The following is a 288,358-nucleotide window of genomic DNA, read 5'->3' on the forward strand; positions in this document are numbered from 1 at the left end:
ATAGGGATTATGATTTAAGGTTTTGTATTTAGTGTTGCTGTTGTTATCTGATGTTTAATATTTTAAATTAATATTTAAAGTAAAAAGTTTAATATTTATTTTTTTGGTAAGTTTTAGAGCAGTAGGAGACAGGCCTTGGATGTGGCAGCTCCAAGGTCTTGGCTGCGCTCACATATGGTGTCAGATGCTGGTTCTGGGGCCCCGGGCAGTGAGAGTTCCCGGGGCCCCAGGCTGGCTCATGCACCATTGTTTTTAATTATTGTAGTATCCCATGCAGTTTAGTTAGGAGGGGGGCAGATGAGAGGGAATATCCTGCACGCTGGTGCCCCCTGCTGGTCATATAGCCATTGTCTATATGCAACTGAAGCCCTCTCCTACTAATTGGCTGACTTGCTCAGCTTTTGCTTGATTATCACTGCAAGCTAGGTGTATTATGTGTGCACTTCTCATTGGCTTATAAGCAGCCTGCAGGCTTTATAAAGCAGCAGAGAACTGTTTGGGAGTGAGTTTCTCCAATTGTGTGTTTGGTAAGTTTTAGAGCAGTAGGAGACAGGCCTTGGAGGTGGCAGCTCCAAGGTTTTGGCTGCGCTCACACATGGTGTTAGATGCTGGTTCTGGGGCCCCCGGGCAGTGAGAGTTCCCGGGGCCCCAGGCTGGCTCATGCACCATTGTTTTTAATTATTGTAGTATCCCATGCAGTTTAGTTAGGAGGGGGGCAGATGAGAGGGAATATCCTGCACGCTGGTGCCCCCTGCTGGTCATATAGCCATTGTCTATATGCAACTGAAGCCCTCTCCTACTAATTGGCTGACTTGCTCAGCTTTTGCTTGATTATCACTGCAAGCTAGGTGTATTATGTGTGCACTTCTCATTGGCTTATAAGCAGCCTGCAGGCTTTATAAAGCAGCAGAGAACTGTTTGGGAGTGAGTTTCTCCAATTGTGTGTTTGGTAAGTTTTAGAGCAGTAGGAGACAGGCCTTGGAGGTGGCAGCTCCAAGGTCTTGGCTGCGCTCACATATGGTGTCAGATGCTGGTTCTGGGGCCCCGGGCAGTGAGAGTTCCCGGGGCCCCAGGCTGGCTCATGCACCATTGTTTTTAATTATTGTAGTATCCCATGCAGTTTAGTTAGGAGGGGGGCAGATGAGAGGGAATATCCTGCACGCTGGTGCTCCCTGCTGGTCATATAGCCATTGTCTATATGCAACTGAAGCCCTCTCCTACTAATTGGCTGACTTGCTCAGCTTTTGCTTGATTATCACTGCAAGCTAGGTGTATTATGTGTGCACTTCTCATTGGCTTATAAGCAGCCTGCAGGCTTTATAAAGCAGCAGAGATCTGTTTGGGAGTGAGGTTCTCCAATTGTGTGTTTGGTAAGTTTTAGAGCAGTAGGAGACAGGCCTTGGAGGTGGCAGCTCCAAGGTCTTGGCTGCGCTCACATATGGTGTCAGATGCTGGTTCTGGGGCCCCGGGCAGTGAGAGTTCCCGGGGCCCCAGGCTGGCTCATGCACCATTGTTTTTAATTATTGTAGTATCCCATGCAGTTTAGTTAGGAGGGGGGCAGATGAGAGGGAATATCCTGCACGCTGGTGCCACCTGCTGGTCATATAGCCATTGTCTATATGCAACTGAAGCCCTCTCCTACTAATTGGCTGACTTGCTCAGCTTTTGCTTGATTATCACTGCAAGCTAGGTGTATTATGTGTGCACTTCTCATTGGCTTATAAGCAGCCTGCAGGCTTTATAAAGCAGCAGAGAACTGTTTGGGAGTGAGGTTCTCCAATTGTGTGTTTGGTAAGTTTAATATTTTTATACTCATTTTCTAAATCTTGCTCTTTTTACTTTGTTTTTAGATTCTGGGGCTCAGCGATGGACTTCTGATGGAGGTAGTTTTTATTTTTATCTTGAGCAAGAGTACTGTTATTTTGCACCTATTGATCCTTTATAGTCCTTAGTGGTATTTGGGTTTATACTGTTTGGCCTGAGGTTTATGACTTTTTATAAGTCATGTGATTGTGAGGGTGCATATTATTTATTTATTTTTCAGTACTGTTCTGGTTGCCTTGGTGACTGTTCCACCCACTATACCCTCGTTGTTTGTTTTTTTGCCGTCCCAGTGACGTCATAGCACTAGTGGGACGTTTTTGTTTACACCAGCGCTATTTGCTCTATGTTATCGCGAGATTACGTGTGGGACGCGTCTCTATGGACGCATGTATTGCGTCTCTGTGTACGCTTGTGATGCGGCGTGTCTGTCGCACCAGCGTGACGTTTGCGCTGTCTGATGACACGTAACGCGGAAATGGAGACGCATAGACCCAGCGGCGAATGAGAGCATAGGAGGGGCGGCGACTACAGCGATGAGGTAGGTTGTGGGTGTTAACTGTCCCATTAGACATACTTATGCACAAGCTGTTATCTGTGTATCAGTTCCCCATCAGGTCACCCCACACTGGGGTGTTTGATTGGTCAACACTCAGTGGGGCAGGTATTTAAAGAACTGCACGTGTGTTTGTACTTTGTATGGCTATTGCAATTTGAGAAAGAGCATTGTTCTCGAAACAGCCGGTCTGTCATTGCAGCCTTCACCATAAAAGAGCTTTGAAATACATTGAGGTGGTGCCGACTCATTCCTTGATGTTACTATCTTTCTGAGTAATTCTGATAGCATCCCAGCCAGGGCAACATCTGCAAGGAGTTTTTATGTTCTCCCCGTGTCTGCGTGGGTTTTCTCCGGTTTCCTCCCACATTCCAAAACATACAGATAAGTTAATTGGCTTCCTCCTAAACATTAACCCTAGACTACGATACATACATAGACATATGACTATGGTAGGGATTAGATTGTGAGCCCCTCTGAGGGACAGTTAGTGACAAGACGATATATCCTCTGTACAGCGCTGTGTAATATGTTGGCGCTGTATAAATACTTAAATAAATAAATAGCATGCGTCTGATTGCAGAGTATAGAGGGTTTGGGGATTATTAAAACCTTGCACTCTTTAAAAACTCAAAAAATATACATTTTTTAAAAATTGCTGTTTGAAGCCCAATCCATTGACACTAGGGATCGCATAATGCTAGCAAAATCGCTAGCGTTATGCGTTTTGCATTTTTTCATGATTTGCACATACACTTACCTAAAGGATTATAAGAAACACCTGTTCAATTTCTCATTAATGCAGTTATCTAATCAACGAATCACATGGCAGTTGCTGTAATGCATTTAGTGGTGTGGTCCTGGTCAAGACAATCTCCTGAACTCAAAACTGAATGTCAGAATTGTAAAGAAAGGCGATGTAAGCAATTCTGAGCGTGGCACGGTTGCTGGTGCCAGATGGGCCGGTCTGAGTATTTCACAATCTGCTCAGTTACTGGGATTTTCACGCACAGCCATTTCTAGGGTTTACAAAGAATGGTATGAAAATGGAAAAACATACAGTATGTGGCAGTCCTGTAGGCGAATATGCCTTGTTGATGCTAAAGGTCAGAGGAGAATGGGCCGTCTGATGCAAGCTGATAGAAGAGTAACGTTGACTGAAATAACCATTCGTTACAACCGAGGTATGCAGCAAAGCATTTGTGAAGCCACAACACACACAACCTTGAGGAGGATGGGCTACAACAGCAGAAGACCCCACCGGGTACCACTCATCTCCCCTACAAATAGGAAAAAGAGGCTACAATTTGCACAAGCTCACCAAAATTGGACAGTTGAAGACTGGAAAAATGTTGCCTGGTCTGATGAGTCTTGATAAAGTCAGAATTTGGCATAAACATAATGAGAACATGGATCCATCATGTCTTGTTACCACTGTGCAGGCTGGTGGTGGTGGTGTAATGGTTTGGGGGATGTTTTCTTGGCACACTATAGGCCCCTTAATGCCAATTGGGCATTGTTCAACTGCAAGAAGCTATCCTATCAATATTGGCCAACATTTCTAAAGAATGCTTTCAGCACCTTGTTGAATCAATGCCACGTAGCATTAAGGCAGTTCTGAAGGCAAAATGGAGTCAAACACCGTACTAGTATTGTGTTCCTAATAATCATTTAGGTGAGTGTATACAGAGCAGGGACAAGGTCCTCCTGCACCCAAGGCTGAGACACCAAAGTGCGCCCCTCCATCCCTGCCCCCAGCCGTCACACACTGATTGCTATTAGACTAAGAGGGCCACAGGGCCCACAACCTCCCCAACACCTTAATATCTAGTTCTCTGGCTTGCAGTCACTGCTATGTATCCCCTTTTCTTATTTCTTTCTGCTTCATACACAATTAGGAATGACAGCTGAATGAATTGTGCGCCCCCTCCTACACTGCGCCCTGAGGCTGGAGCCTCTCCAGCCTATGCCTCGGCCCGGCCCTGAGTGTATATTTCATTGTACATTTTTGCATTTTCTGAGCGATCGTGATTTGCTTTTTTCAACATTGCAATTGTGATCGCTGTAACATCGCAAAAAAAGATGCATGTACTGCGTTTGTGTTTACCACAAATCACCGGCGATCACGGCAGTGAGATCACTGCCATATACTTATTATTACACTAGCTTTTTTAAAAGCAGTACCGATCGCCAGTGATTTGGCGATCAGCTGTAAACTCCCGCTAATCGCCCTAGGTCAACTGAAGCCCTTTAAAAAAAAAACACTGTTTGGCTAGTGCTATTTACGTTTCTGGGTTGTTTGTAGTAGATCAGTGGGATGGGGACTCCTCTTTACCACACTAGCAGCTTTGACACAATCCAGGATCTCAACACTTCTTCTTTTTCTAGTACAGGCTGTCCTCTTCTCAGAAACAGATCCCGTTTTGGAAGGTTATTTGTAAGTTGAGTTAAACATTAAAAATACTGGTGCATAAATGGTTTACTTTCAGATAACTCTGGATTTGGACATAAATTGAAAATACAGTAGTATCTTGGTTATACTCCACCGACAGATCGGCCGATGTAGTATAATTGTGCTTTCTGATTGTTTAAGAATCCATGTTAAAAAGAGACCTAAAGCCACGTTCACATCATCAAACGTGGATGGCCGTGCGATCGGAACGCAACGCGTACGAACGCACACCATCTGCGTTTGTTTGTGTTGCGTGGCTGATCCCATTCACTGAAAGTGAATGGGTCAGCCGCGCGATTTGTTAAAAACCGCACTGGTCCTGAACGCATGCAGTGTGAACATCAGACAGTGCAGTCTATGCACTTCCGATGTTGCGCCCTTCTGCCTCCTGCACACGTTGCTGAAACACGGACGGCAACATGTGCAATGTGAATGGGGCCTTACTGATACATTACTATACTGCACTCTATATACATACCATGAACTCTGTATTAAATGTTAAAATACAGTTATTGAAAGTATAGTAACCTTGGGGGACTGAAACCCAGACTTTAAAAAGTGTACCAGAGCTCTTAAATTAAAAAGATTTTTTACATACCTGGGGCTTCCTCTAGCCTCATCCGATCGTAACACTCCGCCACCTTCCTCCGCCGCCTGCAGCTTCGGGAACCAGGTCCCCGCACTTCCGTCAGTCAGAGCCAGGCTGGCGTAAGAGAAGTGCGCCCCCCCCCCTTTGCTGGAGAGATATACGCGAAGGGAGCACTTCTGCGTAGCTGGCCATGATTGACGTCAGTGATAGGACCCGGTTCCCGAAGCTGCAAACAGTGGAGGACGGCGGCGTGGGAGTGAACCGAGCAGATGGGGCTGGAGGAAGCCTCAGGTATGTATAAAATCTTTTTAATTTAAGAGCTCTGAGTCCCTTTAAGCACAGCAGAGCCCACAAACAGCCTTAAAAGTTGGCCTTCTCCCCCGTGAGAACTGCCCATGATTTTTGCAGGTTGGTTGAGACTGCTGGTTAATTAAGTTCTGGATAACCGGGACTCTACTGTATTGTTTTTTTGGTTGTTTTTAAAGGATACCCGAGGTGAGAGGGATATGGAGACTGCCATATTTATTTCCTTGTAAACAATGCCAGTTGCCAGCCAGCCCCGTTGATCTTCTGGCGTAAGTAGTGTCTGAGTCAAAACCCTGGAACAAGCATATGGCTAATCCGGTAAAACCTGAGTTAGCGGAGTCAGAGTACCTGATCTGCTGCATGCTTGTTCAGGGTCTATGGCTAAATGTATTAGAGTCACAGGATCAGGACGACTGCCTGGCAACTGGTATTGTTTAAAAGGAAATAACTATGGCAGCCTCCATATCCCTCTCACCTCGGGTTCCCTTTAATGCGCTTTAAATAACTTGCTATACATTATGCAATAATGTAACACATATTAACAAAAATATGTAATAAGAAAAACAGTATAGTACATGAAGACAACTTTGTATACATGAGAAATTTATAGCTTGAGTGTTTGTAAGTAGGGGGACTATCTCTACCTCTTCTGGTGTTCCTGCCGGCAACAGCCTAGCATTAGGATACACATGCAGCCTCAATCATTATTTATTTATTTGTTGTATTTATAAAGTGCCAACATATTACGTAGCGCTGGACATTAGTTTAGGTTACAGACAACATTTGGGGTGACATACAGCAATATGACAATACAGGAATACAAGAAAAACCAGATCACACAGCACAGTATGAGTACAAGGTAATGTTTAGTCAGTCACTGGATGGGAGCGTGGAGATTAGGCAAGTTGAGTTCACTCAGATCCATAGGATGGGTGTACGGTGATGGAGGTGCATGATCAGGTAGGACACAAAAGGAGCAGGACCCTGCCCAAAGGCTTACAATCTAGAGGGAAAGGAAGGGACATGAAAGGTAGGGGACCAGAGTTCAGCTGCGGGTTTAAAGCACTTGTGAGGGGTGGTAGACCAGAGTGAAAAGGTGAGTTTTGAGGGCCTTCTTGAAGATGTTGAAGGAGGGGGCTGCCCTAATGGGTGGAGGTAGGGAGTTCCATAGTGTTAGAGCAGCTCTTGAGAAGTCCTGGAGGCGTGCATGGGACTGGGTGATGCGGGGGGCGGTCAGACGAAGTTCATTCGAGGAGCAGAGTGAGCAGCCAGGTGTGTACCTGTGTGTGTGAGTAAGATCGGAAATGTAGGTTGGGTAGGTTTTGTGGACAGATTTGTAGGTCCATAAAACTAGTATTTATATAGCACTGACATCTTCTAGAGCACTTTACAAAGTCTTGTCACCAAAGGTCCTCAGAGGGGCTCGCCATCCCTACTATGGTCACATGTTATTGTAGTCTAGGGTCAATTTATGAGAAAGCCAATTAACTTATTTATTAGTATTTATTTAAAGGGATACTGTAGGGGGTCGGGGGAAAATGAGTTGAAGTTACCCAAGGCTTCTAATGGTCCCCTGCAGACATCCTGCGCATGCGCAGCCACTCCCTAATGCTCCGGCCCCGCCTCCGGTTCACTTCTGGAATTTCAGACTTTAAAGTCTGAAAACCACTGCGCCTGCGTTGCCGTGTCCTCACTCCCGCTGATGGCACCAGGAGCGTACTGCGCAGGCCTAGTATTGTCTGTGTATGCGCAGTACGCTCCTGGTGACATCAGCGGGATTGAGGACACGGCAACACAGGCACAGTGGTTTTCAGACTTTAAAGTCAGAAATTCCAGAAGTGAACCGGAGGCGGGGCCGGAGCATCGGTGAGTGGCTGCGCATACGCAGGATGTCTGTGGGGGACCATTAGAAGCCTCGGGTAACTTCAACTCATTTTCCCCGACCCCCCTACAGTATCCCTTTAAGTATTTATATAGCGCCGACATATTATGCAGCGCTGTACAGAGTATATTGTCTTGTCACTAGATGTCCCTCAGAGGGGCTCACAATCTAATCCATATCATAGTCCTATGTCTATGTATGTATCGTGTAGTGCATGTATCATAGTCTAGGGCCAATTTTAGGAGAAAGACAATTAACTTATCTGCAAGTTTTTGGGATGTGGGAGGAAACCAACGCGTACGTGGGGAGAATATACAAACTCCTTGCAGATGTAGACCTGGCTGGGATTTGAACCAGGGACCCAGCGCTGCAAGGCGAGAGTGCTAACCACTACACCACCACGCTACCCACGTGGTCCAGGACCTCTGAAAGAGACAACAGAGTAAGAAGAGGCACCTCAGTCCTGAACTGGAACTTTGCAGTGGTGAGTGAATGAAATGATCACTAATTGATTCAGTGTGTAATACCAAGTTTATATAATGTATATATACAGAAGGGGAAGGAAAAGCAGAGATGGTGACTGAACTAGAGACACACAGGCATCTGGCAATGTGTGGAGCTCAAACAGCATGTTCTGGGACTAAGTGCAAGTATTACAAGGGGACAAATAGTGTTTCTGAAGCAGAAAAGGAGAAATGTCCCAGTACTCATGGAAACTGATTTTTATTCTCTTCCGTGAAGTCAAACATCAATTAGTAAACATTCATAAAGATATGTAACGCAATATGGTACCTGGGCTGTGGGCGGCTGAGGTTGGAGGGATGGCCTTTTGCGCTTCTGCGTTTCTACTGAGGCTCTGAAGAAATGTACGAGTGTGAAACAATCACTTGCCCACCATACAGTTACCACAGTACTTTTACATATATTCATGAGGTTTACTAATTAATGTTTGACTTAATTGAAGAGACTAAAGATCATTTTTTCCCAGTGCTGGAACATTTCCCTTACATAATCAGTAAATAGTGAGAAGGCTGAATTAAAAATACAGTAATTGCAACAATATGGGCCATCAAGATTGTTACAAGGTCATGTAGTGATGGAATGCAGGTCTGTTTGAAAGCACTTACAATAGCTGTGGGAATACAGAATTACTTAAAATTGTTTTACCATTCTATTAAGCAACCTGTAATAATTTGAAAATGCCTTGATCATATGATAGGTCACCAATGACCTTTCTTGTCAAGGATCATTTAACAACCTTCCTTGTAAAATTGAAGTTACTAAAATTAAGCAATACACCTTAATCAAAGGCTAAGTCATGAAGTTTGGGGGCATTTTTTGTCATAGCAATCTGTAGCTATGACAAAAAATGCCACCAAACTTCATGACAGTTCTCAGACCGCCAGTCCAGTGATCTGTCACGGGACTGGCGGTTTGAGAACTGTTTAAAAAATATATCAATGAATTTTTTGTTTATGGTAGCAGCAGCATGGTTGTTATGGGAGAGCAGAGGATGTAAGCCAGAAATTTCGCCAGTTTGAATTTCCACCTAGAAGTAGATGTGCTGTTTCTCCCTCAATTCCTAGTCAGATGAAGCTACTATCGACAGGCTTAGTGGAAGGTGTGGGCTGCTGTTGCTCAGACTTGGAGGTATATAATGGTGCAAAGATAGTCCTGTCTTAGAAGATATTAGCATGAAGCTCTAAAAGTATGAATTGGTGGAAATGGCTGGTAGAGGACTTCTGACCAATAAATTAAGTACGCTATATAAATATATAATGATATTATTTCAATTTGACACCAGTCCATTGTGGTCCACACTTAGAGACCCGGAAGACATGAGAGAGATGTCTAGTACACATAGAGCATATACAGTAACTCCAAGTGCCAAGTCTGATCAGGAGAACTGATCCTGGATCCAACTGAAGTTGGTATTCCTCAGCGTGACCATCAGCAGCTGCTTGTGGCACTTCCCCACCCTCTGGTAGTTACAGCATTCAGGTTTTAAGTTTTCAAATATTTGATCGAGCTCTGATTAAATATTAAAACCTGGCACTTTTTGGAACTGAGGCCTCCTTTATGATGTTGTAAATAAATCACATGAGATCACGTGCAGAGGTAAAGGATGTCAATACATCTCCACAATCTCTCATCATGCATCTGAAAGGTGAAGTTTAGTTCTTTGGCTGCTGAGAGGGGTGGAGCCACATACATTTCGTTTGTTTGTTTATAAATGTAAACATAATACCAATTTGTGACACAAATTATAAATTATTTATGTACAACATAGTAAATATTCCGACAGGATAACCTCATTGCGGTGGAAGAGTCTAGTACAGAATCTTTTGCATGCAAATTATTTTGAAACTGAACATCCTCCATAAGTGTAGGTTTGTAGCACCTGTTTCAGCTGTAACAAGCACAGTGTTGACTTTTTGCAGCCATATGCAGCTAGTGTCAGCTTGGTTTTAGATGCACTATCATTTCTTTCTACTATGAACAAAACTGTAAGTTCAATTTTACTATTGTGTATAAATTTGGTAGGGTGAGCGCAGTCCACACTGCACCCCTTTCTTCTAATTCTATGGCTAGCTGTTCTCAGGCTGCACTAACATTTGCATGTTTTCAAGGGATTTGGGTGATTTTAAACATAGGTTAGGGTCCCTTCCGACAGAATGATCTCATTGTGGTGCATGGGGTGTCAAACTCAAATAGGCAGAGGGCCAAAATGAAAAACTTAGAATAGGTCGAGGGCCAACAGTCATATTCTCTCTCCCCCCCCCCCCCCCCATCATTTGGAGTTATCGCACAGCACCCAACTATTTGCATCATGTACTATAACAGGTTCACTAGGTAGGTGTCCCCAGTATAGACAGGCTTAAGTGCACTCAGTATAGGTTAGCTAGGTAAGTGTCCCTAGTATAGTTAGGCTTAGGTGCACTCAGTATAGGTTAGCTAGGTAAGTGCCCCCAGTATAGTTAGGTTTAGGTGCATTTAGTATAGGTTAGGTAGGTAAGTGTCCCAAGTATAGTTAGGCTTAGGTGCACTCAGTATAGGTTAGCTATATAAGTGCCCCAGTATAGTTAGGCTTAGGTGCACACAGTATAGATTAGCTAGGTAGGTGACCCCTGTATAGTTAGGCTTAGGTGCACTCAGTATAGGTTAGCTAGGTAAGTGCCCCAATATAGTTAGGCTTAGGTGCACTCAGTATAGATTAGATAGGTAGGTGGTGACCCCAGTATAGTTAGGTTTAGGTGCACTCAGTATGGGTTAGCTAGGTAAGTGCCCCAGTATAGTTAGGCTTAGGTGCACTCAGTATAGATTAGCTAGGTAGGTGGTGACCCCAGTAAAGTTAGGCTTACGTGCACTCAGAATAGGTTAGCTAGGTAAGTGCCCCAGTATAGTTAGGCTTAGGTGCACTCAGTATAGATTAGCTAGGTAAGTAGCACAGTATAGTTTGGCTTAGGTGCACTCAGTATAGGTTAACTAGGTAAGTGCCCCAGTATAGTTAGGCTTAGGTGCACTCAGTATAGATTAGCTAGGTAAGTGGCACAGTATAGTTTGGCTTAGGGGCACTCAGTATAGGTTAACTAGGTAAGTGCCCCAGTATAGTTAGGCTTAGGTGCACTCAGTATAGATTAGCTAGGTAAGTGCCCCAGTATAGTTAGGCTTAGGTGCACTCAGTATAGATTAGCTAGGTAGGTGTCCCCAGTATAGTTAGGCTTAGGTGCACTCAGTATAGGTTAGCTAGGTAAGAGCCCCAGTATAGTTAGGCTTAGGTGCACTTAGTATAGATTAGCTAGGTAAGTGCCCCAGTATAGTTAGACCGGCTTAAGTGCACCCAGGATAGGTTAGCAGCTAGTTAAGTCCCAGCAGTAGGTAGCCAGCGTAGCCCCCCCCCCGCCCCTTCCTTGGCCGCCGCTTCTTTACTTCCTGGAGTCGGCGGCCGGTCCTGCACCCTAGTCCGCTCCCCTGAATCTCTTCACTGTAGGCATCACAGGCATCGATGCAGCTGCCGTGAAAGAAAGACAGAAGAGCGGCTCCCCCATTAACGTCGCGCATACAGGAAGTAATTACTTCCTGTATATGTGCCTACTGGGTCAGAGCCGCTCTCCTCTCTTCACATCACGGCTTATGCCTGCAGCGAAGAGGATCAAGGGGAGTGGACTGGGGAGCAAGACCGGCTGCCGACTAAAGGAACGGCGGTCGGGGAGAAAGAGACATCGGGCAGGCGGGCGAAAAAGGGGAGTGATAGAGCGTAGCCACGCTGTATCACTCATAGGAATAGGAGGGCGGAGCGGGCAGAGCAAGTGTGAAGGAAGATGACGGACGGGGCGGAGCCGCTAGCGTGGGCGGGCCAACTTTTAAAGCGCCGCGGGCCAAAACCAATGTTAATTTAAAAACCAGTGGCGGGCCAAGTTTACTCTTTGTAGAGTTTGACATGTGCTCTAGAAGAAGGAATAAATTACACACGCACCTGCACATGGTTTGAGTGAATGGGGAGGTTTCTTTGCTAATTGGCTGCACTTGCGTTTGGAGAGAGGGAATTGGAGGGGCCCCCAAAGCCTCTGGGCCCCCCTGCAATGGCAGGGGTCACAGAGGTGATTGCTACGCCCATGCAGTTGTGCCTTTAAGAGGCTGTGCAGCCCTATGCAACTAGTGTCAGTCAGGTGCAGCTTGGCTTTAGATGGGCTGCCATTTCTTCCTACTGTGTAAAAAATAGTAAATATAACAACTTCAATTCCATATTAAAGTGGCTGTATGAACTGCATAAGAGATGTTAAAGGGCTGCATGCTGTCTAAAAAATATCAGTTTCATGTACTTGGTCTAAATCCTCTAAGGCACAGGTGTCTTACTCAAGGCCTGCAGGCTTTATTGCCATTTTATGCAGCTTGTGACATCTTAGAAAAATGGTCTAACAGAGAAGAACTTTGGATGATGGTAGCAGAAGAGAAGAGCATGAACTCAATAACTGGGGTAACCAAGACCATTTCAGATTTTATGTCTCACTGACATGGCTGCTGTTCACAGTTCAGACATAATTTAACAGCTCAGATGGAGACCAAAATAAGAATATGAGAATCCAGGTAAGTTCTATTCACCTTTATTACTATGCATACAACTCATTAGCTCGTACGTTTATTTTTAGTTCAAGTTTGCTTTAAATTACACTATTTTAAAGAAAAAGGCCAACTCCAAGTAGCAGCGAGAGGCCTTTGAAGCCTTACAGCTATCCCCAGTTCCAATACACTTGTACACTCATATAGCACCCATAATACTTCAGAGGCTATTAATAAAACTGACTGCATCAGCACTGTTAGAGGAAAACATTAAAGAGGCACTGTAACAATATATTATAGAATATGCTACATTAGTCAGGATTTCTAATTTTATATTCATTTTCCTGGTTTCAGCATCAGAAACACTTTGTTTATCTATAAATTTCAGTATATTGGTATGTAAACCCACCCATTCACTGATGTTTAGTCTAGGCTATTTAGTTATGCAGCCTTCTCTTTCCAGTGGACTCTGGGAAACTAGGGCCCATATGCACTTAACTTTTTCTCCTAGGAGATCATTTTTCACCTTGTATTTGCTTTACAACTGAAAAAGTACCCAAAAGTAGGTGAAAAAATACTATCAAAATTATTTTGAGTGTTTTCTTGCTTGCTGGTGGTTTAAAAGACATTTTATTGACAATTTTGAAAATATCACCTAAGAGAGAACTAAGAACCCTTTCATCTGGGCAGCTGACAAGCGGTGAAGTAATCATCTGTCATCTGCTCTCCTGTATCGGCCAGGCGGTCCCTCCTCCCCCATGGAGTGAGATATGAACGCGGCCACAGCCGTACTCAGACTTGACATGTCAGGGATTCTCTGCCGCCCAGTAACACCACCGCGTGCCGACGCTTGCCACGCTTAGTGCTACAACTGCTGCAATTCAGCTGCATTTAACCAGCCTGGCGTTCTATTAAGATCGCCAGGCTGGTGACCGGACGTTTTTTTTTTTAATAAAAAAAAACCTATCGCATGCAGCCAACTAAAAGTTGGCTGCATGAAAGCCCACTAGAGGGCGCTCCTGTTGCGTACTTCTGATCGCCTCCGGCGATAAAAAGTAACAAGAAAGGCCGCGATGAGCGCTGCGGCGGCGATCAGGAAGCACACGCGGCTGGCAAAGTGCCGGCTGCGTGTGCACTTTTTCATTTGATAAAAATCGTCCCAGCAGGGCCTGAGCGGCAGCCTCCGGCGGTAATGGACGAGCTGAGCTCGTCCATACCGCCAGGCTGGTTAAATTGCATCGGAATTGCACTGGTGGACAGCAAACAGGAGGCTGAACTCCTTGGCAAACATGCAGTTCAGCTGTCCGTCTGAAAGGGCCTAAGGAGGAAAAGTTAATTGCATATGCAGTGTTCTCAGAAGAAATTGTTTCCAGCCGGGCGGCATGAAAAAGTAGCCCGGTGGGGTGATATGAGAGAATGCAGGGCTAGTGCTTCTGTGCGCAACTCTGTTTGCAGCCAAAGGAGGAGGTGAGCCGATGACAGCCGGGTGCAGCACCCAGCTAAAAGAGCCTGGGGAGAACACTGCAAATGAGCCCAGGTGTTGTTTCTGCTTCAGAACACAACAAACCTGGGCAAATACTGACTAAATAATTTAATTATTTAAATATAAAGGAATATTGTAAAATATAAGACATTTTAATCATTTTGTTACATTCAATAATGTTCCTCCTTAAAATCAATGGGATCCGATTAAGAAAAACAAAAAGCCAGATACTCACCTAAGGAGAGGAAAGGCTCTGGGCACAGGCATCCACAGAAAATTTTCCAGGGGGGGGGGGATAGAAAAGATGTAGGCGAAGTTTGCGCGCTGCGCCGAACAAGGGGCATGGCCATGGACTAGAATGTAGGCGTAGTCTCGGGTGGAGCCAAATTTACATGAACTTAACAATGGTGGGATATTAGGCTAGGAGTATGTAGGGATTAGATTGTGAGCACCTCTGACAACGTTCAGTGATATGATGACTATGAACTTTAAAGTGCTGTAGAAGAGGTCAGTGCTATATAAATACATAATAAGGTAGGACATTAGACTAACTATGGTAGGATTAGATTGTGAGCTCCTCTGGACTATGTACTCTGTAAAGTGCTGCAGAAGATGTCAGTGCTAAATAAATACAAAATCTGTCATAATCTAATCTACGTAAAGTATGTCACCCGCAGGTTCTGTGGGCTGTAACAAATCACTTCGACCAGGAACCACAAACAGTGTATCCAGGCACAGCAGGACAGTCTGAAAAGGCCAGAATGCAGGACAGCAAAAATATAGCCAAAAACACCCCCCCAACCCTGTTATCCAGTGAAATGATTAGTGAATCAAGATACGGTGCAAAAATGTGTGCGGCGAAAATATTCTTCCGTATTGTATCTGGCAACATTTGCTCTATGTACTTGGTGCCCACACTGTCGAGGAATTAGTAGTTCTTCTGTACCAATCGATTTGGAAAGGTCCTCGGCTTTTTCAAATATAATTTTGAAGTGGTCTTCTGCATCTTTTCTGTGACTGCGAAATATAGCTAATAGGTTTTGTACTGTACATGGCCAGACACTGCAAGAATTTCAAGTTCAACAGCTTGAAGGGCTTGTGTTACAGGTACCAGCATTGCTGAGTAGGTAGAAATTATAATAAGAGACACAACAAAATTTCCTGTGCTTGAAGCACACTGCAGTTGATATGCATCCTGATGGGTTTTGCCTGCTGCTGTAGTCGCTAATAGATATAATTGTTCAAATATATCAACAAAGTTAGAAGAAAATACTCATACGCTTGTATTTTGCAGTCCACCATGTGTCACTTAGTAGTGTTACATTAGGAATCATATTTCTCCCTTTTGGACTTTCATGAAAGTATTTGGACTGCGGCAATGTTTCACCATTAAGCAATAATACTATGGCAATGTTTCACCATTGAATAAATTGTACTGCGGCAATGTTTCACCATTAAGCAATCGTACTGCGGCAATGTTTCACAATTAAGCAATCATACTGCGGCAATGTTTCACCTTTAACCACTTAACGACCGCCTAACGCCGATAGGCATTGGCAGGTCGAAGTGGTGTTTCCATGGAAACGGCCGCAAGTTCGAGCGCCCGTTCCATGTCAGTTTACCGAGGGTGTCTCTGTGAACAGCCTGCGAGCCTCCGATCGCGGCTCGCAGGCTAAATGTAAACACGCGGGGAGAAATCTCGTGTTTACATCCATACGGCGCTGCTGGGCAGCAGCGCCGTAAAGGAGATTGGCGATCCCCGGCCTCTGATTGGCAGGGGATCGCCGCCGTCTGATAGGCTAAGGCCTATTAGAGGCGGTACAGGACGGATCTCCGTCCTGTGCCACCCACAGCCAGCGAAAGAGGTAGGGAGGGAGAGGGAGGGAGGAAAATCGCTGCGGAGTGGGGCTTTGAGAACCCCCCCCCCTCCCGCTCGGCCACACAGAGCGACGGCGATCAGACCCCCCCAGCAGGACATCCCCCTAGTGGGGAAAAAAAGGGGATAAGTCTGATCGCCCTGCCTAAACCAAGATCTGTGCTGCGGGCTGGAGAGATCAGCAAAACACAGCCCGGTCCTTAAGTGGTTAAAGAGAACCTGTACTGAGTAAAAATATTTAAAATAAACACATGAGGTAACTTCAAATGAACATTACATAGTTACCTTGCCATCAGTTCCTCTCAGAAGCTCACCATTTTCTTCTGACAATAATCCCTTCCAGTTCTGACAATATTTTGTCAGATCTGAAATATATCAGTTGCTGTCAGTAAAATATCAGTTGCTGTCAGTTATAGCTGAGAGGAAAACTGATGTACCAGGTAATGTCCATGTTTCCCTATGGCTCAAGTGGGCGATGTTACAGTTTAACTGTGTGCTGAACAGAAAGCTGTTATGGGTAATGGCCATTTTCAAAATAAAGGACGGAAAATTCCCTTGATCACAGTGAACAAACAGGACGCGAGACAGGAGAAAGACACTGAGGAGTAGACTACATGGAAGGTAAGTATGACTTGTGTATGCTTATTTTGACTTTTAATTTTCAGTTCAGGTTTTCTTTAAGCAATAGTACTAATGTTTCACCATTAAGTAATCGTATTCGTACTTCGGCAATGTTTTACAATTAAGCAATCATACTGCGGCAATGTTTCACAATTAAAGGAAAACTTAAGTCAAAAAAAAAAAATGACATTTACTCACCTGGGGCATCCCTCAGCACCCCGAAGCTGGATGGTGCCCTCGCAGCCCCGCTCCGATCGTCCTGTCCCCGCCGGCGGCTACTTCCGGTTCGCCGACAGCCGCCGACAGGCTGGGAACGCGGCTGTTTTTCCGCGTTCCCAGCCGCTGCTATCACCCTCTATGCTGCTATAGCGTATATATATACGCTAGTGGTTAAAGGTGAAACATTGCCGCAGTAAGTGGTTAAAGGTGAAACATTGCCGCAGTATGATTGCTTAATTGTGAAACATTGCCGCAGTACGATTGCTTAATGGTGAAACATTGCCGCAGTACAATTTATTCAATGGTGAAACATTGCCATAGTATTATTGTATAGTAGTATATATATACGCTATAGCAGCATAGAGGGTGATAGCAGCGGCTGGGAACGCGGAAAAACAGCCGCGTTCCCAGCCTGTCGGCGGCTGTCGCCGAACCGGAAGTAGCCGCCGGCGGGGACAGGACGATCGGAGCGGGGCTGCGAGGGCACCATCCAGCTTCGGGGTGCTGAGGGATGCCCCAGGTGAGTAAATGTCATTTTTTTTTTTTTGACTTAAGTTTTCCTTTAAGCAATCATACCGTGGCAATGTTTCACCATTAAGCAATCTCTACTGCGGCAATGTTTCACCATTAAGCAATAATACTATGGCAATGTTTCACCATTAACCTATTGTACTGTGGAAATGTTTCACCATTAAGCAATCGTACTGCGGCAATGTTTTACCACTAAGCAATCACTAAGCAATTGTACTGCGGCAATCTTTCACCATTAAGTAATTGTATTTGTACTGCGGCAATGTTTCACAATTAAGCAATCATACTGCGGCAATGTTTCACAATTAAGCAATCATACTGCGGCAATGTTTCACCATTAAGCAATAGTACTGCGGCAATTTTTCACCATTAAGCAATAGTACTGCGGCAATGTTTCACCATTAAGCAATAATACTGCGGTAATGTTTCACAATTAAGAAATCGTACTGCGGCAATGTTTCACCATTAAAGAGTCACTGAAGCGAAAAAAAAAAATTATGATATTATGATTTGTATGTGTAGTACAGCTAATAAATAAAACATTAAGATCAGATACATCAGTCTAAAGTTGGCCATACACTGGCCCGATTTGCCGCCGATTCGACAGCAGATTAGATCACTGGGATCGAATCTGCTACCAATCGTTCGCGCTAAACGCACCCACCGATCCAATTTCCTTCCGAAATCGGATCGGTCCGTCGATCGCGCCGTGCGGGTTACTTCCGTCAATCGCCCGCGGGTAGGGAGTGCGTCGCTAGCGGCGGCCGATCCGATACAGTTATACATTACCTGACGCTGGCTCCCGGGCATCTTCTCCGTGTCTTCTCCACATCTTCTCCGCGCTGCACCGCTCTTGCTTCCATCCCAGCGTACATTAACTTCCTGTGTCACTCCAGTGACCAGGAAGTTCAAATAGAGGGCGCTCCATTTGAACTTCCTGGTTCACGGAGTGACACAGTGTACGCTGGGATGCGGTGCGGGGTGTAGAAGAGGACCCGGAGCCAGCTTCGGGTAATGTATTTGGGGAACAGGTGGCAGCGGCGGCTCCACAGATTGTGATCGGTTTCAGGCTGAAATCACAATCTGTTTGCCTCTGTAAAGGCAGCCATACGATCCCTCTCTGATCAGATTCGAACAGATAGGGATCTGTCAGCTGGTCGATCTAATGGCAAATCGACCAGTGTATGGCTACCTTAATTGTTTGCAGTACAGGAAGAGTTAAGAAACTCCAGTTGTTATCTCTATGCAAAAAAGCAATTAAGCTCTACGACTTTCAAAGTCGTGGAGAGGGCTGTAATCTGACTTTTATTATCTCAAGTGTTATTGAACTAATTACTTTTTTTCTGCCAGAGGAGAGGTCATTAATTCACAGACTGCTCTGAAAGAATTGTTTTGAATGCTGAGTGTTGTGTAATCTGCACATATTATAGAATGGTTCACTGTTAGAAAAAACACTATATACCTGAAAATAAAAATATGAGAATATTTTCTTTGCTGCTAAACTTCTACTAATTATTCATAGTACACAACCAATTCATTATATCATATATTTTTTTTCGCTTCAGTGTCTCTTTAAGCAATCGTACTGCTGCAATGTTTCACCATTAAGCAATCATACTGTGGCAATGTTTCACCATTAAGCAATCATACTGCGGCAATGTTTTACCATAAATTAATTATACTGCATCAATGTTCATCCTTAAAAAATCGTACTGCGGCAATGTTTGCTTCACCATAAAATAACGCTATGCAGCAATGTTTCACTAGAAAATAATAATAATGCAGAAATGTTTGAAACCATCTATTGGGGTCTGGCTCTGGCCTGGTGGTGTGCTTACAGTCAGGCCTGGCCTAGTGGTGGTGGGGTAGCCTTAGTCAGCAGTGCCAGTGATGGTGGGGAAGGGGGATTTCTGGGAGTTTGAGAGGGTCACAGGCCTGCAGCAGACACAACTTGCTAGGTAGGGATTAGGGTGTGAGCTCCTCTAAGCTCAGGCCTAGCTAGCAGTGGGCTAAAACCTAAAAGCCTTAGGTGGGATTTGGCTGGAGTCTGGAGACCTCAAGATGGCAATGGTGTGGGCTGGGCTCAGGCCTAGTGGGGTCTGACTCTGACACTACCAAGTAGTGGGGTCAGTGACACCGCTTCATACTTCCGGGTTCGGGTAACTGGGGGGACAGCAGCTGGCCAGGGGAGGGCGGGTGCCCCATTTTGCCCGACGTGGGGACGCCCATGGCTCCGGGTCCTAATGAGCCTTCCCTCTCTTCTCCCGGAGCATTCTAGCAATTCGGACAAATGCTACTATCTCCGCCGCCAAAGTGAAGCTTCGGACGTCTTTGGGAACCCGAGTGCTTTTGAAGACGGGCCGCTCCAGACTGTGCATGCGTGAGCACCCTCTATCGCGTAATTGTGCATGTGCAGTATAGAGCCACATGTCTTCGGGAGGACTCAGCTCCCGAAGACTTCCGAAGTCCCCCGCGGTGGGGGATTTGAACGGAGGCGTTGCCGCTGCGACGAGGGCACCGGGAGAGGAGAGGGAAGGCTCATTAGGACACAGAGCCTTCCCTCTCCTTAGGTAAGTATCTGGCTTTTTTTATTTTTAATTGGGTACCATTGACTTTAACGGGACACTTAACCGAAACCTAAAAAATCGTTTCACTTACCTAGGGCTTCTGCCAGCCCCCTTCAGCCACCCTGTGCCCACGCCGTCCTGGCACGATCCTCCGGTCCCCTGCCGCGGTTAAAGTAGGTCTAAAGCCTTCTAAAACTCCTCTTTTTATTTAACATTTATCTTCAGCAATATCAGCATAGCTAAAACGCTGCATCCCCGCGGCAGAACGATGTAATTAAACCCCCAAATCCCCGGAGGAAAATGCGGGGATCGCTTCCTAGTAGAGACAGAGCTTTGTGCTCTCACGTCAATCCTCAATGATCGGCGCCTCTCCCCGCCCCTCTCAGTCTTCGAGTGCGTGGTGGTAGCGGTGTAAGACATCAGGACAAGGGATGAACCTGGCAGAACCCCCAGAGCTGTCCCCCCAGTGTAAAATTTGCCCCTCGGTGCTTTGTGCAGTATACTTTACCTGTCGGGGTCTGCCACTGGCTCCGCAATCCGTCCTCCATGCACATACAGCGTGGGGAGGGGGGCACGCGCGTAGCGCACCGCGGCGAAAAGTGGGGAGGACTGAGGAGCGCGCAGCAACGAAGACTGGGGGGGGGGGGGCTGGGCGTGGCCATGATATTGTATGGGCGGAGCTAACCTAATGATGTAACAGCAAGGCATAAGACAAATGAGACTTTGCATCATGGGTGTGCAGAAACTGTGTGATGCTAATAGTATACCGTAACCACAAAGCAGCAAACATAGCCATCTATGACCATTAAATAATAAATGCAGTAACAGTTACCCCGGACACCAGAAAATAAACGCAATGGGCAACATGTCAGCACAGAATAAACGCAATTCGGGCAAACATTTCACCAGAAAATTAACGCAATGCAGCCAAACATGTCAGTACAAAATAAACGCAATGCGGGCAAACATGTCAGTACAAAATAAACACAATGCGGGCAAACATGTCAGTACAAAATAAATGCAATGCGGGCAAACATGTCAGTACAAAATAAACGCAATGCGGGCAACATGTCAGTACAAAATAAACGCAATGCGGGCAAACATGTCAGTACAAAATAAACGCAATGCGGGCAACATGTCAGTACAAAATAAATGCAATTCGGGCAAACATTTCACCAGAAAATTAACGCAATGCGGGCAAACAATTCACCAGAAAAGAAACGCAATGCGGGCAAACATTTCACCAGAAAAGAAACGCAATGCGGGCAAACATTTCACCAGAAAAGAAACGCAACACGGGCAAACATTTCACCAGAAAAGAAACGAAATGCGGGCAAACATTTCACCTGGGAAAAAAACGCAATGCGGGCAAACATTTCACCTGGAAAAGAAACGCAATGCGGGCAAACATTTCACCTGGGAAAAAAAACGCAATGCGGGCAAACATTTTACCTGGAAAAGAAACGCAATGCGGGCAAACATTTCACCAGAAAAGAAACGCAATGCGGGCAAACATTTCACCAGAAAAGAAACGCAATTACCTGGAAAAAAAGACGCAATGCGGGCAAACATTTCACCTGGAAAAGAAATCATTTACTCACCTGGCAGAAGTCTCCGGCCTCTGGCGCGCTGCTCCCGGGACCATCTTTCTGCTGATCTTCTCTCCCGCGCTGACAGGGCTACGGCAAGATGGCGCCCGAAGCCCTGTACTGGAGACACAAATAGTCTCCAGTACAGGGCTCCGGCAGCCATCTTGCCGTAGCCCTGCTCGCCTGCCGGTGTCGGAACACCGGAAGACCGTTAGGCTGGAGCGGGGCTGCGGGCAATGAACTGGCACGGCATCTATAGACGCCGCTGCCAGTTCATGAGTATAGAGTGGCCAGAGTCCCGAGGCCAGGACGTCCCGCTGCTGAAAGCGGGATGTTTCCCGTGACCTCATGCTGCCTGGGACAGCGGACCCCGAATCCGGGACGCGTCCCGGGCAATCCGGGACGTCTGGTCACTCTATGCAAGGAGGACAGACCACCGACAGGAAAATTATATTGCACATGCACCAGGGGAGGGTCGGCAACATTTTACATTAGCTGGGACAACGCCGGGTCCAGCGGGGTGACAGATGCAGCATCACAAGGCCGATTCCCAAGAGATTTCATGCCAAAATTAATTGGGAATCGGTCTGCCGTGTCTGGGCAGGCAACAGATCTCTCTCTCTCTGATCAGATTCAATCAGAGAGAGATCGATCTCTTGGTCCATCTGCCCATACATTGTCTGATGTATAGTCAGCTTGGACACTTGTTACCACTTTTTCATTTTTGCTATAGAAGTAAAGAAAATAAATGGGGCATTGCAACAACAGATTTATCCCACTAGATGGCAGTGGATAATCATCAGAGGAGTAGTCTTATTGTAAACGAGAACTACAGATTACCAATCCACTATAATAAACCAAACCACAAGGAGCCACCACTAAATAAAAAATGGGACTGCAGAACACAGATGGACGTTACAAAGATCCACAATACAGTAGCGCTAACATTGTTATGATGAAAAGAAAAAAAATAGTGATGAGCACACAATTTACTTAATTGTAATGTTACATCATAATTCGCAATTATGATGCGAAATCGTAATGTGAAATTTTGGGGAAAACCTTCATTAATTTCATTGCAACCATGGGCGTAGCAATCACCCCTGTGACCCCTGCCATCGCAGGGGGGGCCCAGAGGCTTTGGGGGCCCCTTCTCCTCCCTCTCCCCTATCGCAAGTGCTGCCAATTAAAAAAAACCTCCCCGTTTGTTCTCAAAAACCATCCCTGCCACTTCCTCCAGCCATGCAGATTAGCAGGAGCGTGTGTAATTATTTCCTGCTTCCAGACGCTGCTTCACAGCAGAACACTCTCTGCTGCCATTCTCCGGCTCCCAATCGTGTAGGGCTGGTTCACATTGGGCGCTTTACTGCAATCACGTTTGCGTCTGCAATCGCGATTCGGCAGCCCAAATCTCGTGATTTGCCGCGATTCAGCGCAATTTGTGCCTGTGATTCCAGTTCAATAGAATGAGAATCACAGAACCATCGCCCCCCCCCCCCCCCCCCGAAAAGCTGCATGCAGGACGTTTGCGCTGAAGAATCACCCCAGTGTGAACCAGCCCTTACCCTCATGGGGTTTGGTAACCATGGGGGCCCCAAGCTATAATTTTTGCAAGGGGGGCCCTATTAATTCTAGTTACGCCACTCATTGCAACCATAATCAGGAACCGTAATTTTGTAGTGACTTAAAGAACACCTAAACTAAACTTAAAAAAGAGTTTCACTTACCTGGGGCTTCTACCAGCCCTCTGCAGCCGCCCTGTTCCCGTGTCATCCGGGCACGATCCTCCAGATCCACTGCGCCTGCGAAACCCTCGCCATGCGCATCCGAGATTACGCTCCCACCACCGGGAGCGTCCTGCGCATGTGCGGTACAAGGTTCCCTTTAATAGCAAAGTTTCCATACATGCTATTACTAAGACCTTTTAGTTTTTGAGAAAATAGATTTTAAAAATGCAAAGGAATTTTTTTTGCTGACATTTTTTTCTCTGCATTTTAAAAATCTGAACAGGCAATCGATCTTATGCATGTTTACAGCACAGAGCACTTTATTGGAGCCTACTGGGACATTTTAACACAACTGATGTATGTTTTTCTGCTATTTAATTAACCACTTAAGTACCAGCGGTCTCTGCACCCTTAAGGACCAGAGACCGCTGGTACCAGAAACGGCAGAACACCGACGAATACCAACAAATCGCCGCACATACCTGCCGCAACCGCTGTTCATGCCAGGAATCTCGACCACCCAATCTTCCGTCTCTATGACGGCATAGTTCCTGTGAGCCGGTCAGCAGCCGCTTTCATTGGCTCCTGACCCTGTCTAATGGGAGTTGCTTATGTTGATAGACAGGGTCAGGAACAGATTTCATTGGCTCCTGACCCACTCACAGGGCTCTGCCATTATAAAGACAGCAGAGCGAGTGAGCTGCGGCAGGGAGACAGCAGTGAGATCGTCAGGAGTGACGAAAGCGTCAAGAATATGTAGCATTGGTGAATTTAAATCTACGCCCTGGTAGCCAGATCAGCATCAAAACAGGGCATAGATTTCAATTAGTGTCATCCTTAATGGTTAAATGTGTACACCTACCTTTGGAAACTTATATCTGACTGCTTGCCTATATTTATGGTGGTGGCCACTTGTCCATGTGTTGAGCGCTGGGTAGCTGCAGGTTGTTGTACCAGAGTGAGGGAAATCCAGTGCTGAGGAACTTTGGTTTTAAAGAGACTCTGTAATAACATTTTCAGCCTTATTTCTTCTATCCTATACGTTCCTATACCTGTTCTAATGTGGTCTGGATTACTGCAGACTTTTCTAGTTGCACTGTCTCTGTAATATATCTAATCTTCTTTTCTTTGTCAAGCTTTATGGACCCAGGGAGGAATGGGCTGCCTCTGTTGTAATGAATACAAGTTATGCATATCCCCTGCAGGCTCTGTGTGCTTTGTTTACTCCACAGTCTCTGCTCTGATGCAGTTTTTGAGGCTGAGGGTGGGGGGAGCTGCCTGTCACAGGCTGAGAAACTGTGAGAATCCCAGACTGGAGTGCAGATAATTCACTATGTAATAAAAACTTGTAATATACTGTAACATGAGATATATATACATACACAGTGTGATGCGAAAGTTTGGGCAGCCTTGCTAATCGTCATGATTTTCCTGTATACATGTCAGTTAAATATATCATATAGGAGACACACACAGTGATATTTGAGAAGTGAAGTGAAGTTTATTGGATTTTACAGAAAGTGCACAATAATTGTTTAAATATAGTTAGGCAGGTGCATACATTTGGGCACTGTTGTCATTTTATTGATTCCAAAACCTTTAGAACTAATTATTGGAACTCAAATTAGCTTGGTAAGCTCAGTAACCCCTGACCTACATACACAGGTGAATCCAATTATGAGAGAGAGTATTTAAGGGGGTCAATTGTAAGTTTCCCTCCTCTTTTAATTTTCTCTGAAGAGTAGCAACATGGGGGTCTCAAAACAACTCTCAAATGACCTGAAGACAAAGATTGTTCACCATCATGGTTTAGGGAGGATACAGAGAGCTGTCTCAGAGATTTCAGCTGTCTGTTTCCACAGTTAGGAACATATAGAGGAAATGGAAGACCACAAGTTCAGTTCAAGTTAAGGCTCGAAGTGGCAGACCAAGAAAAATCTCAGATAGACAGTGTCAGGAATATACTGGTGTGCTTATGATGTAAGGATAATATTTTCATTTGCCTGTCTGACTGCTATGTACTTCAGATGCGTATGTATGGGTCATCATCTGGCTTTGGGGAAGCTGTACTTGTCTGTGTGACAGTGTGGAATACAATTACCCTCAGTTCCTCGGAGAGCAGGGAGCTAATTAGAAGCCCTATTGTCCCATTATACAAATCAGGACATAGTCAGGGAACTTCAAAGACCTACATATGCATCTAAAGAGGACTTCAGTGAATGATGCTTGGGTAATAAGACAATGGCAGAAGTGAAGTGTGTTGAAGTCCTTGACACTTGAAACATTTACACTTCTGTTGAGGAAGTGAAGAACTGTAGGCTAAGTCAGGAAGAGTAGCTGCACCAAAAGTTGGCATGTGTGTTAAACACTATTTCATTGTGAGGAAATTGAATTATTGCTGGAGGTGCAAGCTATACCCTGTAAATTACATCTATTGGAAGTCTTTTCATGTATGTGGGCTATTGTACATTTTTCACAGGTGGATGTTAGATCTCTGGAGATCCAATTATGACTGAGGATGTAATTAAATCTAGCTTCCCCCCGTCCACACAGGCTTACAGCCTCGAGGCGAATATTTCATTATAAAAACCAGGGGACAGCTACCTCAAATCAGTTCTCTTCTGACGGTAGCTGCGGCTGGTCTCCTGGCCCAAGCTAGTGGACTCCTGGTCTAACCAGAATTGTGTCCATCCACAAAAGTCCAAGATTCTTCTATCTGGATTCCTGTATTTTGGTAAGCAAAATCGCTTTGTGTGTATCTTTGTAACCTCTTATTTTTGTAACTTTTATCTTGTAACTTTTTTACTTTGTTTTTTGTACATCTTTTGTATATATTAAGTTCTGCATTGTTCTATGTTTTTATGGAATATTAAATCATTATTTAATAAGCTTGACTTCTGCTGTACTAAACTAACACTCATAGCCTAGAAGAGACTGAAGTGTAACCGTATATAAGTTCATGCCTAGTTGTATGTTTGAGCAACACTACCGTATGAAATTGTAATTGCATTGTGTGTGGGGGCGTTTGTCATACGTTGGCCTAAGCGCGCAGCTGACCCAACGTACGAACAACGCCAGTGCGAGTAGCGACAGCAGAGTGGCTAACAGTATCGTTCGGAATGACTGTTAGTGGGTCTTTGCTTCACGACAGTATAAGATTGCAACTGTGTGTGTGTGTGGGTGCGTGGCGTTCCCGTATTTGGTCTAAGCGCAAAGCTGACCCGAATACGAAAACGCGGAGTGCGCGCTGAGGACTCAACAGCAGAGTGGAAGTGTCTAGCGAACAGCTAGTGGTGGCAGTGAGAGGTGTTCTGAGAAGTTCCAGCCTTGTTTTAGCTCGACTAAGGCTGCTTCCCCTCTCAGTCTGGTCAAACCCGCAGTCGGGAACCGTATACGCAGGCGTGCCGCGGGCCGGTTCCTGACAGACAGAAGCGACGAATTGTGAGAACAGTCAGTCAACCCACAGACCAGCACCAAAGACCTACAACATCATCTTGCTGCATATGGAGTCGCTGTGCATCGTTCAACCATTCGGTGCACTTTACACAAGGAGATGCTATATGCAGAGGAAGCCTTTTCTCCACTCACAGCACAAACAGAGCCGTTTGAGGTATGCTAAAGCACATTTGGACAAGCCAGCTTCATTTTGGAATAATGTGTTGAACTGATGAAACTAAAATTGAGTTATTTGGGCATAACAAGGGGCGTTATGCATGGAGGAAAAACAACACAGCATTCCAAGAAAAATACCTGCTACCTAAAGTAAAATATGGTGGTGGTTCCATCATGCTGTGGGGCTGTGTGGCTAGTGCATGGACTGGGAATCTTGTCAAAGTTGAGGGATGCATGGATTCCACTCAGTATCAGCAGATTCTGGAGACCAATGTCCAGGAATCAGTGACAAAGCTAAAGCTGCGCCGGGGCTGGATCTTTCAAAAAGACAACGACCCTAAACACTGCTCAAAATGTTCAAAGCCAATGCATTCATGCAGAGGAACAAGTACAATGTTCTGGAATAGCCATCTCAGTCCGCAGACCTGAATGTAATTGAAAATCTGTGGTGTGAGTTAAAGAGAGCTGTCCATGCTCGGAAGCCATCAAACCTGAATGAACTAGAGATGTTTTGTAAAGAGGAATGGTCCAAAATACCTTCAACCAGAATCCAGACTCTCATTGGAACCTACAGGAAGCAATTAGAGGCTGTAATTTCTGCAAAAGGAGGATCTATGCTGATTTCATTTCATTTTTGTGGTGCCCACATTTACGCACCTGCCTACTTTTGTTTAAACAATTATTGCACACTTTCTGTAAATCCAATAAACTTCATTTCACTTCTCAAATATCACTGTGTGTGTCTCCTATATGATATATTTAACTGACATTTTTTATCGTAACAACCAACAATTTATACAGGAAAATCATCAGGATTAACAAAGTTGCCCAAACTTTTGCATCCCACTGTATATACAAGATATGACTCACTTTTGTTGCCAGCAGGTGGTTTAAATATTAATATCTGTGTGTTATTTTGATGGGAAAGCAACTTTTACACTGTACACTGACTACTTTACATTGTATCAAAGTGTCCTCTTCATTCCATTAATAAAAGCAGGAATGTGGATGAGTGACTGCATGGATCACAAATTTAGATTAAATGTGTTGTGTGGGAAGCAGGAGTGTTATGTCACCACCAGGGCCGGCCCGCTCATGAGGCGGGTGAAACATTTGCCTCAGGCGGCAGATCTGGGGGGGCGGCACCCACCTGTCCATGGATGCTGGGGGCCGCCCGCCGAGCTGGAGGGGTAGCGGGCAGAAAGGGGGTATTGGGCCTAGCGGTGGGGAGGGGGGTCGGACCCCCCTCCCTCGCCTGGGTCCCCCGATCTGCGCTCCTCCTCCAGCGTTAAGTTCCAGCGTGCATATGATTAAGAGGCAACAGGCGGGGGAATCACTCACCTCTTCCGCGTTCCATCGTGCGCTCCACTGACGTCACTTCCGGCACTGCCGCCCACTGTATTGTAAGGCCCAATACCCCCTTTCTGCCCGCTACCCCTCCAGCTCGCCCACCCCCCCCCCTCCCCCACGGCTGGGCTGGGCGGCGATTTTTTCTAATTTTGCCTCAGGCGGCAAAAAGTCTAGGGCCGGCCCTGGTCACCTCAGTGGAATGGTGATGGTAATAGCTACAGAAGGTGTGGCCATGTTCCCAACCACCCATTGATCTATAAACTGGCCTCTGTTCCAGTGCTGGGCACTGGCAATTAGTACCTTGTCCTTGATATCGGCCAAGGATGCTTTGCAAATAGAAAGGGTGAGGACTACTACCAGTGTCTTCCAGAGTACCACCAAATATCAAGAACATTTTGGGCTGACATTGTTCAGTTGGTGAAGCCCCACACTTGTAGTTTAAAGGGAACGTTCGGCAAAAGAAAAAAAATGAGCTTCACTTACCTGGGGCTTTTACCAGCCCCATGCAGCCATCCTGTGCCCTCATAGTCACTCACTGCTGCTCCAGTCCCCCGCTGGCAGCCGGGCAATGCTAATAAATTTTAGCGTTAGCGTTGCAACGCGAAAATCTATTAGCGTTGCACCGCTAACACGAAAAATGTATGCGTTCATGTTCCTCCATTAGCGGGAATGCGTAAAAATGGTCGCAATGCGGCCCGCCGACCCCCGAGGTCAGCAAAAACAAAACTAGCTGGCGTAGGGGGACCGGAGAGCAGTGAGTGACTGCGAGGGCACAGGATGGCTGCATGTGGCTGGTAGAAGCCCCAGGTAAGTGAAACTCACTTTTTTTTTGTTGGACAATCCCTTTAAAACTAGTTCACAGTGCACAATCCTATGGGCCTTTTTACTGTAACTGCGTTGTTACTGATTGCGTTATTCTAACTGGCTGTATGCAGGCTTTGTATTAAAATCTATGTCCAGTCTCCATTGCAGTTCACACACATTATAATGTGTGCGTCATACCACTGACCACTGTGAACCTACCCTTAGCCTTCACAGATTATACCAGTATACATGGGATTAATGTGCTGAAAAGGTTTGGCGTTTTTTCTAAATGTTTCATGGAACTTCCTTATCCTAAGTGATATGTATTTTTAACCAGGCAGAGCAGATGAAAACGACCTTTCCTTATTGTTATGATAAAGAACAACTTCCTCAACTTACAGTGGGATGTAACTGGTCGTAACTGAAAAAAATCATCCAATAAGTAATTACTTATTTAACTTACCTATCATATTGTTTTTAGTTTTGACTGTCAGATTTAAGAGAAATGTGATATAAAAAAAGAAAATATTTTTTTCTGGTTTCCTACTTTACTGTTTTTCTGTAATGCCATCACTGAGTAAATTCTTCAAAGAGAGGGGAGATTCAATTACCTTCTGTCCAAAGTGTCCTTATCTTATCCAGAATAGCAAGCTGCTATATGTTCCTGCAGACTCAGACCAGGCAGAAAGAAAAAGAAAAAGGGGGGGGGGGGGTATATAAGAACCTATTATTAAAAAAAAGTGTGTGTGTGTGTGTCGGGGGGTGGGATATATTATTATAAAAAAATAGTTGGGGGGGGAGTATATAGGATAGAACCTATTATTATTGTGGGGTTACATATGTTTTGGGGGCATTAACCATTTTTTGGGCAATTTTTTGTATTTGGATGTTACATCCCTCTTTAAAGGGGAACTGAAGAGAGAGGTGTATGGAGGCTGTCATGTTTATTTCCTTTTAGACAATACCAGTTGCCTGGCAGCCCTGCTGATCCTCTGCCTTTAATACTATTAGCCATAGCCCCTGAACAAGCATGCAGCAGATCAGGTGTTTCAGTGGTTCAGACTTAAAAGTCTGATCTGACAAGACTAGCTGCATGCTTGTTTCTGGTTTTAGTCAGATACTACTGCAGAGAAATAGACCAGCAGGGCTGCCAGGCAACTGGTATGGATTAAAAGGAAATAAACATGACAGCCTCCATATACCTCTCTCTTCAGTTCCCCTTTAAAGCACTGACTGAATCAATAGTAAAGAACGCCAGACCAATATTAAAAAAAAAACATTTCTTTCTCACAAGCAATTTACGGTAACAGCCAATGTTACTTTTGCATGGCACCGTTATTACAATGGAATCATGCACATATAAATATTCACATACAGTACATTAAACTATAGATACTTGCAGTTAAATAACGCCCCAGCAGGTCACAAAGTGGTTTAATCTGTACCTGACTTCAATATAACTAATATGATAATGGGCAGTAGGGGTACATAAAAGGTGAAATGTATTTTACAGCAAATGGAAATTGGATGCTTAACTGTCAAAGGCTGCCATGAAATTGTGTGGAAATTGCTGGTATAATGATGTCACTGTTTTCTGAGACAGCTGAATTTGCATCACCGTCCATAATCGGAGTTGTGAGTTTACTGCATTCATTATGAATTTACAAAGCACAATAATGGTATCTGAGAGTAGCCATTAGTAGTAGTAATTGCTCTTATTAAGTATTTCAAGCCTTTCCTTTATGTAATTTTGCGATAGATAAACACTTAGAATATTGCTTGAATATCCATTGTTACACAGAACTAAATATAGTAACCAGGTTTGAATGGACAAGGATGTTTATTCTTCAACTACAAAGGCCTTTCTGCATTGTGTTTGGGATGAAAACTGATGTGAAAACAAATTCATCAGATGACTCTTGGTCATAATAGAGTGCTTGCTTATTCACATTTTAGAGGGAAAATGTTTCTTTTTCCAAAGTGAAAAATTCTTGAATTTTAAATGTGTTAATGATGAAGCTTTTGCAGTTTCCCTTTAGCTATTTCCTTGAACTTCCACAAGAAAAAAAATTGATTTTGAGCTCTTTAATGTACATAGTGCTAATAAATATACTTTTGAAATTCCGATGATGATGCCTACTCTTTTAAGAAGTTTTCTTCTTTTTTTGCATCAGAGGATAGTTATAAGTATATTGAACATTTTTAACATTAGATGTTATTGATATATTAAAAAAAATAACAAAATGGCAAAAGGAAAAGGAGAAAAACTGATGTGGACTTAAAGAGGAACTATTAAAAAAACTGTCCTTCTGTAAACCCTACATACTTATATAACTTTTAGCCAGCAATACTAGAAAGCTTTTCAGAAGCCTCTGATCACAGCCTATTTGAAGAAAAATGCTTTGTTTATCAGCTTGTATAAGTTTTGTGTTGGTATGGGGGCTAAAACTGCACCATGTAGATAGGTTCCACTTCTCTGTCACTATTCACAGAGGAATGATTTACTGTTTGTTTCTGCCCTGTACTAGTGTTGGGCGAACACCTGGATGTTCGGGTTCGCGAACGTTCGCCGAACATGGCCGCGATGTTCGGGTGTTCGCGCCGAACTCCGAACATAATGGAAGTCAATGGGGACCCGAACTTTCGTGCTTTGTAAAGCTTCCTTACATGCTACATACCCCAAATTTGCAGGGTATGTGCACCTTGGGAGTGGGTACAAGAGGAAAAAAAATATTTGAAAAAGAGCTTATAGTTTTTGAGAAAATTGATTGTAAAGTTTCAAAGGAAAAAATGTCTTTTAAATGCGGAAAATGTCATTTTTCTTTGCACAGGTAACATGCTTTTTGTCGCCATGCAGTCATAAATGTAATACAGATAAGAGATTCCAGGAAAAGGGACCGGTAACGCTAACCCAGCAGCAGCACACGTGATGGAACAGGAGGAGGGCGGCGCAGGAGGAGAAGGCCACGCTTTGAGACACAACAACCCAGGCCTTGCATGAGGACAAGAAGCGTGCGGATAGCAATGCATTTTGTCGCCATGCAGTCATAAATGTAATACAGATAAGAGGTTCTGTAAAAAGGGACCGGCAACGCTAACCCAGCAGCAGCACACGTGATGGAACAGGAGGAGGCGCAGGAGGAGAAGGCCACGCATTGAGGCGCAACCCAGGCCTTGCATGAGGACAAGAAGCGTGCGGATAGCAATGCATTTTGTCGGCATGCAGTCATAAATGTAATACAGATGAGAGGTTCAATAAACATGGACCGGAAACGCTAACCCATCACAGACGTTCATTGTTCATGTTACTTGGTTGGGGTCCGGGAGTGTTGCGTAGTCGTTTCCAATCCAGGATTGATTCATTTTAATTTGAGTCAGGCGGTCTGCATTTTCTGTGGCGAGGCGGATACGCCGATCTGCGACGATGCCTCCGGCAGCACTGAAACAGCGTTCCGACATAACGCTGGCTGCCGGGCAAACCAGCACCTCTATTGCGTACATTGCCAGTTCGTGCCAGGTGTCTAGCTTCGATACCCAATAGTTGAAGGGTGCAGATGGATTGTTCAACACAGCTACGCCATCTGACATGTAGTCCTTGACCATCTTCTCCAGGCGATCGGTGTTGGAGGTGGATCTGCACGCTTGCTGTTCTGTGGGCTGCTGCATGGGTGTCAGAAAATTTTCCCACTCCAAGGACACTGCCGATACCATTCCCTTTTGGGCACTAGTTGCGGCTTGTGTTGTTTGCTGCCCTCCTGGTCGTCCTGGGTTTGCGGAAGTCAGTCTGTCAGCGTACAACTGGCTAGAGGAGGGGGAGGATGTCAATCTCCTCTCTAAAGTCTCCACAAGGGCCTGCTGGTATTCTTCCATTTTGACCTGTCTGACTCTTTCTTCAAGCAGTTTTGGAACATTGTGTTTGTACCGTGGATCCAGAAGGGTATAAACCCAGTAATTGGTGTTGTCCAGAATGCGCACAATGCGTGGGTCGCGTTCAATGCAGTCTAGCATGAATTGAGCCATGTGTGCCAGAGTCCTGCCAGAATCCTCATCATCCTCTTGTGAGCGTTGTGATAGTTGTGATGCAGCATAGTCGTCACCTTCTTCCTGGTCTGCTTCTGCTGACCATTCACACTGAATTGTGGAAGTCCAACGTGCACCGCTCTGGCCCTCGTCAGTGGTGGCATGAAATTCCTGCTCCAACTCCAGCTGTTCCTCCTCCTCTTCTTCGTCATAGCTGCTGGGGCCAGCGTTTCCTGAGGCAGATGGCCTGATGTTGGTATCATCACCCTGATCGTTTTCTCCTTCAGATTCCCCCAGTTGCATCATGATAGCTGTTTCCTTGATTTTCAACATTGACTTCTTCAGTAAACACAGCAGTGGTATGGTAATGCTGACTGAAGAGTTGTCACTGCTCACAAGCAACGTGGATTGCTCAAAATTTTGGAGGACTTGGCAGAGGTCCAACATGTTGGCCCAATCGGATCCACAGAAGCTTGGCAGCTGTCCGGATGCACCTCGGTACTGCGCCGTCATGTACTGGACCACTGCACTCTTCTGCTCGCAAAAGCGGGCTAGCATGTGCAGCGTAGAATTCCAGCGCGTAGGGACATCACACAGCAAGTGATGGTGGGGGAGATTGAAGCGCTCCTGCATCTTGGCGAGTGCCCCTGAAGCAGTACTGGAATTTCTACAATGTTTGGCCACTCGTCGCACCTTCAACAGAAGATCAGCCACGCCTGGGTCTGTCCTCAGGAACTGCTGAACTACTAGGTTCATCACGTGCGGCAGGCAAGGGATGTGTGTCAGCTTAGCCAACCTTAAAGCGCGAATGAGATTACTCCCATTATCACACACAACCATGCCCGGTTTCAGGTCCAGCGGTGCCAGCCACAAATCCGTCTGTTCCTTTATTCCCCTCCAAATTTCCTCCCGTGTGCTGCTTAACCCCAAGGCAGATCAGCTTCAGCAACGCTTGCTGACGCATGCCAACAGCTGTGCTGCACTGCTTCCACGATCCTACTGCTGCTGGGTTAGCGTTTCCGGATGAGGTACAGCTTTGAGATGCGTTGGAGGAGAAGGAGTCAGAGAGGTAGGTGCTGCTGTTGTTATCCAGTGGGAGGGACGGTGGTGCAGCTGTTTGCGGCGTGGGCAACACCCGCGCCGTAGCAGGTGAGGAATCGCTGCCAGGCTCCACAAGGTTCACCCAGTGCGCGGTAAGGGAGATGTATCGACCCTGGCCGAACGCACTCGTCCAGGTGTCAGTGGTGAGGTGAACCTTGCAGGCAACGGCATTCTTCAAGCTTCGGGTTATTTTGCTGACCACGTGCTCATGCAACTCAGGCACTGCAGAGCGCGCAAAGTGGTAGCGGCTGGGAACCACGTAACGTGGGATGGCCACTGACATCATGCCCTTGAAGCTGTTTGTCTCCACCACTCGATATGGCAGCATTTCGCAGGCCAGAAGCTTGGCTGTGCTGGCTGTTAGTGCCATGGCCCGGGGGTCATTTGCTGGCAATTTCCTCTTGCGCTCAAACATCTCCGAGACAGACAACTGAACCGTAGGGCTGCACACTGAAGGGCTGTTGGTTGTTGTGTTTGATGAAGACTGGGAGACCTCAAGAGCACTATTCCGGAAAGTGACAGTGTCAGCGTCATCTTATGTTTGTGAATGTTGTTGTGAACCACGCAATGGCTGGGCTACTGCTGCTGCTGAGGAGGGTCTGGTGGTGAGTCTGGTGACCCCAAGGGAGGCAGTGTTGCTGGTACCCTGTCCTGCCGCGTTTGCCCACAGAGTGGGATGTTTGGATACCATGTGGCGGGTCATGCTGGTGGTGGAGAGGTTGTTAATATTTTTCCCCCTGCTCAGGCGGGTCTTGCACACCTTGCAAATCACCATGGTACCATCCTCACTGCAGTCTTCAAAGAAAGGCCAGACTTTGGAGCACCTGCCTTGCTGGCGATTTCTGTTTGCGCCTCTTTTGCGTCTCACTTGAACTTCCACGCTTGTGGTGCCTGAAATTTCGCACCGCCTACCTTGTGGCACAAGGCGAACTCGTGCAGCAGTGGGTTCTTCAACAGACTCATCTGTGCTGCTACGACGGCGATGTTCTCCTTCACATGCAAAATCTGGGTCTGTGTCCACATTGTCCAAACCCTCCTCTTCCATCTCCTCAAACTCGTCATATGTGATTGTGGGCCGCCGCCGTGGAGTAGAGCTCCCCAGAACAACCTCTGCGCAGCTCACTCCAACGTCGTCTTCCAGATCTTCTCGGCCGACCTCCTGCAATTGAAACCCCTCCTGCCCAACTTGCTCTGGGATTTGGGTTTCAAAGTCCTCGGACTCGCCTTGCATTTCAGTGCGCAGTGCATTTCCCACAGTAAATGGTTGTGAATCCGGGCACAACATTTCTGGCTGTTCCATTGACCTTTGAAAGGTGGAAGTTTGTTGGGCTGGGAATAGCTCCTGCGAATACCCCATTGTGTCCTGAGGAAATTCTTCGGACTGGTTATTTGGCAGTTGTGTGCGTGGTGTCGCTGCCGGTTGTGTCAGCTTTGTGCCCACTGGCTCCTTGTAACTGGCTGAGGACTCGGACCTCATGCGTGATGTCCTGGTGCTGCTTAACCCACTGCTGGACGCTTGAGAGGTCATCCAATTAATTATCTGGTCCTGTTCTTTTGGATTTGTGAGGGTTGATTTCCTGGACAACATGGGCGGTATTGAGTGGGTTTTCTTCGGTGCTCCACTGTGGCCTGTACGTGAACCGTCAGGGGAAACACCTCTTCCCTTGCCCCTCCCTCTTTCACAGGATTTCTTCTTCATTTCACTTATCCTTAAAGTACACGCTGACTGGCAGCAGTACAGTGGCAGTACAGAAATGCTATATAGTGGTGGGTGAGCGGTGTACTACTATTCCCAGCAGCGACACAGAGCACAATACTATACAGTGGTGGAGAGCGGTGTACTACTATTTCCAGCAGCGACACAGAGCACAATGCTATACAGTGGTGGGTGAGCGGTGTACTACTATTCCCAGCAGCGACACAGAGCACAATGCTATACAGTGGTGGGTGAGCGGTGTACTACTGTTCCCAGCAGCGACACAGAGCACAATGCTATACAGTGGTGGGTGAGCGGTGTACTACTATTCCCAGCAGCGACACAGAACACAATGCTATACAGTGGCGGGTGAGCGGTGTACTACTATTCCCAGCAGCGACACAGAGCACAATGCTATACAGTGGTGGGTGAGCGGTGTACTACTATTCCCAGTAGCGACACAGAGCACAATGCTATACAGTGGTGGGTGAGCGGTGTACTACTATTCCCAGCAGCGACACAGAGCACAATGCTATACAGTGGTGGGTGAGCGGTGTACTACTGTTCCCAGCAGCGACACAGAGCACAATGCTATACAGTGGTGGGTGAGTGGTGTACTACTATTCCCAGCAGCGACACAGAGCACAATGCTATACAGTGGTGGGTGAGCGGTGTACTACTGTTCCCAGCAGCGACACAGAGCACAATGCTATACAGTGGTGGGTGAGCGGTGTACTACTATTCCCAGCAGCGACACAGAACACAATGCTACACAGTGGTGGGTGAGCGGTGTACTACTATTCCCAGCAGCGACACAGAGCACAATGCTATACAGTGGTGGGTGAGCGGTGTACTACTATTCCCAGTAGCGACACAGAGCACAATGTTATACAGTGGTGGGTGAGCGGTGTACTACTGTTCCCAGCAGCGACACAGAGCACAATGCTATACAGTGGTGGGTGAGCGGTGTACTACTATTCCCAGCAGCGACACAGAGCACAATGCTATACAGTGGTGGGTGAGCGGTGTACTACTATTCCCAGCAGCGACACAGAGCACTATGCTATACAGTGGTGGGTGAGCGGTGTACTACTATTCCCAGCAGCGACACAGAGCACAATGCTATACAGTGGTGGGTGAGCGGTGTACTACTGTTACCAGCAGCGACACAGAGCACAATGCTATACAGTGGTGGGTGAGCGGTGTACTACTATTCCCAGCAGCGACACAGAGCACAATGCTATACAGTGGCGGGTGAGCGGTGTACTACTGTTCCCAGCAGAGACACAGAATGGTAGTAAACACAATGCTATACAGTGGTGGGTGAGCGGTGTACACAGAGTGGCAGTAAACACAATGCTATATGGTGTGGGTGAGCGGTGTACTACTGTTCCCAGCAGCGACACAATGACTGGGGGGACCCTGGCTAGCCTGGCTGGAGAGAGAACTACCCTGCCTGTCTACCAAAAGCTAAACCCACAGACAAATGGCGGAGAAATGACGTGGATCGGGTATTTATTTACCCGAACCACGTGACCCGTTCGGCCAATCAGAGCACGTTCGGGTCCGAACCACGTGACCCGTTTGGCCAATCACAGCGCTAGCCGAACGTTCGGGGAACGTTCGGCCATGCGCTCTTAGTTGGGCCATATGGCCGAACGGTTTGGCCGAACACCATCAGGTGTTCGGTCGAACTCGAACATCACCCGAACAGGGTGATGTTCTGCAGAACCCGAACAGTGGCGAACACTGTTTGCCCAACACTACCCTGTACACACACACACTGCTCAGATATTTTTTAGCTATAGAGGAAGGATCTGAAGAGAAGGACCTGTACTCTTTCCTGTACTTGCATGCTTCCACCTCCACATTTAGAATGAACTTTTCCTGGTTGTAAACTCTGTTTACTTTAGACTGCGTGAGCAGAGAGAGACACAGGAACATGCAGCTGATGAGTTATTTACACGCTATTTGAAGCTTTATTTTTGCTATGTATCATTCTGAACACATTTTACTCACAGGATCACAGCCAGTGAATATTGTTTCTGTATGCTGGATGTGCTGAACACAGTCCTCCATAGTAATGCCCACAGTGAAAACTGTTCTCTGTAAATATCATATTTTCTTCAAACAAAAAAAGGAAAAGATGAAAAAAAGCCTTTGAACTGCTATTTGCTAGTAATTACTGGAAATATACAGTATGTGGCATTTAGAATTTTAGTCAACTTTGATAGTTGTCCTTTAAAGGGAAGGTCCAAGCAAAAAAAAAAAAAATAAGTTTCACTTACCTGGGGCTTCTACCAGCCCCATGCAGCCATCCTGTGCCCTCGCAGTCACTCACTGCTGCTCCAGTCCCCCGCTGGCAGCTTTCTGACCTCGGAGGTCGGCGGGTCGCATTGCGTACATTTTTACACTTTCCCGCTAGTGCAGGAAAATTAACACATACATTTTTACGCGTTAGTGGTGCAACGCATACATTTTTGTTCCTGCACTAGCTGGAATGCGTAAAAATGTATGCAATGTGGCCTTGACCTCCGAGGTCAGAAAGCTGCCAGCGGGGGACTGGAGCAGCAGTGAGTGACTACGAGGGCACAGGATGGCTACATGGGGCTGGTAGAAGCCCCAGGTAAGTGAAACTCATTTTTTTTTTTTTGCTTGGACCTTCCCTTTAAGGATGCAACGTTTAATCAGCTAGCACAGGGCCAGATAGCATAATGACAGGCAGCGTCATTATAGGGGAACCATAATGGCACATAGTACAAAATAATCATTTACTCACATTATACATTTAACTTAATTATCCTGGTTTTAGTATCAAAAATGTTTCTTCTATCTATATACAAAAAAAGGGGGATTATCAAGCGCTTCACATAGGTGTAATAAATATAGCTGCCAGAGGTAAATTACAATCCAAAGTGGAACTGTAGGAACTGTATGTGTAGACCTCAGCGCTGTTCTATCACCCCAATCTTTCTCCTGAAGCCTGCAGGCACCCAGTGCTCAACAAAGATACACAGTGTCCACCACCATGGGACAAAACAATATGCCAGGCTCAGTAAGATTTTGATCACAGGGGGTTAAAATTTTATTCATACAATTGTATTAGTAAAAACAAAACAACTTGCATTGTGGGCCCATGCACACTGGACCCACTTGCATAAAAATCGCTCATAAGGTTTTTGCACTGAATACAATTCTAAGTGCACCTTATTCCTTAAAGAGAATCTGTATTGTTAAAATCGCACAAAAGTAAACATACCAGTGCGTTAGGGGACATCTCCTATTACCCTCTGTCACAATTTCGCCGCTCCCCGCCGCATTAAAAGTGGTTAAAAACAGTTTTAAAAAGTTTGTTTATAAACAAACAAAATGGCCACCAAAACAGGAAGTAGGTTGATGTACAGTATGTCCACACATAGAAAATACATCCATACACAAGCAGGCTGTATACAGACTTCCTTTTGAATCTCAAGAGATCATTTGTGTGTTTCTTTCCCCCCTGAGGGGGGAGTGCATAGCAGAACCACAACACTGAAGAACTTGGCAGCCTTCCAGACACAGGCTGACAAGTCTGACAAGGGAAAGATACATTGATTTATTACAGAGACTGTGATAGTACAAAGTGCTGCAGTAAGCCAGAACACATTAGAATAGCTTTTGGAACTTGTAGGATGATAAAAAACAGGATGCAATTTTTGTTACGGAGTCTCTTTAAAGATGATCTGTTCAGAGTTAGCCCGTCTCTCCTTCCCTGCAAGTGGGTCCAGTGTGCATGGGCCCACAATGTAAGTTGTTTTGTTTTTACTAATACAATTGTATGAATAAAATTTTAACCCACTGTGATCACAATCTTACTGAGCCTGGCATATTGTTTTGTCCCATGGTGGTGGACACTGTGTATCTTTGTTGAGCACTGGGTGCCTGCAGGCTTCAGGAGAAAGATTGGGGTGATAGAACAGCGCTGAGGTCTACACATACAGTTCTATCTATATACAGTATTTATGTATATTGGTATGTAGCCCCACTCCCAAATGATGTTTAGCCTAGGCTTGATGTCATGCTATGGGACGGGGATGTGGAAAACAATTGACTTCCACCCTCACAAACCTCACATAGGCACATATGCGCCTCCAGTGTTAGGTAGACCCCTCCCAGTATAAATAGCTAGGTGTGCCTCCAGTGTTATGTAGCTCCAGTATGGATTGCCAAATGTACCCCCAGTGTTTTGTAGCCGCCCTCCCCAGTATAGATAGCTAGATGTGCTCCCAGTGTTATGTAGCCCCCTTCCCTAGTCTAGATAGCCAAATGTATGTAACTCAAGCATTATGTAGCCCCCCACACCCCAGGATGGATTGATAGATAAGATAGATAGATAGATAGATAGATAGATGTGCTACCAGGGTTATGTAGCCCCCCCATCCCCAGTATTTATTGTCAATTGTGCTTCAGTGTTATGTAGCCCCACTCCCCAGTATAGAAAGCTAGATGTGCCCCCAGTGTTTATGTAGCTCCCTCTTCTCCCCCCCCCCCCCCAGTATAGATAGCCAGATGTGCCCTCAGCTAAAGTCATACCACCTGCTGACACTTTGCTTCATGCTGCTCTGCTAGAAGGAAATAGAGAGAGAGGCCAGGCCTGCGAACGGGCTCAAAACAGCCCACAGACCGGCGCCGGGCTGCGGACCAGGGGTTGTGGAGTAAATTCAGGGCCGGCCCGCCCATGAGGCGGGGTTAGGCGGGTTCCTCAGGCGGCAGGAAGTGGAGGGGCGGCAGCAGGAGGAATAAAGCGGAAGTGACTGGCCTGGTTTTTGCCGCCTTCGGGAGAGACTGCTCAGACTGGAGCAGAGCTGGCGCTACAAGTAGGGGAAAGGGGTGAATTGCCCCGGGGCCCCCTTTGCCAAGCAAAGATGATGTCTGCGCAGCCTGATGCCTGTCTGACCCGGCGGGTAACGCCGCCAGATACTTGGCTGACATGCCGCTTGCGTGTGGTCTGCCCGGGTGCCGGTGGCTGTGCTGGCAGTGGCAGTGGCAGTGAAGTGATTGAGCCGGGAGGAGGGAGAGACTGGGACCATAAATACGTCTTTACTGTTTCCTTCCTTCTAGCAGTGGCGTTTGGTCTCCATGGTCTCCTTCTTCCTCCTAGCTCGCTCTCGTAGTTACATACATGCCGCGCTGCTGCCAGGCATAGCTGCACTCCACCTCCTTGATGTAACGCAGGCATGGACGTCGGTGTGTGGACAATTATGCCTGCGACTCGCTGCGAGAAAAGAAGAGGACAGCGATATTAATGCTGGCTGCTCTGGCGGGATTATTAATGTGCGTCTGAGCCTGACTGAGCTGTGCTGCTGGTAAGTCAGTCAGGCAATTGGTTGCAGGTCACTCTCAGGGATGCTCAGCTTTCCACATACATACATATATATATATATATATATATATATATATATATATATATATATATATATATATATATATATATATATATATATCCAAATAACTGACAGGGAGAGGGAATACTGGAGAGGGAACATGCAGTTTACTGTCCAGATCTGTCAATAACGAGACCAGGTGCCTCTTATAAATCCATTGATTTGCAATGGACTTTCTCTGAATTTCCTTAGATCTGTAAACTAAAGGGTTATGGCGTGGATTACATATTCAAAATAGAAGATTGGGAAGGAGGGGGTGGTCTTTTTATTTTGGCACAGTGCTGTTTTGGAATGGGAAGTGGGGAGCTTTATAAACCAGGCTGTTGTATCATATTTACAGGTGTATCTGCTGACACTGACCCACTTTGATGGCTGGGGGAAATGGGAGGATATGAACGTTAGGGAGGGGGGTGTAGTTGATTACATTACTTACAGTGTAAAAAGCAGAGCCTGTCATGTATGGCTCTGTCTTAATGCTGCTGGAAGGGGGGCTGTTTTCTCCATGGCAGTGCAGGTGGGCGAGTCTAGCAAGAGTCATGTAGGGGGCCCCGTTCTTTTTTGCCCCAGGGCCCCATTCCACCTAGAACCGGCCCTGCATGCCGGACTTCGAGTGAGGCTGCACCTGCATGCTGCCTCCACCTGCTTAATGGTGGGTGCCAGGCAGAATACAGGACCGGAAGCCCGCCATGATAGTAGTCATGGTCACTGCCCGTGACTGTGACAATGAGCCCGCCTTTGCCAACCAACCCCGGCGAGATGGAGGAGCAAGCTCGCCGCCTGCAGCTGCCCGCCAGCGCAAGATCATAGATGCTGGGCCTGGATCACGCCCGATGCCTGCCCTCCGCTATGGACCCCACCATCGCCGGTGAGTCAGTTTGCTGCCCCAGGCTCAGGCCGCTCTGCCAGTGCCGGAGCTCAAGCCCCAGCTGGCAAGTTGTAAGCCCCCCAGCCCCCACAGAGGGCCCGGAGGCGCTGAGAGGACTTTTTTTTTTTTTAAACACTTATTCCCGTCCTGCAGCTGCTGTAATGTACATATTTACAGCCCCCCCCCCCCCATGGAGGATAAGGAGGGGGATATTAGGGGCATTGGGTAGAAGGTGGGGGAACATTACTGACATGGGGTAGAATGTGGGGGGGCATTAGAGACATGGGGAGAAGGAGGGGGGACATTAGAGACATGGGGAGGAGGGAGGGGGGACATTAGCGACATGGGGGAGAAGGAGGGGGGACATTAGAGACATGAGGAGGGGGGACATTAGCGACATGGGGGAGAAGGAGGGGGGACATTAGTGGCATGAGAAGGAGAGAGGCATTAGTTTCATGGGGTGTGTGCAGTGTGCGCCGATCTTTGCTACCTCCAGTATAAGCTATTACTCTGTGCCTGTACTGATAGTAATCCAGCTGCAGTGAATGCTGATATCTGCTACCTCCAATATGTATAGTATAAGCTCTGACTCTTTGCCTGTACCGATAGTAAACCAGTTGCAGGGTGTGCTGATCTCTGCTGCTTCCAGTATGTACTGTATCAGCTGTTACTCTGTGCCTGAACGGATAGTAAACCAGCTGCAGTGTGTGCTGATATCTGCTTCTTCCAGTATATACTGTATTAGCTATTACTCTGTGCCTGAACGGATAGTAATCCAGCTGCAGTGTGTGCTGATATCTGCTACCCTCAATGTGTATAGTATAAGCTGTGACTCTGTGGCTGTACTGATAGCAAACCAGCTGCAGTGTGTGCTGATCTCTGCTGCTTCCAGTATATACAGTATAAGCGGGTACTCTGTGCCTGTACTGATAGTAAACCAGCTGCAGGGTGTGCTGATCTCTGCTGCTTCCAGTATGTACAGTATAAGCTATTACTCTGTGCCTGTACTGATAGTAAACCAGCTGCAGTGTGCGCCGATCTTTGCTACCTCCAATATGTACATTTTAAGCGGTTTGCCATATTATCTGTATTTTGGAGGAACCTCTACCAAATTACGTGTATTTTTGGTGAAATGCTGTCATATTACATGTATTTTGGGGGTAAACACTAAGGCAGAGCTCAAACTCATGACCATGCCCACATTCTGTTGTGTGCCCATGCTTATTTTTGGGCGTGAGCCCTGCCTGACAGCCATTGAGCCCCTTTTGAGCCCCTCCAAAAATCTGAAGCTGGAACCGCCACTGCGCTCTGCTCTGCCTTTCACGGTTGGTCGGATTCCTTTTTTTGTATTTTGTAATGTGACGTCATCATAATGATATATAAATATGGTAGTCAGACTTACTGGTATTTATTTTGGAATGTGTGGTAGACAGACTGGTAGTGTCTAGTGGGTGTGGTATTGGTATATGCAGGCCAGGCTGCATATACAGGCTGGGGCCCTGCATTGCAGGGGGGTGTATATGTCATCCTGTTGCTGGTAGTGTCTAGTGTGGTATTGGTATATGCAGCCAAGTACTACCCCCTGCAATGCAGGGCCCCAGCCTGTATATGCAGGGCCTGCACATCACAGGGTATGTGATAGTTCACTGTAGAACAGAAACTGAAGCTGTCTTCTTTCATCTTGTTTTAAGGAAAAGGGGGGGGGGGGGGGGGGGGTGCCTTCATGATCTTTGCCTCAGGCAGCAGAAAGTCCAGGACCGGCCCTGAGTAAATTATTTATAAATAAGTATTTTAAACATTAATTTATAAATTGTAGCGTTCCTCTTCAACTACTTTAGCATTTTGGATGCAGCTGCTACGTCCAAAATGCTGCCCCTGCTGGTGCTTGTCGCTGCGACCGATCACGCTCCCCCGCCGCTGCCTGTTAGCCCAGAGATCAATGAATGGGAACACAGTTTCCACGCCCTCTACGGGTCTTTCACAAAGCCCATACTTTCAGGTCGACGCATTACTTTCGTTTTGCGTAGTAATACTACGCATACGGAAGATATGTGTGAGGACATCTTGTGGCCAAATAGTTAAATTATATGAACAAACATTTTTTTTTTCATTTTTTTACATTTAAAATTAACCCATTACACTACCCAATAGTTACCAAAAAATGTTTTGGATAAAAAATACACAATTAAAAAAAACCCATAAATAGTTACCTTAGGGACTGAACTTTTTAATATGTATGTCAAGAAGGTATATTATGTTACTTTTTAAATTATGGGCTTGTAAATAGTGACGGATGCAAAACTGAAAAAACGCACCTTTATTTCCAAATAAAATATTTGCGCCATATATTGTGACCGGGACATAATTTAAATGATGTAATAACCGGGACAAATGGGCAAATAAAATACGTGGGTTTTAATTATGGTAGCATAAAACTATAGTGGCTGAAAACTGGGAAATAATGTTTTTTCTTGTTTAAATGCATTCAGAATAAAATAATTCTTAGTATAATGTACTACCCAAAGAAAGCCTAATTGATGATGGGAAAAAAACAAGATATAGATCATTTTATTGTGATAAGCAGTGTGTGAGAAAATGCGGAAGAGCCGCCGCCATGTGCCAGCGGCAGGCGGCTCTTTCCGCGCACAGTGGGGACGCACACGAAGAGGCAGCCGCCTCCTCTCACTGTGAGGTGGCTGCCTCCGTGCACAGGTCAGTGGAGCGCGGAGAAACCGCCGCGTTGGACGCGGCGGTTAGCGCGCATGGTCCTGCTGCGGATACTCCGCAGAGCGGGGCTGCTGTGGCTGGGACATGTAGTCCCTTGAGAGTTAGAGTGACGCGCGCGCGCACTCAGGCAGGGCCTATATTGAAGTCAGAAGTAGTCAGCTGACCAGGCTGGTCAGCTGACTCTGGCCTCACTCCCCATTGGTCCAGCACTGTGGGAGGTGCTGGAGAGTGAAATGTGTATATATACTGCTGGCAGGTCATTTCTCGGGTGTCTGGCGTTGCGATCACATATGTGGGAGCACCCAGATCCGTAGTCAGATCCGCAAGTGTGCCGGGACCAGCTGGAGCTGTAATCCTACACTTAGCTAGATTCTGTTGATAGCTAAAGTACTAGTTTGATTGTATTATATGTTATGACCTATTTTCTGCCCGACCATTCTCCTGAACTCTGATCTTGTACTTCGATATTTCTGATACGCTGTTGCCGAACCCCGGCTCGTTGCTAGACTCTGTTTCTGCCTCCTGATTTTGTACTTCGATCTATCTGATTAAGATATAAAAAATGCTGCGCCCCCTATTCAATATGACTAAAATAGATGGAAAAGACACAAGTCCACAATATAAACACAAATCCAACAGGTGCTTGCTTTTCCTTGTTTCTTAATGAGTATACAGTCAGTGCGCTGTGCAAGAAAATCCTCTGGATTGGAACAAAGATAAAAATAATCCACTGCGCGCTTCCAACCTAAAAGCAAATAGCATACATAGTGTAATCCTGTTTCAACTATAATTACAGATATCACACATCCACTGTGTAAGTGACCACTCGTGATCCCACCACCTCTATTATAAGAGCGGCTCACCAGATTGTAGCCACCAGATCAGGGTGGGGTACTCGCTCAATATATGGTACATTGGGAACATCAATGATCCATAGCCAATTTCCCATAGGGTTAATTTCTTTTAATCCTCAATAAAACACATAAAAACTCTCATTGCGCAATATATAGAGACAAGATAAAATCATACTGCGCTTCTCGCGCCCTCCATACACTTACAAGCTCCCCTTAGGGATTGGTAGCATATCACAGCGGCAAGTCTGCTGGGCCGGGTGTGCCTCTCTGAGTCCGTACGCGGCGTCCCGCTTGGTCCCCTCACGGCGTTCACCTCACCCGAACTTCCGCATACAGCGTCAGACGTACTGGCTCCGCCCAGCGGAGCCAGTACGTCTGACGCTGTATGCGGAAGTTCGGGTGAGGTGAACGCCGTGAGGGGACCAAGCGGGACGCCGCGTACGGACTCAGAGAGGCACACCCGGCCCAGCGGAGCCAGTACGTCTGACGCTGTATGCGGAAGTTCGGGTGAGGTGAACGCCGTGAGGGGACCAAGCGGGACGCCGCGTACGGACTCAGAGAGGCACACCCGGCCCAGCAGACTTGCCGCTATGATATGCTACCAATCCCTAAGGGGAGCTTGTAAGTGTATGGAGGGCGCGAGAAGCGCAGTATGATTTTATCTTGTCTCTATATATTGCGCAATGAGAGTTTTTATGTGTTTTATTGAGGATTAAAAGAAATTAACCCTATGGGAAATTGGCTATGGATCATTGATGTTCCCAATGTACCATATATTGAGCGAGTACCCCACCCTGATCTGGTGGCTACAATCTGGTGAGCCGCTCTTATAATAGAGGTGGTGGGATCACGAGTGGTCACTTACACAGTGGATGTGTGATATCTGTAATTATAGTTGAAACAGGATTACACTATGTATGATATTTGCTTTTAGGTTGGAAGCGCGCAGTGGATTATTTTTATCTTTGATCTATCTGATTACCTGTTGCCGAACCCTGCCTGTACTTTGACTCCGCCTTTGCCTCCTGATCTTGTACCTTATTTGTCTGTGTGTGTACGACCTGGCCTGTCCGACCTCGAGAACCGACCTTGCTGTTAGAGGCGGTTCCTCGCACTGTTGGTGACCCTTCCTATTGAGGGTTACTTTCAGTATATCCTTCCTGCTGGCAGCTCGACTCCTCCCGTCTTGGAGAGCTCGGGTTGCGGAAGGAATCGGTACAGTACACCTTGCTGTACTGAGGCCTAGTCCTCTAAGTGTTACTGTTACACCAAAACACTACACTCTACTCAGGTGAACAGAGGTTAGCGAGTATATTGGATTATCGGTGATACTGCAGATCACTTATAATCTGGTATACATCTGTATTTCCCGTGATACTGCAGATCACCGGTATTCAGATCCTCTCTGTGCTCACCGATCGTTACAGAACGCCAGACCAAAAAACACATGGAATCACGCACTGATCCTCTGACGGTGCTTGCCACTTCGGTGGATAACATCCATCAAGCACTGGGCCAGCATAAAGCCCTAATTGATGCCTTATCAGGCTCTGTAAAAACCCTCTAGACGTCAGTTGATTCAGTGCGATCCCCTCCTAGTGATGACATACGTATGCCTGTACCTGATAAATTTTCCGGCCACAAGTCTGACTTCCGGAATTTCAGGAGTAGAGTGTTATCGTATTTTGAGTTGAGACCCCGATCCTCGGGGACTGAGACCCAACGGGTCACCTTTATTAAAACTTTACTGACTGGTGACTCCCAGTCATGGGCCTACAACCTGCCTTCTACCGATACTGCTCTGACCTCGATAGAGGAATTCTTTAAGGCCATGGCCGTAATTTACGACGACCCTGACCTTGCTGCGTCCTCTGAGCGGAAGCTCAAACTTTTGCGGCAAGGCAGAGGTTCGGTCGAGGATTATGCGGCGGAATTTCGCAGATGGTCAGTCACCGCCAGATTCGACAATTTTGCCCTGATGGATTACTTCCTGTCTGGGTTGTCGGAGGAGGTTTCCGACCTAATGTTAACTGTACCCGAGCCTAAGACCGTCGATGAGGCCATATCATCGGCCATTCGAGCTGATCGTAGGCTACGCCATCAGAGGCAGACTAGGGGCAGTCACCATGTCAGGGTGACATCATACGCGGCACCATCCGCTACACCCCTAGTAACACCTTCTCCATCTGTCTCACCTTCTCCGGCCTTGCCTCCGCCCGAACCAATGCAGATCGGTCGATCAAAACTGACCCAGGTAGAGTGAAGGCGGAGAATAAAGGAACAGTTGTGCCTGTACTGTGCTGCAGCAGGGCATAGGGTGCGAAACTGCCCTAACAGGTCGGGAAACGGGTCTGCCTAGGAGTAGTGGGGGGTGACACCCTGGGCACACAATCCTCACCCCTTAAAGAAAGAAAATTGCTTCTCCCTTGTACTGTCACGTGGGATGATAGGTCTGTAGCCACTGAAGCTTTTATCGACTCCGGCTCAGCGGCTAATTTTATGAACTTCGAATTTGCTCAGGAGTTGGGTCTACCACTCACTCCTGTGAAACCCCCCATTCAGGTCACGGCAGTGGACGATTCCCCTTTGCAGCGGAATCGTGCCCTGTCACAGACTCCGCTGGTGAAGCTCACCATAGGGGTATTGCATGGGGAACAGTTACAATTTTTTGTGTTACACATGTCAACTTCCACTATTATCCTAGGCATGCCATGGTTACAAATTCATTCTCCACAGATAGACTGGGCCACAGGGCAGTTAACAGCATGGTCACCTCATTGTTTCCAGCAGTGTTTGGGGAGTCTGACATTAGGTCAAACCAGGGTGCAGGTGGAGGGTGTACCGGAACAGTACTCGGATTATGCTGATGTGTTCTGTCCCAAGGCTGCGGATAAATTACCCCTGCATCGCCCGTTTGATTGTCCCATTGACCTTCGTTCTGGTTGTATGCCTCCTCGAGGCCATTTGTATAATTTATCTGGCCCCGAAAAACTAGCCATGCAGGAGTATATCCGTGAGAACTTGGCCAAGGGCTTCATTCGGCCGTCCCGTTCACCTGCTGGGGCAGGCTTCTTTTTTGTTAAGAAAAAAGACGGGGGTTTACGGCCCTGCATCGATTATCGTGGCCTTAACAAAATCACAGTGAAGAATCGCTACCCGTTGCCACTTATAGACGATTTATTCACACAGGTCACGGAGGCTAGGATATTTTCAAAACTAGATTTACGGGGGGCATACAATCTGGTGCGTATAAGAAAGGGCGACGAATGGAAGACGGCCTTCAATACCCCTGACGGGCATTACGAGTACAGGGTGATGCCCGTCAGGGGTATGTAATGCCCCGGCCGTCTTCCAGGAACTCATCAATGAGGTTTTTCGAGAGGTGTTAGGGAAGTTCGTTTTAGTCTATTTAGACGACATTCTCATCTTCTCTAACAACCTCTCTGAACACAGAACCCATGTCAGGATTGTATTAGACAAACTGAGGCAGAATATGTTATACGCCAAACTCGAGAAGTGTATTTTTGAGGTCACGTCGGTTGCCTTCCTGGGATATATAATCTCCACCTCAGGTCTGTCTATGGACCCTGCCAAAGTTTCCGCGGTCCTGGAGTGGCCGCAGCCGGTGGGGTTAAAGTCGCTACAACGGTTCTTGGGGTTTGCGAACTATTATAGAAGGTTTATAAAGGGGTACTCCACAGTAGTCGCACCCCTCACTAGCCTTACTAAAAAAGGGGCAGACACCACTCATTGGCCTCCCGAGGCCTTACAGGCATTTTCTACGTTAAAAGGGTTGTTCTGCTCAGCGCCCATACTGAGACACGTGGACACTTCCTTCCCGTTTATTGTTGAGGTAGACACCTCGGAGGTCGGCGTGGGGGCTGTGCTGTCTCAGCGTTCTGGTCTCCAGGGTAGACTACACCCGTGTGCCTATTTTTCCCGGAGGTTCTCTCCGGCAGAGAGAAACTACGATATAGGCAACAGGGAGCTCCTGGCCATCAAATTAGCCTTCGAAGAGTGGCGTCATTGGCTAGAGGGAGCTGAGCACACTATCACGGTTTATACCGACTACACGAATCTGGAATACATCGAGGGGGCTAAAAGGTTAAGCCCTCAGCAGGCTCGATGGTCTCTATTTTTCTCGAGGTTTACATTCTTGATTACGTACACGCCAGGTAGTAAAAATACCAAGGCAGATGCACTCTCTAGGTGTTTCGAGCCGGAGACAGCACAGTCCTCTGTTCCCGAGACCATTGTCCCACAAAGAGTAGTGTTAGCCGCTACGGAGACCTGGGAGGACTGGAAGGAGACGCTGAGCCCTTTCCAGCAGGATATCCCGGAAGGGAAACCAGACGGGGTGTTGTTTATCCCGTTACCATTCCGTCTCCAGATCTTGGAGATGGTCCATTCTCATAAAAATGCGGGACATCCTGGGGCGTCTAGAACGCAAGATCTCGTGGCCAGATGTCCGTGGTGACCTTCGCTAGCAGCTGACTGCAAAGAGTTTGTCAGGAAATGTGCGGTGTGCGCAAAAAGCAAGCCCTCCCGGCTGGCATCTGTAGGTACATTGCAGCCTTTGCCCACCCCGAGTGAACCATGGACCCACTTGTCCATGGATTTTGTGGGTGAGCTTCCTAGGTCTGAAGGCATGTCGGTCATCTGGGTGGTGGTCGACCGTTTCAGTAAAATGGCCCACTTCGTGCCCCTGAAGGGACTCCCCTCGGCCCAGGAACTGGCCGATTTATTTATCACCCATGTCTTCCGACTGCATGGCATTCCAGAAGACATAGTATCCGATCGGGGAGTCCAGTTTGTTTCAAAATTTTGGAGGGCATTCTGTCACCAAATGGGCATGAATCTGTCGTTCTCCTCGGGTTACCACCGACAGACAAATGGCCAGACGGAAAGGGTCAACCAATCGTTAGAGCAAATTTTTGAGATGTTACGTTGCCGAGGCGCAGAGTGATTGGGTTAAAGTTTTACCTTATGCGGAATTTGCCCACAACAACTGAAAGAGTTCTTCCTCAGGTTTCTGTCCATTTCAGATAGTAACCGGTAGACTACCTAAATTCTCTCCGTTGCCTATTGCGTCCACTCCATTTCCAGCCTTGGAGGCTTCTCAAAGGTCATTTAAGGACATGTGGTGGACCATTAAGAATAATCTGCTAAAAGCATTTCAGAGTCAGAAAGGTCAGGCTGACAAAAGACGCTCGGTAGAGTGGAAATTTCAACCAGGTGATTTGGTTTGGGTGTCAACCCGTCACCTGACCTTGAGACAACCTTCTGACAAGCTTGGTCCCAGGTTTGTGGGTCCATTCCCGGTAGTCAGGAGGGTTAACAATGTTACTTATACCATTGACCTTCCCACCAGCATGCGGGGGGTAAGGTCATTCCACGTGTCCCTTCTTAAACCAGCAGTCCAGGTGGGTCCCACTCCTCCTCCTCCCGTGTTGGTAGATGCCCAACCCGAGTATGAAGTGGAAAAAATATTAGATTCACGCATGGTACAGAACTCGGTACAGTACCTCGTACATTGGAAAGGGTACGGCATTGAGGAGAGGCAATGGGTACCTGGGAACCGTATGCATGCGGATGAGTTAGTAAGGGAGTTTCATGCCTTACATCCAGGAAAACCTGGAAGGAGCTGTCCGGAGTCCACTCCTCGGGGGGGGGGGGGGGTACTGTGAGAAAACGCGGAAGAGCCGCCGCCATGTGCCAGCGGCAGGCGGCTCTTTCCGCGCACAGTGGGGACGCACACGAAGAGGCAGCCGCCTCCTCTCACTGTGAGGCGGCTGCCTCCGTGCACAGGTCAGTGGAGCGCGGAGAAACCGCCGCGTTGGACGCGGCGGTTAGCGCACATGGTCCTGCTGCGGATACTCCGCAGAGCGGGGCTGCTGTGGCTGGGACATGTAGTCCCTCGAGAGTTAGAGTGACGCGCGCGCGCGCACTCAGGCAGGGCCTATATGGAAGTCAGAAGTAGTCAGCTGACCAGGCTGGTCAGCTGACTCTGGCCTCACTCCCCATTGGTCCAGCACTGTGGGAGGTGCTGGAGAGTGAAATGTGTATATATACTGCTGGCAGGTCATTTCTCGGGTGTCTGGCGTTGCGATCACATATGTGGGAGCACCCAGATCCGTAGTCAGATCCGCAAGTGTGCCGGGACCAGCTGGAGCTGTAATCCTACACTTAGCTAGATTCTGTTGATAGCTAAAGTACTAGTTTGATTGTATTATATGTTATGACCTATTTTCTGCCCGACCATTCTCCTGAACTCTGATCTTGTACTTCGATATTTCTGATACGCTGTTGCCGAACCCCGGCTCGTTCCTAGACTCTGTTTCTGCCTCCTGATTTTGTACTTCGATCTATCTGATTACCTGTTGCCGAACCCTGCCTGTACTTTGACTCCGCCTTTACCTCCTGATCTTGTACCTTATTTGTCTGTGTGTGTACGACCTGGCCTGTCCGACCTCGAGAACCGACCTTGCTGTTAGAGGCGGTTCCTCGCACTGTTGGTGACCCTTCCTATTGAGGGTTACTTTCAGTATATCCTTCCTGCTGGCAGCTCGACTCCTCCCGTCTTGGAGAGCTCGGGTTGCGGAAGGAATCGGTACAGTACACCTTGCTGTACTGAGGCCTAGTCCTCTAAGTGTTACTGTTACACCAAAACACTACACTCTACTCAGGTGAACAGAGGTTAGCGAGTATATTGGATTATCGGTGATACTGCAGATCACTTATAATCTGGTATACATCTGTATTTCTCGTGATACTGCAGATCACCGGTAATCAGATCCTCTCTGTGCTCACCGATCGTTACACAGTGATAAAGTTATTGGCGAATGAAGTTGCTCGGATGCATAAGGTGAAACAACACTGAAGGCTGAAGTGGTTAAGCTGTGTATCATAGCATAAACAAGAAAAACAAAATATTTAAATGAGAGGCATCTAAATATCAAAAAGACCATGACTGGTAGTTTTGATATGCTGTTTGTTTATCTTGTCCTGAAATAAGACAGAAACATTTAAATGGCAGTTTTATGGGAGCTTACTCAGCCACCTCAAGTATTTTCAAATATATTAGGGCACTGTCTTACGTAACCTGTTGAGGACCCTGGGCTTAAACCCCCCTAGTGACCAGGCTATTTTTTTCCTAATTAGGCCACTGCAGCTTTAAGGCCTTGCTGCAGAGCCATCCAACTCAGCACACAAGTGATTTTCTGCTCACCAACAGAGCTTTCTGTTGGTGGGCTATGATCGCTCCCAGGATGTTTGTTTATTTTTATATAAATATTTTGTTTTTTTTAAATATAATTTTTTAAAAAATTTTTCCCAAGCCCTCCCTCCCTCTGCCAGCCAATCAGCGCAATCGGCTGTCATTGGCTTCAGCCTATGACAGCGGATCGCTCCGCTGCCGCCCAGGGGGACAGCCGTGCGACACAGCACTGCCGTAGATCACTGCGCTGTACAGAGTAAATAGACGGTGGTTTCACCATCTTACAGTCTCCTAGAGCTCTGTCATTCAAGCAGAGATGCGTGCGCGATCTCCTGCAAAACACACCCTCAGGACTTCACACCAATTGGCGTTAGGCGGTCCTGGGGCTGCCGCCGCGCTCACGCGGCGTGAGGCGGTCCTTAACAAGTTAATAAGTTCATTTGTAGAGAGGCAAACTATAGTTGGTATTTATGGTCCAGTCTTTCATTTTGATGAGAGGGTGGCATTTTGCATTCGATAAGGATACATCTCCTTGCTCAAAGAGGCAGATTAGGGCACTGAGCCTTTGGGGACGTGCAGGAGCACGAAACGGCCGTCAGGCCCGTTTGCCCCCCCTGACACCACTCCACAGCCTCCCAGAGTTGGTACTGTGATGTAACCTGATTCACTGTACAAGTTGTTTATGCAACCAATGGTGGAACTATTATAGCAGTGCTGAGAGAATCTTTCTCCGTCTATTGCATCTTGTGATTTATATTTGTTAAGAGATAGAGACAAGGAGAGAACTGAATGCTTCAGGGAGGGATAGCTTGTATTTAGGTGTAGATTAACAACTGAGAACTGTGATTTGTAGGATTAATTGTGTAAAGAAATGCGATTTGTAGAATTTGTTGTGTGCTAGAGATGGTAGAAGTGTGTGTACTTACACTACTTACACAAGCTTGTTATCTAGCTAAACTCTGTTGCCAACTACTGTATTAAGAAAACTGGCACCTATGGGATTCGGTGCAGATGTACATAGGCTTGAACTATGTATTGTTAGTTACAACTACAATAGGTACTTGTTGTACTCCAGCTTGTTTGCTAGCTGTACAGTGCTCCTAGTACTAAGAAGAACAGTCAGCTAGAGCATTTCCTGAGTGCTGAATTGCTGATTAACTTAGATAGAACTGTGTACATAGTTACAACTAGTTAGGTACTGTTCTACTGCAGGAACACATTGGGGTATATTCATTAACTTAGCAGAATTATGTGCGTAAACCCTTACCACATGCTGAGTATCAGAATGCAATACATTGCATGCAATGCAATACGCTCTATTCATCATACATAAGACTTTATGCACATTATTCTGCTTATCGCAGTTCAAAGAATACACCCAATGGTCTCTTAAGTAGCTAAATTGCGCTACCAAGGTAGAGAACTTTCATTCCTAGGAGTAACTGTATGTTGATTAAGTATTTACCGTATTTACTAACTGCACAAGTCCAACATAGCATTTGTGTTATACTGTGTCTGTTGCCCAGCCCAATAAAAATGACCTGAATTTCATTTTATTTTGACAATTTCACTCAGGATGACTTATTGTTACATATTGCAACCTTTAGCTTTACACAGAGTTGCACCCCATACATTATACCTCTGACAGGGGATTATAACAAATTATAAGCATATTATAATTTAAGACACTGACCAGAACAGTTTCTAGGTTAAAATGCACCCAGGGCGAGGGTGTAAAAATTTCGCCCCCCCCAAACCCCCCCCCCCCCCCCCCCGAGCAAGGTATGGGTGCCCACAGTATAGGTTAGCCAGGTCTAGTTGCACTTAGTATAGGTCCCCCCAGTATAGGTAGCCAAGAATAGGTACCCCAGTATAGGTAGCCAGGCATAGGTGAGCCAGTATAGTTGCCCCCGCTATAGGTTAGTCAGGTAGGTGCCTCCAGTATAGGTAGCCAGTATAGTTGCCCCCAGTATAGGTTAGATAGGCAGGCGCCCCCGGTATAAGTTAGATAGGTAGGTGCCCCAGTACACGTTAGCTAGGTGGGTGCCTCTAATATAGGTAGCCAGAATAGTTGCCCCCAGCATAGGTTAGATAGGTAGGTTCCCCCAGTATAGGTTATTTAGGTAGGTTCCTGCAATATAGGTAGCCAGTATAGTTGCCACCTGTATAGGCTAGCTAGGTAGGTGCCCCCAATACAGGTTAGATAAGTGCCCCCAGTATAGGTTAGATAGGTAGCTGCCCCCCAGTGTAGGTTAGATTAGGTAGCTGCCCCCCAGTGTAGGTTAGATAGGTAGCTGCCCCCCAGTGTAGGTTAGTTGGTAGCTGCCCCCCAGTGTAGGTTAGATTAGGTAGGTGCCCCCCAGTGTAGGTTAGATAGGTAGGTGCCCCCCAGCATAGGTTAGATTAGGTAGCTGCCCCCAGTGTATGTTAGATTAGGTAGGTGCCCCCCAGTATAGGTTAGATTAGGTAGCTGCCCCCCAGTGTAGGTTAGATTAGGTAGGTGCCCCCCAGTATAGGTTAGATTAGGTAGGTGCCCCCCCAGTATAGGTTAGATAGGTAGCTGTCCCCCAGTGTAGGTTAGATAGGTAGCTGCCCCCCAGTGTAGGTTAGATAGGTAGCTGCCCCCCAGTGTAGGTTAGAGTAGGTAGCTGCCCCCCAGTGTAGGTTAGACAGGTAGCTGCCCCCCCCCAGTGTAGGTTAGATAAGTAGCTGCCCCCCAGTATAGGTTAGATAGGTAGCTGCCCCCCAGTGTAAGTTAGAGTAGGTAGCTGCCCCCCAGTGTAGGTTAGATAGGTAGCTGCCCCCCAGTGTAGGTTAGAGTAGGTAGCTGCCCCCCAGTGTAGGTTAGATAGGTAGCTGCCCCCCAGTGTAGATTAGATTAGGTAGGTGCCGGCCAGCTTAAGTTAGATTAGGTAGGTGCCCCCCAGTATAGGTTAGATAGGTAGCTGTCCCCTATAATGGAGGGGGGAGCCGGAGCCGCGGGGAGGGCAGCCCGACCTCTCCCTCTCTCTCCTCTCCTGGGCCGCCCTCCGTGCTCCCCCCTGCAGACTGCAGAGTAATGCGCAGGGAGCGCTGTATACAACATACCTCCCTGCGTTCCAAGCGCTGCTCTCTCGCCGCCGGTCTCTGCCTCTCTGCCTATACCATGATACACACGCTGCTTCCGGCTAACAGGAAGCAGAGTGTGTATCATCCCCCCTCCATTACAGCGCCCTCCTCCCAACAGCGCCCCGGGCGGCGGTACGCCCCGCACGGCCCAAGAAACGGGCCTGACACTGACCTGTTGTATGTAGCTGCCCCCCAGTGTAGGTTAGTTGGTAGCTGCCCCCCAGTGTAGGTTAGATTAGGTAGGTGCCCCCCAGTGTAGGTTAGATAGGTAGGTGCCCCCCAGCGTAGGTTAGATTAGGTAGCTGCCCCCAGTGTATGTTAGATTAGGTAGGTGCCCCCCAGTATAGGTTAGATTAGGTAGCTGCCCCCCAGTGTAGGTTAGATTAGGTAGGTGCCCCCCAGTATAGGTTAGATTAGGTAGGTGCCCCCCCAGTATAGGTTAGATAGGTAGCTGTCCCCCAGTGTAGGTTAGATAGGTAGCTGCCCCCCAGCGTAGGTTAGATAGGTAGCTGCCCCCCAGTGTAGGTTAGAGTAGGTAGCTGCCCCCCAGTGTAGGTTAGACAGGTAGCTGCCCCCCCAGTGTAGGTTAGATAGGTAGCTGCCCCCCAGTATAGGTTAGATAGGTAGTTGCCCCCCAGTGTAAGTTAGAGTAGGTAGCTGCCCCCCAGTGTAGGTTAGATAGGTAGCTGCCCCCCCAGTGTAGGTTAGAGTAGGTAGCTGCCCCCCAGTGTAGGTTAGATAGGTAGCTGCCCCCCAGTGTAGATTAGATTAGGTAGGTGCCCCCCAGCTTAAGTTAGATTAGGTAGGTGCCCCCCAGTATAGGTTAGATAGGTAGCTGTCCCCTATAATGGAGGGGGGAGCCAGAGCCGCGGGGAGGGCAGCCCGACCTCTCCCTCTCTCTCCTCTCCTGGGCCGCCCTCCGTGCTCCCCCCTGCAGACTGCAGAGTAATGCGCAGGGAGCGCTGTATACAACATACCTCCCTGCGTTCCAAGCGCTGCTCTCTCGCCGCCGGTCTCTGCCTCTCTGCCTATACCATGATACACACGCTGCTTCCGGCTAACAGGAAGCAGAGTGTGTATCATCCCCCCTCCATTACAGCGCCCTCCTCCCAACAGCGCCCCGGGCGGCGGTACGCCCCGCACGGCCCAAGAAACGGGCCTGACACTGACCTGTTGTATGTAGCTGCCCCCCAGTGTAGGTTAGTTGGTAGCTGCCCCCCAGTGTAGGTTAGATTAGGTAGGTGCCCCCCAGTGTAGGTTAGATAGGTAGGTGCCCCCCAGCGTAGGTTAGATTAGGTAGCTGCCCCCAGTGTATGTTAGATTAGGTAGGTGCCCCCCAGTATAGGTTAGATTAGGTAGCTGCCCCCCAGTGTAGGTTAGATTAGGTAGGTGCCCCCCAGTATAGGTTAGATTAGGTAGGTGCCCCCCCAGTATAGGTTAGATAGGTAGCTGTCCCCCAGTGTAGGTTAGATAGGTAGCTGCCCCCCAGCGTAGGTTAGATAGGTAGCTGCCCCCCAGTGTAGGTTAGAGTAGGTAGCTGCCCCCCAGTGTAGGTTAGACAGGTAGCTGCCCCCCCAGTGTAGGTTAGATAGGTAGCTGCCCCCCAGTATAGGTTAGATAGGTAGTTGCCCCCCAGTGTAAGTTAGAGTAGGTAGCTGCCCCCCAGTGTAGGTTAGATAGGTAGCTGCCCCCCCAGTGTAGGTTAGAGTAGGTAGCTGCCCCCCAGTGTAGGTTAGATAGGTAGCTGCCCCCCAGTGTAGGTTAGATTAGGTAGGTGCCCCCCAGCTTAAGTTAGATTAGGTAGGTGCCCCCCAGTATAGGTTAGATAGGTAGCTGTCCCCTATAATGGAGGGGGGAGCCAGAGCCGCGGGGAGGGCAGCCCGACCTCTCCCTCTCTCTCCTCTCCTGGGCCGCCCTCCGTGCTCCCCCCTGCAGACTGCAGAGTAATGCGCAGGGAGCGCTGTATACAACATACCTCCCTGCGTTCCAAGCGCTGCTCTCTCGCCGCCGGTCTCTGCCTCTCTGCCTATACCATGATACACACGCTGCTTCCGGCTAACAGGAAGCAGAGTGTGTATCATCCCCCCTCCATTACAGCACCCTCCTCCCAACAGCGCCCTGGGCGGCGGCACGCCCCGCACGGCCCAAGAAACGGGCCTGACACTGACCTGTTGTATGTCCTGTCCATAAATATTGGAACATCGATACAATTCTAAAATTTTTGGCTCCATACACAACCACAATGGATTTGAAATGAAACGAACATGATGTGCTTTAACTGCAGACTGTCAGCTTTAATTTGAGGGTATTTACATCCAAATCAGGTGAACGGTGTAGGAATTACAACAGTTTACATATGTGCCTCCTACATGTTAAGGGACCAAAAGTAATGGGACAGAATAATAATCATAACTCAAATTTCCACTTTTTAATACTTGGTTGCAAATCCTTTGCAATCAATTACAGCCTGAAGTCTGGAACACATAGACATCACCAGACGCTGGGTTTATCCCTGGTGATGGTCTGCCAGGCCTCTACTGCAATTGTCTTCAGTTTCTGCTTTTTCTTGGGGCATTTTCCCCTCAGTTTTGTCCTCAGCAAGTGAAAAGCATGCTCAACCAGATACAGGTCGGATGATTGACTTGGCCATTCCATAACATTCCACTTCTTTCCCTTCAAAAACTCTGGTTGCTTTTGCAGTATGCCTTGGGTCATTGACCATCTGCACTGTGAAGCGCCGTGCAATGAGTTCTGAAGCATTTGGCTGAATATGAGCAGATAATATTGCCAGAAACACTTAAATCCTGCTGCTTTTGTCAGCAGTCACATCATCAATAAATATAAGAGAACCAGTTCAATTGACAGTCATACATTCCCACGCCATGACACTACCACCACCATGCTTTACTGATGAGGTAGTATGCTTAGGATCATGACAGTTCCTTTCCTTCTCCATACTCTTCTCTTCCCATCACTCTGGTACAAGTTGCTCTTGGTCTCATATGTCCATAGGATGTTGTTCCAGAACTATGAAGGCTTTTTAGATGTCGTTTGGCAAACTCTAATCTGGCCTTCCTGTTTTTGAGGCTCACCAATGGTTTACATCTTGTGGTGAACCCTCTGTATTCACTCTGATGAAGTCTTCTCTTGATTGATGACTTTGACAAAAGCAGCAGGATGCTTTTGTTCCCCTCCACAGCAGACAGAGGTGTAGATTGGAATGCACAGCAATGAGGAGAGAGCTGTACCAGCGCAGGTGGTTTGAATCAGCCAACAGAGACATGTTTTATCCAGCTCCGCCAGGTCCACCTCCTCCATGGACAGCCATTGCCTGCAGGTATTCTGTTATCTCTCCCTCTGGCTTCCTCCTGTCTATCTGCAGACACTATTCCCCCCAACCCCCTTCCTGTGCACACACTCTCTTGTCTCCCTGTCCCAGAACTGGATTGAGCCTGCTCCAGCTGTCAGCTCTTCTCTCTCCTGCAGTTCACCCATCTCACTAGCTCCACTTTGGCTCGATCTGTAGAGTAAAAAAAAAATTTGAATTACGCAGAATTTCATATTTTTCCGTGGGTGATATAGCAATTCCGTTCCGTCACAACGGAATCATCAAATTCCGGCCGGAATCACGGAATTTTTATTTCTGCGGAATCCAGCGACCATCCCTAGTCCCCATCGGCACCTGGATCGATCCCCACTCATCCCCGCAGGCGCTCCTTATCTTCCGCTCGTTTTATTCCCATTGTTCACCCGCGGATATCAAGCGGGGAATCGAGCGCCTCGCTGATCGAACCTGTCGGAAATTATCAATCGAGCTATCAGCGGCTCGATTGATAAGAAAAAAAATGCCGTGTATGCCCAGCATTAGGCTTGTGTGAGCCTATTCTCTCTTCTCCCCTCCCCCTGCAAGTGGGGTAGTTAGTAGGTGTAATATGCGTCTTAGAATTTTTTAGGGAGGGGCCCTAACCAAAACTTTGCTATGGGGCCCCATGGTTTCTAGCTACGCCCCTAGTCTAAAGCTTGGATTGTTGTGATTATGTATTGCTTAGTTGTGCAGCACCTGAAAATCTCTTTTCCCTTCCTCCTAGAGCAGGGGTGTCGAACTTAAATACAAGGTGGGCTGAAATTAAACACGGGGACCTAGTCATGGGCCAACCTCAATGTCTAGGGGCCACCTCCCTCCATTATAAAGTTCCCTGGTATCTACTGGCTCCCCCAACCCCTATACAGTTTCCGGTGTCTAGTGGTCCTTCCCCCTCCCCTATACAGTTCCATAATGTCTAGTGGTCCCCACCATCCCCTATACAGTTCTCTAGCATTTAGTGCTTTCCCCCTACCTCCCCCATATGGTTTCCCTGGTGTTCTAAGGCTTCACCTCCAAATAGCTTTCCTGGTGGTCTAGAGTGGACCAAACATAATGCAAAGTTTGAAACCACTTAGGGGGTGAAATGTAATGGCTCTGAGGGCCAGATTTGGCCCATGGGCCGGAGTTTGACATGTACGTTCTAGAGGTCCCAAGAATATTCAGTGGCTGCCTGTTGTTTATGAGTCCTGATTCTCACCCTGTTATTTTGAATGTTCTGCTGCATTAATTACCATTATTGACCGGATATTAGCATTCTTGACTTTTCTCTTGCCTGCTGACTTTGTACTTGTCTTATTGTATATTTGTAAATATTGTTTTGTTTTCTAGTTTGTTAGTCAGGATTGCAGCATTTATTGAACTTTGTTATTATTGTGTTAGTCGGTGATGTGATGTTCCACTTATGTTTTCTGTGTTTTCACCTGCAAATATGCACTTTTAACAATAAATCATTATTTTCATAATGTTGTGATGTCTTGCCTTCAGCAGTCATTTCGGCAGGCATTTGCTAGTTGCCTGTGCAGCACTGCAACAACAAGGCCTTGTGTTTTGTTTTTTTGTATCAGACAAAGCCTTATCAAATAAATATTAATCAATACAAAAATTCCAATATGTCTCATATTCAAGCACAGCGGGAGTAAAAATATAAGATCTGGGAACCCTGGATCCTCCGGGCAGCCTCTCATCTCCCCTAGCTGTCCCATACTCCTCTACTAACATTTCGTTCTGGTGATCATATTGGTGTCATCATATTGGTGTCAATTCCTTCAGCCGCTCATGGCGGCGGAATGCCGAGACCCATGCTGAGGCGCAAGCCTCTGGGTCTCGGCGGCTCTCTGATGTCACTGGAGTGCATGTCTCTCAGCTTCCATTGGATAAGCGTCGGACGCGTTTCCAGTACGCGCTCTGCCGTTGTAAACAGTAGCCACATGCGTACCTTGCGTGTCAGCTGATGGCTGACATGCTGTTGCTTGATTGGTTCCTTTGGATTCCTTTACTTGCTGATTGGTTAGCCCTTGTATAAAAGAAAGGTGAGGGCCTCAAGTTATCGCCCGTGATAGCCTATGCTGGGCTTGTTGCTGAGATGTCGCTCACACCAAGTGTTTGTCTTGCTGCGGACTTCTGTCTGTCTCTTGACCAAGCTTCTTGCAGATTGGATTACCTGGTACCGACGCGGCTTTCACCTGACTACACTTGTCTACTAATTGTGATAAAACGCGGAAAAGCCGCCGCGTGTACTGGCGGCAAGGCGGCTGATTCCGCGTCTAGCGCGGCGGTTTGCACGCAGCAGCGTGCGTCTGGTGTGGCTGGGCCTGTTAGTTCACACGGGCTGAGGAATACGCGCGCGCGCACTGAGAGGCAGAACCTTTATGACAAACAAGGAGGGATCAGCTGACCTCAAAGCAAGTGGCTATTGGTTGAACGCTGATGGGGAGCGCCGGAGAGCGCCGCGCTATATATAGTCACTGCTGGTCAGTCTCAAGTTGTCTGCCGTTGCGAACACTTACGTGGAAGCACTCAGACCTTAGTCAGATCCTACAGTGTGTTAGAACCAGGAGGACCTGGGAATTCACACTGAGCCAGATTACTTCCGTGTATTATTGTGTTATACTTCAGACTAGTTCCAGGGTGTCGAGACCACGGACCTCACACCCAAGATTAGGGACTCTGTGTTATCATTGTGTTATACTCCAGACTAGTTTCAGGGTGTCGAGACCACAGACCTCACACCCAAGTCTAGGAATACGCTGTACCATCATATTATACTTCAGACTAGTTCCAGGGTGTAGAGACCATGGACCTCACACCCAAGACTAGGCATTGTTGATATCTGTTATGACCTATTGCATTCCTGACTATCCCTCTGCTTTCTGATTCGGTACCTACGCAAATCTGATTATCTGTTGCCAAACCCTGCCTGCCTTTGGATACCGAATCAGCCTTCTGTCTATGTACTTTGTCTGTCTGTGTGTTGCCGACCTGGCTTGCCCGACCTCGAGAGCTATCTCTCTCCTTAAGCGATAGTCTCCAGACCTGTTAGTGACATCCACCTTCCAGGTGTCACTCACTCACTGGTCCTTCCTACTTTCAGCCCTGGGACTCCACCCCTTTGGAGGTCTCAGGCTGCTGGAAGGTTTTTGCACTTCCCTAAAGGCAGTATCGTCCATACTGCCAAAGACCACCTGCTCCTCGGGTGGTCTTACTCAAAGTCATTACTGTTGCACCAAACACTCACACTATAAAAGGTGTCCAGAGGTTAGTTATACTTGGATTATCGGTGATTCTGCAGATCATCAATAATCAGGTATAATCTGTATTCTTGGTGATACTGCAGATCACCAATAATCAGATTCTCTCTGTGTGCTGACACCGATCATTACAGAACGGCAGACCAAAACCAAATGGACGCACTAAACAGCCGTCTTGATGCACTCACCACCTCGGTGGAAAATTTCATCCATGTGCTGGACAGTAATCAGACCCAGATCAACGCTTTGTCTGGGTCTGCACAAGTCCTACAGACGGCTGTGAATATAGTGCAATCTCCTCCAGGTACAGACTTACGTATGCCTGTGCCCGAAAAGTTTTCTGGTCACAGATCTGACATTCAGAATTTTAGAAATCGAGTGTTATCGTACTTTGCGTTGAGACATAATTCATCGGGAACCGTGGCACAGAGAATTACGTTCATTAAGACTCTGCTGTCAGGGGATTCCCAGACCTGGGCATATAGACTCCAGACAGGGCATGAGGCCCTGGCCTCGGTTGAGGAATTTTTTAAAGCTATGGCTATAATTTATGATGATCCGGACATTGCCTCTACCGCTGCGCGGAAGCTCAAGACTTTGCGGCAGGGCAGGGATCCGGTTGAAGTTTACGCAGCTGAGTTCAGAAAATTGGCAGTTTCAGCTAGATGGGGGTCATTCGCACTTCTGGACTGTTTTTTGTCAGGGTTGTCTGACGCGGTATCTGATCTAATGCTGGGTCATCCTGAGCCAAAGTCTATTGATGAGGCCATTTCATTAGCTGTCAGGGTTGATCGTCGTCTACGTTACCAGAAACAGACTCGGAGTAGGAACAATGTGAGATATGTTTCCTACGCCTCTCCTCCCATTTCACCTCCACCAGAACCAATGCAGATTGGTCGGTCAAAATTGTCCCAGGTGGAGCAGAATCGCAGAAAGACAGAACAGCTCTGTCTATACTGTGCAGAGAAGGGTCACAGAGTGCATAATTGTCCCAAGAAGTCGGGAAACGCTGCCGCCTAGGTGTAGTCGGAGGTAATACCCTAGGCGCGCAGTCTTTACCTCTAGACGATAAACGTTTGCTCCTCCCTTGTACTATATATTGGGAAAATCAAACAGAGGCCACTGAGGCCTTCATTGACTCTGGCTCAGCAGCCAATTTTATGGATTTCGAATTTGCTAAAAAATTGGGGATTCCTATTTCTCCCTTGACTCAACGGATTCTGGTCACTGTAGTGGATGGTTCCCCTCTGCAGAGTAACTACCCTCTGTCTCAGACCTCTGAGTTAAGGGTGACAGTGGGGGTGTTACACAGAGAGAGTTTACAGTTTCTGGTTTTGCGGATGACAACTTCCACGATCATTCTTGGCATGCCATGGTTACAACTTCATTCGCCTCAGATCAATTGGGCTTCAGGTCAGCTAACGAGCTGGTCTACCCATTGCCATCATCATTGTTTAGCGAAGGTAACCTTGGGTAACACCAAGATTCCGGTGGAGGGTTTGCCAAGCCAGTATTCAGAATTTGCGGACGTTTTTAGTCCCAAATCAGCAGATAAACTTCCGCCTCGCCGTCCTTTTGATTGTCCCATTGATCTCAGGTCTGGTTGTATGCCCCCTAGAGGTCATCTCTATAATCTGTCTGGGACAGAGAAATTGGCTATGCAAAAATACATCCGAGAAAATTTAGCTAAAGGTTTTATTCGTCCCTCTCGGTCACCAGCAGGGGCGGGATTCTTTTTCGTGAAAAAGAAGGATGGAGGCCTCCGTCCATGCATCAATTATCGGGACTTAAATAAGATTACAGTAAAAAATCGTTATCCTTTGCCTTTAATTGACGATTTGTTTACCCAGGTCACCAATGCTAAGATTTTCTCAAAGCTGGATTTGAGGGGTGCATACAACCTTGTGCGTATCAGAGACGGTGATGAATGGAAGACGGCCTTTAACACACCCGACGGGCATTACGAGTACCTAGTGATGCCCTTCGGGTTGTGTAATGCCCAGGCCATCTTCCAAAAGCTGATTAACGGGGTGTTCAGAGAGGTGTTGGGCAGATTCGTCTTGGTATACTTAGACGATATACTGATTTTTTCTTCCAACATCTCAGAACACAGGAAACATGTTGGGTTTGTGCTATGAAAGTTGAGACAGAATATGCTGTATGCTAAACTGGAAAAATGCATTTTCGAAGTGACTTCTGTTGCCTTTCTGGGGTACATAATCTCGACCTCTGGCCTCTCTATGGACCCTGGAAAGGTTTCTGCTGTCTTGGAGTGGCCTCAGCCTGTTGGACTGAAGGCACTCCAGAGATTCCTGGGGTTCGCCAACTACTACAGGAGATTCATAAAGGGGTACTCTACGGTGATCTCACCTTTCACCAGTCTCACCAAGAAAGGGGCAGATACTCACCACTGGTCCCCAGAGGCCCATGCTGCTTTCTCCACTCTGAAGAAATTGTTCTGTTCTGCACCCATTTTGAGACATGTAGACGTCACCTTTCCCTTTATCGTGGAGGTTGATGCCTCAGAGGTAGGGGTAGGGGCTGTGCTGTCTTAGCCTTCCGGTTTGCAGGGGAAACTTCACCCCTGTGCCTATTTTTCACGTAGGTTTTCACCCGCAGAGAAAAACTACGATATAGGCAACCGGGAACTTCTAGCCATCAAGTTGGCCTTTGAAGAATGGCGACATTGGCTAGAAGGGGCAGAACACACCATTACAGTTTACACTGACCACAAAAATTTGGAGTACATTGAGGGCGCTAAGAGACTTAGCCTCCGACAGGCCCGGTGGTCGTTATGTTTTTCGAGATTCAGATTTGTAATCACGTATACCCCTGGTAGTAAGAACATCAAGGCTGATGCCTTATCCAGGTGTTTTGAGCCCGAGACAGCACAGCCCTCAGCCCGAGACCATTATACCTCAAAAGGTGGTCCTGGCAGCCACCGAAACCTGGAAAGACTGGACTGTCACTCTGAGTCCATTCCAACAGGATGTTCCAGAGGGGAAGCCTGAGGGGGTCCTGTTTGTACCATTGCCTTTTCGCCTACAACTGTTGCAGCTGTTTCATTCCCACAAGAATGCTAGGCATCCTGTGGCCACCACCACCAGAACTCAGGATCTACTTGCTAGATGTGCTTGGTGGCCTTCATTGGCAACAGACTGTAAGGAGTTCGTGAGAGAGTGTGGTTGGTCAGCTGACCTCAAAGCAAGTAGCTATTGGTTGATCGCTGATGGGTGGCGCCGGAGAGCGCTGCGCTATATATAGTCACTTCTGGTCAGTCTCAAGTTGTCTGCCGTTGTGAACACTTACGTGGAAGCACTCAAACCATAGTCAGATCCTACAGTGTGTTAGAACCAGGAGGACCTGGGAATTCCCACTGAGCCAGATTACTTCTGTGTATTATTGTGTTATACTTCAGACTAGTTCCAGGGTGTCGAGACCACAGACCTCACACCCAAGATTAGGGACTCTGCGTTATCATTGTGTTATACTCCAGACTAGTTCCAGGGTGTCGAGACCACGGACCTCACACCCAACACTAGGGACTCTGTGTTATCATTCTGTTATACTCCAGACTAGTTCCAGGGTGTCGAGACCACGGACCTCACACCCAAGTCTAGGAATACGCTGTACCATCATATTATACTTCAGACTAGTTCCAGGGTGCAGACCTCGGACATCACCCCCACTACTATGCATTGTTGATATCTGTTATGACCTATTTCATTCCTGACTATCCCTCTGCTTTCTGATTCGGTACCTACGCAAATCTGATTATCTGTTGCCAAACCCTGCCTGCCTTTGGATACCGAATCAGCTTTCTGTCTATGTATTTTGTCTGTCTGTGTGTTGCCGACCTGGCTTGCCCGACCTCGAGAGCCATCTCTCTCCTTAAGCGATAGTCTCCAGACCTGTTAGTGACATCCACCTTTCAGGTGTCACCCACTCACAGGTCCTTCCTACTTTCAGCCCTGGGACTCCATCCCTTTGGAGGTCTCAGGCTGCTGGAAGGTTTTTGCACTTCCCTAAAGGCAGTATCGTCCATACTGCCAAAGACCACCTGCTCCTCGGGTGGTCTTACTCAAAGCCAATACTGTTGCACCAAACACTCACACTATAAAGGTGTCCAGAGGTTAGTTATACTTGGATTATTGGTGATTCTGCAGATCATCAATAATCAGGTATAATCTGTATTCTTGGTGATACTGCAGATCACCAATAATCAGATTCTCTCTGTGTGCTGACACCGATCGTTACACTAATCACCTGTAACCGACCCAGGTTGTACCTGACCACGCATCCCGTTGCCAACCTCGGTTTGTTAAAGAACTTTGCATGAACGCTGCCTGCCCTTACTCTGGCCTGATTAACCACGTACAGTGGGTTGCAAAAGTATTCGGCCCCCTTGAAGTTTTCCACATTTTGTCACATTACTGCCACAAACATGCATCAATTTTATTGGAATTCCAGGTGAAAGACCAATACAAAGTGGTGTACACGTGAGAAGTGGAACGAAAATCATACATCATTCCAAACATTTTTTACAAATAAATAACTGCAAAGTGGGGTGTGCATAATTATTCGGCCCCCTGAGTCAATACTTTGTAGAACCACCTTTTTTGCTGCAATTACAGCTGCCAGTCTTTTAGGGTATGTCTCTACCAGCTTTGTACATCTAGAGACTGAAATCCTTGCCCATTCTTCTTTGCAAAACAGCGCCAGCTCAGTCAGATTAGATGGACAGCGTTTGTGAACAGCAGTTTTCAGATCTTGCCACAGATTCTCGATTGGATTTAGATCTGGACTTTGACTGGGCCATTCTAACACATAGATATGTTTTGTTTTAAACCATTCCATTGTTGCCCTGGCTTTATGTTTAGGGTCGTTGTCCTGCTGGAAGGTGAACCTCCACCCTAGTCTCAAGTCCTTTGCAGACTCCAAGAGGTTTTCTTCCAAGATTGCCCTGTATTTGGCTCCAACCATCTTCCCATCAACTCTGCCACCACCATATTTGACAGTGTGGATGGTGTGTTCAGAGTGATGTGCAGTGTTAGTTTTCCGCCACACATAGCGTTTTGCATTTTGGGCAAAAAGTTCCATTTTGGTTTCATCTGACAAGAGCACCTTCTTCCACGTTTGCTGTGTCCCCCACATGGCTTGTGGCAAACTGCAAACGGGACTGCTTATGCTTTCTGTTAACAATGCCTTTCTTCTTGCCACTCTTCCATAAAGGCCAACTTTGTACAGTGCATGACTAATAGTTGTCCTATGGACAGAGTCTCCCACCTGAGCTGTAGATCTCTGCAGCTCTTCCAGAGTCACCATGGGCCTCTTGACTGCATTTCTGATCAGCGCTCTCCTTGTTCGGCCTGTAAGTTTAGGTGGACGGCCTTGTCTTGGTAGGTTTACAGTTGTGCCATACTCCTTCCATTTCTGAATGATCGCTTGAACAGTGCTCCGTGGGATGTTCAAGGCTTTGGAAATCTTTTTGTAGCCTAAGCCTGCTTTAAATTTCTCAATAACTTTATCCCCGACCTGTCTGGTGTGTTCTTTGGACTTCACAGTGTTGTTGCTCCCAATATTCTCTTAGACAACCTCTGAGGCCCTCACAGAGCAGCTGTATTTGTACTGACATTAGATTACACACAGGCAGTGGCGTACCTAAGGTATTTGACACCCGGTACTGATTATCCACAGACACCCCCCCCCCAAAAAAAAGGAAAGGTAGTAAGCGTGACAGCTAGACAGTGGTAGGATTAGATCGTGAGCTCCTCTGAGGACAGTCAGTGACATGACTATATATCCTGTAAAGTGCTGCAGAAGATGTCAGTGCTATATAAATACATAATAATAATAGGGGAGGACATTAGACTATGACTATCGTAGGATTAGAGTGTGAGCTCCTCTGAGGACAGTCAGTGACATGACTATGTACTCTGTAATGTGCTGCAGGAGATGTCAGTGCTATATAAATACATAATAATAATATGGTAGGACATTACACTATGACTATGGTAGGATTAGATTGTGAGCTCCTCTGAGGACAGTCAGTGACATGACTATGTACTCTGTAATGTGCTGCAGAAGATGTCAGTGCTATATAAATACATAATAATAATATGGTAGGACATTACACTATGACTATGGTAGGATTAGAGTGTGAGCTCCTCTGAGGACAGTCAGTGACATGACTATGTACTATGTAAAGTGATGCAAAAGATATCAGCGCTAAATAAATAATTATATGGCAGGACATTACACTATGACAGGATTAGATTGTGCGTTCCTCTGAGGCAAAGTCAGTGTGGCCATGACACCACTATATAGCAAGATGTGGGTACCAACCCCCCAGTATAGGTATAGTATAGATGTCCCATAAGTAAGGTGTCCCCAGTAAAGGTAGTAAGGTGCAGCCAGTCTAGGTGGTAAGGTGTCCCCAGTATAGTTGGTAAGGATTCTGCAGTATAAGTAGTAAGGTGTCCCCAGTATAGATCATAAGGTGTCCCCAGTATAGGTGGGAAGGAGTTGTCTCCCCCCCAGTATAGGTGGTAAGTGTCGACAGCATGGGTAGTAAGTTGATCCCCAGTATAGGTGGTAAGGTGTCCCCAGTATAGGTAGTAAGGTGTGCTCCCACTACAGATAGGTAGGGTGTCCCCAGGCAGTAGATAGGTGGGTAGGTAGCAGTGTGTGAGCGGTTAGGTAGGTAGATAGCAGTGTGTGGGCGGTTAGGTAGGAAGATAGCAGTGTGTGGGTGGTTAGGTAGGTAGCAGTGTGTGGGTTGTTAGGTAGGTAGGTAGCAGTGTGTGGGTTGTTAGGTAGGTAGGTAGCAGTGTGTGGGTTGTTAGGTAGGTAGGTAGCAGTGTGTGAGCGGTTAGGTAGGTAGATAGCAGTGTGTGAGCGGTTAGGTAGGTAGATAGCAGTGTGTGAGCGGTTAGGTAGGTAGATAGCAGTGTGTGAGCGGATAGGTAGGTAGATAGCAGTGTGTGGGTCGTTAGGTAGGTAGATATCAGTGGGTGGGTGGTTAGGTAGGTAGATAGCAGTGGGTGGGTGGTTAGGTAGGTAGGTAGCAGTGTGTGGGTGGTTAGGTAGGTAGCAGTGTGTGGGTGATTAGGTAGGTAGGTAGCAGTGTGTGGGTGGTTAGGTAGGTAGGTAGCAGTGTGTGGGTGGTTAGGTAGGTAGGTAGCAGTGTGTGGGTGGTTAGGTAGGTAGGTAGCAGTGTGTGGGTGGTTAGGTAGATAGGTAGCAGTGTGTGGGTGGTTAGGTAGGTAGGTAGGGTTTAGCTAAGTAGTAGTGGGTGGGTGGTTAGGTAGGTAGGTAGGGTTTAGCTAAATAGTAGTGTGTGGGTGGTTAGGTAGGTAGGTAGCAGTGTGTGGGTAGGTAGGTAGGTAGGAGTGTGTGGGTGGTTAGGTAGGTAGGTAGCAGTGTGTGGGTGGTTAGGTAGGTAGGTAGCAGTGTGTGGGTTGTTAGGTAGGAAGGTAGCAGTGTGTGAGCGGTTAGGTAGGTAGATAGCAGTGTGTGAGCGGATAGGTAGGTAGATAGCAGTGTGTGGGTCGTTAGGTAGGTAGATAGCAGTGGGTGGGTGGTTAGGTAGGTAGGTAGCAGTGTGTGGGTGGTTAGGTAGGTTGCAGTGTGTGGGTGGTTAGGTAGGTAGGTAGCAGTGTGTGGGTGGTTAGGTAGGTAGGTAGGGTTTAGCTAAGTAGTAGTGGGTGGGTGGTTAGGTAGGTAGGTAGGGTTTAGCTAAATAGTAGTGTGTGGGTGGTTAGGTAGGTAGGTAGCAGTGTGTGGGTAGGTAGGTAGCAGTGTGTGGGTAGGTAGGTAGCAGTGTGTGGGTGGTTAGGTAGGTAGGTAGCAGTGTGTGGGTGGTTAGGTAGGTAGGTAGGGTTTAGCTAAGTAGTAGTGTGTGGGTGGTTAGGTAGGTAGGTAGGTAGGTAGCAGTGTGTGGGTGGTTAGGTGGGTAGGTAGCAGTGTGTGGGTGGTTAGGTAGGTAGGTAGCAATGTGTGGGTGGTTAGGTAGGTAGGTAGCAGTGTGTGGGTGGTTAGGTAGGTAGGTAGGTAGCAGTGTGTGGGTGGTTAGGTAGATAGGTAGCAGTGTGTGGGTGGTTAGGTAGGTAGGTAGGGTTTAGCTAAGTAGTAGTGGGTGGGTGGTTAGGTAGGTAGGGTTTAGCTAAGTAGTAGTGTGTGGGTGGTTAGGTAGGTAGCAGTGTGTGGTTAGGTAGGTAGCATTGTGTGGGTGGTTAGGTAGGTAGGTAGGTAGCAGTGTGTGGGTGGCTAGGTAGGTAGCAGTGTGTGTGTGGTTAGGTAGGTAGGTAGCAGTGTGTGGGTGGGTAGGTAGGTAGCAGTGTGTGGGTGGTTAGGTAGATAGGTAGCAGTGTGTGGGTGGTTAGGTAGGTAGGTAGGGTTTAGCTAAGTAGTAGTGGGTGGGTGGTTAGGTAGGTAGGTAGGTAGGTAGCAGTGTGCGGTTAGGTAGGTAGCAGTGTGTGGGTGGTTAGGTAGGTAGGTAGCAGTGTGTGGGTGGCTAGGTAGGTAGCAGTGTGTGTGTGGTTAGGTAGGTAGGTAGCAGTGTGTGGGTGGGTAGGTAGGTAGGTAGGTAGCAGTGTGTGGGTGGTTAGGTAGATAGGTAGCAGTGTGTGGGTGGTTAGGTAGGGTTTAGCTAAGTAGTAGTGGGTGGGTGGTTAGGTAGGTAGCAGTGTGTGTGGGTAGGTAGGTAGGTAGCAGTGTGCGGTTAGGTAGGTAGCAGTGTGTGGGTGGTTAGGTAGGTAGGTAGCAGAATGTGGGTGGCTAGGTAGGTAGGTAGCAGTGTGTGGTTAGGTAGGTATGGTTTAGCTAAGTAATAGTGGGTGGGTAGTTAGGTAGGCTTTGGGTAGGTATGTAGAAGAGTAGCAGTGGGGTTTTTGGTAGGTAGGTGGGTAGGTAGGTGGGTAGGTAGGTAGGGTTTCTCTCTCTCTCACCTCCCCCTCCCTCCCGTCAGACCTGCAGATCAGCGCGGCGAGCAGGGACAGACCTCCAATCAGCGTGGGACCCGGCTGACAGAGTGGCGCACACAAGCAGCCGCGCAAGTCACTTCATATGCTGGAGATGACGAGTGACGTCACCTCCGCATATGAAGTAGTCGGGGATACTTTGCGCCGCTCTGTCAGCCCGGGTCCCACGCTGATTGGAGGTCTGTCCCTGCTCGCCGCGCTGATCTGCAGGTCTGACGGGAGGGAGGGAAACACAGCGGGGGAAGCCCAGCTCAAGGCCCATGCAGGGGGTGAGACCCCAGGCCACACTGCAAGCACAGCACGGGCGGCTGCACAGGGCTCCAGTGTCACCCCCCAACCTTGAAGACACCCGGGGCGGGCCGCTCCTGCCGCTCGACGCTAGGGACGCCACTGCACACAGGTGCACTCTATTTAGTCATTAGCACTCATCAAGAAATGTCTATAGGCAACTGACTGCACTCAGATCAAAGGGGGCCGAATAATAATGCACACACCACTTTGCAGTTATTTATTTGTAAAAAAAATGTTTGGAATCATGTATGATTTTCGTTCCACTTCTCATGTGTACACCACTTTGTGTTGGTCTTTCATGTGGAATTCCAATAAAATTGATACATGTTTGTGGCAGAAATGTGAAAATGTGGAAAACTTCAAGGAGGCCGAATACTTTTGCAATCCACTGTATCTGCAATGTGATTACACTTTTGTCTGGATTGCCTGAGCCCATAGGCCTCAGGTGACTATTCAAGTATACTGTGTTGTAATACCTTGCTGTGTTTGGTGATTGCTATTTGCCAGGTTGTATGCTGCATCTGCCTGCAGGGTTTTGTAGTATTGTTACTAGGCAGGAGTTTACGCAGATGTTAGGGCTGGGTTATAGGTCAGTCATATGAGCATACAGTCTGACCTATAGCAAGTAGCCAGACAAGTCTGACAATTGGATTTATTCTTGTCTGTTTATTTTTCTTTCTCCTTGTTTGACTACTCTTCCCTACCACATGATTACTATGTGTCTGCCTGTTCTACATTCTCCCGGCTACTTTTGCCTATTGTAATCTTGCTGGTATCACTGCTGATGATATTTTGTAGTTTTGAAATTTTCTCAGTTTAAAAAAAAGAAAATTCACATCATTATGAAAATCAACTTGGAGAAAAGGTCCAGTCGCAGCCTATTCTTATAGCTCACCAGTGCTGGATTTACCATAAGGCACTGTAGGCACGTGCCTACAGGCACCTAATGATGGAAAGAGGCACTCCCCTCCCCTAGTGCCTCTATCCCTCCTTCCTTGTGCAGAGTCCCGAGCAAAGCGTAAATGAGAGGTTACTTACCCAGCTCTTGGCATTCCACTGACGAGATCTCACTTCAGTCTGGGGCACCATTAGCTACTTAATTCTGAGGGTACCTCTGACTACCTAATACTAAGGGACACTTGTAGATATTTAGGTGTGCTTTATTAGTTGTGCAACCCCTGACAAGCTCTTTTATAAGGGCTGCCCTTTCCTCCCAGAGGTTGCAAGAATATTCAGTGGCTACCTGGTGTTGCTGAGTTCTGATTCTCCCCATATTCTATTGATTGATATCATTTTCAAGATGCATAAATTTGCATACAAATTTACGTAGGTAGAAAAAAACAAAGTCTTGTAAAAGTAATACCTTTTAATGGCTAACTGATAAAATTTCTGAGTACAAATGTATGAAAATGTTCAAGACATTAACAGAAGGTTTAAATTGTGGAATGGGATTCATGACTCCTTATGTAACATGATTGACTTGGCTTCACTATCTTCAGAAACCTGCTAGATTTCATGTTTGCTTGCATAAGCTTACTGGCTCCAGCCTACTGATCACCTGACATCTAACTGCTAAACAGCAACCAGCACAACTGCCATCTTCATGTTTGCTGTGTCCCTGCATCAGTGTTTTACTACAGCTTAGTGATGCTCAAATACCCCTTTTCAAAATTCGAGTTAGGTCGAATTCGAATAGTAAATTATTCGAGGTCAGTCGAATATTCGAGTCGAATAATTTTTACTATTCGATTCGACCTCGGACTTCGAGCTCACTATTCGAGTCGGTATTCGAGCTCACTATTCGAGCTGACTATTCGAATTGGCCTTAAATAGCTTCCAACACTTGTTTTGAGGGTGAATGATGCAAGAAACATCTTTTTTTCCAAGTAACAACAGCAAGTGATTATGTGGGGATGTTCCTTTAAAAAAAAATGTGGAAAGAGAAGTTGTGTCCTTAATTTTGTTCAGTAGTGTTACTGTATATACTTGTTCTTCTTCTTCTTTATCTTTCTTCTTCTTTTTCTAGATCTTCTTCTTCTATATCTTCTTCTTCTTCTTCTATATTGTCTTCTTCTTCTTCTTCTTCTTCTTCTTCATCATCTTCTTCTTCTTCTTCATCATCTTCTTCTTCTTCTTCTTCATCATCTTCTTCTTCTTCTTCTTCTTCATCATCTTCTTCTTCATCTTCATCTTCTTCATCTTCTTCTTCTTCTTCATCTTCATCTTCTTCATCTTCTTCTTCTTCATCTTCTTCTTCTTCTTCATCATCTTCTTCTTCTTCTTCTTCATCTTCTTCATCTTCTTCTTCTTCTTCATCATCTTCTTCATCTTCTTCTTCTTCTTCTTCTTCATCTTCTTCTTCTTCTTCTTCTTCATCTTCTTCTTCTTCATCTTCTTCTTCTTCATCTTCTTCTTCTTTTTCATCTTCTTCTTCATCATCTTCTTCATCTTCTTCTTCATCTTCTTCTTCATCTTCATCTTCTCCTTCTTTTTCAATATCGTCTTCTTCTTCTTCACGTATTTCTCTTTTCAATTTTTTTTTAAAGAAATGCAGCTATTTTTGAGCGTAACAAATAGCTGGTGGGCGCACGCATGTTGGAAGCGCCATTGTATGTGCTCCCTGGCAGTGGAAACACAAAGACAGCAGGAGGTAAATTCAGCAGCAGGAGGAGGAGGATGAGTGTGTGGCAGCAGGCAGTCAATGAGGCAGGCAGCTCGCCGTGACATAATAGCCCTGGTACCTAGCGGTGATACCAGGGCTGTAAATAAACACAACAGGAGGTCCCAGACAGCGGTCGTGCAGCCCACATTGTGTCCAATACACAACTGGGACAACACAGTTTTCAACCCGGGCACCTCAGAAAAATTAAACCTTTTTTTTTTTTTTAATGGTTTGTTTGGTTTTGGTTTTGCAACCAATATAGCTATTGTTTGACGTAATAGCTGGTGGCAGAGTGGCAGCAGAAGGTAATTCTGTGTACCCTGGCAGTGGGAAACACAGACAGACAGCAACAGCAGCAGGAGGAATGGAGGAGTAATGTGAGCAGCTATTGTTTGACGTAATAGCTGGTGGCAGAGTGGCAGCAGAAGGTAAATCATCTGTGTAGTGTACCCTGGCAGTGGGAAACACAGACAGACAGCAGCAGCAGCAGCAGGAGGAGGTATGGAGGAGTAGTGTGAGTGTGGCAGCAGGTAGGCAGCGTGACATAATAGCCCTGGTACCTAGCGGTGATACCAGGGCTGTAAATAAACACAACAGGAGGTCCCAGACAGCGGTCGTGCAGCCCACATTGTGTCCAATACACAACTGGGACAACACAGTTTTCAACCCGGGCACCTCAGAAAAATTAAACCTTTTTTTTTTTTTTAATGGTTTGTTTGGTTTTGGTTTTGCAACCAATATAGCTATTGTTTGACGTAATAGCTGGTGGCAGAGTGGCAGCAGAAGAAGGTAATTCTGTGTACCCTGGCAGTGGGAAACACAGACAGACAGCAACAGCAGCAGGAGGAATGGAGGAGTAATGTGAGCAGCTATTGTTTGACGTAATAGCTGGTGGCAGAGTGGCAGCAGAAGGTAAATCATCTGTGTAGTGTACCCTGGCAGTGGGAAACACAGACAGACAGCAGCAGCAGCAGCAGGAGGAGGTATGGAGGAGTAGTGTGAGTGTGGCAGCAGGTAGGCAGCGTGACATAATAGCCCTGGTACCTAGCGGTGATACCAGGGCTGTAAATAAACACAACAGGAGGTCCCAGACAGCGGTCGTGCAGCCCACATTGTGTCCAATACACAACTGGGACAACACAGTTTTCAACCCGGGCACCTCAGAAAAATTAAACCTTTTTTTTTTTTAATGGTTTGTTTGGTTTTGGTTTTGCAACCAATATAGCTATTGTTTGACGTAATAGCTGGTGGCAGAGTGGCAGCAGAAGAAGGTAATTCTGTGTACCCTGGCAGTGGGAAACACAGACAGACAGCAGCAGCAGGAGGAGGAATGGAGGAGTAGGCGAGCAGCTATTGTTTGACGTAATAGCTGGTGGCAGAGTGGCAGCAGAAGGTAAATCATCTGTGTACCCTGGCAGTGGGAAACACAGACAGACAGCAGCAGCAGCAGCAGCAGCAGCAGCAGCAGGAGGAGGTATGGAGGAGCAGTGTGAGTGTGGCAGCAGGTAGGCAGCGTGACATAATAGCCCTGGTACCTAGCGGTGATACCAGGGCTGTAAATAAACACAACAGGAGGTCCCAGACAGCGGTCGTGCAGCCCACATTGTGTCCAATACACAACTGGGACAACACAGTTTTCAACCCGGGCACCTCAGAAAAATTAAACCTTTTTTTTTTTAATGGTTTGTTTGGTTTTGGTTTTGCAACCAATATAGCTATTGTTTGACGTAATAGCTGGTGGCAGAGTGGCAGCAGAAGAAGGTAATTCTGTGTACCCTGGCAGTGGGAAACACAGACAGACAGCAGCAGCAGGAGGAGGAATGGAGGAGTAGGCGAGCAGCTATTGTTTGACGTAATAGCTGGTGGCAGAGTGGCAGCAGAAGAAGGTAAATCATCTGTGTACCCTGGCAGTGGGAAACACAGACAGACAGCAGCAGCAGCAGCAGCAGGAGGAGGAGGTATGGAGGAGCAGTGTGAGTGTGGCAGCAGGTAGGCAGCGTGACATAATAGCCCTGGTACCTAGCGGTGATACCAGGGCTGTAAATAAACACAACAGGAGGTCCCAGTCAGCGGTCGTGCAGCCCACATTGTGTCCAATACACAACTGGGACAACACAGTTTTCAACCCGGGCACCTCAGAAAAATTAAACCTTTTTTTTTTTTAATGGTTTGTTTGGTTTTGGTTTTGCAACCAATATAGCTATTGTTTGACGTAATAGCTGGTGGCAGAGTGGCAGCAGAAGAAGGTAATTCTGTGTACCCTGGCAGTGGGAAACACAGACAGACAGCAGAAGGGCAGTACACAGCAGCCCACTGTAGGTGTAAAATGTGTGGCTGCAGGCGACGTAATAGTCAAAGTGAACCAGGCTGGCTTAGTGAGCAGGAGCCAGGAGGTGGTAAAGGGTGGTAAGGCACATTAACGATGCTTCCGGCAGCCAGTTCATGTCCCCCTCTCGCCAACAACAGGGGCCAGGAACTCGCCTTCCACCCACGCCTGGTTCATCTTGAGAAACGTCAGTCTGTCCACAGACTTGTGAGACAGACGTGAGCGTTTCTCGGTGACCACGCCACCAGCTGCACTGAAGCAGCGCTCGGACAGCACGCTGGAAGGGGGGCAGGACAGCACTTCCAGGGCGTACTGCGCCAGCTCGCTCCAGATCTCCATGCGCTTGACCCAATACTCCATGGGATCAACAGGGGCATCGCTGTCAAGCCCGCTGTACGACCCCATGTAGTCAGCCACCATGCGGGTCAGGCGCTGGCTGTGACCGGAGGAGGATGCTGCTGCATGCATCTCCTCTCTAGTCACTGCTGCCGGAGCCTCTACAGTCCTGTAGAGCTCGTGGCTGAGAGACAGCAGGTCTGTGGGGCGCTTGCTGCTGCTGGATGCAGGCACCTGCTGCTGCCTCTGTGCTGGCTGCTGGACAGTGGGGGTGGAAGGCTGGGGGAAGGCTTCCTCCAAGCGCTCAACAAGCTCCTTATTTGTTGCGCTGGGTCTCCTCCTGCAGGCGGCAGGAACTGGCTCAACTTCCCCTTGAGGCGTGGGTCCAACATCATGCTGATCCAGATGTCCTCCCTCTGCTTCATCTGGATCACCCTGGGGTCCCTGCGCAGGCACGTCAGCATGTGCGCTGCCATTGGGAAGAGGCGGGCCACGTCTGCTGGCACATCGACGTCAGTGCTGTCCTCATTCTCCTCCTCTGCCGCCTCATCCTCTCTCCACCCCCGCACCAACTCAGCTGCGCTGTGCTGATCCCCCTCATCAGCAGCCAGGTCAGGGACCTCCACCAAGTCCTCCTCCTCCTCCCCCTCAGAGGTGGACTGCGCAGCTGGTTGCCGCTCCTGCTGGTCCAAGGCTGCCGCTCCCTGTTCCAGCAAAGCATCGAGGGCCCTGTTCAGCAGAGAAACCAGGGGCACCCACTCGCAGACCATAGCATGGTCCCTGCTCACCATGTTTGTGGCCTGCAGGAAGGGAGCCAGCACAAAGCACACCTGCTGCATGTGCCTCCAGTCATCATCAGGGACGATGGACGGGATGTTGCTGGTCTTGTCCCTTCTCTGAGCGGCGGAAACAGTGGCCAGGGCAAGGTACTGGTTGACAGCGTGCTTCTGTTCAACCAGACGCTCCAACATCGCCAGGGTGGAGTTCCAGCGAGTCGGAACGTCAAGGATCAGCCGATGGCGTGGCAGATCCAGCTCCTTTTGCACGTCTTCCAGGCTCGCACAGGCTGCAGCCGAGCGCCGGAAGTGACGCACAACATTCCTTGCCGTTTCCAGCAGTTCGCCCATCCCCTGGTAGGTGCGCAGGAACTTCTGCACCACCAGGTTCAGCACGTGGGCAAGACAGGGGATGTGGGTCAGGTTTCCCCTGTCTATTGCGGCAACCAGATTGGCCCCATTGTCGGCCACCACCTCTCCGACTCTGAGGCCTCTGGGGGTCAGCCAAATCCTCTCCTGCTCCTGGAGTTTGGCCAACACATGGGTTGCCGTCAGCTTGGTCTTCCCAAGGCTGACCAAGTGCAGCAGCGCTTGGCAGTGGCGGGCCTTCACGCTGCTGCTGAGGCGGGGGGTTTGGCCAGGTGTGCCGGAGGATGGCAGAGGATCGGAGGAACCTGCTGCAGTTCCCCTGACCCTGCGGGGTGGCACCACCCACTGTGTTGCTGCTGCTGCTGTGCCCGCTGCTGCTCTCCCATCCTCACCCCCTTCCACCAAGCTGACCCAGTGGACAGTGAAGGACAGGTAGCGGCCTGTCCCGAAGCGGCTGCTCCAGGAGTCCATGGTGACGTGGACCCTTTCACCAACCGCGTGCTCCAGCCCTCGCTCCACATTGGCCATCACAAAGCGGTGCAGTGCAGGAATGGCCTTGCGGGCAAAGAAGTGTCTGCTGGGGAGCTGCCAGTCTGGGGCTGCGCAAGCAAGCAGCGCACGAATGTCGCTCCCCTCCTGCACGAGCGTGTACGGCAGGAGTTGGGAGCACATGGCCCGTGCCAGCAAGCCGTTCAGCTGCCGCACGCGACGGCTGCTGGGAGGCAGAGCCCTAACCACCCCCTGGAAGGACTCGCTCAAAAGGCTCTGGCGTGGCCTTTTGCTGACACGGGAATCAGCAGACACAGCAGAGGAGGCCACTGAGGACTGGCTGCCAGAACAGGCCTCAGTGTCGGCGGCAGGAGTTGCAGAGGGGGGAGGAGCAGTGCGTTTCCGCACTCCTGCTGGTGCTGCTGGAGGAGCAGGAGGGCGGGTGGCTGCTGTTGCTGCTGCTGCTGCTGAAGGCTGTGCAGTGATGGGTGTGGTGCCACTGCCAGCACCAGATGCCTTCAGCCTCTGGAACTCCTCATGCTGGTGGAAATGTTTAGCCGCAAGGTGGTTGATGAGCGAGCTGGTGCAGAACTTTAAGGGGTCTGCACCTCTGCTCAACTTCCGCTGACAGTGGTTGCAAGTGGCGTACTTGCTGTACACAGTGGGCATGGTGAAATATCGCCAGATTGGTGACTTAAACATCCCCCTACGGCATGGAAGCGCTGCTGCCTGTCTCCCTGTGGTGGTTGGGGGGGGGGGCTTGGGGGGCTTGGGTGCGGCTGGTGGTGGTACTGGCAGATGCTGCTGCTGCTGCTGCTGAGCCTGAGACACCAGCAGGCTGTGGGACCTGCCTACTGCTGCTGCCAATGCTTGCAATGATGCGCCTCCTTGCAAGGCCCACAAGAGCATCCTCCTCCTCCTCCTCAGAGCTGCTGAGGACGACATCCCCTGGAGGTGGTGGCACCCAGTCTCTGTCTGTCACCGGGTCATCATCATCCTCCCCCTCCTGAAACATGTCCTGCTGGGATGAGGACCCCCCAAACTCCTCTCCTGATGCATGGATGGGCTGCTTGACTGTCGCCACAGTCTTGCTGTCCAATCCCTCATCCCCCAAAGTGCCCATCAGCATCTCCTCCTCAAAATCGCCAACAACAGCAGACAATTGACTCATGATGCCTGGGGTCAAAAGACTGCTGAATGACAGGTCGCCAACTGACGGTGAACTGGCCTCCTCCCCAGGCCCTGCTGGGCGGCTGCTGCGAACAGGGGTGGTGGTGGTGGTGGTGGTGGTGGTGAGGGTGGAGGCCTCGGATGCAGAGCTGATGGCGGGCTGCTCATCCTCCGTCATGAGTTGCACCACAGTGTCTGCATCCTTTTCCTCAATGGGACGTTTCCGACCCGGCTGGAGGAAAATGGGAGCAGGTGCTACACGCTGCTGCTGCTGTGTCTCTGCAGCGTGAGTTGCAGATGCTCCTGCTGGGCGGCGCCAAAGGCGTCCACGGCCAGTGGCTATGGGAGGAATGTTAGCCACTGACGCTGCTGCTGCTGCGGAACTGTGCATGGTGGCGCGCCCGCGGCCGCGGCTTGCCACAATGCTGCTCCCTCTCCTCCTGATTCCCTTGCTGCCCTTGCCCTTGCCCAAACCGCGCTGGCTGCCACTTCCAGACATCTTCAATGTTTTGGGCGTATAGACAAAAGTTTTTTAAAAGGGCGGGTGAAAAGTGGGGTACTTTAATGAGGTGAGTTGGTTGGTTGGTGAGGTGACTGAGTGAGTGTCCCCTAGTACAGTAAGTAAGTAGTAACAGTCAGGAAGTACAACTAGCAGTTACAATAATCAGTAGTAATCACAAGTAAATTTAGTGTGTGTACACTCAGACAGTGAGTGCACGCACGCAGGAGCTAGTAGCCTATGAACACAGTGACTGAGTGTCCTAGACTCCTAGTACAGTAAGAGTAAGTAGTAACAGTAAGTAGAACTAACTAATTACAATAATCAATCAGCGATCAGAAGGAAATGGAGTGTGGGTGTGTGTACACTCAGACAGTGAGTGCACGCACGCAGGAGCTAGTAGCCTATGAACACAGTGACTGAGTGTCCTAGACTCCTAGTACAGTAAGAGTAAGTAGTAACACTAAGTAGAACTAACTAATTACAATAATCAATCAGCGATCAGAAGGAAATGGAGTGTGGGTGTGTGTACACTCAGACAGTGAGTGCACGCACGCAGGAGCTAGTAGCCTATGAACACAGTGACTGAGTGTCCTAGACTCCTAGTACAGTAAGAGTAAGTAGTAACAGTAAGTAGAACTAACTAATTACAATAATCAATCAGCGATCAGAAGGAAATGGAGTGTGGGTGTGTGTACACTCAGACAGTGAGTGCACGCACGCAGGAGCTAGTAGCCTATGAACACAGTGACTGAGTGTCCTAGACTCCTAGTACAGTAAGAGTAAGTAGTAACAGTAAGTACAACTAACTAATTACGATAATCAATCAGCGATCAGAAGGAAATGGAGTGTGGGTGTGTGTACACTCAGACAGTGAGTGCACGCACGCAGGAGCTAGTAGCCTATGAACACAGTGACTGAGTGTCCTAGACTCCTAGTACAGTAAGAGTAAGTAGTAACACTAAGTAGAACTAACTAATTACAATAATCAATCAGCGATCAGAAGGAAATGGAGTGTGGGTGTGTGTACACTCAGACAGTGAGTGCACGCACGCAGGAGCTAGTAGCCTATGAACACAGTGACTGAGTGTCCTAGACTCCTAGTACAGTAAGAGTAAGTAGTAACACTAAGTAGAACTAACTAATTACAATAATCAATCAGCGATCAGAAGGAAATGGAGTGTGGGTGTGTGTACACTCAGACAGTGAGTGCACGCACGCAGGAGCTAGTAGCCTATGAACACAGTGACTGAGTGTCCTAGACTCCTAGTACAGTAAGAGTAAGTAGTAACACTAAGTAGAACTAACTAATTACAATAATCAATCAGCGATCAGAAGGAAATGGAGTGTGGGTGTGTGTACACTCAGACAGTGAGTGCACGCACGCAGGAGCTAGTAGCCTATGAACACAGTGACTGAGTGTCCTAGACTCCTAGTACAGTAAGAGTAAGTAGTAACAGTAAGTAGAACTAACTAATTACGATAATCAATCAGCGATCAGAAGGAAATAGAGTGTGGGTGGTGTGTGTACACTCAGACAGTGAGTGCACGCACGCAGGAGCTAGTAGCCTATGGACAGTGACTGAGTGTCCTAGACTCCTAGTACAGTAAGAGTAAGTAGTAACAGTAAGTACAACTAACTAATTACGATAATCAATCAGCGATCAGAAGGAAATGGAGTGTGGGTGTGTGTACACTCAGACAGTGAGTGCACGCACGCAGGAGCTAGTAGCCTATGAACACAGTGACTGAGTGTCCTAGACTCCTAGTACAGTAAGAGTAAGTAGTAACACTAAGTAGAACTAACTAATTACAATAATCAATCAGCGATCAGAAGGAAATGGAGTGTGGGTGTGTGTACACTCAGACAGTGAGTGCACGCACGCAGGAGCTAGTAGCCTATATGAACAGTGACAGTGAGTGTCCCTACGGGTACAGTAAGAGTAAGTAGTAAGTAAGTACAACTAACTAACAATAATCTATCAGTAATCAGAAGGAAATAGAGTGTGTGTACACACAGACAGTGAGTGAGTGAGTGCACACACGCAGGAGCTAGCTAGTAGCCTATAAACAGTGACAGTCAGTGAGTGTCCTACTCCTAGTACAGTATAACTACAATACTATTAGTAAAGGACAGCAGAAATACTGGTATAGATGAGAGAAATAAACAGAGGACAGCTGCCCACAGAGGCAAGGCCCCCCTGAGGCCTAAACCTGTAAGCTTGCAGCAGCTGCCTGTCTCTAATGTAACACACAAGCTACTAACTAAAATACAATGTCTAAATAACTAACAACAATATAGGTGTGTATAGGAGGTGTATGTGAGCAAAAACGCTAGGTAAATGACCACAATAGAGCTCTTGCTAAGCCAAAGCACAAAGGAGCAACTCTCTCTCTGTACAAGTCTCAGGCAAGCACGGAGAAACGTAACATGGCGGCCGCTATTTATAGGGTAGGGGCTGGCCAGGGTCCCCCTCTGTGATTGGCTGCCGTCAGAGGGCCTGGGAGCCCTCTGATTGGCTCTAAGGACATCAATCTGGGCTATGACGCTATTCGAGCTCGGTACCGAGCTCGAATAGCGCCGGGTTGCTCGAATAGCTCGAATAGTGAATGGGCTATTCGAGTGTACTCGGATAGCCCATTCGAATAGCTCCAGCTATTCGGAGCTCGAATACCGAGCTCGAATAGCTGAAAAAGAGCTCGAATATTCGAGCTACTCGAATATTCGAGCTCTGCTGAGCACCACTGCTACAGCTAACGTCTAGAAATATGCCTGAAGAAGGGGACTAGATCCCAGAAAGCTTGCATTATTTAACTTTATCAGTTAGCCATTAAAAGGTATTACTTTTACAAGACTTTGTTTTTTTCTACCTACATATATTGTTTGGCTAACACGGTACAGAAACATTTTTACTACATACAAATTTACATAATTCTCCATGAACTCGGAAATATTTGCGTCTCATTGATCATGACTACTTATTGACCTGATATTAGCATTCTTGACTTTTCTCTTGCTTGCTGACTTGTCTTGTTGTATATCTGTAAGTATTGTTTTTTTTCCAGTTTGTTAGTCAGGATTGTGGCATTTATAGAACTTTGCTTTTACAGTGTTATTTGGCTATTTGATGTTCCATTTATGTTTGCTGTGCTTTTACCTGCAAAGATGCACTTTCAACAACAAATCATTCTTTTCATAATGTCTGATGTCTTGCCTTCTGCAGTCATTTCAGCAGTTATTTTCTAGTTGCCTGTGCAGCCCTCTAACCAGGAGCCTTTTGCTAATACTTTTTTTCTGTACCAAACAAAGCTTTATTAAATAAATATTAATTAATACAAAAAGTCCAATATGTCTCATATTTAAGCCCAGCGGGAGTAAAAAGCATCAACATAATAATAATAATAATAATAGAAAACATCATTGTAAGAGACATTTAGAGACAATCTCACACGCTGGTATGTAACCATCACAGTGGCAATATACCAGTAATTGAGATTCAATAAGCAACTAAAGATAACATTTCACATCTTCATGAAAATCAACTTTGAAAAAGGTTAATTCGCAGCCTATTCTTATGACTCACTCCTACCTTACAGTGCGGAAGTAGGTCACAATTTAGTAGTGACATACCTGTTGTATTATATCTATATCCATTATCTAACCATAGTGCTTATTATTTCCTACTGACACCATCTGTGGGTGGTGTCTGAAGCTTGGATAGTTGTGATTGTGTATTGCTTGCACCCGCAGGTGTGCTTTATTAGTTGTGCAGCACCTGACAAGCTCTTTTATAAGGGCTGCCATTTCCTCCCAGAGGTTGCAACAATATTCAGTGGCTACCTGGTGTTGCTGAGTTCTGATCTCCCCATATTCTCACCCTGTTCCTGTCAATGTCCTGCTGTATTGATTACCATAATTGAAAGGGATGATCAATGAGATGCAAATATTTCCAAGTTCATGCAGGGTTATAAATTTGTATGCAAATATATACAGCTTGAAAATGGACCAATCAAGTCCCACCAAGGTTTAATTTGATTGAACTATTTTCAAGCTGCATAAACTTACATACAAATTTACTGTATTTTGGACCATAAGACGCACCTTTTCTCCCGCAAAAGTGGGGAGAAAAAGTCCCTGCATCTTATGGTCTGAAGGTAGCAAAAAAAGTAGTACACATATTGCAAAAACCATTTCTCATTATTGTGCTGTGGGTCTCTCTGTGCATGCTGCATGTCAATCCCCTCACCTCCTCCTCCTCCTCCTCGCTTTGCCGCCAACCTCATTCGGTGCCTTCACTGCAGCCATGCAACTTTAAATATGGCGGCCACTCAGCCCGGATCCACGCCGCCAATCATCCGTGTCCACCCTCCATGCCTCCACCAATAATCCGCCTCCATGCCACTGTCAATGTTCCTCCGTCGTGTCCGCTCTCAATGCTTCTGTCACTCATCCGCTGCATTCGTGCCTAATTTGATGCGGCCACCCTCCATGCAGTGAACATTCACTGGCAAATCGAGATGTCAGCTCGCTCTACATGCAACCACCAATGAACCTCCTTTATGCCTACTCTCCATGGCTCTGTCGCTCATCTGCCACCTTCGTGCCTGGTTTGATGTGGCCACCCTCCATGCAGTGAATTTTCGGCGGCCAATCGGAATGTCCACATGTCCACTGATACAGGGACCTTGTTCTCGTCAACAAAACTCTGCCCACTGCTGGATGTCCTGCTTGATAGCTGGGCAAATGTACCTCGGATCTTTGCCTACTACTCCGCCCTCCGCTGGATGCTGCTTCATGGTTTGATGATCTCTGCCTAGCACTTCGCCCTGCATGATTGATGGGCAGAACACCGCCCACCCCAACGTCACACAGTACCTCTGTTAGTGTGCAGCAGCAGCTGCTTGTCACTGAGGTATGGTATGAGCTGCTGACATTGTTGTGATGATACTTATTGTAAAATTATATTAACAGTTACTGTAAATTGTATACAGTAAGCTTCACAAACATTCCATATGGCATACTGTATACCATAATCACTGCTACTCAAAGCCATAAAATATTTTAGAACTGCTCTATTATACCATATACTTGCCCTTAAACCATGCAGAAACGTTATGCCATTCAGCAATAACTTGTACTGTCGTGCAGTGTAAAACGCTCTCCAGCCTCTTCTCTCCCAAGGCTAAAAGCTGTCAGCAAAGTTCAGTGTTGCATACATGGCATGGATAACCATAAATCATGCAGAGATGCTTTCTCTGCATAATGGGTATCTGCGCGTCATTTGCAACACTGAACTTTGCTGACAACTTTTAGCCTTGGCAGAGAAGAGGCTGGTGAGTGTTTTAGACTGCATGATAGTATGGTATGTGTTGTTCCGTAGATTGCTGGATAGCAGGGAGTCTCTGCATGATTTATGGGACCTATTTTTGAGACACTGTCCTATGAGAGCACCTGATGGAATATTGGGGGATAATAAGAGCACCTGATGGGATTTGTTTTTTTTCTTTTTGGTGGGGGGAGGGGAGTTATGAGAGCACCTGATGGGATGGCGGGGGGGGGGAGCTATAAGAGCACCTGATGGAATATTGGGTGATATGAGAGCACCTGAAGTAATATGGGATATGAGAGCACCTGATGGAATAAGGGGTGATATGAGACATTGGCTCCAATTCATCAAGCATTACCGCATTCGGTAATGCTGAAAACAGCTGACTTTACCGAGCACTTAGGAAAATGTCAATTCATCAAAGCTGTTACCGCATGAAAAGCTGAAATTACCGAGCAGTGAGATAAATTACCGACTTGGGCTGTAAATATGTCAACACCTGTCAGTAAATGTCAATTCATCAATGTTACAGTATTCGGTAACACATTCAGTGATTACCTTTAGCTCTCCTCTGTCGGTAAATAGCTTCGAATGCCATCTGTGTGGATGTCCCCATGATTGACAGGAGCAGGGAGCAAATTGAAAGAGCCCCTGTCTCCTGCAAGTGCCACTGATAGGTTGCGCACGCTTCTCGGGTGGAAGGAGCTTTTAGACCACCCAGGCAGTAAGCAGAGAGAAAATGACAAAAGATGTTTCCCTGGCTGGCACCCTTCGGTACTGTAACCCTTTGAGTGCCTGATTGAACATGCAGAGATGCTAGTGGGAGCTGCTGGGGAAAATCACCTAAGCAGGGCATGTGTAATGTTTCTTGGCAGTTCATCTAAGCTGTTAAATAGTAAATAGCATGTTAAGACTAATCGGGCAGATTAAAAATCACCCTGGTGTTGTATTAAATGCGCCAGGGTGGCTGCTGCGCAGTATTTTTTGATTTTTTTTTTTAAATCATGTAGCTAGTCTAACGCTAGCTACATGATTCCCCCCTCCGTGCGCTATCCCTCCCACCCCTCCGATCGCCGCCTGCACGTATGCCCTAAGGAAATCCTGTTCTGAACGGTATTTCCTTTAGGGCTTCCAAAAAATGGGCGTGGCCATGAGGTGAATGGGCGTGGCCATGGGTGGGGCCAAATGTACATGAACTTAGCAGCGGTGTAAGCTACAGATAACGGGCCTGCCCATCGAAATATTGGGTGGAGCCCCCTGTCCTTTATTTGGATAATTTACAATCAGTATAGGCATAGATCAAAGATGTATACGCACATACAATTTTGATTGGTCAATCACTGACCCCCAATTTTACCACCCCCGTGCAGTAAGTGGGCCAACAGACAATGAATTTTATGAACAGAGCTAAAATTGGCTAATCAAAATTGTATGTGTGTACCAGGCTTTACAGCTAATACTGTACATACTGAATGTAGCAGGGATCAGCATACAATATAGCTGGTTTACAATCAGTAAAGGCACAGAGTAACACCTTACACTGTACACACTGGAGGTAAATCAGCACACAGTGCAGGTACTAGAGAACAGCGTATACTGTACATACTGTAGGCAGCAGAATTCAGCACACTGCAGCTAGCTTGCCAAAAATATGAGGATCACGTTGTGCGGCGTGCTTATCGCGCCGCACCGAACAATGGGTGGGCCATGGACCAGAATATAGGTGTGGTAACGGGTGGAGAAAAACTTACATAAACCTAGCAATGGTGAGACATTAGATTATGACAGTGGTGGCAAACCTTTTGGAGGCCGAGTGCCCAAACTGCAACCCAGAAGTCACTTATCTATCGCAAAGTGGCAACAGCAATTTAAACTAAATACTGTACAAACGTTTTAACTCATACATGAACATTATGGAAAATCCAAGTTGAAAATAAACTGTGAAGATAAACAATTTCATCCATCCTACTCCTGAAAAATGTATTCAATTTTTTAGAACCTCCCAGTTTTATTTTCTGTTTTAAAAAGCTAAAAAAGTAGGTTTAATGCTATTGTCTCATATGATAAGGATTCAGCTTTTCCCATAGTCTCGCAGTTAGCAATCATGTGACCCCCAACAAGACAAATTCAGCAATCATGAGGCCCCCAACAAGACAAATTCAGCAATCATGAGGCCTCCAACAAATCATGAGGCCCCCAACAAGACAAATTCAGCAATCATGAGGCCCCCAACAAGACAAAATTAGCAATCTTGAGGCCCCCAACAAATCATAAGGCTCCCAACAAGACGAATTCAGCAGTCATGAGGCACATAAATAGACAGCATTTCACATAAATAGGCAGAATGCCCCCTTAATATGGTAGCCCCCCAGGTTAGGTAGTGAGTGACAGGGACCCCTAGGTTAGCTAGTGAGTGACAGGCGCCTCCAGTTAGGTAGTGAGTGACAGGGACCCCGATAGTGAGTGACAGGGAGCCCCTTTAGGTAGTGAGTGAGTGCCAGGGAGCCCCTTTAGGTAGTGAGTGAGTGCCAGGGAGCCCCTTTAGGTAGTGAGTGAGTGCCAAGGAGCCCCTTCAGGCAGTGAGTGAGTGCCAGGGAGCCCCTTTAGGCAGTGAGTGAGTGCCAGGGAGCCCCTTCAGGGTGTGAGTGAGTGCCAGGGAGCCCCTTTAGGCAGTGAGTGAGTGACAGGGAGCCCCTTTAGGCAGTGAGTGAGTGACAGGGAGCCCCTTTAGGCAGTGAGTGAGTGACAGGGAGCCCCTTTAGGCAGTGAGTGAGTGACAGGGAGCCCCTTTAGGCAGTGAGTGAGTGCCAGGGAGCCCCTTTAGGCAGTGAGTGAGTGCCAGGGAGCCCCTTTAGGCAGTGAGTGAGTGCCAGGGAGCCCCTTTAGGCAGTGAGTGAGTGCCAGGGAGCCCCTTTAGGCAGTGAGTGCCAGGGAGCCCCTTTAGGCAGTGAGTGCCAGGAAACCCCTTTAGGCAGTGAGTGAGTGCCAGGGAGCCCCTTTAGGGAGTGAGTGACAGGGAGCCCCTTTAGGGAGTGAGTTAGTGACAGGGAGCCCCTTTAGGGAGTGGGTGAGTGACAGGGAGCCCCTTTAGGCAGTGAGTGAGTGACAGGGAGCCCCTTTAGGCAGTGAGTGAGTGCCAGGGAGCCCCTTTAGGTAGTGAGTGAGTGACAGGGAGCCCCTTTAGGCAGTGAGTGAGTGCCAGGGAGCCCTTTTAGGCAGTGTGTGAGTGCCAGGGAGCCCCTTTAGGCAGTGTGTGAGTGCCAGGGAGCCCCTTTAGGGAGTGAGTGACAGGGAGCCCCTTTAGGGAGTGAGTGACAGGGAGCCCCTTTAGGGAGTGAGTGAGTGACAGGGAGCCCCTTTAGGGAGTGAGTGAGTGACAGGGAGCCCCTTTAGGGAGTGAGTGCGTGACAGGGAGCCCCTTTAGGGAGTGAGTGAGTGACAGGGAGCCCCTTTAGGGAGTGAGTGAGTGACAGGGAGCCCCTTTAGGGAGTGAGTGAGTGACAGGGAGGCCCTTTAGGTAGTGAGTGAGTGACAGTGAGGCCCTTTAGGCAGTGAGTGAGTGCCAGGGAGCCCCTTTAGGCAGTGAGTGAGTGCCAGGGAGCCCCTTTAGGTAGTGAGTAAGTGACAGGGAGCCCCTTTAGGCAGTGAGTGAGTGCCAGGGAGCCCCTTTAGGGAGTGAGTGAGTGCCAGGGAGCCCCTTTAGGCAGTGAGTGAGTGCCAGGGAGGCCCTTTAGGGAGTAAGTGACAGGGAGCCCCTTTAGGGAGTGAGTGACAGGGAGCCCCTTTAGGGAGTGAGTGACAGGGAGACCCTTTAGGGAGTGAGTGAGTGACAGGGAGCCCCTTTAGGCAGTGAGTGAGTGACAGGGAACCCCTTTAGGGAGTGAGTGAGTGACAGGGAGCCCCTTTAGGGAGTGAGTGAGTGACAGGGAGCCCCTTTAGGGAGTGAGTGAGTGACAGGGAGCCCATTTAGGGAGTGAGTGAGTGACAGGGAGGCCCTTTAGGGAGTGAGTGAGTGACAGTGAGGCCCTTTAGGCAGTGAGTGAGTGACAGGGAGGCCCTTTAGGGAGTGAGTGACAGTGAGGCCCTTTAGGCAGTGAGTGAGTGCCAGGGAGCCCCTTTAGGCAGTGAGTGAGTACCAGGGAGCCCCTTTAGGGAGTGAGTGAGTGCCAGGGAGCCCCTTTAGGGAGTGAGTGCCAGGGAGCCCCTTTAGGCAGTGAGTGAGTGACAGGGAGGCCCTTTAGGTAGTGAGTGAGTGCCAGGGAGCCCCTTTAGGGAGTGAGTGAGTGCCAGGGAGCCCCTTTAGGGAGTGAGTGAGTGCCAGGGAGCCCCTTTAGGAAGTGAGTGAGTGACAGGGAGGCCCTTTAGGTAGTGAGTGAGTGCCAGGGAGCCCCTTCAGGGAGTGAGTGAGTGCCAGGGAGCCCCTTTAGGGAGTGAGTGAGTGACAGGGAGGCCCTTTAGAGAGTGAGTGAGTGAGTGCCAGGGAGCCCCTTTAGGGAGTGAGTGAGTGACAAGGAGGCCCTTTAGGGAGAAAGTGAGTGACAGGGAGGCCCCCCCCCTCTAGCCGCCGCCACCGCTCCCCCCCCCCCTTACCTCGCAGCAGACCTCATGATCAGCGGCGATCCGACCAGTACCAGCGGGCGCGGGACGCACCCGCTCGATATGCAGAAGTGATGTCACTTCCGCATATCAGTGCGGGCGCTGGGTCCAGCGCCTGCACGATTGGTCGCCGGCTCGCCGCCTGATCCTGAGGTCTGAGTGACGCAGCGGCGGCGGCTGGAGGGAGCCGCTGACAGAGGGGGCGGCCGGGCGGAGATCCGTGGCACCCCAGGACAGATTGGGGGCACGTGCCCCCCAAAATAGGGCTAGCGACGCCCCTGGCGAGTGATTTTCCGTGTTCCCAGCCATAATATCGCCCCCTATGCTGCTATTGCGGCCAGGAGGAACAACAGTGACTGTCCAGCTGATCAAATTTGGTCTGTCCACAATGAAGCAATGACCTTATTATCATCTTGTATGTAGGTAGGCATAGGTAGGTGCCCCAGTATAGGTAGGTAGGCATAGGTAGGTGTCCCAGTATAGGTAGCTAGGCATAGGTAGGTGCCCCAGTAGTTAGCTAGGCATAGGTAGGAGTCCCAGTATAGGTAGGTAGGCATAGGTAGGTGTCCCAGTATAGGTAGGTAGGCATAGGTAGGTGCCCCAGTAGTTAGCTAGGCATAGGTAGGAGTCCCAGTATAGGTAGGTAGGCATAGGTAGGTGTCCCATTATAGGTAGCTAGGCATAGGTAGGTGCCCCAGTAGTTAGCTAGGCATAGGTAGGAGTCCCAATATAGGTAGGTAGGTGTCCCATTATAGGTAGGTAGGCATAGGTAGGTGCCCCAGTAGTTAGCTAGGCATTGGTAGGAGTCCCAGTATAGGTAGGTAGGTGCCCCAGGAGTTAGCTGTGCATCGGTCGGAGTCCCAGGATAGGTAGGTAGGCATAGGTAGGTGTCCCAGTATAGGTAGGTAGGCATAGGTAGGTGCCCCAGTAGTTAGCTAGGCATAGGTAGGAGTCCCAGTATAGGTAGGTAGGCATAGGTAGGTGTCCCAGTATAGGTAGGTGCCCCAGTAGTTAGCTAGGCATAGGTAGGAGTCCCAGTATAGGTAGGTAGGCATAGGTAGGTGTCCCATTATAGGTAGCTAGGCATAGGTAGGTGCCCCAGTAGTTAGCTAGGCATAGGTAGGAGTCCCAGTATAGGTAGGTAGGCATAGGTAGGTGTCCCATTATAGGTAGGTAGGCATAGGTAGGTGCCCCAGTAGTTAGCTAGGCACAGGTAGAAGTCCCAGTATAGGTAGGTAGGCATAGGTAGGTGCCCCAGTAGTCAGCTAGGCGTAGGTCAGAGTCCCAGTATAGGTAGTTAGGCATAGGTAGGTGTCCCAGTATAGGTAGGTAGGCATAGGTAGGTGCCCCAGTAGTTAGCTAAGCATAGGTAGGAGTCCCAGTATAGGTAGGTAGGCATAGGTAGGTGTCCCAGTATAGGTAGCTAGGCATAGGTAGGTGCCCCAGTAGTTAGCTAGGCATAGGTAGGAGTCCCAGTATAGGTAGGTAGGCATAGGTAGGTGTCCCATTATAGGTAGGTAGGCATAGGTAGGTGCCCCAGTAGTTAGCTAGGCACAGGTAGGAGTCCCAGTATAGGTAGCTAGGCATAGGTAGGTGCCCCAGTAGTTAGCTAGGCATAGGTAGGAGTCCCAGTATAGGTAGGTAGGCATAGGTAGGTGTCCCAGTATAGGTAGGTAGGCATAGGTAGGTGCCCCAGTAGTTAGCTAGGCATAGGTAGGAGTCCCAGTATAGGTAGGTAGGCATAGGTAGATGTCCAAGTATAAGTAGGTAGGCATAGGTAGGTGCCCCAGTAGTTAGCTAGGCATAGGTAGGAGTCCCAGTATAGGTAGGTAGGCATAGGTAGGTGCCCCAGTAAGTTAGCTAGGCATAGGTAGGAGTCCCAGTAAAGGTAGGTAGGCATAGGTAGGTGTCCCAGTATAGGTAGCTAGGCATAGGTAGGTGCCCCAGTAGTTAGCTAGGCATAGGTAGGAGTCCCAGTATAGGTAGGTAGGCATAGGTAGGTGTCCCATTATAGGTAGGTAGGCATAGGTAGGTGCCCCAGTATAGGTAGCTAGGCTTAGGTAGGTGCCCCAGTAGTTAGCTAGGCATAGGTAGGAGTCCCAGTATAGGTAGGTAGGCATAGGTAGGTGTCCCATTATAGGTAGGTAGGCATAGGTAGGTGCCCCAGTAGTTAGCTAGGCACAGGTAGAAGTCCCAGTATAGGTAGGTAGGCATAGGTAGGTGCCCCAGTAGTCAGCTAGGCATAGGTCAGAGTCCCAGTATAGGTAGTTAGGCATAGGTAGGTGTCCCAGTATAGGTGGGTAGGCATAGGTAGGTGCCCCAGTAGTTAGCTAAGCATAGGTAGGAGTCCCAGTATAGGTAGGTAGGCATAGGTAGGTGTCCCAGTATAGGTAGCTAGGCATAGGTAGGTGCCCCAGTAGTTAGCTAGGCATAGGTAGGAGTCCCAGTATAGGTAGGTAGGCATAGGTAGGTGTCCCATTATAGGTAGGTAGGCATAGGTAGGTGCCCCAGTAGTTAGCTAGGCACAGGTAGGAGTCCCAGTATAGGTAGGTAGGCATAGGTAGGTGCCCCAGTAGTTAGCTAAGCGTAGGTCGGAGTCCCAGTATAGGTAGTTAGGCATAGGTAGGTGTCCCAGTATAGGTAGGTAGGCATAGGTAGGTGCCCCAGTAGTTAGCTAGGCATAGGTAGGAGTCCCAGTATAGGTAGGTAGGCATAGGTAGATGTCCAAGTATAGGTAGGTAGGCATAGGTAGGTGCCCCAGTAGTTAGCTAGGCATAGGTAGGAGTCCCAGTATAGGTAGGTAGGCATAGGTAGGTGTCCCAGTATAGGTAGGTAGGCATAGGTAGGTGCCCCAGTAAGTTAGCTAGGCATAGGTAGGAGTCCCAGTATAGGTAGGTAGGCATAGGTAGGTGTCCCATTATAGGTAGGTAGGCATAGGTAGGTGCCCCAGTAGTTAGCTAGGCATAGGTAGGAGTCCCAATATAGGTAGGTAGGCATAGGTAGGTGCCCCAGTAGTTAGCTATGCATAGGTCGGAGTCCCAGTATAGGTAGGTAGGCATAGGTAGGTGTCCCAGTATAGGTAGGTAGGCATAGGTAGGTGCCCCACTGGTTAGCTAGGCATAGGTAGGAGTCCCAGTATAGGTAGGTAGGCATAGGTAGGTGTCCCAGTATAGGTAGATAGGCATAGGTAGGTGCCCCAGTAGTTAGCTAGGCATAGGTATAAGACCCAGTATAGGTAGGTAGGCATAGGTAGGTGCCCTAGTATAGGTAGGTAGCTAGGCATAGGTAGGTGTCCCCGTATAGGTAAGTAGGTGCCCCAGTAGCTAGGTAGGCATATGTAGGTGTCACAGTATAGATAGTTAGGCAGGGCCTGGCTGGCACAGTAATAGCAATTACCAAGGTCCAGCTGCAACAGATAGGGCAGTATAATGCAGTGTCAGTGGGCAACACAAAAAAAAAACACATCAGGAGAACATTAGCTCTCAAAAGAGCTGTTGAAGGGTGCTATTTTAGCAATAACAATCAGCCAGGAGCAAGCTAACAAGCCTACAAAAGCCTAACTAATCTTTCCCTATGAGAGTCTGCCAGCAGCTGTCCCTTCACTAATTAATGCAGGCACACGAGTGAGTGTAATGGCCAGCGCTGCCTGCCTTTTATAAGGGGGGAGTGGCTCCAGGAGAGAGTGTAGCCGAATTGGCTGCAATGTGCCTGCTGACTGTGATCTAGAGGGTCAAAGTTGACCCTAATGGCGCACTATGGGGGCTAACCGAAGTTCCGGAAAAGTTTGCGTTACATGGCGAACACGAACCACCGGAAGTTCGCCTGAAACCGTTCGCCGGCGAACCGTCTGGGCCATCTCTACTACAAAGCCGTCAGAGGAAAGAAGATTAGATTATATAACAGAGATTATACAGCCACTGTGCAAGTAGAAAAGGCTGCAGTAAGCCAGACCACATTATAACAGGTATAGGAATTTATAGAATAGAAGAAATAAGGCTGAAAATGTTGTTACAGAGTCTCTTTAAAGATAATCTGTACTGTAAAATTCTTACACTAAAAAGCATACCATTCTATTCATTATGTTCTCCTGGGCCCCTCTGTGCTGTTTCTGCCACTCCCTGCTGCAATCCTGGCTTGTAATTACCATTTTTATGCAGTGTTTGCAAACAAAAGACATAGCAAGTGATAGGCTGAGAGTAGCTCAGTGTGTGAGTCATACAGAGTGTGCAGGGGGCCTGGAGAGGGTGTGTATAGCTTCTATCCAATCACAAGCAGCACAGCACATTCCAGCCTGACTGCCTGAGCCAACAGACCCGACAGAGGAGGGAAGATTAGATCATATAACAGAGATAACACAGCCACTGTGCAACTAGGAAAGGCTGCAGTAAGACAGAGTGCATTAGAACAGCTATAGGAACTTATCGGATAGAAGAAATAAGGCTCAAAATTTTGTTACAGAGTCTCTTTAAGGAGCTGCATATTTTAAGAGGAGTCCAGACGATCAGGGACTTGATAAGCGCTGCTGGTTGGTCTTCTGCATGATCAGCACTACCATCTGGTGAGCATATAACAGTTTTACGAGATTGCTGGTGAAGGGTGCCAGGCTTGAACACTTATACACGTGTGAGGGTGCATGAGACAGTTTTACCATTGTTCAGAAGCTGGATTACGCTATGTACCTTTATTTTTTTCTGAGTTCCAGACAGGGGCGGACTGACCATTAGGGCACTCGGGCACGGACCGAGGGCCCGTGGTCAGGGGGGCACCCGCCGCCCACCAGAGAACCCTGAGCAGGAGGGGAGACAGCCACTGAAGGAGGGCGATGGGCATAGTAGCGAAGAAGGGGGGAAGTTTCCTCCCCTCCCTTCCCTCACCTTGGGACCTCCCTTCCTGGCTCTCCCCTCCAGAATCTGTAAAGTTTCGTAATCGCACAACGAGCAGCGGCTGACAGCAGGTGGAGACTTACCGCTGTACAGCCACTGGAGGGCTGATCTGTGTGCCACTAGTCTGGGCTTCTCAAGGCAGGGGTTTTTATCAGTATAAAATATCACAATATACCATATTTACTGTTGTCAGTAAATTATTATATCTTCTTTATAGTCTATCTTTATAGTCTGTAAAAATATAGGAAAGGTGGGAAACACTGATATGAGGGCCCCATAATCTCCTATTGCCCGGGGGCCCCATGAGTTGTCAGTCCGCCCCTGGTTCCAGATACAAATGGATGCAAGTGGTCAAAGATCTTTCTGATGTGCCTTTTTTGCTGATCTGTAACATAATCAGCCATCTGAGTCGGTGAGAGTACCCTGTGTGGATTGTTTGTCGATTGGTTGTTTATCCTAGGACTGTATATCACCGACCTGGACTACTATTCTACTATTTTACGTGAACTTTTATGTTGAGCGCTGCACAGATCTATACATATACCCAGAGTCTACCTGATAACTTTTTACTGCTCCTACGCTATGGAGCTCCTTACCTCAGCAGATCAGGACAGCTCCATCTCTGGCCGTGTTTAAATCCAGCCTGAAAACCCACCTGTTCAGATTGGCATTTGCAGAAATATAATTTTTGCTGTGTTATTACTTCATCCTACTAGCAATTACTGAATCTGAGAGAGCCTAAGCGCTTTGAGTCCTATGGGAGAAAAGCGCAATAGAAATGTTATTGTTATTGTTAAAATAAGGGGAAACACAGGAAAAAAACAAGTCCAAGGAAAAGGTAGAAGAAATAGAAGGAAAAAAAAAATCGCTGTGATAGGCTGGCCAGGGGAGGGAGGGAGGGTGGTAAAATTTAAAGTAAAATACAAAAATGTATTTACAAAAAATAACATAAATATTAGCAAAAAATAAACAAACATCTGTGCGGTGATCAGTCCCCACCAACAGAGAGCTCTGTTGGTGGGGAGAAAAGGGGGGGATCACTTGTGTGGTGTGTTGTGTGGCCCTGCAGCTTGGCCTTAAAGCTGCAGTGGACCATTACAGTAAAAATGGCCTGGTCTTTAGGGGGGTTTAACCAGGGGTCTAGTCCTGGAAAAAGAGGTGAGTGGACTCACCCTAAAAGCCTCTGTGCCAAAAATGGGCATGGTTAAGCATGGCGTGGGCGTGGTCATGGGTGGGGCCAAATATACATGGCCTTAGCAGTGGTATAAAAGGTCTGCCAGGGGAAGTTTGAGCTCTGTCGTAGTGTATCCCCCAAAAGTAGATGTAATCTGACAGCATTTCACCAAAAATACATATAATCTGGCCGAGGTTCCTCCAAAATACAGATAATATGGCAGTGGTTCCCCCAAAATAGACAATCTGGCAGCAGCAGTTCCCCCAACATACACATAATCTGGAAGCAGTTCCCCAAAAAAGGCAAAACCTGGCAGTGGATCACCCAAAATACACGTAACACCCAAAATACATGTAATCTGGCAGCAGTGGTCCCCCAACATACACAATCTGGCAGCGGTTCCCCAAAATACACGTAATCTGGCATCAGCGGTTCCCCAAAAATACAGATCTGACAGCAGTTCCCCCAAAATAGGTAGCCCCAGTATAGCTAGCCAGGTCTATAGGTGTCCCCAGTATAAGTAGCCATATGTATAGTTGTCCCCAGAATAGGTGGCCAGGTGTAGAGATGTCACCAGAATAGGTAGCCAGGTGTATAGATGTCCTCAGAATAGGTGGCCAGGTGTATAGATATTCCCAGAATAGGTGGCCAGGTGTATAGATGTCCCCAGAATAGGTAGCCAGGTCTATAGGTGTCCCCAGTATAGCCAGGTGTCCCCAGTATATGTAACCAGGTGTTCAGGTGTCCCCAGTATAGCCAGGTATATAGGTGTCCGCAGTATATGTAGCGAGGTGTATAGGTGTCCCCAGTATATGTAGCCAGGTGTATAGGTGTCCCCAGTATATGTAGCCAGGTGTATAGGTGTCCCCAGTATATGTAGCCAGGTGTATAGGTGTCCCCAGTATATGTAGCCAGGTGTATAGGTGTCCCCAGTATATGTAGCCAGGTGTATAGGTGCCCCCAGTATAGCCAGGTGTATAGGTGCCCAGTATATGTAGCCAGGTGTATATGTAGCCAGGTGTATAGGTGTCCCCAGTATATGTAGCCAGGTGTATAGGTGTCCCCAGTATATGTAGCCAGGCGTATAGGTTCCCCCAGTATAGCCAGGTGTATATGTGCCCAGTATATGTAGCCAGGTGTATAGGTGCCCCAGTATAGCCAGGTGTATATGTGCCCAGTATATGTAGCCAGGTGTATAGGTGTCCCCAGTATATGTAAACAGGTGTATAGGTGCCCCCAGTATAGCCAGGTGTATAGGTGTCCCCAGTATATGTAGCCAGGTGTATAGGTGTCCCCACTATAGCCAGGTGTATAGGTGTCCCCAGTATATGTAGCTAGGTGTATTTGTGTCCCCAGTATATGTAGCCAGGTGTATAGGTGTCCCCAGTGTAGCCAGTCTATAGGCATCCCCAGAAAAGGTTGCCAGGTGTACCCTCAACAGTAGGGGAGCGGTGCAGTGGAGAGGAGCATTGTGCAGAGCAGCGGGGAAGGGCGGACGTCTCCCCCCCCCTTCCCTCACCTTGGGGCTCCTCTTCCTGGCTCTCCCCTCCAAAACATTTGCAGCGGCGGTGTCTGGCAGCGGGCATCAGTGGGCGGGACTTACCTCCTCCTCATTCCGGCGAGTTAAAGCTGTGCCGCTAGTCTGGTCTAGTCAAGACCAAAGCAGTGGCACACGCAACTTTAATTCGCCGGAACAGGAGGAGGTAAGTCCCACCCACTGATGCCCGCTGCCAGCCACCGCCGCTGCAAATGTTTTGGAGGGGGAGAGTCAGGAAGAAGAGCCCCAAGGTGAGGGAAGGGGGGGGGGGGGAGACGTCCGCCCTCCCCCGCTGCGCTGCACAATGCTCCTCTCCACTGCGCTGCTCCCCTCCATATATGCTAGGGTGGACGAAGTCCACTCTCCAAAAAAAGTAAGTGGACGTCGTCTACCCGCGTTCACGCAGGACTCGATCCCTGGGTTTAAGGTCCTCAAGAGGTTAAGTAACCTTTTTTTAACTCTTCAGAATCTTAAAGTGACTCCGAGCTCAACAAAAAAATAAAAGTTGTACTCACCAGGGGCTTTCTCCAGCCCAGTGCTGGTCGGGAGGTCCCACGCCGGCGTCCTGGCTCCTCTCCTTCTCCCCGCTCCGGAATGGCTGACAGGCCGCAGCCCGGGCGACACTCGGCAGAGTGTCGGGCTGCTCCTTCCGCGTATGGCGCGGATTAAGTCACACGCCGGCCGCCTCGCGTCATCACGGCGGCCGGCATGAAAGTACTGCGCATGCGCGCTTTAATCGCGCATGCGCAGTACTTTCACGCCGGCCGCCGTGATGATGCGAGGCGGCCGGCGTGTGACGTAATCCACGTCATATGCGGTGAGGCCCTTTAGGCAGTGAGTGAGTGACAGGGAGGCCCTTTAGGGAGTGAGTGACAGTGAGGCCCTTTAGGCAGTGAGTGAGTGCCAGGGAGCCCCTTTAGGCAGTGAGTGAGTACCAGGGAGCCCCTTTAGGGAGTGAGTGAGTGCCAGGGAGCCCCTTTAGGGAGTGAGTGCCAGGGAGCCCCTTTAGGCAGTGAGTGAGTGACAGGGAGGCCCTTTAGGTAGTGAGTGAGTGCCAGGGAGCCCCTTTAGGGAGTGAGTGAGTGCCAGGGAGCCCCTTTAGGGAGTGAGTGAGTGCCAGGGAGCCCCTTTAGGAAGTGAGTGAGTGACAGGGAGGCCCTTTAGGTAGTGAGTGAGTGCCAGGGAGCCCCTTCAGGGAGTGAGTGAGTGCCAGGGAGCCCCTTTAGGGAGTGAGTGAGTGACAGGGAGGCCCTTTAGAGAGTGAGTGAGTGAGTGCCAGGGAGCCCCTTTAGGGAGTGAGTGAGTGACAAGGAGGCCCTTTAGGGAGAAAGTGAGTGACAGGGAGGCCCCCCCCCTCTAGCCGCCGCCACCGCTCCCCCCCCCCCTTACCTCGCAGCAGACCTCATGATCAGCGGCGATCCGACCAGTACCAGCGGGCGCGGGACGCACACGCTCGATATGCAGAAGTGATGTCACTTCCGCATATCAGTGCGGGCGCTGGGTCCAGCGCCTGCACGATTGGTCGCCGGCTCGCCGCCTGATCCTGAGGTCTGAGTGACGCAGCGGCGGCGGCTGGAGGGAGCCGCTGACAGAGGGGGCGGCCGGGCGGAGATCCGTGGCACCCCAGGACAGATTGGGGGCACGTGCCCCCCAAAATAGGGCTAGCGACGCCCCTGGCGAGTGATTTTCCGTGTTCCCAGCCATAATATCGCCCCCTATGCTGCTATTGCGGCCAGGAGGAACAACAGTGACTGTCCAGCTGATCAAATTTGGTCTGTCCACAATGAAGCAATGACCTTATTATCATCTTGTATGTAGGTAGGCATAGGTAGGTGCCCCAGTATAGGTAGGTAGGCATAGGTAGGTGTCCCAGTATAGGTAGCTAGGCATAGGTAGGTGCCCCAGTAGTTAGCTAGGCATAGGTAGGAGTCCCAGTATAGGTAGGTAGGCATAGGTAGGTGTCCCAGTATAGGTAGGTAGGCATAGGTAGGTGCCCCAGTAGTTAGCTAGGCATAGGTAGGAGTCCCAGTATAGGTAGGTAGGCATAGGTAGGTGTCCCATTATAGGTAGCTAGGCATAGGTAGGTGCCCCAGTAGTTAGCTAGGCATAGGTAGGAGTCCCAATATAGGTAGGTAGGTGTCCCATTATAGGTAGGTAGGCATAGGTAGGTGCCCCAGTAGTTAGCTAGGCATTGGTAGGAGTCCCAGTATAGGTAGGTAGGTGCCCCAGGAGTTAGCTGTGCATCGGTCGGAGTCCCAGGATAGGTAGGTAGGCATAGGTAGGTGTCCCAGTATAGGTAGGTAGGCATAGGTAGGTGCCCCAGTAGTTAGCTAGGCATAGGTAGGAGTCCCAGTATAGGTAGGTAGGCATAGGTAGGTGTCCCAGTATAGGTAGGTGCCCCAGTAGTTAGCTAGGCATAGGTAGGAGTCCCAGTATAGGTAGGTAGGCATAGGTAGGTGTCCCATTATAGGTAGCTAGGCATAGGTAGGTGCCCCAGTAGTTAGCTAGGCATAGGTAGGAGTCCCAGTATAGGTAGGTAGGCATAGGTAGGTGTCCCATTATAGGTAGGTAGGCATAGGTAGGTGCCCCAGTAGTTAGCTAGGCACAGGTAGAAGTCCCAGTATAGGTAGGTAGGCATAGGTAGGTGCCCCAGTAGTCAGCTAGGCGTAGGTCAGAGTCCCAGTATAGGTAGTTAGGCATAGGTAGGTGTCCCAGTATAGGTAGGTAGGCATAGGTAGGTGCCCCAGTAGTTAGCTAAGCATAGGTAGGAGTCCCAGTATAGGTAGGTAGGCATAGGTAGGTGTCCCAGTATAGGTAGCTAGGCATAGGTAGGTGCCCCAGTAGTTAGCTAGGCATAGGTAGGAGTCCCAGTATAGGTAGGTAGGCATAGGTAGGTGTCCCATTATAGGTAGGTAGGCATAGGTAGGTGCCCCAGTAGTTAGCTAGGCACAGGTAGGAGTCCCAGTATAGGTAGCTAGGCATAGGTAGGTGCCCCAGTAGTTAGCTAGGCATAGGTAGGAGTCCCAGTATAGGTAGGTAGGCATAGGTAGGTGTCCCAGTATAGGTAGGTGCCCCAGTAGTTAGCTAGGCATAGGTAGGAGTCCCAGTATAGGTAGGTAGGCATAGGTAGGTGTCCCATTATAGGTAGCTAGGCATAGGTAGGTGCCCCAGTAGTTAGCTAGGCATAGGTAGGAGTCCCAGTATAGGTAGGTAGGCATAGGTAGGTGTCCCATTATAGGTAGGTAGGCATAGGTAGGTGCCCCAGTAGTTAGCTAGGCACAGGTAGAAGTCCCAGTATAGGTAGGTAGGCATAGGTAGGTGCCCCAGTAGTCAGCTAGGCGTAGGTCAGAGTCCCAGTATAGGTAGTTAGGCATAGGTAGGTGTCCCAGTATAGGTAGGTAGGCATAGGTAGGTGCCCCAGTAGTTAGCTAAGCATAGGTAGGAGTCCCAGTATAGGTAGGTATGCATAGGTAGGTGTCCCAGTATAGGTAGCTAGGCATAGGTAGGTGCCCCAGTAGTTAGCTAGGCATAGGTAGGAGTCCCAGTATAGGTAGGTAGGCATAGGTAGGTGTCCCATTATAGGTAGGTAGGCATAGGTAGGTGCCCCAGTAGTTAGCTAGGCACAGGTAGGAGTCCCAGTATAGGTAGCTAGGCATAGGTAGGTGCCCCAGTAGTTAGCTAGGCATAGGTAGGAGTCCCAGTATAGGTAGGTAGGCATAGGTAGGTGTCCCAGTATAGGTAGGTAGGCATAGGTAGGTGCCCCAGTAGTTAGCTAGGCATAGGTAGGAGTCCCAGTATAGGTAGGTAGGCATAGGTAGATGTCCAAGTATAAGTAGGTAGGCATAGGTAGGTGCCCCAGTAGTTAGCTAGGCATAGGTAGGAGTCCCAGTATAGGTAGGTAGGCATAGGTAGGTGCCCCAGTAAGTTAGCTAGGCATAGGTAGGAGTCCCAGTAAAGGTAGGTAGGCATAGGTAGGTGTCCCAGTATAGGTAGCTAGGCATAGGTAGGTGCCCCAGTAGTTAGCTAGGCATAGGTAGGAGTCCCAGTATAGGTAGGTAGGCATAGGTAGGTGTCCCATTATAGGTAGGTAGGCATAGGTAGGTGCCCCAGTATAGGTAGCTAGGCTTAGGTAGGTGCCCCAGTAGTTAGCTAGGCATAGGTAGGAGTCCCAGTATAGGTAGGTAGGCATAGGTAGGTGTCCCATTATAGGTAGGTAGGCATAGGTAGGTGCCCCAGTAGTTAGCTAGGCACAGGTAGAAGTCCCAGTATAGGTAGGTAGGCATAGGTAGGTGCCCCAGTAGTCAGCTAGGCATAGGTCAGAGTCCCAGTATAGGTAGTTAGGCATAGGTAGGTGTCCCAGTATAGGTGGGTAGGCATAGGTAGGTGCCCCAGTAGTTAGCTAAGCATAGGTAGGAGTCCCAGTATAGGTAGGTAGGCATAGGTAGGTGTCCCAGTATAGGTAGCTAGGCATAGGTAGGTGCCCCAGTAGTTAGCTAGGCATAGGTAGGAGTCCCAGTATAGGTAGGTAGGCATAGGTAGGTGTCCCATTATAGGTAGGTAGGCATAGGTAGGTGCCCCAGTAGTTAGCTAGGCACAGGTAGGAGTCCCAGTATAGGTAGGTAGGCATAGGTAGGTGCCCCAGTAGTTAGCTAAGCGTAGGTCGGAGTCCCAGTATAGGTAGTTAGGCATAGGTAGGTGTCCCAGTATAGGTAGGTAGGCATAGGTAGGTGCCCCAGTAGTTAGCTAGGCATAGGTAGGAGTCCCAGTATAGGTAGGTAGGCATAGGTAGATGTCCAAGTATAGGTAGGTAGGCATAGGTAGGTGCCCCAGTAGTTAGCTAGGCATAGGTAGGAGTCCCAGTATAGGTAGGTAGGCATAGGTAGGTGTCCCAGTATAGGTAGGTAGGCATAGGTAGGTGCCCCAGTAAGTTAGCTAGGCATAGGTAGGAGTCCCAGTATAGGTAGGTAGGCATAGGTAGGTGTCCCATTATAGGTAGGTAGGCATAGGTAGGTGCCCCAGTAGTTAGCTAGGCATAGGTAGGAGTCCCAATATAGGTAGGTAGGCATAGGTAGGTGCCCCAGTAGTTAGCTATGCATAGGTCGGAGTCCCAGTATAGGTAGGTAGGCATAGGTAGGTGTCCCAGTATAGGTAGGTAGGCATAGGTAGGTGCCCCACTGGTTAGCTAGGCATAGGTAGGAGTCCCAGTATAGGTAGGTAGGCATAGGTAGGTGTCCCAGTATAGGTAGATAGGCATAGGTAGGTGCCCCAGTAGTTAGCTAGGCATAGGTATAAGACCCAGTATAGGTAGGTAGGCATAGGTAGGTGCCCTAGTATAGGTAGGTAGCTAGGCATAGGTAGGTGTCCCCGTATAGGTAAGTAGGTGCCCCAGTAGCTAGGTAGGCATATGTAGGTGTCACAGTATAGATAGTTAGGCAGGGCCTGGCTGGCACAGTAATAGCAATTACCAAGGTCCAGCTGCAACAGATAGGGCAGTATAATGCAGTGTCAGTGGGCAACACAAAAAAAAAAACACATCAGGAGAACATTAGCTCTCAAAAGAGCTGTTGAAGGGTGCTATTTTAGCAATAACAATCAGCCAGGAGCAAGCTAACAAGCCTACAAAAGCCTAACTAATCTTTCCCTATGAGAGTCTGCCAGCAGCTGTCCCTTCACTAATTAATGCAGGCACACGAGTGAGTGTAATGGCCAGCGCTGCCTGCCTTTTATAAGGGGGGAGTGGCTCCAGGAGAGAGTGTAGCCGAATTGGCTGCAATGTGCCTGCTGACTGTGATCTAGAGGGTCAAAGTTGACCCTAATGGCGCACTATGGGGGCTAACCGAAGTTCCGGAAAAGTTTGCGTTACATGGCGAACACGAACCACCGGAAGTTCGCCTGAAACCGTTCGCCGGCGAACCGTCTGGGCCATCTCTACTACAAAGCCGTCAGAGGAAAGAAGATTAGATTATATAACAGAGATTATACAGCCACTGTGCAAGTAGAAAAGGCTGCAGTAAGCCAGACCACATTATAACAGGTATAGGAATTTATAGAATAGAAGAAATAAGGCTGAAAATGTTGTTACAGAGTCTCTTTAAAGATAATCTGTACTGTAAAATTCTTACACTAAAAAGCATACCATTCTATTCATTATGTTCTCCTGGGCCCCTCTGTGCTGTTTCTGCCACTCCCTGCTGCAATCCTGGCTTGTAATTACCATTTTTATGCAGTGTTTGCAAACAAAAGACATAGCAAGTGATAGGCTGAGAGTAGCTCAGTGTGTGAGTCATACAGAGTGTGCAGGGGGCCTGGAGAGGGTGTGTATAGCTTCTATCCAATCACAAGCAGCACAGCACATTCCAGCCTGACTGCCTGAGCCAACAGACCCGACAGAGGAGGGAAGATTAGATCATATAACAGAGATAACACAGCCACTGTGCAACTAGGAAAGGCTGCAGTAAGACAGAGTGCATTAGAACAGCTATAGGAACTTATCGGATAGAAGAAATAAGGCTCAAAATTTTGTTACAGAGTCTCTTTAAGGAGCTGCATATTTTAAGAGGAGTCCAGACGATCAGGGACTTGATAAGCGCTGCTGGTTGGTCTTCTGCATGATCAGCACTACCATCTGGTGAGCATATAACAGTTTTACGAGATTGCTGGTGAAGGGTGCCAGGCTTGAACACTTATACACGTGTGAGGGTGCATGAGACAGTTTTACCATTGTTCAGAAGCTGGATTACGCTATGTACCTTTATTTTTTTCTGAGTTCCAGACAGGGGCGGACTGACCATTAGGGCACTCGGGCACGGACCGAGGGCCCGTGGTCAGGGGGGCACCCGCCGCCCACCAGAGAACCCTGAGCAGGAGGGGAGACAGCCACTGAAGGAGGGCGATGGGCATAGTAGCGAAGAAGGGGGGAAGTTTCCTCCCCTCCCTTCCCTCACCTTGGGACCTCCCTTCCTGGCTCTCCCCTCCAGAATCTGTAAAGTTTCGTAATCGCACAACGAGCAGCGGCTGACAGCAGGTGGAGACTTACCGCTGTACAGCCACTGGAGGGCTGATCTGTGTGCCACTAGTCTGGGCTTCTCAAGGCAGGGGTTTTTATCAGTATAAAATATCACAATATACCATATTTACTGTTGTCAGTAAATTATTATATCTTCTTTATAGTCTATCTTTATAGTCTGTAAAAATATAGGAAAGGTGGGAAACACTGATATGGGGGCCCCATAATCTCCTATTGCCCGGGGGCCCCATGAGTTGTCAGTCCGCCCCTGGTTCCAGATACAAATGGATGCAAGTGGTCAAAGATCTTTCTGATGTGCCTTTTTTGCTGATCTGTAACATAATCAGCCATCTGAGTCGGTGAGAGTACCCTGTGTGGATTGTTTGTCGATTGGTTGTTTATCCTAGGACTGTATATCACCGACCTGGACTACTATTCTACTATTTTACGTGAACTTTTATGTTGAGCGCTGCACAGATCTATACATATACCCAGAGTCTACCTGATAACTTTTTACTGCTCCTACGCTATGGAGCTCCTTACCTCAGCAGATCAGGACAGCTCCATCTCTGGCCGTGTTTAAATCCAGCCTGAAAACCCACCTGTTCAGATTGGCATTTGCAGAAATATAATTTTTGCTGTGTTATTACTTCATCCTACTAGCAATTACTGAATCTGAGAGAGCCTAAGCGCTTTGAGTCCTATGGGAGAAAAGCGCAATAGAAATGTTATTGTTATTGTTAAAATAAGGGGAAACACAGGAAAAAAACAAGTCCAAGGAAAAGGTAGAAGAAATAGAAGGAAAAAAAAAATCGCTGTGATAGGCTGGCCAGGGGAGGGAGGGAGGGTGGTAAAATTTAAAGTAAAATACAAAAATGTATTTACAAAAAATAACATAAATATTAGCAAAAAATAAACAAACATCTGTGCGGTGATCAGTCCCCACCAACAGAGAGCTCTGTTGGTGGGGAGAAAAGGGGGGGATCACTTGTGTGGTGTGTTGTGTGGCCCTGCAGCTTGGCCTTAAAGCTGCAGTGGACCATTACAGTAAAAATGGCCTGGTCTTTAGGGGGGTTTAACCAGGGGTCTAGTCCTGGAAAAAGAGGTGAGTGGACTCACCCTAAAAGCCTCTGTGCCAAAAATGGGCATGGTTAAGCATGGCGTGGGCGTGGTCATGGGTGGGGCCAAATATACATGGCCTTAGCAGTGGTATAAAAGGTCTGCCAGGGGAAGTTTGAGCTCTGTCGTAGTGTATCCCCCAAAAGTAGATGTAATCTGACAGCATTTCACCAAAAATACATATAATCTGGCCGAGGTTCCTCCAAAATACAGATAATATGGCAGTGGTTCCCCCAAAATAGACAATCTGGCAGCAGCAGTTCCCCCAACATACACATAATCTGGAAGCAGTTCCCCAAAAAAGGCAAAACCTGGCAGTGGATCACCCAAAATACACGTAACACCCAAAATACATGTAATCTGGCAGCAGTGGTCCCCCAACATACACAATCTGGCAGCGGTTCCCCAAAATACACGTAATCTGGCATCAGCGGTTCCCCAAAAATACAGATCTGACAGCAGTTCCCCCAAAATAGGTAGCCCCAGTATAGCTAGCCAGGTCTATAGGTGTCCCCAGTATAAGTAGCCATATGTATAGTTGTCCCCAGAATAGGTGGCCAGGTGTAGAGATGTCACCAGAATAGGTAGCCAGGTGTATAGATGTCCTCAGAATAGGTGGCCAGGTGTATAGATATTCCCAGAATAGGTGGCCAGGTGTATAGATGTCCCCAGAATAGGTAGCCAGGTCTATAGGTGTCCCCAGTATAGCCAGGTGTCCCCAGTATATGTAACCAGGTGTTCAGGTGTCCCCAGTATAGCCAGGTATATAGGTGTCCGCAGTATATGTAGCGAGGTGTATAGGTGTCCCCAGTATATGTAGCCAGGTGTATAGGTGTCCCCAGTATATGTAGCCAGGTGTATAGGTGTCCCCAGTATATGTAGCCAGGTGTATAGGTGTCCCCAGTATATGTAGCCAGGTGTATAGGTGTCCCCAGTATATGTAGCCAGGTGTATAGGTGCCCCCAGTATAGCCAGGTGTATAGGTGCCCAGTATATGTAGCCAGGTGTATATGTAGCCAGGTGTATAGGTGTCCCCAGTATATGTAGCCAGGTGTATAGGTGTCCCCAGTATATGTAGCCAGGCGTATAGGTTCCCCCAGTATAGCCAGGTGTATATGTGCCCAGTATATGTAGCCAGGTGTATAGGTGCCCCAGTATAGCCAGGTGTATATGTGCCCAGTATATGTAGCCAGGTGTATAGGTGTCCCCAGTATATGTAAACAGGTGTATAGGTGCCCCCAGTATAGCCAGGTGTATAGGTGTCCCCAGTATATGTAGCCAGGTGTATAGGTGTCCCCACTATAGCCAGGTGTATAGGTGTCCCCAGTATATGTAGCTAGGTGTATTTGTGTCCCCAGTATATGTAGCCAGGTGTATAGGTGTCCCCAGTGTAGCCAGTCTATAGGCATCCCCAGAAAAGGTTGCCAGGTGTACCCTCAACAGTAGGGGAGCGGTGCAGTGGAGAGGAGCATTGTGCAGAGCAGCGGGGAAGGGCGGACGTCTCCCCCCCCCCTTCCCTCACCTTGGGGCTCCTCTTCCTGGCTCTCCCCTCCAAAACATTTGCAGCGGCGGTGTCTGGCAGCGGGCATCAGTGGGCGGGACTTACCTCCTCCTCATTTCGGCGAGTTAAAGCTGTGCCGCTAGTCTGGTCTAGTCAAGACCAAAGCAGTGGCACACGCAACTTTAATTCGCCGGAACAGGAGGAGGTAAGTCCCACCCACTGATGCCCGCTGCCAGCCACCGCCGCTGCAAATGTTTTGGAGGGGGAGAGTCAGGAAGAAGAGCCCCAAGGTGAGGGAAGGGGGGGGGGGGAGACGTCCGCCCTCCCCCGCTGCGCTGCACAATGCTCCTCTCCACTGCGCTGCTCCCCTCCATATATGCTAGGGTGGACGAAGTCCACTCTCCAAAAAAAGTAAGTGGACGTCGTCTACCCGCGTTCACGCAGGACTCGATCCCTGGGTTTAAGGTCCTCAAGAGGTTAAGTAACCTTTTTTTAACTCTTCAGAATCTTAAAGTGACTCCGAGCTCAACAAAAAAATAAAAGTTGTACTCACCAGGGGCTTTCTCCAGCCCAGTGCTGGTCGGGAGGTCCCACGCCGGCGTCCTGGCTCCTCTCCTTCTCCCCGCTCCGGAATGGCTGACAGGCCGCAGCCCGGGCGACACTCGGCAGAGTGTCGGGCTGCTCCTTCCGCGTATGGCGCGGATTAAGTCACACGCCGGCCGCCTCGCGTCATCACGGCGGCCGGCGTGAAAGTACTGCGCATGCGCGCTTTAATCGCGCATGCGCAGTACTTTCACGCCGGCCGCCGTGATGATGCGAGGCGGCCGGCGTGTGACGTAATCCACGTCATATGCGGAAGAAGCAGCCCGACACTCGGGAGAGTGTCGCCCGGGCTGCAGCCTGTCAGCCATTCCGGAGCGGGGAGAAGGAGAGGAGCCAGGACGCCGGCGTGGGACCTTCCGACCAGCACTGGGCTGGAGAAAGCCCCTGGTGAGTACAACTTTTATTTTTTAGATGAGCTCGGAGTCCCTTTAAAAATCCACCCAGAGAGCCCAAATTTAGATGAATTTTTGTATTTTATCGACAGTATTTTACTCATCTCTCATATCTTTCAATAGCGAAAATATTTTCATTTCTTCTCAGCCACTCTTCTTGCGTGAGGCTCACACTAGATTTCCACTTCCTAGAGAAAAGGGTCTTGGCTGCACTGAGCAAATGAATCCACAGGGGATTCTTATATGTACTCATGTATATCGCTGTTGCATGCAAATTAGTTTTATGATGGAATATTACTTGTGACCTTTTCAGCACATTTGTGAATTTTTTTCTGGATCTATGGATAATTCCACCATATGTGGTCATACGCTCTGACATCCATGCATTATCTCCAACACATGTCCAAATATTCTGGTGCAATTTTTTTAACTCTATCTGGCATTGTGTTCATATTTTATTATCAGTTTCTTGAATTGCTGTATTTACAAAGCCTTTATGTACAAGGGATAGACATTTTCCCAGTGTATTTCAGCTTCTGGGTAATCAGTTGATCCGCTGTTTTCCTATTATCTATTATATCGCAACTTGGATATCCTTAAATTCAAGATTCAAGCACTTTATTGTCATTGTGTAACACAACTAAATTACTTTTTCTTGACAACCCCACGGTGCATATAGGGAACACAGTGATAGTAACAAAGGTAGAAATAGAAGAAATTATACAAGTATGCCTGCCAGGTATTACAAACATATAACCTCCTGGGGACCGCCGAGCGTAAATCCTATGCGCACTTGTGGCTGCCTAAGCCTGATGTGGTGTAGGGTTTATGCCACCTGCTTTTAGCGCTCCCGACGCGATCGCACGCTCCTGAGAGGGGAGATTAAGCTGTCACATGACAGCTGACATCTCCCCTCACTGATCAGGAGCCATCGCGATTGACACCAGATCACGTGATCACTACGCTCGCCGGCTGATCGTAGTGATCACTGAAAGCAGCAGCGGTAGGACTGGGACTCACCTTCCTGACATTTCCCCGGCGATCACAGTTCCCTCGGCTCTGCCTCTAATGTCGGGTCCCTGCTTAATGACATCATCAAGCCAGGACCCAGGAACTTAGTGGCAGTGCGAGCAGGTATGCCAGGCAGAGCAGAGGGGGGAGGAGCTGCTCATCGCTGGAGCTGGGGAGGTGAGTAATGGCTGCTTGCTATACTGCGGACACCTACCTTTTCCTTTTGTGCAATACCAGTTGCCTAACTGTCCTGCTGATGCAGCAGATCAGGTGTTTACGTCATTAATGTCGGAACTGACAAGATTAGCTGCATGCTTTTTTCTGGTGTTATTCAGACACTACTGCATCCAAAGAGATCAGCAGGGCTGCCAGCAACTGGCACATTGCTTAAGGGGGAATAAATATGGCAGTATATACCTCTCACTACAGTTGTCCTTTAAAGAGAACCTGAACTGAAAATAAAAAGTCAAAATAACCACACACAGGTCATACTTACCTCCTGTGTAGTCTACTCCTCAAGCTCTTTTTCCTCTCCTGCGTCCCATTTGTCCACTGTAATCAATGGAATTCTCCGTCCTCCATATTGAAAATGGTCATTACCCCATAACAGCTTCCTGGTCAGCACACTGTTAAACTGTAACATCACCCACCTGAGCCATAGGGAAACATGGACATTACCTTGCACATTCAGTTGTAACTGACAGCTGATGCTATATAACTGACAGCAACTGGAATATTTCAGTTCTGACAAAATATTGTCAGAACTGGAAGGGAGCACTGTAAGAAGAAAATGGTGAGCTACTGAGAGGAACTGACAGTGAGGTTAGTATGTAATATTCATTTGCAGCTACGTCATGTGTTTATTTTAAATAATTTTACTCAGTTCAGGTTCCCTTTAATCAATACTAGTTGCCTGGCTATCCTGCTGATCTTCTGACTCTAATATTTTTAGCCATAGACCCTGAACAAGCATGCAGCAGATCAGATGTTTCTGACATTATTGTCAGATCTGACAGATTAGCTGCATGCTTTTTTTCTGGTGTTATTCAGACACTGCTGCATCCAAATAGATCAGCAGAGCTGGCAGGCACCTAGTAATGTATAAAAGGAAATAAATATGGCAGCCTCCATATGCCTTTAATTTAAGGTGTCCTTTAACCACTTTACCCCCGCCCGTACGAATTTCTCCGTCCCTTTTTCCACCCTTTAACCCCCAGGGACGGAGAAATCCGTACTTTCCGCGCTCCCGCCGCTGCCCACGCTCCCGCTCGTAAACACGCCGCCAGCCGCTAGTAAACACGCCGCCACCCGCTCGCCCGGAGATCAATGAACGGGAAAATCCATTCCCGTTCGTTGATCTAAGCCCGCAATGATCCGCTGCTCTCCGATGGGCAGCGCGATCATTGTGAAAAAAAACAAACACTCACAGCCTCCTAGTACTTCCTGCGAGCGTCCGGAAGGACGCTCGCAGGTCGCAATAAACAAAAAGTTACTGTTGCCATCTTGTGGCCAAATAGTAAAACTACACCCTAAGCATTTTTTACATAGAAATAAATTAGTGTTGCACAAAAAATTAACTCATTACCTCCCACACTCCCCATTTTGTTTTTTTTGTAATTAAAAAAAAATTAAAAAATTTACAATTAAAAAAAATACATAAATTGTTACCTTAGGGACTGAACTTTTTAAATATTTATGTCAAGAGGGTATAACACTGTTACTTTATAAACTATGGGCTTGTAATTAGGGATGGACGCAAAACTGAAAAAAAATGCACCTTTATTTCCAAATAAAATATTGGCGCCAAACATTATGATAGGGACATAATTTAAACGGTTTTATAACCGGGACAAAAGGGCAAGTAAATTTCATGGGTTTTAATTACAGTAGCATGCATTATTTAAAAACTATAATGGCCGAAAACTGAAAAATAATTAATTTTTTTCCCACATTTTTCCTATTTTCCCATTAAAACACATTTAGAATAAAATAATTCTTGGCATTATGTCCCACCTAAAGAAAGCCTAATTGGTGGCAGAAAAAACAAGATATTGTTCATTTCACTGCGATAAGTAATGATAAAGTTATAGACGAATGAATGGAAGGAGCGCTGAAAGGTGAAAATTGCTCTGGTGCTCAGGGGGTAAAACCCCTCAGTGGTGAAGTGGTTAAACCATTTAAAGCACCAGCAGCAGGCAAGAAAATACTCAAAATAATGTTGACTCTTTTTTTACCTGCTTTTTGGTACTTTTTCAATTGCAGAGTGATGAAAACTTATTTTAAACGGAGGAGAAAAAGTGAATTGAATAAAGTGTGTGTAACTACTGTCTTGGGCAATTAAAGGACAACTGTAGTGAGAGGGATATGGAGGCTGTCATATTAATTTCCATTTAAGCAATACCAGTTGCCTGGCAGTCCTGGTGATCCTTTATCTCTAATACCTTTAACAATAGACCCTGAACAAGCATGCAGCAGATCAGATGTTTCTGACATTATTGTCAGATATGACAAGATTAGCTGCATGCTTGTTTCTGGTGTGATCCACACACTACTACAGCCAAATAGATCAGCAGGGCTTCCAGGCAACTGATATTGTTTAACCACTTCAGGACCACAGTGCTAAACCCACCTAAAGACCAAGCTATTTCTTTTAAAATAGGCCACTGCAGCTTTAAGGCCAAGCTGCAGGGCCGCACAACACAGCACACTAGTGATCCCCCCTTTGCCCCCACCAACAGTGCTCTCTGTTGGTGGGGTCTGATCGCCTCCCCTGTGTTTATTTATTTATTTTTATAAATATTTATTGTTTTATTTTTTTAAATAAAAATGTGTATTTTTTTTGTTCCCCTGCTCCCTCCCTCCATTCCCCTGGGCATTGTAATACAAAATATGTGTGAAATATCTCTGTAACAAACTTATCTGGAGGCTGTTCTGATAGTGTGGAGCAGGTGGAGGAAGCTTCCTCTTCCTCTTTGGTCAGTCGCATCCCCGGCTCCCCTGTAGACGTGAATCAGCATGTTCGCATCCCCGGCTCCCCTGTAGATGTGGGTCAGCGTGTTGTTTCTGGCAGTCTCCCTAGGAGGACGTGCACAGCTCAGAGCTGCCTTTATAGGTTAAGGAGGCATGCCTGAGGTGTGTCAGCTGATTCCTGCGATCAGCTGACACTTGCTGCTGGGATGTTGCTGATTGGTCTGATTTTCCTGGGGGCTTGGTCTGTGCTCTATTCCTGCTATATAAGCCCTGGGCATTCAGTTACTCGCTGTCCGTTATAGCTATCAGTTCGCTGAGCGCTGGACCTTGTCTTGCTACTGTGCCTAGTCAGCTAGTTTTCAGAGCGCTCTATATATAAATTGTATATTATTCTGTGTATGACCCGGCTAAACCCTCACTCTGATTCTGTCTCCTCCTTGTCTGTACCTCAGCCATCTGATCTAAGTTTATGACCTCCGCCTGTTTTATGTTTTTTGTCTCTGTTTCAGCCTTCTGTACTATAGCCATCTGACCACCTGTGTATGATATCAGCCTGTTATTGACCTAGCCTTGCCTCAGTCCTTTTGTACCGCTCTGACTACACGTGTATGACGTTAGGTGACGATCTGACCACGATTTATCTATTCAGTGATTAGTACATCTAATACCCAGCGTTACATTATAACGGACCACAAAAGTATTATCATGGAGGAGTTGCAATGTCAGGTTCAGCTTCTCACGACTGCCGCTAATCAGCTCAATAATACAGTCGCTGCTCAACAAGAACAGTTGACACAGTTGCTTAACGCACCTCCACCTGAGCATTCGGCTGGCCGTAGAGACCAGCTAGTAGCTCCTCCTATCATTGAGCCTAAAATGCCATTGCCTGAAAAATTCTCTGGGTCCAGATCCGATTTCAGTAACTTCACGAATCAATGTTTGACATATTTTGAGGTTAGGCCGAGGTCACTGGTTCTGAATCTCAGAAAAAAGCCCTAATTAAAACTCTCTTACAAGGTGACTCACAAACTTGGGCATATGGCTTACCTCCCGAGCACGAAGCTTTTACATCGGTAAACACATTTTTTGAAGTAATGGCTGTGGTTTATGCCGATCCTGATGTGGCTTCTACCACAGTTTGTAAACTTTGTGAACTGCGACAGAGCCATCATACTGCAGAGGATTATGCCGCCGAATTTAGGCATTGGTCAGTTTCCTCCAAGTGGGGGGAGGCTGCGCTGCTTGATCAGTTTCTATTAGGTCTGGCTGACTCTTTAATTGATGCACTAGTCAGTCATCCTGAGCCTAAAACCCTCGATGAAGCAATTGCTCTGGCTATTTGTGTGGATAGGCGAATTCGATATCGCCGTCATGGTGGTGCTCATGCATCCTCCACAGTCGCTCCTCATTCTGTTAGTGTGACTACATCCTTGGGTGAAGAACCCATGCAGTTGGATTGTTCCAAATTGTCTCCTTCTGACAAACTTAGAAGACGACATGAGGGGTTATGCATGTATTGTGTTGAAAAGGGGCATTTTGTTCAAAATTGTTCAGCAAAAAGAAAGGCGGAAAATTTCCTAGGTGTAGTTGAGGAATCTCACCTGAGTGAGCAGATTCTTCCCATGAAAGTAAAGAAAGTATTCTTACCTGTAACTATCAATTGGAATAATCAGTGTAGTCCTGCTCAGGCCGGTGGCGGCTCCAGCTTCAGATTTTTGGGGGGGCTCAATGGGGGCACAAGGGCTGGCAGGCCGGGCTTGGCGGGGGGGGGGGGGTAAATTGTGCCGTGGTCATGACGTCATGTGGGCGGGGCTAACTGTAATGTAGTTGTACCAGCTAACGTAGTTACATAAAAAAAAATGAAATAAACGTACATAATGACCGATAGCCTTTCGCCAGTAAATGCACATAAGAGTCAGCTTTTCACCAGTAAATGCACATAATGACAGACAGCATTTCCCCAGTAAATGCACATAAGAGACAACTTTTCACCAGTAAATGCACATAATGACAGACTGCATTTCCGCAGTAAATGCACATAAGAGACAGACAGCATTTCCCCAGTAAATGCACATAAAAGACAACTTTTCACCTGTTAATGCACATAATGACAGACAGCATTTCCCCAGTAAATGCACATAAAAGACAACTTTTCACCAGTTAATGCACATAATGACAGACACCATTTCCCCAGTAAATGCACATAAGAGACAACTTTTCACCAGTAAATGCACATAATGACAGACAGCCAGTGTCCCCAGCATAGGTAACCAGGTGTATAGCTGTCCCCAGTATATGTAGCCAGGCGTATAGCTTTCCCCAGTATATGTAGTCAGGCTGGTGGTGGTGGGCTGGGGGCCCCAGGGCGCCTCAATCCTGACTGGTGGTGGGCTGGAGGCCTCAGGCCTGCGTGGCTGGTGGTGGTCTAGGGGCCCCAGGGCAGCTCAGGCCTGGCTGGTGGTGGTGGGCTGGGCGGAAGGACTCAGGCTCAGGCCAGGCTGGGGGCCCCAGGGAAGGGGGCCCCAGCAGTGGTGGTGGGCTGAGGGACCCAGGGCAGCTTAGGCCTGGCTAGTGGTGGTGGGCTGGGGGACCCAGGGCAGCTCAGGCCTGGCTGGTGGTGGTGCCGGGCTGGGCTCAGGGCAGCTAAGGCCTGGCTGGTGGTGGTGGGCTGGGCGGAAGGACTCAGGCTCAGGCCAGGCTGGGGGCCCCAGGGAAGGGGGCCCCAGCAGTGGTGGTGGGCTGAGGGACCCAGGGCAGCTTAGGCCTGGCTAGTGGTGGTGGGCTGGGGGACTGGGGGACCCAGGGCAGCGCAGGCCTGGCTGGTAGGCTGGGGGACCCAGGGCAGCTCAAGCCTGGCTGGTGGTGGTGGGCTGGGGGCCCCAGGGCAGTTCAGGCCTGGCTGGTGGTGGTGGGCTGGGGGCCCCAGGGCAGCTAAGGCCTGGCTGGTGGTGGTAGGCTGGGGGCCGCAGGGCAGCTAAGGCCTGGCTGGTGGTGGTAGGCTGGGGGCCCCAGGGCAGCTAAGGCCTGGCTGGTGGTGGCAGACTGGGGGCCCCAGGGAAGCTAAAGCCTGGCTGGTGGTGGTAGACTGTGGGCCCCAGGGCAGCTAAGGCCTGGCTGGTGGTGGTATGCTGGGGGCCCCAGGGCAGCTAAGGCCTGGCTGGTGGTGGTAGACTGGGGGCCCCAGGGCAGCTAAGGCCTGGCTGGTGGTGGTAGACTGGGGGCCCCAGGGCAGCTAAGGCCTGGCTGGTGGTGGTAGGCTGGGGGCCCCAGGGGGCACTCGGAGTCAGGCCTGGTGGGTGGTGGTGGTGCCACCTGGCCGTGCTGGGCTCAGGAGGGCAGCTCAGGCCTGGGTGGCTGCCTGCAGTGCCTGGTGCAAAAAAACAATTTGGCAGTTGGCTGGCTGGAGTAGTGAACAGGACAGGACACCCACCTTGAGCTGCCTTGTTGTTGAAGTTCCGAGTCCTGCTGGCTCAGCCTGGCTGCGGAGCTCTGGCCTGGGCTGGCTGTCTAGCTGACTGGCTCGGCTCCAGAGTCCAGCCTCTCTAGTCCTGTGTGCGCTGACCCGTGGGTGCCTGGGCTGGGGGTCACACTCACTGCCACTGGGTGTGACCAGCTGAGTGCTGGCCTGGCTGTGCGCATGCCGCGGCACGGAGAGTCCTCTGGAGAGGAGACTGTCAGTGAAGCAGTCACTCACTAACTGCGCAAGCGGGCCAGGAGGAGAGCGCGCTGCACGTCACCTGATGCCGCCGGACATCGTTACGTGACATACGCGTCGCGTACTTTACTGCAGCACCCGGGGCGGGGGTGATCGCTGGTTGGTGGCGGTCACAGTCAGCGCCTGCCCAAGCCCTCCTCCTAGTCCCAGACTCCCAGGCTCGTCCTTGTGAAGCCAGGAAAGTAGGGTCGGGTCGGCCTCGGAACGGAAGTTTTCGGTGGCTGCGGCGGGGGGGCTTTAAGGGGGGCTAATGAGTCGCCAGCTGGGGCTGAAGCCTGGGTAAGCCCCAGCGTGGCGCCGCCACTGGCTCAGGCCTTTGTTGACTCTGGTGCAGCAGGTAACTTTATTGATTCAGATTTTGCCACAAGCTTAGGAATTCCGACCTTGCCTTTGCTGAACAAGTTGTATGTTACGGCCATTGACAACTCCCCTCTTCAGTGTGGTCAGCACATCACCATAACTCCTGAGGTTTCTTTACAGATCGGTGTGTTACATTTTGAAAAACTGCAGTTTTTTGTTCTCAGAATGCCATCTTGTTCCTTGGTGCTAGGTCTCCCGTGGTTGCAGACACACAATCTTCACACTGATTGGTGCTCTGGTCAACTCACGAATTGGTCCTCTCAGTGTTCTGAGAAGTGTTTAAAGAAAATTCCATTTCGTAATGTAGAAATCGTGTCTGACAGGTTACCGTATCAATATAAGTCTTTTGCCGATGTTTTTCCGCCTCAGTCTGCTGACCAGTTGCCCCCTCACAGACCATACGATTGTCCTATTGATTTGCTGCCAGGTACCATGCCTTCTCAGGGACATTTATATAACACTCTCTGGCCCTGAAAAACAAGCTATGAGAGAATATATTAAGGAGAACCTTGATAAGGGCTTTATTCGACCATCGACCTCCCTAGTTGGGGTTGGGTTTTTTCTTTGTAGAAAAAAAAGATGGTGGATTGTGTCCCTGTATTGATTACAGGAACAAAATTACGGTAAAAAAACGATATCCACTACCCCTCATTAATGACTTGTTTTTGCAGGTATCTGGCGCAAGAATTTTCAGCAAATTGGACTTAAGGGTTGCATATAATTTGATTAGGATACGTCAAGGTGACGAATGGAAGACGGCTTTTAACACCCAAGATGGACATTACCAGTATCTCGTAATGCCTTTAGGCCTATGTAATGCTCCAGCCGTATTCCAAGACTTTGTTAATGACGTCTTCAGGGATGTTCTGGACAAATAAGTCGTGGTCTATTTAGACGATATCTTGATCTACTCTCACTCGTTGTCAGAACATCAAGAACACGTTAACTGGGTCCTTCAGACATTTAGGGAATATTCACAGCCATTCAAACGGCCATTTATGCCACCAATTTCCAACAGGAGTATTGTACTCCTTTAAGATGGTGAAAATGCCTCTTTTCTTGATTGCAAGCGTACGTAGTTACAGTCAGCGTGTGTCCCACTGTGGTACACATGGACTGCGCTGACGCGTAGCTTGGTACACATTCGGGAACACGCTTCCTATTGGACGCGTGCACGTCTGGTTGATGCATACGTCTCTACGCATACGGCTGGAATGTGTACGTCGTCGCGTACTCGCCCCTAACAGGTGACACAGGAAATAAAAACCTGTGTATTTTTGTGTATTGGCGTGGATCAGCCTCGGAAGAAGCACCGTCGTGCGAAATGGCTGCTAGGCTACCATTTTTGCCCTGCACCCACCACCGCCACCCTCTGATATGGTAGTACATCCATCTCACGCAATTATTATAAAAGCATAAGTTGTCTGCACATGACTTTTGTACCTACCTCTTTGAATGCAAGTCATATATATATGTTGTGATTTATATCACACTGAAAACACAATTAAATCTGAATCAACTGCAGTGCCTGATGGAACTTTTTCTTTCTTCTGATGATCTGTGATGTGTATACCTGCTAGCAACATCATGAGCACGCAGTTTCTTTAATCAAGGTGGCGTTTGAATATCTGTCATTTCCTACCTCCAGTGATATGGCTACGGGTCTTGTAGTGCCGGTAGACCCTATACTCCTTGACTTGATCCTTGTCATTTTCATCTGGGTTTCATCCCGAGACCAACGGTCAGACTGAAAGAACTAATCAATCCCTGGAGCAGTACCTCAAGTGTTTTGAGTCTGATCATCAGGAGACCTGGCTTCAGTTTTTACTATTTGCGGAATTCACATTTAATAACCTCTCTAGTTCCTCCACCAAATTATTACCATTTCAGGTAGTTACTGGCCGAACTCCTAAATTCACCTCATTCTCCCATTCACATTCCTCTCATCCACTCTTGGAGGAATGGATTTCTCACATGCAGACAGTCTGGGCTCACGTCAGAGAAAATTTGAAAGGAGCGGTTGTTCAACAAAAATCTCAGGCTGATCGTCATCGGTCCCCTGAGTACGAGTTTTCACCTGGAGATATGGTGTGGGTGTCTACCTGCAACCAGTGGTGCTCACCGCCAGGTCGTGATCACGCTTACGCATGGATTCACGACCATTTTGACGCATTCCGCCTCGGACACGAAAATCCGTGAATAGATTTTCAACCACGAAAATCTACTTCGGCTTCGCGTGAATGCGGACAGAAATCCGCATTCACGCTCGTGAAACCCGGGGCTGTCGTGGTTTGCGGAAATGCGTCAAACTATGCGGAAGTGACACATTGCAGGCCAATCAGAGTGCCCCAGCCAGGCCCTAGCAACCAATCACAGGAGGGGAGCTATGCCCTCCCCTCCTGAATATAAAGCGGCGGCCATGATGGAAAAGCTCTGTCCTTGCTACTAGACTGTGGTGCTGAGAGGATTATCTCCAGGCCATTGTTGTTTGAGCAAGTGCATTTATTGTGTTAAAAACAAAACGTTTTTTTTGCTAACACTGCTCTTATACTGTACACAGTTAGCTAGTCAGTGAGTGATTGCTGTAGTTAGTTGTAGTCAGTGTAGTGTAGTGGGAGTGTGGGAGTCTAGTGATTATTTAACTGTGTGTAGTGCTGTGCAGGCAGGTTCAGTGCTGCAGTGTAGTGGGAGTGGGGATTATCTGTGTGTAGAGTGCAGGCAGGCAGGTTAGTGCAGCTGCAGTGTTCACTTGTATATTCCAGTGACAGTTATACACTTGTACTATTTGCAGGCAGCCAGTCACACCGCCGGCGCCGCCACTCTCTGCCAGCGCTGTTCATTCATTCTGTCAGTGACCTTGTGCCGTGCCCAGTGCCCACTGCTCGCTCGCTCGCTGGCATATGAGCATCTCATTACACAGTGTGACATCCTTGTGTGCCCACTGCATCCTTCAGTGACCTAGTTGTATATCCAGTGCCCACTGCTGTGCCCACTGCATCCTTCAGTGACCTTGTACTGTGGCCACTGCATCCTTCAGTGACCTAGTTGTATATCCAGTGCCCACTGCTGTGCCCACTGCATCCTTCAGTGACCTTGTACTGTGGCCACTGCATCCTTCAGTGACCTAGTTGTATATCCAGTGCCCACTGCTGTGCCCACTGCATCCTTCAGTGACCTTGTACTGTGGCCACTGCATCCTTCAGTGACCTTGTACTGTGCCCACTGCATCCTTCAGTGACCTTGTACTGTGCCCACTGCATCCTTCAGTGACCTAGTTGTATATCCAGTGCCCACTGCTGTGCCCACTGCATCCTTCAGTGACCTTGTACTGTGGCCACTGCATCCTTCAGTGACCTAGTTGTATATCCAGTGCCCACTGCTGTGCCCACTGCATCCTTCAGTGACCTTGTACTGTGCCCACTGCATCCTTCAGTGACCTTGTACTGTGCCCACTGCATCCTTCAGTGACCTTGTACTGTGCCCACTGCATCCTTCAGTGACCTAGTTGTATATCCAGTGCCCACTGCTGTGCCCACTGCATCCTTCAGTGACCTTGTACTGTGGCCACTGCATCCTTCAGTGACCTAGTTGTATATCCAGTGCCCACTGCTGTGCCCACTGCATCCTTCAGTGACCTTGTACTGTGGCCACTGCATCCTTCAGTGACCTTGTGCTGTGCCCACTGCATCCTTCAGTGACCTTGTACTGTGCCCACTGCATCCAGTGATTCATTACTAGCAACATGTCTGGCAGGGTTTCGCGGGGTGAGAGTAAAGGGAGTTCAATTGCCTCAGCCACTTCTGGGACTGCTCCACGTCCAGAGAGAGGACGCCCAGCTGTACGTGGTCGTGATGCAGCAGAAAAGGGGGCAGCAAAGCCTGGGCCGAGTCAGCGGACGCCATTGTCCAAATATTTTAAAGTTTCTGGTCCCCGTGTGGTGGTTGAGCAAATGGAACCTGACGTACTCATGGAGATCATGACTTCCTCCCAGACCTCTACTGTGAGCACCACTCCAAGCAGTAGCAGCAGCAGCCAACATCCCACGCTTGTTGTGACATCCACCCCAGCACCCACTGGTCAGCAGCCCTCCCAGGATGACAGCGTTCTGTCCCTCAGTCCGGCATCTGGGAACCTGCTGATGCAAGAAGCACAGGACTTACTGGGGACTGATGTGGCAGAGATTGAGATCGGGCCACAATCACAAGCGTTGTTGAGTTCTGGTGATGAAGAAGAGGGGTCTGTGTCTGGGGATGTAGGGACAGAAGAGGAGGCGGGGGAGTCAGAGGAAGAGCTGGATTATGATGATGCTGCTGATGATGACGTTGTGGACCCTAACTATGTGCAGCCTGCTGAGTCCGTGGAAGAATGGTCAGAGCAGGATGACGAGTCACCTCGGCCTAGGCAAGGATATCGCCATATGTCAGGCAGGGGCATCGGCAGCAGTGGGCGTGGAGGAAGTAGACAGGACACTGCTTCAGCCGGCACCACCACCATGCAACCCCCGGCAACTACTACCACACATTGCTCCGCTGCACCCTCTGCTAGTGGGGGCCGCAGTAAATTAAAGTCACCAGTGTGGGATTGCTTTGAGGAATGTACTGATGACAAAAGGTATGCGGTGTGCAGGTTATGCAGCAAAAGATTGAGCCGTGGGAAAAGTCTGAGCAAGATGGGTACCTCATCCCTCCAGGGCCACCTGAGAAGCCGCCACTGCCGCGAGTATGCGGACTTTAAGAGGAAGCAGGCACTGCTGGCAGGGGTTCCTGAGAGCAGAAGGCCCACCAGCGCAGCAGCATCCTCCCTCCCTCAGGGTCGTGAATCCCCCACAGCAGCAGCAGTAGTAGCACGCAAGCGCTCTTCCACCTCGGCTGCTCAGGACACAGACATTGAGGCTGGCAGCCAGTGTTCGTCTCTCTCCTCTGCCTCCCCTGCATCCCAGCGTCGTCAGACCCTGCTGAGCGACACCTTTCAGGGTCTGACCAAGCCTCTGCCTCCAAGCCACAGGCGGATCCGCAAACTAAATGGCTTGCTGGCCCGGGCCATGGCATCACAGCTGCTTCCCTACTCCCTGGTGCAGGAGGGGAGCGCCATGCGGACGCTGCTCCAATTTGGCATCCCCGAGTGGCAAGTCCCCAGTCGCCACTATTTCAGCAGGAGCGCGATCCCAGCACTCCACAAGTTTGCGGTGGAAAACGTGGCCCATTCCCTGGACTACTCTGTGGGCAAGCGGGTCCACGTGACCATGGACTCGTGGAGTAGCAGATTTGGGACAGGTCGCTACCTGTCCTTTACGGCCCACTGGGTGACACTGATGGAAGGGAGGGAGGACAAGAGCGCATCAGCCCAGCTAGTGGTGCCACCGCGCGGGATCAGGGGGGATGCAGAAGGGTCCTGTCACGACACTCCCTCAGCACCCGGAAAGCAAGCCCGCCTCGGCAGCAGCAGCGCCAAGCCTTGACACTGCCAAGCCCTTTTAAAATTGGTGACCCTGGGGAAGGAGAGGCTTACGGCCACCAACGTCCTGGCCGCCCTCAGGAAGCAGGAGCGGAGGTGGCTGACCCCCAGAGGCCTGGAAGTGGGGTATGTGGCAGCCGATAACGGGGCCAACCTGGTGGCAGCAGTGCAGCAGGGAAACCTCCAGCACATCCCCTGCTTGGCCCACGTGCTCAATCTTGTGGTGCAGCGCTTCTTGCGCACCTACCAGGGGATGAGCGAGCTGCTGCAGGATGCCCGGGCGGTGGTACGCTTTTTCCGCCTGTCAGCCACTGCCTCTGCACTCTTGTCCACCTTACAGCAGCAGTATGGAAGGCCACAACACCGGATGATCATCGACATGCCAGTTCGCTGGAATTCGACTCTGGCCATGTTGGAGCGGCTGTGTCAGCACAGGCTGGCTCTTAGGGCCTACATGCTAGACCCAAGTGTCCCCAGCAACCAGCAAGTCCCCATGATTACTGCCACTCAGTGGACACTGATGCAGCAAGTATGCCTGGTGCTGAGTCCCTTCCTGGAGGCAACCAAGATGGTCAGTGAGGAGCGGGCCTCTGTGTGCCAGTGGGTGCCCTTGGTTTGTCTACTGGAGCAGGCAATGGACAATTTAATTGAGCATGGGGATGAAGCCCTGAGGCAGTTGGAAGAACAGGAGCAGATGGCAGCACAGTCCTGCTCAGAGGAGGGCTCACAGCAGGTAGTGGAAGAGTTGGAGGTCCCTAACCTGAATGAGGAGGAGGAGGAGGAGCAGAGTGCAGCAGGCGTTGTACGTGGATGGCGGTTTGAGGAGGACAACGACATGGCACAGGAAGAGGACAGGCATGCATTATGGGACAATGGCGAGGACGAGGAAGATCTTGCTGGCAGGGCCCACTTGTTTCCCATGGCTGTGCACATGTTGCGCTGCCTTCGCAGGGACCCCCGGGTGATCCAGATGCGTTCAAGGGAGGACATCTGGATTACCTTGATGCTTGATCCCCGTCTGAAGGGGAAGCTGGGAGACTTAATGACGCCATCCACCACCGAGCAACGCACAAGGGAGTTGAAGGAGGCCCTTGTGCGCAGACTACTGGAAGCATTCCCCCAGCATTCCACCCCCACTGTAACTGCTCTGCCAAGCCAGCAAGAGGTGCCTGCCATTGCCACTAGCAGCACAACAACAACCACCAGCAGCAGCAGCAGCAACTGGCGCCCCGGAGACCTGAAGAGCCTAAGCAAGAGCCTGTATGCAGTGCAGCAGCCCAGAACAGAGGTGCCCGCCACAGCATCCACCACCAACCAGCACAAGCAACGACTGACCACCATGGTGTCTGACTATATGGGGTCATCCAGCGGGCTCAATGACACCGACAGCCCCGTGGACCCCTTGGAGTACTGGGTCAAGAGACTGGACATCTGGAGCGAGCTTTACCAGTACGCCCTGGAACTCCTATCCTGCCCTCCTTCCAGTGTCCTCTCAGAGAGATGCTTTAGTGCGGCCGGTGGCGTGGTCACAGAGAAGCGCTCTCGGCTCTCCCACGCCTCTGTGGACAAACTCACCTTCCTGAAAATCAACCAGGCTTGGGTGGAAGGTGAGTTCCTGGCCCCTATTGTCGGACACAGGGGGACATGAAGTGGCTGCTGCATGTGCTGTTGTTAACTATGCCTGCCTTTATAAAGACATTTACTACCTGCCTAGTGCCTACCTTGGTTAATTTTTTGGTGTTATGGTACTACTACCAGTAAGTTGCCATGGTCCTCCTTCTGAGCTGCTGAACTGACCGCCCGCTTTGTCCTCCTGACTCAGTCGCTACTACACTCTGCGTTCACACTGCCCGGGTCGCCGGGTGCATTTAATTTTTTGGCCAGCACTATGACGCTGTGCTACTTCTACTGTGCTGCTGCTGCTGAACTGACCGCCCGCTTTGTTCTCCTGACTCAGTCGCTACTACCCTCTGCGTTCACACTGCCCGGGTCACCGGGTGCATTTAATTTTTTGGCCAGCACTATGACACTGTGCTACTACTACTGTGCTGCTGCTGCTGAACTGACCGCCCGCTTTGTCCTCCTGACTCAGTCGCTACTACACTCTGCGTTCACACTGCCCGGGTCGCCGGGTGCATTTAATTTTTTGGCCAGCACTATGACGCTGTGCTACTACTACTGTGCTGCTGCTGCTGAACTGACCGCCCGCTTTGTCCTCCTGACTCAGTCGCTACTACACTCTGCGTTCACACTGCCCGGGTCGCCGGGTGCATTTAATTTTTTGGCCAGCACTATGACGCTGTGCTACTACTACTGTGCTGCTGCTGCTGAACTGACCGCCCGCTTTGTCCTCCTGACTCAGTCGCTACTACACTCTGCGTTCACACTGCCCGGGTCGCCGGGTGCATTTAATTTTTTGGCCAGCACTATGACGCTGTGCTACTACTACTGTGCTGCTGCTGCTGAACTGACCGCCCGCTTTGTCCTCCTGACTCAGTCGCTACTACACTCTGCGTTCACACTGCCCGGGTCGCCGGGTGCATTTAATTTTTTGGCCAGCACTATGACGCTGTGCTGCTACTACTGTGCTGCTGCTGCTGAACTGACCGCCCGCTTTGTTCTCCTGACTCAGTCGCTACTACCCTCTGCGTTCACACTGCCCGGGTCACCGGGTGCATTTAATTTTTTGGCCAGCACTATGACGCTGTGCTACTACTACTGTGCTGCTGCTGCTGAACTGACCGCCCGCTTTTCCTCCTGACTCAGTCGCTACTACACTCTGCGTTCACACTGCCCGGGTCGCCGGGTGCATTTAATTTTTTGGCCAGCACTATGACGCTGTGCTACTACTACTGTGCTGCTGCTGCTGAACTGACCGCCCGCTTTGTCCTCCTGACTCAGTCGCTACTACACTCTGCGTTCACACTGCCCGGGTCGCCGGGTGCATTTAATTTTTTGGCCAGCACTATGACGCTGTGCTACTACTACTGTGCTGCTGCTGCTGAACTGACCGCCCGCTTTGTCCTCCTGACTCAGTCGCTACTACACTCTGCGTTCACACTGCCCGGGTCGCCGGGTGCATTTAATTTTTTTGCCAGCACTATGATGCTGTGCTACTACTACTGTGCTGCTGCTGCTGAACTGACCGCCCGCTTTGTCCTCCTGACTCAGTCGCTACTACACTCTGCGTTCACACTGCCCGGGTCGCCGGGTGCATTTAATTTTTTGGCCAGCACTATGACGCTGTGCTACTACTACTGTGCTGCTGCTGCTGAACTGACCGCCTGCTTTGTCCTCCTGACTCAGTCGCTACTACACTCTGCGTTCACACTGCCCGGGTCGCCGGGTGCATTTAATTTTTTGGCCAGCACTATGACGCTGTGCTACTACTACTGTGCTGCTGCTGCTGAACTGACCGCCCGCTTTGTCCTCCTGACTCAGTCGCTACTACACTCTGCGTTCACACTGCCCGGGTCGCCGGGTGCATTTAATTTTTTGGCCAGCACTATGACGCTGTGCTACTACTACTGTGCTGCTGCTGCTGAACTGACCGCCCGCTTTGTCCTCCTGACTCAGTCGCTACTACACTCTGCGTTCACACTGCCCGGGTCACCGGGTGCATTTAATTTTTTGGCCAGCACTATGACGCTGTGCTGCTACTACTACCACCAGTATGTTGCCGTGGTCCTTCTGTGCTGCTGAACTGACCGCCCGCATAGTCCTTCTCCTGACTCAGTCGCTACCACCACTGCACTCTGCGTTCACACTGCCCGTATCCACTGACAACTCTGCTGCGATGTCATTGCTAATTGCTGCAAAAAAAAAAAAAAAAATTACAAAAACCTCTCTGGAGCCTTTTTGCCGTCAGCCACTCATCCTCCTCCAGCGGTACCTTCGCCGCCAAGTGCCATTGGAACTCACCTTCACCTCTTTGACTGCTTAACGCGTATATCCCTTTTTAAAACCACTTATTACCAATTAATAGCCCCATTTAAAGTGTTGATTTCACTTTAAAATCCATTTTCTCTAGAAAAATTTTTTGGGGGGGAATTTTTTATGTTGAAGTTATGTTGCCCCTTATCACCTCGATAATCCATGCTATTTGGGGGACTGTAGCATGTATGGGGGCTTTGTTATTAACGTTAAAAGAAAATCCGCCTCCGGGCGTGAATCCGCGCGTGATTACGCCATTCACGGGAAAAAATCCGCGTGGTTGCGTGGACACGGACGAAAATCCGCATGCGGCGGGGCCGAATGCGGATTTTTTTTTGCAACCATGCGGATTTCCGAATTCGTGGATGAGGCACATCCGAGCATCCCTGCCTGCAACATTGCTCTCCGTCAGCCATCTGCCAAGTTAGGTCCCAAATATATCAGTCCTTATCCTATTGCTAAGAAAATTAATGATGTTGTATATCGGGTGACTTTGCCTCAGTCTAGCATGCAGCTAATCCAGTCTGACTTCAGTCAGAGCACCTGATCTGCATGCTTGTTGAGGGGCTGTAGCTAAAAGTATTAGAGACACAGGATCAGCAGGAGAGTCAGGTAATTGGTATTATTTTAAAAGGAAAAATCCATATCCTTCTCAGTTTAGGTTCCCTCTAAGTACGAGATAGAAAGAATGTTGGATTCTCGGAAGTTCTGTAATTCTCTATACTTGGTGGATTGGAAAGGTTATGGCCCAGAGGAGAGAAGTTGGGTTCCTGCACAGCAAGTCCATGCCGATGAGTTAATTCAGGAATTTCATTGTCAACATCCTGATAAGCCAGGTGGGGAGTGTCCAGAGTCCACCCCTCGTCGTAATGTAACAAACTTATCTGGTGTTGTCTCTGGAGGCTGCTCTGATAGTATAGAGCAGCTGGAGGAAGCTTCCTCTTCTTCTTTGGTCAATCACATCCCTGGCTCCCCTGTAGACGTGAATCAGCATGTTCGCATCCCCGGCTCCCCTGTAGATGTGGGTCAGCGTGTTGTTTCTGGCAGTCTCCCTAGGAGGACGCGCGCAGCTCAGAGCTGCCTTTATAGGTTAAAGAGTAACTGTCAGGCATAAAATTCATAATCAATGCTCTATTAAACACTGTTAAGTAAGTAAAAAAGATGCTAGCAAGGCAATTCTAAAGTTTAAAATCAATTCACTTAGATTATTAGTTCCCAGTAGTGTTGGGCGAACAGTGTTCGCCACTGTTCGGGTTCTGCAGAACATCACCCTGTTCGGGTGATGTTCGAGTTCGGCCGAACACCTGACGGTGCTCGGCCAAACCGTTCGGCCACATGGCCGAACTAAGAGCGCATGGCCGAACGTTCCCCGAACGTTCGGCTAGCGCTGTGATTGGCCGAACGGGTCACGTGGTTCGGGCCCGAACGCGCTCTGATTGGCCGAACGGTCACGTGGTTCGGGTAAATAAATACCCGAACCACGTCATATCTCCGCCATTTGTCTGTGGGTTTAGCTTTGGGTAGGCAGGCAGGGTAGTTCGCTCTCCAGCCACGCTAGCCAGGGTCCCCCACAGTCATTGTGTGTCGCTGCTGGGAACAGTAGTACACCGCTCGCTCAGCCACACTATATATAGCATTGTTTACTGCCACTGTGTACCTCGCTCAGCCACGCTATATATATAGCATTGTGTTTTCTGACACTCTGTGTACACGGCTTAGCCTGACTAATATAGCATTGTGTGTACTGCCACTGTGCACCTCGCTCAGCCACGCTATATATAGCATTGTGTGTACTGCCACTGTGCACCTCGCTCAGCCACGCTATATATAGCATTGTGTGTACTGCCACTGTGCACCTCGCTTAGCCACGCTATATATATAGCATTGTGTTTTCTGACACACTGTGTACACGGCTTAGCCTGACTAATATAGCATTGTGTGTACTGCCACTGTGCACCTCGCTCAGCCACGCTATATATAGCATTGTGTGTACTGCCACTGTGCACCTCGCTCAGCCACGCTATATATAGCATTGTGTGTACTGCCACTGTGCACCTCGCTCAGCCACGCTATATATAGCATTGTGTGTACTGCCACTGTGCACCTCGCTCAGCCACGCTATATATATAGCATTGTGTTTTCTGACACTCTGTGTACACGGCTTAGCCTGACTAATATAGCATTGTGTGTACTGCCACTGTGCACCTCGCTCAGCCACGCTATATATAGCATTGTGTTTTCTGACACTCTGTGTACACGGCTTAGCCAGACTATATAGCATTGTGTGTACTGCCACTCTGTGTACACCGCTCAGCCAGACTATATAGCATTGTGTTTACTTTCACTCTGTGTCTGCTGGGCCTGGGAACAGTAGTACACCGCTCACCCGCCACTGTATAGCATTGTGCTCTGTGTCGCTGCTGGGAATAGTGGTACTGTATAGCATTTCTGTGCTGCCACTGTACTGCTGCCAGTCAGCGTGTACTGTAAGGATAAGTGAAATGAGGAAGAAATCCGGTGAAAGAGGAAGGGGCAAGGGAAGAGGTGTTTCCCCTGACGGTTCACGTACAGGCCACAGGGGAGCACCCAAGAAAACCCACTCAATACCGCCCATGTTGTCCAGGACAACAACCCTCACAAATCCAAAAGAACAGGACCAGATAATTACTTGGATGACCTCTCAAGCGTCCAGCAGTGGGTTAAGCAGCACCAGCACATCACGCACGAGGTCCGAGTCCTCAGCCAGTTACAAGGAGCCAGTGGGCACAAAGCTGACACAACCAGGAGCGACACCACGCACACAATTGCCAGATAACCAGTCCTATGAATTACCTCAGGACACAATGGGGTATTCGCAGGAGCTATTCCCAGCCCAACAAACTTCCACCTATGAAAGGTCAATGGAGGAACAGCCAGAAATGTTGTGCCCGGATTCACAACCATTAACTGTGGGAAATGCACCGCGCACTGAAATACAAGGCGAGTCCGAGGAGGACTCGGAAACCCAAATCCCAGAGCAAGTTGGGCAGGAGGGGTTGCAATTGCAGGAGGTCGGCCGACAAGATCTGGAAGACGACGTTGGAGTGAGCTGCGCAGAGGTTGTTCTGGGGAGCTCTACTCCACGGCGGCGGCCCCCCACAATGACATATGACGAGTTTGAGGAGATGGAAGAGGAGGGTATGGACAATGTGGACAGAGACCCAGATTTTATTTGTGAACGAGAACATCGCCGTCGTAGCAGCAGCACAAATGAGTCTGTTGAAGAACCCACTGCTGCACGAGTTCGCCTTGTGCCACAAGGTAGGCGGCGCGCAATTTCAGGCACCACAAGCGTGGAAGTTAGAGTGAGAGGCAAAAGAGGAGGAAACAGAAATCGCCAGCAAGGAGGCAGGTGCTCCAAAGTCTGGGCTTTCTTTGAAGACTGCACTGAGGATGTTACCATGGCGATTTGCAAGGTGTGCAAGACTCGCCTGAGCAGGGGGAAAAGTATTAACAACCTCTCCACCACCAGCATGAGCCGCCACATGCTATCCAAACATCCCACTCTGTGGGCAAACGCGGCAGGACAGGGTACCAGCAACACTGCCTCCCTTGGGTTCACCAGACTCACCACCAGACCCGCCTCAGCAGCAGCAGTAGCCCAGCCATTGCGTGGTTCACAACATTCACAAACATCAGACGACGCTGACACTGTCACTTTCCGGAGTAGTGCTCTTGAGGTCTCCCAGTGTTCATCAAACACAACAACCAACAGCCCTTCCGTGTGCAGCGCTACGGTTCAGTTGTCTGTGTCGGAGATGTTTGAGCGCAAGAGGAAATTGCCAGCAAATGACCCCCGGGCCGTGGCAGTAACAGCCAGCATAGCCAAGCTTCTGGCCTGCGAAATGCTGCCATATCGAGTGGTGGAGACAAACAGCTTCAAGGGCATGATGTCAGTGGCCATCCCACGTTACGTGGTTCCCAGCCGCTACCACTTTGCGCGCTCTGCAGTGCCTGAGTTGCATGAGCACGTGGTCAGCAAAATAACCCGAAGCTTGAAGAATGCCGTTGCCTGCAAGGTTCACCTCACCACTGACACCTGGACGAGTGCGTTCGGCCAGGGTCGATACATCTCCCTTACCGCGCACTGGGTGAACCTTGTGGAGCCTGGCAGCGATTCCTCACCTGCTACGGCGCGGGTGTTGCCCACGCCGCAAACAGCTGCACCGCCGTCCCTCCCACTGGATAACAACAGCAGCACCTACCTCTCTGACTCCTTCTCCTCCAACGCATCTCAAAGCTGTACCTCTTTCGGAAACGCTAACCCAGCAGCAGTAGGATCGTGGAAGCAGTGCAGCACAGCTGTTGGCATGCGTCAGCAAGCGTTGCTGAAGCTGATCTGCCTTGGGGATAAGCAGCACACGGGAGGAAATTTGGAGGGGAATAAAGGAACAGACGGATTTGTGGCTGGCACCGCTGGACCTGAAACCGGGCATGGTTGTGTGTGATAATGGGAGTAATCTCATTCGCGCTTTAAGGTTGGCTAAGCTGACACACATCCCTTGCCTGGCGCACGTGATGAACCTAGTAGTTCAGCGGTTCCTGAGGACATACCCAGGCGTGGCCGATCTTCTGTTGAAGGTGCGTCGAGTGGCCAAACATTGTAGAAATTCCAGTACTGCTTCGGGGGCACTCGCCAAGATGCAGGAGCGCTTCAATCTCCCCCACCATCGCTTGCTGTGTGATGTCCCTACGTGCTGGAATTCTACGCTGCACATGCTAGCACGCTTTTGTGAGCAGAAGAGTGCAGTGGTCCAGTACATGACGGCGCAGTACCGAGGCGCATCCGGACAGCTGCCAAGCTTCTGTGGATCCGATTGGGCCAACATGTTGGACCTCTGCCAAGTCCTCCAAAATTTTGAGCAATCCACGTTGCTTGTGAGCAGTGACAACTCTTCAGTCAGCATTACCATACCACTGCTGTGTTTACTGAAGAGGTCGATGTTAAAAATCAAGGAAACAGCTGTCATGATGCAACTGGGGGAATCTGAAGGAGAAAACGATCAGCGTGATGGTACCAACATCAGGCCATCCGCCTCAGGGAACGCTGGCCCCAGCAGCTATGACGAAGAAGAGGAGGAGGAACAGCTGGAGTTGGAGCAGGAATTTCATGCCACCACTGACGAGGGCCAGAGCGGTGCACGTTGGACTTCCACAATTCAACGCGAATGGTCAGCAGAAGCAGACCAGGAGGAAGGTGACGACTATGATGCATCACAACAACTATCACAACGCTCACAAGAGGATGATGAGGATTCTGGTAGGACTCTGGCACACATGGCTCAATTCATGCTAGACTGCATTGAACGTGACCCACGCATTGTGCGCATTCTGGACAACACCAATTACTGGGTTTATACCCTTCTGGATCCACGGTACAAACACAATGTTCCAAAACTGCTTGAAGAAAGAGTCAGACAGGTCAAAATGGAAGAATACCAGCAGGCCCTTGTGGAGACTTTAGAGAGGAGATTGACATCCTCCCCCTCCTCTAGCCAGTTGTACGCAGACAGACTGACTTCCGCAAACCCAGGACGACCAGGAGGGCAGCAAACAACGCAAGCCGCAGCTAGTACCCAAAAGGGAACGGTATCGGCAGTGTCCTTGGAGTGGGAAAATTTTCTGACACCCATGCAGCAGCAGCCCACTGAACAGCAAGCGTGCAGATCCACCTCCAACACCGATCGCCTGGAGAAGATGGTCAAGGACTACATGTCAGATGACGTAGCTGTGTCGAACAATCCATCTGCACCCTTCAACTATTGGGTATCGAAGCTAGACACCTGGCACGAACTGGCAATGTACGCAATAGAGGTGCTGGCTTGCCCGGCAGCCAGCGTTATGTCGGAACGCTGTTTCAGTGCTGCCGGAGGCATCGCCACAGATCGGCGTATCCGCCTCTCTACAGAAAATGCAGACCGTCTGACTCAAATTAAAATGAATCAATCCTGGATTGGAAATGACTACGCAACACTCCAGGACCCCAACCAAGTAACATGACCAATGAACATCTGGGATGGTGTAGCGTTTCCGGTCCCTGTTTATTGAACCTCTCATCTGTATTACATTTATGACTGCATGGCGGCAAAAAGCATTGCTGCTATATCCGCACGCTTTTTGTCCTCATGCAAGGCCTGGGTTGTTGTGTCTCAAAAACCGTGGCCTTCTCCTCCTGCGCCTGCTCCTGTTCCATCACGTCTGCTGCTGCTGGGTTAGCGTTGCCGCGTGGTCCCTGTTTATTGAACCACTTATCTTTATTACATTTATGACTGCATGGCGGTACAAAGCATGCTATCCGCACGCTTCTTGCCCTCATGCAAGGCCTGGGTTGTTGTGTCTCACAAAGCGTGGCCTTCTCCTCCTGCGCCTCCTCCTGTTCCATCACGTCTGCTGCTGCTGGGTTAGCGTTGCCGCGTGGTCCCTGTTTATTGAACCACTTATCTTTATTACATTTATGACTGCATGGCGGTACAAAGCATGCTATCCGCACGCTTCTTGCCCTCATGCAAGGCCTGGGTTGTTGTGTCTCACAAAGCGTGGCCTTCTCCTCCTGCGCCTCCTCCTGTTCCATCACGTGTGCTGCTGCTGCTGCTGCTGGGTTAGCGTTGCCGGTCCTTGTTTATGGAACCTCTTATCTTTATTACATTTATGACTGCATGGCGGTACAAAGCATGCTATCCGCACGCTTCTTGCCCTCATGCAAGGCCGGGGTTGTTGTGTTTCACAAAGCGTGGCCTTCTCCTCCTGCGCCTCCTCCTGTTCCATCACGTGTGCTGCTGCTGGGTTAGCGTTACCGGTCCCTTTTCCTGGAACCTCTTATATGTATTACATTTATGACTGCATGCCGACAAGAAACATGTTACCTGTGCAAAGAAAACAGACATTTCCCGCATTTAAAAGACAGTTTTCCCTTTGAAACTTTAAAATCGATTTTCTCAAAAACTATAAGCTCTTTTTGCTAATTTTTTTTTCCTCTTGTACCCACTCCCAAGGTGCACATACCCTGTAAATTTGGGGTATGTAGCATGTAAGGAGGCTTTACAAACCACAAAAGTTCGGGTCCCCATTGACTTCCATTATGTTCGGAGTTCGGGTCGAACACCCGAACATCGCGGCCATGTTCGGCCTGTTCGGCCCGAACCCGAACATCTAGATGTTCGCCCAACACTAGTTCCTAGGCTCTTTTGTCGTACGCTGGCCGCAAAAGAGAAGTTGTAATACATGCTAATTCAGCCTGATAGGCTGAAGCCTCTGTCCCTCACCTCTGCTCTTCTCTGATTGGCCGCCTGTTGTTTAGCTGCTTGCATATGCTATGGCGCAGAGAAGGGGGCCAGAAGCTGTCCTCCGTCACTGATCTCGGCCCCCCTCCTGCTGTGTGCCTCTCTCTGCACTCCTGCCGCATCCCCCCTCGCCCCGCATCACCCCCCTCGCCTTGCATCCCTCATGACATCCCCTCTCCTCAGCGAAGCTCTGCGAAGTGGGGAGGGATAAAAGCAGTGCGCACAGACTCACCTCCTTATGGTTCCATGCGCTGGAGTTCCCCTCTATCCACTCTGCACTACCGCCGGCGGTACTGCAGAGTGTATAGACGGAAACTCCAGTACTTGGAACCATATGGAGGTGAGTCTGTGCACACTGCTTTTATTCCTCCCCGCTTCGCTGAGTATTAGTGCGGGGAGGAGAGGAGAGGAGATGGAGGGCGAGGGGGGATGGTGAAGCCTGTGGGACCCAAGATGGCCCCTGCCATGGACAGAATTCTGTCCATTTCATGATATAAAATACACAGCAATCAAAATGTGTACAGGGCAATACATCTCTAAAGCAAGTACAGCAAGTAAGTAACTGCTTGAATATGTGTTTTTTTTCTCTGGCATAGTATGGCTAATAGTTGTTCTTTAACCTCCTTGCCGGTTTTCCCGACCTGAGCTCGGGGTAGAAAAAAGCAGCTGCTATCGGTGATCCCGAGCTCAGGTCGGGGTAGGTATTGCAGAGCTTTACCTGCAGTTGTGGAGTCCTGCGCGCGATCTCGCTGCGCAGCGGGACTCCAGCCTCTCTCCCCGGCAGTGTGGGGTCTTTCCCTGGCCGCCGGGATCCCCCATGTCCCCGCTATTCTTCCGGGGACCCGGCAGCCAGTTGGAGCAGCGCAGCCGTGGTGGTGGCAGCAGAGCGGTGGTGGCAGCGTGACGTCATCGGGGGCGGGGCTAACATTGAAAACGGACTTCTCTATATTAGAGAAATATAGAGAAGTTTGTTTATATGTATATTAGCGCCATCTTGTGGGCAAAGAGAAAACTGTAGCCCAGGAGCCCAGGAAGGTATTTTTTTTTTAATTTTGCTGCAGATCTCCCTGGCAGAATGATTTTTTTCAGGTTTTAGGGTCTGAAAGAGTGAAAAAAAATTGCACCGCTTTTAGACCCTAAAATCTGGAAAGAATCAGACCGCCAAGGAGGTTAAGGAGGCGTGCCTGAGGTGTGTCAGCTGATTCCTGCGGTCAACTGATACTTGCTGCTGTGATGTTGCTGATTGGTCTGATTTTCCTGGGGGCTTAGTCTGTGCTCTATTCCTGCTTTATAAGCCCTCGGCATTCAGTTACTCGCTGTCCGTTATAGCTATCAGTTCGCTGAGCGCTGGACCTTGTCTTGCTACTGTGCCTAGTCAGCTAGTTTTCAGAGCTATATATATATATGCAGACACTGCCGATATATATTTACTCTAGTTAGACCAGATATATATATATACATATAGTGGGTTGCAAAAGTATTCGGCCCCCTTGAAGTTTTCCACATTTTGTCATATTACTGCCACAAACATGAATCAATTTTATTGGAATTCCACATGAAAGACCAACACAAATGGGTGTACACATGAGAAGTGGAACGAAAACCATACATGATTCCAAACATTTTTTACAAATAAATAACTGCAAAGTGGTGTGTGCATAATTATTCATCCCCCTTTGATCTGAGTGCAGTCAGTTGCCTATAGACATTGCCTGATGAGTGCTAATGACTAAATAGAGTGCACCTGTGTGTAATCTAATGTCAGTACAAATACAGCTGCTCTGTGAGGGCCTCAGAGGTTGTCTAAGAGAATCTTGGGAGCAACAACACTGTGAAGTCCAAAGAACATACAAGACAGGTCAGGGATCAAGTTATTGAGAAATTTAAAGCAGGCTTAGGCTACAAAAAGATTTCCAAAGCCTTGAACATCCCACGGAGCACTGTTCAAGCGATCATTCAGAAATGGAAGGAGTATGGCTCAACTGTAAACCTACCAAGACAAGGCCATCCACCTAAACTCACAGGCCGAACAAGGAGAGCGCTGATCAGAAATGCAATCAAGAGGCCCATGGTGACTCTGGACGAGCTGCAGAGATCTACAGCTTAGGTGGGAGACTCTGTCCATAGGACAACTATTAGTCATGCACTGTACAAAGTTGGCCTTTATGGAAGAGTGGCAAGAAGAAAGGCATTGTTAACAGAAAGCATAAGAAGTCCCGTTTGCAGTTTGCCACAAGCCATGTGGGGGACACAGCAACCATGTGGAAGAAGGTGCTCTGGTCAGATGAGACCAAAATGGAACTTTTTTGGCCAAAATGCAAAACGCTATGTGTGGCGGAAAACTAACACTGCACATCACTCTGAACACACCACCCCCACTGTCAAATATGGTGGTGGCAGCATCATGCCCGGGGGGTGCATCTCTTCAGCAGGGACAGGGAAGCTGGTCAGAGTTGATGGGAAGATGGATGGAGCCAAATACAGGGCAAACCTGGAAGAAAACCTCTTGGAGTCTGCAAAAGACTTGAGACTGGGGCGGAGGTTCACCTTCCAGCAGGACAATGACCCTAAACATAAAGCCAGGGCAACAATGGAATGGTTTAAAACAAAACCTATCCATGTGTTAGAATGGACCAGTCAAAGCCCAGATCTAAATCCAATCGAGAATCTGTGGAAAGATCTGAAAACTGCTGTTCACAAACGCTTTAGCTGATAGAGACATACCCTAAAAGACTGGCAGCTGTAATTGCAGCAAAAGGTGGTTCTACAATGTATTGACAATTTGACTCAGGGGGCCGAATAATTACGTACACCCCACTTTGCAGTTATTTATTTGTAAAAAAATGTTTGGAAAGATGTATGATTTTCGATCCACTTCTCACATGTACACCACTTTGTATTGGTCTTTCACGTTGAATTCCAATAAAATTGATGCATGTTTGTGGCAGTAATGTGACAAAATGTGGAAAACTTCAAGGGGGCTGAATACTTTTGCAACCCACTGTATGTGTATATATATATATATATATATATATATATATATATATATATATATATATATATATATATATTGTAAATTGTATATTATTCTGATTGTTATTCTGTATATGACCTGGCTAAAACCTCACTCTGATTCTGTCTCCTCCTTGTCTGTACCTCAGCCATCTGATCTAAGTGTATGACCTCCGCCTGTTTTACGCTTTTGTCTCTGTCTCAGCCTTCTGTACTATAGCCATCTGACCACCTGTGTATGATATCAGCCTGTTATTGACCTAGCCTTGCCTCAGTCCTTTTGTACCGCAGTATTTCTGACTACACGTGTATGACTTTAACTGACGATCTGACCACAATTTATCTATATGGTGATTACGTCTAATACCCAGCATTACAATCTCTAGGTTGTTTAATGCCCAAGTAAGTTAGTCCCACGTTTTTCCATTTAAAGGGAGCAGAAAGCTTTATTCAGTTTAATGTCATAAGAAATTAGTGTTGTATTCATGGCATTAATCTTTGACAGGTTAGTTTTAACGGTATTACGAGGAGGATAGGAGGCACCCTTGTAATCTTAATCAGTATTCACTTTTTGTAAAGAAACTCCACTTGGTAAAGAGTCGAAAGATTTATTGGCACTATAGACAACGCGTTTCACGGCTTAAACCGCTTCCTCAGGTCAAGTACAGGTGCTTGAATGTAGACAGGAATGCCTGGGCGGTTTTAAAGGTAAACAGTTCTCTATACTTAGAAAAGGCAGACACTAAGGCCCATATGCAATACACTTTTTTACTTGAGCTTTCTCCTATGTGATAATTTTAAACTTGCCAATAAAATTTCTATTAAGCCACCAGCAAACAAGGAAATACTCAAAATAATTTTAATAGTACTTTCTCACCTACTTTTTGGTACTTTTTAAGTTTAAAAGTGCTGGAAAGTTATTTTAAATTGAAGATGAAAAATTATCTCCTAGGAGAAAACTCAGGTAAAAAAGGGAATTGCATATGGGCCCAAGTGTAGAATAGCTGTCTCCACAGAGATCAGAAAAAATAGTAGAACGTCTTCAAATGTTGCTGACTTAAATGAGGCCCATTAATTTCGATACCTTTTTATAGATTATAGTTTATTTATAGTTTTGATTAAAGGTTCCAGCAATAAATTAATATCGCTGGTAATAAAGGGCAGCCCTGCCTTGTTCCATTCTCCAACTCAAAAGGTTTTGTAAGATGTCTATTAACTTTAATCCTGACATTTGGTCCATCATATAAAGCCATTATTTTACCCATCATAGATGATCTAAGACCCTCTGTAATCTGTTGAAGGCCTTTTCCGCATCCTTGGATATGAGTAAGCTCTTGATTACTGAAATTGTTATTAAACAATCAGATTAATGCCTTAGTGGGGTTGTCTCTAGTTTTGTTTTTTTTAACTAGAGGTAAAACTAACTTGTTTTCTTCTGACTACAAAAGGGAGAACTCTTTAACACATTGCAATCAATTTGCATCAGTTTGCTGAACAGCTTTATGTCCACATTCAGGTGAGACACATAGGCCTATAACTTGAGCAGAGGGATTTATCTTTCCCGTTTTTTATGTATCATTGTGAAATGAGAGGTCAACACTCCTCTAAGGAGAGTTATTGGATATGCGGTTTGCCATATTTCTAAACTGAGAGACTTATATACTTTGAAAGGATTTATAATAATGATAAGTAAGTGCATTTGGACAATGGCTTTTGTTTGGCTTTAGCAGCTTTAGTGCATCTCTAACTTCTTGTCCTAAAAAAAGGTTCTTTCCATGCATATAAGTTCATTTTGTCAAATTCCTAGTTGACAATATGTTGTTTTATAGTTTCTGCTATTTTTATACATAATGGGTGTTGTGTTCTGAATGATTTATTTTTAGACCGTTAATAGAAATCCCTATAGAATTCTGTAAGCCTGTTGGCTACTGCTAGAACTGAATACAGAACGTTGCCTGTAATCAAGTTATATTTGTTTCACCCTCAATTCTGTGGATAAATGTTTCCTCCATTTGTCTCCCGTTTTGTAGAAAATGTTAAAATATAGGGCAATGTTGTGCTCTATTGTCCGGGCCCAGGAAAGTTGAATTCTAAGGTCCAATAACTGTTCCAAAGAGATTGGATTTAAGGTATTCAAATTCTATTAACCACTTCCCAACCACAGTTTTTCTCTCTGCACTCCTGCCGCATCCCCGGAGCATCAGAGCCGCCAGCGGGACACGGAGCATCAGAGCGACTCGTCGTGGGCACCGATCAGCTGCAGGGGGCTGAGGTAAGCCCCAGGTGAGTAAAACTCAATTTATTTTTTACTCTTAAGGTTCACTTTAATATTTTGGCTAACAAACAGACTCCTTTCACTTTACCCTTTGGTGGCAAGGTAGTAAAATAGAAAGTGGTAAAGTCTTTGCTTTGGACATGTTGGCTTTTTCCCTTTGGAGAGTGTGTCTCTTGGACCAATAGAATCTGTGCTTTATTTCTCCTGGCCAGTCATTTTGTTTATACTTTTTAACCCCATTTATGAATAAGTACACTATAAAAGTTGCTTGGAATTTTTTGCTCTTTTAACGTACATGATACAAAGATCACTGCCTTCAACATGTTTCACTTTTCTCTACTGCTGATTAAACACATTGCAATTTCTAATACAATATTCAGTTTAATTTTTTTTCTAAATTGCCATTGAACAAAACTGCACAAAACAGAGCAAGGGGATTAAAATAGATACAATTTCCAGTATAAGCGAGAAGAGGAACATAGTTAAAATCTACACTAAGCCATATTGAAGCAATCATTAAAATATTTGACTTCCAACTAATTTGATAAAATCATACATTTGGCAAGTAAAGGATCGTTTTTATCACCATCTGTGTGGGAACTGGCAGTTATCCTTCCTTTAGTGCCATGTTATATGGCCGATCAGGTAGGAGCCACTAGTTGTCCATCGTCCAGCAATGCCATGCTCCAACATGCTTCTGTAAATGGACATGCAAATGATTAGAGTTTAACAAAATCCAAAGTCGAGTCAGCACCGTCTTGAGTAGAAACAATTAGCTCTTTTATTGATTAATGGCATGATGTCAAGCAGCAGCGACAGCTCCGCTGTTTCGGGCGTGCAGCCCTTTCTCAAGCTAGAAAGCAAGGATCATCACACTGACATAACTCACAAAATCTCCTTAAATAGTACAAACATCTATGAGCTCACCTATGTCCGACCAATCAGAGAGAGGCAGAGACCGGCGGACCTGATGGGGAACTAATCCCTTAGTATGTAAATCGGAGTACTCCAATACCTCCCCCAGAAATCAGCATACATCAACTCACCTGATCAGCGGGACAAAATTGTTGCTATGCGGAGAAACGCCAGGGACTCCAGAACTACGCCGCCCCTCCCGCCGACATCCGCCGCGTCACAGGTCACGCGGCCCTAGTCACGTGGGTCCTTTCCTCCAATGACGTAAGCGCATCGCAACCTAATGCGAACGCGATTCGTCATAATATAAGGGCACGTCACCAGCTGCACCGGGCGATCCGCCCCCGCTATCATGTGACTCCCCAAAGGTAAACATCGTCCCCATAGCAACCATGACACCAAATTACGATACCTGTACAGCAAGTTGAGCAGCCCAGTTCAAAGACCCCCAGCATCACCCCGCACAGCAATCCTTCTATAGCAAGCCCTGGACAATTTAAACTCGCCAGTCTCCGCCTAGCTCCTCTTCGCCGGCACGAACTTTCTGTAAAACAGATACGAAACATACACAAGATTAAAAATGCATTATTCGCTCACCAAGAAAACGATACAGTACAGATCTATATACACCCTGACAGCTCGTACTCTTTATTTAACCCCCCTCTGCCAAAGGTCCCCAATTTCCTGATCCACATAGCCTCTTTTTTCAACAGTGATCTATGACGATCTCCCCTCTTTACACTGTATGGAGCATTGTCAATAACCTGAACTCTCAGTTGTGAGACTGCATGCCTGCAATCTTTAAAGGGACATGCCACTTTGTGATCAGAACTCTCTCCTCTAATCGCAGATTTATGCGATGAGATGCGGTCACGGAGTGGTTGTGTGGTCTTGCCCACGTAACCTAGACCACATGGACACTTGATCAAATAAACAACGAATGTTGACTCACAATTGAAGTACCCTTTGATATAAAATCTCTTGCCACTAGATGAATGTGTAAACACATCTCCTTTCGCCACACAGCCACACATGTGGCAGTGCAAACAGGGGAATGTCCCATTCCTAGGCACTCCTGTCCTTTCGACTGCAGATGCGTGTACCACCTTGTCTCTAATACGTGGCGGCCATCGGTAGGACATCAGTGGCGGATATCTGAATTCCTGTACTGTGGGAAAGGATTCTTTAAGCATCCTCCAATGTTTATTAATGATCTTAGTAATCTGCTGGCTCTGACTAGTATAGATACTAACAAAAGCCATTCTAGGTACCTTGGGTCTATTTCTAACCCTGGTTCTGACCTTATTGTCCAACAAAGTACTAGGGTACCCTCTTTTTCTAAATTTGTCCCTCATCTGTTCTAACCTATTCTCACGTTTTTCAGGATCCGCCACCAATCTCTCAACGCGCATTAACTGTCCCGTCGGAATATTATTCCTGATGTGCTGCGGATGAAAACTCTGGAACTCTAATATAGAGTTTCTATCTGTGGGTTTGGTGTACAGGTCAGTGAACAAATTGTCACCCACCCTGTACACCCATGTATCAAGAAAAGAGACACCCGTGGCATCCACATGTGCAGTCAAAGATATCTGGGGACACTTATCTCTTAGTTGAACGATAAATTGTTCAAGGGACAAACGCGGCCCCGCCCATATACAAAATATGTCGTCAATAAATCTCCACCAGCATTTAGCATGCTGGTGGAACAAGGGACTAGTATAAACGAAACTCTCCTCGTATTGTCCCATAAAAAAATTTGCATAGGACGGGGCCACGTTCGAACCCATCGCAGTTCCTCTACGCTGCGCATAGAATTCCCCATCATAGTAAAAGTAATTTTCTCGTAGTACTATCTGCAATAGCGAGACAACAAACTTCCTCTGTTCATTTATCAAATCAGTGTGCAACATCAAAAACCATTCTACAGCCTCTACACCTCCATCATGTGGGATGGAGGTGTAGAGGCTTTCAACATCCAAAGTAGCCAAAACACAATCTGCATCCAATGCACTTAAATTGTTTAATTTTTCAATAAACATTTTTGTATCCCGCAAGTAAGAATCCAGCGAGAGAACTAACGGTTGCAAGATCTTGTCTACAAACTGTGCTAGAGGGACAAACACTGAATTTACACCCGATACTATGGGCCTACCAGGTGGTGCCTCCAAACTCTTGTGTATTTTTGGAAGAGTATATAACATGGGAGTTACTGGATGATCTTTCACCAAAAATTTTGCACATTCCTCATCAATAATACCTCGTTGTAAGCCCCCTTTAACTATTTGTTTAATCAGCCCCTGTATCCTGAACAAAGGGTCAATGCTCAATTTCTCGTATACACCAATCTGCGCCAATTTTTGTAAAATCTCTTGGCGATAATAATCACTATCTAGCACCACCACTGCACCTCCCTTGTCTGCAGGGCGGACTACTATCTGTTCATTATTTTGTAAGGACTTGAGTGCCTCTCTTTCTCCTTTAGTGAGATTATACATAATCTTTGGTGGATGTCTCTTTAAATCCTCTTCTTTGATTCAAGTCCTGTTTAACCTTAGAAATGAACAGATCAATAGTGCGATGACTTGGAGGGGTAAAAGTACTTTTGTTCCGTAGTCCTAGAGGTTTTAAGGACAGTTCAGTTATTTCCTCTGCAGTATGTGTTCCAGGCCACCTCGGCACACAGGTAAAGAACTGCTTCAACTTAATTGATCTAAAAAAACAAAACAGATGCAGATCTAGTTGAAAAAAATCTGGGCCCTTTGTTGGACAAAAGCCCAGCCCGTGATTTAATACTCTGGTCTCATCAGCAGTAAGTGTATGACGTGACAGGTTGACAACTAATTGGCTTTGGGGTTCTTCTGACGTAGATTCATTTTGCCTGATGGATTTTTGTTCTTCAAAGGTTTGTCTTTGTTTTTGTTTCTTCCACTGGTATCTCCTACCTCCTCTTCTTCTGTGTCTTGTGATGACTGGGAAGGGGTATCCTTGGGAGTCACTAAAAAATCAGAGGAGCCACTCTCTCCATCACCCTGTGGTTTTGGCTTCTTACCCCTTTTGAACGGAGGATTACGTCCTCTTCTCCTGGGGTTATAGCCCTCCCTTTGCCAGGTATAGACATAGCCACTTGTATAATCCATCAGATCCCGGTGGAATTTAGCTCTTTTTGTATCCTCCACTCCTGTACGGTATTTTTCAAGCTTGGTCTCAAGATCGTCAAAGTATGCCTATCCAACAGCAGGTGACAGCAACCTATTTAACTCTTTCACGATCGTCTCAATCTTTGAGTCCACTTTAGGGATTTCCTCCTGTATGCGGGCCACTGTGTGTAACATAGCATCAAACGAGGCGCGATTCCAAATCCGCTCCCAAACTCCGCAAAAGATCTTATCCCGTGGAAACATTACAGGTGCAACCTGTGCTCTAACCGCTCTAGGTATCTTTTTCTGCTGGTGATACTCTGCCAGGGTGGAGGCATGCAATTCGAGATTAATCTTCGTTTTATGCAAAGACTCCAGATCACGCTTCAAAAGTTTCTCATCAGGCTTTTGTAAGAATTGGTTCTTGCCCGTCACAGGTGCCAGAATCCGCACTGCATCGTCCTCCGAGTAAGAAAAAGTCGCACTTGTGCTTTCGTGATCAACCTCCATTGTGCTATCACCAAGTTGTGCAAGCAACCAAAATCCACAGTGTGCGGCAAGCACCAATGGGGGAATAAAATGCAGACGTGCTGGGACTCCTATGGTCTGTGCACATCAGACCATACATGTAACAAAATCCAAAGTCGAGTCAGCACCGTCTTGAGTAGAAAAAATTAGCTCTTTTATTGATTAAATAGCATGATGTCAAGCAGCAGCGACAGCTCCGCTGTTTCGGGCGTGCAGCCCTTTCTCAAGCTAGAAAGCAAGGATCATCACACTGACATAACTCACAAAATCTCCTTAAATAGTACAAACATCTATGAGCTCACCTATGTCCGACCAATCAGAGAGAGGCAGAGACTGGCGGACCTGATGGGGAACTAATCCCTTAGTATGTAAATCGGAGTACTCCAATACCTCCCCCAGAAATCAGCATACATCAACCCACCTGATCAGTGGGACAAAATTGTTGCTATGCGGAGAAACGCCAGGGACTCCAGAACTACGCCGCCCCTCCCGCCGACATCCGCCGCGTCACAGGTCACGCGGCCCTAGTCACGTGGGTCCTTTCCTCCAATGACGTAAGCGCATCGCAACCTAATGCGAACGCGATTCATCATAATATAAGGGCACGTCACCAGCTGCACCGGGCGATCCGCCCCCGCTATCATGTGACTCCCCAAAGGTAAACATCGTCCCCATAGCAACCATGACACCAAATTACGATACCTGTACAGCAAGTTGAGCAGCCCAGTTCAAAGACCCCCAGCATCACCCCGCACAGCAATCCTTCTATAGCAAGCCCTGGACAATTTAACCTGCCTGGCGTTCTATTAAGATCGCCAGGCAGGCTGCGGGAGGGTTTTTTTTTAATAAAAAAAAAACTATTTCATGCAGCCAACTGAAAGTTGGCTGCATGAAAGCCCACTAGAGGGCGCTCCGGAGGCGATCTTCCGATCGCCTCCGGCGCCCAGAATAAACAAGGAAGGCCGCAATGAGCGGCCTTCCTTGTTTTGCTTATATCGTCGCCATAGCGACGAGCGGAGTGACGTCATCGACGTCAGCCGACGTCCTGACGTCAGCCGCCTCCGATCCAGCCCTTAGCGCTGGCCGGAACTTTTTGTTCCGGCTGCGCAGGGCTCAGGCGGCTAGGGGGGCCCTCTTTCGCCGCTGCTCGCGGCGAATCGCCGCAGAGCGGCGGCGATCAGGCAGCACACGCGGCTGGCAAAGTGCCGGCTGCGTGTGCTGCTTTTTATTTCAGCCAAATCGGCCCAGCAGGGCCTGAGCAGCAGGCTCCGGCGGTACTGGACGAGCTGAGCTCGTCCAGACCGCCCAGCAGGTTAAACTCGCCAGTCTCCGCCTAGCTCCTCTTCACCGGCACGAACTTTCTGTAAAACAGATACAAAACATACACAAGATTAAAAATGCATTATTCGCTCACCAAGAAAACGATACAGTACAGATCTATATACACCCTGACAGCTCGTACTCTTTATTTAACCCCCCTCTGCCAAAGGTCCCCAATTTCCTGATCCACATAGCCTCTTTTTTCAACAGTGATCTATGACGATCTCCCCTCTTTACACTGTATGGAGCATTGTCAATAACCTGAACTCTCAGTTGTGAGACTGCATGCCTGCAATCTTTAAAGTGACATGCCACTGCGTGATCAGAACTCTCTCCTCTAATCGCAGATTTATGCGATGAGATGCGGTCACGGAGTGGTTGTGTGGTCTTGCCCACGTAACCTAGACCACATGGACACTTGATCAAATAAACAACGAATGTTGACTCACAATTGAAGTACCCTTTGATATAAAATCTCTTGCCACTAGATGAATGTGTAAACACATCTCCTTTCGCCACACAGCCACACATGTGGCAGTGCAAACAGGGGAATGTCCCATTCCTAGGCACTCCTGTCCTTTCGACTGCAGATGCGTGTACCACCTTGTCTCTAATACGTGGCGGCCGTCGGAAGGACATCAGTGGCGGATATCTGAATTCCTGTACTGTGGGAAAGGATTATTTAAGCATCCTCCAATGTTTATTAATGATCTTAGTAATCTGCTGGCTCTGACTAGTATAGGTACTAACAAAAGCCATTCTAGGTACCTTGGGTCTATTTCTAACCCTGGTTCTGACCTTATTGTCCAACAAAGTACTAGGGTACCCTCTTTTTCTAAATTTGTCCCTCATCTGTTCTAACCTATTCTCACGTTTTTCAGGATCCGCCACCAATCTCTCAACGCGCATTAACTGTCCCGTCGGAATATTATTCCTGATGTGCTGCGGATAAAAACTCTGGAACTCTAATACAGAGTTTATATCTGTGGGTTTGGTGTACAGGTCAGTGAACAATTTGTCACCCACCCTGTACACCCATGTATCAAGAAAAGAGACACCCCTGGCATCCACATGTGCAGTCAAAGATATCTGGGGACACTTATCTCTTAGTTGAACGATAAATTGTTCAAGGGACAAACGCGGCCCCGCCCATATACAAAATATGTCGTCAATAAATCTCCACCAGCATTTAGCATGCTAGTGGAACAAGGGACTAGTATAAACGAAACTCTCCTCGTATTGTCCCATAAAAAAATTTGCATAGGACGGGGCCACGTTCGAACCCATCGCAGTTCCTCTACGCTGCGCATAGAATTCCCCATCATAGTAAAAGTAATTTTCTCGTAGTACTATCTGCAATAGCGAGACAACAAACTTCCTCTGTTCATTTATCAAATCAGTGTGCAACATCAAAAACCATTCTACAGCCTCTACACCTCCATCATGTGGGATGGAGGTGTAGAGGCTTTCAACATCCAAAGTAGCCAAAACACAATCTGCATCCAATGCACTTAAATTGTTTAATTTTTCAATAAACATTTTTGTATCCCGCAAGTAAGAATCCAGCGAGAGAACTAACGGTTGCAAGATCTTGTCTACAAACTGTGCTAGAGGGACAAACACTGAATTTACACCCGATACTATGGGCCTACCAGGTGGTGCCTCCAAACTCTTGTGTATTTTTGGAAGAGTATATAACATGGGAGTTACTGGATGATCTTTCACCAAAAATTTTGCACATTCCTCATCAATAATACCTCGTTGTAAGCCCCCTTTAACTATTTGTTTAATCAGCCCCTGTATCCTGAACAAAGGGTCAATGCTCAATTTCTCGTATACACCAATCTGCGCCAATTGTTGTAAAATCTCTTGGCGATAATAATCACTATCTAGCACCACCACTGCACCTCCCTTGTCTGCAGGGCGGACTACTATCTGTTCATTATTTTGTAAGGACTTGAGTGCCTCTCTTTCTCCTTTAGTGAGATTATACATAATCTTTGGTGGATGTCTCTTTAAATCCTCTTCTTTGATTCAAGTCCTGTTTAACCTTAGAAATGAACAGATCAATAGTGCGATGACTTGGAGGGGTAAAAGTACTTTTGTTCCGTAGTCCTAGAGGTTTTAAGGACAGTTCAGTTATCTCCTCTGCAGTATGTAATCCAGGCCACCTCGGCACACAGGTAAAGAACTGCTTCAACTTAATTGATCTAAAAAAAACAAAACAGATCCAGATCTAGTTGAAAAAAATCTGGGCCCTTTGTTGGACAAAAGCCCAGCCCGTGATTTAATACTCTGGTCTCATCAGCAGTAAGTGTATGACGTGACAGGTTGACAACTAATTGGCTTTGGGGTTCTTCTGACGTAGATTCATTTTGCCTGATGGATTTTTGTTCTTCAAAGGTTTGTCTTTGTTTTTGTTTCTTCCACTGGTATCTCCTACCTCCTCTCCTTCTGTGTCTTGTGATGACTGGGAAGGGGTATCCTTGGGAGTCACTAAAAAATCAGAGGAGCCACTCTCTCCATCACCCTGTGGTTTTGGCTTCTTACCCCTTTTGAACGGAGGATTACGTCCTCTTCTCCTGGGGTTATAGCCCTCCCTTTGCCAGGTATAGACATAGCCACTTGTATAATCCATCAGATCCCGGTGGAATTTAGCTCTTTTTGTATCCTCCACTCCTGTACGGTATTTTTCAAGCTTGGTCTCAAGATCGTCAAAGTATGCCTATCCAACAGCAGGTGACAGCAACCTATTTAACTCTTTCACGATCGTCTCAATCTTTGAGTCCACTTTAGGGATTTCCTCCTGTATGCGGGCCACTGTGTGTAACATAGCATCAAACGAGGCGCGATTCCAAATCCGCTCCCAAACTCCGCAAAAGATCTTATCCCGTGGAAACATTACAGGTGCAACCTGTGCTCTAACCGCTCTAGGTATCTTATTCTGCTGGTGATACTCTGCCAGGGTGGAGGCATGCAATTCGAGATTAATCTTCGTTTTATGCAAAGACTCCAGATCACGCTTCAAAAGTTTCTCATCAGGCTTTTGTAAGAATTGGTTCTTGCCCGTCACAGGTGCCAGAATCCGCACTGCATCGTCCTCCGAGTAAGAAAAAGTCGCACTTGTGCTTTCGTGATCAACCTCCATTGTGCTATCACCAAGTTGTGCAAGCAACCAAAATCCACAGTGTGCGGCAAGCACCAATGGGGGAATAAAATGCAGACGTGCTGGGACTCCTATGGTCTGTGCACATCAGACCATACATGTAACAAAATCCAAAGTCGAGTCAGCACCGTCTTGAGTAGAAAAAATTAGCTCTTTTATTGATTAAATAGCATGATGTCAAGCAGCAGCGACAGCTCCGCTGTTTCGGGCGTGCAGCCCTTTCTCAAGCTAGAAAGCAAGGATCATCACACTGACATAACTCACAAAATCTCCTTAAATAGTACAAACATCTATGAGCTCACCTATGTCCGACCAATCAGAGAGAGGCAGAGACTGGCGGACCTGATGGGGAACTAATCCCTTAGTATGTAAATCGGAGTACTCCAATACCTCCCCCAGAAATCAGCATACATCAACTCACCTGATCAGCGGGACAAAATTGTTGCTATGCGGAGAAACGCCAGGGACTCCAGAACTACGCCGCCCCTCCCGCCGACATCCGCCGCGTCACAGGTCACGCGGCCCTAGTCACGTGGGTCCTTTCCTCCAATGACGTAAACGCATCGCAACCTAATGCGAACGCGATTCATCATAATATAAGGGCACGTCACCAGCTGCACCGGGCGATCCGCCCCCGCTATCTTTTGACTCCCCAAAGGTAAACATCGTCCCCATAGCAACCATGACACCAAATTACGATACCTGTACAGCAAGTTGAGCAGCCCAGTTCAAAGACCCCCAGCATCACCCCGCACAGCAATCCTTCTATAGCAAGCCCTGGACAATTTAAACTCGCCAGTCTCCGCCTAGCTCCTCTTCACCGGCACGAACTTTCTGTAAAACAGATACAAAACATACACAAGATTAAAAATGCATTATTCGCTCACCAAGAAAACAATACAGTACAGATCTATATACACCCTGACAGCTCGTACTCTTTATTTAACCCCCCTCTGCCAAAGGTCCCCAATTTCCTGATCCACATATCCTCTTTTTTCAACAGTGATCTATGACGATCTCCCCTCTTTACACTGTATGGAGCATTGTCAATAACCTGAACTCTCAGTTGTGAGACTGCATGCCTGCAATCTTTAAAGTGACATGCCACTGCGTGATCAGAACTCTCTCCTCTAATCGCAGATTTATGCGATGAGATGCGGTCACGGAGTGGTTGTGTGGTCTTGCCCACGTAACCTAGACCACATGGACACTTGATCAAATAAACAACGAATGTTGACTCACAATTGAAGTACCCTTTGATATAAAATCTCTTGCCACTAGATGAATGTGTAAACACATCTCCTTTCGCCACACAGCCACACATGTGGCAGTGCAAACAGGGGAATGTCCCATTCCTAGGCACTCCTGTCCTTTCGACTGCAGATGCGTGTACCACCTTGTCTCTAATACGTGGCGGCCGTCGGAAGGACATCAGTGGCGGATATCTGAATTCCTGTACTGTGGGAAAGGATTCTTTAAGCATCCTCCAATGTTTATTAATGATCTTAGTAATCTGCTGGCTCTGACTATTATAGGTACTAACAAAAGCCATTCTAGGTACCTTGGGTCTATTTCTAACCCTGGTTCTGACCTTATTGTCCAACAAAGTACTAGGGTACCCTCTTTTTCTAAATTTGTCCCTCATCTGTTCTAACCTATTCTCACGTTTTTCAGGATCCGCCACCAATCTCTCAACGCGCATTAACTGTCCCGTCGGAATATTATTCCTGATGTGCTGCGGATAAAAACTCTGGAACTCTAATACAGAGTTTATATCTGTGGGTTTGGTGTACAGGTCAGTGAACAATTTGTCACCCACCCTGTACACCCATGTATCAAGAAAAGAGACACCCGTGACGTAATCCTCCGTTCAAAAGGGGTAAGAAGCCAAAACCACAGGGTGATGGAGAGAGTGGCTCCTCTGATTTTTTAGTGACTCCCAAGGATACCCCTTCACAGTCATCACAAGACACAGAAGGAGAGGAGGTAGGAGATACCAGTGGAAGAAACAAAAACAAAGACAAACCTTTGAAGAACAAAAATCCATCAGGCAAAATGAATCTACGTCAGAAGAACCCCAAAGCCAATTAGTTGTCAACCTGTCACGTCATACACTTACTGCTGATGAGACCAGAGTATTAAATCACGGGCTGGGCTTTTGTCCAACAAAGGGCCCAGATTTTTTTCAACTAGATCTGGATCTGTTTTGTTTTTTTAGATCAATTAAGTTGAAGCAGTTCTTTACCTGTGTACCGAGGTCAGGGGCGGCGCCAGGGGGGTGCAAGGGGGTGCTTGAGCACCCCCTAGAATTGTCCAAGCACCCCCAAAGCACCCCCTGAAGTGAACTGACTTCAGGCGTCTAAAAGACGCCAAGTCAGTTCACACAGCGGCAGCACGGAGCAGCAGGCAGGGCTACGGTAAGATGGCCGCCCGGAGCCCTGTTCTGCAGACTTCGAGTCTGCAGTGCATGGCTTCGGGCGGCCATTTTCCCGTAGCCCTGCTCTCTGCATGCAGGCAGGAAGTCTCGTCGTGACGTCGGGAAGGAAGAGGATCGTGGGCGCGCGGGCGCTGCGCGCCACAATGAGGTCGGGACTCGGGACAGGAGGTCGGGAAAGAAGGTCTTCTGGCTGTAGGTGAGTAAATGGGTTTTTCTTTTCTTTTTCAGTTGATGCTGATTGTGCATATTGGGGTCATATCTGCTATGGATTGTGCATATTGGGGTCATATCTGCTACGGATTGTGCATATTGGGGTCATATCTGCTACGGATTGTGCATATTGGGGTCGTATCTGCTACGGATTGTGCATATTGGGGTCATTTCTGCTACCGATTGTGCATATTGGGGTCATTTCTGCTACCGATTGTGCATATTGGGGTCATTTCTGCTACCGATTGTGCATATTGGGGTCATTTCTGCTACCGATTGTGCATATTGGGGTCATTTCTGCTACCGATTGTGCATATTGGGGTCATTTCTGCTACCGATTGTGCATATTGGGGTCATTTCTGCTACCGATTGTGCATATTGGGACCATTTCTGCTACCGATTGTGCATATTGGGACCATATCTGATAACGATTGTGCATATTGGGGCCATATCTGCCACCGATTGTGCATATTGGGATCATATCTGCCACCGATTGTGCATATTGGGACCATATCTGCCACCGATTGTGCATATTGGGACCATATCTGCTACCGATTGTGCATATTGGGGCCATATCTGCTACCGATTGTGCATATTGGGGTCATATCTGCTACCGATTGTGCATATTGGGGTCATATCTGCTACCGATTGTGCATATTGGGGTCATATCTGCTACCGATTGTGCATATTGGAGCCATATCTGATAACGATTGTGCATATTGGGGTCATTGGACGTGTTTTTTGTTAAAATCTGCTCACATTACGTGTATTTTCTTGAGAAAACCTGCACAATTATGTGAATTTTCTGGGAAAAGGGTCACCAAAACTTGGGCCCTCTGTCTTTGCGTTGCACTTTTAAAGGGAACCCGAGGTGAGAATAATATTGAGGCTGCCATATTTATCTCCCTTTAAGCAATACCAGTTGCCTGGCTGCGGTGCTGGTCCTCTGCCTCTTATTCTTTCAACCATAGACCCTGAACAAGCATGCAGCAGGTCAGGGGTTTCTGACAATATTGTCAGAACTGACAAGATTAGCTGCATGGCTTGTTTCTGGTGTAATTCAGTTCACTACTACAGCCAAATAGATCAGCAGGGCTGCCAGGCAACTAGTATTGTTTAAAAGGAAATACATATGGCAGCCACCATATCACTCTCACCCTGGGTTCACTTTAAATTACAGTTAGCCCCGCCCTCATCCGGTCATGACCACGCCCATTTTTTCGCCGCGGCGCAGGTTGTAACCACACCCATTTTTTGCCGGTCGTCAGCTCCCCCGGAAATTGGTCCAGCACCTGCATAGCACCCCCTAAAAAATTTTCCTGGAGCCGCCACTGACCGTGGTGGCCTGGAACACATACTGCAGAGGAGATAACTGAACTGTCCTTAAAACCTATTGGACTACGGAACTAAAGTACTTTTACCCCTCCAAGTCATCCCACTATTGATCTGTTCATTTCTAAGGTTAAACAGGACTTGAATCAATTAGAAGAGGATTTAAAGAGACAGCCACCAAAGATTATGTATAATCTCACTAAAGGAGAAAGAAAGGCACTCAAGTCCTTACAAAATAATGAACAGATAGTAGTCCGCCCTGCAGACAAGGGAGGTGCAGTGGTGGTGCTAGATAGTGATTATTATCGCCAAGAGATTTTACAACAATTGGCGCAGATTGGTGTATACGAGAAATTGAGCATTGACCCTTTGTTCAGGATACAGGGGCTGATTAAACAAATAGTTGAAGAGGGCTTACAACGAGGTATTATTGATGAGGAATGTGCAAAATTTTTGGTGAAAGATCATCCAGTAACTCCCATGTTATAAAGTCTTCCAAAAATACACAAGCGTTTGGAGGCACCACCTGGTAGGCCCATAGTATCGGGTGTAAATTCAGTGTCTGTCCCTCTAGCACAGTTTGTAGACAAGATCTTGCAACCGTTAGTTCTCTCGCTGGATTCTTACTTGCGGGATACAAAAATGTTTATTGACAAATTAAACAATTTAAGTGCATTGGATGCAGATTGTGTTTTGGCTACTTTGGATGTTGAAAGCCTCTACACCTCCATCCCACATGATGGAGGTGTAGAGGCTGTAGAATGGTTTTTGATGTTGCACACTGATTTGACAAATGAACAGAGGAAGTTTGTTGTCTCGCTATTGCAGATAGTACTACGAGAAAATTACTTTTACTATGATGGGGAATTCTATGCGCAGCGTAGAGGAACTGCGATGGGTTCGAACGTGGCCCCGTCCTATGCAAATTTATTTATGGGACAATACGAGGAGAGTTTTGTTTATACTAGTCCCTTGTTCCACCAGCATGCTAAATGCTGGTGGAGATTTATTGACGACATATTTTGCATATGGGCGGGGCCGCGTTCGTCCCTTGAACAATTTATCGTTCAACTAAGAGATAAGTGTCCCCATATATCTTTGACTGCACATGTGGATGCCACGGGTGTCTCTTTTCTTGATACATGGGTGTACAGGGTGGGTGACAAATTGTTCACTGACCTGTACACCAAACCCACAGATAGAAACTCTGTATTAGAGTTCCAGAGTTTTCATCCGCAGCACATCAGGAATAATATTCCGACGGGACAGTTAATGCGCGTGGAGAGATTGGTGGTGGATCCTGAAAAACGTGAGAATAGGTTAGAACAGATGAGGGACAAATTTAGAAAAAGAGGGTACCCTAGTACTTTGTTGGACAATAAGGTCAGAACCAGGGTTAGAAATAGACCCAAGGTACCTAGAATGGCTTTTGTTAGTACCTATGATAGTCAGAGCCAGCAGATTACTAAGATCATTAATAAACATTGGAGGATGCTTAAAGAATCCTTTCCCACAGTACAGGAATTCAGATATCCGCCACTGATGTCCTTCCGACGGCCGCCACGTATTAGAGACAAGGTGGTACACACATCTGCAGTCGAAAGGACAGGAGTGCCTAGGAATGGGACATTCCCCTGTTTGCACTGCCACATGTGTGGCTGTGTGGCGAAAGGAGATGTGTTTACACATTCATCTAGTGGCAAGAGATTTTATATCAAAGGGTACTTCAATTGTGAGTCAACATTCGTTGTTTATTTGATCAAGTGTCCATGTGGTCTAGGTTACGTGGGCAAGACCACACAACCACTCCGTGACCGCATCTCATCGCATAAATCTGCGAATAGAGGAGAGAGTTCTGATCAAGCAGTGGTATGTCACTTTAAAGATTGCAGGCATGCAGTCTCACAACTGAGAGTTCAGGTTATTGACAATGCTCCATACAGTGTAAAGAGGGGAGATCGTCATAGATCACTGTTGAAAAAAGAGGATATGTGGATCAGGAAATTGGGGACCTTTGGCAGAGGGGGGTTAAATAAAGAGTACGAGCTGTCAGGGTGTATATAGATCTGTACTGTATTGTTTTCTTGGTGAGCGAATAATGCATTTTTAATCTTGTGTATGTTTCATATCTGTTTTACAGAAAGTTCGTGCCGGCGAAGAGGAGCTAGGCGGAGACTGGCGAGTTTAAATTGTCCAGGGCTTGCTATAGAAGGATTGCTGTGTGGGGTGATGCTGGGGGTCTTTGAACTGGGCTGCTTAACTTGCTGTACAGGTATCGTAATTTGGTGTCATGGTTGCTATGGGGACGATGTTTACCTTTGGGGAGTCACATGATAGCGGGGGCGGATCGCCCGGTGCAGCTGGTGACGTGCCCTTATATTATGACGAATCGCGTTCGCATTAGGTTGCGATGCGCTTACGTCATTGGAGGAAAGGACCCACGTGACTAGGGCCGCGTGACCTGTGACGCGGCGGATGTCGGCGGGAGGGGCGGCGTAGTTCTGGAGTCCCTGGCGTTTCTCCGCATAGCAACAATTTTGTCCCGCTGATCAGGTGGGTTGATGTATGCTGATTTCTGGGGGAGGTATTGGAGTACTCCGATTTACATACTAAGGGATTAGTTCCCCATCAGGTCCGCCGGTCTCTGCCTCTCTCTGATTGGTCGGACATAGGTGAGCTCATAGATGTTTGTACTATTTAAGGAGATTTTGTGAGTTATGTCAGTGTGATGATCCTTGCTTTCTAGCTTGAGAAAGGGCTGCACGACCGAAACAGCGGAGCTGTCGCTGCTGCTTGACATCATGCTATTTAATCAATAAAAGAGCTAATTTTTTTCTACTCAAGACGGTGCTGACTCGACTTTGGATTTTGTTACATGTATGGTCTGATGTGCACAGACCATAGGAGTCCCAGCACGTCTGCATTTTATTCCCCCATTGGTGCTTGCCGCACACTGTGGATATTAATGATTAGAGTTTATGCTGAAGTGGAGGAGAAGACCTGATGGGTGCAAGCAGGTAATCCTATATAATAATAGGCAAGTGTCCCTGTGTCTGTCCATGTGTCCAGACGCGTAGCTTGGGGGGGTCGGGGTAGGACAAGTGCCTCCCGAGCACTAGGTCCCCAAGGGCGCCCAGCTGAGCTGCAGTGTCTTTTTTTTTTTTATATATATAAATACATTTATTTTATCGATGCCGGCTCTCACGCTCACCTCCAGCGGCGCCGAGCTGGATCTCCCCAGTCAGTGACGTCAGTGACGTCACACGTCATGATTGCCACACCGCCGCGCAGCGTCCATATAGAAGTGGAACGCTGCGCAGAGCGGCAGTCGGCAGAGAAAGAGGCGCCTCCAGCGAGCCAGCCAGCCAGAGCCCCAGCTCAGCCCCAATCCTTAGAGGCTTACACAGGCATACAGCGTGCCCAGGGTGGAGGCAGCAGCCGGACTGGACCGATTTTAAATCACTGGTACTTGAAAGAAAAAGCTGTGCACCTTCCTCACAAACTGCTTTTATTTAGGCCTTCAAACACCAGCCAGCGTATGCAGCATACATATGAAACAGAAATTGTCAATGTTTGTCAAACCTGGATTCCATGGAGGTGTGGAGGTGGTTGGGGAAGAGGTGACCAGGGGATGTAAGGACGGCACTACAGCCGTTTCACGCCGTCTGGCGCTTGCTCACGTGCGTTTGTCCTAAACGGGGCAGCGCTGTACGGCTTCCTGTGTAAGATCCTGAAGCCGCGCCTCCAGCGCTGCCCTATTGGTGTAGAGTGCCTGGGAGTGAAGGTCGGAGGTGAGGGGGCGGAGACTTGCCGCTCAGCGGCGAGAAACTGGTGTCTTACTGGTGTCATAGCAACCTGTTAGCATAGTGAAGTAGTGATCGGCTGCGCAGCCATATGTGGGTGAAAAAGTGCCTTCATATTTACTTTGTGCATTACCCATCAGGATATGGGAACCTGAACATACGAAAAAATCACTATTTAGCATAGTGCAAACAAAACAATGTGTTTTAAATCGCAAATGTGCATAAACAAGGTGCATATAAAGTTGCTGACATTGTGGCATGGCCGTGTCCAAGCCTGGACACCCCAGTTAAAAACCCTATGTTTTATTTCATTGTCCCCTTATCACATAAAAAGGGGGGGGGGATTCCCCCCCTATACCAAACCCAAAGGGGCTCCCATTTAAAAAAGACCAGGAGGTAAAACTATGAACATTGAGACCTTTTGGGGCGTATTCGCCTACAAAGCTGGATGCATAAACTCCCTTAATTTAGTTGCGTTGTCTATTAGGGAGAAGAGCCAAAATAAACCTTGCTTTGAACAACGAGGTTCAGAGGTTACACCACGTGAAGAGTGAGGGGAACACCATACAGAAAACCAAGAATAGGGGAATCTTAAGATGTGAGACCCCCAAGGTGCCACCCAGAGATGGGTCCAGAATGGACCGAACAGTTCAGATAATCAAGAGGGGACAACAGAGGCGTCCCGGCGTCCCTAAGCAGAAAGCGTCTCCAAGACCCATGGTCGGCTTCTGAGGGCGACCCCGTGATATCCTATACCATTGTTTGCCTCACTCCAAAAAAGAGCGGGCAGGGAAGGATACGTTTGAACTACTGGTATTCAGTGTTACTAGGCACAGAAACTGTTGCAGCGAAATAAGCTGACAACGAGTATCAGTTACTTAAAATAGAAATTAGTGGGGGGTCTAGTCCACTATTGGGGACCTGACCATTGCATATTGCAATTCCTATCCCGACCTAGGGTCAAAGATGGAGAAGCCAATCCATGTGGAACCTGCCCAAAGCACCGTTGAGAAAGGGGTTTGAATTAAGAACACATCTGGCCAGTCCAGAAGGTGAGAGGAGGAAGGAGAGGGGGGAGGAGATGCCACCAAAATGGGAGACCACAGGTCCAGATAGCAGAACAAGGGAGGAGGCGGGTGAGGGGGGGAAGATTTGCTTTGGTCTGTTATGGGTCCCTAGGGATCCAAAAAGCATGAAAGCTCCAGTCTGTCATTTAAGCCTAAGGGTCCCAGGGCCTCTGCGCGCAATATAACCCGCGACTCTCGTCTGGTGAGCTCTCGGTCGCGGTCACCTCCCCTACGTGAAGAAGAGACATGCAGGAGGCCCGCAAATCTCAGGCATCTGGCCCTACCACCGTGTACCTCTCTTACATGTTCGATCAACCTCGGACATCCTTTGCCCGATTTGATCGATGCAAAATGCTCCCCTATCCTCTCTTTTAGAGGACGGGTGGTTTTGCCTACGTAGTAAAAAAGGCAAGGGCAAAATAACACGTAGGAGACAAACTTGGTTTGACATGTAATGAAGGTTCTTACCTCCCACTGCAAACCACCCAGTCTGTAGTTGGTACCCTCCCACATGTTCCCACAAAACTTGCAGTTGCCACACTTGTGGTTTCCCTTAGGGCGTCTGCATGTTAGCCAATTCTGGACGGGAGGCGTACAAAACTCACTGCGAGTCAGGGTGTCACCCAAAGTTGGGGCCCTCCTGAAAGCTACTCTGGGGGAATTCGGAAACACCTTCTGAAGTGTGGGATCTCTCACTATTATCCCCCAATTTTTCTTGATAACTTTAGTCAACCTCCCAGACATTGGGGTGTAGTCGAAGGTGAACGTGAATGTACCTCTCTCCCCACTTTAGAGCCTCTAGTGAGGAGTGAGCTCCTGTCTGCTTTTCTTGCCCTGTCCTGGGCTGCTACAAGGGAGCGTTTATCGTATTTTCTTGCCTCCAAACGTGCGGTCAACTCCTGTGCCTGTACCTCAAAGGTATCTAGACTGGAGTTGTTCCGTCTCAGACGAAGGTACTGGCCGTATGGCAGGGAGGTTTTGACGTGCTTTGGATGAAAGCTGTTCCTGTGTAACAGGGAATTCACAGCCGTGGCCTTCCTATAGCCTTCGCACACCAAGTTTTCTCCATCGGGCCTTATCTTAAGGTCTAGAAAACTGATGGAGTCTTTGCTTACTTCAGAGGTGAAGCGCATGTTCACTCGGTTGTCATTAAGATACCCCATGAAGGCCTCAAATCCCTCTGTGTCCCCCTGCCACACGACCAGCACGTCGTCCACATACCTGGCCCAAACTTTGATGCTGTGCCTGTAGGGGTTCCCGGAGGTTGCCACATAGTCCTCCTCCCATGCTCCGAGGAAGAGGCCTGCGTAGGTACATGCCACAGAGGTTCCCATGGCCGTCCCGGACGTCTGGTGATACCACCTTCCATCAAACTGAAATGCATTGTGTGTCAAGATAAACTTCAAACAGTCACAAATGAAATCCTTGTACCCTTCGTCCTTACTGGTCCTGTCCAGGAACCTTCGAACCGCCCTCAGGCCCCCCTCGTGGGGTATCCTGCTATATAGGCTCTCCACATCAATTGTGGCTAGTACACAGCCCGGATCCCACACAACGCTTTCGACCAAATTGATCGTGTCAAGCGTGTCGGCCAAATAGGCCGGGATCCCCACGAGCAGGGGGCGTAACAGATGGTCTAGGAACCTGGACAGGCGTTCTGTTAGTGAGCCACACCCTGAGACGATAGGTCTTCCTGGGGGGCTTTCCGTGGACTTGTGCAATTTGGGAAGGTGGTACCACACAGGATGCCGAGGGGACATGGGAAGTAGGTCAACTGCCAATCTCTGTGACATGTACCCACTTTCAACTCCTCGCCTTAACAAAGTGCGAAGAGTTGATTGGTACTTGTATGTTGGGTTGCCATCCAACCTCTGATAAAACTCGGAATTGTTTAACTGCCTATAGGCCTCCTTCGTGTAGAAGTCACTCGACATGATCACCACACTCCCCCCTTTGTCCGCCTGCTTGATCACCAGGTCGCGGCGACACTTAAGCCACCTGAGGGCGGCCTTGTCAGCTCCGCACAGATTGTCAGGAGCCCGGCTGTAACATACCGCCTTCATGTCTGCAGCGACCTGGTGAAGAAACTGGTCAATCGGGGAACCGGGGGGAATGGGTATCGGCCGGGTTGATCTACAGGCTCGAAAATCTCTGGGGTTACCCAAGGACAGGGCCCGTGGGGATGCATCTACATCTCCTGTGTCACAGGAGCCTCCCTCCTCCCACAGCTCCTCTAGCATCCGGAGTGCCTCTATTTCAGCGACGTCCCAGTCCACCTTGGGACTAAACCCTATGGTAGACAAGGGACTCACAGCCGAGGTCGGGCCTCCATCACTCTGTCCTTGGAGCCCCTCCTCCCCCTCCCCGCTCCGGTATATCTGGTTGATCATCATCTTTCTGGTGGTTTTGTAGAGATCCACAAAGAAGTCTACATAATCAAAACTCCGAGTGGGTGAAAACCCCAACCCTTTCTTCAATAGTGAAGAACAATGCTCGGGAATGGTCTCATTGGTCAAATTGACCACCTGAAGTTCCCCCTCAGGTTGTGATTTTTCCCTCCATTCAGGGCAAGTCCCTACTCTCTCGTTCTCCTTCTCTTGGTGCTGTTGCTGCCGTATCGGTTCTTGGTTACTACCGGGGAGTCCCAGGTTACGCTTCTCCCAGTGTCTGTTTCTTCCTCCTCAGCGGACTCTCCGCCTAAAGGGATGGATGCACATGGTGCCACAGGAGTTGGCTTCGCCTTTGGGTCTGGGTTGGCACCCCGCTTCTTCTTCCTTTGTTGCTTGGGTTTCGATTTACCTTCGGGTCTTTTATCTTCCTCTGAGTCTGAGCCCGAGTCTGTGGTCCAGTACCCCTTTCCCTTCTTGGGTCTGGTTCCCTTACCCAAAGTGCCTCCCTGCCCCCAATAGAAAATCCTTCCCTTTTTAAAATCGTCCTGGTCCCGATGAAATTTCTTGAGTTTTCTAGTCTTCAACTCGTTTTGGATCGGCAAGATCCTTTTCTCTATCTTAGAGATGATGGCCGAGAAGGTCCCCTCTGAAGCCACCTCCTGTAGTTGTTCCCTTGTTGTCTGGAGTTCCCCAGAGATCTTATTGTGCTCCTCGATCGTACGTTCCCTGACGATATCCTGCAAAGTTCTGCAGTAGTTCAGGTGGGCAGTCTCCCACTTTTCCACGAACTTTTTATCGTCCTGATATTCAGATGGTTCTTTGTATGACCTAAAACCACGTGCAATATAGCCCTCTTCCTTATATTTATTCAGGGTAGTGGCAGTCCAGAATAATTTGGTCTCTTTCTCACATAAACCTCCTAGTCTTAACTCTAACACCCTGGTCACCACTTCCCTATTCGCAGGTGCAGGACTTGCGTTGTGGTTGAAAAAGGAGCTTGCTCCCTCACGGCCTTCAGATATACCTTGGCTGATCAGAGGAAAATCCAAGGAGGAGTCTGTGTCACTCCCAGAGTCCACCGGATTCTCGTCCGCTATCCCCCTTTCCACGTTCATGGATGCAGTTGGTGCACAGAGCAGGGATACACACAATGGATAGTACACTTTGAGAAGAAAAAATCGCTCGGCACTCAGCTGTTCAGTCTGGGGGTGGGACTAGCTCCTTGAAATCTGCGATAGCTTCACCCCGTTTGTTGACACCCCATGTTGTTGGGCTTCTATTTTGGCAGGGGGAAGTGCATCAAGCGTTGGTTAGTGCAGGGCACAAATGGAACACACTGGTACTTGAAAGAAAAGGCTGTGCACCTTCCTCACAAACTGCTTTTATTTAGGCCTTCAAACAACAGCCAGCGTATGCAGCATACATATGAAACAGAAATTGTCAATGTTTGTCAAACCTGGATTCCATGGAGGTGTGGAGGTGGTTGGGGAAGAGGTGACCAGGGGATGTAAGGACGGCACTACAGCCGTTTCACGCCGTCTGGCGCTTGCTCACGTGCGTGTGTCCTAAACGGGGCAGCGCTGTACGGCTTCCTGTGTAAGATCCTGAAGCCGCGCCTCCAGCGCTGCCCCATTGGTGTAGAGTGCCTGGGAGTGAAGGTCGGAGGTGAGGGGGCGGAGACTTGCCGCTCAGCGGCGAGAAACTGGTGTCTTACTGGTGTCATAGCAACCTGTTAGCATACGGTTCCCCGATTGACCAGTTTCTTCACCAGGTCGCTGCAGACATGAAGGCGGTATGTTACAGCCGGGCTCCTGACAATCTGTGCGGAGCTGACAAGGCCGCCCTCAGGTGGCTTAAGTGTCGCCGCGACCTGGTGATCAAGCAGGCGGACAAAGGGGGGAGTGTGGTGATCATGTCGAGTGACTTCTACACGAAGGAGGCCTATAGGCAGTTAAACAATTCCGAGTTTTATCAGAGGTTGGATGGCAACCCAACATACAAGTACCAATCAACTCTTCGCACTTTGTTAAGGCGAGGAGTTGAAAGTGGGTACATGTCACAGAGATTGGCAGTTGACCTACTTCCCATGTCCCCTCGGCATCCTGTGTGGTACCACCTTCCCAAATTGCACAAGTCCACGGAAAGCCCCCCAGGAAGACCTATCGTCTCAGGGTGTGGCTCACTAACAGAACGCCTGTCCAGGTTCCTAGACCATCTGTTACGCCCCCTGCTCGTGGGGATCCCGGCCTATTTGGCCGACACGCTTGACACGATTAATTTGGTCGAAAGCGTTGTGTGGGATCCGGGCTGTGTACTAGCCACAATTGATGTGGAGAGCCTATATAGCAGGATACCCCACGAGGGGGGCCTGAGGGCGGTTCGAAGGTTCCTGGACAGGACCAGTAAGGACGAAGGGTACAAGGATTTCATTTGTGACTGTTTGAAGTTTATCTTGACACACAATGCATTTCAGTTTGATGGAAGGTGGTATCACCAGACGTCCGGGACGGCCATGGGAACCTCTGTGGCATGTACCTACGCAGGCCTCTTCCTCGGAGCATGGGAGGAGGACTATGTGGCAACCTCCGGGAACCCCTACAGGCACAGCATCAAAGTTTGGGCCAGGTATGTGGACGACGTGCTGGTCGTGTGGCAGGGGGACACAGAGGGATTTGAGGCCTTCATGGGGTATCTTAATGACAACCGAGTGAACATGCGCTTCACCTCTGAAGTAAGCAAAGACTCCATCAGTTTTCTAGACCTTAAGATAAGGCCCGATGGAGAAAACTTGGTGTGCGAAGGCTATAGGAAGGCCACGGCTGTGAATTCCCTGTTACACAGGAACAGCTTTCATCCAAAGCACGTCAAAACCTCCCTGCCATACGGCCAGTACCTTCGTCTGAGACGGAACAACTCCAGTCTAGATACCTTTGAGGTACAGGCACAGGAGTTGACCGCACGTTTGGAGGCAAGAAAATACGATAAACGCTCCCTTGTAGCAGCCCAGGACAGGGCAAGAAAAGCAGACAGGAGCTCACTCCTCACTAGAGGCTCTAAAAGTGGGGAGAGAGGTACATTCACGTTCACCTTCGACTACACCCCAATGTCTGGGAGGTTGACTAAAGTTATCAAGAAAAATTGGGGGATAATAGTGAGAGATCCCACACTTCAGAAGGTGTTTCCGAATTCCCCCAGAGTAGCTTTCAGGAGGGCCCCAACTTTGGGTGACACCCTGACTCGCAGTGAGTTTTGTACGCCTCCCATCCAGAATTGGCTAACATGCAGACGCCCTAAGGGAAACCACAAGTGTGGCAACTGCAAGTTTTGTGGGAACATGTGGGAGGGTACCAACTACAGACTGGGTGGTTTGCAGTGGGAGGTAAGAACCTTCATTACATGTCAAACCAAGTTTGTCTCCTACGTGTTATTTTGCCCTTGCCTTTTTTACTACGTAGGCAAAACCACCCGTCCTCTAAAAGAGAGGATAGGGGAGCATTTTGCATCGATCAAATCGGGCAAAGGATGTCCGAGGTTGATCGAACATGTAAGAGAGGTACACGGTGGTAGGGCCAGATGCCTGAGATTTGCGGGCCTCCTGCATGTCTCTTCTTCACGTAGGGGAGGTGACCGCGACCGAGAGCTCACCAGACGAGAGTCGCGGGTTATATTGCGCGCAGAGGCCCTGGGACCCTTAGGCTTAAATGACAGACTGGAGCTTTCATGCTTTTTGGATCCCTAGGGACCCATAACAGACCAAAGCAAATCTTCCCCCCCTCACCCGCCTCCTCCCTTGTTCTGCTATCTGGACCTGTGGTCTCCCATTTTGGTGGCATCTCCTCCCCCCTCTCCTTCCTCCTCTCACCTTCTGGACTGGCCAGATGTGTTCTTAATTCAAACCCCTTTCTCAACGGTGCTTTGGGCAGGTTCCACATGGATTGGCTTCTCCATCTTTGACCCTAGGTCGGGATAGGAATTGCAATATGCAATGGTCAGGTCCCCAATAGTGGACTAGACCCCCCACTAATTTCTATTTTAAGTAACTGATACTCGTTGTCAGCTTATTTCGCTGCAACAGTTTCTGTGCCTAGTAACACTGAATACCAGTAGTTCAAACGTATCCTTCCCTGCCCGCTCTTTTTTGGAGTGAGGCAAACAATGGTATAGGATATCACGGGGTCGCCCTTAGAAGCCGACCATGGGTCTTGGAGACGCTTTCTGCTTAGGGACGTCGGGACGCCTCTGTTGTCCCCTCTTGATTATCTGAACTGTTCGGTCCATTCTGGACCCATCTCTGGGTGGCACCTTGGGGGTCTCACATCTTAAGATTCCCCTATTCTTGGTTTTCTGTATGGTGTTCCCCTCACTCTTCACGTGGTGTAACCTCTGAACCTCGTTGTTCAAAGCAAGGTTTATTTTGGCTCTTCTCCCTAATAGACAACGCAACTAAATTAAGGGAGTTTATGCATCCAGCTTTGTAGGCGAATACGCCCCAAAAGGTCTCAATGTTCATAGTTTTACCTCCTGGTCTTTTTTAAATGGGAGCCCCTTTGGGTTTGGTATAGGGGGGGAATCCCCCCCCCCTTTTTATGTGATAAGGGGACAATGAAATAAAACATAGGGTTTTTAACTGGGGTGTCCAGGCTTGGACACGGCCATGCCACAATGTCAGCAACTTTATATGCACCTTGTTTATGCACATTTGCGATTTAAAACACATTGTTTTGTTTGCACTATGCTAAATAGTGATTTTTTCGTATGTTCAGGTTCCCATATCCTGATGGGTAATGCACAAAGTAAATATGAAGGCACTTTTTCACCCACATATGGCTGCGCAGCCGATCACTACTTCACTATGCTAACAGGTTGCTATGACACCAGTAAGACACCAGTTTCTCGCCGCTGAGCGGCAAGTCTCCGCCCCCTCACCTCCGACCTTCACTCCCAGGCACTCTACACCAATGGGGCAGCGCTGGAGGCGCGGCTTCAGGATCTTACACAGGAAGCCGTACAGCGCTGCCCCGTTTAGGACACACGCACGTGAGCAAGCGCCAGACGGCGTGAAACGGCTGTAGTGCCGTCCTTACATCCCCTGGTCACCTCTTCCCCAACCACCTCCACACCTCCATGGAATCCAGGTTTGACAAACATTGACAATTTCTGTTTCATATGTATGCTGCATACGCTGGCTGTTGTTTGAAGGCCTAAATAAAAGCAGTTTGTGAGGAAGGTGCACAGCTTTTTCTTTCAAGTACCAGTGTGTTCCATTTGTGCCCTGCACTAACCAACGCTTGATGCACTTCCCCCTGCCAAAATAGAAGCCCAACAACATGGGGTGTCAACAAACGGGGTGAAGCTATCGCAGATTTCAAGGAGCTAGTCCCACCCCCAGACTGAACAGCTGAGTGCCGAGCGATTTTTTTCTTCTCAAAGTGTACTACCGATTTTAAATCAGCCAGAGCCAGGTGAGGCAAGCAGCCCACTGGCTGGGCCCAAGACCAAAGCACCTGGGGGGGGGGACGTGAGCCTGGGGGGGCTGCGCACATAACGATTATTTTCTGGTGAATGCTCCCCACGTAACGATTATTTTCTGGTGATTGCTCCCCACGTAACGATTATTTTCTGGTGATTGCTTCCCACATAACGATTATTTTCTGGTGATTGCTCCCCACATAACGGTTATTTTCTGGTGATTGCTCCCCACATAACGATTATTTTCTGGTGATTGCTCCCCACATAACGATTATTTTCTGGTGAATGCTGCGCACATAGCGATTATTTTCTGGTGAATGCTCCCCACATAACGATTATTTTCAGGTGAATGCTCCCCACATAACGATTATTTTCAGGTGAATGCTCCCCACATAACGATTATTTTCTGGTGAATGCTCCCCACATTGCGATTATTTTCTGGTGAATGCTCCCCACATAGCGATTATTTTCTGGTGAATGCTCCCCACATAGCGATTATTGTCTGGTGAATGCTCCCCACATAACGATTATTTTCTGGTGAATGCTGCGCACATAGCGATTATTTTCTGGTGAATGCTCCCCACATAATGATTATTTTCTGGTGAATGCTCCCCACATAGCGATTATTTTCTGGTGACTTCTCCCCACATAGCGATTATTTTCTGGCGAATGCTGCGCACATAGCGATTATTTTCTGGTGAATGCTCCCCACATAACGATTATTTTCTGGTGAATGCTCCCCACATAGCGATTATTTTCTGGTGAATGCTCCCACATAACGGTTACTTTCTGGTGAATGCTCCCCACATAGCGATTATTTTCTGGTGAATGCTCCCCACATAGCGATTATTTTCTGGTGAATGCTGCGCACATAGCGATTATTTTCTGGTGAATGCTCCCCACATAGCGATTATTTTCTGGTGAATGCTGCACACATAGCGATTATTTTCTGGTGAATGCTGCGCACATAACTATTATTTTCTGGTGAATGCTCCCCACATTGCGATTATTTTCTGGTGAATGCTCCCCACACAATGATTATTTTCTGGTGAATGCTCTCCACATAACTATTATTTTCTGGTGAATGCTCCACACATAACGATTATTTTCTGGTGAATGCTCCCCACATAGCGATTATTTTTTGGTGAATGCTGCCCACAAAGCGATTATTTTCTGGTGAATGCTCCCCACATAATAATTATTTTCTGGTGAATGAGAGGAGCTCACAATCTAATACTACCACACTCCTAGTGTAATTCTGCCATATCTCCTACCATATTATTATTATGTTTTTATATAGCACTGACATCCTCTGCAGCACTTTACAGAGTACATAGTCATGTCACTGACTGTCACAGACTGTCCTCATTTAGCTCCACCCATAACCACGCCCACATTTATTATGTGGCCATGCCCCTTTTTTGGTGCGGCGTGCGCCGCAGCCTTCAGCTTAGGGGGCGCATTAATAGTCTTTGTCCCCGGGCGCTGAAAGCCCTAGCTACACCTCTGCATGTGTCAGTGCTTTTTAGCACTGCGCATGTGCAGGGACAAGACGCAATGTTTCTGACTGAGATAGTGAATTCAACCTAATGTTAAAACAGTAGAAGTGAAAAGCAGAAATTGCTGGCACTGCAGAAATCGTTGCACATCCAAGGAGGGGGAGGAGGGAAAGGAGGGAACACTGCACAGCCCCAGACGGAGATGTATATGGAGTGTATCCTCAGCGTGCTCAGGTCCAAGTCACAGCATGATTGAAAGGAGGAGAGGAAAGCGCCGGCACTGCTGTCATACACTTTATTTTGACATTAGTAAAATCAATGCAAGGAAATTCTTCCAGACAAATTGGAAAGACACATACCGTGGGTAGATGTAGCAGGTGCGGTGGGTGCAGTGGGTGGAGAGCCTGACGGCCGTTTCGCGCGATATGCGCTTCTACGGAGGCTATACGGCCCGTAGACGGCGTGAAACGGCTGTAGTGCCGTCCTTACATCCCCTGGTCACCTCTTCCCCAACCACCTCCACACCTCCATGGAATCCAGGTTTGACAAACATTGACAATTTCTGTTTCATATGTATGCTGCATACGCTGGCTGTTGTTTGAAGGCCTAAATAAAAGCAGTTTGTGAGGAAGGTGCACAGCTTTTTCTTTCAAGTACCAGTGTGTTCCATTTGTGCCCTGCACTAACCAACGCTTGATGCACTTCCCCCTGCCAAAATAGAAGCCCAACAACATGGGGTGTCAACAAACGGGGTGAAGCTATCGCAGATTTCAAGGAGCTAGTCCCACCCCCAGACTGAACAGCTGAGTGCCGAGCGATTTTTTCTTCTCAAAGTGTACTACCGATTTTAAATCAGCCAGAGCCAGGTGAGGCAAGCAGCCCACTGGCTGGGCCCAAGACCAAAGCACCTGGGGGGGGGGGGACGTGAGCCTGGGGGGGCTGCGCACATAACGATTATTTTCTGGTGATTGCTCCCCACGTAACGATTATTTTCTGGTGATTGCTTCCCACATAACGATTATTTTCTGGTGATTGCTCCCCACATAACGGTTATTTTCTGGTGATTGCTCCCCACATAACGATTATTTTCTGGTGATTGCTCCCCACATAACGATTATTTTCTGGTGAATGCTGCGCACATAGCGATTATTTTCTGGTGAATGCTCCCCACAAAACGTTTTTTTTCAGGTGAATGCTCCCCACATAACGATTATTTTCAGGTGAATGCTCCCCACATAACGATTATTTTCTGGTGAATGCTCCCCACATTGCGATTATTTTCTGGTGAATGCTCCCCACATAGCGATTATTTTCTGGTGAATGCTCCCCACATAGCGATTATTGTCTGGTGAATGCTCCCCACATAACGATTATTTTCTGGTGAATGCTGCGCACATAGCGATTATTTTCTGGTGAATGCTCCCCACATAATGATTATTTTCTGGTGAATGCTCCCCACATAGCGATTATTTACTGGTGACTTCTCCCCACATAGCGATTATTTTCTGGTGAATGCTGCGCACATAGCGATTATTTTCTGGTGAATGCTCCCCACATAACGATTATTTTCTGGTGAATGCTCCCCACATAGCGATTATTTTCTGGTGAATGCTCCCACATAACGGTTACTTTCTGGTGAATGCTCCCCACATAGCGATTATTTTCTGGTGAATGCTCCCCACATAGCGATTATTTTCTGGTGAATGCTGCGCACATAGCGATTATTTTCTGGTGAATGCTCCCCACATAGCGATTATTTTCTGGTGAATGCTGCACACATAGCGATTATTTTCTGGTGAATGCTGCGCACATAACTATTATTTTCTGGTGAATGCTCCCCACATTGCGATTATTTTCTGGTGAATGCTCCCCACACAATGATTATTTTCTGGTGAATGCTCTCCACATAACTATTATTTTCTGGTGAATGCTCCACACATAACGATTATTTTCTGGTGAATGCTCCCCACATAGCGATTATTTTTTGGTGAATGCTGCCCACAAAGCGATTATTTTCTGGTGAATGCTCCCCACATAATAATTATTTTCTGGTGAATGAGAGGAGCTCACAATCTAATACTACCACACTCCTAGTGTAATTCTGCCATATCTCCTACCATATTATTATTATGTTTTTATATAGCACTGACATCCTCTGCAGCACTTTACAGAGTACATAGTCATGTCACTGACTGTCACAGACTGTCCTCATTTAGCTCCATCCATAACCACGCCCACATTTATTATGTGGCCATGCCCCTTTTTTGGTGCAGCGTGCGCCGCAGCCTTCAGCTTAGGGGGCGCATTAATAGTCTTTGTCCCCGGGCGCTGAAAGCCCTAGCTACACCTCTGCATGTGTCAGTGCTTTTTAGCACTGCGCATGTGCAGGGACAAGACGCAATGTTTCTGACTGAGATAGTGAATTCAACCTAATGTTAAAACAGTAGAAGTGAAAAGCAGAAATTGCTGGCACTGCAGAAATCGTTGCACATCCAAGGAGGGGGAGGAGGGAAAGGAGGGAACACTGCACAGCCCCAGACGGAGATGTATATGGAGTGTATCCTCAGCGTGCTCAGGTCCAAGTCACAGCATGATTGAAAGGAGGAGAGGAAAGCGCCGGCACTGCTGTCATACACTTTATTTTGACATTAGTAAAATCAATGCAAGGAAATTCTTCCAGACAAATTGGAAAGACACATACCGTGGGTAGATGTAGCAGGTGCGGTGGGTGCAGTGGGTGCAGAGCCTGACGGCCGTTTCGCGCGATATGCGCTTCTACGGAGGCTATACGGCCCGTATAGCCTCCGTAGAAGCGCATATCGCGCGAAACGGCCGTCAGGCTCTCCACCCACTGCACCCACCGCACCTGCTACATCTACCCACGGTATGTGTCTTTCCAATTTGTCTGGAAGAATTTCCTTGCATTGATTTTACTAATGTCAAAATAAAGTGTATGACAGCAGTGCCGGCGCTTTCCTCTCCTCCTTTGAATTCAACCTAAGTAGTAAACTGCCTTTGTTAGTAATGTCCTCCTTTCTCATGCTGTGCCCACCGTTTGCTGCCATTCACTGCTACTCGTATGCTTCCTGTTTTCAGTCCTTGACTTATATTAGTCATGGCCTTTGATCCCAAACTAATCACTTAGATGGCACTGTCCATTGCTCGGAGTGCTGTGAGTGAGCCCCAGGCAGGATGAGAGCCACTGGGAGGGAGGACAGTGCCATCTGAGTGATTCGTTCCAGATCAAAGGTCATCACTAATATTAAACATTTCAGCCCGCAGGTTTTTTTTCACCTTATGTAACAGAGCAATTTTCACCTCCTATTCATTCACAATAACTTTATCACTAATTATAACAATGAATTGATCGATATCTTGTTTTTTCCGCCACCAATTAGGTTTTCTATGGGTGGTACATTTTGCTAAGAATTATTTTTTTGTAAATGCATTTTAACAGAAAAATTTAGAAAAAAATTGAAAAAATTCATAATTTCTCAATTTTCGGCCATTATAGCTTTAAAATAATACATGCTACCATAATTAAAACCTATGTATTTTATTTGCTCATTTTTCTCGGTTATTACCCTATTTAAATTTTGTCCCTATCACAATGTATGGTACCAATATTTTATTTGGAAACAAAGGTGCATTTTTTCAGTTTTGCGTCCAACACTACAAGCTTATAATTTAAAAAATGTTCGTAATATACCCTCTTCACATGCATATTTAAAAATTTCAGACACTTAGGTAACTATTTATGTTTTTTTTTATTGTAATTTTTTTTTTCATTACAAATTTTATTTGGCAATTTTTGGTGTGGGAAATAAACAGTTAATTTTAAATGTAATAATGTGGGTTTATTGTAGATGCAGTTTTACTATTTGGCCACAAGATGGCCACAGTGAGATTTTTTTTTTAGTCCTTCTCACTTCCAGGAAGCATGAGGCAGACGGGAAACGCGGCCTCTGATAAGAAGCCGTCGGTTTTTCTGCCGGGGACTTAGATCAATGAATGTGAACCATGTTCCCATTCATTTATCTCCAAGCTACCGGGGGGCGGCACGTGGGTGCACGATCGCGCACGGGAGCACCCCGAAGCATACAGCAGCAGCCGCCTGGACATGAGGATCACGTCCAGGCAGCAGAAATGGTTAATGTTTGTCAAGACCTGAAAACAGACAACATAGCAGCAGAACGACACAAAAATGGAGAGGCCATAGAACTACAGGTAATCCCAATAAATGCTACACTACATCTAATGTCAAAGTAAACAAGTTTATTTAACCACTTGAGGACCGTAGGCTTACACCCCCTAGTGGCCAGGCTATTTTTTGCTATTTAGGCTACTGCAGCTTTAAGGCCTCGCTGCTAGCCATACAATTCAGCTCTGTCATTCAAGCGGAGACGCGCACGCATCGGTGCACGTGATCTCCTGCAAATTCCTGCCCCAGGACTTGATACCAACTGGCGTTAGGCGGTCCTGGTACTGCTGTCGCGATCACGCCCATCCGCTCGACACGGTCGTTAGGAAGTTAATGAATATAATAATATGCACAACAAAATTTAAAAACAACCTGAGATGGCCTTCCCACCACACCAGCAAACACACACCAATCAATTCACTGGCCAGTAGTCACAATTCAACCGGACTAAGGGGGAACGGTTCACACTGATCTCTGAAGCTTCAAAAGAATAATCATGTGTTAATGCATTAGGCCAACAAAGTTCCCACAGCAACAAGCTGAGCAGATTAAAACATAGATCCAGCAAGCAAGCAAGATACAGACACAAGATACAGATACAGACACAGATAGCAGCAGAACGGCAGCGACACACTGCAGATTTATTGCAGGAGTCTGTAAGCTGTAACAAGGATATGTTTTCTTTAAACAGAGGCGCCAAAAGGATAAAAGGAAGCTAAATGAGCTTAAAAACCAAATTCTTGGTAAATAGAGGAGGTAGTGGTGGACTTACCTCCTCCAAGTAGACACACAACGACTGTAGTAAAGACAGTCAATATATTTTATTTATGAACTCCAAATATGCAACGGGTTTCACAGGTTTGATCCCGCTTCATCAGGCAATAACAATGGAGCAATAGCATATGTGGTCAGTAGAAGAGCCAGGCACCACTGTTGCCTGGCTCTTCTACTGACCACATACAGTGGTGTGAAAAACTATTTGCCCCCTTCCTGATTTCTTATTCTTTTGCATGTTTGTCACACTTAAATGTTTCTGCTCATAAAAAAACGTTAACTATTAGTCAAAGATAACCTAATTGAACACAAAATGCAGTTTTAAATGATGATTTTTATTATTTAGTGAGAAAAAAAACCCTCCAAATCTACATGGCCCTGTGTGAAAAAGTGATTGCCCCCCCTTGTTAAAAAATAACTTAAAGGTGGTTTATTACACCTGAGTTCAATTTCTGTAGTCACCCCCAGGCCTGATTACGGCCACACCTGTTTCAATCAAGAAATCACTTAAATAGGAGCTATCTGACACAGAGAAGTAGACCAAAATCACCTCAAAAGCTAGACATCATGCCAAGATCCAAAGAAATTCAGGAACAAATGAGAACAAAAGTACTGTAATTGAAATCTATCAGTCTGGTAAAGGTAATAAAGCCATTTCTAAAGCTTTGGGACTCCAGCAAACCACAGTGAGAGCCATTATCCACAAATGGCAAACACATGGAACAGTGATGAACCTTCCCAGGAGTGGCCAGCCGACAAAAATTACCCCAAGAGCGCAGAGAAAACTCATCCGAGAGGCCACAAAAGACCCCAGGACAACATCTAAAGAACTGCAGGCCTCACTTGCCTCAATTAAGGTCAGTGTTCACGACTCCACCATAAGAAAGAGACTGGGCAAAAACAGCCTGCATGGAAGATATCCAAGGCGCAAACACTTTTAAGCAAAAAGAACATTAAGGCTCGTCTGAATTTTGCTAAAAAAACATCTCAATGATTGCCAAGACTTTTGGGAAAATACCTTGTGCACTGACGAGACAAAAGTTGAACTTTTTGGAAGGTGCGTGTCCCGTTACATCTGGCGTAGAAGTAACACAGCATTTCAGCAGAAGAACATCATACCAACAGTAAAATATGGTGGTGGTAGTGTGATGGTCTGGGGTTGTTTTGCTGCTTCAGGACCTGGAAGGCATGCTGTGATAGATGGAACCATGAATTCTACTGTCTGCCAAAAAATCCTGAAGGAGAATGTCCGGCCATCTATTCGTCAACTCAAGCTGAAGCGATCTTGGGTGCTGCAGCAGGACAATGACCTAAAACACACCAGCAAATTCACCTCTGAATGGCTGAAGAAAAACAAAATGAAGACTTTGGAGAGGCCTAGTCAAAGTCCTGACCTGAATCCTATTGAGATGTAGTGGCATGACCTTAAAAAGGCGGTTCATGCTATAAAACCCTCAAATAAAGCTGAATTACAACAATTCTGCAAAGATGAGTGGGCCAAAATTCCTCCAGAGCGCTGTAAAAGACTCGTTGCAAGTTATTGCAAATGCTTGATTGCAGTTATTGCTGCTAAGGGTGGCCCAACCAGTTATTAGGTTCAGGGGGCAATTTCTTTTTCACACAGGGCCATGCAGGTTTTGAGGTTTTTTTCTCACTAAATAATAAAAAACATAATTTAAAACTGCATTTTGTGTTCAATTATGTTATCTTTGACTAATAGTTAACGGTTTTTGATGAGCAGAAACATTTAAGTGTGACAAACATGCAAAAGAATAAGAAATCAGGAAGGGGGCAAATCGTTTTTCACACCACTGTATGCTATTGCTCCGTTATTATTGCCTGATGAAGCGGGATCAAACCTGCGAAACGCCTTGCATATTTGGAGTTCATAAATAAAATATATTGACTGTCTTTACTACAGTCGTTGTGTGTCTACTTGGAGGAGGTAAGTCCACCACTACCTCCTCTATTTACCAAGAATTTGGTTTTTAAGCTCCTTTAGCTTCCTTTTATCCTTTTGGCGCCTCTGTTCTCCTGCATAATATTGAGTCCACCCTGGGTTGAGGGTTGAACCCCCTTTTTCTCATCTACAGAGAGCGACTTCTTATTCCTGAATGGGGGTCAGGAAAATCTCCCCACCTGCCTTTACAGTGGTTGCCTAATGGTAACCCTGGTTTGTGAGTATTAATATTTACTCTATCTATGTAATGATCGGTGTAACACAGAGAGGGTCTGATTATTGGTGATCTGCAGTATCACCAAGAATACAGATATATACCCGATTATTGATGATCTGCAGTATCACCGATAATCAGATATATCACTAACCTCTGGACACCGGAGAGATATGAGTGTTTTGGTGCAACAGTAAATACTTTGAGAGCAATACCTGGAGAACAGGTGTCAGAGCAGTAGGCTATACTGCAAAAGAGAACAAGTGCCTTCCAGTAACCTGAGAATCTCCCGAAGGGAGGAGCCAGGCCAGGAGATGGAAGGACCAGAGCGTCAGTGACACCAATAGGAGAGTGTCACTAATGATCTGTGAACTATCTCTAAGGTAGGGAGATAGTTCTCGAGGTCGGGCAAGCCAGGTCGGCAACACACGGACAGATAAGTACAAAGACAGGAGACAGATTCAGTAATCCTAAGACATGCAGAGTTTGGCAACAGAATATCAGATATAGCGAAGTACCAAATCAGTAATCAGAAGAGTGGTCAGGAAAGCAGAAGGTCATAACAGATAATAAACAATGCCTAGTCTTGGTGTGAGCTCTGTGATCATCAAAACCCTGGAACTAGTCTGAAGTATAACAGAATGATAATACAATTCCCTAGTCTGGGTGTGAGGTCCGTGATCATCAACACCCTGGAACTAGTCTGAAGTATAACAGAATGATAATACAATTCCCTAGTCTGGGTGTGAGGTCCGTGATCATCAACACCCGGGAACTAGTCTGAAGTATAACAGATTGGTAACACAAGTCCCTAATTTGGGTGTGAGGTCTGTGATCATCAACACCCTGGAACTAGTCTGAAGTATAACAGAATGGTAATACAAGTCCCTAATCTGGGTGTGAGGTCCTTGATCATCAACACCCTGGAACTAGTCTGGATATAACAACTGGTAACACAGAATCTAACAAAAGGTCTGAGTGCTTCCACGTAGTCATCGCAACGGCAGACAACCAGTGAATGGCCAGCACCCAGTATATATAGCACAGCGCTCTCCAGCGCCTCCCCTAAGTGCTGGACCAATAGGAACTGGTTGAATCGTCAGCTGACCGGCTTGGTCAGCTGACTCCCTTCTGGCTGTCATAAAAGTTCTGCCTCTCAGCGTGCGCGTCCTTCTGAACCTGTGTGGACTATCAGTCCCAGCCACACCAGACATGTGTTGTGTACCACTCGCCGCGCTGAACGCGGAACCAGCCGCACCGCTATCAGAGCATGCGGCGGTTCCTCCGCGTTCTCCCATAATGGTAGATGTAGGCCTACGCGTGCAAACCGCCGCATTGGACGCGGAATCAGCCGCCTTGTTCTGAACACACGTGGCGGCTTTTCCGCGTTTTCTCACAGAAACCCCCCCTGAGGAGTGGACTCCGGACAGCTCCCACCCGGCTTCTCAGGATGTAGGGTGTGGAATTCCCTCTTTAACTCATCCGCATGCATGCGGCAATCAGGTACCCATGTTCTTTCCTCAATGCCATAACCCTTCCAGTGAACCAAATACTGTACTGAATTCTGTACAATACGTGAGTCTAAAATCTTTTCCACTTCATACTCAGGTTGGTCATCCACCATCACAGGGGGAGGAGGAGTGGAATCTACATGTACTGCTGGCTTAAGCAGGGATACATGGAACGATCTCACACCACGCATACTGGCAGGAAGGTCAATGGCATAAGTAACATTGTTGATTTTCCTGGTTACTGGGAAAGGACCTACAAATCTGGGTCCTAGTTTGGGTGAAGGCTGTTTTAAAGCCAAATGACAATTGGATACCCAGACCAGGTCTCCTGGCCGAAACTTCCACTCTATGGAACGTTTCTTGTCAGCTTGTCCTTTCTGACTCTGAAAAGCCTTCTCTAGATTCTTTTTCACAATTCCCCACATGTTTTTAAAAGACTTTTTTCAAGCCTCTAAAGCTGGAAATGGAGTAGAAGCTACTGGCAATGGGGAGAACCTAGGCAACCTTCCTGTTACCACCTGGAATGGAGAGAATCCAGAAGAAGAGCTTTTCAAGTTATTGTGTGCAAATTCCGCAAACGGCAAGAACTTGACCCAATCAATTTGAGCATCTGCAACGTAACACCTTAGAAACTGTTCCAGAGATTGATTAATTCTCTCGGTCTGACCATTGGTCTGTGGGTGGTAGCCTGACGAAAACGACAGTTCCATGCCCAAATGATGACAGAATGCCCTCCAAAATTTAGAAACGAATTGGACTCCCCGATATGACACTATATTTTCTGGAATGCCATGTAGCCGGAAGATATGCAGGATGAATAGATCGGCCAACTCCTGGGCTGAGGGGAGTCCTTTCAAGGGCACGAAATGGGCCATTTTACTGAATCTGTCGACTACCACCCAAATGACCGACATGCCCTCAGATCTCGGGAGTTCACCCACAAAATCCATGGACAAATGGGTCCATGGTTCACTTGGGGTGGGTAAAGGCTGCAATGTTCCCACAGGTGCCTGACGGGAGGGTTTACTTCTTGCACACACTGCACATTCACTCACATACTCCTTGCAGTCCGTTGCCAATGAAGGCCACCAAGCACACCTAGCAACAAGGTCCTGTGTTCTGGTGGCACCAGGATGCCCAGCATTTTTGTGGGAGTGGAACAGCTGCAATATCTGGAGACAAAATGGTAATGGTACAAACATGACCCCTTCAGGCTTTCCCTCAGGGACATCCTGCTGGAAGGGACTTAAAGTTTCAGTCCAGTTCCTCCAGGTCTCTGTGGCTGCCAACACAACTTTCTGTGGGAGAATAGTCTCTGGGTCTGAGGGCTGTGCTGTCTCTGGCTCAAAACATCTGGATAAAGCATCTGCTTTAACATTCTTACTACCCGGGGTATACGTAATTATAAATCTGAATCTTGAGAAAAATAATGACCACTGGGCCTGTCGGGGACTCAATCTCTTAGCCCCTTCGATGTATTCCAAATTTTTGTGATCAGTGTAGACTGTAATCGTATGTTCTGCTCCTTCTAGCCAATGATGCCATTCTTCAAAGGCCAGTTTGATGGCTAGGAGCTCCCTGTTGCCTATATCGTAGTTTTTCTCTGCGGGTGAAAATCTACGGGAAAAATAGGCACATGGGTGTAACCTCCCTTGCAACCCAGAACACTGAGACAGCACAGCCCCTACCCCAACCTCTGAGGCATCTACCTCCACAATAAAGGGATAGGAAATGTCAACGTGTCTCAAAATGGGTGCAGTACAAAACAATTCCTTCAGAGTGGAGAAAGCAGCAAGAGCTTCGGGGGACCAGTGATTAGTATCTGCCCCTTTCTTTGTGAGACTGGTGAGGGGTGCGATGACTGTGGAGTACCCCTTTATGAACCTTCTATAGTAATTAGCGAACCCTAAGAATCTCTGGAGAGCCTTCAGTCCCACTGGTTGAGGCCACTCCAGAACAGCAGAGACTTTGGCAGGGTCCATAGAAAGGCCTAAAGTAGAAATTATTTACCCCAGAAAGGTGACGGATGTTACCTCAAAAATGCATTTCTCCAACTTGGCATATAACATGTTTTGTCTTAGCTTGTGTAACACAAACCTGACATGGTCCCTATGCTCTGAGAGGTTGGCTGAGAAGATCAGTATATCATCCAGATATACCAGGACAAATTTGCCCAAAAACCTCTCTGAACACCTTATTAATGAGTTCCTGAAAGACGGCCGGGGCGTTACACAACCCGAAGGGCATCACCAGGTACTCGTAATGCCCATCGGGTGTGTTAAAGGCTGTCTTCCACTCAATTCCCTTTCTGATCCGTACCAGGTTGTATGCACCCCACAAATCCAATTTTGAGAAAATCTTAGCACTGGTGACCCGAGTGAATAAATCATCTATTAACGGTAAGGGATAGCGATTTTTTACTGTGATTTTATTCAGGCCCCGATAATCAATGCACGGCCGAAGGCCTCCGTCCTTTTTTTTTTTACAAAAAAGAAACCTGCCCCAGCAGGCGACCGGGAAGGGCGAATGAACCCTTTGGCTACGTTTTCACGGATGTATTCCTGCATGGCCAACTTTTCAGGCCCAGATAAATTGTAGAGATGACCTCTAGGGGGCATACAACCAGACCGGAGATCGATAGGACAATCAAAAGGACGGTGTGGAGGAAGTTTATCGGCGGACTTAGGACAAAACAAGTCCGCAAACTCGGCATACTGATCTGGCAATCCCTCCACGTGAATCTTGGTCTCACCCAAGGTTACCTTCGCTAAACAATGATGAAAGCAATGGGAAGACCAGCTCGTTAGCTGACCAGTGGCCCAATTAATCTGAGGTGAGTGAAGTTGTAACCAAGGCATGCCAATAATGATCGTGGAGGTTGTCATTCGCAACACAAAAAAATGCAGATCTTCTCTATTCAACAACCCGATAGTGACTCCCACTTCTGGAGTCTGTGACAGAGGACTGTTACCCTGCAGAGGGGAATCATCTACTGCAGTAACTTGAATCGGTGGTTTAACCGGGGTGACTGGAATACCCAATTTCTTAGCAAATTCGTAATCCATAAAATTAGCCGCTGAGCCCGAGTCAATAAAGGCTTCAGTGACCTCAGACCTATCTTCCCATGAAACAGTACAGGGAAGAAGCAAACGTTTATCATCTAGGGGTAAAAATTGCAAGCCTAGGGTATTACCCCCAACTACACCTAGGCAGAAGCGTTTCCCGACTTCTTAGGACAATTCTGTACTCTATGACCCCCCTCTGCACAATAAAGACAGAGCTGCTCTGCTATCCTGCGTTTCCGCTCCACTTGAGACACTTTTGACCTACCAATCTGCATTGGCTCAGGCGAAGGTGAAGCGGGAGGAGTGGGAGTTACTGGAGGTGCAGCGTGGGACACCATCCTCACGTGCGTTTTACCCCGGGTCTGTCTCTGATAGCGCAGCCGGCGATCTATCCTGATGGCCGATGAAATGGCCTCATCGATGGACTTAGGTTCAGGCTGGCTCAACATAAGATCGGAGACCTCATCTGACAACCCTGATAAAAAACAATCTAAAAGGGCAAATGTGTCCCACCTGGCCGACACTGACCATCTCCTAAATTCAGCAGCATAATCTTCAACCGGACTCTTGCCTTGACGTAACAGTTTGAGCTTCAGCTCAGAAGTCGAGGCAATGTCTGGGTCATCGTAAATTATAGCCATAGCTTTAAAAAATTCCTCTACAGAGGTTAGGGCCTGGTGACCCAGGTCTGAGAATCGCCTGATAACAAGGTCTTAATGAACGTAACCCTTTGGGTCATGGTTTCTGAAGAATTAGGCCTTAACTCAAAGTATGATAACACAGTACTTCTAAAATTTCGGAAGTCAGATCTGTGACCAGAAAATTTTTCAGGTACAGGCATACGTATGTCTGTGCTAGGAGGAGATCACACTTCATCCACAGCCGTCTGTAGGGTTTGTAGGGACCCAGACAGGGTATTAATCTGGGTCTGATGGTTACCCAGCACTTGGTTGATATTTTCCACCGTAGTGGTAAGTGTGCCCAGGCGGCTGATGAGTGTGTCCATTTGTGTTTGGTCTGCCGTTCTGTAACGATCGGTGTAACACAGAGAGGGGCTGATTATTGGTGATCTGCAGTATCACCAAGAATACAGATATATACCCAATTATTGATGATCTGCAGTATCACCGATAATCAGATATATCACTAACCTCTGGACACCGGAGAGGTATGAGTGTTTTGGTGCAACAGTAAATACTTTAAGAGCAATACCTGGAGACAAGGTGTCAGAGCAGTAGGCTATACTGCAAAAGAGAACAAGTGCCTTCCAGTAACCTGAAAATCTCCCGAAGGGAGGAGCCAGGCCAGGAGATGGAAGGACCAGAGCGTCGGTGACACCAATAGGAGAGTGTCACTAATGATCTGTGAACTATCTCTAAGGTAGGGAGATAGTTCTCGAGGTCGGGCAAGCCAGGTCGGCAACAAACGGACAGGTAAGTACAAAGACAGGAGACAGATTCAGTAATCCTAAGACATGCAGAGTTTGGCAACAGAATATCAGATATAGCGAAGTACCAAATCAGTAATCAGAAGAGTGGTCAGGAAAGCAGAAGGTCATAACAGATAATAAACAATGCCTAGTCTTGGTGTGAGCTCCGTGATCATCAACACCCTGGAACTAGTCTGAGGTATAACAGAATGATAATACAATTCCCTAGTCTGGGTGTGAGGTCCGTGATCATCAACACCCTGAAACTAGTCTGAAGTATAACAGAATGATAATACAATTCCCTAGTCTGGGTGTGAGGTCCGTGATCATCAACACCCGGGAACTAGTCTGAAGTATACAGAGTAGCAGAGGAGAAAACAAGCAGAGGAAACCGGCACTGCAAAATAGCTGATTAACAGAAATTAACAGACTGCAGGAGTACTGTGGCATCAGTGGATCAGTCCTCCAGTGGTTCAGATCATTCCTGACTGACAGAACACAGAGAGTATCCCTAGGACCTATAATGTCCAAACCTGCACCTCTACAATTCGGAGTGCCACAAGGATCAATCCTATCCCCTCTGCTGTTTGCAATCTACATGTTGCCACTCGGTACACTTATCCAACGACATGGCCTGACGTACCACTGCTACGCCGATGACACACAGCTATACCTGTCCTTCAAACCTGGTGGAACAGACCCTACCCCAAAAATAAACTCTTGCTTAGCTGAGCTTCAGGCATGGATGAATGATAACTGGTTGAAACTGAATGCTGACAAAACTGAGGTCCTGTTTGTCCAAAGCCAGTGCTCGCCATCAAAACAGCTCTATCCTAAAGCAACACCAATCAGGATTGGGAATTCAGACATAAACAGCTCCAACCTTGTGCGCAGCCTTGGCGTACTAATCGATGGGGAATTGAGTTTCAGAAACCAAATTTCATCTGTAGTTAAATCTTCCTTCTTTCATCTGAAGAACATTGCAAAGATTAAACATCTGATTCCCCCAGAGGATCTTCAAACCCTAGTCCACGCCTTCATCACATCACGGCTGGACTACTGCAATGCCCTTTATGCTGGCCTCCCCAAAAAAGACTTGCGTCGCCTGCAATTAGTGCAGAATGCTGCTGCCAGATTGCTAACAAACCAGCCTCGCCACTGTCACATTACACCGATCCTTCGCTCACTGCACTGGCTACCAGTAGAATGGAGAATACTCTTCAAGATTGGACTGCTGACATTCAAATCCCTGCACAATCTGGGCCCTGGATACATGAAGGACTTGCTGAAGCTGCACCACACCTCTCACAACCTCAGATCAGCAAGTTCTATAAACTTGGTCACTCCCAGAGTGCACCTCAAAAAATCTGGAGACAGAGCCTTCTGTCATGCTGCCCCTACTCTTTGGAACTCCCTACCACACCCAGTAAAGACAGCACCATCCCTGGAGCTATTCAAATCCAGACTGAAAAGCCACCTGTTTAGCCTGGCATTTCCAGATTTATAAAATTCTTCCCCTGTACCACGATGGTCGGAGCCATGCTTATGCGCTTTGAGTCCCACGGGAGAAAAGCGCTTTACAAATGTTATTTGTTGTTGTTGTTGTTATTTAATCTTCAAACGTGTATGGTGGCACATACAAAAACGTACAAAACATAGCTGTCTGGCACAGTGGATCAAATTGAATAGAGGTGGGGTACCTGGTGGTGCGGTGGGTGCTGGTGGTTGAACCTGTTAGCTTTTCATTTCCTACTGTTATTTTCATCAAATGATGTGCCTTATATTTCCTAATGCCTTTCTAACCGAAATAAATAGATTTCCTTCTTCCCTAAAGAGGAGATATGGGCAGGTGTTGGAGTGTTTGATAGTATAGCTTGATTGCTTCCAATAGCTCAGTGTAAAAGCACTGCATGATACAACAGTGTTAACATTTCCTAATCAGCAGATTGTGAAAAGTGACCCTGTTACTAGTTGTAGAAGTGGTACAGTATACAGTACAGTATATACCCTTAGCAATCACTGTAAGTTGTAGTCTGAAGGTCTATGCTTTATATTGTGAGATGCTGGGGACGCAGCAGAAAACTCGAAAAAGACCCTCTCCTTGATGAATAGCATTTTAAAAACATTTTTTTTGTAATTGATACAGCAATGCTGCCTACACCGCTTCAGCTGACCTCCTGTCTGCATCCCATTGAAAAAGGTCTTTTGGTCCAAAACACTGTATGCCATCTGGGTATATAGGCTGTAGATGTGCCTCCTTACCGCTCTGTGTGCATATAGGACTTGTTCATGCTGTGCTGCATTGTGCTTTTTGCCTTTTTACACAGTTTTTATAGTAATTTGGACTCCTTCTTTTGACAACACCTAAATTACTGTCTGACCGCCGCTATAGCTGTAATGCACATTACCAGCCATGCCAGCGCATGGTGCGCCCAAATTTCCCTCGTTTTTTCCCTCCCTCATGCACCAAATTTCCCTCCCATGTGCGCCCAAATTTTCCTGTTTCGTCTCGCCCTGGACCCTCCCCAAGCCTTTTTTCATAATATTTTTCCTATTTTCTCTAAATCTGAAAAAAAATTTAAGCAACAGTTCCCATCCTGTAGACCAGGGTTTCTCAACTCAGTAATCAAGTACCCCCAACAGTGCACATTTTGTGGAGATCCACAGAATTAATGAGCTCTGCTGAGACACTAATTACCTCACCTGTGAACGTTTGTGGTTTTCTGCAAAACATGCACTGTTGGGGATACTTGAGGACTGAGTTGAGAAACCCTAGTCATAATCATAGTTAAGTTTCCTGCAAACTCTAGTCTGTAAACTAATATGCAACAGTTTGCTAACCGCCAGTAAAAGGAACTTCATCACATTCGGCCTTCTCTAGTTGCCATTCTATGTTCAGCTGTTTTTTTTCCTTTTTCCCTGCATTCTAGCTTTCAAAACCATTAGGACCCTTTTTACACTGTGTAAGTTGCATTCTGATCAAATCACAATGCAATGGAGTTAAAAAGTCTCCCTGTGTTGCGATGTGACCATACAGTACAATGAAAGTATGCCTCACTGCCATTGTAAACATGTGCATTGCTCTGTTAATGCACAGCATGCGGTGCGTTACTGAGTCCGAGTGCACTGCACCGCACTAGGGTATTGATTCACTAAAGAACGTTAATCTTAAAATGTGCAGGTAGGGCAGTTTAAGGGTGGCCATATATGGTACAATTTTTCATTTTTTTTCGATTAGATAATTTAGTTCGATTATTCTGTTAGATCGAATATAAAGATTTTTCCAGCATGTCTGATCTGATTTTTCTCGAAAAAATGGGATAATCGTTCAAATTTCTTGATCGAAATTTTATTTTTTTCAACTTTCATTCAATATGATCATTTAGATCGAATAAAAGGGATAATCGAACGTTTTTATTGTACCATGTATGGCCACCATAAGATTACCAGCATTTGCACAATTTATGTAGCGACTTATGCAACATGCGTAATGCGCTATATACATGCACCACTTACGTTGCATATTACACAGGCAATGTAAGAAGTGTATGTATATAGTTCACTACGGGATTTACATAAGTCGCTATGTAGACTGTGTAAATTTGTAATCTTTACATGTGCTATCTGCACACTTTGGATTAATGTTATTTAGTGAATCAACCCTTTGATGTCAAAGCCTCATAGGAATATCATTGTATCACACTGCAATGCGATGATATTGTCCATTACAACCCAATGCCACTGAGTTAATGTGGAAGGGCCACAATTATGGTTGACAGGAAAAAAATAATATTGTCTGTGTCATGTCATTGTGTTTCTGTCCAGTTTCAATAACGTCTGTAGTTTCTGTGAGGTTTCTCCATTGTAACATGCCTTGTCACACTTGTTGCATTTGGGGGTGGACACCGTACTGGAAGAGCAACAGTATGAGCATGTGATATTTAGGGCTCCTGTGAATGTGAAACACTAGATTATTGGTTAAAGGGATACTTAAAGGGGCACTATGGTGAAAAATTGTAAAATGTAAAATATGTGCAAACATATACAAATAAGAAATACATTTTTTCCAGAGTAAAATGAGCCATAAATTACTTTTCTCCTATGTTGCTGTCACTTACAGTAGGTAGAAGAAATCTGACAGAAGTGACAGGTTTTGGACTCGTCCATCTCTTCATAGGGGATTCTCAGCAAGGCTTTTATTCTTTATAAAGATATTCCCTAAAAAGGATTTAAACAATGATGCTGGCCAGCTTCCCTGCTCACTACACAGTTTTTTGGTAGTTGGACAGAGCAACTGCCACTCACTAAGTGCTTTTGAAAATAAATAAATCCCTGAGAACCCCCTATGAAGAGATGGACTAGTCCAAAACTTGTCACTTCTGTCAGATTTCTACTACCTACTGTAAGTGGCAGCAACATAGGAGAAAAGTAATGTATGGCTCATTTTACTCTGGAAAAAATGTACTTCTTATTTGTATATGTTTGTACATATTTTAAATTTTACAGTTTTTCGCTGTAGTGCCCATTTAAGCCAGGTTAAAAAAAAATCAGTTTACTTACCTGGGGCCAGTGGTGCTCATCCGGATACCGGATATCCAAACTACCCAGATAACTTTTTCCACTATCCGAGCTTTGAATAGCAATTCGGATATTTTTTTAAATTGACTAACCGAGCAAACTCGGATTTCCCATCTGAAATCCGAAATCCGGGCTAAAAGTTAGTTCAGATATCCGAGCAAAAGCCAAAATCACCTTTAATGGCAAAAATTCCCTTTCAAAGGCATCCAGGCCGAGAGAGAGAGAGAGAGACCATTTTCAGGTCACTTTTGGTGTTCTACCTGGATATCTGAATCCGCCCGGATACTGAGGTCGAATATCTGATTCGGATCCGGATTGGAAAATTTTCAACTCGGATATCCGACCCGGATTGGATAGAGGGGTATCCGGATCTGAATTAGATCCAGATAGTGAAAAGTGGTATCCGAGCAGCACTGCCTGGGGCTTCTACTAGCCCCCTGCAGCCATCCCGTGCCTGTCAAGTCACTCACGGATCCTCCGATCAGCCGCCAGCTAGTTTCGTTTTTGACCCCAGGTTTACTGCGCAGGCCTGGCCACATGTAGCCTTCTTTGCGTTCCCATTCGCAATAGCGTCCGGAGTCTGGACTGTCGCTGAAAAAGTAACAAGCTGGCGGCAGGGGACAGGAGGATCCGTAGGGCACGGGACGGCTGCTGGGGGCTGGTAGGAGCTCCAAGTAAGTAAAACTGTTTTTTTTTACTCTGACTTAAGTATCCCTTTTTATGTGAATTTGCAATTTACAACCTTTTGTTTGACATGGTTTAGTTTCATTGTTAATTGTGGCATAATCAGAGTGTAACTTCCTGCTAACCAGTTTGTGTCTCAGACAAACAGTCTTTCTGAAGTCTCCAGCTGGAGCTCTTGAAAGTTTTTTTTTTTTTTTTTGTTTTTTGACATTCTTGACGACTTTTTTTTTATACCTTTTAGTTGGTTGATTACTAATAATGGTGTATGTATACTTGTTTCTTCTCTTTGTATTTCACGAGTTATTCCCTTTGGATTATGAACCCTGCATTCATGCTGGTTTTGGTGGTCCAGGCCTTGTTGCCATAGTGGTAGAAAAATGATTCCTGTCTTCTAAGTCAACTCATCAGAACCAAGTTTTCAAGGCCAAAATTCAGTATGGGAAAAATTAAACGAAAATTAAAAATATGTATTGAAGAGCACTTATGGGGGATTCAAAGTGGAGATACAAATAGTCCATTAGCCAATCATTTTTAACATCACAGGATACTTTTTTTACATCAACGGGAGACTGAAAGCATCTACCTAGCTTTGGTTGCCCCAGGACTTAAAGGGACTCTGACCTCTAAAAATAAACAAAAATGGTACTCACCTAGGGCTTTCTCCAGCCCACCGTAGGTCGGGAGGTCCCTCGGCATCCTCCTGGCTCTTCTCTCGGTCCTTCCGCCGCATACCGCACTGGGGACACCCGTGCCGGGTGTCGGCCTCCCACTTCCTAAACGGGGACGCTCTTCGTCATTACGCGGGCCGCTGCGCGTCATCACGGTGGCCGGCGTGACAGTACTGCGCATGCGCGATTTGACCGCTCATGAGCAGTATTGTCCCGCTGGCCGCCGTGATGACGTGCATCGGCCGGCGTAATGACGAAGACCGTCCCCATTCAGGAAGTGGGAGCCCAACACCTGGCCCAGGTGTCGACGGTGCGGTATGCGGCGGAGGGACCGGGAGAGGAGCCAGGACCACGCTGGGGGACCTCCCGACCTACGGTGGGCTGAAGAAAGCCCTAGGTGAGTACCATTTTTGTTTATTTTTAGAGCTCGGAGTCCCTTTATTCATTCAAGGTATTGGATGTGAAGCCAAGTAAACTGATGAAGCAACCGAGAGCCAAACAGAGAGAGTCCATGGACAGGGCAAAGGATCAAAAACAGGAGATCAGATGAATAGCAGTCCAAGAGATAGGCAAACCCAAGGTCAGGAACTAGCTCGGGGTCAAACACAGTAGAACAAGCAGATAAACCAGAGAAGAAACAAGGGTATAGTCAGAACAAGCAAATGTCAATATAGGTGGCAATCCAAAAACATTGACCATGTTTTTGGATTGCCACCTATATTGACATTTGCTTGTACAAGCAAAGTTGTCACACAAGAGCAGTGCAAAACCACACCCTAACAGCTTAGGCACACAGAAACTAAATGACATCATGGACAGGGATGCAATGGACAGGACAGAACTTTTTTTTGGAACAATGACCAATCTTGTTGGACTACAAGTCCCAGCAGCTCACTGGCTGCTTGCCATTCATAATCACTTTAATTAAACACTCTCCTACAGTGCTGCTGGAGGGCATAAGACGGTATGTGTCCACACATTCAGGAAGCCTCTTTGACATGCCAGCCTGCAGGGAAAGCCTAATTGAGCCCGGTCTCAAAAGAGCCAGACTCATCACGGAGGTACATCACGGAGGTAGCAAGGTACATTTGTGTCAATATCTTAATTACCGGTAACACTCAGTAATAGACACATGTTTAAACTGTTTCTTTTGTAGACCGTACCTCCACTTGTATTGAAGGGAGATAACGTTTAGATGAGTAATAATAATATAATAATAATGACTGATATAACCAATTACTAAAATGAGTTCCTTAGTGAGTTGTTTATTTGATGGTGCTGATATACTCAGCTCAACTTAAGTTTGTGCTCATTAGCTTCAATAAAATCAAACCATTTGAAGCAGTACTTTGCAAAATGCAATGTAAAAATGATTATTCTGGCCAGCTTAATTAAATTTGCTCTATTTACTTATGCTGCATGCAGCTCCCTTGAGAAGGTAGACTGTGCATTTCTGTTTTCCTAGTAAACCAAGAATATTTAATAAAAGCAACACTGTATTTGTTATAGAAAATCTGACCTTATGCATGGAAAAAATGAATAATATGCTTCATAGTTTATAAAACCAATAAAGCTACCATTAGGTTAGGTATATGTTCATTGTATAAAATTAGGCATAAGTTAAGTTGGCAAAATCCAATCCCAGTTTCAGTTCAAATTTAAACTCTTAATATCGTGATAAATAATTGGTTCAGACTGTAGAGCCAGAGCAAGAGAGGGAAAGACAGAGGACCCCCTTCTGTACTGTGATGTAATGGTGGGTGCAGTGTGGAGTGGACATATGGGTCTACTAGCTGGCCACCACCCCACATGTTCCACTAAAATCAAGCTGAGACAACAAACTGTACTTGTTTTACATTTTTTGTGATACTAGTCCTTTAAAAAAGTGAAAGGATTAAGGGGGTAGTAAAACATAAACAGAATGAAATCTCTTGTCATAATATATTACTATTCTCCCACCCTCTTTATAATGGATATGGTGCTAAATAGCTTCCCTGTTAGATTGTATGAATACAGTATGACGAAAAAGTACATTGACAGTTTCCAGTAATATGTGTCTCTCTGAATGTACAGAAATGTCTATGCATGTCACATACTGCTTATGTTGTGATAGTTAGAAGGCTCTGTCTTTGTTGTGAAGACATGCTAAGCATCATTGTCAACTAATTATAGATCACGTAGGAATAGCATATGCACATATTTAGGCATATTCAGTACAGTGTGAAGCTAATTTGCACAGAGCAATAATTCAAAGGAACCAGAGGACATTTTCCATTTGTATGTGTGGGGAAGGCTGCTGGGTACTTCTTGTTATCGGTGAAATGCCAGAAGTGGCTAGGAGAGTGAAACACTTAAATAAATGCACATAGCTTGTGAAGGCAGAAGGGATTTCACAAAATGATTCCCAGCCATTGCTATGCCAGCCATTAATGTCTGCAGTGCTCACCTGCTAAATATCCGGTAAGGCGGCAGGGATGGATTTGATACATGCAGGGATGCTCTTTCAACTATTTCCTTGTTGTTTGAGAAAGCAGTGCAGCACTCTCCTCCCAAATGTCATTAACCCTTTGCTTCCCATGTAGGCTGCGATTCCCCTGAGAAATCAGATCCCATGAGCATGGGGCTTTGGCCTCTGAGAAACAGTACATAGTGTATAACATCAGGTGTTACTCTACCATGGGAGCAGTAAATCCCCTTGTCCTTACGTGAAAGACAAAGGACCTTTTCTTCACCGCTGATCAATAGGAGGAGATGGGGGTGTAAGCATGGGAAGAATATTCAAAAACTGTAAACAGAAGGCGCGCCCACAAGTATAAAGAAATGGCGTGCCCAGACCTGCACTCCATTACTGCCAGGGGTCAAACGTTCAGTAAAGCCAAAAAGGTTGGCACCACCAGCTGCGTATAGTGACTATATGCAGCTTGAGGAAGGGCGGAAGTCCAAAACAGCAGTTTGTCGCTGTTCTGGTCTGATGTTTTTCTCTGCTTTTTGGATGAAATAAACGTAATTGAGCTTTAATACAACTGGTGGTGTCAACCTTTTTGGCTTTACTGGCATGGGAGGAATAACCGATCATTTGGATGCCCCTTTAATAAGGGGAGCTCCAGATATCTGCCCTATTCTATATAAATATGCAAAAAGAGTCATTTTTGCCTCACACTTTCTTCTCAATTGTTCTGTTGCAATGCATACTTCAATTTTCTTCTTTATTTTGCTCTTTTCTGTTTTTTCTTTTTGTCCCTCTTCAATTATGTTCTTCTTATTTTATCTTGATTGAAGCCCTCTTCATCATTGTTCCTCTTTGTGCATTATCATCTAGATTAGGAGGCATCCACAGTAGTGTTGGGCGAACAGTGTTCGCCACTGTTCGGGTTCTGCAGAACATCACCCTGTTCGGGTGATGTTCGAGTTCGGCCGAACACCTGACGGTGCTCGGCCAAACCGTTCGGCCATATGGCCGAACTAAGAGCGCATGGCCGAACGTTCCCCGAACGTTCGGCTAGCGCTGTGATTGGCCGAACGGGTCACGTGGTTCGGACCCGAACGCGCTCTGATTGGCCGAACGGTCACGTGGTTCGGGTAAATAAATACCCGAACCACGTCATATCTCCGCCATTTGTCTGTGGGTTTAGCTTTGGGTAGGCAGGCAGGGTAGTTCGCGCTCCAGCCACGCTAGCCAGGGTCCCCCCTGTCATTGTGTCACTGCTGGGAACAGTAGTACACCGCTTGCTCAGCCACACTATATAGCATTCTGTTTACTGCCACTCTGTGTACCTCGCTCAGCCACACTATATAGCATTCTGTTTACTGCCACTCTGTGTCTGCTGGGAATAGTAGTACACCGCTTGCTCAGCCACACTATATAGCATTCTGTTTACTGCCACTCTGTGTACCTCGCTCAGCCACACTATATAGCATTCTGTTTACTGCCACTCTGTGTCTGCTGGGAATAGTGGTACACCGCTCGCTCAGCCACACTATATAGCATTCTGTTCACTGTTCTGTGTCTGCTTGGAATAGTGGTACACCGCTCGCTCAGCCACACTATATAGCATTCTGTTTACTGTTCTGTGTCTGCTGGGAATAGTGGTACACCGCTCGCTCAGCCACACTATATAGCATTCTGTTTACTGTTCTGTGTCTGCTGGGAATAGTGGTACACCGCTCGCTCAGCCACACTATATAGCATTCTGTTCACTGTTCTGTGTCTGCTGGGAATAGTGGTACACCGCTCGCTCAGCCACACTATATAGCATTCTGTTCACTGTTCTGTGTCTGCTGGGAATAGTGGTACACCGCTCGCTCAGCCACACTATATAGCATTCTGTTTACTGTTCTGTGTCTGCTGGGAATAGTGGTACACCGCTCGCTCATCCACACTATATAGCATTCTGTTCACTGTTCTGTGTCTGCTGGGAATAGTGGTACACCGCTCGCTCAGCCACACTATATAGCATTCTGTTCACTGTTCTGTGTCTGCTGGGAATAGTGGTACACCGCTCGCTCAGCCACACTATATAGCATTCTGTTCACTGTTCTGTGTCTGCTGGGAATAGTGGTACACCGCTCGCTCAGCCACACTATATAGCATTCTGTTTACTGTTCTGTGTCTGCTGGGAATAGTGGTACACCGCTCGCTCAGCCACACTATATAGCATTCTGTTTACTGTTCTGTGTCTGCTGGGAATAGTGGTACACCGCTCGCTCAGCCACACTATATAGCATTCTGTTTACTGTTCTGTGTCTGCTGGGAACAGTAGTACACCGCTCGCTCAGCCAGAGTATATAGCATTGTGTTTACTGCCACTCTGTGTACACCGCTCAGCCAGACTATATACCATTGTTTACTGACACTCTGTGTACACCGCTCAGCCAGACTATATACCATTGTTTACTGACACTCTGTGTACACCGCTCAGCCAGACTATATACCATTGTTTACTGCCACTCTGATTCTGCTGGGAACAGTAGTACACCGCTCGCTCAGCCAGACTATATAGCATTGTGTTTACTGCCACTCTGTGTACACCGCTCAGCCAGACTATATACCATTGTTTACTGACACTCTGTGTACACTGCTCAGCCAGACTATATACCATTGTTTACTGAAACTCTGTGTACACCGCTCAGCCAGACTATATACCATTGTTTACTGCCACTCTGATTCTGCTGGGAACAGTAGTACACCGCTCGCTCAGCCAGACTATATACCATTGTTTACTGACACTATATAGCAGACTATATAGCATTGTGTGTACACCGCTCAGCCAGACTATATACCATTGTTTACTGACACTCTGTGTACACCGCTCAGCCAGACTATATACCATTGTTTACTGCCACTCTGATTCTGCTGGGAACAGTAGTACACCGCTCGCTCAGCCAGACTATATACCATTGTTTACTGAAACTCTGTGTACACCGCTCAGCCAGACTATATACCATTGTTTACTGCCACTCTGATTCTGCTGGGAACAGTAGTACACCGCTCGCTCAGCCAGACTATATACCATTGTTTACTGACACTATATAGCAGACTATATAGCATTGTGTGTACACCGCTCAGCCAGACTATATACCATTGTTTACTGACACTCTGTGTACACCGCTCAGCCAGACTATATACCATTGTTTACTGCCACTCTGATTCTGCTGGGAACAGTAGTACACCGCTCGCTCAGCCAGACTATATACCATTGTTTACTGACACTCTGTGTACACCGCTCAGCCAGACTATATACCATTGTTTACTGCCACTCTGATTCTGCTGGGAACAGTAGTACACCGCTCGCTCAGCCAGACTATATACCATTGTTTACTGACACTATATAGCAGACTATATAGCATTGTGTGTACACCGCTCAGCCAGACTATATACCATTGTTTACTGACACTCTGTGTACACCGCTCAGCCAGACTATATACCATTGTTTACTGCCACTCTGATTCTGCTGGGAACAGTAGTACACCGCTCGCTCAGCCAGACTATATACCATTGTTTACTGACACTCTGTGTACACCGCTCAGCCAGACTATATACCATTGTTTACTGCCACTCTGATTCTGCTGGGAACAGTAGTACACCGCTCGCTCAGCCAGACTATATAGCATTGTGTTTACTGCCACTCTGTGTACACCGCTCAGCCACACTATATAGCATTGCGTACTCTGCCAGTCAGTGTGTATATTGCTGGGATCAGTAATACTCCACTCACCGTCAACCACTATATGAGCTCAACATGAGTTCCCCAGAGACCTCCGCTGTGAGCAGCACTCCCAACAACAGCAACAGCCAACGCCCCACGCAAGCTATAACATCCACCCCAGCAGCCAGTGGTCAGCAGCAGCCCTCCCCGGAGGAGAACGTTGTGTCCATCAGTCCGTCGCCAGAGCGATTAATGAGGGCTGCCATTGAGGAGATGATGGGGCCTGATGTGGAGGAGGAGGTCTGGCTCAGGCCAGCATCCCAAGTTAATGTTGAGGACGATGAGGGGTCTGTGTCTGGGGATGTTGGGGTGGCAGAGGTGGTGGGTGGGTCAGACTCAGGAGAAGAGTTGTATGATGAGGATGATGATCGGGACCATCTGTATGTGCCTCAGAGTCCGACCCCGGAAAACATGTTGTATCGTGTGTTTAGGTACTAAAATCTGCGTTCCCTCCCAGTAGTGTTGGGCGAACAGTGTTTGCCACTGTTCGGGTTCTGCAGAACATCACCCTGTTCGGGGTGACTATATAGCAGACTATATAGCATTGTGTTTAATGCCACTCTGTGTACACGGCTCAGCCACACTATATAGCATTGTGTTTACTTCCACTCTGTGTCTGCTGGGAACAGTAGTACACCGCTCACCCGCCACTGTATAGCATTGTGCTCTGTGTCACTGCTGACAATAGTGGTACACCGCTCACCCACCACTGTATAGCATTTCTGTACTGCCACTGTACTGCTGCCAGTCAGCGTGTACTTTAAGGATAAGTGAAATGAGGAAGAAATCCGGTGAAAGAGGGAGGGGCAAGGGAAGAGGTGTTTCCCCTGACGGTTCACGTACAGGCCACAGGGGAGCACCCAAGAAAACCCACTCAATACTGCCCATGTTGTCCAGGACAACAACCCTCACAGATCCAAAAGAACAGGACCAGATAATTACTTGGATGACCTCTCAAGCGTCCAGCAGTGGGTTAAGCAGCACCAGCACATCACGCACGAGGTCCGAGTCCTCAGCCAGTTAAAGTCTGGGCTTTCTTTGAAGACTGCACTGAGGATGTTACCATGGCGATTTGCAAGGTGTGCAAGACCCGCCTGAGCAGGGGGAAAAGTATTAACAACCTCTCCACCACCAGCATGAGCCGCCACATTCTATCCAAACATCCCACTCTGTGGGCAAACGCGGCAGGACAGGGTACCACCAGCAACACTGCCTCCCTTGGGTTCACCAGACTCACCACCAGACCCGCCTCAGCAGCAGCAGTAGCCCAGCCATTGCGTGGTTCACAACATTCACAAACATCAGACGATGCTGACACTGTCACTTTCCGGACTAGTGCTCTTGAGGTCTCCCAGTGTTCATCAAACACAACAACCAACAGCCCTTCGGTGTGCAGCGCTACGGTTGAGTTGTCTGTCTCTGAGATGTTTGAGCACAAGAGGAAATTGCCAGCAAATGACCCCCGGGCCGTGGCAGTAACAGCCAGCCAGCATAGCCAAGCTTCTGGCCTGCGAAATGCTGCCATATCGAGTGGTGGAGACAAACAGCTTCAAGGGCATGATGTCAGTGGCCATCCCACGTTACGTGGTTCCCAGCCGCTACCACTTTGCGCGCTCTGCAGTGCCTGAGTTGCATGAGCACGTGGTCAGCTAAATAACCCGAAGCTTGAAGAATGCCGTTGCCTGCAAGGTTCACCTCACCACTGACACCTGGACGAGTGCGTTCGGCCAGGGTCGATACATCTCCCTTACCGCGCACTGGGTGAACCTTGTGGAGCCTGGCAGCGATTCCTCACCTGCTACGGCGCGGGTGTTGCCCACGCCGCAAACAGCTGGATAACAACAGCAGCACCTACCTCTCTGACTCCTTCTCCTCCAACGCATCTCAAAGCTGTACCTCATCCGGAAATGCTAACCCAGCACCAGCAGCAGTAGGATCGTGGAAGCAGTGCAGCACAGCTGTTGGCATGCGTCAGCAAGCGTTGCTGAAGCTGATCTGCCTTGGGGATAAGCAGCACACAGGGGAGGAAATTTGGAGGGGAATAAAGGAACAGACGGATTTGTGGCTGGCACCGCTGGACCTGAAACCGGGCATGAAGCTAGACACCTGGCACGAACTGGCAATGTACGCAATAGAGGTGCTGGCTTGCCCGGCAGCCAGCGTTATGTCGGAACGCTGTTTCAGTGCTGCCGGAGGCATCATCACAGATCGGCGTATCCGCCTCTCCACAGAAAATGCAGACCGTCTGACTCAAATTAAAATGAATCAATCCTGGATTGGAAACGACTACGCAACACTCCTGGACCCCAACCAAGTAACATGACCGATGAACATCTGGGATGGTTTAGCGTTTCCGGTCCCTGTTTATTGAACCTCTCATCTGTATTACATTTATGACTGCATGGCGGCAAAAAGCATTGCTGCTATATCCGCACGCTTTTTGTCCTCATGCAAGGCCTGGGTTGTTGTGTCTCACAAAGCGTGGCCTTCTCCTCCTGCGCCTCCTCCTGTTCCATCACGTGTGCTGCTGCTGCTGCTGCTGCTGCTGGGTTACCGTTGCCGGTCCCTGTTTATGGAACCTCTTATCTTTATTACATTTATGACTACATGGCGGTACAAAGCATGCTATCCGCACGCTTTTTGTCCTCATGCAAGGCCTGGGTTGTTGTGTCTCACAAAGCGTGGCCTTCTCCTCCTGCGCCTCCTCCTGTTCCATCACGTGTGCTGCTGCTGCTGCTGCTGCTGCTGGGTTACCGTTGCCGGTCCCTGTTTATGGAACCTCTTATCTTTATTACATTTATGACTACATGGCGGTACAAAGCATGCTATCCGCACGCTTTTTGTCCTCATGCAAGGCCTGGGTTGTTGTGTCTCACAAAGCGTGGCCTTCTCCTCCTGCGCCTCCTCCTGTTCCATCACGTGTGCTGCTGCTGCTGCTGCTGCTGGGTTAGCGTTGCCGCGTGGTCCCTGTTTATTGAACCTCTTATCTTTATTACATTTATGACTACATGGCGGTACAAAGCATGCTATCCGCACGCTTTTTGTCCTCATGCAAGGCCTGGGTTGTTGTGTCTCACAAAGCGTGGCCTTCTCCTCCTGCGCCTCCTCCTGTTCCATCACGTGTGCTGCTGCTGGGTTAGCGTTGCCGCGTGGTCCCTGTTTATTGAACCACTTATCTTTATTACATTTATGACTGCATGGTGGTACAAAGCATGCTATCCGCACGCTTCTTGTCCTCATGCAAGGCCTGGGTTGTTGTGTCTCAAAGCGTGGCCTTCTCCTCCTGCGCCACCCTCCTCCTGTTCCATCACGTGTGCTGCTGCTGGGTTAGCATTACCGGTCCCTTTTCCTGGAACCTCTTATATGTATTACATTTATGACTGCATGCCGACAAAAAGCATGTTACCTGTGCAAAGAAAACAGACATTTCCCGCATTTAAAAGACAGTTTTCCCTTTGAAACTTTAAAATCGATTTTCTCAAAAACTATAAGCTCTTTTTGCTAAATTTTTTTTTCCTCTTGTACCCACTCCCAAGGTGCACATACCCTGTAAATTTGGGGTATGTAGCATGTAAGGAGGCTTTACAAACCACAAAAGTTCGGGTCCCCATTGACTTCCATTATGTTCGGAGTTCGGGTCGAACACCCGAACATCGCGGCCATGTTCGGCCTGTTCGGCCCGAACCCGAACATCTAGATGTTCGCCCAACACTAATCCACAGTACATTTGAATTTGCTTCCAAGCCTTCCCAATGGTAATGTTAAGTGGACCGCTAGGAATTGTTGGAAAATTAAAAGAAGCCCCGGAGGGAAATTACAATCAGCCCTTCTGAAAATGATTTAAATTTCCTGCCAGCATCCCATTCATATTGACCTGTAGGAATACTTGGTGAAAAGTTCTGAGCTGAAATTACTGCTGAGGGCTTCTTTGACTTTCTTGCCAATGAATCCCATTGGTCCACAGGAATGGACTGTTGGAAAGCTTTAGTAGCAGATTACAATGCTTTTTACATTTACCTGATAAATGTGTAATCAGCCTCCTGAGCAATGTGATGGCTGGCAGTGCACCATTTCCTTATGCATTTCAGTGGAGCCAGAAGCAGCTGCAGCTGCATCTGGGCACAACTTCTGTTGTACAGAAGAGTGTTATAGTTCAATGCATATGCACACGTCTTCCACTCTCCTGTTGCTTAGTCAATTGCAAATTAGTAGAAGGCAGGCATATCCTTGCAATTAAGATTTATTCAGGGATCAGCATACAGGGCATACCAACCACATAGGTTGCACAAACATTACAGCCGTTTCACAGAAATACCACTTCCTCAGAGACCAGGGTATATCTTTGGTCTCTGAGGAAGCGGTATTTCTGTGAAACGGCTGTAAGGCAGGTGTTTGTACACCCAGGGGCGGCGCCAGGGGGGTGCTTGGGGGTGCTCGAGCACCCCCTAGAATTGTCCAAGCACCCCCAAAGCACCCCCTGGAGTGAACTGACTTCAGGCGTCTAAAAGACGCCAAGTCAGTTCACACCGGCAGCACGGAGCAGCAGGCAGGGCTACGGTAAGATGGCCGCCCGGAGCCCTGTTCTGCAGACTTCGGGCGGCCATTTTCCCGTAGCCTTGCTCTCTGCATGCAGGCAGGAAGTCTCGTGGTGACGTCGGGAAGGAAGAGGATCGTGGGCGCGCGGGCGCTGCGCGCCACAATGAGGTCGGGACTCGGGACAGGAGGTCGGGAAAGAAGGTCTTCTGGCTGTAGGTGAGTAAATGGGTTTTTCTTTTCTTTTTCAGGTGATGCGGATTGTGCATATTGGGGTCATATCTGCTACGGATTGTGCATATTGGGGTCATATCTGCTACGGATTGTGCATATTGGGGTCATATCTGCTACGGATTGTGCATATTGGGGCGATATCTGCTACCGATTGTGCATATTGGGGTCATTTCTGCTACCGATTGTGCATATTGGGGTCATTTCTGCTACCGATTGTGCATATTGGGGTCATTTCTGCTACCGATTGTGCATATTGGGGTCATATCTGCTACCGATTGTGCATATTGGGGTCATATCTGCTACCGATTGTGCATATTGGGGTCATATCTGCTACCGATTGTGCATATTGGGGTCATATCTGCTACCGATTGTGCATATTGGGGTCATATCTGCTACCGATTGTGCATATTGGGGTCATATCTGCTACCGATTGTGCATATTGGGGTCATTTCTGCTACGGATTGTGCATATTGGGGTCATTTCTGCTACGGATTGTGCATATTGGGGTCATATCTGCTACCGATTGTGCATATTGGGGCCATATCTGCTACCGATTGTGCATATTGGGGCCATATCTGCTACCGATTCTGCATATTGGGACCATATCTGCTACCGATTGTGCATATTGGGACCATATCTGCTACCGATTCTGCATATTGGGACCATATCTGCTACCGATTGTGCATATTGGCAAGATGGCGCCGGACTCGGTCGCCACGGCCACAGGGCTCCGGAATTTTTTCCACTTTTCTCCCTAATTCACCCTCGCTGCACTTACCCGATCTCCCCTATCTCTCTGGGGAACGGGCGCGCATCGTAGGCTGCCGAGCGGGTTGAGGAGGACAAGAGGCTTTTGGGCTCCGGTAGGCTCCGGTAGGGTCTATCGCAGCCGGAGGACGGGAGGAGCACCATCTGCTGCCTACCATGCGGCCGAGCACCATCTGCTGCCTTCGCTGCCTGCACTCAACCTCCGATGCTGCGCTGGAGGGAACCACCAGCAGCATCGGGTCCTGCCGCTGCTGGGGACTGTGTCAGCCTGCTCCGCGGCACCACCTTGGCTGCTCCGGCCCTCCCACGTGGTCCTGACAAGTGGAGCTCCAGACCTCCCGGGTTCATCTGCCTCGCCTACGCACCACCAGCTGCTAAAACACGTCCTCCTGCGTGTCACCACCACCACCACCTGTGGATCAGCTGCCCACTGTCCGAGCGGGTTGAGGAGGACGTAAGGCTTTTTGGGCTCCAGTAGGCTCCGGCAGGGTCTATTGCAGCCGGGGGACGGGAGGAGCACCATGCGGCTGAGCATCGTCCGCTGTCTACGCTGCCTCCACTCAACCTCCGATGCTGCACGGGAGGGAACCACCAGCAGCACCGGGTCCTGCCACTGCTGGGGACTGTGCCGGCCGGCCACCGCTGGGGACTTGTCAGCCTGCTCTGCGGCACCTAAATCCACCTTGGCTGCTCCGGCTCTCCCACGTGGTCCCGACAAGTGGAGCTCCAGACCTCTCGGGCTCATCTGCCTTAGCCTGCATCACCAGCCGCCATCCCACGTCCTCCAGCGCGTCAGCACCACCACCTGAGGATCAGCTGCCCACTCTCCTACACTAAGGCAAACCGGACCACAGAGCGGGATACAGGGTCATCTTGCCCAGCTTTGCCTGCCTGAGCCACCAAGGTTAGTGCTCCGGACTACAGCTGGTGCCCAAGCTTCTGCTGCCACACGGCTCACCCCCACCATAGCGCATACATCAGCCCCACGTGGCTGTGACCATAGGCCCACCTGATGCAGGCACTGCCCTCACTCTCTGTGGGCCCTCCATGGAAAGTATACAGGCCTCCACAGAGGAACTTTTGCAGAGGCCATTTTAGGCCTCCGGGGCCTGCTCAAGCAACCTGGGCTGCCACCTTCCACCTGGTCCCCACGAGGTCTGCCGGACTTAAACAACCCAGCATCTGGCAGGGGCCCACCGATCTGGCACCTTACTGCAGATCCTCTCTCCAGTCTCTGACGCGACCGGCTTCCCTGCCCTGACTGGCTCACCACGCGGTCTGCTCCTCCTGGGCTACATCGACCCCAGCCACCCGACCTGAACTACTTCCTCGCCTGATCCATCCGACGGCTGCCCTGCACAAGAAGACTCGCTCTTCACTGTCCCTCTCACTTATCTTTATTTTCCTCCCTTTCTCTTGCATCTCTCTCTCTTTTCCCCAGGGTTGGTCTGGGGAGGCATCTGATTCAAGTATCGCTGCAGAAGCGTTTGAGTGCCTAATACGGCAGCGGATTACCCCCTCCAGACCTGCTCCTGGGTCCATCTGTAAGTTTTCTTACATCTAGGTTTATTCTACACTTCTTTCCTCTGCTTTCTGGGGGGCATCCAAATAGCTGCAGAGCTGTTGAGCGCTGCAGAGAAGGTAGCGCTCCACTCACATAGCACTTGGATGTCTCCTTGGGGGCCTTCGACTATGTAACTATGTAACTAAGTATTATGTCCCATGCACTGTGTACTCACTACTAAATGTAATGTACATTACTGCTTGCGTTTTGCTGTACCATCACCGACCCTGTATGTGCCAAAAATAATTCCGGGTACAACCCCCGTTGTACTTGGCGAAATAAAGTGATTCTGATTCTGATTCTGATTCTGATTCTGATATTGGGACCATATCTGCTACCGATTGTGCATATTGGGGCCATATCTGATACCGATTGTGCATATTGGGGCCATATCTGCTACCGATTGTGCATATTGGGGTCATATCTGCTACCGATTGTGCATATTGGGGTCATATCTGCTACCGATTGTGCATATTGGGGCTATATCTGATAACGATTGTGCATATTGGGGCTATATCTGATAACGATTGTGCATATTGGGGCCATATCTGATAACGATTGTGCATATTGGGGCCATATCTGATAACGATTGTGCATATTGGGGCCATATCTGATAACGATTGTGCATATTGGGGCCATATCTGATAACGATTGTGCATATTGGGGCCATATCTGATAACGATTGTGCATATTGGGGCCATATCTGATAACGATTGTGCATATTGGGGCCATATCTGATAACGATTGTGCATATTGGGGCCATATCTGATAACGATTGTGCATATTGGGGCCATATCTGATAACGATTGTGCATATTGGGGCCATATCTGATAACGATTGTGCATATTGGGGCCATATCTGATAACGATTGTGCATATTGGGGCCATATCTGATAACGATTGTGCATATTGGGGCCATATCTGATAACGATTGTGCATATTGGGGCCATATCTGATAACGATTGTGCATATTGGGGTCATTGGACGTGTTTTTTGTTAAAATCTGCTCACATTACGTGTATTTTCTTGAGAAAACCTGCACAATTATGTGAATTTTCTGGGAAAAGGGTCACCAAAACTTGGGCCCTCTGTCTTTGCGTTGCACTTTTAAAGGGAACCCGAGGTGAGAATAATATTGAGGCTGCCATATTTATCTCCCTTTAAGCAATACCAGTTGCCTGGCTGCGGTGCTGGTCCTCTGCCTCTTATTCTTTCAACCATAGACCCTGAACAAGCATGCAGCAGGTCAGGGGTTTCTGACAATATTGTCAGAACTGACAAGATTAGCTGCATGGCTTGTTTCTGGTGTAATTCAGTTCACTACTACAGCCAAATAGATCAGCAGGGCTGCCAGGCAACTAGTATTGTTTAAAAGGAAATAAATATGGCAGCCACCATATCACTCTCACCCTGGGTTCACGTTAAATTACAGTTAGCCCCGCCCTCACCCGGTCATGACCACGCCCATTTTTTCGCCGCGGCGCGCTTCGCGCGCCGCAGGTTGTAGCCACACCCATTTTTGGCGCGGCGCGCTTCGCGCGCCGCAGGTCGTCAGCTCCCCCGGAAATTGGTCCAGCACCTGCATAGCACCCCCTAAAAAAAATTCCTGGAGCCGCCACTGTGTACACCCTATATGGTTGGTATGCCCTGTGTGCTGATCCCTGAATAAATCTTAATTGCAAGGATTGATGCCTAGCCTGTCTTCTACTAATTTGCACTGATTTACCTGTCGCGGGAGCACACCTTGAGAAGTTGACAACAAATTTACTGCCAGTTAGAGCATTTAGTGCCGACCCTCTTTCTCTACATTGAATTGCTTAGTCAATTGCAACAACACTAAGCTACGCAGGTTTCTAAATTACCCTCTGATAATACAACTGTTTTTAGTGCTGTCAGGTAAAATAATAACCTTTATATTGTTACCATTGCAGCCTGCACTACCTTTGGTAAATTCATTTACTTCCTGATGACAACAATTCATGAAATGATAACAACAAAAAAGAAAGGGCAAAAAAACCTTTACTGGGATAGTTGCCATGGACAGTTACATAGACATAGCCGCAAAAAAGAAAAGATGTCCATACCACATGCAATTTTATTAAGAAACATGTCCCAAAAGTACCTATAAAAACATTAAAAAAAAATTAAAATACATAGGGAGACACCGCTCTACAGCTTCCAGGATTATGCAATAAATAATGCAATCATGTTACAATCCATACCAATACGTATATAAATAATCTGGGCAAGGAAATATCAATACTGCTAATCGACACCTGTCATCAAAATAAATACCTTTGAGTACAATGTCTTTAAAGACCCAAATAAGGAGCGTGTGAGCAAACAAATATGCCCCATAAACGGCTAGGCAGCCGCCCAAAATAAACCAATATTCTTACCGAGAATGTGTAGGAAGATCAAGAGCACAATGTCCCCGTATCCCTTTCGTGTTCCGTGACCGACTGTTACTTCTCCAGAGTTTCATTTAATGCATAATCCTGGAACCCGGAGAGCATTCAGCGTTGCCTCCCTATGTATTTTTTTTTTTAATGTTTTTATGGGTACTTTTGGGACATGTTCCTTATTTGAACATTTGGATTCATTTGGATTGAATGTGGTACTGGCTCTATATTATTGCACATTATTGCCTAGATGGACATCTTTTCTTTTTTTTTGTAAAAAGTCCATGAAATAAGAAGTAAGGGGGACTCTTGCTACCCAGGGATAAATATGTATTTGACTTAGCCTGCACATTTCCAGGATTATGAGATCATACTAATCAAATTCAGATGCTGGCATCAGGTTTATTAACCAGCAGTAATTAAGTGTTGAACGTCAGAATCCTTGTTGTTTTCATGTTATTGTTGTTAGCAGTACAGACAATAGGGCTTTCGTTCCAGACGTTAGATACTGTAGCTGAGGGTAACACCAATGGTGTCCTATTATATCATATTAGCAGTCATTACATTTTATTGGCTTCATTTACAATCGGTGGGAATTAGCATGCAAAGTCAGATCTCAAGCCTCTCTCTACCTAGTGCTAGGTACACACAATACAATTTTCTGTTAGATTTACCTGCCAGATCGATTTTTTTCCAACATGTCTGATCTTACTTTCGAAGGATTTTCCGATCGATTTCTGTTCACTTCTATAGAAATCGATCAGAAAATCGATTGGAGTTAAGATCAGACATGTTGGGAAAAATCGACCTGGCAGCTAAATCTAACAGAAAATTGTATTGTTTGTACCTAGCACAGGACCCATACAAGAAAAACCTGATAATTCTCACTGTTCATGTATGGGTACCCTTAGACATAGATTCTGAACAAGCATGCTGATCAGTTTGTGACTGAACTTTGACTGGAGTAGCCACATGCTAGTTTCAGGTTTTTGATTCCACCATTACTGATGCCAAAGAGATCAGCAGGACTGCCAGACATCTGGGCCCATATGCAATTCACTTTTTCTCCTAGGTGTTTTTTTCACAACTTGTCATAAAATGCAATTTAAGCCACCATCAAGCAAGAAAATACTCAAAATCATTTTGATAGTACTTTTTCTTCAACTTGTGGGTACTTTTTCAATTGTAAAATGCTAAAAAGTTAATTTAAAGAGAAGATGAAAATTATCTCAGTAGAAAAAATGGATTACATATGGGCCCTGGTATTGTTTAAAAGGAAATAAATATGTTAGCCACCTTAGCCCTTTCAGTTCAGGTGTAATTTAAAGATTCTCGGCCCTGACTACCCCAAATGGCCATCTCCGCTGAGTTTTTACTATTTAGTGTATGAGTCTTTAGTGTTCTCTCTTTTTTTGTGTTTTCTCCACAGAGCGTTTTGTATTTTTGTAGTGCTGCAGTATTAACAACTGATTGGTCATATATGACTTCTTCTGCTACAGTATTTGTTTTTGAACAGCTAAATGCGGACTGCATGCGGAACTGAGCGGCAGTAGGAGCGGAGATGCTGGCTGGAGCAGATGGGTCCACTGTGGCTCATCGCTGGAGCCTGGAAGGTGAGTGAAGGCTTCTGCATGAAGGTGGGACACCATGGGGACACACTGCCGAGCATACACCAGGGGGGATCCGGCTCCCTGACCTCCCCAAACGCATCCACCCCCCCCCCCCCCCATGGCATACAAATTTGCCTGGTCCTTAAGGGGGTTAAGCGGCCGGTCCCCAAATGGTTAAAGAGCAATTTGGGCTCTGGTATCCTTTAAGGTATTGTATGCAGCTGTAGATCTCTACCATTATTCAATCATTCAATTAACAAAAAACAATGGAACTTTTTTGAACCAGCAACAAGAGAATCCCTGAACTGTTTTGACCTTTGAGCAACAGACAGACACTTTAGAGAAACTGATTACTTAAGCTATAAGTACCTTGGAGGGTTTGCTTGAAAAAGAAAATCATCAACAGACATCCACTCAATAAATATTTATAAAGAGAAAATAAATTATTTCTACGGGGTTGAGAGTATTAATCTATTCATCTTTTTAAATTATACCGTTTTTACATGTAAGTGGACTAAGTACTAGGAAAAAGATCTATTGAAGCAATGGATAGAGTTATAGTTCAAAGGAGTGCTGTTAGTGAGCTGCTGGCTGGAACTGAACATTTTATAGCCACCATAGAAATGTATGACAACATGGCTACTTTCATCTGTTGGAATAGCATTATTACTCAATTTACTCAACTGATTTGTATTGAAAAACATCTTTATGCAGCTAATACTGCTACAAACAAAACTTTCAGTGAATCTACAAATAGAGACAATATCTCACATCATAAAAACAATAATGGCAATAAACATGAAGGCTTAGATCAAATGCACAGACATCCTCCAGTGCCCTTATGTCATATTGCTCATAGAGTTACCAGTCTAAAACTCAGAATCTACTTCTAACCGATCTCAAAGTTTGGATAATCCCAGTTTCTAGCAGCAGCAAACTCAGGTGCTGGATAGCTTTCTACTATACAAGCTTCTAACTGAGTAGAGTTGGACAATACAGCTATAACACTTAAACGACAACTGTAATGAGAGGTATGGAGGCTGCCATATTAATTTCCTTTTAAACAATACCAGATGCCTGGCTGTCCTGCTGATCCTCTGCCTCTAACACTTTCAGTCATAGACCCTGAACAAGCATTCAGCAAATCAGGTGTTTCTGTTTTTTCTTTCTGGTGTTATTCAAACTTTACTGCAGCCAAATAAATCAGTGGGGCTGCCAGGCAACTGATATTGTTTAAAAGGAAATAAATATGGCAGCCTCCATATTCTTCTCACTTCAGTTGTCCTTTAAAGGAGTACTGTAGGGGAGTAGGGGGAAAAAGAGTTGAACTTACCCAGGGCTTGGTCCCCCACAGAAGTCCTGTGCCCAAGAAGCCAGTCACAGATGCTCTGGTCCCTGCCTCCGGTTCACTTCTGTAATTTCTGACTTAAGTCGGAAAACCTCAGGGACATCGGCAATGTGCTGGAGATGTGGGGAAGAAAGAGGGGATTTTATGCACATTTTTTGGGGGTGTAAGTTGATAGAACCATACTGGGTCCAGGTAAGAAACCTAATAGAGCGTATTGAGGGGACCAGGCCATCGGGAGACCCCGCCTTCTATTTGCTGCATTGCAATGATTGGCCCCGGAAAAAATCTGATAAATCTTTAATGAGATTTTTGGTAAATGCTGCTCGGATTCTGGTAGCAAGGCACTGGAAGTCTACCCTGCCCCCCTCTATAGAAGAGTGGATGAGAAAACTGGAACGAGTGTGTAAAATGGAGGAATTGACTGACTACATTCAAGAAAGGGGGGAGATATACATATTAAACATACACAGAAATGGAAAACTGAGTGATAAGGGTACCCCGTAGACGTTCAGTGACAAAAAGTAGGAAGAATGGGAGGAGGAAAGAATTGTGGGGGGTGACCCGGGGGGCGGGGGGGCGGGAGGGGGAGGTTAGGAATGAATGAGGTGGAATGAAAAGGGGACATAAGAGAAAGAGGGATGGATGGGGCCAATTTGGGATGGAGTAATATTAACATTAATAAAATGAAGGGGAATTTAGGGGAAGGGGATATGGAGAGGGGAAAGGTAAACAGCTTATCGAAGGGATATACTTTAGAAATAGTTTGTAGAATATGTTAGACACCCCGGCTCCTAATGTTCGGAACCCAGTGCAAGTTTTATATATGTAATGTATCATGGATGTAAGTTTTGTATGTGGAAAATGTAATACTTTTTTGAAAATGGAAAAAATAAAGATAATCAAAAAAAAAAAAAAAGTCGGAAAACCATTGCGCCTGCATGGCCGCACCCTCCCTCCCACTGACTTCTACAAGAGTGTATTGCGCAGGCCCACTACGGTCTGCGCCTGCGCAGTACACTCCTCGTGATCTCATTCGGAGCGAGGATACGGCTGCACAGGTGCAGTGGTTTTCGAGCTTTAACTACTTTGGCCTCCTGGACGTACTAGCTACGCCCAGGAGGCCATGTGCACATCCGCGCGCTCCCGCGGCCGATCGCGCGCGTGCACGCGCACTACCGGCCGCGGATCATTAGCCCACGAATCAGTGAATCGGGCTATGGTGCTCGATCACTGATTCCTCTCCCCCGCAGAAAAAGCGACAGCTTCTCTCAGAAGCTCAGCTTTTTCTGGCTGTTGCGTCCCCCATGCGTCCCTCTAAGCGTATGTTACGCTTAGAGTGACGTCATGTAAACAAACTCATGGCCGCCATCTTGTGGCCAAAAAGTAAAACTACAACTAAAAGTAAAAATTTTTTAACTCAACACACATTTACATTATAAAAGTACTGTTTACATCCCACCCTCCCAAAAAATACCCAAATAAAATGTTTAACCACTTCAGGATTCTGCGTACGCTTAACTACGCCCCTGAATCCTGAAGTGGATTGCATGGAAACGGCTGCTCGTATGAGCGGCCGTTCCATGTCAGTTCACGGAGGGTGTCTCCGTGAACACCCTGCGAGCCGCCGATCGCGGCTCACAGGGTAATTGTAAACACGCGGGGAAGATCTTCCCCGGTGTTTACATATATACGGCGCTGCTGCGCAGCAGCGCCGTAGAGGAGATCGGCGATCCCCGGCCTCTGATTGGCCGGGGATCGTTGGCATCTGATAGGCTAAAGCCTATCCTATCCGGCGCAGGACGGCTTTCCGTCCTGCGCCGCACACAGGGGACGGGAGAGGGAGGGAAGGAGGCAGAGGGAGGACTAGTGCTGCGGAGGGGGGCTTTAAGGAGTCCCCCCCCCACTAGGCACAGCAGCGCGGCGGCGATCAGACCCCCCCAGCAGGACATCCCGCTAGTGGGGAAAAAAGGGGGAAAGTCTGATCGCCCTGCCTGATTTCTGATCTGTGCTGCGGGCTGAAGAGCCCCCGCAGCACAGATCAGCCAAACCACCCGGAATCCGGAAGTGGTTAATATAAAAAAAAAAACCATTACAATAATAAAAAAAAAATGTAAATATTTACCTAAGGGTCTAAACTTTTTAAATATCAATGTAAAGATGAAATATTTCTATATTTTTTTTATTCTAAACTTGTAAATAGTGATAGATGCCAAACGGAAAAAATTCACCTTTATTTCCAAATAAAATATTGTCGCCATACATTGTTATAGGGACATAGATTTAATGGTGTAATAACCGGCACATATGGGCAAATACAATATGGTGAGTTTTAATTATGGAGGCATGTATTATTTTAAAACTATAATGGCTGAAAACTGAGAAATAATGAATTTTTTCCGTTTTTTTCTTATTCTTCCTGTTAAAATGCATTTACAGTACAGTGGCTCTTAGCAAAATGTACCACCCAAAGAAAGCCTAATTGGTGGCGGAAAAAACAAGATATAGATCAGTTCATTGTGATAAGTAGTGATAAAGTTATAGGCTAATGAATGGGAGGTGAACATTGCTCGGATGCATAAAGTGAAAACAACTGAAGGCTGAAGTGGTTAAAGTCGGAAATCCAGAAGTGAACTGGAGGCAGGGACCGGCGTATCGGCGAGTGGCTGCGTGGGCACAGGATGTTTGTGGGGGACCATTAAAAGCCCAACTCTTTTTTTCTCCCTACCCCCCTACAGTAGTCCTTTAAAGGGAACCAAAAGCAAAGAAAAAAAAAACATTTTAAAGAGAACCCGAGGCTGGGTTCTGACAATGCAAACCACGTACAGAGGCTGGGTTTGCCTATACTGCCCAGCCTCTGTTACTATTTCAATCCCCCTAAGTTCCCCCTGTGCTCTGCAATCCCCCATAAATCACAGCCGTGTTGTGCGGGCTGTGTTTACATCTGTACTGTCACTCTGCATGCTCCTCCTGCATAGCTCCAGTCCCGCCCGCGTCCCTTCCGTCCAATCACCGCGGAGGGAAGGGACGCGGGCAGAGACCGGAGCTATGCAGGAGGCAGGGGGAGCAGCAGACTGACAGTACAGAGAAAACCACAGCCCGCTGCGACACTCTGTGTGTTGACAGCGGCGGCTGTAATTTATGGGGGATAGCAGAGCACAGGGGGGGCTTAGGGGGGATTGAAATAGCAACAGAGGCTGGGCAGTATAGGCAGACCCAGCCTCTGTATGTGGATTGCATTGTCAGAACCCCACCTCGGGTTCTCTTTAACTTACCTCTAGCTTCTACTAGCCCCTTGCAGCCATCTAGTGCCCATGCCATGATTCTGCAATGCTCCTGTCACCTACAGTTCCCCTCTTTCAGCCTGATGCTCACTTCCTGTGACCGAATCTATGACATGCTCAGAAGTGTATTGCTAAAATACGCGCATGCGTAAAAGTTGCAGAAGTAGTTTTAAAACATGTGCGTTGCTGTAAACTTACATGACTTCCGGTCTGCTGCACGTCACCGCAGAGGTCTCACAGGAGCGTAGGTTTGGGCTTGCATTAGATCAACTAATTCCGCTGCACCGTATCACATGTGGGCCCATATGCAATTAACTTTTTCACCTGAGTTAACTCCTAGGTGATATTTTTTATCTTCTCTTTAAACTAACTTTTCAGCATTTTACAATTGACAAAGTACCCAAAAGTTGGTGAAAAAGTGCTATCACATTTATTTTGAGTGTTTCCTTGCTTGCTGGTGGCTTAAAAGGCATTTTATGACAAATTGTAAAAATATCACCTAGGAGAAAACTCAGGAGAAAAAGTGAATTGTATATGGCCCGTAGTGTGATATGCCCCATAGACTTTCATTGCTCTTGCGTTAAGCTGCGGTAAAATGCTGCACCGCGCATGTGTGAAAGGCCCTTTAAATTATATATTCACACTCTTCTTCAGCCATTTCTACATAATAGTCATCTCCCTTTATTGATTAATCTGGTCATATCTCGATAGCTATACGTATGTGATTGACAAATCTGTTTTGTCATCATTTTGTGCTTTCTAGTTTACTACTTCCTAACCCACTCAGTGACATGCAGGTTAATACATTCAGGCAGATATGCATTTCACATTTTCTCTTGCGTTTTCTCCTAGGTGATATTTTTAAACTTGTAAATAAAATGCCCTTGAAACCATTTACTAACAAGAAAATATTCAAAATAATTTTTAAAGTACTTTTTCACCTACTTTTTGTTACTTTTTTAATTGAAGTCCAGAAAAGTTATTTTAACCTTTTGCCGGTCGCGTCACGCCGATGGACCGCCTAACGCCGAACTGCGTAAAGTCTTGCGGGCCTGTTTTGCTCCGCCCCGCCTTCAGTCTCCCAGAGGCGATCGCCGATAGGAGACTGTGAGATGGCAAAACCGGCGTCTTTTAGCAGGGTACAGCGCTGCGATCTTCTGTTTCCCTGGGGGAGACAAAAGTGATTGGCTGTCATAGGCTGAAGCCTATGACAGCTGATCACGGGGATTGGCTGGCTGGGAGAGGGGGAGTTTTTGAAAAAAATAAAGAAATAAGGAAATGTATTAAAAAAATAGAATAAATACTTACAAAATAATGATAACAACCTGGGAGCGATCAGACCCCACCAGCAGGGAGCTCTGTTGGTGGAGAGAAAAGGGGGGATCGCTTGTGTGCTGTGTTGTGCGGCCGTGCAGCGAGGCCTTAAAGCTGCAGTGGCTCTTTTTGTGAAAAATGGCCTGGTCTTTAGGGGGGTTTAACAATGAGGTCCTCAAGTGGTTAAACAGAAGATTAAAAAAGTATCTTCTAGGAGAAAACTCAGAAGAAAAATTGAATTGCATATTTGCCTCAGTGTTAAAAATGCACCCAATTACAACACATCTAGTATGTGTTGCATCGACTACTGCCATCTTGGTTCAAACCAAAGTTCATCCCAATCTCCAATCCACATCAAACTGAAACCTTTTAAATATAGATACTTTAATGCCAGGCCATTAAAAATAATTATTGTTAATGCTATTCCATTTTACATTGAAATCTACTTTTTTCCCCCTTCTGAACAATGTTTATCTGCAAATACAGGGCACAACAATAGAGGTGAGGTTTACACAGTTTTTCTGACCAATAAGTTCAGGAATGCACAAACAACCTCCAACACCGGTTCATAGATGATGGGCACAAAGGAAATTTTGAATAAATAAATTAATCCTTTTTTTTCTTTTAACCTTTGAAAATACATTTTGAGTAAATACATCTATAATCATCTCCTTTATTTTAGCATATGTCATATATTTTTACAAGGTTTTCAATCCATTTGTTGTAGTGGCACCACACTCCTCACCTATGAATAGCGACACTTCAGGTTAATGCTGCTGAACAAACAGTTATAGGTATACTGCAGTCATATGACAAGCTGTACAGGGAGAAAGGAGACAGGTAAAAGTTAAATTACACTGAAAGAATACCTTGTGTGGCAGATAAAAGTGAGTGGCTGACTTTTTGGATGACCCAAAATTTACAAAAGACCTGTATTCTAAAAAATGCATGAAAAACCTGTTAAGATTTTAGAAGTGGCCACCATATACCAAAGCTCCATGGCTGGAAATCATTGCATTTGGCCAGTTCAAAGAATTAGGAGGAATTGCACTACACAAAGATTTCAATGATCAGTCTTGAATTTGAATCAGCAGATATGAGATAAGCATTTCCTAGTAGAAATAAGTAAAGCAGCATATTAGAGAATATCTAGCCTGGCATAGAATTTTGGGTTAAAAGAAAATAAATGACAATTTGGCACAAAAGACTAAATTAAATAACTATAACAGGTAGAGCTACACTAGTCGACACCTGCTAGTGATTTTGTTGTGTATATGTTGTAGCTTTGCATTTTCTAGCATTGGTTTAATATTTTATTTTTGGGATTTGTATTTCTCGGGGGAGGGGACACATTTTTGCCTAAGTATGGATTTGAGAGAGGGCTACATTTTGATTGGCTTCTAAGCAGTTCATCGGTTTAGGTACATTTGCGGTCAGTTAAAACCGAAAAGGAAGCAATCCATCTCAATGAATATATATTTTTTCTCCCTGTTCTATTCCACCTTCCTCTAGTTACAGGGATATACTATATTACTTGACTACTTCAGGACCATAGGCTTACACCCCCCTAATGACCAGGCTATTTTTTACAATTCAGGCCACTGCAGCTTTAAGGGCTCGCTGCAGGGCTGTACAACTCAGAAAACAAGTGATTTCCACCCCCCCTTTTCTTTTGAGCTTTCTGTTGGTGGGCTCTGATTGCTGCTGGGAAGTTTGTTTATTTTTTTTATTTATTTGTTGTTTTATTAATTTATTTTTTTATTTATATATTTTCCCCCTTCCCTCCCCCGCCAGCCAATCCCAGCGATCAGCTCTCATAGGCATCAGTGTATAAGGAATGCATTGTAAACTGGACATCACAGGTGCAGCCCACTTCTCGCCTTTAGAATGGGGTTCCCCTCCAAATGTTGGAGCTTTTTGGGTACGGTAACTTGTTATTCTAAGGTCTCCTTTTTCTTTATGTTAAAATATCTATACTGTGTTGTATTGCTGTTTTTATTTTAATGATATACGTAGAACTGTTACTATTCCTTGTGAGGAAACACGGAAAGACAGCCGCCTCTGCTCAGGGTGAGGCGGCTGCTTCCGTAGAGGACATGGCGGAGACGCGGCGGTTGCAGATGCACCGCAGAGCGGTGCTGGCTTGGCTGGGAATCGTAGTCCCTCCAGGTTCAGAATGACGCGCGTGCGCGCGGAGAGGCAGAGCCTATATGGCAGCCAGAAAAAGGTCAGCTGACCTGGTCAGTCAGCTGACAACCCTGCTTCTTCTCATTGGTCCAGCACTCAGGGAGGTGCTGGAGAGAGTCTGTGTATATATATTGCCGGCTGTTCAGTTGCTGGTTGTCTGGCGTTGCGATCACAACGTGGTAGCACGCAGACCTGAGTCAGATCCGAAAGTGTGTCGGGACCAGCTGGAGCTGTAATCCTACACTTAGCTAGATTCTATTTGATAGTCTAAAGTACTAGTTTGATTGTGATTATCTGTTTTGACCCTTTGCTTGCCTGACTACTCTTCTGAACCCTGTTTCTGTACCTCGCCATTCTGATACTCTGTTGCCGAACCCCGGCTCATCCTTAGACCCTGCATCCGCCTCCTGATTCTGTACCTCGATATTTCTGATACCCTGTTGCCAAACCCTGCCTGTACTTTAGACTCCGCCTCTGCCTTCTGAACCTGTACCTTGTCTGTCCGTGTGTTTTCGACCTGGCTTGTCCGACCTTGAGAACCGACCTTACTGTTAGAGGCGGTTCCCAGTACTGGTAGTGGCACTCCCACTTGAGTGTCACTCTCGTTCTGTCGTTCCTTCTCTCAGCCTGACTCCTCCTCCCGGGAGAGTCCAGAAGGAATTGTGCAGTACTCCTTACTGCACTGAGGCCTAGTCCTCTGAATATTACTGTTTGCACCAAACACTCTTGCTATACTCAGGTGTCCAGAGGTTAGCTTATATATCTGATTATCGGTGATACTGCAGATCATCTATAATCTGGTATATATCTGTATTCCCTGTGATACTGCAGATCACCGATAATCAGATCCTCTCTCTGTTACACCGATCGTTACATTCCTATTTGCAAATTCTGAGTGGACCAACACACCATTGATTACAAAGATGAATTAAGATGTAATGGGGCCCTAGGCAAGGTAGTAGACTTGGGGCCCCCTTGTGCTACTTTTGGTAAACACAAGTAGAGAAAGGTCAAAGAAGGTGGCTGCCCAGGTTGCCTGGTGGATAAGCCTGCTCCAATTGGTTTACTGGACTTAAAGTTTACCAGAGGCAAAGCACCGTCATGTATTTTACCATATATATCAGTGGGAACATTAGAGAAAACACCTACCCTGCTCTCTGTTTCATCCTTCACTGCTCAGCCTGCTTGTTATCAGCCCTGATAAAATCCCCGACTGAGCATTCAGTCTGGCTTTGCTCAGGAATCATTATAGCTGAGTCTGTCTTCTCTGATGTCTTTTCAAGCCCAAGCCTGCTCCCTTGTGGCTCTGCTATAATGACTCAGCTATGATGATTCCTGAGCAAAGCTAGACTGAATGCTCATCCTGGGATTTTATCAAGACTGCTAAGAAGACGGCTGAGCAGTGAAGAATGAAACAGAGAGCGGGGTAGGTGTTTTCTCTAATGTTCCCACTGATATATATGGTAAAATACATAAGTGAGCTTTGTCTATGGTTCACTTTAAAGAAAACCAGAACTGAATAAACGAAAAAGTTTTGTACATACCTGGGGCTTCCTCCAGCCCCAATCACTCGTATCGCTCCCACGCTGCTATCCTCCATTGTCTGCAGCTTGTTACCGGGTCCCGTCACTTCTGTCAGTCGCGGCCAGTCTGATGTAAGAGAAGTGCGTTGTTTGCGTATCTCTCCAGCAGCCACTGGAGAGATACGTAGAAGGCGCCCTTCTCCTGCGTAGACTGGCCCCAACTGGCTGGAATGACGGGACCCAGTACCGGAGCTGCAGACAGCAGAGGTCAGCGGCGTGATGGCAATCCAAGCGGATGGGGCTGGAGGAAGCCCCAAGTGTGTATAAAACTTTTTCTTTTATACAGTTCTGGTACACTTTAATTGAGTGTATATGAATGCACAGCATACAAATTGAACATGTTTTCTCCTGTTACTGCTGCTTTTCTTTCTGTGCTGAATATGGAGCTGTGCTAATTTATGATGAGAGTTCTGTGTACAATAACATACCGTTTCTTTCTTGCTTTTGTAAAAGTTATTTATTTGACTTACTTGAGTGTATATGACCACATCCTTAACCTTGAGGGAATATATTGATTCTCTTTTATATATCCGGAGTATATCCTTATAACATTATTGTCCAGTCAATATCATTTATGTCCTACTATGCCAGATGTTTTTATCATAGACTATTTTATTATCATTGCATTCTTTGTTACTATTTTTATTATATAGAGCATTCAAAACTGATGTTTAGTTTCAGTACAGCTTCTTGGATGTGCATAGACCATTATTGATTATTAACCATTATTTTGTCTCTCCCTAACCTTGGTAACATAAAACAATCTATCATTCTTGACATATTCCTTTCCCAGATTGTAGGAAAAGATGTTTTTCTCTTATTTCACCAATGTAGCAGGCTTTCAGTTGTTTGTCAGAGTTGAGGTTGGTGTTATGGAACACAACCATGAACTTACATTCAGTTATTTTCCAGGTACCTTTTGAAATCAAATACGATAGCATTTTCTTTTTCCACCTCACCTAACCTACCTCTTCAACAAGGGCAAGCACACAATCGATGTGCCAATTATCTAATCAAAATAAGATAGAAGGTCATCATCTCTAGAAATGTGTCAATAATAGAGCTTCATTTGGAGGAGGTATATAAAACTAGTCTTTGTCCAACTAATGAGCACATGATCTAATTTATCCGATGTTCAGTAGACCTTGCATAGATGCTGGATGCTTTGTTTTTTCTATCATCTCAAGGCTCTTGTAAGACCCAGCCCTGGAAAATCCATTTTCCTATTCAGCACCCATAGCTGAAGTAGAAGTGCTTTGATCGGGTTTTTTTTGTACCTTTATAAATGTTACACACTCATAAAAAGAAAAGCCCGAGCAACTGCTTTCATAACACACAACTAGTGTTGGGCGAACATCTAGATGTTCGGGTTCGGGCCGAACAGGCCGAACATGGCCGCGATGTTCGGGTGTTCGACCCGAACTCCGAACATAATGGAAGTCAATGGGGACCCGAACTTTTGTGGTTTGTAAAGCCTCCTTACATGCTACATACCCCAAATTTACAGGGTATGTGAACCTTGGGAGTGGGTACAAGAGGAAAAAAAAATTAGCAAAAAGAGCTTATAGTTTTTGAGAAAATCGATTTTAAAGTTTCAAAGGGAAAACTGTCTTTTAAATGCGGGAAATGTCTGTTTTCTTTGCACAGGTAACATGTTTTTTGTCGGCATGCAGTCATAAATGTAATACATATAAGAGGTTCCAGGAAAAGGGACCGGTAACGCTAACCCAGCAGCAGCACACGTGATGGAACAGGAGGAGGCGCAGGAGGAGAAGGCCACGCTTTGTGAGACACAACAACCCCGGCCTTGCATGAGGGCAAGAAGCGTGCGGATAGCATGCTTTGTACCGCCATGCAGTCATAAATGTAATAAAGATAAGAGGTTCCATAAACAGGGACCGGCAACGCTAACCCAGCAGCAGCAGCACACGTGATGGAACAGGAGGAGGCGCAGGAGGAGAAGGCCACGCTTTGTGAGACACAACAACCCAGGCCTTGCATGAGGACAAAAAGCGTGCGGATAGCATGCTTTTTACCGCCATGCAGTCATAAATGTAATAAAGATAAGTGGTTCAATAAACAGGGACCACGCGGCAACGCTAACCCAGCAGCAGCAGACGTGATGGAACAGGAGGAGGCGCAGGAGGAGAAGGCCACGCTTTGTGAGACACAACAACCCAGGCCTTGCATGAGGGCAAGAAGCGTGCGGATAGCATGCTTTGTACCGCCATGCAGTCATAAATGTAATAAAGATAAGTGGTTCAATAAACAGGGACCACGCGGCAACGCTAACCCAGCAGCAGCAGACGTGATGGAACAGGAGGAGGCGCAGGAGGAGAAGGCCACGCTTTGTGAGACACAACAACCCAGGCCTTGCATGAGGGCAAGAAGCGTGCGGATAGCATGCTTTGTACCGCCATGCAGTCATAAATGTAATAAAGATAAGTGGTTCAATAAACAGGGACCACGCGGCAACGCTAACCCAGCAGCAGCAGACGTGATGGAACAGGAGGAGGCGCAGGAGGAGAAGGCCACGCTTTGTGAGACACAACAACCCAGGCCTTGCATGAGGGCAAGAAGCGTGCGGATAGCATGCTTTGTACCGCCATGCAGTCATAAATGTAATAAAGATAAGTGGTTCAATAAACAGGGACCACGCGGCAACGCTAACCCAGCAGCAGCAGACGTGATGGAACAGGAGCAGGCGCAGGAGGAGAAGGCCACGGTTTTTGAGACACAACAACCCAGGCCTTGCATGAGGACAAAAAGCGTGCGGATATAGCAGCAATGCTTTTTGCCGCCATGCAGTCATAAATGTAATACAGATGAGAGGTTCAATAAACAGGGACCGGAAACGCTACACCATCCCAGATGTTCATTGGTCATGTTACTTGGTTGGGGTCCTGGAGTGTTGCGTAGTCATTTCCAATCCAGGATTGATTCATTTTAATTTGAGTCAGACGGTCTGCATTTTCTGTAGAGAGGCGGATACGCCGATCTGTGACGATGCCTCCGGCAGCACTGAAACAGCGTTCCGACATAACTCTGGCTGCCGGGCAAGCCAGCACCTCTATTGCGTACATTGCCAGTTCGTGCCAGGTGTCTAGCTTCGATACCCAATAGTTGAAGGGTGCAGATGGATTGTTCGACACAGCTACGTCATCTGACATGTAGTCCTTGACCATCTTCTCCAGGCGATCGGTGTTGGAGGTGGATCTGCACGCTTGCTGTTCAGTGGGCTGCTGCTGCATGGGTGTCAGAAAATTTTCCCACTCCAAGGACACTGCCGATACCGTTCCCTTTTGGATACTAGCTGCGGCTTGCGTTGTTTGCTGCCCTCCTGGTCGTCCTGGGTTTGCGGAAGTCAGTCTGTCTGCGTACAACTGGCTAGAGGAGGGGGAGGATGTCAATCTCCTCTCTAAAGTCTCCACAAGGGCCTGCTGGTATTCTTCCATTTTGACCTGTCTGACTCTTTCTTCAAGCAGTTTTGGAACATTGTGTTTGTACCGTGGATCCAGAAGGGTATAAACCCAGTAATTGGTGTTGTCCAGAATGCGCACAATGCGTGGGTCACGTTCAATGCAGTCTAGCATGAATTGAGCCATGTGTGCCAGAGTCCTACCAGAATCCTCATCATCCTCTTGTGAGCGTTGTGATAGTTGTTGTGATGCATCATAGTCGTCACCTTCCTCCTGGTCTGCTTCTGCTGACCATTCGCGTTGAATTGTGGAAGTCCAACGTGCACCGCTCTGGCTCTCGTCAGTGGTGGCATGAAATTCCTGCTCCAACTCCAGCTGTTCCTCCTCCTCTTCTTCGCCATAGCTGCTGGGGCCAGCGTTCCCTGAGGCGGATGGCCTGATGTTGGTACCATCACGCTGATCGTTTTCTCCTTCAGATTCCCCCAGTTGCATCATGACAGCTGTTTCCTTGATTTTTAACATCGACCTCTTCAGTAAACACAGCAGTGGTATGGTAATGCTGACTGAAGAGTTGTCACTGCTCACAAGCAACGTGGATTGCTCAAAATTTTGGAGGACTTGGCAGAGGTCCAACATGTTGGCCCAATCGGATCCACAGAAGCTTGGCAGCTGGCCGGATGCGCCTCGGTACTGCGCCGTCATGTACTGGACCACTGCACTCTTCTGCTCGCAAAAGCGGGCTAGCATGTGCAGCGTAGAATTCCAGCGCGTAGGGACATCACACAGCAAGCGATGGTGGGGGAGATTGAAGCGCTCCTGCATCTTGGCGAGTGCCCCCGAAGCAGTACTGGAATTTCTACAATGTTTGGCCACTCGACGCACCTTCAACAGAAGATCGTCCACGCCTGGGTATGTCCTCAGGAACCGCTGAACTACTAGGTTCATCACGTGCGCCAGGCAAGGGATGTGTGTCAGCTTAGCCAACCTTAAAGCGCGAATGAGATTACTCCCATTATCACACACAACCATGCCCGGTTTCAGGTCCAGCGGTGCCAGCCACAAATCCGTCTGTTCCTTTATTCCCCTCCAAATTTCCTCCCCTGTGTGCTGTTTATCCCCAAGGCAGATTAGCTTCAGCAACGCTTGCTGACGCATGCCAACAGCTGTGCTGCACTGCTTCCACGATCCTACTGCTGCTGGGTTAGCGTTTCCGGATGAGGTACAGCTTTGAGATGCGTTGGAGGAGAAGGAGTCAGAGAGGTAGGTGCTGCTGTTGTTATCCAGTGGGAGGGACGGCGGTGCAGCTGTTTGTGGCGTGGGCAACACCCGTGCCGTAGCAGGTGAGGAATCGCTGCCAGGCTCCACAAGGTTCACCCAGTGCGCGGTAAGGGAGATGTATCGACCCTGGCCGAACGCACTCGTCCAGGTGTCAGTGGTGAGGTGAACCTTGCAGGCAACGGCATTCTTCAAGCTTCGGGTTATTTTGCTGACCACGTGCTCATGCAACTCAGGCACTGCAGAGCGCGCAAAGTGGTAGCGGCTGGGAACCACGTAACGTGGGATGGCCACTGACATCATGCCCTTGAAGCTGTTTGTCTCCACCACTCGATATGGCAGCATTTCGCAGGCCAGAAGCTTGGCTATGCTGGCTGTTACTGCCACGGCCCGGGGGTCATTTGCTGGCAATTTCCTCTTGCGCTCAAACATCTCCGACACAGACAACTGAACCGTAGCGCTGCACACGGAAGGGCTGTTGGTTGTTGTGTTTGATGAACACTGGGAGACCTCAAGAGCACTACTCCGGAAAGTGACAGTGTCAGCGTCGTCTGATGTTTGTGAATGTTGTGAACCACGCAATGGCTGGGCTACTGCTGCTGCTGAGGCGGGTCTGGTGGTGAGTCTGGTGAACCCAAGGGAGGCAGTGTTGTTGCTGGTACCCTGTCCTGACGCGTTTGCCCACAGAGTGGGATGTTTGGATAGCATGTGACGGCTCATGCTGGTGGTGGAGAGGTTGTTAATACTTTTCCCCCTGCTCAGGCGGGTCTTGCACACCTTGCAAATCGCCATGGTAACATCCTCAGTGCAGTCTTCAAAGAAAGCCCAGACTTTGGAGCACCTGCCTCCTTGCTGGCGATTTCTGTTTGCTCCTCTTTTGCCTCTCACTTGAACTTCCACGCTTGTGGTGCCTGAAATTGCGCGCCGCCTACCTTGTGGCACAAGGCGAACTCGTGCAGCAGTGGGTTCTTCAACAGACTCATCTGTGCTGCTGCTACGACGGCGATGTTCTCGTTCACAAACAAAATCTGGGTCTCTGTCCACATTGTCCATACCCTCCTCTTCCATCTCCTCAAACTCGTCATATGTCATTGTGGGCCGCCGCCGTGGAGTAGAGCTCCCCACAACAACCTCTGCGCAGCACACTCCAACGTCGTCTTCCAGATCTTGTCGGCCGACCTCCTGCAATTGCAACCCCTCCTGCCCAAATTGCTCTGGGATTTGGGTTTCCGAGTCCTCCTCGGACTCGCCTTGTATTTCAGTGCGCGGTGCATTTCCCACAGTTAACGGTTGTGAATCCAGGCACAACATTTCTGGCTGTTCCTCCATTGACCTTTGAAAGGTGGAAGTTTGTTGGGCTGGGAATAGCTCCTGCGAATACCCCATTGTGTCCTGAGGTAATTCATCGGACTGGTTATCTGGCAGTTGTGTGCGTGGTGTCGCTGCCGGTTGTGTCAGCTTTGTGCCCACTGGCTCCTTGTAACTGGCTGAGGACTCGGACCTCGTGCGTGATGTGCTGGTGCTGCTTAACCCACTGCTGGACGCTTGAGAGGTCATCCAAGTAATTATCTGGTCCTGTTCTTTTGGATTTGTGAGGGTTGTTGTCCTGGACAACATGGGCGGTATTGAGTGGGTTTTCTTGGGTGCTCCCCTGTGGCCTGTACGTGAACCGTCAGGGGAAACACCTCTTCCCTTGCCCCTCCCTCTTTCACCGGATTTCTTCCTCATTTCACTTATCCTTACAGTACACGCTGACTGGCAGCAGTACAGTGGCAGTACAGAAATGCTATACAGTACCACTATTCCCAACAGCGACACAGAGCACAATGCTATACAGTGACGGGTGAGCGGTGTACCACTATTCCCAGCAGCGACACAGAGCACAATGCTATACAGTGGCGGGTGAGCGGTGTACTACTATTCCCAGCAGACACAGAACAGTAAACAGAATGCTATATAGTGTGGCTGAGCGAGCGGTGTACTACTATTCCCAGCAGACACAGAACAGTAAACAGAATGCTATATAGTGTGGCTGAGCGAGCGGTGTACCACTATTCCCAGCAGACACAGAACAGTAAACAGAATGCTATATAGTGTGGCTGAGCGAGCGGTGTACCACTATTCCCAGCAGACACAGAACAGTAAACAGAATGCTATATAGTGTGGCTGAGCGAGCGGTGTACCACTATTCCCAGCAGACACAGAACAGTGAACAGAATGCTATATAATGTGGCTGAGCGAGGTACACAGAGTGGCAGTAAACAGAATGCTATATAGTGTGGCTGAGCGAGTGGTGTACCACTATTCCCAGCAGACACAGAACAGTGAACAGAATGCTATATAATGTGGCTGAGCAAGGTACACAGAGTGGCAGTAAACAGAATGCTATATAGTGTGGCTGAGCGAGCGGTGTACTACTATTCCCAGCAGACACAGAACAGTAAACAGAATGCTATATAGTGTGGCTGAGCGAGCGGTGTACCACTATTCCCAGCAGACACAGAACAGTAAACAGAATGCTATATAGTGTGGCTGAGCGAGCGGTGTACCACTATTCCCAGCAGACACAGAACAGTGAACAGAATGCTATATAATGTGGCTGAGCGAGGTACACAGAGTGGCAGTAAACAGAATGCTATATAGTGTGGCTGAGCGAGTGGTGTACCACTATTCCCAGCAGACACAGAACAGTAAACAGAATGCTATATAGTGTGGCTGAGCGAGCGGTGTACCACTATTCCCAGCAGACACAGAACAGTGAACAGAATGCTATATAGTGTGGCTGAGCGAGCGGTGTACCACTATTCCCAGCAGACACAGAACAGTAAACAGAATGCTATATAGTGTGGCTGAGCGAGCGGTGTACCACTATTCCCAGCAGACACAGAACAGTAAACAGAATGCTATATAGTGTGGCTGAGCGAGCGGTGTACCACTATTCCCAGCAGACACAGAACAGTGAACAGAATGCTATATAATGTGGCTGAGCGAGGTACACAGAGTGGCAGTAAACAGAATGCTATATAGTGTGGCTGAGCGAGCGGTGTACTACTGTTCCCAGCAGCGACACAATGACAGGGGGGACCCTGGCTAGCGTGGCTGGAGCGCGAACTACCCTGCCTGCCTACCCAAAGCTAAACCCACAGACAAATGGCGGAGATATGACGTGGTTCGGGTATTTATTTACCCGAACCACGTGACAGTTCGGCCAATCAGAGCGCGTTCGGGTCCGAACCACGTGACCCGTTCGGCCAATCACAGCGCTAGCCGAACGTTCGGGGAACGTTCGGCCATGCACTCTTAGTTCGGCCATGTGGCCGAACGGTTTGGCCGAGCACCGTCAGGTGTTCGGCCGAACTCGAACATCACCCGAACAGGGTGATGTTCTGCAGAACCCGAACAGTGGCGAACACTGTTCGCCCAACACTACACACAACATGGCAGCCATATTTGAGATATGGGCTGATGAGATCACTTGGCCATTGGAAATAACAGACAGAACCTCTTGAAAAAATGTTTAAGTTGGTCTGTTAAAATTGGCCTATAAATTTTCAGCTGCACAAATAAGTCACAATTAGCTCTGCCTCTGTGAAGGTAGCCAAAATGAGGGCATTTTCCCCTTATGTCTGGGATCTAAAAGCATAGAAAGCCAGTATTGATCCTTATCTTTAAGGCCCGCTATCCGAGGTTATACAAAGTGGAAGGAGGTGCCCCAAAATGCAAAGGACAGGCAGTGATGCCAACCTGCCAAAAAATGTTTACTGACAAAGATATAAAAATTTACTGCCAAAGGAATTTTTTTACTGACACAAACCCTGCATGTCAAAAAATGGGCGTGGCCATGTAATAGAACATGGGCGTGGTCATGGGTGGAGCCATATGTACATGAACTTAGCAGTGGTGTAAGTGGGCCTGTTCAGCAAAAAGTTTGCTGTAGCCCCCCTTTCCTACAAAAAAATAACACAAAAAGTCTCACAAGAAACACTCGCCAGGAGCATTGTGCACTCACGTGGTTCCCAATAGAATTGTACTGTGCCGTGTGCACACGCAGAATGCTCCAGGTGATGGGAGCACAATCAAGGAGGCCCACAGATGCCAAGACTGGGCATGTGCAGTAGCTGCAACTAGAGCTCTAGTCGCAGCGCTTTCAGAGGAGACAACAAGTAAGTGGCCCAGGGGACAATGAGGGGCCTGAAAGACTACAGTGTGCTGGAAGAAACCCCAGGTAAGTAAAACATCACCTTTTTTGGTGCCAATTCAGTGGTACTTTACTGCAGATTACATTTTTTACACTATCTGAACCTGTGACTTCTTCCTGGCCCCTGTAATCCATATGTTTCCCTGGTGTCCATCTGGTCTAGTCTAATCTCCAGCAGTCATCTCCGGTAAAGGACTACTGCCCTGGCCGTGCACCTTCTTGGTTGCGTTCGTGGACAGGAGCATTCTGTGCCTTAGTAGTTACAAGCTTTAACTAACTTTGCAGGTGCAGTACGCTGCTCGCCACAGGAATGTGACCAAGGATACACATGGCTAGGGCCATGCATGTGCTGTAGTACCCGACTACTGGTGCTGACAGTGGTTGTTGACAGAACGGCTCGGAAGAACACAGAAAGGCTTACAGGAGAAAACCCCAGGTAAGTATATATGCTTGCGTGTGCGTCATCTCAGCAGGCACCAGTGAAAGGAAACTTAAAGGGAAGGTCCAAGCAAAATAAAAAAATGAGTTTCACTTACCTGGGGCTTCTACCAGCCCCATGCAGCCATCCTGTGCCCTCGTAGTCACTCACTGCTGTTCCAGTACCCCACTGGCAGCTTGCCGACCTCGGAGGTCGGCGGGTCGCATTGCGTAAATTTTTACGCATTCCCGCTAGTGCAGGAACATTATCGCATACATTTTTACGCGTTAGTGGTTCAATGCGTAAATTTTTACGCATTGAACCACTGACGCGTAAAAATGTTTGCGATAATGTTCCTGCACTAGCGGGAATGCGTAAAAATTTACGCAATGCGACCCGCCGACCTCCGAGGTCGGCAAGCTGCCAGTGGGGGACTGGAACAGCAGTGAGTGACTACGAGGGCACAGGATGGCTGCATGGGGCTGGTAGAAGCCCCAGGTAAGTGAAACTCATTTTTTTATTTTGCTTGGACCTTCCCTTTAAAAGGAATCTTAAGTCAAATACAAAAAAAATGTAGCTTACCTGGGGCTTCTTCCAATCCCCTGTACTTCTATGCCCACAACATCCTCCTGATACCCTCCGGTCAGCGGTGGCAATGGGGTACTGCATATGTGCGGCCCGAGCTGTGCGCACCCTAGTTGCGCTCCTGTGGCAGGGAATGTTCTGCGCATGTGCAGTACACGTAACTCGCTACTGCGCAGAACACTCCCAGTGCCGGGAGTGAAACCAAGGTGCGTGTGGCTGAGGGACGCGAATGCGCAGTAGCCACCGACTGGCTGCGACAGGCCAGCTTTGCGGAGGTCGCCACTGCTGGCCAGAGAGTATCAGGAGGACGTTGTGGGCACAGTTGGAGTCCCGGGGGCTGGAAGAAGCCCCAGGTAAGTTAAAATATATATTTTTTACTTAAGAATCCCTTTAAAGGTACATGCTCACTGGAAGATGGATCAGGGAACCCACGGGAGAGAGAACTACTTTCAGCACGTGGGACAAGGCAGCCAGCAACTACAGACAACGGCAGAGGAGTGTAGAGAATCATTCAGCACAAACCTTTCTGTGCTGGGACTGTGGGACGCTACTCTGGCTGGCACTCCTGATGCTGGCTGGCTGCACTGCAAACACATGTGCTCTGACCTGTCTCATGTTCCTCCTACTGCTATGCATTGCTAGTGAGAGAGAGGCGGAGGCGGAGGCGGACCCGGAGCCTGACTGGCAGAAACAATAAAGGAGGCTGGGTGGGAGGGACCAAGACTGGAATCTGGGCTGCGATTGGCTGGTTGTACAGAGAGAGGAGACTGACTAATCTCTGTCAGCTCTGTCTTTGCTGTAAGGCAAGGACTCCCCGGCTGGAAGCCCCGCCCCCCGCCTGTGTATTTTTACGGACAGCAGCAACACAGCTACGAATTTCATGGGCAGGGAAAATTGATACATTATTTACTGACAATCCATAAATTCACGGACGGTTGGCAACACTGAGGACAGGGTATATATGGAATAAATTAAAACAGTCTTACCTCAATACGTCGGTTTGAATATATATTTTTTGGACACCAAAAAAGATTACGTATTTTTGGGGGAAAAACACATATATCCTGGCACATATTTTCTTTTTTTCTTGTTACTGACCCCCGTGGCCAGGGTTTTAATTCGGTGCACTCCCTCCTTCCCCTGTATGTGTTTGTCAGCATGCACACAGCTTATGCTGGTGTATGTGCGTGGTGCTCATGGATATATTACCTCAGCTCCCTTGTGCGATTGGTATGATGCGCTATCTGTCCCAGGAGAGGACGTCAGGATGTGTGCTCCTAATCCCTAGATAGGTTTGATGCAATGAATGTTTGCATGTCTTCACTATGCTTGTTACAGGGCCAGAGTTAGGACACCTACGTTTACCTGGGTACTTCTGTGCAGTATAGGTGACTAAGCAAAAGAATGCATTCTTCTGTGAACTAAGACCCCGGCTTTTAACTTAGGTGTAGGGATAACAGTTGTGCCTGGATGAGTGAATCTGTGAATGCATTTGTTTGAACATTTGCATGCGAGTGTGCGAAGGGTTCATTGTGTTTTGGGGGACTCGTCTGCTTCCTCAGGTAAATATAACAGTGTCTTATGCTGAAAACACAGTTCGTTCCCGCATCGAATGCGCCGCTCGATTCCCGACGAATCGATTATTCCCGAACATTTCTGAGCGCATTTCGATGATTTTTAGGTCGATTGCCATGTAAAGTATGGCAAATCGACCTAACGATCCATCGAACCGCGAATCGGACATGTCAGAAATAAACGAATCGACGGGAATCGAGCGGCGCATCGACGGGATTCAAGTGCGGGAACGAACCGTGTGTATCCAGCATTAGGTGTTCTTAGGCTCTCCAAGTCTGTTCTGCTATTCCCTAGGGTCCGTTAGGTTTTAATGACAAAAATGACCTTGCTGTGTTCCTTGAAAGCTAAATATAAGATAATACAGGCTCTTTGATCCTAATGTAAATACTAGATTCATATCTATAAATTTGCTGTAAGGGCATTTTTGGGGTAGGGTTTATGTATAGGAGGGGCTATTTAAGTGGGAGGGGAATGTGAATAATTGAGTTAATTCTAATATAGATCTTCTTGATAGATCTCCCTTTGGGGCTGAATCTTTGGCATTGTCTTTCTTGTTTCATTACACTTGGTGACCTTTTCTCACTCTTTATTATTGGTTCTTGTGATTATTTACATGTAGGAACTACTGTGTCTCCTATCTAAATGATTCTTCCAGGTTTGATGCATGGGTCGCCTGGCCATTGTCCCCCTGGCTGATCAGTAACCCTGTACAAGGAGGCAACAGTTTTTTTGCCAGGGTTTAGCAGCATAATGTATCCCACGCGGATGAATGGATGCATGGAATGCGACGTTCAGCCGTGGGAGGCAGCTAGCCCGCCCAGAAACCCATGCAGAGCCATATAACAGGTGCAAAGATAGCCTACCACCATGGTCTGATTTTAAAGTAATCACTGAAAAAGACATCTTGGATATCCTCTCAAACCTTCGCCAGACTATCTGCGATCTGACCCCTGGCCCCACTAAGTTCATGTTGAAATGCCCTGAACTATTTACACCGGCATTCCACAAAATAGTCAACGGTTCCTTACAAGAAGGGTAGTTTCCCTATTCTTTGAAAGAAGCAATCGTCAGGCCACTACTCAAGAAACCATCCTTAGACCAAGATGCTCTAAACAGTTACAGACCTGTCTCAAACCTCCTATTTCTGGGAAAAGTTATTGAAAAGGCTGTCTACCTTCAACTTGAAGCCAGGCTCTCCAGAAACAACATTCTTGACCCTATTCAATCTGGCTTCAGGAAATATCACAGCTGTGAAACAGCCCTCACCCAGATTTGCAATGATCTGCTCATTGCAAGAGACAAGGGTCAATGTTCCATCCTGATTTTGCTCGACCTCTCAGCGGTTTTTGACACAGTCGATCATGTAATCTTGCTCAACAGGCTACAAGAGTACTGTGGCATAGATGGCATTGTTCTCCGGTGGTTCAACTCCTTCCTGGCTGGCAGAACACAAAGGGTAGCCTTAGGGCCCTTCCTTTCCAACCCTGTACCACTAAAATACGGGGTACCTCAGGGTGCAATATTATCCCCTTTACTTTTCACCATATACATGCTGCCACTTATCATACAAAAACATGGCCTGACATATCATTGCTATGCTGATGACACCCAGCTATTTTTGTCATTCAAACCTGGCGTCACAGACCCTACTCCACAAATAAACGCATGCTTAGCTGAGCTTCAGAAGTGGATGAATAATAACTGGCTAAAACTTAATGCTGACAAAACTGAGGTTCTTGTTATCGAGGGCCTGGGCTCAACAGCAAAGCAGCCCCAGTCTCAACCAACACCACTAAGGATAGGGAGCTCAGACCTGACCAACTCAGACTGTGTGCGCAGCCTGGGAGTACTGATTGATGGGAAATGAAGCTTCAGGAATCAAATCTCAGCTGTTGTGAAACATTCTTTCTTTCATCTAAGGAATATTGCAAGGATTAAACACCTAATTCCTTCAGAGGATCTTCCAACCCTAGTTCATGCCTTCGTCACATCAAGGTTAGACTACTGCAACGTCCTCTACACAGGCCTGCATAAGAAAGACTTACGCCGCCTGCAATTAGTACAGAATGCCGCCGCAAGGCTGTTAACAAGCCAACCCCGCCACTGCCACATAACACCAACCCTGTGCTCACTCCACTGGCTACCGATAAAATGGAGAATTCTGTTTAAGATTGGCTTACTGACATTCAAATCCTTGCACAATCTGGGCCCTGGATACCTGAAGGACATGTTGCAACTGCATCACACGCCCCAAAATCTTAGATCAAAAGGACGTAACACCTTGGTCACCCCCAGAGTCCACCTCAAAACCTTTGGAGACAGAGCCTTTTGTCATGCTGCCCCTACACTTTGGAACTCCCTGCCACACCCAATCAGGACAGCTCCATCCCTGGAAGCATTTACGTCTAAACTGAAAACCTACCTCTTCAGTCTGGCATTCATGAACATCTGACTATCTCCTCTGTAACACAACCCAGCCTGCAACCCTGTATTAACCTCCCTGGCGGTCTATTAAAAACCGCCAGGGGGCAGCAGAGTAGTTTTTAAAAAAAAAATTTAAATCATGTAGTGAGCCCAGGGCTCGCTACATGATAGCCGCTGTGCAGCGGCATCCCCCCGCCCTCTTCGATCGCCTCCGGCGATCTCCGATCAGGAAATCCCATTCAAAGAACGGGATTTCCTGGAGGGCTTCCCCCGTCGCCATGGCGACGGGCGGCATGACATCACCGACATCATCGACATCGTGACGTCATTGGGAGTCCCGGCGCGGCGAGTGGCGGCGGCTAATCGGTGCGGAGCGGCGGCGATCAGAGTGCACACGCAGCTAGCAAAGTGCTAGCTGCGTGTTGCAAAAAAAAAAGTGTGCAAATCGGCCAAGCAGGGCCTGAGAAATCCTCCTGCGCGGCATAGCCCGAGCTCAGCTCGGGCTTACCGCCAGGAAGGTTAATCGGAGACACAACTATGCGCTTTGAGTCCTATGGGAGAGAAGCGCTTTACAAATGTTATTGTCTTATATGTCGTACGCGCATGCTTACTTTTGTCCGCATGCGGCTGCGTCATGCGTACAGGCGAATCTGATTGGCCGGCGGGATCATGTGAGCGCACCCGGAAGTTCTTTAAAGGGAAGCGCTGTCCTGTCAGCGTGGAGCTCCATCCCACGCTGCCAAGATCACTAAGGGTCCTTGATGATGCATCTCTGATGTGAAACAATTGTTGACCGAGGGGTCTGTATGGTGGGTGCACCTGGATGGGGTGAAGTATTGCCTTTTACTGTCAAATCTGTTGGAATGTTTGCTGCAATGCATCATTAAACACAGAGGTGTGCATTTTACTGGTGCCCACGTTTTGCTTTTGCCTGTGATGAATAAGATTGGACTGTTGTTTTTCAAATGTGGAGGCACAGAGAAGTTGCAAGAGCTGTGTTGGTTTCAAGTTTGCACCTGTTTTTCCACAAGGCCTCATTGTGTGCACAAGTCGCTGTATAATCTCTGAAGCTGTAATTCCCTAGTACACTGTTATATTGACCCGTGGAAGCGGGCAAGTCCCGCAAAACACATCATCTTTTAGCAAGAGCTATAAATACTGGGCCAGTAAAAAAGGGTGCACATGGCTAGTGGACAAAAAGGGCGCCGCCATAGACTGCAATGCAAAATATCGGCTATTGGGCACCCGACAGGAAAAAAGGGCGCCCGAGAAATAGCGGTTGCAGGGATCGTGTTAACAAAAGTTTTCGTTTACAGAATAAGGTTTATAACAAATATCGTATCCAAGTTCGTTTTGACTTTGTGTTATACTTATTTTTCGTTTTTAAATTTCATTTATAGGAGCTTTTACTCATTTTCCCGTTTTTAAATTTCGCTTACAGGACTGTAACAAGTACATTTTCGTTTACACTTATTTTGTCTTTTAAAATTCGTTTTAATAATATCGGTTGCAGGGATCGTGTTAACAAAAGTTTTCGTTTACAGAATAAGGTTTATAACAAATATTGTTTACAAGTTCGTTTTGACTTTGTGTTATACTTATTTTTTGTTTTTAAATTTCGCTTATACGAGCATTTACTTATTTTCCCGTTTTTAAAATTTCGCTTACATGACTGTAACAAGTAAATTTTCGTTTACACTTATTTTGTCATTTAAAATACGTTTTCATACGTATAATGCTTAAATATCGTTTTCAACCTTATTCTATTAGAAATACATCGCTTTTGGTATTAACTTTGTTTTTCACACTTATAATGCGTTGATTATAGTTTTATTAACTTACTAATATATCGCTTTTAATATTACCGTTATTTCTAGAATTCTAATGCGTACATGATTGTAAGGCTATTTAGTCTATTATATATACTGTATATACAGTATATATATATATATATATATAGATATATAGATATATAGATATCTATATATACCTTTTTCTATTTATAATATTATTGTGTATGTAATTTTAAGGCTATTTATTCTATTACAAATATATACATTATTCTATTCATGTTATTTATAGTGAAGTATTTTCAGGATTAAATATATTATTGTTTATATGTGTGTAAGGGTGCTTGTGCAGTGGGGATGGTTAGGGTTAGGCACCACCAGGGGGATGGTTAGGGTTAGACACTACCAGGGGGGTAGTTAGAGTTAGGCACCACCAGGGTGGTGGTTAGGTTTAGGCACCACCAGGCAGTGGTTAGGTTTAGGCACCACCAGGGGGGTAGTTAGGGTTAGGCACCACCAGGGGGGTGGTTAGGGTTAGGCACCACCAGGGGGGTGGTTAGGGTTAGGCACCACCAGGGGGTCTAGGGGTTACAGATAGGGTTCAGGGAGGGTTCTGTGTGAGAGTAGGGTTAGGTATAGTTACAGTACAATATACACCACCAGGGGGGTGGTTAGGGTTAGGCACCACCAGGGGGGGTCTAAGGGTTAGGGATAGGTGCAGGGAGGGTTCTGTGTGAGAGTAAGGTTAGGTATAGTTACATCAGAATATATGTAATATATACAATTTATTAAATTATGTATATTTAAACAAAGAGGGGGTCTAGGCGTTAGGGATAGGGATTGGGAGAGATCTGTGTGAGCCTACAGTTAGGTATAATTGCAGTAAAATATCTGTAAACTCTACCATTGTATTACTATGCTTAATAAAAGTGTAAATATAGTTTTTTGTTATAGACGCTATTTGACGTTTCATTTCAGAATTCGTTTATTGTTATAGACGGTATTTTGCAGTTTCATTTCCGTTTATTTAACCTATTTAGCAGTACATTTTCGTTTACAAGCTATAAACAAAAATTATTGTTTTACATTAAAACCTATAATTTCGGCTATATCCCGCGCCCTTTTTTCCAGGCGCCCTTTTTTGATACACGCATAAATACTACTAAGAGCTGTAGTCACATCCTGAATTGTGTCTGGATGTCCGGGTTGATGTTGTTCACACTGTGCAAGTGAATAAACCTACAGTCAGAACTATCCTGTGCTGGTCATCTTTACTATTGGATTCTACAAGTCTGTGGCAGCCACGCAGACTAGACCGTGCACTACCAAGGCGAGTGAGGTGTGCTGTCTGAGGAGAACGATCTACCGAACACTCTACATTGCAATCCCACGTTACTTTTGCAGTCATGGAAGCCAATGTTGCTTAAAATTCCCTATGGGGAGGACTCTAAGTCCTTCTTCCGGAAGACAACATTGTCCTCAATAATCTCACTCTACCTACTGGCAACTACAGAATTTTGGGAGCAGTTAAATTGTCCCTCTGCACCTTCATTTTTATTTGTAATATCTGCTTTCCCCTTTGTGCTATATCTGTTGCATATTCTCAGTGTCTGTCTGATAATCCGCAGACAGCCCACTGGCACTGCCACTGACACACACCTGTGCACATTTCTAGTGTAGTGATATTGAATTGTGTGCCACATAACACACAAACACAGTTTTACCACTACTGCTCCAGGGCATCTGTTATTATTACTGTATTGTTTTTGAACTGTTGCGTATCTCGGTGTGTGACACTACACAGCCCACTGACAACCATAGCTGTGTACACTACTGCTATTGTTGTTGCCACATTCAGTTGCAGGCACAGTAGCACCTCCACTGCATTACTTTTCACTTGTTGCAGGCACAGTACCCCAATTAAAAAAAAAATGACAGACAGAGGTAGGCCACCTGCCACCTCACAAGTGTCCTCGAGGTCGTGCTGCTGTGATTTCCTGCAGCCCTGGAAGAATGCACAGTGTTCAGAGGGCATGTACCCTCAACCTCCAAAATTCTGAGGACGTAGTTGACTGGCTTACACAGCTCACCACTAGTGTTGGGCGAACACCTAGATGTTCGGGTTCACGAACGTTCGCCGAACATCGCCGCAATGTTCGGGTGTTCGCGCCGAACTCCGAACATAATGGAAGTCAATGGGGACCCGAACTTTCGTGCTTTGTAAAGCTTCCTTACATGCTACATACCCCAAATTAGCAGGGTATGTGCACCCTGGGAGTGGGTACAAGAGGAAAAAAAATATTTGAAAAAGAGCTTATAGTTTTTGAGAAAATTGATTGTAAAGTTTCAAAGGAAAAACTGTCTTTTAAATGTGGAAAATGTCATGTTTCTTTGCACAGGTAACATGCTTTTAAACATGGAGAGAGAAGACAAAGCCAGCACTGCAGTTAGGGTTCTTTAATTGATAAAAGTTAAGCACTCACAGTTGTATGGTAGCCAGGTGTCAGAGCAGGTTGAGTGGGCGCCAGGTCTGAGGTTCCCTGCGGACGACCGTTTCACGCTACACGCGCTTGTTCACCGCTGTTCACCACAGCGGTGAACAAGCGCGTGTAGCGCGAAACGGTCGTCCGCAGGGAACCTCAGACCTGGCGCCCACTCAACCTGCTCTGACACCTGGCTACCATACAACTGTGAGTGCTTAACTTTTATCAATTAAAGAACCCTAACTGCAGTGCTGGCTTTGTCCTCTCTCTCCATGTTTACAAGTTCATTGCTTTTTTCCTGCCGGAGCACGCAGTTTAGAGGGACTCTCACCCACACAGTCTGTCATATAGTATAGCCTAGCCCGGCCTCCTGTTGCATCTTCCGCTGAGTGCTGGAACTTTTCTTTTCTTACTTGCGGTAACATGCTTTTTTTCGCCATGCAGTCATAAATGTAATACAGAGAAGAGGTTCCAGGAAAAGGGACCGGTAACACTAACCCAGCACCAGCAGCAGCACACGTGATGGAACAGGAGGAGGAGGCGCAGGAGGAGAAGGCCACGCTTTTTGAGACACAACAACCCAGGCCTTGCATGAGGACAAGAAGCGTGCGGATAGCATGCTTTGTACCGCCATGCAGTCATAAATGTAATAAAGATAAGTGGTTCAATAAACAGGGACCACGCGGCAATGCTAACCCAGCAGCAGCAGACGTGATGGAACAGGAGAAGGCGCAGGAGGAGAAGGCCACACTTTCAGGCGCAACTCAGGCCTTGCATGAGGACAAAAAAATGCGTGCGCAAAGCAATGCAATGAGTAGTTTTCAGGACACAATGGGCTATTCGGAGGAGCTATTCCCACCCCCACAATCTTCTACCTGTGAAAGGTCAATGGAACAGCCACAAATGTTGTGCCCGGATTCACAACCTTTTTCTGTGGAAAATGCACCTCGCACTGAAATGCAAGGCGAGGCCGAGGATGAACATGACGTCAACAACTCAACATGACGCAAAATGGGGGCGGAACAGAAAGCTGCTTTCAATGTTTTGAAGGCCTTAATTGCCTCCGGTGGCCAGTTAGATGCATCATTCATCACACCCAAATCCCAGAGCAATGTGTGCAGGAATTTGAATCGCAGGATGTGTACCGAGATCATCTGGACAAGTGACCAAGTGACCAAGTGACAAGTGACCAAGTGACAAGTGACAAAGTGAAAAGTGACCAGTGACAAAGTGACAAAGTGACAAGTGACAAAATGACAAAGTGACAAGTGACAAAGTGACAAGTGACAAGTGACAAGTGACAAGTGACAAAGTGACAAGTGACAAAGTGACAAAGTGACAAAGTGACCAATGACAAAGTGACAAGTGAGAGGTTGTTCTGGGGAGCTCTACTCCACTGCACACAGTCACATATGAGGAGAGGTCTCGTCGGGACTGCTGATCCTCCTCAGCTTGCTCAAAGCCTTGAGGGTTCCTGAAGATCCTCTGCTTGGAGTTCGCCGGGGTTCAGCTTGGTGTCGGGGTCGGCGGCGTCCTCCTCACTCCAACGTGGCAGATCTTCTGTTGAAGGAAAAAAAACAAACATTTTTAAAAGTCCAGTACCGCTTCTGAAGGACTCACCAAGAGATGCAGGAGCGCTTCAATCTAGCGCACCATCGCTCGCTGGGTGATGTCCCTCCCTACGCGCTGGAATTCTACGCTGCACATGCTAGCACGCTTTTGCGCAGTGCCGAGGCGCATTCCAGCAGCTAGCTACCAAGCTTCTGTGGATCTGATTGGGCCACCATGTTGGATCTCTGCCAAGTCCTCCAAAATTTTGAGCAATCCACGTTGCTTGTGACTGAGCAGTGACAACTCTACAGTCAGCATTACAATACCACTGCTGTGTTTACTGAAGAAATCAATGTTGAAGATGGAAACCGCTGGCATGATGCAAGTGGGGGAATCTGAAGATGAAAACGATCAGCGTGATGATACCAACATCAGGCAACCTGCCTCAGGAAACGCTGGTCCCAGCTATGACAAAGAACAGGACGAGGAACAGCTGGAGTTGGAGCAGGAATTGGATGCCCCCACTGCCGAGGGACAGAGCGGTGCACGTTGGACTTCCACAATTTATCGGGAATGGACAGCAGAAGAGGAAGAAAGTGATGCTGGTGACGAATATGGTGCATCACAACAATCACAGCGCTCACAAGAACATGAAGACAGAGGAGTCTGGCAGGATTCTCTGGCACACATGGCTCAATTCATGCTAGACTGCATTGAACGCGGCCCGTGCATTATTCACTATTCATTATTATTCATTATTCTGGACAACACCAATTACTGGGTTTATACCCAGTTTATACAAACACAATGTTAAAAAACTGATTGAAGAAAGTGTCAGACAGGTCAAAAATGGAACAATTCCAGCAGGCCCTTGAGGATGGAGACTTTAGAGAGGAGATTGACATCCTCCTCCTTCTCTAGCCAGTTGTACGCCGACAGACTGACTTCAGCAAACCCAGGAGGACCAGGAGGGCAGCAAAGAACACAAGCTGCTGCTAGTGCCCAAAAGGGAATGGTATTGGCAGTGTCCTTGGAGTGGGAACATTTTCTGACACCCATGCAGCAGCCCACAGAACAGCAATCGGGCAGTTCCACGTCCTCCAACACCAATCGCCTGGAGAAGATGGTCAAGGTCTACATGTCAGATGGCGTAGCTGTGTTGAACAATCCATCTGCAGACAGACGGTGAGTGTGACAGCACAGAAGGACCATGGCAACTCACTCATAGTACCACAGTTTGATAGTGCTGCCCAAAAAATTATATGGATCCGTGGACCCGGGCAGTACTGGGAAGTGGGAACGCAGATTTTAGTACCTAAACACACGATACAACATGTTTTCCGGGGTCGGACTCTGAGGCACATACAGATGGTCCCGATCATCATCCTCATCATACAACTCTTCTCCTGAGTCTGACCCACCCACCACCTCTGCCACCCCAACATCCCCAGACACAGACCCCTCATCGTCCTCAACATTAACTTGGGATGCTGGCCTGAGCCAGACCTCCTCCTCCACATCAGGCCCCATCATCTCCTCAATGGCAGCCCTCATTAATCGCTCTGGCGACGGACCGATGGACACAACGTTCTCCTCCGGGGAGGGCTGCTGCTGACCACTGGCTGCTGGGGTGGATGTTATAGCTTGCGTGGGGCATTGGCTGTTGCTGTTGTTAGGAGTGCTGCTCACAGCGGAGGTCTCTGAGGAACTCATGGTGAGCTCATATAGTGGTTGGCGGTGAGTGGAGTATTACTGATCCCAGCAATATACACACTGACTGGCAGAGTACGCAATGCTATATAGTGTGGCTGAGCGGTGTACACAGAGTGGCAGTAAACACAATGCTATATAGTCTGGCTGAGCGGTGTACACAGAGTGGCAGTAAACACGATGCTATATAGTCTGGCTGAGCGGTGTACACAGAGTGGCAGTACACACAATGCTATATAGTCTGGCTGAGCGGTGTACACAGAGTGGCAGTAAACAATGCTATATAGTGTGGCTGAGCCGTGTACACAGAGTGGCAGTAAACAATGCTATATAGTCTGGCTGAGCAGTGTACACAGAGTGGCAGTAAACAATGCTATATAGTCTGGCTGAGCGGTGTACACAGAGTGGCAGTACACACAATGCTATATAGTCTGGCTGAGCGGTGTACACAGAGTGGCAGTAAACACAATGCTATATATAGCGTGGCTGAGCGAGGTACACAGTGGCAGTACACACAATGCTATATATAGCGTGACTGAGCGAGGTACACAGTGGCAGTACACACAATGCTATATAGTCTGGCTGAGCGGTGTACACAGAGTGGCAGTAAACAATGCTATATATAGTGTGGCTGAGCGAGGTACACAGTGGCAGTAAACAATGCTATATATAGTGTGGCTGAGCGAGCGGTGTACTACTGTTCCCAGCAGCGACACACAATGACTGGGGGGGGACCCTGGCTAGCGTGGCTGGAGAGCGAACTACCCTGCCTGCCTACCCAAAGCTAAACCCACAGAGAAATGGCGGAGATTTGACGTGGTTCGGGTATTTATTTACCCGAACCACGTGACTGTTCGGCCAATCAGAGCGCGTTCGGGTCCGAACCACGTGACCCGTTTGGCCAATCACAGCGCTAGCCGAACGTTCGGGGAACGTTCGGCCATGCGCTCTTAGTTCGGCCATGCGGCCGAACGGTTTGGCCGAGCACCATCAGGTGTTCGGCCGAACTCGAACATCACCCGAACAGGGTGATGTTCTGCAGAACCCGAACAGTGGCGAACACTGTTCGCCCAACACTACTCACCACATCTTCAAATGTAGAAAAAGAATGTCCGCTCAATGTCTCCAGAAACAAATTTATTCAGGACGTATCCCAACACAGAGAAAAGAGCCACTGAGTCCTTAGTCGTAGCAACATTACAGCACACAACATGAGGTTTAAAAAGAGGAAGGGAGGGGGCAGAAAGGAGGATGGGCTCCGAATCCACCCGTCTAAAAGGGAGGGGGAGTCAAAGCAGATACACACCCTCAGATCTACCTCCTCACAGAATAAAACAATAAGATATCACCAATTAAAAACCTATCATGCTAAAATACAAGGAGCAAAGCACAAGCAGAACATAAATAAATAAACGGATATATGTACAAGTAAAAATACTGTCAAATTGCACAAGACACAGTAATTGTATAGAGATGTCGCGAACCTCCGATTTTCGGTTCGCGAACCGGGTTCGCGAACTTCCGCGGAAGGTTCGGTTCGCGGAAAAGTTCACGAACCGCAATAGACTTCAATGGGGAGGCGAACTTTAAAAAATAGAAAAAATTATGCTGGCCACAAAAGTGATGGAAAAGATGTTTCAAGGGGTCTAACACCTGGAGGGGGGCATGGCGGAGTGGGATACATGCCAAAAGTCCCGTGGAAAAATCTGGATGTGACGCAAAGCAGCGTTTTAAGGGCAGAAATCACATTGAATGCTAAATTGCAGGCCTAACGTGCTTTCAAACATCTTGCATGTGTATACATCAATCAGGGAGTGTAATTAGAGTACTGCTTCACACTGACTCACCAAATTCACTGTGTAACGCACCGCAAACAGCTGTTTGTGTAGTGACCGCCATGCTGGACTACTGCGCAACATGGCGAGATTGCTCTTCCTCACTCAGTGATGTCAGGTAATGTGTGACTTCCTTCTCAACTTTCCATGGCATTGTTAAAAAGCTTACGTTTTGTTTTTAAATTACATTTTCTACTTGCTGTGTACTTGTTCAGTACCGCTACAATGAGAATCCTGTAGAGGCGGACAAGTCTGCCATTGTGACTCCGGGTAATGGCCGGGGAATGAGGGGTTTGAATCCGGTGTGGAGCTTGAGCAACGGCTACCACTACACATCCAAGGAGGGCAGCGGGCAGGCATGCACGCCCGCCCGCCCCGAGGTAGTGACCAAAACTAACAATACAGGAGGAGGACTTTCGAGGCCCTGCTGTGTATTTGAAATGAATGTACTTTAAATCCTTTAATGAGAACCAGTTATGGCGGGCAAAGATGACACCACATTCCTTTCACGAGAATCATATGGAGGCGGGCAAGTCTGCCATTTGTGACCCCGGGTAATGGCCGGGGAATGAGGTATGGAATCCGGTGTGGAGCCTGAGAAACGGCTACCACTACACATCCAAGGAGGGCAGCAGGCAGGCATGCACGCCAGCCCCGAGGTAGTGACCAAAAATAACAATACAGGAGGCGGACTTTCGAGGCCCTGCTGTGTATGTGAAATGAATTAACTTTAAATCCTTTAACGGGAATCCGTTATGGAGGGCAAGTCTGCCATTGTCACTGCGGGGAATGAAGGTTGGATTCCGGCCCGAAGTGGGAGCCTGCTGAGACCCATGCTGTAGCTGCCCTGACCGTGCTTTGCAGACCAGGCATCTGTGGTCAGATGGACCCTTGAGCCAGCAGAAGACAAACCATTTTTTGAAAATGATAGATGGTTGTATTTTTAAATTGTTTGAAAGTTTAGATGGTTGTATTTTTAAATTGTTTGAAAGTTTAGATGGTTGTATTTTTAAATTGTTTGAAAGTTTAGATGGTTGTATTTTTAAATTGTTTAAAAGTGTATCCCTTCTACCTCCCCCCAGCCATGAACAATACCATGGGAACGTGGAGTAGCAGAAGCCCCCTGTGACGGCTGCCACGGTTGTTCTCCGCGGCTTGTCTTTTGAGGGGTGCTGCTTTTTCTCAGGTGTTCTTGCCATAGCTGTTTGTGCCTTCTCTCCAGGTGCCTTCGTAAAGCACTTGTCCCTACATGACAGTTGGCCTTTCCACGGCTCAATTTTTGCTGGCAGAGACAACAGATGGCTTTGCTCCGATCTGAGACACACACGTTAAAAAATTTCCAAACCGCTGAGCCCCCCTGGGCTGATGGCGCTACGGTGGCACCAGCAGCTGAGGTTGAAGGGCATGTTGGCTGTCTGGCCATAGCTGGCGATACATGGCGCCGGACACTGCCCCCAGCTGTTTCTGAGGATGAGCTCCCTCTTGTATTGCGTTCCGGAGTTGGAGCCTGATCAACGTCTACCACCACACATCCAGGCAAGGAGGGAGGCAGGCAGGCATGCACGCCTGCCCCGAGGTAGTGACCAAAAATAACAATACAGGACTCAGGAGGACCTTTTGCGGCCCTAATTGAAATGAATTGACTTTAAATCCTTTAACGGGAATCCGTTATGGAGGGCAAGTCTGCCATTGTCATCGCGGGGAATGAAGGTTGGATTCCGGCCCGAAGTGGGAGCCTGCTGAGACTCATGCTGTAGCTGCCCTGACCGTGCTTTGCAGACCAGGCATCTGTGGTCAGACGGACCATTGAGCCAGCGGAAGACAAACCAAGTCGAAAGCATTTGCCAAGAATGTTTTACGAGGGCAAGTTTTTTTGCCCTTTTTTTTAAATTTTTTGAAAATGATAGATGGTTGTATTTTTAAATTGTTTGAAAGTTTAGATGGTTGTATTTTTAAATTGTTTAAAAGTGTATCCATTCAAGTGCAAGTTATGCACTGACTGCCAGGTATAATGTGCAGTCACAGATGCAGTGAAAGGTATGCAGTGACTGCAAACAGCCGTTTGTGTAGTGACGGCCGTGCTGGACTGGTGCGCACCATGACGAGAGTGCAGGTGATGGTGGCTTTTCAGCCCATATGCTCGCCCGGCTGATGTAGCTGAATGACAGAACAGTGACTGTCCAGCTGATCAAATTTGGTCTGACCACAATGAAGCAACGACCTTATTATCTTTTGTGTGCCACCCCCACCCGAGACACTCAAATAGCTGGCGGTCATTGCTTCATTGTGATGCGCAAGCCCCTTCACCGTGGCAAGGTAATGATCACGAAGGGGGATGGGCACATGTACACGCACCAGAAAAATTAGTGTAGCGGCCGCTGCTAGCAGCGGCCTTAAAAATTCAGGAATCCGCCAAGAGTCCTGGACCCTGTTGGTAGTGGCGGAGAGGGCAGTCAAGCGGCCTGCAGGCAGAGATGCTGTGTGTGGGGACTGACTTAGTCTTCGGTTGTGCAGTAGCCCTCCGTGATCCATTCCTCATTCATTTTGATAAAGGTCAGGTACTGAACACTGTCGTGACTTAGGCGACTTCTCTTCTCAGTAACTATGCCTCCAGCTGCACTGAAGGTCTTTTCTGACAGGACGCTTGCGGCAGGGCAAGAGAGAAGTTGTATGGCAAATTGGGACAGCTCTGGCCACAGGTCAAGCCTGCGCAACCAGTAGTCCAAGGGTTCATCGTCGCTTTTCGCAGAGTCTACATCCACTCTCAAGGCCAGGTAGTCGGCTACCTGCCGGTCCAGGCGTTGGTGGAGGGTGGATCCGGAAGGACTATGGCGAGGAGTTGGACTAAAGAACATCCGCATGTCCGACATCACCCTGAGATCGCTGGAGCGTCCTGTTCTTGCCTGCGTGGACTTGGGAGGAGGAGGGTTACTGCCAGTGGTACCTTGATTGCGTTGTGCAGCCACATCACCCTTAAATGCATTGTAAAGCATCATCGACAGCTTGTTCTGCAAGTGCTGCATCCTTTCCGCCTTGTGTTGAGTTGCTAAGAGGTCCGCCACTTTGTGCCTGTACCGAGGGTCTAGTAGTGTGGCCACCCAGTACAGGTAATTCGTCTTGAGTTTTTTGATACGGGGGTCCCTCAACAGGCTGGACAACATGAAAGAGGACATCTGCACAAAGCTGGATGCAGACGTACTCTCCATCTCCTCTTGCTCTTCCTCAGTGACGGGACGCAACTCCTCTTCCTCCCCCCAGCCACGAACATTACCACGGGAACGTGGAGCAGCAGAAGCCCCCTGTGATGGCTGCCGCGGTTGTTCTCCTTCCGCCGCCTCTTCCTCCTCCACAGAAACACCTTCCTCATCATCACCATCATCAGAGTCTGACTCCTCTCCTTCCCCACACGATTCCTCTTCTTCCTCCTCCTCCCCCCTCTGTGCTGCCGCCGGTGTTGTGGAAACATCGGGTTCGTGTGTAAATGGCTCCCACGACTCCTGCTGCCCTAACTCTTCTTGTTCACGCTCCTCCACAGCTGTATCCACCACTCTACGCATGGCACGCTCCAGGAAGTAGGCGTAGGGGATCAAGTCGCTGATGGTGCCCTCATCGCGACTCACCAGTTTGGTCACCTCCTCAAAGGGCTCCATGACCCTGCATGCATTTCGCATCAGTGTCCAGTTGTTGGGCCACAACATCCCCATCCTCCCAGATTGTGTCCTTGTACTGTAATGATACAGGTACTGGGTGACGGCTTTCTCCTGGTCTAGCAGGCGAGAGAACATCAGCAGGGTGGAATTCCAGCGAGTCGGGCTATCGCAAATCAGGCGTCTCACCGGCAAGTTGATTCTACGCTGAATCTCCGCAAAGCATGCCATGGCCTTGTAAGAGCGCCTGAAATGCCCACACAACTTCCTGGCCTGCTTCAGGACGTCCTCTAAGCCTGGGTACTTGGACACAAATCTTTGCACTACCAGATTAAGCACATGTGCCATGCAGGGTATGTGTGTCAGCTTTCCCAAATTCAACGCAGCAATGAGATTGCTGCCGTTGTCACACACCACGTTGCCGATCTCAAGCTTGTGCGGGGTCAACCATTGCTCCACCTGTTTGTTAAGAGCAGCCAGGAGAGCTGCTCCAGTGTGACTCTCCGCTTTCAGGCAAGACATGTCTAACACTGCATGACACCGTCGCACGTGGCATGCAGCATAGGCCCTGGGGTGCTGGGGCTGTGTAGCTGGAGAGGAGATGGCGGCACCAGCCAAGGAGGAGGAGGAGGAGGATGACGATAGCGAAGCGGTGATAGCAGGTGGAGAGGAGGTGGCTGGAGGCCTGCCTGCAAGCCGTGGAGGTGTGACAAGTCGGTCCTCTGCGCAGCCACGTACTCCCTGCTTGCTGTCATCGGTCACCAGGTTGACCCAATGGGCTGTGTATGTAATGTAGTGGCCCTGCCCGTGCTTGGCAGACCAGGCACCCGTGGTCAGGTGGACCCTTGACCCAACGCTGTGTGCAAGAGATGACACCACTTGCCTCTCAACTGCACGGTACAGTTTGGGTATGGCCTTTTGTGAAAAATAATTGCGGCCTGGTATCTTCCACTGCGGTGTACCAATGGCCACAAACTTACGGAAAGCCTCCGACTCCACCAGCTTGTAATAGCTGGCGAGCTAATAGTTCCGCCACGCCAGCTGTCAGACGCCGGGCAAGAGGGTGACTGGCAGACAATTGCTTCTTCCGCTCAAATACTTCCTTCACGGACAGCTGGGTACTGCTGTGGGCTGAGGAGAAGGAACCGCTGAAGGGAAGAGGTGGTGTGGAGGAGGGTGGCTGTGAAGGTGCAAGGGAGAAAGTGGATGAAGATGATGCACCTGAAGGAGGAAGAGGAGAAGGAGGGTGGCTTGTCTTTTGAGGGGTGCTGCCTTTCCTCCGGTGTTCTTGCCATAGCTGTTTGTGCCTTCTCTCCAGGTGCCTTCGTAAGGCACTTGTCCCTACGTGAGAGTTGGCCTTTCCACGGCTCAATTTTTGCTGGCAGAGACAACAGATGGCTTTGCTCCGATCTGAGACACACGTTAAAAAATTTCCAAACCGCTGAGCCCCCCTGGGCTGATGGCGCTACGGTGGCATCAGCAGCTGACGTTGAAGGGCATGTTGGCTGTCTGGCCATAGCTGGCGATACATGGCGCCGGACACTGCCTCCAGCTGTTTCTGAGGACGAGCTCCCTCTGCTTCTATCATGGAGTCGTCTCCTCCTAGTCCTCTCTGAATCCTCCTCTGAACTGTCCCCCTGGTCATCTCCTCTACCGGGAACATATGTGGTATCCGTATAATCGTCATCATAATCCTCCTGGCCAGCTGGGCTTTCCTCAGAAACCTCCTCAACTGCACCAACTTCAGGTGGTTCATCATCCACATCCACACACGTTACGCCCATACTATCGCCACCTAACTCAGACGTAGGCGGTGGTGTACCTGCGCCTTCTTCTTGTTGTTGCAGTAGTGGCTGTGAATCGGTGATTTCACCACCACCACCACCAAATAACTCCTGCGAAGTGTCAAATGCAGCGGAAGTGGTGCTTGTTGTAGCGCTGGTGGCTGCGGGAGATGAGGTGTTCTGTGTTAAATACTCAATCACCTCCTCACGATTTTGGGAAGTGATGGCACGTGCCTTCTTCTGAGCACTGTATTTTGGGGCAGGTCCGCACGAAATCACAGCAACACCACCTCGCACAGACCTGCCGGTGCCTGGTGGCCTTCCTCTGGGTCTGCCTCTACCTCTTCCTCTACTACTCCTCTACCACACCTCTGTCCATTTTGTCCATCTCGGGGGGATGCTAGGTATATGCAGTGAGCTGGATTCACTCAACACAACAGGTAGTAGGTATATGTAGTGAGCTGGGTTCACTCAACACAACAGGTAGTTATGTGCAGTGATGAGGTGGGTTAAGTAAACACAACAGGTAGTAGGTATATGCAGTGAGCTGGGTTCACTCAACACTACAGGTAGTTATGTGCAGTGATGAGGTGAATTAAGTAAACACAACAGGTAGTAGGTATATGCAGTGAGCTGGGTTAACTCAACACCACAGGTAGTAGGTATATGCAGTGAGCTGGGTTCACTCAACACTACAGGTAGTAGGTATATGCAGTGAGCTGGCTTCACTCAACACAACAGGTAGTAGGTATATGCTGTGAGCTGGGTTCACTCAACACAACAGGTAGTAGGTATATGCAGTGAACTGGGTTCACTCAACACTACAGGTAGTTATGTGCAGTGATGAGGTGGGTTAAGTAAACACAAAAGGTAGTAGGTATATGCAGTGAGCTGGGTTCACTCAACACAACAGGTAGTTATGTGCAGTGATGAGGTGGGTTAAGTAAACACAACAGGTAGTAGGTATATGCAGTGAGCTGGGTTCACTCAACACAACAGGTAGTAGGTATATGCAGTGAGCTGGGTTTACTCAACACAACAGGTAGTAGGTATATGCAGTGAGCTGGGTTCACTCAACACAACAGGTAGTAGGTATATGCAGTGAGCTGGGTTCACTCAACACTACAGGTAGTTATGTGCAGTGATGAGGTGGGTTAAGTAAACACAACAGGTAGTAATAGGATGCAGTGAGCTTGGTTCACTCAACACAAAGCTAGGTATATGCAGTGATGAGGTGGGTTAAGTAAACACAACAGGTAGTAGGTATATGCAGTGAGCTGGGTTCACTCAACACAACAGGTAGTAGGTATATGCAGTGAGCGGGGTTCACTCAACACTACAGGTAGTTATGTGCAGTGATGAGGTGGGTTAAGTAAACACAACAGGTAGTAGGTATATGCAGTGAGCTGGGTTCACTCAACACAAAGCTAGGTATATGCAGTGATGAGGTGGGTTAAGTAAACACAACAGGTACTGGGTATATGCAGTACTGGGTAGTACAATGTGCAGCTCCCTGTCACACACACAGGCAGTCAGTCACTGAATGTGCTGGGCTGCTGGCAGTGGCACACACACACTATCAATTAGCAAGGCTGTGCATGCAACAAAAGTGTCAGTTTGACACACAGTAAAAAAAAGAAAAGTACAGGATGAGCTCTGACAAGAGCTAGGGTGCTATAAAAGCAATAACAATCAGTCAGGAGCAAACTACGCATCCAAGAACCTAACTAATCTGTCCCTAGAAGAACAAGTCTGCAGCAGCTGTCCCTTTCCTCTCACTAGCAGGCACACGAGTGAGTGTAATGGCCGCCGGACCCTGCCTTATATAAGGGGGGGTGGGGCTCCAGGGCTTACTGTAGCCTGAATGGCTACAATGTGCCTGCTGACTGTGATGCAGAGGGTCAAAGTTGACCCTCATAGTGCATTATGGGACGAATCGAACTTCCGGAAAAGTTCGCCTGGCGCAGGCGAACGCGAAACCCCAATGTTCGCCTGGAACCGTTCGCCGGCAAACCGTTTGCTACATCTCTATATATAACTCTCAGAAACTCCACTAGTCCCATTATAGGGAAGAGATGGTTTTATCATCAACCTGTGATCAGGGCTAAGTCCCATCTCACATTTAAACCAGAGGGTATTCAAGTACCAAGTGAAAGATGCACATGGGGCTTGATTCACAAAGCGGTGCTAACCTACTTAGCACGTCTAAAGTCTGTAGGCGCGCTAACCAGGGTGCTAAGTAGGTTAGCACCGGTTTTCTCAATCAGATCACGTGCTAAGTACCGCTCACAAAATTTTACGCGCGCAAAGTCCTATGCGCGCGCTAAGTCCCATAGACTTTAATGGGCACTTCACGCGGAGTGCCCTGCGCTCTGTGCAGAGCGCGTGTGAGGTTTTACGCGCATAAAGTTTTGCGCTCGTAAAGTTTTACGCGCAAAAGCTCGTTTAGACGTGCTAAGGGGGTTTTCACAGGCGTGCTAACAGTTAGCACCGCTTTGTGAATCAAGCCCATGGCCTCTCTTTTCCTAATCATGGCCAGGAGGTCCCCTCCTCTTCTGGAAGGAAAACCCCTTTGTATGCCATGAAAGGAGAAGGCGGACATATCCCCCCATGCACAATACGAAAGTGTTTGGCAACGTTAGAGATGTTTGTGGTCTACCACCCCGCTCCCAAGTAATGTTTTTAAATCCTAGCCTTAAGGGGCCTGGTGGTACAACCCACATATTGGAGTGAATACTCCCTACAGGTAACTAAATAAATAAAATTTCTTGAGTTGCAATTAATAAAATGTTTAATCGGAAAAGAATGGCCATGGGTAAGGGATACAATCGTCTTGCTTCTTTCGTGTACTATACAATAACGACAGGAGGCCAAACAATACCTATAAGATCCCTTTAAAGAAAGCCAGGTTTGTGAATGCGGGCCAGATTTTATGACTAAGGACTCAGGGGAGTCCGAAACATGTCCGCGGCATGCTCTTTTCACTGTGTTGGGATACGTCCTGAATAAATTTGTTTCCGGAGACATTGAGTGGACATTCTTTTTCTACATTTGTTTTTTTGGCCGGGCTGCCTCAGGTCCAGCTCTGTCTCTATAGTGGGTTGGAGCGGTATAACTCCTTGTTTTTGTTCACCACATTTTCAACAGCTTACGCATGGAACCTCCCAGACGCACCATCCTCCTTCTGCTCTGCTTCGGGCACCCCGCAACAACTTTCCACCACCACCAATAGCACCACAGCTGCTCCACTTGATATGTCAGAGGAGTTATTCACACATGATGCATCTAGTGATGTACAACCTTTATTGGCAGAAGATGAAGGCGATAAGGATGTCACACCACGTGATATGCCTCAGTCAGGTGTCAGTACGCATGTGGACGTAAGGTGTGAGGAGAATGATGATGACGTACTACCCATTGTTGGTGCCTATTTGGAGGTGTCTGAGACAAGTGAAGCAGTTGATGATGATGACAATGTGTTTATGGATGTCATGTGGGTGCCCGCAAGAGGACATAATGAACAGGGGGACAGTTCAGATGGGGAGACAGAGAGGAGGAGGAGATGAGTTTTTGAAACTAGCAGGGGGAGCTCATCGCAAGGAGGTAGTGGCACTGTCAGACAGCATGTATCGGCATCTTGGGTCAGCCAGCGAACACGCCCTTCAATGCCTGCTGTTGCCACCACCAGAATGCCGACATACTAAAGTTACTAGTGTGGCATTTTTTTTGTTTGGGTGCCTGTGATACCAGCAATGCCATCTGCAACCTCTGCCAAGAGAAACTGAGTTGTGGGAAATCCAACACCCACCTAGGGACAACTGTTTTGCGAAAGCTCCTGATCGCAAAACACAAACAACAATGGGATGAACACATGAGGAAAAGCAGAATGCAAAGCCACCCTCCTCCTGGTCCAGAAGCATCTTCAGCCATGTCAACCTCTGCTGTCCGTGCCTCCTCTCAAGCACCCTGCACTTTGCCGCCATTCTCATCTTGAACAGGTCCAGGTCATATGCTCACAGCAGTCAGCTTTCTGTGAAGGAAGTTTTGGAGTGGAAGAAGCCAATGACTGCCAGTCAGCCCCTTGCCCGGCATCTGAAAGCTGGCTAGCCCACCATCTTTTACCACACAAGCTGGTGGAGTCTGAGGCCTTCAAGAAATTTGTCGCGATTGGGACACCTCAGTGGAAAGACAAGTCGTGGCATCTCTGGCACACAGTGTCAGGGCAAGGGTCCATATGACCACGGATACATGGTCTGCAAAACACTGTCAGGGCAGGTATATCATGTACACTGCGCATTTGGTCAACCTGTTGACGGCTGCCAAGCATGGAATACATGGCTGTATGGCGGAATCGACTTGCAGGCAGCCCTGCTGCCACCTCCTCTTCTCCTCCTACTCCTCCTCCATCCTCTTTGCTATCCTCCTTGGCTGAGTCTACAACTACTACTACACCCCCAGGTCCCCACAGCCTATACCACCTCCCAGGTACGATGGTGTCACGCCATCCTGGCCATGACTTGCCTGCAAGCCGAGAGTCACACTGGACCAGCACTCCTGGCCGCTGTGAACAAACAGGTGGATCTTTGGCTGACCGCGTGGAGCTTTGGCTGATGTGGCTTGGGGAGGAGGAGGAGACCTTGCGTGACCTCAGTGATGAAGAGGAAGAGGGACTGTCTAGCTCAGCATCCAACCTTGTACAAATGGGGACTTTCATGCTGTCCTGCCTGTTGAAGGACCCCCGTATAAAACACCTGAAGGACAAGGACTCGTACTGGGTGGCAACACTACTGGATCCACTTTATAAGCACAAAGTGGCTGGACTTTTACCAAATACAACTCAGTCGGATAGGATGCACAATTTCCACAACAGGCTGGAAAATATGCTGCACACTGCGTTCAAGGGTGAGGTCACAGCACAACGTTAAAGAGGTGCCCAGAATCCTCCTTTTCCTCCCACATCCACGCCAGCAAGGACAGCACAGTCTTCGGATGTTATGGTTATGTCAGACATGCAAAGTTTTTTTTTTATCCGACGCATGGCCACAGCCCTTCGGGATCCACACTCCGAAAATGCCTCGCCCGCCAGGTAGTGGATTACCTGGCCTTAACTGCCGATCTTGACACTCTGAGGAGCGATGAACCCCTGGACTATTGGGTGCGTAGGCTTGACCTGTGGACTGAGCTCTTACAATTTGCCATCAAACTCCTCAATTGCCCCCCTCAAGTGTCCTGTCAGAGAGGACCTTCAGCACAGCAGGAGGGATTGACACTGAGAAGCGCAGTCGATTTGGTCAGAAAAGTGTGGATTACCTCACCTTTATAAAAATTGATGAGGCATGGATCTCGGAAGGCTACTGCCTGTCCGAAGACTTTTATGTCAGTCCCCACCCAGCATCTCTGCTGACCAACTGACTGACTTCTCCGCCACCACCAACAGTGTCCAGACCAGGACTCCACTTCACAGGTGCTGCTATAGTAGTGGCCACTAAAAAAATATTTTTTTTTCTGGCATGTGTACATGCCTAATTTTTCTGGTCTATGGTGCTGAACTGTGGCTGCAACAACAACAACAACAAAATGGCATGTACATGATATAAATTCCCCTTTGTGATCGTTACTTTGTCGTGGTGAGGGAGCTTGTGTATCACAATGAAGCAATGACTTATATGAGTGTGTTGGGGGCACACCCAAGAGGAGAAGGTCGTTGCTTCATTGTGGACAGACCAAATTCGATCGATCAGCTGGATACGTTTTGGCAAAACCTTTGGTCACCTTCGGTGATCATTCAATAAAGCCTACTAGGCCAACACTGGGCCAGCACTGCAGAACCACTGTTTTCTGGGTCACTTTACTGTCATTGAGCTACCTCAGCCCGACTATTGGGGCTGGAAAACCGCCATGGCCTGCACTCTCACCAACGTGCGCACATTAGTACGGTGTCCACTACACAAAGATTGCAGCCAAGAGGACTAAGATTTAAGTCCTGAGTGTCCCAACTCTTTGCCGAGTTTGGTATGTCAGAGTTTGGTCTGTGCGAAGCGGGCATAACCCTTACATTACCACTCTGGACATTTTAAAGCAGCCCTTTACCTCAAATGTGGGAATGTACTGTGATTTCTGCCTTTTAAGGATTAAAACCTGACTCTGCGTCAACTCCGTAATTTTTGGTGGGACTTTTGGGATGGATCCCCCTCCGCCATGCCCCTGTCCAGGTGTTATAGCCTTGGAATGCCCCAGGAGCTAATGACAAGCTTCTACACGCCCACAGTTGAGTCTATCCTCTGCTCCTCTATCATAGTATGGTATGCAGGCACTACCGCAAGCGACAAGTACAAACTGCAAAGGGTGATCAAGGCTGCGGAGAGAATCATTGGGACACCCCTGACACCCCTGGACCTTCTTCACGCATCCAGGCTACGATCTAGGGCAAACAGGATTGCGCAAGATCCCCTCCACCCCGGTAGTCGCTTCTTCATCCACATGCGCTCAGGCCGCCGCTACAGAACCACCAAAACCTCCAGGCACAGGAACTCTTTTTTTTTTTCCCCAAGCGGTACGCCTTCTAAACTAGTGCCCCCTACGCTGCATGTCCACCCAGCACGGCCCCCCGGTCATCCTGCAGAACTGCCACTTTAGGCCCTTATATCTGCATGTTATGTTATGTTTTTAGTCTGTCTGTGTTTTTATGCACCTTTTGCACAATGTCAGTTACGTTCACTGTTGTAAACCTGTCATTTTTTGCACTAAGCCCTACGCCTGTGTGTACCACGAATAATTCTGATTGTGGCTTCCGCCGCACTTGGCAAAATAAATCTGATTCTGATTCTGATTCTCAAACTAGTTTTCCATCACTTTTGTGGCCAGAAACAGTCTTTGTAGTTTGTGAAATTCGCCTGCCCATTGAAGTCTATAGAGGCTCAAACGGTTCGCGCGAATCAGAACTTTTTCCACATGTTCAGATTCGACGTTCGCGAACCCAAAATTTGAGGTTTTTGATTCTGCTACAAAAGGGCGCCCCTTTGTAGCCCATATTGTTGATTTGGCTACAAGGTTTGTGATTCTGCTACAAAAGGGCGACTCTTTGTAGCCCATATTTTTGATTCGGCTGCAAGGTTTTCGGCTACAAGGTTTTTCATTCTGCTACAAAAGGGCGCCCCTTTGTAGTCCATATTTTTGATTTGACTTCAAGGTTTTCGGCTACAAGGTTTTTGATTCTGCTACAAAAAGGGCTCCCTTTTATAGCTAAGATTTTTGAATCCGGGGTGCAGGAGGATCAGGGACGGATCTAGACCAAGTTGTGCCTGGTGCAAGGTTAGGTTTTGGTGCCTATGCGCTCATCCCTACTGTTCAAGGGTGCCGATTTACTGAACTCCCCCATGTGGTGACCCCCCCCCCCCTCCTGCAGCCATCCCCTGCCCGGTGTAACTATACATACCGAGCCTTCGATCCTGCAGATGTCACACAAGCTCTGCAGCTCCTTCTTCTCTGTCGGGACACAGACACGCGGCTTAGTGACGTCACCAAGCAGAGTATCTGTGTTCTCGACAGGGAAGACGGAGCTGCAGCGCAGAGCTTGTGTGACATCCATCCACAGGATCGAAGGCTTGGTATGTATTACAACCAACAGGGGATGGCTGCAGGGGAAGGGGGGGGGGGGGGGTTGCCACACGGGGGGGGGGGTTAGTAAATCACCAACCTCGGAGGTGGATGAAAGGGGGGATTGCAACAAACAGGGGGGTCAGTACATTGCCACCCTTGGAGAGGAAGAAGGGGGGATTGCAACAGGGGGGGGGGGTAAGAATTCTAGCGGTTTCTTTATGCAGGAAAAGCTGTCATAAGTGTATGTTTTAAGTTTTAATGTTTTATGCAAAATTTCATTGTAAACTGTAAAGTTAGAGTACTTTTTTAACTGCTTCACCACTGAGGGGTTTTACCCCTTCAGCATCCGAGCAATTTTCACCTTTCAGCGCTCCTTCCATTCATTCGCCTATAACTTTATCATTACTTATTGCAATGAAATGAACTATATCTTGTTTTTTTCGCTACCAATTAGACTTTCTTTAGGTGGGACATTGTACCAAGAATTATTTTATTCTAAATGTGTTTTAACCACTTGAGGACCCACCCTTTACCCCCCCTTAAGGACCAGCGTTGAATTCTGTGATCTGTGCTGGGTGGGCTCTACAGCCCCCAGCACAGATCAAACACCAGGCAGAGAGATCAGATCACCCCCCTTTTTTCCCCACTAGGGGGATGATGTGCTGGGGGGGGGTCCAATCTCTCCTGCCTGCGTGTGGCTGGCGGGGGGGGGGCACCTCAAAGCCCCCCTCCGCGGCGAAATTCCGTTTCCCCCTCTCCTACCTGGCCCCCTGGTGATCGGGGCTGCACAGGACGTCCCCTGTCACATGGCGGCAATCCCCGGCCGCTGACTGGCCGGGGATCGCCGATCTGCCTTACGGCGCTGCTGCGCAGCAGCGCCGTACAATGTAAACAAAGAGGATTATTTCCGCTTGTGTTTACATTTAGCCTGCGAGCCGTGATCGGCGGCCCGCAGGCTATTCATGGAGCCCCCCGCCGTGAATTGACAGGAGGCAGCCGCTCGCGCGAGCGGCTGCTTCCTGATTAATTAGCCTGCAGCTGCCACTTTGCCGACGCGCGGTATGAGTGCGCAGGGGTTAATGGGAAAATAGGAAAACATTTGAAAATAAAATCATTATTTTTCAGTTTTCGCCCATTATAGTTTTTAAATAATGCATTCTACTGTAATTAAAATCCATGTAACTTATTTGCCGATTTGTCCCGGTTATTACACACCGTTTAAATTATGTCCCTATCACAATTTTTGGCCCCAATATTTTATTTGCAAATAAAGGTGCAGTCCAAAGGAGCGTAGATATACTGTACCCGGGCGGCAAAGTGGTTAAAATGTTGCTCTGAGACATCTCAGCATATTCCAGGCAGTGAAAACTCATAATTAGATTATTCTAGTTACAAGAAGTCAAAACATTCTTTGTTTATTCTAAGAAGCATCTTTCAAATGTCAAGGTTGCTTCTGGGAAAGATTGGAAACAAGTTTTAAAAAGTCACATTACTGCAGCAATCATATATATATATATATATATATATATATATATATATATATATATATATATATATATATATATATATTTATATATGTGTGTATATATATATATATATATATATATATATATATATGTATATATATACAGTATATGTATATATGTATATATGTATATGTATATATATATTTTCTCAGTTATCACACATAAATATTAACCTCCCTGGCGGTATGGACGAGACGTCACCAAGTCTCGTAATGTAACTGTACAGAGAACGAGACTTCGGAGATGGAGGAGGAAGTGCTGCTGCCGTCGCTGGAGAAAGCCCTCGGTGAGTAAATCTATTTACTCAATGGGCTTAGAGAGGGGGGGGGGGAGGAGATCGGGAGGGGGGACATCGGGAGGGAGGGGGAGGAGGGGGATAGGCCGCCCGCAACAGCCACAATAGAAGGGGGATACTCCCACCCGCACAGAGGGGGATCCCCCCGCCCGCAAAAGCCACAATAGAAGGGGGATCCCACCACCCGCACAGAGGGGGATCCCCCCGCCCGCAACAGCCACAATAGAAGGGGGATCCCCCCACCCGCACAGAGGGGGATCCCCCGCCCGCAAAAGCCACAATAGAAGGGGGATCCCCCCGCCCGCACAGAGGGGGATCCCCTGCCCGCAACAGCCACAATAGAAGGGGGATCCCCCCACCCGCACAGAGGGGGATCCCCCGCCCCCAACAGCCACCATATAAAGGGGTTCCCCCCGCCCGCACAGAGGGGGATCCCCCACCAGCACAGCCTCCACATACAAGGGGGATTCCCCGCACATTCTCTGCCCCGCTGGCTGCCCAGGGATTCCCTAGGGTGGCTGGATGCTTGTTCTGCACGCTGTGGGTAGCACAGATCGCTACCCACAGCGTGCTGGGGGGGGGGGAGGGATCGGGAGGGGGACATCTGGCTACCTATAAATCTGGCTAAACACCTGGCTCACTATATACCTGGCTAAACATCTGGCTCACTATATACCTGGCTAAACATCTGGCTTGCTATATACCTGGCTAAACATCTGGCTCACTATATACCTGGCTAAACATCTGGCTCGCTATATACCTGGCTAAACATCTGGCTCGCTATTTACCTGGCTAAACACCTGGCTCACTATATACCTGGCTAACTATACTTGGCTAACTATACCTGGCTGCACATCTGGCTAACTATACCTGGCTGCACATCTTCTACCTATACATCTGGGTCTTATACTCACCATTGGCATGCTGATCCCTCGTCGCGTACCTCTGATAGCTTCCCCAGTGTCTTCTTCCATGTCCCTTGGCGGATTTTGCTTCTTCCTCAGCGATCACATGTCCCCCGTTGATCGGCGTTGATGACACCAGGGTCACACAGCGTCATCAACATCTTGCAGAAAACACTTTTTTTTTTAATTGAATTCAATACAATAATCTGTATTAAATTTAATATTAAAAAAAAATTGGTTGCAAAAAAAAATGGTTGCAAATTATTGGAAATTATTTCAAACACTTTTTGCACGAAAATCCTGGGGAAACTGAACGCCAGGGTGGTTAATAATCAATACAGACCTTCTATATATAATATAATTTAATACTTTGAAATACAGTTAATGCTGGATTCTGTCAGTGATAGTTAGAGAATGTAAAACTTTTATAAGATTATATCAACTTGTAAGCTAGAAGAATGTTTACATGTTACAAGGCAAGCAAGAAAAGATAACATTTCCCAGCCAGAGAAAGTCAAAATATGAAAGATATAAAATAATAGAAGCGGTTTTCCCAATTAGTTAAAGATGTTAAAATGGTGACCTCTGGCGGGTGAAAGTATTATATTAATTTCTTCATAAAGACAAATATATACAACATTATTTTATATTATTACATTTTAATGTGCAATTATATTTTGTATGATTAATTGTTTTAAGAAGAATTATATAATAAGCTTTATATTTAAATGAGTATATTAGAAGCCCTGTATGTTTCAATAAGCCTTAAATTACTGAAGACTATCACAGGTCTAGTTACAGTGTCAACCTGACCAATCTTATGTCTGGGAAAGTACAGACACATTCCAAACTAATCAGCAGAGAACACATTATCAGAAATGCGTCATAAATTACATTGTTTAATGTTTTTGGAAGTCCAATGTCTGGGTCAAAAAAGTCAACCAGCAGACAAGATGGCTGGTGACGTCCATTTTTAATTAACTGCGTCAAATATGACCTATTAATCAGATGTCAAACTGTCAAACACTCCAAATTACGTTAATTCTCACAAGATAAGATAATTAAGGAATTTATAAACAATAATATTATGATTTAGGTATTCAAAATATGATAAAGCATTGACGCACAAAGTTTTAGCCAATCAGAACCTGGGAATTAGGGAAATTCCAGATTAGGCAGCCATATTGCATCCAATCACTATAAAAGTAGGAACTGAAAGCTCATAGTTTGCAGAAGCCCAACAATCTCCTGAGAAGACACATGAGGCAGAAGCTACCTTCCCACACGTGATTCTAGATACTGAAGAGATGACAGAGAAGGGGTAATATGCTTAATGTTCTGGTGATTTACTTTATTAATTTTTCAGCATTAGGTTCTGTTAAGATGTTAGCAAGAAGTTTTTTTAGAAGTTATTTTTTATGCTATTTTTATAAGAAGATTACTACAAGCTACTACACAGCTACTAGATACACAGCTATTGAAACAGATGAGACTACTTTTGATCTTATTCTACATAACACAACTGTTATATTCTTTTTTAAATGTACATAGAAGATTGATGATCGCTTGGCTATAAAGCCTTGATGAGATGGAACACTGTTAGAAGAAAACACTACTTGGAACTGTTCATATTTGGTATATATGCTGTATGATAAGCAAATACAATTTTTTATAAAAAATCTTATACTGAGTGCTCTTTTCAAGGTATTCCGTCAATCTATAATTACTGTTATAGAGTGTTCAGACCCCGCTATGCCGGATTTATATGATAGCAATGCTTTAAAGGCTGATCCTTTACTGAGCTAGCAATCATGAAAAAGTCAAGAACCGCTCAGGTTTTTGACAGGGGGGGTCAGTAAATTGCCACCCTCGGAGAGGAAGAAGGGGGGGGGGATTGCTATACACGGGGGAGGGAAGAACAGGGGGAATGGCGCAGAGGAGCTAAAGATCTCCCTGCTAGTAATGACGAGTCTCACTCAACATTACCAGCAACACATAAGACAGACGCACCGATGCGTCACGCTCCCACGCCCGCCTATCAATGCTGCAAACTGCCAAGTGCGCCTGCACGCCGATGCGTCACGCTCCCGCACCTGCCTATCAACGCTGCCAAGTGTGCCTGGGGCAAGATACCCGCCTGCCCCCCCCCCCCACGCGCAATCACGTGACTACAAACACTTACTCCTTCAACCCGGAAGGAGGAAGTGTTTGTAGTCACGTGACCAACGCGTGGACCGCATCGTGGGAGGCGCCAAGGGACGGACCGAAGAAGACGTCATACAAGTAAGCTTGACCCCCCCTCCCAGCCCGCACAGGTTTACTGGGAGATATCCAGATAGCAACTATCCGGGTATCTCCCGAAGCCGAATTTGAGCATACCTGCCAGGCGCCCTTTTTTCCAAGCACCCTTTTCAAATGTACGCTCCAAATCTCCTGCCTCATTACTCATTAGAACAAAATCTCTTAATCATCTGCAATAAAGACTGTTCACATCTTGGCAATATATGTAGCAACACTGGTATTTTTGAATTCTTTCACTTTATGAATTACTTTCTATTTGTACTAAAGTCTCTGTCACATTTTCAATGTTCCTGACACTCATTATGTGATAAAGATAAAAGCTGGAATTGTGTGTTCTTTCTGGCAGACCCCCCTCTGTGTTCCAGCATTTTATATTCCAAGAAAACAACATTTAGATATACTGCTGCCCATGGATTTGCTTATAATATAATGATATTTCTGTATTAAATATCACAGAATAAATTTAAAATAAGAACATGGTGGACATATGATACTGCATACATTTCAAAACGTCACAGGGTAATTTAAGCGTAGTGTAAGCCAAAAAAGGTAATTCAGTTAAGGGCGCATAAAATAGAGGTAGTAGAATATCGCTAAATTTACCAATATTTTACTACTTAATTGATATAGTGAAATATCTGTAATGTTTGCTGATATTTCACTATGACATAACCCAGGCATGGTCAAACTTGGCCCTCCAGCTGTTAAGGAACTACAAGTCCCATAATGCATTGCAGGAGTCTTACAGACACAGTCATGACTCATAAAGGCAAATGCATTGTGGAACTTGTAGTTACTTAACAGCTGGAGGGCCAAGTTTGCCCATGCCTGACCTAACCTCTCCCTACTCTCACACAGAGCCTTCACCTGGCGGGCAACTAATAACTAGAGATGGGCCGAACGGTTCGCCGGCAAACGGTTTCCAGGCAAACATCGGGTGGTTCGCCTTCGCCGGCGAAGGCGAACTTTCCCGGACGTTCGATTCGCCCCATAATGCTCTATGAGGGTCAACTTTGACCCTCTGCATCACAGTCAGCAGGTGCATTGTAGCCAATCTGGCTATACTAAGCCCTGGAGCCCCACCCCCCTTATAGAAGGCAGGCTCCGGTGGCAATTAGCCTCACTCGTGTGCCTGCTAGAGAGAGAATAGGGACAGCTGCTGCAGACTTGTTCTCCTAGGGACAGATTAGTCAGGCTCTTGCCTTCTTAGCTTGCTTAGCTGAATCTTATTGCTATAATAGCGCCCCAGAAAAGCTCTTTTCAGAGCTCATCCTGCTCGTGTGATCATTTTTTTTTTTCTGTGTTTGAAACTGACACTTGTGTTTTTTAGACAGCATTGCTAATTCATACTGTGTGTCCCACTGCCAGCAGCCGCACATTCAGTGACTACCTGTGTGTGTGAGACACTTGTGTTTTTTAGACAGCATTGCTAATTCATACTGTGTGTCCCACTGCCAGCAGCAGCAGCAGCACATTCAGTGACTACTACCTGTGTGTGTGAGACACTTGTGTTGCTTAGACAGCATTGCTAATTCATAATGTGTGTGTCCCACTGCCAGCAGCCCACCAGCATTCAGCAGCACATTCAGTGACTACCTGTGTGTGTGACAGGGAGCTGCACATTGTACTACCCACCCAGTACTGCATTTACCTACTACTAGTACCTGTTGTGTTTAGTTAACCCACCTCATCACTGCATACACCTACGTTTGTGTTGAGTGAACCCACCTCGCTGCACATAACTACCTTTTGTGTTGAGTGAACTTGCCTCACTGCTTATAACTACCTTTGTGTTGAGTGAACTCAGCTGACTGCATCTAACTACCTGTTGTGTTCAGTGAACTCACCTCACTGCATATATAACTACCTTTGGGTTGAGTGAACTCACCTCACTGCATATCTACCTTTTCTGTTGAGTGAACTCACCTCACTGCATATAACTACGTTTGTGTTGAGTGAACTCAGCTGACTGCATCTAACTACCTGTTGTGTTCAGTGAACTCACCTCACTGCATATATAACTACCTTTGGGTTGAGTGAACTCACCTCACTGCATATCTACCTTTTCTGTTGAGTGAACTCACCTCACTGCATATATAACTACCTTTGGGTTGAGTTAACTCACCTCACTGCACATAGCTACCTGTTGTGTTCAGTGAACTCACCTCACTGCATATATAATTACCTTTGGGTTGAATGAACTCACCTCACTGCATATCTACCTTTTCTGTTGAGTGAACTCACCTCACTGCATATACCTAGCTTCCCCCTGAGATGGACAAAATGGACAAACCAGGTAGAGGAAGAGGTAGAGGAAGACCCAGAGGAAGGCCACCTGGCACTGGCAGGTCTGTGCGAGGTGGTGTTGCTGTGATTTTGTGCGGACCTGGACCAAAGTACAGTGCTCAGAAGAAGGCACGTGCCATCACTTCCCAAAATTGTGAGGACGTGCTTGAGTATTTAACACAGAAGACCTCATCTCCCGCAGCCAGTGCTACCAGCGCTAGTACAAGCACCACATCCGCTGCATTTGACACTTCGCAGGAGTTATTTGGTGGTGGTGGTGGTGAAATCACTGATTCACAGCCACTACTGCAACAACAAGAAGAAGGCGCAGGTACACCACCTCATACGTCTGAGTTAGGTGGCGATAGTATGGATGTAATGTGTGAAGAGGGGCATGATGAACCACCTGAAGTTGGTGCAGTTGTGGAGTTGTCTGAGGAAAGCGAAGCTGGGCAGGAGGTTTATGATGACGATTATACGGATGCCACGTATGTTCCCAATAGAGGAGATAACCAGGGGGACAGTTCAGAGGGGGAGCCAGAGAGGAGTAGGAGGAGACAACTCCATGATATAAGCAGAGGGAGCTCGTCCTCAGAAACAGCTGGGGACAGTGTCCGGCGCCATTTATCGCCAGCTATGGCCAGCCAGCCAACATGCCCTTCAACGTCAGCTGCTGATGCCACCGTAGCGCCATCACCCCAGGGGGGCTCAGCGGTTTGGACATTTTTTAACGTGTGTGTCTCAGATCGGAGCAAAGCCATCTGTTGTCTCTGCCAGCAAAAATTGAGCCGTGGAAAGGCCAACTCTCACGTAGGGACAAGTGCCTTACGAAGGCACCTGGAGAGAAGGCACAAACAGCTATGGGAAGAACACCTGAGGAAAAGCAGCACCCATCAAGAGACAAGCCACCCTCCTTCTCCTCTTCCTCCTTCAGGTGCATCGTCTTCATCCGCTTTCTCCCTTGAACCTTCACAGCCACCCTCCCTCACACTGCCTCTGCCCTTGAGCGGTTCCTGCTCCTCTGCCCACAGCAGTAGCCAGGTGTCTGTGAAGGAAGTCTTTGAGCGGAAGAAGCCAATTTCGTCCAGTCACCCTCTTGCCCGGCGTCTGACAGCTGGTGTGGCGGAACTATTAGCTCGCCAGCCTTAACCATACAAGCTGGTGGAGTCAGAGGCTTTCCGTAAATTTGTGGCCATTGGGACACCGCAGTGGAGGACACCAGGCCACACTTATTTTTCACAAAAGGCCATACCCAAACTGTACCGTGTAGTTCAGAGGCAAGTGGTGTCATCTATTGCGAAGAGCGTTGGGTCAAGGGTCCACCTGACCACGGATGCCTGGTCTGCCAAGCACGGGCAGGGCCGCTACATTACGTATACAGCCCATTGGGTCAACCTGGGGACCAATGGCAGCAAGCAGGGAGTACGTGGCTGTTCAGCGGACCGACTTGTCACACCTCCACGGCTTGCAGGCAGGCCTCCTGCCACCTCCTCTACTTCTCCTCCAGCTACATCCTCTTCGCTGTCAACCTCCGCCTCCTCAGCTGAGTGTCAGCTGAACTCTAGCGGTGCTGCCATCTCCTCTTCCTCTCCAGCTACACAGCCCCATCTCCCCAGAGCCTACGCTGCATGCCAGGTACGACGGTGTCATACAATTTTAGACATGTCTTGCCTCAAAGCGGAGAGTCACACTGGAGCAGCTCTCCTGACTGCTCTTAACAAACAGGTGGAGCAATGGCTGACCCCGCACCAGCTGGAGATCGGCAACGTGGTGTGTGACAACGGCAGCAATCTCCTTTCCGCTTTGAATTTTGGAAAGCTGACACGTACCCTGCATGGCACATGTGCTGAATCTGGTCGTGCAAAGATTTGTCTCAAAGTACCCAGGCTTAGAGGACGTCCTGAAGCAGACCAGGAAGTTTTGTGGGCATTTCAGGCGGTCTTATACGGCCATGGCACGCTTTGCGGACATTCAGCGGAAAAACAACTTGCCGGTGAGACGCTTGATATGCGATAGCCCGACTCGCTGGAATTCCACCCTGCTCATGTTCACTCGCCTGCTAGACCAGGAGAAAGCTGTCACCCAGTACCTGTACAACTATAGTAGAAGGGCACAATCTGGGAAGATGGGGATGTTGTCGCCCAACAGCTGGACACTGATGCGAAATGCATGCAGGACCATGCGGCCGTTTGAGGAGGTGACCAACCTGGTGAGTCACGCTGAAGGCACCATTAGCGACTTGATCCCCTACGCTTACTTCCTGGAGCGTGCCGTGCGTAGAGTGGTGGATGAAGCTGTGGAGGAGCGGGAACAGGAACAGCTGCAGCAGGAGGAGTCGTGGAACCAATTTTCAGCCGAACCACAGGTTTCCTCAACACCTGCGGCATCACAGAGGGGGGAGGAGGAGGAAGAAGAGGAGTCGTGTGGGGAAGGAGAGGAGTCAGGCTCGAATGATTATGAGGAAGGTGTTTCTGTGGAGGAGGAAGAGGCGGCAGCGGCAGAAGAACAACCGCAGCAGCCGTCACAGGGGGCTTCTGCTGCTCCACGTTCCCGTGGTATTGTTCGTGGCTGGGGGGAGGAAGAGGAGTTGCGTGACTTCACTGTGGAAGAGCAAGAGGAGATGGAGAGTACATCTGGATCCGACTTTGTGCAGAAGGCCTCTTTCATGTTGTCCAGCCTGTTGAGGGACCCCCGTATCAAAAAACTCAAGGCGAATGACCTGTACTGGGTGGCCACACTACTAGACCCTCGGTACAGGCACAAAGTGGCAGACCTGTTAGCAACTCAACACAAGGCGGAAAGGATGCAGCACTTGCAGAACAAGCTGTCAATGATGCTTTACAATGCATTTAAGAGTGATGTGACAGTACAACGCAATAAAGGTACCACTGGCAGTATTCCTCCTCCTCCTCACCAGTCCACGCAGGCAAGGACAGGACGCTCCAGCGATCTCGGGGTGATGTCGGACATGCGGACATTCATTAGTCCAACGCCTCGCAGTAGCCCTTCGGGATCCACCCTCCACCAACGACTGGACCGGCAGGTAGCCGACTACCTGGCCTTAAGTGTGGATGTACACACTGCGACTGCGAGCAGCGAGGATGAACCCTTGCTCTACTGGTTGCGCATGCTTGACCTGTGGCCAGAGCTGTCCCAATTTGCCATACAACTTCTCTCTTGCCCTGCCGCAAGCGTCCTGTCAGAAAGGACCTTCAGTGCAGCTGGAGGCATTGTCACTGAGAAGAGAAGTCGCCTAAGTCATGACAGTGTTCAGTACCTGACCTTTATCAAAATGAACGAGGCATGAATCCCTGAGGGCTATTGCACGACCGAAGACTAAGTCAGTCCCCACACACAGCATCTCTGCCTGCAGGCCGCTTGACTGCCTTCTCCACCACCACTACCAGGGTCCAGGACGCTAGGCGGATTCCAGAATTTTTAAGGATGCTGCTAGCAGCGGCCGCTATACTAAATTTTCTGGGGCGTGCATATGCCTGCCTAATTTTTCTGGCTGAACTGCAGGCGGCTGCAACAAAAAAACAAAAGGCATGTACATGTGCCCATTCCCCTTCGTGATCATTACCTTGCTTCGGTGAAGGGGCTTGCATATCACAATGAAGCAATGACCGCCGGCTATATGAGTGTCTCGGGTGGAGGTGGCACACCAAAGATAATAAGGTTGTTGTTTCATTGTGGTCAGACCAAATTTGATCAGCTGGACAGTCACTGTTCTGTCATTCAGCTACATCAGCCGGGCGACCATATGGGCTGAAAAGCTACCATCACCTGCACTCTCGTCATGGTGCACACCAGTCCAGCACGCCCGTCACTACACAAACGGCTGTTTGCAGTCACTGCATACCTTTCACTGCATCTGTGACTGCACATTAAACCTGCAGTCAGTGCATAACTTGCACTTGAATGGATACAGTTTTAAACAATTGAAAAATACAACCATCTACATTTTCAAACAATTTAAAAAAACAACCATCTACATTTTAAAACAATTTAAAAATACAACCATCTACATTTTAAAACAATTTAAAAATACAACCATCTACATTTTCAAACAATTTAAAAATACAACCATCTACAGTTTCAAACAATTGAAAAAAAAGGCAAAAAACTTTCCCTCCGTAAAACATTCTTGGCAAATGCTTTCGACTTGGTTTGTCTTCCGCTGGGTCAAGGGTACATCTGATCACAGGTGCCTGGTCTGCAAAGCACGGTCAGGGCAGCTACAGCATGGGTCTCAGCAGGCTCCCACTTCGGGCCGGAATCCAACCTTCATTCCCCGCCCATTACCCGTGGTGACAATGTCAGACTTGCCCGCCTCCATATGATTCTCGTGAAAGGAATGTGGTGTCATCTTTGCCCACCATAACTGGTTCTCGTTAAAGGATTTAAAGTACATTCATTTCAAATACAGCAAGCCCTCGATAGTCCTCCTGTATTGTTATTTTTGGTCACTACCTCAGGGCGGGCATGCCTGCCTGCTGCCCTCCTTGCCTGGATGTGTGGTGGGAGCCGTTTGTTAGGCTACAACTCCGGACCTGAATCACACCAGGAAGGGTTCCCCCGCCATTAGCCATGGTCAGTGGTCACGATGGCAGACTTGACCTCCATAACAGATTCTCGCCGGAGACCAACCTGGTGAATTGCAGTGAAGGCACCATCAGACTTGCCCTCCATAACGGATTCCCGTAAGGATTTAAAGTTGATTCATTACAATTAGGGCCTCAAAAGGTCCTCCTGAGTCCTGTATTGTTATTTTTGGTCACTACGTCGGGGCGGGCGTGCATGCCTGCCTGCTGCCCTCCTTGCCTGGATGTGTGGCATTTGTTTTATAGACTACACCTCACGGTTTAGGGCCCCTAAAATGCCAGGGCAGTATAGGAACCCCACAAGTGACCCCATTTTAGAAAGAAGACACCCCAAGGTATTCCGTTAGGTGTATGGCGAGTTTATAGAAGATTTTATTTTTTGTCACAAGTTAGTGAAAAATGACACTTTGTGAAAAAAAAACAATAAAAATCAATTTCCGCTAACTTTTGACAAAAAATAAAATCTTCTATGAACTCATCATACACCTAACAGAATACCTTGGGGTGTCTTTTTTCTAAAATGGGGTCACTTGTGGGATTCCTATATCGCCCTGGCATTTTACGGGCCCAAAACCGTGAGTAGTCTGGAAACTAAATGTCTCAAAATGACTGTTCAGGGGTATAAGCATCTGCAAATTTTGATGACAGGTGGTCTATGAGGGGGCGAATTTTGTGGAACCGGTCATAAGCAGGGTGGCCTTTTAGATGACAGGTTGTATTGGGCCTGATCTGATGGATAGGAGTGCTAGGGGGGTGACAGGAGGTGATTGATGGGTGTCTCAGGGGGTGATTAGAGGGGAAAATAGATGCACTCAATGCACTGGGGAGGTGAGCGGAAGGGGGTCTGAGGGGGATCTGAGGGTTTGGCCGAGTGATCAGGAGCCCACACAGGGCAAATTAGGGCCTGATCTGATGGGTAGGTGTGCTAGGGGGTGACAGGTGGTGACAGGAGGTGATTGATGGGTGTCTCAAGGTTTGATTAGTGGGGGGGATAGATGCAAGTAATGCACTGGCGAGGTGATCAGGGCTGGGGTCTGAGGGTGTGGGCGGGTGATTGGGTGCCCTAGGGGCAGATAGGGGTCTAATCTAATGGGTAGCAGTGACAGGTGGTGATTGATGGGTAATTAGTGGGTGTTTAGAGGATAGAACAGATGCAATGCACTTGGGAGGCGATCTGACTGCGGGTCTGCATGCGATCGGATGGTGTGGGTGGGTCATCAGATTGCCCACAAGGGGCAGGTTAGGGGCTGATTGATGGGTGGCAGTGACAGGGGGTGATTGATGGGTGGCAGTGACAGGGGCTGATTGATGGGTGGCAGTGACAGGGGGTGACAGGGGGTGATTGATGGGTGATAGGTGATTGGCAGGTGCACTGGCAAATTAATAGGAGGGGGGAGTCTGAGGGCAATCTGAGCGTGTGGACGGGTGATTGGGTGCCCGCAAGGGGCAGATTAGGGTCTGATCTGATAGGTAACAGTGACAGGTGGTGATAGGGGGTGATTGATAGGTAATTAGTGGGTGTTTAGAGAAGATAACAGATGTAAACAATACATTTGGGAGGTAATCTGACGGCGGGTTTGCAGGTGATCTAATGGTGTGGGTGGGTGATCAGATTGCCCGCAAGGGGCAGGTTAGGGTCTGATTGATGGGTGGCAGTGACAGGGGGTGATTGATGGGTGATAGGTGATTGGCAGGTGATTGACAGGTGATCAGTGGGTTATTACAGGGAAGAACAGATGTAATTAATGCACTGGTGAATTGATAAGGGGGGGTCAGAGGGCAATCTGAGCGTGTGGGCGGGTGATTGGGTGCCCGCAAGGGGCAGATTAGGGTCTGATGTGATAGGTAACAGTGACAGGTGGTGATAGGAGGTGATAGGGGGTGATTGATGGGTAATTAGTGGGTGTTTAGAGAAGATAACAGATGTAAACAATACATTTGGGAGGTAATCTGACGGCGGGTTTGCGCGCGATCTAATGGTGTGGGTGGGTGATCAGATTGCCCGCAAGGGGCAGGTTAGGGGCTGATTGATGGGTGGCAGTGACAGGGGGTGACAGGGGGTGATTGATGGGTGATAGGTGATTGGCAGGTGATTGACAGGTGATCAGTGGGTTATTACAGGGAAGAACAGATGTAATAAATGCACTGGTGAATTGATAAGGGGGGGGGTCTGAGGGCAATCTGAGCGTGTGGGCGGGTGATTGGGTGCCCGCAAGGGGCAGATTAGGGTCTGATCTGATAGGTAACAGTGACAGGTGGTGATAGGGGGTGATTGATGGGTAATTAGTGGGTGTTTAGGGTAGAGAAAAGATGTAAACACTGCACTTGGGAGGTGATCTGATGTCGGATCTGCGGGCGATCTATTGGTGTGGGTAGGTAATCAGATTGCCCGCAAGGGGCAGGTTAGGGGCTGATTGTTGGGTGGCAGTGACAGGGGGTGATTGATGGGTGATTGACAGGTGATCAGGGGGGATAGATGCATACAGTACATAGAGGAGGGGGGGGTCTGGGGGGGGTCTAGGGAGAATATGAGGGGTGGGGGGTGATCAGGAGGGAGCAGGGGGCAGGGGGGATAAAAAAAAATAGCATTGACAGATAGTGACAGGGAGTGATTGATGGGTTATTAGGGGGGTGATTGGGTGCAAACAGTGGTCTGGGGGCTGGGCAGGAGGGGGTCTGAGGGGTGCTGTGGGCGATCAGGGGGCGGGGGGGGTAGATCAGTGTGTTTGGGTGCAGACTAGGGTGGCTGCAGCCTGCCCTGGTGGTCCCTCGGACACTGGGACCACCAGGGCAGGAGGCAGCTTGTATAATACACTTTGTATACATTACAAAGTGTATTATACACTTTGTAGCGGCGATCGCGGGGTTAACATCTCGCCGGCGCTTCTGTATGGCTGGCGGGATGTTGCGGTGAGTGGGCGGAGCCAGTTGCCGGGGGAAGCACGCGTCATCAATGACGCGATCGCTCCCCCGGCATGCGAAAAGGACGCAACGCCCTTGGGCGTATTGCGGTCCTTTAGGGATCCACTTTGCCGCCGCCCATCGGCTGTGGGCGGTCGGCAAGTGGTTAAAACAATTTAAAAATACAACCATCTACAGTTTCAAACAATTGAAAAAAAGGCAAAAAACTTTCCCCCCCGTAAAACATTCTTGGCAAATGCTTTCGACTTGGTTTGTCTTCCGCTGGGTCAAGGGTCCATCTGATCACAGATGCCTGGTCTGCAAAGCACGGTCAGGGCAGCTACAGCATGGGTCTCAGCAGGCTCCCACTTCGGGCCGGAATCCAACCTTCATTCCCCGCCCATTACCCGTGGTGACAATGTCAGAGTTGCCCATCTCCATATGATTCTCGTGAAAGGAATGTGGTGTCATCTTTGCCCGCCATAACTGGTTCTCGTTAAAGGATTTAAAGTACATTCATTTCAAATACAGCAAGCCCTCGATAGTCCTCCTGTATTGTTATTTTTGGTCACTACCTCGGGGCGGGCATGCCTGCCTGCTGCCCTCCTTGCCTGTGTAGTGGTAGCCGTTGCTCAGGCTCCACACCGGATTCCATCCCTCATTCCCCGGCCATTACCCGGGGTCACAAATTGCAGACTTGCCCACCTCCATATGATTCTCGTGAAAGGAATGTGGTGTCATCTTTGCCCGCCATAACTGGTTCTCGTTAAAGGATTTAAAGTCCATTCATTTCAAATACAGCAAGCCCTCGATAGTCCTCCTGTATTGTTATTTTTGGTCACTACCTCGGGGCGGGCGTGCATGCCTGACTGCTGCCCTCCTTGGATGTGTAGTGGTAGCCGTTGCTCAGGCTCCACACCGGATTCAAACCCTCATTCCCCGGCCATTACCCGGGGTCACAATGCCAGACTTGCCCGCCTCCATAGGATTCTCATTGTAGCGGTACTGAACAAGTACCGCTACAAGTAGAAAATGTAATTTAAAAACAAAACGTAAGCTTTTTAACAATGCCATGGAAAGTTGAGAAGGCAATCACACATTACCTGACATCACTGAGTGAGGAAGAGCAATCTCGCCATGTTGCGCAGTAGTCCAGCATGGCCGTCACTACACAAACAGCTGGTAACTTGCGGTGCGTTACACAGTTAGTTTGGTGCGTCAGTGTGAAGCAGTACTCTAATTACACTACCTGATTGATGTATACACATGTAAGATGTTTGAAAGCACGTTAGGCCTGCAATTTAGCATTCAATGTGATTTCTGCCTTTAAAACGCTGTTTTGTTTCACATCCAGATTTTTCCTCGGGACTTTTGGCGTGTATCCCACTCCGCCATGCCCCCCTCCAGGTGTTAGACCCCTTGAAACATCTTTTCCATCACTTTTGGGGCCAGCATAATTTTTTCTATTTTTCAAAGTTCGCCTCCCCATTGAAGTCTATTGCGGTTTGCGAACTTTTCCGCGAACTGAACCTTCCGCGGAAGTTCGCGAACCCGGTTCGCGAACCTAAAATCGGACGTTCGGCCCATCACTACTAATAACCCCCCCGATGGGCAACTAATAACCCCCTGGACAACTAATAACCCCATAGTGGGCAACTAATAACGCCCCCCCTCCGGATAACTAATAACCCCCCCAGGTTGGTAACTAATACCTCCTCCTGGTGGCGCCTAACATTAAACCCCCCCCACAACAAAAATGGGCACCCGATGTTCAGCCCATTTTTGTTGCGCTTTTTTTAGCTGCTTCGTATAATACTACCTCATATAACTATACCCACTTTAACCTCCTTAGCGGTATGGACGACTTAATACGTCCATTACCGCCAGAGGTCGCCGCTCAGGCCCCGCTGGGCCGATTTGAATAATTTTTTTTAAAGCTTTTTAAGCAGCGTGTCTCACCTGATCGCCGCCGATCCGCCGCCGCCCGCCGCGATGCAGGGCCCCCCCAGGCGAGACCCCGTGCGCTGCCTGGCCAATCAGTGCCAGGCAGCGCTGAGGGGTGGATCGGGTCTCCCTGTGACGTCACGACGTCCCCGACGTCGATGACGTCACGATGTGCGTCGCCATGGCGACGGGGGAAGCCCTAAAGGAAATCCCGTTTTTAGAACGGGATTTCCTTATGGCTTACAGCGCCGGCGGCGATCGGAGGGGTGGGAGGGATGCGGGTGGGAGGGATGCGGAAGGGAGGGGGGCATCATGTAGCTAGCACTAGGCTAGCTACATGATTGGAAAAAAAAAATTAAAAATAGCGCTGCGCTGCCCCCTGGCGATCTTTAATAGAATGCCAGGGAGGTTAAGACCATGCCACCTACAGCATAAAAGAAATGATTCACCCTCTTATTAATTTCTTCTTCCCTAATTTTAGTAATACAATTTCCTTGACTATTGATATAGTCTGTGGAGAAAGAGTACACAAAGCAGAATAAATATGTCACAAAATCAAATATCCCCACTACTAATTGTATCAGCAAAAACAAATGTGATGGAAGTATTGTGTATTACATAAACAGGAATATATATTTAGGGATTCTTATCTAAAGCAGCACTGTTTATTTAAAGCAAAAAAAAGTCTAATGGGTTTTGACAATTTGTTTTCCTACTTCTTTTACTTTAAAATGCAAATATAGAAGCAAATATAGAATTAAATAAACATAGGAAGAAATGGCATTCAAAGATAGGCTAATTTGAATATGCCCAGCTAAAAAAAACATATATCATAAAAGTAGTCATATAAGTATTACTAAATCAATAAACATAGCTAAAATTTCTGCTAAGTAATCTTGAGGAAAATCACTGAAGATCAGCTGTAACAGGTATGTGACAAGACCATCTGGTTTCCCATAGCAACTGAAAGGTTTTTTTTTGTTTGTGTTTAAGGGAATGTTAATAGGATATTCATGAGCACCATGCAGGCTCACTAATATAAACTCCATGGAGCTTTGCTTTAAAAGGGAGTCATGCTGGTTTATGGGAATTTCAAAGAACAAGTTGTATACACATCACACACAGTTTTCAAAACAGCAAGGTAAATTTTTCCATTATAGAGCAAACTTGAAACAACAACAAAAAAAGATTACCTATGTGGAAATCTCCTGAGAGACAGCTTACGCAAAAAAAGTCCATGGTACGATCTCAGTACAGTTGAATAATGCATGTAAATGACTCTATAGCTAAAAGTATTAGAGGCCCAGGTTCAGCAGGTCAGCCATGCAAAGTGCATTCTTTAAAAGAAAATAAATTTGTCAGTCTCTATATGTCTCTCACCTCAGGTTCCCTTTAAATATTTACTTATTGCATCCAGGGCTGGATTTTTGCCGCCCAGGGCCCATTGTTCCTGCCTGGGTCCCTTTGAACATATTCAAACTCCACCACTGCTGCCTGGGAACCTCTTCTTCCTGGTGATTGTGCACCCATCTGTGTACAAGTGCAACCTTACTGTGTATGTGCGAGTATTATCTGCACATGCCCAGTAGCTTGAAGCCGCTTGTGCATCGCTGTTTCCTTTGTGAACGAGTGGCATTGTGCTATTGGGCATGGGCGGACCATACTTGTGCATGCTCAGTACAGTTGCACTTGTACACGGGTAAGAGTGCAGCCACCAGGAAAAATAGGGTCCCAATCAGCATTGGCAGGTCTGAATATGTTTATTATTAGAGATTAACATCAAATTTTAGGTTCGCGAACGGCGAACGCGAAATTCCGGAAAAGTTTGAGTTCGCATAAACCGGGCATACCTCCATAGGCTTCAATGGGCAGGCGAATTTAGAAACATATATATATATATATATATATATATATATACAGGAAGTTGTGCGCCCCAACCACAAAAAACACCAATTAGTACCTATACAGACAATACACATATGCCAGGATCGCCCAATACCAAGGAGCCTTGTGCTTCTCCCAAATAGGTTACAGTAAACAATATATCAGTATGGCACTCAACAGTGAGTGTTCATAACTTATGCATACTGTTCATATTCCCAGATATTTCAAACCCCAAGTCCACATAAATATACAAGCTAAAAAAGTCCCATATGGCTCCCTTGTTGTTAATTCCTCCAAACAATATATAAATTCCTCCAAACGATATATAAAACCATATACGCTCACCTGGACAGGGGCATGGTGGAAGAGGATCCTTCTCAAAACTTCCACCAAAAATTACGGAGTTGACGTAGAGTCAGGCTTTAATCCCTAAAGGGCAGAAATCACAGTACATTCCCACATTTGAGGAAAAGGGCTGCTTTAAAATGTCCAGAGTGGTAATGTAAGGGTTATGCCCGCTTCACACAGACCAAACTCTGACAGACCAAACTCAGCGTTTAATGCACTTCAAAGAGTTGTTAATAGTTGAGACTCTCAGGATTCAAACATTAGTCCTCTCGGCCGCAATCTTGTAGTGGTCGCTGTGCTAATATGCGCGCGTTGGCGAGAGTGCAAGCCATGGCGGTTTTCCAGCCCCTATGGTCGGGCTGAGGTAGCTCAATGACAGTAAAGTGACCCAGAAAACAGTGGTTCTTCAGTGTGGGCCCAGTGTTGGCCTAGTAGGCTTTATTGAATGATCACCAGAGGTGACCAAAGGTTTTGCCAAAACGTATGCAGCCGATCAATTGAAGTTGGTCTGTCCACAATGAAACAATGACCTTCTTCTCTTGGATGTGCCCCAAACCCACTCATATAGGTAATTATTTAATTGTGATACACAAGCCCCCTCACCACGACAAGGTAACAAATGATCACAAAGGGGAATTGACATCATGTACATGCCTTTTTGTTGTTGTTGTTGCAGCCACAGTTCAGCACCATAGGCCAGAAAAATTAGGCATGTACACGTCAGAAAAAATTATTTTTTTTGTGGCCGCTGCTATAGCAGCACCTGTGGAGTGGAGTCCTAGAGTCCTGGTCTGGACAATGTTGGTGGTGGTGGAGATGTCAGTCAGACAGTTGGTCATGCGGCGTGCAGAGATGCTGGGTGGGGAATGACTTAAAAGTCTTTGGGCAGGCAGTAGCCCTCCGGGATCACTGCCTCATTCATTTTTATAAAGGTGATGTAATTCACACTTTTCTGACCTAATCAACTGCGCTTCTCAGTGACAATCCCTCCTGCTGCGCTGAAGGTCCTCTCTGACAGGACGCTTGAGGCGGGGCAAGAGAGAAGTTTGATGGCAAATTGTGAGAGCTCAGGCCACAGGTAAAGCCTACGCACACAATAGTCCAAGGGTTCATTGCTCCACAGAGTGTCAAGATCGGCAGTTAAGGCCAGGTAGTCCACTACCTGGCGGTCTAGGCGTTCTCGGAGGGTGGTTCCCGAGGGGCTGTGGTGATGTATCGGACAGAAAAAGTTGAGCATGTCCGACATCACCATAACATCCAAAGACTGTGCTGTCCTTGCTGGCATGGCCCTGGGAGGAGGAGGATTCCCGGCAGCTCTTCCCCGTTGTGCTGTGACATCACCCTTGAAAGAAGTTACATAGTTACATAGTAGTAATAATAATTCTAAAGTGTACAGCATACTTTGCAGGCTTCTGTGGAACTTGTTCATGCTTATCGACTGATTGTGATTTGGTAACAGTTCCGCCACTTTGTGCTTATAACGAGGGTCCAGTAGCGTTGCCACCCAGTACAAGTTCTTGTCCTTCAGCTTTTTTATACAGGGGTCCTCCAACAGGAAGGACAGCATGAAAGATCCCATTTTGACAAGGTTGGATGCCGAGCTAGACAGCCCCTCTTCTTCTTCATCACTGAGGTCACGCAAGGTCTCCTCCTCCTCCCCCCAGCCATGTACAACACCACGGGTACCCGAAGGGTGACCCCAAGCCCCCTGAGACACCTGCTGCGATTGGTCTTCCAACTCCTCCTCAAAGCCATTTTTCGGACTCCTCCCTCTGTGTTGCCACAGGTACAGCAGGTGTCGACGACAAGCCTGGTTGTGCTGGTGGTGATGGTTCCCACAGCTCTTCCTCTTCCTGATCACGCTCCTCTATGGCCTGATTCACCACTCTTCGCAGGGCATGCTCCAGGAAGAACGCGTGTGGGATCAGGTCGCTGATGGTGCCTTCACTGTGACTCACCAGGTTTGTCACCTCCTTAAACGGATGCGTGAGCCTGCAGGCATTGCGCATGAGGCTCCACTGACACGGGAAAAAAATCTCCACATCCCCACGGCCTGCCCTACCACAGTAATTGTACAGGTAATCGTTGACGGCTTTTTCATGTTGGAGCAGGCTCAAACATCAATAGCATTGAATTCCAGCGAGTCAGACTGTTGCAAATCAAGCACCTCACTAGCAGCTTATTTTCCCAATGATTGTCTGAAAAGAGCGCCATGGCTGTGTAGGAACTCCTGAAATGGCCACATACCCTTCTGGACTGCTGGAGGACATCCTGTAAGCCTGGGTACTTACACACAAATCATTGTACATTAAGATTCAACACGTGTGTTAACTTGCCAAACATGTGTTAACTTGCTTAACCTCCACACCGCCAACAGATTGCTTCCGCAGTCTCAGACAACTTTATCGATCTCCAGTTGGTGTGGGGCCAGCCTAAGATCCACCTGTTTGCTCAGAGCAGACAGAAGTGCTGGTCCAGTGTGAATCTCGGCTTTCAGGCAAATCGGGGCCAGGACAGCGTGACACCATCGCACCTGGGTGGTGGAATAGGCCGTGTGGTCCTGGTGGGTGCAGTAGTAGCTGTAGAGAAAGCGGCAGCTGCAGAAGAGGAGGACTCAGACGAGGAGGATAATGAAGAGGATGGAGGAGGAGTAGGAGGAGAAGAGGAAGTGGCAGCAGACCTGCCTGCAAGTCGTGGTAGTGTCACCAACTCCGCTGCACAGCCACATAGTCCATGCTTGGCCAATGCGCCGTGTACATGATATACCTGCCCTGACCGTGTTTTGCAGACCAGGTATCAGTGGTCATATGGACTCTTGCCCCAACACTGTACGCCAGAGATGCCACGACTTGTCTTACGACTTAATGGTACAGGTTGGGGATTGCCTTTTTGGAAAAGAAGTTTCCACCCGGTACCTTCTACTGAGGTGTCCCAATCACAACAAATTTCTTGAAGATGGGTGGGAGAGCTGGCAGGCACTCGGTTAATGCTGTGTGTAACAGTCAAGTTGGAAAGCATCCAGGAAACTATGTGCTCAAGACTCAAAAGACAAAGTCTGTATGCAAAAATGGAGAGAAGCGAAAAGAGTCTGGCACTATGGTTTATTAGCAGCGTGAAAAGCAGTGCAAAATCGTGTCCATCAGAGCATAAACAACAAATTGCTGATAGCTGACATATGGTGAAATATGGAAACAAAGATATCTTGCTGGTGCTAAAAAGCTGTACCTGGATGGTGGGAGGTGGCAGGTGTGGGCGCCAATGTGGTGCACGGCCTTACGACCGTTTCGCAGGGCAAAAACGCCTGGCTTCTTCTGAGGTTAGTGCACAGTGTGAAAAATGGTTCATCTATTGGCAAATATGCTTATAATGGAAAAAGGGAAAATGCAATATGCAAACAATAGTATAATAGCATTGAGCAACTAGTAATTAAGTTTAATCATACAAGATACATTAAAAAAGCCACCGAGAAGGAGGGGGGATCAACTCCCTCTACACTTAAAGGGGCACAGAAAAAACTTGTCAATAAAAAACACAGAACTGGTTCAAGGATACTTTGCCAAGATAAGAACCTATGGGGCAACAAAAGGTGGCGAGAGTAGAGGAGTGCGAGTTCAAGGTTCGAGAAAGCAAGCAAGATCCACATAGTCGTTAAGACCTAGAGCGCCCATCGCGTTGGTGCGCAAGATCCAATGCGCTTCTTGTCTGAGCAGGAGTTTCTTCCTATCACCACCTCTACGAGGGGTGGTACATGTATCAATAATTGCAAAGGAAAGCAAATCAGGGTTACTTTGATGTGCAGCTGCCATGTGTTCCACTATCCTCGGGCATCCTTTGCCTTTGGGTAGTGTGACGAACAGCCCCGCAATCTCGTCTAACTTACTACAGTACCGTCAGGGATTAATCGCCTCTGATGGCTTGTAAGACTGTGAGCAAGTTGACGTTAAAATAGCGGTTGCTGGGTCGTCAGGTAATAATGCGACAACGCGCGCCAATCTTGTCTAATCTGACACCGTTACCATTCGGGGAATAGACACATCCGATGGTTGGTAATATGGTGAGCAGAGTGACGCCAAAGATTGGTCGCACCGCTGCCGGCAATGTGACGTATGCGCAGTCACCCACCAATTCCTGTTCCCTTTGCTGAAGTTTACCATAAAGCCTCAGACCCTGAGGGAATCCTGAAGACAGTCAGAACTGCAGGCAAAGTAACCTTTTGGATTGGTTGGTGAGTCCACACACAGTCCAATTTCGATTGTATATACAATCGATACAATCTGTGCTCTCATATAGAGGCCAGGTCGCTGCCACCAATCCGCAATAAAAGCGTGCGAATGCGCTAATTCTAACTCTAGCTAAATCCTGTAGGAAAAAGGGTTAATTAGACAACCTTTCTAGAGATAGCAAAACTAACAATATTTAATATCAAAACAGTTATGGTAACATGTCTCTCTGAAGATGTGAATTCTTTTGGCGGAGATTTGTTTCAGAACAGCACTTAGACGAACGATTTTTAAATCGTTTATTTAAAGAAATAATGCAAAACAAAATATAGCAATAGAAACAATTTGATACAGAAATAATAAGAGTTCAATATGAAAATAATAGCTGATTACAGTCTGAGCAGTTTGTCAAGTTACCGTGTCCTTTGCGGTAGGTCCCACAGAGATATATAGTCCAATTCTGGAAAGTTCTGTGGAATAGGTATTAATCCTTTTATCATCCAGCCCAAATCCGTGATGGTACAGGATGGCTGGGCAAAAGACTCTGTTCTCTCCCCAGCATTGTTGGTTTTAACTCTTCCACTGCCAGAGGGCGGAGTTGTAAAAGGAGATGTTTCCCCCCTTAACAATCTGACCTCAGGCTGCTGAAGTCCGCCCCTATTGTCTGAGGGACAGAATTGGCAGTTTCTCCAAGTATGCCATAACTCAGCGGATATCTGACATATCATATAAACCCAACATTTTACATTCCGTCAGCATGCGCTGAACCAATCGATATCAAACTCGCTTGGAGTGCCACCTTCCCTGCCTATGTAATAGATATCTCAGGCTGTGAGATGACTAGGTGGTCGGTTAACGTCTCAGAAGGTGTGCTGCGCTATTCGCATGGCGTACTGTGAGTTGTGGACCGCTGGGCCCAAACGGTTCCGCAATATCCATCGAATTATGGACTACTATGAAATGAGATATCAAAAGCTCATTAAGCCAGAGACATGTCTCTGGGTGTTCTCAAGACCAGCAGGAATGTCACCTAATGATTTTACAATGCGTTCCTGTATCCTGCTTCTTATCAGCAATTCTTCGTAGTAGATCTGTGAGCTATGTGAATGCTCTGGTTTCTTGGGTTTTATTGGGGATCGTCAGGAAGTGTAAATAAGCACTCACATTCCTCATTGCAGGGCTGGTGAGCTGGAAGAACACTCATTTTTTTCTAAAAGCAGGCTAATGCATTTAAAGGGGTACTCCAGAACCGATTTTGTGCGCAATTACATGCGCTTGCCGCAATGGCGTTCGCGGAATCGTGACAGGTAGTAGGCGTGCATGCTCCAGAATGCGTTCCTTAGCCATTCTTGTGGTTTTACCAATGTAAAACCGTTGGCAAGGGCACCATAGGGCATAAACGACAAAACTCGTTCTGCAGGTAGCAAAAAAGGAGATATTACGTGAAACTGGGCCTAGTTGGAAAAATCTACCGGTTTTCATGAGATGACAGGCTTTACAAAAGCCGCATCGATAGTTTCCTGTAGAAGAGAACCCGCTCAGCCAAGTACACTGTGAATTCATACGAAAATCACTGTGCACCAAGGCGTCACCTATTGTAGGTGCCCTTTTGAAAGCCACTAGAGGTTTAGGTGGTAGATTAGCCTTTAGTACTGGGTCCTCAAGTAGGAGTGACCAGTTTTTGCTGAAGGCCCATTTGATTTGTTTGGCCATGGGGGAGTAGTCAAAAGAGAAGACTCCTGATCCATTTGTGGATTTAATAGGTGTTTTTCTTCTTACCAATTCTGACCTTTCCCTCATGGTGGCTTTACTGATAGCAAGATCGAGATTTTTCTCCTTGTACCCTTGAGCCAAAAGCCGCTGTTTGAGTTCCCCTGCCTGTTCCACAAAGTCCTGTAGCTCTGTGTTATTCCTGCGTAATCGCAGAAATTGGCCATAGGGGAGAGACTCAGTAACATGTTTGGGATGGTAACTGCTCGAGTGCAAGATGGTATTGGAGGCCGTGGGTTTGCGATAGCCTTTAGTTAAAATTCCCTCATGTGTGATAGCCAGCTCAAGGTCGAGAAAGTGAATACTTTCGCCTGACCACTCCATAGTGAACTGCATGTTCACATCATTATGGTTGAGGTATTCCAAAAATGACTCCAGGAGTGAGGCATCCCCTGACCAAAATGCTAGGACGTCGTCCACATATCTGGACCACATCCTCAGGGCTGACCGGAAAGGGTTATTGGTGGAATGGACGTAGATTTCCTCCCATGCACCCAAAAAGAGATTAGCGTAAGTGCAGGCTACTGGGGTCCCCATCGCGGTGCCCGAGACCTGCTGGTACCAAACGTCACCAAACAGGAAGGCGTTATGTGTGAGGACAAACTCCAGGCACTCACACACAAAATCATTGAAGGTAATGTCTTTTTTATCTCTGTCGAGGTACATCCTAACGGCACTTAGGCCGTCAGGGTGTGGGATTCTGCTGTATAGACTGGCGACATCAATAGTCACCAACAGGTCTCCTGGGCACCACGATGAGGACCCAAGGCCCTCCAAGACATCAATGGTGTCACTAAGATGTGACGGTATGTGTGTAAGGAGTGGCCGGAGAATGTGGTCCAAATACCTGGACAGTCTCTCCGTGACCGATCCCATGCCCGGCACAATGGGTCGGCCCAGGGGATCGGTCACGGATTTATGAATCTTAGGTAGACAATACCACACTGGTTTCACTGGAAAAGAAGCATATTTGCCAATAGATGAACCATTTTTCACCTCTCCCTTAGGTGGTCTCTGGGAGCTCTCTACCATCTTTTTGGCACTCTTTCTCCCCCTTGGTGTATCTTGTTATCTCCTTTCTTCTCTTTTCTCCCACCTTCCTCTTTTCCACACACCTTTTTTTCTCTCACTTTTCCCACACACCTTTTTTTCTCTCACTTTTCCCACGTTTTTTGATACACTGAACACCCCTCACCACCATTTCCCCTTTGATCCTGAGCTGCCTGCTAGTACAGCCTTCAGCCTATGGGCTAATATAGCCCAGACATGAGAGGGTCCCTCCATGTCTCTAAGCTGTCGTTTGGATACTGCTGTTCTCAGCCGTCTTAGTTACTTGCCCGATTTATTGGGCTGCTGTCCTACGATCAGTGGAACTTCCCTGCCACTTTGTTTACATTGGGCGGAGGAGTTCCGCTTGTCATGGCAACATGACGTTTCCGTATGTACAGCGTCTATCTAACCCTCAGCTGTACGGAGAAGAGAGGTGTGGCCTCGGATAACTGAGCCGCACGTCATAAATGATGCGCGCCCGCTGTCCCTAGTGTAGGCCGCGCCCACCCCCTGTCTCCTCAATGCAGCGACAGCCTAGACCTATCATTGTGGAGTGGGCGGATCCCCATAGCGGAACGGAAGTGCGTTTACGAAGCGCACTTAACGCCGCTCTTGTTCCAGTCACACTGTGCACTAACCTCAGAAAAAGCCAGGCGTTTTTGCCCTGCGAAACGGTCGTAAGGCCGTGCACCACATTGGCGCCCACACCTGCCACCTCCCACCATCCAGGTACAGCTTTTTAGCACCAGCAAGATATCTTTGTTTCCATATTTCACCATATGTCAGCTATCAGCAATTTGTTGTTTATGCTCTGATGGACACGATTTTGCACTGCTTTTCACGCTGCTAATAAACCATAGTGCCAGACTCTTTTCGCTTCTCTCCATTTTGACAACAAATTTCTTGAAGGCCTCAGAGTCCACTGGCTTGTATGGTAAAAGTTGGCGGGCTAGCAGTTTCGACAAGCCAGCTGTCAGACGCCGGGCAAGGGGGTGACTGGAAGACATTGACTTCTTCCGTTCCAAAACTTCCTTCACAGAAAGCTGACTGCTGCGGGCAGATGAGCAGGGACTGCTCAAGGTGAGAGGCGGTGGAGTGCAGGGTGGTTAAGAGGGGGCAAGGACAGCAGAGGTTGACATGGCTGAAGATGCTGCTGCTGGGCCAGGAGGAGGATGGCTTTGTATTTGTGTGCTGCTTTTATTCACGTGTTAATCCCATTGGTGTTTGTTTTTTGCGATCAGGTGCCTTCGCAAAACAGTTGTCCCTAGGTGAGTGTTGGACTTCCCACGACTCAGTTTATTTTGGCAGAGGTTGCAGATGGCATTGCTGGTATCACACAAACAAAAAAAATGCCACACTGGTGAGTTTTGGCATGTCAGCATTCTGTTGGTGGCAACAGCAGGCGTTAAGGGTGTGTTGGATGGCTGACCCCAGGTGCCGATACATGCTGTCTGACAGTGCCACTAGCTCCTTGCGATGAGCTCCCCCTGCTAGTTTCAAGAACTCATCTCCTCCTCCTCTCTGTCTCCCCATCTGAACTGTCCCCCTGTTCTTCATGTCCTCTTGCGGGCACCCATGTGACATCCATGGACACATCGTCAACATCATCAACTGCTTCACTTGTCTCAGACACCTCCGAATAGGCACCAACAACAGGTACTACATCATCGTCATCCTCCTCACACCTTGGGCTTGATTCACTAAACCGTGATAGCTCATACCACGGCCGTTTTCTCTTGAAAATTTGCGATTGCGTGCGCAAATTCGCGATCACACGCAAATGCGAAAATGCTTGTGAAAACAGTCATGATATGAGTTATCAGGTTTTTGTGAATCAAGCCCTTACGTCTATGTGTGTACTGATGCCTGACTGAGACATATCACAGGGTTTGACATCCTGCATTAGTGTGCGCAATCTCCTGCAAAACAGGCCCGCAGGACCTTATGCCGATCAGCGTTAGGCGGTCCTGGGGCTGCGGCCACGCCCATCGGCGTGACGCGGTAAGCAGGTAGTTAAGCAAGCTTCCTCTGAGGCTCTTACTGTATGTGCACTTCAATATCACTACACTAGAAGTGGGCAAAGGTGTGGCTCAGTACCAATGGGCTCTGTCCGTGGACTATCAGACAGACACTGAGGTATGCAACAGGTGAGGTCAAACACAATACAGCGATAATAACAGATGCCCTGGAGCAGTAGTGGTAAAACTGTGCTTGTGTGCTTTTATGTGGCACACAATTCAATATCACTATAAGTGGGCACAGGTGTGGGTCACTGCCAGTGGGCTCTGTCTGTGCAGACAGAAAAGCAAGAAGAGATGGGCAGGCACTCAGATTAATGTGGTAATGTTGACATTACAGTGCAATACTGTTTATGTGCAGCCCTCAGCAGTAACTGTGTGCTCAAGACAGGCAAAGTCCAAGGGATCGTACAATCAAAAAGAAAAAGATTGTCTGGCACAGTAGCATTAATAAGGAATAGTTGCAATGTACACAGTCAATGATAAAGTGCAGTATCAAAGCAATTGAGTTCAATGTGAACAATAAAGGTGGCCATACACTCATTAGATTAGCAGCAGATAGATCATCAGATAGATTTCTGATCTATCTGATGTGTTTAGAAACATTTTTTACTAGGAACAGATCGATCTGATGGCATTTTTGTGCCATCAGATTTCCATTAGGTCCAATACAAAATGATAAGCAATCTCAACAGATCGACCTAGATTTTCCAGCATGTGAGATCGATTGAAATCGATCGAAATCGGCCACAAATCGATGGGTCAATCGATTTTGATCGATCGGCCGCTAATCGGCTCAGAGGATGAAGTAGCCCTCAGAAGGGCTATTTGGGGTGATTAAATAGCAATCAGCCAGTGAGGATTAAAACAAACAAGCCTAGCTAACGCTTTCCCTATTTCCAGCGAGCTCTGTCCCTTCCTCTCACTTTTCACACAATTATAGTGGGCACTGGGCACAGCTCTGAGTGGCTGCCTGTGGGCTGTTCTCAGAGTCTGTTGCATTGATAATCGCTCTCTGCTGTGATGACATGTGGTTACGTCATCACAGGGTGTGATGTTACCAACGCGACGGACGCTCTCCCCCGCCGCTGCGCCCCCCCCCTGCCGCTACACCCAGAGTCGCACTATTTGCACGCCTGTAGAAACGGGTGATGTTCCAAACCACACTCCCTTTTAGTATAGGTAGCCATGTGTGCCCCATTCCCCCCACCCCTCCCCCTTTAGTATAGGCAGCCTTGTGTCATCCCCTACCCCCTCCCCTTTTGCTATAGGTAGCCTTATGTTACTGACCCCACCCACCAGTATAGGTTTACAGCTGCTTTTCCCCTCCCTTCTCTTTAGTATAGTTAGCCTTGTGCCATTCTCCCATCCCCTCCTCCTATAGTATAAATAGAGATGTGTACCCCATTCCCCCCTCCCCTTTAGTGTAGGTGGCCTTGTGTTATCCCCCACCCCCTCCCCCTTTAGTATAGGTAGCCATGTGTTCCCCTGCCCCCTACCCTATAGTATAGGTAGCCATGTGTGCCCCATTCCCCCCTTTAGTATAGGTAGCCTTGTGTGCCCTGTTCCCCTCCCCCCTCCCCTTTAGTGTGGTTAGCAGCGGAAAAGCAGATTCATCACTCACCTCTCCAGGCTTCCAGTGCCAGTGCAAATCCTCATTTACTTTCCGTCAGCCGCTGTGAGCTTCACTTCCTCCAGCTGCTCTTCCTCTCATGTGATGTCCTGGCACGTTATCGACGGGACACATGATAGAGTTGCCGGCTGAAGTGAGAGAGGCACACAGCGGCTGACTGAGTCCGTAGCTACCCGCAATGTGACAGAAAGGTGGGTGGCTGGGGACCAGCCGGATTTGTATTGTGCGGGCAGCCGGCACAATAACTTCTTGAGTACCAGCCGACCCTTTCTCTACTCCCGCCCTAGGCACCAGTCTATGTGGCCTTGCCACAAATCCAGGCCTGACTGCATCTGTAAGGATCAGGAACAAAGGTATGCATTTTATTTTTATTTGTTTAAAGCACTAGTCTTGGGTGCTACATGTGATCATATCTAAGCACCTGAATGACTAGGGGACTTAAACTACACCCCCCCTCTAAATGCCCAATTTGCATTGTTTAAACGGAATTAAATATGGTAACCCCTATATGTCTCTCACTTCAGTTGTCCTTCAACTACTAGCTGACCGCGTCACGCTGATGGGCGTGACCGTGGCGGCAGCCCCAGGACCGCCCAACCCCGATGGGAGTAAAGTCCTGGGGCTCTGTTTTGCAGGAGAACGCTCGCAGGCTGAGCACGCATCTCCTGTTTGGTGGGTCTCCCAGTGTCGATCACCGCTCGGAGACGGCACAGTCTCCTAATTACATTTTACAGTGCTGCGATCTGCAGGGCACAAGAGAGAGTGATCAGCTCTCATAGGCAGAAGTCCATGACAGCCGAACGCCATGACTGGCCAGCTGCGGGGAAGGAGGGAGGTGAAAAAAAGAAAAAGAAAAATAGTAATATTTATTAAAAAATAAACAAGAAAAATATTTATAAAAAAAAAAATAAACACAGGGGTAGTGATCAGACCCCACCTACAGAGAGCTCTGTTGGTGGGGAGAAAAGGGGGGGGGGGATCACTTGTGTGCTGTGCGACCCTGCAGCTTGGCCTTAAAGCTGCAGTGGCCTATTATACAAAAAAAGGCCTGGTCGTTAGGGGGTTTTAACACTGTGGTCCTCAAGTGGTTAATAATATTGATGAGTAAAAAACAATAATAATTTAGGTCCTGAAGCGGTGATGGAGAGAGCTGTTCTATGTATACCATGTTGGGGTGGGGGTGGGGAAGTGCAGGAAAACTTCAAACAAATACAGCATCCAAATTGATGAAAGAAAAATTTAGCACTTAAAGTTAACTTTGCACTAAATTTTGTAAATGTCTTAAATGAAGACATGTCGGTATTGCAGGGTGCAGCAGGCATTTACTTACCTTATGGGGGTAAGGGGGGGGGGTGCGTGTGAGTGTGTCCGTGTGTGTGTGTGTGCATGAAGGGGGGGAGTGAGAAGGAGGACAACAGACAAGATCAGGATTGTGTATAAAAATTAAATTAAACCAATTAAAATAAAAGAATCCAAGAGAACAAATTAAATAAAATCCCCAGAACACAGTATAATATTGTGTATGGGTAAAATATATAAAAAAGTAACAAATAAAATAGTGATCAGAGGTGTTGAACTGTTATTCTGTGTCTCTGTTACTGCAGAACTGTCTGCTATTGTACAGCTCTTGTCATTCAGAGCTCTGTGACAGGATGGGGGTAGGGGGAGGGGCGAGAGTTTTATTGACTTTTAAAGAGAAACTCCAACCAAGAATTGAACTTTTTCCCAATCAGTAGCTGATACCCCATTTTACATGAGAAAGACAATGATTTTCACAAACAGACCATCAGGGGGCGCTGTGTGACTGATTTTGTGCTGAAACCCCTCCCACAAGAGGCTCTGAATACCGCGGTACTGCTGGCAAACTGCCACAATGTAACAATGTTCAGAGACAGGAAATAGCTGTTATTAGCTGTCTGTAACAGACAGAGCAGCTAGAAACAGCTAAATAACCTGCCCACAGTAACAATGTCACCATGTAATAAATGTCAGAATGTGAATCTGGGAGAGGAAAGATTTTACAATGAGCAAACACTGACTAAATCATTTATACATAATTATGGTAAAAAATGAAGCACTTTTTTTACTACATTATTTTCACTGGAGTTCCTCTTTAAGTGCTGTGATTATTTTGAATTATCCAATCACAATAATCACTGAGCAGATCAAAGCTCTGATGAGCTATAATTGCCCAATCACTGCTCTGCCTGGATTGCCCCTCTTTTCAGGCTTTCAGTGACTCGTGTCCCAGACAGTAAAAGCATGCACAGCCCAGCTTTTAGGGCTGGTGCACACCGAGCGGCTTTTTGGGCGTTTTCAGATCCGCTTGCGGCTGCGGATCTGCTTGGTCAATGTATCTCAATGGGGTGGTGCACACCAGAGCGGGAGGCGTTTTGCAGAAACGAAAAATGCCTTGGTGAGGCATTTTTTGGATTGTGGATGCGTTTCTGCCTCAATGTTAAGTATAGGAAAAACGCAAACTGCTCTGAAAAACGGCACTTCAGAGCAGTTTGCCAGGCGTTTTTGTTACAATAGCTGTTCAGTAACAGCTTTACTGTAACAATACATGAAATCTACTACACCAAAACCGCTAGACAAAACCGCAAAACGCTAGCTGAAACGCTACAGAAAAAGAAGAAAAAGCGTTTCAAAATCTGCTAGCATTTTGCGGATCTGCTAGCGGCTTTTGGTGTGCACCAGGCCTTACTGTATGATAGCTCCTAGCTGTCACCCCACACAAAGGAAGCATAAAGCGTTACAGCTGGGAACTGTCAACCTGCATAAATGGGTGCAAATGAAACCAGATGCTTCTGAGAGGTGAGCAGAAATGGTCTCATGCTAGCGAAAAGTGTATAGTTTAGCTTGTGAGGAAGAGAGGAAGGGAGCTGGTGAGGTGGTGGTAGGATAACTGCTGGTTGATAAGTGCTCAGAATAAAAATCTTGCCAGCAAAAGATTTGACACAGTTGGATAATTAGAGAACAGAAGTTCCATTTTTTCTATATTCTAAGACAGTGTCAAGTTATAATTTTAAGATTTAATGTAAAGATGGCACTGCACAGCACCAAAATAATAAAATACTAGGCTACCTAAGCCCATTTAAAAATGGGCTCTAGGTAGTGATTTAACCGCGCGTGCCCGCCGCCCGCGTGCCCGCCCACCGTGTGCGTGCGCCTGCCCGCCGCGAGCACGCACACTGCCGGCCTGCTCCCTGGCCTCACCTCCCGTCCCAACGGCTTACTGTACTGCGCACATGCACAGTGCAAAAAAGCTTCGGACGGACAGACAGGTAAAGTGGATGACACAGGGACAGTTAGGTTTTATTGTATAGGATAAATGAAAGTGGTACAGTGAAACTTGCTAATCTCAGCTATAGCCTAATGGACAATTCAACTGGCTTTTGACTGTAATGTTATATGCAGAACATCTGCATTATCTGATATGCAGTAATTTTAAGCCAATCAGAAGACTCAGAATGAATAAGCCAATCAGAGAATGCGGAAATTTCCGCCTAAATCCCCATTGATTGGTTTAATCATTCTGAGTCTTCTGATTCTGATTATCCATAAATTTACTGCATATCGGATAATGCGTATTTTCCACATTTTACATTACAGTCAAAACCCGACGACTTTAATGGTTAATAGCAAAGCCCCCATAGGTGCTAGAAACATCACATGTTCAGGGTTTGTTAAACAGATGAGTGGAAACCAGGGGGAAACATTTCAAAAAGACCTTATAGTTTTTGAGAAAATCGATGTTAAAGTCGGCAGAAATTTCCACAAAATTTTCAGCGATTTCCGCAAAAATCCGCCTACCGCACTTGTATTACCAAATTCCGCATTCTGATGCGGGAAATGCAATTTCCGATTAAAAATGCGGAAATTGCATTTCTGCAGAATCCAAATGAGCATCCCTATACATGGGTATGTAGGCCCCCATCAACCTTCCCCCAACCAACAACAAACATATAACTGTAATTATTAACAGTCGAAACTGGGCACCGGGGGTAGCGAGGATCTAGTCCTTACAATTGGAGGTGCACCTCAACACCAACAAACATAACGCACATAATGTTGCACTATGGGGTCGATGCAGAGCCGGATCAAGACCATACAAGGCCCCAAGCAGAGCATTACATTTAAATTTGATAGAAGGAGGCACTCCACAGGCTTGAACTTGCGTTCAGTTTATTGCATGTCAATACACTACATGTTTCGGGCTCCGCCCTTCATCAGGTGATGAAGAGCGGAGCCCGAAACATGTAGTGTATCGACATACAATAAACTGAACGCAAGTTCAAGCCTGTGGAGTGCCTCCTTCTATCAAATTTAAGTATCACTTTGTGTGGTGCAGGGGTGGTGTACCTGCGTGGAGGAGTGCACCGGCACTAGCTCTCCTAGTCCAGGATTGGGCCGCTGAGTCTAGTTCAGTCTAATATATCACTAGAGCATTAAATTTAGCCCCGGCCACATTGTGGAAAGTATGTCTCCACAGCATAGAGTATCTCACAAAAGTGAGAGCACATCTCACATTTAAATATTTTAAAGAGACACTGAAGTGAAAAAAAAATTATGATATAATGAATTGGTTGTGTAGTACAGATAATTACTAGAACATTAGTAGCAGAGAAAATATTCTCATATTTTTATTTTCAGTTATATAGTGTTTTTTATAACATTGCGTCTAGTGCTGCTCAAAAACCGATCCGGATGCTACTCGGATAGTAGCAATTCGTATTTCTCCCAGTAATGCATTGCGGCCTGGGCAGGGGGTTTAAATCTTACCTATCATGACGTCTTCTTCATCCGTCCCTCGTCGCCTCCCACGATGCGCTCCATTCCGGCGTCACGTGACTATACACTTCCTCCTTCAACCCGGAAGGAGGAATTGTTTTTAGTCACGTGACGCCGGATTGGAGCGCATCGTGGGACGCTACGAGGGACGGACAAAGAAGACGTCATGATAGGTAAGATTTAAACACCCCGCCCAGGCCGCAATGCATTACTGGGAGAAATCCCGATTGCTGCTATCCGAGTAGCATCCGGATCGGTTTTGAGCAGCACTAATTGCATCATTCTTTAATATTTGCAGTTTACACACCACTCCGCATTCTAAATGATTTTACAGAGCCGGCCAGTGAACTATTGACCTGTCCTCTGCTGAAGAAAAAACAATACAGCGACTGACAGTTGAGATAACAAGCTTCAGGAGACTTTCAAAGTCATGGAGCTCAATGGCTCTTTTGCATAGATAACAAGTGGAGTTTCTTAACTCTTCCTGTACTGGAAACAATATTAGACTTATGTCTCTGCTCCTAATGTGTCATTTCTTAGCTGTACTACACATACAAATCATTATATCATATATTTTTTTTCGCTTCAGTGTCTCTTTAAACTCCTTTGTTTATGCCTGCTCTTTAAAATGTACTCACAGTAGATATGATTGAAACAGCGGGTTGTTCTGGAGTGAAAACACCTGGGAAATATATGAAAGCTGAAGTCCTCAGAATCCAGTGCGGATTCATTTACCGCCCCACCATGGTGGCTGCTAGTAAAAAATGAAAAAAATGAAATGTATCAGCTGAATGTCACTTCTGGCTGCCATGGTGATACTTGGAATGGACCACACCAAATCCAGAGGGCTCTATATCAAGCAACTTTTTCTTTTCACATCATAAGGTAACTGCACATGGATAGGTTTTGTCCACATTAAATCATAGATTTTAATATAAGATAGAGGCTCCAAAAAGAAATTGGCCAAACAGACAACACCACTTGAACAACCTTTTATTAAATAACACAATTAATTTATAAAATATGACATGATAAAAAAAAAAAGAGCGTCAATAAAGAACCATCTGTCTGCATAATTTATAGTATCATTTACAATAATTCTCATATATATATATATATCATAAAACTGCTCAATGTATTTTGGAAGCCCCTCTCTTCTCTTATATTAATTAAGAAGGCATTTTGCACACCTTTTTTTCTGTTGGTGCAGATCTATTTCTTTTAGTACTAAATAATAGGTTTTAAAGCAGACCTGAACTCTTGCACAGCACACAAGGAAAAGTCTTTATTGCACATATAGTTGCTTAATAAATTCACTGCACTGTACTTTGTGTTTGTTTAGCCAGAAGTCGAAAGATCCAATTAGCTCTTATCACAGACAACTCTCTGCCTGTTAAGGGAACACTGAATGAAGAAGGTGGTTTTGCCACACTGAGCTCACCGCCGGTGCCGAAACCAGGCGCCCCATATCACCAATGTTATGCTGCGTGGGGCGGGTATTAGTAATTTGGGGCTCCGGCGGCTGTCGGACCCCGAATTACATCTCCCTCCGAGTTGCGACAACTCGGAGGGGGAATAGTTTTTAGCGACACCGGGGAATTTTGCGGCAGCAGGGAGAGCCATGATTCGGCTCTCCCAGCTCCCAACTCACCAACGACACAACAATGCGTATGCACACTGAGGCCCTTTCACTGCTCCCAGGAAAGTGATACCAAGTTAAATCTTAAAGTTTGTTTTTTGGGGGATTTTCATACATTGTAATAAAGATGTTTTCTCCCTAAAGGTTATCATGTTGTGGCTAATCTTTTAGAGCAGTGAAGTTAGTAATAACTCACCAGGCTCCAGGTGAGGCTCACGTGTTGTAAGGCTGCTCCCTCCCTGTACATCGTCGCTCACAGGAAGTAGTGTAACTACTACTTCCTGTGAGCAGCACTGTACAGAGAGAGAGCAGCCTGGCGACACATGAGCATCGCCTGGAGCACGGAAGGTAAGTTATTGCTAACTCCCTGTCGCAACCACTGCCGCACTTGTTTTTTTTTTGTCAATGGAGGGGGAGTACGAAGGGGGACTCGAGGAAAGGGAGGGAGGAGTCGGGTCCCTCTTCCCATGGCTGAGTCCCATGTGCTTCTGCTGCCCCTACCTCCTGCTCTGTACAGCCTGGGGGGGGGGAGGAGGAGGAGGAGAGACACCACCTATGGCTGGCTAACCTATACTGTTTAAACCTATGGCTGGCTAACCTTTACTGATGGCACCTATGGCTGGCTAACCTATACTGGGGATACCTATGGCTGGCTAATCTATACTGAAGGCACCTATGGCTGGCTAACCTATACTGGAGGCACCTATGGCGGGTTAACCTATACTGATGGCACCTATGGCTGCCTAACCTATACTGGAGGCACCTATGGCTGGCTAACCTATACTGGGGGCACCTATGGCTGCTTAACCTATACTGGAGGCACCACTGGCTGGATAACCTATACTGGGAGCACCTATGGATGACTAATCTATACTGGAGGAACCTATAGCTGGCTAACCTATACTTGGGGCACCTATGGCTGCCTAGTCTATACTGGAGGCACCTATTGCTGCCTAACCTATACTGGAGGCACCTATGGCTGGCTAACCTATGCTGGGGGCACCTATGACTGGCTAACCTATACTGGAGGAACTTATGGCTGGTTAACCTATACCGTGACACAACGCAAATAACATTTTTGAGCCTGGGGCGGGGGGATGCGCAATTTTAACACCCCCCGCCCTCGGAGCAATTTAGCTTAGAAACTGCCCTGGCCAAGCACATCACATTGCACAGTGCCAGGAAACCTCTCTATGCATCATTAATTAATAGCAAAATATTATAGCGCATTAAAAGTAGCTAAGTTGGGGCATAGATCTAGTTGTATATTGAAAGCTCAGCTATCCCTAAAATTGAATAAAACAAATTATAATAGCAATAAGAATGGGATTAGCAGTTAAGAGCTGGACACTGTCTCTTCATCTGTCATTTTCTAGGTCACTTTCTCCAGCCTCCTCCTTTGACTACGGTACCGTATATACTCGCATATAAGCCGACCCGCATATAAGCCGACCCCCCAACTTTTACCTGAATAACCAGGGGAAAATGATTGACCCCCATATAAGCCGGGGGTAGGAAATGCTGGCCGCCTTATTCCCCTAGTGTGTCCCAGTATAGCTAGTAAAGTGCCCAGTAAGGGTAGGTAGTGCCCCAGTATAGCTAGTATAGTGCTCAGTATAGCTAGTATAGTGCTCAGTATAGAGCCCCAGTATAGCTAGTATAATGCTCAGTATAGCTAGTATAGTGCTCAGTATAGCTAGTATAGTGCTCAGTATCGCTAGTAAAGTGCCCCAGTTTAGCTAGTATAGTGCTCAGTATAGCTAGTATAGTGCTCAGTAGAGCTAGTATAGTGCTCAGTAGAGCTAGTATAGTGCTCAGTAGAGCTAGTATAGTGCTCAGTATAGATAGTATAGTGCCCCAGTATAACTAGTATAGTGCTCAGTATAGCTAGTATAGTGCTCAGTATAGCTAGTAAAGTGCCCCAGTTTAGCTAGTATAGTGCTCAGTATAGCTAGTATAGTGCTCAGTAGAGCTAGTATAGTGCTCAGTATAGATAGTATAGTGCCCCAGTTTAGCTAGTATAGTGCTCAGTATAGCTAGTATAGTGCTCAGTATAGCTAGTATAGTGCTCAGTATAGCTAGTATAGTGCTCAGTATAGCTAGTAAAGTGCCCCAGTTTAGCTAGTATAGTGCTCAGTATAGCTAGTATAGTGCTCAGTATAGATAGTATAGTGCTCAGTATAGCTAGTATAGTGCTCAGTATAGCTAGTATAGTGCTCAGTATAGCTAGTATAGTGCTCAGTATAGATCGTATAGTGCCCCAGTTTAGCTAGTATAGTGCTCAGTATAGCTAGTATAGTGCTCAGTATCGATAGTATAGTGCTCAGTATAGCTAGTATAGTGCCCCAGTTTAGCTTGTATAGTGCTCAGTATAGCGCTCAGTATAGCTAGTAAAGTGCCCAGTGTAGGTCCGCGGGTCCCCCCCCCCCTCCGCTGGTCTGCGGGTCTCCCGCTCCCCCCACCCCCACCGCCGCTGCTATTACCTGGCCGCATCTTCTATTCCCCTCTCCGTGCTTGTAAACATTCACAGCAGCGCGCCCGGCGCTGCTACTGTGACGAGCGGCGAGCCAGGAAAGAGCGGTTCCCATAGTAACAGGAAGCCGCGCTCTTTCCTGCCTCCTGACTCGTCACAGTAGCAGCGCCGGGCGCGCTGCTGTGAATGTTTACAAGCACGGAGAGGGGAATAGTAGATGCGGCCAGGTAATAGCAGCGGCGGCGGCCGTGGGGGGAGCGGGGGACCAGCGGACCAGCGGAGGGGGGGACCCGCGGACCAGCATGACTCGCATACAAGCCGACCCCCCAACTTTTGACCCCCTTTTTGGGGGTCAAAAATTCGGCTTGTATGCGAGTATATACGGTATATCCCTGGCATCTGCTGTGTTGAGATTGGGAGGCTGCCTTCAGTCTATTCAGATAGCTGTGCAGAAGTAGGAGAAAAGCTTTTTATGCTGTACAGTCTGTCAGCCACCTCTAACCCTTCAAAGGACTAAGGCTAGGTCCACACTAGGCACGGTTGCAGATCGCAGTCCGCGGTCCGTGCTCCGTGTAAACAAAAAACGGAACGCAAACGGATCCGTTTGTAGAAAAAGTGCAATCCGTTTCCGTTCCGTTTCCGTTCCGTTTTTCAAACCAAAAACGTGGACAACTCTGACCTGCACCATTGCAATTGTTTTTGACCAATAGGATTGCAGTGGGAGGGTCTATGCTGATACTATTTCAGTTTCACACCTCATGACCACTATGAAGCCAGTGGGAGGGGCTATCTGTAGAAAAAACAGTGTTTTGTCCATTTAAAGGCATATGGAATGTCCTGGGAAGGTGTTTGTGAGTGCCTGTACCAATAGCAGGTGATTGGGAGTGGTATTGCTGTACAGGGAGTGGTTAGATTACTGTCTGTACCATGTATTTGAAGCACTCTTGAGAATACAGCAGGCAAGAAAGTACGACATCAGGCAGCACCATGGACCCCCTTGTCTTTCTGTACTGGATGAACCTGGCTTGGATGGGGGTCTTCCTGTACTACAGTGGGACCCCCTTGCGGTCAGGAGTGCGGAGATGGTGGGTTCATCCTCTCCTGCAAGAGAGGCAGCAAAAGGGGCAATTTTCTGTCCTCTATCAAGACCTGCGAAAACACCCGGTTAAGTTCTTTAAATATAGCTGGATGTCTGTGAAGCTGTAAGTACCTTCTTCTTGCCTGAAACTCCATTTTACCTGTCCACACACTCTGTACCTGTGTCAAGCTAATGGTGTTGCCATTTTTGTCATCAAGGTTTGATCACCTTCTCACCATCTTGAGGCCTCACC

The sequence above is a fragment of the Hyperolius riggenbachi genome, chromosome 1 (genome assembly GCF_040937935.1).
Source record: "Hyperolius riggenbachi isolate aHypRig1 chromosome 1, aHypRig1.pri, whole genome shotgun sequence".
Lineage (NCBI taxonomy): Eukaryota > Metazoa > Chordata > Amphibia > Anura > Hyperoliidae > Hyperolius > Hyperolius riggenbachi.